This window comes from Poeciliopsis prolifica, unplaced genomic scaffold (assembly GCF_027474105.1).
Source record: "Poeciliopsis prolifica strain line A6 unplaced genomic scaffold, Auburn_PproV2 SCAFFOLD003, whole genome shotgun sequence".
NCBI lineage: Eukaryota > Metazoa > Chordata > Actinopteri > Cyprinodontiformes > Poeciliidae > Poeciliopsis > Poeciliopsis prolifica.
Window position 1 is genome coordinate 2,791,493 of NW_026562378.1, and position 241,018 is coordinate 3,032,510.

A 241,018-nucleotide genomic window follows, 5' to 3' on the forward strand; every position below is an offset into this window, starting at 1 on the left:
AATCCATGAACTTGATCTCTGCTTGGCAATTCTGGTTTAATCTGCACTGAACTGTCTGAATTTCAAACAAGATGTAATTATTAACAAAAACAGTATTCTGCACAGGCCTACTGCACCTCACTTGTGTGTGGGCGTGTGCATGTGTGTGTGTGTGTGTGTGTGTGGGTGGTGTGTGTGTGTGTGTGGTGTGTGTGTGTGTGTGTGTGTGTGTGTTTCCTGAACACAATCAGCAGGGTTTGTGTGTGTGTGGGGGGGGGGGGGAGTTCAGACGAACTTTTTAAAGTTCGTCTGAACTGAACCAGGCGGTTCTGGTCTTAAGCAGTACCACAAGTTAATGTTCCACTCAGGACATAAGCTGATCGTCTGATCCAGCTGTGCAGATCCAGTGATTGGACGGTTCCTTTAGAACGGCTCTTTTTTCAGGAAAACTCATGGAAAGCTCTTTCTGATGGACAAACCCAAACAAGTTTGTTTCTGTGAAGACAAAAAAATGATCCACATGTTCACACAGAGGAACTCTTCCTCTTCCTGTTGAACTGTCAGTGGGTTAACACCATGCGGTGCTGCGCTTTACTGGTCAGCTAACTGGAGGAAGCCTCCAACAATTTTTCCCTGCTTAAATAAAAAAAATGATTAAAAATTGGGTTTTGAGAAATTGTTCCAATTGGTCAACAAAGTAAAGCACTGACCTGCCTTTTTACTGAAATGTGTTATATAAATACCTTACCTTAGCTAAAGGCAGGGCAGATAGATTAAATAAACAGAACCAATTGACAAACAGACAAGACTAACTGACAAATTTGTCTTGGGCAAAGTGCAATAGAGTTGCAAATAAAAACATTCACACAACCCATGAAGATAAAAAAAAAAACAACTAATCAACGATGCAACAAGTAGATGGTACAATACAAAGTGTCAGCTGTAGCATGCAGCATGGTAATGGAGTAATGTGCTTCAGATTGAACACTTTTGCAGGAGCCTCTTTAGCAGACTAACTTTTGGCATTGAATGAGACATGCATGAAACCTCATTTGGCTTCGTGTTGTTTCTCTACTGCTGCAGGTTCTACCCGCAGACAGCCTGACGAATTAACTAGCTACTTTCAATTTGCAAAATCTGTGTTAATCTATAAAAAGGCAGAGCAGTGAAAAAAATTGCAAACCTTAGTGCATTTTTTTATAATTTGCATAACCTTAACTGTCACCCAAAAACACTTACATATAAGTCAACGAGTCCACGAGGACACAGGTGTCATTAAGGGATTAAAAAAAATAGATTTTAGGCTGACAGATAAGGCTACAAATTATTGTATTACTATAAAACAACCTATACTCACTGAGTTTGGAGCTCCAAACTCAGGTGGAGTTTAATAAGTGTAGGACTATATAGTAATTACAATGATTTAAGTTACATCATCAGAATTATTCAGGGGGTACATGGGGCTAAAGTTTTTATGTTTTCATTGCTTCAATCATACACAAGAGGGCAGCATGCTACAAAAGATCAAACAACATGGAAGTCCCTGCTGGAGCCAGGATTCAGAGATTCAGAGTTTGAATCTCTGAGTTTGATTGTTTGCATCCTTTATCCAGGGCATCATCAGAATGGTGCCCAGGGCCCTACTCTCCTGTCACCCTACCAACAGCCAAAGACATGTCCATGAAAAGGGCAGAGTTTAATTTCATTTAATTTATCAGAAACAAAGTGAAAAATAATCATCCGTAATGAAATGTTTCAGATAGACAGATCACTGGGTCTGACTGACTTTGGATCGGTATTCTGAAATGTTTAGCTTCTTCATGTATTACTCTTACTCTCTCATGTACGTTCTAATGCGCAACACTTTATTCACTGTGAATGTTCTCCAATACAAAAATGGATGACAAACTGCAGCCCAGTAAGGAATCCCAGACAGATGCCCAGAGACACTCTCCAGCTAATTCCAGGACATTCCCAGTGGCCATATTCCAATGGGAAAACGTTCAGAGAGAGGCAAGTGGGAGGCATCCTGATCAGACAGCCTACATGAAAACCTCATTTTGGCCACTTATTTCAGTGATGGGGTTGTTCAGTCATGATGTATACGTCACAATGGTCAGAATGTAGAAGGGCCAGCAAACAAAGAGCTTTGCTATTTCTTTTTCTCATTTCAGTGCTGAAGCACTAAAGTGAGCAGACATGTTGATGTAATCTGCCACAGTGTGCATGTCATGCCTCTTGAAATCAGAACATTTGTACCAGAGCTGTTTAGTTCAATTTGAATATCCGTTCAGTTGTTTGATCATAGATCACAGGTGTCAAACTCCAGTCCTCAAGGGCGACTTTCCTGCAGTCTCTAGATGTGCCACAGGTACAAAACACTGAAATGAAATGGTTTAATTACCTCCTCCTTGTTCTCCAGAGCCTTGCTAATGACCTAATTATTCTATTCAGATGTGGTGCAGCAGAGGTCCATCTAAAAGCTGCAGGACACTGGGCCTCCAGGACAGGAGTTTGACACCCCTGATTTAGATAAAGTGTAGGTCGTCCAAAATGAAGCTGCACGACAAGCAACTTGGATGTCACTTTAGAACAAATGTTAATTTCATGCAGCAGTGCCTGATGAACAACTAGCATGATTTACATCAAATCTGGACTTCACATGAACTGTTTAGCCTTTTATCTTAGTTGTTACCAACCTGCAATAGACATTGCTTTTAAACCTCTATTATTACTTTTGTGTGACCACTGCCTCAAACTAACCATCTGTGTACAGAGCAGTTTCTTTCTGGAATATCCTTCAGCAAGTATATTAATGTTAAAAAGAGCCTTAAGAAACTGATAGTAGATAGATAGTAGTTGATCAGAATTTACAGTTTCATTTAATCTTGTTTGTATCTTAAACAACTACTGAAGTTTCACTCCAACTTCAGTTATTTGTCCGCACCGTCAGATGAACATACTGATTGTTTAGGCGGAGAAACCACCATGTTTCTTTTCTTGGATTCTCTATTACAAGAAAATCAACAGCAAAACAAAGTCATTCTGTTGATCAGGTGAGTGATGAAGATGGCACTTCCACTGCGACTTTGAACAGCCCTGTTTGCTCACAGCTTTAAATAAACATGGGACGTAACCAGGTACATAATTTAGCCGCAGTGTGTGATTTTAAAAGAATGTAAGTTGGTAAAAGAAGTCACCTTTGCCTCCTCTGAACTAAAAGCAGACAAACAGCTCTTAGTATGTCAGACCTTTACCTCCAAGTGTTTCCACTTCATCCAGTTATAGCTGAGTACATATGATGTGTTTGCTGTGTGTGAAGCGGGTTGGCTCTGGCAGACAGGAGCGCCACACATCCATCACTCTGAACAACCTCCATATCTGTGCTGTGCTCTGGTTTGATGCAACTGGCAGCTATTATTGTAACACTTATGTTCTGTTTGATGTGGTCTTAGATTAAAATGCAGAATTGGTGCCTGTTACATTTACTTCTAGTGCCTTAAGAGGACCTATTATAGAAAATTTGCTTTCTTTTTGTGCTTCTGGCGTTTTGATTTTTAGCTTTCTTGTCCTCCACACTCCTCCCTGCAGCGCCGTTTTCATTACTGTACCAACAATGGGCTAAGTTTATTGTTTTGTTATTATTCTTTTCCTCAAAATCAATATTTGATTCGGGACCTTCAACTCCATATGAGCTGTACTCAGAGCTGGTTGCTAATTTTTCATGAGGTGACACAAAGACAAACATTATTGCCCCCTATTATCTGGGGGCAATTTAAGAGCAGCCAGTTTACCCCATTTTTACCTTCTCTGCAGACGACCGTCATCCGTCTCATTGGGCCTCTTGGTTTACCCAGCCCTCCCTTCAGTACAGAGCAGGTGCTCTGTCAGCTGTTTGTGCAACGCACACTATTAATCCCATGTGTCCCACTATATAGGACTGAGACTGACATAATTCAAAATAAAATGACCCAATAAATTAGTCAATTAAGTATTAAGTTAAGAATGGCTTCATGAAGTTTACAAGGCAAAAAAAAAAAAAAAAACTGAAAAGAAAGATTGATTTGGGGACAAGGTTCAGTTTAAAGTAGGTAAACCATTTACATGTATGTGTTTCATATAACAATAACCTCAAGAGAGCAACTTTATTTCGATGTGACGTTTTCAGCTACATCTTCTCTAAGCTGATCTTGCAGTAGCTACATCTGCATCTGATTGCATCAGCTCTCTCACTATGTGCAGAGTTATTCTTACAGTGTGGCTAAAATACATGACCATCCATCATGTTGCCTTTCTGGGCTTATTAAAACAGGGAGCTTGTGGAAGCTGTGAGTTTACCAAGCTTTAAATAACACAGTCAGCTGCTGGATGATTCCAGTCCACATTTCTGTGGAAACACTCTTTACTTAGAGCAACTTCTGGACTGGAATCTGCTCTGAAGATCCACCAAACCAAACCCAATGGCTCATAGGTGACATTAATGTTTGTTTCCTTGGTAGCCCATGGGCCAGACTAAGTTTTCAGGGACTAGACTTTAACCAGAGACGTTTTCTTAACTCAACGGAGGCTTGTTCTTCGTCCCGCACTTCATGGTTTTGATGATGGGAAGGAACAGGAAAATCTATTTTCTTTTTCCTTGCATAATTGTGAAACGCTCATGTATAAGGGGAAAGTATGGAGCCATAGTGAAGAGCTGTCCCCAAAGTAATGCCACACACTCAGTAAGATATAGTGGATCCAAAGTCCATTGGTATTGACCTTTTGCAGTCAAGGTTGGGGCTCATAAAATCCAACCAGCTAATTATTTCGTGTTTATCACCATCTATTAGAAATTAAAAGCATTATATTTTTTCTGATGTCTTCTAGATGTACTTTTTAAAGTTTTAAAAAGTATTTCAAAGTACATGCTATTTGTTGATGTGTTTTTTTATGCATTTAGAGAACAGAAAAAGCCTCTTTTTTTTTACCCAGCTGTCTATGAGCCCCAACCGAGTGTATCACGTTCACAGACAAATTAGCTCCACTCGAACAAATAGAAGCCATGGCTGAACCGGCAAAAACAGCTTGGGAAAATAATTTCAGTCGCTCTGCTCAGCTCTCCCATCCCTCACTTCCGACGTCCATCATGGCGCCTGGATTGAGTAAGTTACACAGTTGCAAAGGGTCAAGAGTGAAACATTGAGAGCTAAGAGTTTCACCAGGCCTATGAGTCTGAGCCCAGCTCCTGTAAAACATCCCGACACCATTCACTGTGAGCAGCAGAACATGACATAATACCAAAAGTTTACCGAGTTAAACATGTTGAGGCAAACACGTTGAGCTTTATCCTCAACACAAGCAGCGCATTCTATGTTTCCCAGCACCTTCCGGCAGCTGGCCTCTCTGTCTCTAAGTCAACATCACCATAGATCAGCTTGAAGCCGGTTTAGCTATAGCTTTTAAAGCATCGATTCATCATGGCCCCAGGTTAGTCTGGGTAAACGGTCCCCCAGCTGCAGGGCCAGCAGGATACGTAAATGAAGAACAGGCGAGCGGTTCTCTGCCAGGACAGAGACCACAGTCTGGCCCAGAATGGCCCCACAGAATATGATACCAGCTGTACTGGTGGATAACACTCAACAAACATTGGGTCACATTACAGTAGTTCACCTTTCATTTCCTCCTTGGAAATGACATACATATGAGTAGAAGTGGAAATTAGTAATGATCAGTAACTCAGTTCTCAAGTACTGAGTAACTGATCATACTGATAAAACGCAAATACACAAACATGTATTTATGCTTGAAATATCCTCACTTGACCTCCAAATGCCTCAGCAGTTAGAAATCAGAGCCTGTGTGCAAACAAGAGGTCTTTCTTTAACATAAACTGTGTCTCGTCCATTTGCGGTTAAAATATGTTTTTTCTTCATTCAGAGAGTTTTCTTGCACTGGGTAAAGTATTCAGAAATTTTACTCAACTAAGAGTAGTGGTACTTCATAATACTACTCAGGTAAAAGTATGAAATACTGCTACTTCTGAGTGCAACAGAGAACCTTTGGGGTTGTGGTAGACAGGGAGATTATCACCATGGATGCACAGGTCAACCAATTTGTTGGAACTGTATGATCCCTTTGTGCCAATCTGAACCAAAAACTCTTTAAAACCAAGATTTGACACATTGGAAGTATCTAGTGGTAACCTTAGTTTGCCTCTGAACTGTCTTGATACTTAATGGTACACACACAGAAGTTTTATAAAGTGTGGGTACTGTCACATTCAATGAATTAAGAGGATATGTGTTCCAATAAGGTTGGTTTGTTGGATCAAAAACACCTTTTGAAAACCTCAACCTTTAAGCAGGTATTAAACTTACTTTTATTTGAGCCCACAGTTCAGTCCAGATATTTGTAGTTTGTGTTCCAGCTGTGCGAGGGAGTACTTTGGTACATTTGGACATAGATGTCAGGAGTTACCTGTACAGTGTGCGAATATGTGATGTCTACAATGTGACAGAGGAAAGAAAAAGAAGAGGACAAAGATTATTGTAATTAGATTTTGCATTTCTGTCCAAAAATCTGAAATGGAAGGCCTCGTCTGCTATTGAGGGCTAGCAGTTATGGAAGGAATGTTTCCCAAATAGCTTGTGAGGACACCAGAGCAATTATCCTCACTCACAAATCACTTAAAGCCTATTGTTTGCCCTGACACAGAGGCTCTTCACAGCAGAGGCTCTTCACTAGGATCTGCCTTTGAGAGTGTGCGTGGGCTAGTGCAGAGAGTGCAAACCTTAGTTTTAATCTTTAGGTAAGACAAAAGATGAAAGTGGTCAAATTTTCTCCACAGCTCAATTTGCAGGAGGGATTTGGAGTAGTTTGAACAACACAGTTTTGTTGGGAACTGAGGTGGTCAATGGACAACGTGTTGGGATCACGTGTCAGTCTGTGTCCTCTAACCAGAACGCGCAAAGCAGAAATGGAAAAGTTCCAATTAATGTTTGACTGCACAGACTAGACATGTTGATCTAGATTTTCAAGTTAGACTGGCCAGCAAGCTCCAAGAACAAGGTTAAAAAGTTACATTTAGGAATTTTCAGAGCATGAAAAAAGAGAAGAGACTATAAACCTAGCTTGATCTGGCTTTACTGACATGTTCCTCCTGTCTGTATGTCGCCAATAATGGAGTTAAAAAAACATTTAATATATGAACTGAGTTTCCATAATTTGACTTATCTGTATAATGTGCAGTATTTGTTGTCACCAACTGTGTGTGTGACGTGTTTCGTGTGCTAAGGATCAGAAATGGCAGAGAACAAAGTCGAGGTGAGGAAGGCAGTTTTCTTGCCTCAATGCAGGGGGCGCTCATGATCCCAGACATTGTGACTCCATCTGCAGAGTAAGAGACAGTAAGCTATTGATACAGTAAATAAGTAAGTGAAGATACATGCAATGAGTCTAAGTGTAGCTTGGCCGACACAAAGAGCGAGAAAAAGGTGGTTTTGAGTTGTACTTCAATGGGTTTCCCTTTTTCAAAAGTTAGCACTAAATTAATAATATCTATATCTCCAAGTTTCATTGAGTTAACAGAATTATTCTGCCATGGCAGCACAGCTATGGATGGCATGTGAAAGTATTGTCTTTTTGCCCTTCAATGTTGTCGACATGTGCAAAATTTCCGAATGTAAACAATAACCTGCAGGGGTTCTTATGACTTTGATTAGGTCAGAGCCTCACCAGCCAAGAACCTCGTCACACGTCGCTGATAAACTTATTTGTGACCTGCTTAAAATACGCTGGAGGAAACCCTGCGGTGATGATGTAACCATGATTCGACCAGGTGACCTTGAAATTAGAGCCTTCAAAGTTTATGCACCATGGATGGAAGCATTGAGTCAGGTGGACAGGAGCAAACCAGCCAGGTGGAGATGCTGGTGGAGAGGCAGGAGACTCACAGGTGATGTAGCGGCTTATAACAATGTGATGAGAAGAGTAAATTTAGCGAATTATTTTATATAGTTTCATAACAAGGTTGGTTTACTAAAAAGTTCAGACTGTGGGTCTTTGTGTTGTTCATTGCAGTTGCGCCTCAAAGACAGATAAAAAGTGTGAAGTTAGTGGCAGCGTGATAAAGTGCAGGTCAGCATTGGATTTCTGGGCATTCCTACATGCACTGTGGAGACAAACTCCTTCTTGTTCCCCACATGGTTCCTATCCAATGGCAACCCCCGCTCCCACCTAACACACTCCTCTGTGTTACATAACCGGTGCCCCTTTTATCACACCCTCAGCTTTTTTTTTGGCAGAGGTCCCTCATTCCATCCAACAGTGTAACCTCACAAGCTTAAACAAGAGTCACACCAAAGTGTTTTTTGCAATCAGAAGCTTTTTTAGTTCGCCTTGTGATTGCTTTGGTGTAACATTAACAAAGAACAGGTTGACTTTTAAAAGTGTTTGCTAGCCTCTAAAAAAAAATCCAGAAATTTCTACCAGCGCGTTAATGTGACTTTGACCTTCTGATGTCGTGTACAGTATGCGATGGGGACACATGACTCCGACACACACTTTTCATCATACACCTCAACAGCATCTATTTTTATGTTTTGGATGAGATGCAGCGCTATTTGAAGGCTCGTGGATGATGAATACCAACCAGAGAGACAAAAGACTTGGAAGTAATGTGAGATGGCAACAGAACTCTGGAGTAAGACGTCAAACTGAGAGTTAAAATTACATTTAACAGGTTTATACATTTCTTATTACTGCGTCTCCAATTCGACATTATACTATATGTTGATTTGAACTTTGAAAAGTGTGTTTCAACAGTTTGTTATCTAGCAGCCATCACCACCTTTTATGTGAACATCTGTCATATTGAATGTGGTGTCAGGGTTTGATGAGAAAGACACGACTTTTAAAGTCAGACTTCTAAATTTAGAAGATGCTCCAATTGTTTCACTTTCTGGTGAATGTAAATAAAGTCCATGATGGGATGTTGGTGCCAATGGTGGTAGGAGGAGTTCGTCCTGTAATCGGTGGGCAGCAGAATATTTTCCCAAAAGTCTCGTAGATCATTATGATAATTTTTGGAAAATACAACTCATGTCACTTCTTGGTTCTTCTTGGCCAATTTTTCTCCACTTTCCATTTTGTGCTGTTTAATCATGAACTCTGACCTTCACTAAGCCAGATGAGGCCAGTAGAGCTTTAGATGTTGTTCTGGGCTGTTCTGTAAGTTTCCAATGGTAGGCTGACAACTTCAAGGAAGAATCACCTCTGTTTAGTGTTTTCTCCATTTGTGGATGACGGCCATCAGAGTTGTTCTCCCGAGTCTCTGGAGTTTATTGTCTGTCCTTCCAATTCTTTCTTTAGGTAGAGAATATTGTTTTGCTGTTTGAAATCATTTGGCCTACTTCATCCTGTCAGACAAGTTTTGCTCATGGCAGATTCTTGTTTCACCAAGGAGAGAGGGGTCAGTTATGACTTTACATATGGCCAAATTGGTGCTGATTACTTTTCAACCCTATTTTTCTTCATCAATCTATTTTGATGCAAGATTTTAAAAATTGTTTGATTTTACAAACCTAAGAGATCACACTAATGACAATGAAAAATCATGAATATAATATAACAGGCTTTGTTCTGCAGTGTGTGGTGTGCAGCCACATGCAGGACCAACACCAGTGTGTGCTGGAGTCTGTTTTCCAGTTGTGACTCTGTTTTGAGCAAACCAAGCATGACAGACTGGCTGGTGGAGCTTATTAAATCACTCTGTGGGTTATAGATCTACAGATTGAAGCGTCAAGGTAAACTGGTAAATGGCCTGTACTTGTGCAGTGCTTTATCAAGTCTGCTTTCCTTATGCAGTGAGGACCTGATTGGATAAGTTTCAAATTGTATCTGTGTATATGATCCTTGTCTGAGGGCTTATTTTTGGGAGACTAGTACATAGCCATACAGCCATACCTCTTGGCTCAGATTTGTTGTTTCTGCTGATACAAATAAAAAAAATAACTTCACTTGATCACTATGGGAAATTAAATAACATAACAATAATGGAAAAAGCCAGATAAGCTTCATTTTTGGGTTTTATCCTGTCGTGACATATGATCTTGACAAAAACGTAAAAAACAATTTTTTAAAGTTTTTCTTAATTACTGAAGTTCCCTGAACAGTATTTTCACATTCAAGAGACGTAATTCCACACAATTCTGCTGAACTTCCATCTGCAGAGCAAAGTAAGACCCTTCAGATTACAGAGTTGACCTTTGCTGACACAGCAGAACCTATGCAGCCTGACCGACCATCACAATAATAACATATGTACTACAGCTCCCAGCAGACCTCATTAAGGCACGCTCTGCTGATGGGGGAACAGAGTGGTGTCCTAGCTTTCTACACTGGCCTACATCGCTGCCTCTCAGGCTAGCAGGGGCAGAAGAACAGCAACCAGAATAAAGGACCATTGTCCACCTCCTGCCCACTCCTACTCACTGTCTCTGTTCATCTTTCAAACGCTGACCCTGCCAGAACAAGGCCTGTGCCAAAATCAACTGGGCCTGGGAATGTCGAAGCTGGTTTCAACATTTCGTTTAAGAGTTGTAGTTCTGAGCGCAGATAAAAAGAAAAGCAACAAGATTTCACAAACATCTAAAAGTATTACGTCTGACCTGAAAGATAAGATGCAATGAAATCAAAAACCTCACACTACTACTGCAAAAAGGCATTTTTTTTTTCAAATATATTCCACTCCAGTCACTATATTTAGGGACTTTGAGCAAAGTTCCAGCAAGTGGAACTCTAATTCTTACCCTTTTGACATTATTTTTCACAGAAATATAAATTTTTGTACAGAAAAGTTCCAAAATCACACATCTAGTTTTACTCTTACTCAAGTGAGAGTAAAACAGTATTTGGTGAAAAGTCTACTACAGAAAAGAGAAACTGATCAACCGATCGATCATTTAATGTTTAAAAATTTCATGATCAGACGGACCAAAATATAAAGTTAGTGGACATTTTGGTATTTTAAAGACAAAAATTACCATAATTCAAAAAAGTAACAGAAAAAAATAAAATCAGACAAAACAAAAATTTTCCAAATCAGTTTTTTTTTTTATAAAAAACATCCAAAACTTTAACAAAAACTGCAGGTGTGTTTCTGTGTCTAGCAAATTTTGGGTTAAAATGTGTTTTTTCTTCATTCAGTGGGTAGAAAATCCAAAAATTTAGTGATACTTCATAATAAAATTACTCAAGACAAAGTAAAAAATGCAGCAATAAAAATACTCCTAAAACTAAATTTTTCAAAAAGATTACTCAGAAAAATGTAACTGAGTTTATGTAACTAGTTGCTGTCCAACTCTGCTCATGGACAACCCGTGTTGAATGAAAGGATCGTCCATTTGGATTTCCACACAGGCACAGAAACCATGGCAACCGGCATAACCTCACAGTGTCAGAAAGCTGCAGAGTGCTTGGTCAACGCTGGTCCTTCTCCAGTATCTGTAATCAGGAATCAGATCTCTGCTCCCATCACACTTCACTTCCTCAGCTCTGACGCCATTAAAGGCGCTTAAGATCGAACCCAACAGTCAGTGTTGTGCAAACACAGAATAAATTAAGTAATATACTCAACAAGATTATGATTCTTCATTTCAATCTGGAGGATTGGATTAGGAAAATACTAGTAATTTTTCGGTCAGGCAGAAATTATAAATACTAAAATTGATGGAGTAAACGTCCTCAGTGGGATTGAAGTACAGCGATGTGTGTGTGCCTGATAATGTTGTGAGTGTACTGTAATAGTTAGGTTCTGGAAAAATGTCTGAGTTAGGCATAAATGCAGTTAGTAAATAGGCAAAGTCTTCAGAATGATAGAAATACAAGTGTGTGTGAGAGAGACAGGTTTTTATATCCTTGTGGGGACCTATTTCTGTGTGGGGTTGTGGGGGCCACTGCACCCTGTGGGGACATTTTCTTTGTCCCCAGGAGGGAAAATGCTGGTTTTGGGTTATGGGCGGTTTGTGACATTTAGGGTTAGAATTAAGGATAGGCTGTAGAAAATGAATGGAAGTCAATGAAAAGTCCCCACAAGTCACAAAGCCGTGACTATGTTGTGTGTCTCCATGGAGTGGAGAGAGTCATCTATTAACTTGGTCTTAAATAGCATACGACAGACCTTCTTCTAGGAAAACCAAGGGATCAAATCTACTCAGACTTTTCAGAAAAGATTTCTCAAACTTTTGTGAATTAGAAATCCAAATTCTCACTGAAATCTGCCAGCGTACTGTGTGGAAAAGCACTTTTCAAAAAGATTGATAATATTTTTGGTGTTTTGTGTGAAACAAAGACATCATAAGTACACTTATTTGAGTAGGGAAGATGATAGGAAATGTTCTTTACTATGTTTAAAGAAGAAGATTTTTAAAACCAAGTATTTCTTTACGAACTTAAGACAAATTGGTGTGACTACAGCTAAAGCTAGATATCTACAAGACACGTGCTTGTTTTTTCTCATTGTCTGAAGTTAAGTCAGACCAAACTTTCCGTGTTTAGGTCAGTTATAATTGTACAAACAATTTCTATCTGCTTAAGGCCAGAAAACCTGGTGAATTGCAGACAAATGTGTTTGTACCTCTTTATTCAGCGTATGTAAATACCTGGTTTCAGCTTCAGATACAATTTGGCCATTTATCATTAGAGATTAAAGTTTGATTAGGGATGAGAGACCTTAGACTGGACTTGGACTTGGCCATAGGTCAGAGACAGGATCCAGCAGAGAGGATACCAAACATATTCAGTCTGAGCTTATCCTTGCTGGGGTTTTGTTGTTTTTTTACTGCATTTGTAGTCACAGACAGGTTAATGATTGATTGACAGACTGATATCAACCCAACTGTCGTCATCATCTGTCTGCCTCTGTTGGTTTTGTCTGTTGCTTAAAGATAAACAGTGAGACCACCAGGGCTGCAGAGACCTTCAGGAACATCGTCTGACCGCAGTCAGACGTCATCAGGTCAGGTCAGTGGCATTGGTTTCGTTGATGAGAGCTGCTTGTGTCTAACTGGATTATGGGACACCGTAACATTTTATGTCCACTTTATTTCTCAGATCATAAATGAGACTGGAAGGTCATTGTAGTCCTTTTTTATTTTTGGTACTTACACTTTCAAAGCACCTTTTTTATAAGGGATACATTGATTTATCTGCAAAACGATCTGTCAGCTGGATGATTTATCCGTGCTGATTTCCTTAAATCTGTGATTGACCGATATTTACATGTGAAGGCAAGCTTATCTACCTCAGCAAAGGTCTAAAAATCAGCCATATCAAAGTTTGAACATCAGATTGGCCCACCAGGTCATGTCTGCACATTTGCAGTAAACAATAGTCACACCACTGTTGCCAGCTCTGTGACTTTCTTGCTGTATGTAGGACAAAAAGAAAAATTGGTATTGGATAAAATCAGAATCAGCTGGTTAGGCTTTTAAAAAGATTGATCAGCCACAAATCTGTAATCGGTGCACCCGTTTTATGCCTTTTGCAAGACATCCAAGCCAGATATGAGAGCAAAGTGAGATCCGGGCTTCAGGACAAGACTTGATTTTGGTAAACATTAACGTAAAGCAGGCAACTGGTATTCTGTAATCTAAATTTCAGCTGAGAGATTAATTAGGATACTTGTTGTTTAGGGCAAGGCTTAACCAATCCATTTATAGCTGACCACAAATCGTAATTGGAGAAAAGCAGTTTCTCTCAGTTCTGGATGAATTGTCTGAAGCTGTCAGTTGGGAGGCGTTTCAGGACAACATCCTGTTGGAAAACATATGATTGTCCTGTTCAGTGCAAACCGAATGAGATGACAAAGTTACAGCAAAGTGGGGTAAAAGGGACTCTTGGTATATGTCACTTGAAATTTTAATCATTGACTATAGCACCTTACTAGTTAAAGGCATTTCTAGATCATCATAAAACCATCTTCATGTATAGCATCACGCCAATAGTGGAGAAGAGTGAAATGAGCTATCTATGTTAAACACATAAAAACACTAAATAGGGGAAATTTTCTTAGATCACACCATTACAGATTTCACATCTGCTGTGGGGGAGAAGATGTAGCATAACAGAGAGCGAGGAGGCGGTTGTGAGTACCACATACACTAGCTAGATTGACAGCACTGGCTCTGATTGGTTGTTTTAGACTGGGAGTGGGCCAGAATTACATAGCTTTTTGACTAAGCCAATAGCTAATTGGATTTTAGCTGAAATGTTGATATTTGTTATATTTGAGTTTAAGAATGATCAACAATGATCTCTGAATGACATACAATCACCACGTCAGTAAATTTGAACTTTTTACATTTTTTTTAAAGATAAAAACATGATGATCCGCTGGCGGCACGCTCTGGCGCCCCCTAACGATGGGCATAGCTGGAGGTTGAGTCACAGCAGAAAGAACAATTTTTGTTTGTGAAGACCTGGACATAAAAACATGAACTATTGAATACAAAAAAAAAAAAAACCTTGACCCCCCAAAAAGAATGACAAAGGTCTCTGGAAAGGTTTTATTTGTAGATGAATCATAAAGAGAACAAAGGAAAAAATATACATATATATCCATATGTACTAATTTATGTACAGTCAACTTTACAGACAACTAGAAATGTTTACAGCCGTTGATAAAGAGGAGGAGGATGTGCTGTCGGAGCAGTCTCTGTGGTGTTGCACTGATGCAACGATGGACAAGTCTTGCATATGTACATACATTCATAGGATGCAAATGCCTCTCTGTTCACACAAGCATTACAAATTCAATAACTGAATCAATGGAATGATGTACCATATTGTATATCTGCTGATATTACGTCACAGCCCTTAATATTTACAGGCAGTGAGGAGGGACTCCATGACAGAAACGTTGTCACTGAATTTACCTACAAGTTCACTCTGCTGGCAGCTCGGTAGGCAGGTGTGAACTTCAGCGTTTGTAACGATAAAACATTCTTTGCTAGCTGAGTTGCAAGGCTATCGTGGTGTTTGCAGTTAACACAAGGTAGAACTGAGGCAGGTCTTTGTCATTTGTAAAATAGCTCACATATTGAGGCATACAGTCATATTGAAATGTTCGAAATAGACACTAAGATCTTTATCATACAAAAGGTGATAGCTGTCCATTGGAGCTACATCTAATTATCAAGACCTCTACCTCCTTGGTTATTTTGTGAGTCAGACTGCCTGGGCTTTTTTTTTTTTTTTTTTTGTAAGATGTCATTTTAAGACTACATCTGCATCTACATGTGAGATATACGGAAGGCTGTACAGGCTCTAACTACTAATGATGGTCTTATATTTCATTCTGAAACTTATTTTTATTTGTGCAGATACATGACAACATGTCCACCTCTGATTCTTAATGTCAGAGTGGGGACAAAAACGAATGTCTGGCCAAAACTGAAAGGAAACACAAACTTTCTGAGCCAGATTTTGCTCTCCAACAGAAATCTGTTGTAAGAATTGAACTTTGACATATACTGAAAACAATCATGTACTGAGCTAAAGTTTCTTGATTTGCTTTGGGATACAAAGATTCTGCCAGAGAGGGAATGTCTAAATCAGCTCAGAAAAAAACAGACGTCAGACTAGACATGACTTTTAGCCACATGATCCCAGTGGAATTTGGTTTCTGGGCCTTCAGAGGGAGTTTACCATTTGAATCTACCACGGGATGATGTTAGAGTTGCGCGTGACGTCACGCTGTCCAGACCTCGGCCCGCTACGCCGTGACGGACGTCAAAACAACCTAAACGTTTCTGTAAAGCATGTCAAAAAGCAGACATCTGTAATCTATTATCGCTGTTATTTGGTTGATTTCACTTTAAAAATGGTCAAAGGATGCTGCGCACTTGGCTGTATAAACAAACAGATCAGGATAGAAACCAAACTTGTCATTTTATTGTACAACTATGAATGAGGAACGATGCGGTGGCGATGGACATCAGCGCTCGGTGTAACCGTGGATTTGCAGCAAACACTTTTTGCAAGATAAGAAGATTAACCTTCATATACTTTACAAGTAAGTATGCTTACAAAAAAATCAAACATAGGATTATGGAGAAGATACATGTCTAACCATTAGTAACCATGGAGAAAATGCTTCGTCATCATGTAGCCTAGCATGTGTGGAAAACTTGGGGCTTCTTATGGTGGGTCTGACCGTCCAATCAGAGACCGGAAAACTTCTGACGTCACTGTGAGCTTTCTATATGGCGAATCTGAAAGTTGAACTGTTTGTGAGGTTGATTAGACTGACATTGGCATCACATAGACGTAAATCTGATTGGGTGACACATCAAGAATCCACTCAGACATGTGCAGGAAGCAGTGGAGCCAAGAGAATAGTTACAGGTATTGGATGTGTTTACACCCAGTCCTTAGTATTGGAAGTAAATCAGTGACATTCAATTGAAAATATAATTTAGGTCGTAGGGATCCAGAAGGTGTTAGGGCCTGCAGTGAAGGCCTCGCAGGCCCTGCTGGCATCGTCCGGACTAAATGAAAACATGCTTACCGTATCTTCTGCTGACAGAGCAGAGAGAACAAATATCAGTGCAGACACAGCTGTTCCAGAGAAGCTAAGCAACGGCGGCTTGTTTCAAACTAGTGGAGGGGTTAGTGGAGCTCGACTGGCCGTCCCTGGGTTTCCAGTTGATTACAGCAAATTCCAGACAGCTCCGACATAGAGCAAGGTTTTGAGGCTCAAGTACGCACACGTCCTTACAATGCTTCTCTGGCACATCACTGAGGAGCTGATCATCCCCTGCGATCCCTGGAAGTACATGGAAGAGTTAGTTGGCCGAGCGAACTGTCCGGCCGCTTCGTGGGAAGCGGTGGACTTTGATGTGTTTTGACAGGTGATCACTGCGGGCAAACTTCTTCTCACACACGGGGCATTGGTAGGGTTTGACACCCGAATGGGATCTCCTGTGACGGGACAGCTCATCAGACCGAGAAAACCTGGAAGGAGGGAGGAGAACATGAAATGTGAGGATGAATGGAGAAGGGCTGGTTAGGCCGGAAACCACAAACTATTTTCTTATCGACTAAACTGATCAGTTTTCCAGGCGTTTACTGACAGGATTAACAGTAAGAACGTGAACACCCAATCTCTACTGATGAGAATGAAACTGTTTTTTTTTTTTTGTATAATCAGTGAATAATCAGCAATTGATGATTTAGCTCATTTAGAAAAGTGTGTAAAAGTCTCCTGTCCTCCAGATATCTGGTTATCTTTGGCAGTTTAATAACTTTGACAGTTAGCTTCACTTCTTCTGCTCATTATGTTGAGACTCTTATTTAGGAAGAGCGATCTTTCCTGCCAACAGCCATCACTATCTACAATGACTCTGAAGAATTTGAGTTCTTGTGGGTCACAACCACATTCAGCTTCCCTGTGGAATCACTAAGGTGTTTTTGAGTTTGAATTTGAGTCAGGAAGTAGTTCTGACAGGATGGTTCCAGTCAGGCGGGATGAAACCAGATCTTCCTTTTTACTCTCAAGTAACGTCTTGCTTGTCCAGCGTCCTCGCCAAGCCGAGCAGATTCAACCACATAATCATCAGCCGCGAGCCGAAGCGTTTCACGCCAGGCTGTAACTCACCGGCCTGCAGCTCGGTTAGGCCAGCGTGGAATCCCAGCTGGACTCGGAGGAGAGGAAAACACCGGTCGGCTGAAGCGGCGTGAACCTCAGCTGCAGGCCCTCCTCCCAGCAAAACAAGATGTCTGCCGGTCACTGCACACAGCTGGACTCTGCAGCCCAGATGTTCCCTAGCTGAACGCGCGAGACACAAGACCCGCACGGCGATGTTGTCGTGTGACCGAGCGGCCGTGTTCCAGTTGTTTACATCACATGTAAACACTTTAAGATGCAGATACAAAAATACCAAAAGATCCACTTCAGTCTTAGAGACACATATTTTGAAAGGTCAGTGGGGTTCTGTTGAGAGGGAAGTCACGAGAAAACCTCATTAAAAGATTTTCCCTGAGCTACGTGGGAAACCGTTACCCAACTACTAAAGAACAGCAGGCTTTGTCTTCTAGAAAGTGTATCCATCTGTGATACACACCTATACACACCTGCCTGCCGCCATCACAATCCTCAATAACTCTTTGAAGAATCTGAATTAAATGCTTTCATACAACATTTCATTTCCATTTGGGATCAATAAAGTATTTTTGAATTTGAATGTACAAACAACTCCACACAGAAATGTCAAACAAGTTCAACTGCTGTCAAGACGGATTTAGATGCCTGTTTACATGGAGGGCTGTTGTTATTATTATTATTATTATTATAGCTACACTATCAGACATGTTAGCAGAGTGATTTACCACAAACATTCACTGGTCAGAAAGCATTTTTTGGCTTTCTATGAATAAAGCAGACTTGCCTCATAATGCTGCTGTGTTCACAGGAGCTGCTGCGAGTTGCAACCACTTTTATTTAAAAAGATAACAGATAAAAAGTCACAATCTCAACTAGATCACTTATGTCAAACATATTCAGAAGCTGCACATACAGTCATCTGGTAACTGGACTCTCAAGCTGTCCTGCATTTTGTCATTTATTCCCATACATGGTGGCTCTCAAAAACTATTTTCAATCTGCCAGTTAAATGGCAGAATAAAAAGCCTTAACATTTTTCAGAATCTCCACAGAGAAAGAAAAAAACTGTGAATTATTGCTTCCACACAGGTGACAGTTTTGCTTCATATTTGACCTTTTTAGACGACTACATTTAAGAATGGAACAGGATCTATTACACGCTTCTGCCTTTATGGTAAAGATTGTACACAAAAACATTTGATTATAAAAATAAAACTTGTTGGAGAGGAAGAGGGAGCATAATCTCACCTTGGTGAGGTGATGAAAATGGATAGAATAGATCTCTGCATAGATATCTGTGTTTGAGGGGCCCAGTGGCCCTCAGGTCACCATCTGGCTAACATTAGACTGTGAAGGAACTCAAACCAAAGGACGACCACATTTAATCTGAACCTGTAAGGTTCATCCTGTCATGAGGCTGAATTCAGAGTGACTCTTAACACACTCCCCTCTGGTCCCTTTCTATTCTCATTTGTTATTGTGGGTGAAAATCTCTCAGCAAGGAGGGAGTTTGTTCTCTGGTTTCTTCCCATCATGTTTACTTAAATAACCTGACTGGCCATCAGTGTGTTAACCTGCCTCACAACCACAGACTGCTGCAGATGGACACCAACAACACCACCAGCACCACCAACACCAGCACCACCAACACCAACACCATCACCACCATCACTAGCATCACCAACACCAACACCATCACCACCAACACCATCACCACCACCACCAACACCATCACCACCAACACCATCACCACCACCACCAACACCATCACCACCAACACCATCACCATCACCACCAACACCATCACCACCACCACCAACACCAACACCATCACCACCAACACCATCACCACCACCACCAACACCATCACCAACACCATCACCACCAACACCATCACCACCAACACCAACACCATCACCACCAACACCATCACCACCAACACCATCACCAACACCAACACCATCACCACCAACACCAACACCACCAACACCAACACCATCACCACCAACACCATCACCATCACCACCAACACCATCACCAACACCATCACCACCAACACCAACACCACCAACACCAACACCATCACCACCAACACCATCACCACCAACACCATCACCATCACCACCAACACCATCACCATCACCACCAACACCAACACCATCACCACCAACACCATCACCACCACCACCAACACCATCACCACCAACACCATCACCACCACCACCAACACCATCACCAACACCATCACCACCAACACCATCACCACCAACACCAACACCATCACCACCAACACCATCACCAACACCATCACCACCAACACCATCACCACCAACACCATCACCACCACCACCAACACCATCACCACCAACACCATCACCACCACCACCAACACCATCACCACCAACACCATCACCACCAACACCATCACCACCACCACCAACACCATCACCACCAACACCATCACCACCACCACCAACACATCACCAGCACCACCAACACCATCACTAGCACCACCAACACCATCATAGAAACATAATCTTTGCATCTTAAAACATAAACTTAGTATAATTTTCTAACAATGACTCCTGTTGAAAATAAAATGTAGAACATAATTTAGTCTCTATTTAATGGTGACCGCTGCATCTAATCTGGATTAGATGCAGCAGTGGTTTTGCAGTGAGCTGATGATGTACTGGGTTGACACGGGCTGTTTGGGTCACGGTACCGATCCGATCTAGAACGAGAAGATATCTGGCTCCATGCAGGCCTGCAGCTGCTCTGCAGGGTCTCGTGTTTGACTCACACAGTGTTTGACAAGTAAGCATTCAATTTTAGTGACGTCATCAAAATGGCACGTGAATCCGAAAGGAAAATGACCCGCTGAACTGGACGATCAGACAAAGACCACGACTACTGTACTGGCATGACGGTCATGATGCCCACCATCACCGTTTACAGTACGAAGCTGAGAGGCGTTTTGCTTCCTGTGGCCCCCTCTCCATCCCCCCTTCAGTCTGTTGCTCGATTCTTCCCGTCTTTCATGCTGTGAGGCGGCTTGGACGTTCCTGCCCACAGTCATGGTAACTATTCAGTGCTTATTCTTTGTTGGGTCAACAACCTCACTCTTGCTCCCTTCAAGTGACTGCATGCAAACCGAGGTAGGGGCTTTTTTTCTGTTTTGTCTGCAGGTTGTTAAGAAAACCACCGTCTTCCTTACAGTACACTTCTTTATTTAATACTATAGGCTAGTCCTGTATTATAGTCAGAAGTGGGCAGAGTACACAAACGTCTCACTCAAGCAAGCGAAGCGATTTTTCATAATCAAATTGCTCAAGTAAAAGAGTGCAGTGTAGTACAAATACTCCTAAAAGTATTTTTCTTCTAAAATATTACTCAAGTAAATATAACCAGTTACTACCCAACTCTTGTCGTAGTACTATATTTTAGTAGTACAATGTACCGCATTATAGTAACCTCTAACCTTATAGTAACCTAACCTTTAATCTCAGCGGTAAAAAAAACACAAAAAAAAACTATTTTCCTTATGGAGCCCAATAAGAAGCAGTAGGTCCTCACAACATTTTTGGAAAGATGGGCCTTGGTAGATGAGACACACACACACACACACACACACACACACACACACACACACACACACACACACACACACACACACACACACACCCACACACACACACACCCTGCCTGTTGTAAACAGACAGAGGTCCTTTTGTTTGCTAGAACACAGTTCCTGGATTAAACAGAGCAAACGTGTGCAGCTCTCCTCATCCTGTTAGAACATACGCTGCTCTCCAACTACAAACCATGAGCAGCAGCTGACTGAGAGGTCAGAGGCAACACAGGACCTTCAGGATGAATTGCTGTCACCCTGCAAGACGCGGCATCCAGAAGGTAGACTGCATAGCATCTAATATGGCCATTTTGATGCAGCCGGTCTTTGTTTGTGGGCTCCAACTTTTCAGGAACTGGAAACTTGGCGTGAGCAACAAGTACAAGAAACGACCCCAAAAATAATTCATCCAATAATAAATAAATACCAGTGATAAAAGGAAATAATTAAATCTTTGCATGGACTCAGAAATTTGTTCAAATGAATGCAGTAGCTCTACATGTGGAACAGTTGATGGAGCTAAACAGGCTAAGAAATGTGTTAGCAGGAGAATGTGAATATTCAGTGCATTTTCCATTTGGGCTTTTAGTGCATCTTACTGCAAAGTTCTATAAGTGGACTGAATTTATAAACTGATCTTCCAGTTATACTCAAAGAGCTTTATACCAAACAAACCAATAAATCGGTTCATTGCTTTTTCTCACCACATTCTACAAAAACCTGGTGGGGAAAACATATTAGTGTCATTGGGGAGAGAAAAAAAAGCCTCTCTGTCCTACCATAACAAATGTAAACCTGTAGAATCTGTTAAACATTACTGGGACTTTAACTAGAAATGTTGGTCACCAGAGATGGGCAGTAACTAGTTACATTCACTCAATTACATTTACTTGAGTAACTATTTTTGAAAAGGAAAAAGGAAAGAGTATTTTTATTGTGCTGCTCTATTTGAGTAATTTTACTAGGAAGTATCAATACTTTTATTGGAGTAATATTTCTGGATACTCAACCCACTGAATGAAGAACAAACATGTTTTTACCAGAAAATCTACCAGACACAGACGTACAGCTGCAGTTTTTCTTAAAGTTTCAGAAGATTTTTTATTGAAAGACACCGATTTGGAAAAAAAAAATATTTTACTTGATTTTACTACTTTTGCTGCTTACATGAATTATCGTCACTTTGGTCCTTAAAATACCAAAACTTCCACTTAGCTTCATATTTTGCCCCATCTGATGATGTCACTTTTAAACATTAAATTATCAATAACGTTACTGATCGGTTACTCTGCACTTCAGCAGATTTTTTATTTATTTATTTTTTTAACCAAATACGTTTTTCCTGGAGTCATTTCTTGGACGGCTACATTTTACTTTTACTCGAGTTAAAATATGTTGAAGTTGAGCCACTTTTACTTCAGTACCATTTTGATGTCCTCTGGCCACGGCAACATGACTCTCTAGACCCGAAAGCTTCAATAAATATGTGGGCTGAGCTGGAGAGCAGACGGCATCAGGATTCCGATCGTCATGTGGAGCTTCGACCTTGTGAAATACCGAGCGCCGTCCCGTCGGCTGAGGGAGGACACACAGACGGCCAGCAGACCGGCTCCAGCAATTGCACCACCACTGGTTTAGTAAGAACATGCAGTTTTCACCTACTGAAGAAAGTTACTCAGATTAAAGGTTGGACTTTAATGAATGTATATGTCTCAGCGATGTGTGTGTGTGTGTGGGTGTGTGTGTGTGTGTGTGTGTGTGTGTGTGTGTGTGTGTGTGTGTGTGTGTGTGTGTGTGTGGTGTGTGTGTGTGTGTGTGTGTGTGTGTGTGTGTGTGTATCTGGGGTGTTTTAGGATTACAGATGAACCACCACAATACTCTCCCCCCTCTCAGCTCCGACAAACTTGATAACAGCGACGCAGAGACGCCGTTTCTAAGTTTACGATTACAACTTCCTCCACACTCATAAAACGGGAGGACGTCCTTCTGAATCGGCAAACTTTGCAAGTAGAGGCAGAGGACCCAAAAACTTTATTCAAGAAAGAGTAGCACGACTTCAACATATTTTTACTCCAGTAAAAGTACAAAGGAGCCAAGTAAGAGTGAAAAAGTATTTAGTGAAAAGTCTACTAAAGTACTGAGTCACTGATCAAATGATCAGTCACTTATTATTTAAATGTTCTATCAATCAGTGGGTTGAGAATCCAGAAATTTCACTCAAGTAAGAGAAGAGATACTTCAAAACAAAATTACTCAAAAGTGCAGTAAAAATATTCTTAAAGGTAATTTTTTTCAAAAGTTACTGACTAGTTTCTATCCATTTCTGTCTCAGGGTGCAGGCTGTTCTAAACCCTTCTGCACCAAGGAGCCTGTTTTACTGCTTCACTCAGTGAATCACTCTGTGTGACCAGCAGAAAGGTAACTTATTACATAAACATCAACAGCCCACCCGGTCTCGGTGCCACCCGGTCCCGGTGCCACCCACCTCCATCCGCAGCCCTGCCAGTTGCAGGCGAACGGCTTTTCCCCGGTGTGTCTCCTCAGGTGGGCCTTCAGGTGGCTGCTCTTTGTGTACATCTTGTTGCAGCCAGAAAAAGAGCACTTGTGCATTTTAATGAGATCCGCCACGGGATTCTTCTGGAACCTTTGACCTCCGATGAGAATGGCCGACGCCTGGCTGGCAGCGCTCTCCCCCAGACCGAGGGGCTTGGCTGCAATGGGGACTGGTGCAATCCGTACGAACTTGGAGACAGTGAGGCTGGGGGATGGCACGATGTGGGGCACCAGGGCAAAAGTCTGTCCCTGGATGTTGACCAACAGCTGTGCAATTTTGATGTCTGAGACGGGGCCGGGCTGTGAGGGCTGGGCTGCAGGAGTAACCGAGGTCAGCGTGGGCTCCTGCTTCACCCGCACGGGCTGAATCTGGAGGACGACGGGCGTCCCGCTGCTGCTCGTGGACCTGTCTTCTAATGACGGTTTGTTGGTTGAGGTTTTTTTGGCCCCTGCGACAGCTTCGTGCATTGGATTGGTCGATGATGCTTTGCTTTCGGGCAAGGCCGCCGTGGCTGGACCAGAGGTGCCAGTGGTGGGGACAGTTTGGTCTGAATGTTTGGCCTCTGGCTCCAACTTGAGCTCAGAAGTGGACGCCCTGCGACACTCCAGACCCCCATCTAAACCTAAAGTCTCCTCTGCTCCAACGTCAAACCCTTCCTGCTTCACCGTCACCATCTCCATATTCTCCTCAAGAAATTCTTCAATCTCCTCCAGTGTCGGATGGAACGACTCTAAAAGCTGTTCTGCTGTCTCCACATTGGACCAAGTGAGAAAGTTAAAGTCTTCCTCCTCCACCGGCTCGGTTTTGGACGGCTCGTCTCCCCTCGAGTCCCACTGGAAGGCGTTCAGTGGCTCGGGTGCGGCAGAAACTCCGCCGGCACTTCCTAAGGAGGCCTGAGACAACAGGTGGTCCAGGATGCTGTCCTGGCTTTCAGCGCTGGAGCTGCTTCCACAGCTGGAGCTGAGCTCCAGCGAATCTGGGCTGGAGCAGGAGCGAGGGCTGGAGCAGGAGCGAGGGCTGGAGAGCGCGCTCACATCGTCGTCTGAAAACGGTGACGGGATCACCTGGTAGGAGCCGAGGTCTGACACCATGTCTAGTGGGCTGTAGGCTCGCAGAGAACAGCGGAGTGGAAGGGAAGTCTCTCCGTTTGCCGGAGAGTTATCCACCATCCCTGGCCAAACTGCTTCCTCTGGCTGGATTCTGCAGTCTGTGTTTACACAGATCAGAGAGCTTGTCCTTGGCCGTGGAGATGGGTAGACCAAATAAACTAAAGTAACCAAGGTCACCGTCCTCACTCCGGTGAGAGCCTCAAAGCTGTACAGGAAACAATCCAGAGGTGTCCAGGCTGGACGTCGGATTTCTGCAAGGACAAAAAAGCAACATCAAGAAAATGTAACTAAAAACAACCCACCTCCTCAACATTTCATTATTTACATTTCTGAGAAACAGCTGAGTGGACGGTCTTCTCTGATTCCCATTTTGATCGATATTTATCAGATGATCAGGAATTTCCTCCATAGGTTTTTGTCCAATCTTCAAAAATCACTCAGTCAACATTAAGTTACTGCTTGCCACCAGCATCTCTGGTATTTTTTGTTTAATTCAGATGTTAGATTATCTGTGTACATAACACTTAAATCAGCTGATTGTTGAGCATCCAATATCAAGTGGATTTTGGCTGCCACTTCGATCCTGTCGTGGAACGCATCTGCAGAGTTGTACATTTTCTCCAGTCAATCAATTTTTATTTTTTATTATGTTCAAGGTGACATAAAGAATCACATATTCTTCAAGGTATAATGAAGCTTTTCAATAGGAATACAGTTTAATAGGTTGATAGGTTACACTCAGAGAGGACTGATTCTGGACCGGGCTGTGAAGAGCAGCAGTGATGGCGTGTGGCCGGATCATATTCCTATTAATGTCCTACAGTAGGCCTCAGAAATAGGCTGCTTTCCTGGAACGTGGGGCCTCGGCCTCCAGTCCCTCCCCTCCTGTTTCTCTCCGTGCTTCCTTTCCAGGGGCCCCTGCATACTCAGAGTGACCGAAGGTAAACCCGGGCGACAGGCAGACGGGGGGTGGGGGGAGGGAGGGGGGAGGAAGCAAACAGGACGCCTGGGGGCGACAGAGAGCAGCTGTGCAGGATCACCTGCTCCGCTTGTTTACAGGACGGAGCAACGGAGCAGTCTGTCATGTTTGAACTACAATCTATGAAGAACAGTCTGAACTCTTATCATTATTATTATTATTATTATTATTAGTTCACAGTGAACCCAAATATAACAGTTTATTGAAAATAATAAAGAAGAAGAAATCTTGTATTTGTTCATTTTATTTTTTTACATAAAGCTATTTTTTTAAAATCTAAATCGGATGCGTCCAGAGATTTGCGGTGCATCATGTAGTTTGCAGTTTGGTCCAGAATCAGAACCCTGCTCTCCTCTCCTCTCCTCTCCTCTCCTCTCCTCCTTCACGTCAACATGTTTTCATCCAGGCAGCAGCAGCAGCAGCTTCATGGCACCGAGAGGAAATCTCTCCCCTCACCAAGTTGGATCGGGTCTTACCGTGGTCAGGGTTCGGGTCCCGGTCCGGGGAGGCTCCGTTTCATCCCTCTGGCTCGGTTCGTCCGCTCGGGTTTCACCAGTCCGCGCAGCGCTGCGGTCCGACCGTCCGCTCTGGTCCCACGGAGTTCTACTATGTGTCCGTCACATGACTGTAGTGGAAACCGAGAGGCTCCCACTGAAGGCTCGTCCCCGCTCCGCGGATCCATTGGCCGCCAGAGGAGGGGACGCGGAGAGGGAGGGCGGGCCGTGAGCCGCTTCCTGCTGCATGGGCTGACATGTGATCAGCAGCGGGCTGCGCTGCGCTGCGCTGACTTACTGCCTGGAAAATGAGTCCAGAAGGTCGAGCTGCAGAAGTGGGTCGGCTGCAGAGAGGCCGTGGAAACGGAACACGCCTCCATCCCTGTTGCTACCTGAGTGGAACAGAAAGAGCTGCTGCTGGAGCCAGTACTTGAAATGAACCATGGATTCATAAAAATGACAATAAAAAAATAAATCTTCTTTAAGGTCTCTGGTGCTCAAGGCACACTGCCCTGAATGATTTAGGTGATTTCAATTGACAAGTGGGTTAGGGTTGATCAGGTGGGTTAGGGTTGATCAGGTGTAGTGCAGCAGGGAAACATCAAAAACAGGAGGGGCAGCGTGGTGACCAGGACCAGGGTGGGGAAACACTGACCAGGAGGAATGGAGACCCAAACGGAGGTACTGACCCCCAGGAAACTGGAGGTGGAGATGTTTAGGCCAAGCAGTAACATTTTCCCATGCACCTCCTGTGACCACAACCAGGAAGAACCTAAACAAGTCTTGTGCCCAGAAGTCTCTCCCTAAACTCCAGTTCCTCCATCTTCCCTGCTTAACCAAAGGAGGAAATGGTTGGGGAAAGATTTCTGGGCACAAGACTTGTTTTGGTTGAACGTATTTGTCTTTGGGTTCCAGACTCTACTGGAAACACTACTCTGGCTCCGAGACTCAGAGCTCCTTATGCAACCGGTCTCTATTAGGTTTCCCAGTTTTCCAGAAGATCCATGACTCGGATCAGTCCCGGTGGGGATCGATGTGACGCCCCCAATTTGTTGGGTGGGGTATTAATGAGCATCACCCACAGAAGACTGTCCAGTGCATAAGAGATGTCAGCGACAAATACAATCTGTATGGATGCTTTTCAACTGGAACAGGGAAGCTGGTTACAATTGGTGGAAATGGAAATTGACCATAGTTCAGAACAACCTGGAAGAAACCCAGTAGTTCAGACAGAAGTACTGTAACAAATAAATGAGGCATCAGAAGTTCCAGAAATCCATACATTTTGCTGATATGTTACTCAGCCCCATGTTTAGTCTTTGGTTTTTGTTTAATGCAAACCCCAATCTTGATCTGGGATACAGAGGAACAGACTAGAGACTGACTGGACCTGGTAGAACCACTGCTGAGTGAGGAGGACAAAGTGCTCAGAACGATGCCAGACTGGGAGAACGATGCCAGACTGGGAGAAGGTTCCAGAAGCTGCTCACTGGTTTAACCACAGGGGTTTAGAAGCAGCAGAAAGGACAAACTGTGAGAAAGAACATTTGTTAGCTTTTGTGTAACGGTTTAGACAAAGGCCTTTTGATTAAGCGCAACCAAATGACTGAGTTCTGTATCCGTTTGTCTGTGAACAACTGATGTAAAATCATCGCATTTGACGTCAATTGGCACCAAAAAAATACAAGAAATATAAAAATATAAAATAAGGTGATTAAGTAAAGAGCAACGAGTTTATAGAGTCGTGTGCCATCTGGTTAATCAGTACAGAACATTACAAATAAAATTACTGTTCGCCCCAAAAGTCTATCCTCAAATGAATAGAGGTCAGAACACGGCTTGATTGTGCTTTGATTCTTTAATCCATCTGGGTTTGGCTCAGCCACTCTGTAAACCCAGTCATATTAATAAATAAAAAACTAAGTTATTCCAAGAAGGCATAAAATCTCATCACACTTTACATAAAACACATGGACAGGCATGTTTAACAGACCGCTGATGTCATGGCAGAAACAAATCCCAACACTGAAACAGAAGTAAAAGGAAGAAGAAAGCAGATCAGTCTGCTGCAGGTGAAGGCGTCTGTAAGGCAGTGTGTGTGCATGAGTGCTGATCTGGCACTTCTGGAATAAACAGCCAAACTGGAGGAAACTGTTTGGCTCTGGGGGCTCCTCGTTTTGGTACGAACTAGACTTTACAAAAAAGACAAGACACAGAGACCTCGTCTTTCATCTAAAGGTGCTTTGTCTCGTGGAAACGTCTCCGACCGATCAGGAGGGGCGCATGGAGCGCAAATCCAAATAAGGCTTTCACAGTCCGAGGCGACGGTTTGAAAGTGTCTGGCGGATGTGAGCGGGGTCCGGCGTTACTCCAGGTCCTGGAGGTTGATGGTGCTTCCTGTGAACTGGGAATTATCAGAGCCGTTGTCCTCTTCCGTCATCACCGAGGGTTCCTGTTTGGGAAAAACAACGAGTTAACCAGAAGAAGAAGAAGAAGAAGAAAAAAAGAAACTCAAACATTTGATTTTAGAAGTTTCACTAAATTCAACCTTCAGTTCCATTTATTCATCAAGAAACGTAAACATGTTGGGAAACAATTGGACATGCTAACATGCTAAGCTATGGCTCCATTTGCTGGAATGCCCAGAAAGATTTTTTCACACTAATTACTGAGAAGGGTGTAAATAATTTGACTTTGTCAATATAAAATTTAAATTACAACTTATTTCCAGAAAGTTTGTCCAGAAAGGGAGGTTTGTTTTAGCAATATTTTATAATCTTGAGAAACACATCTGCTTCATTTCCATCCCCTCCCAACCTGGACCTTGTTTTGAAGTCACTGTATTTTACACTTGAGAACCACTAGGTGTCCCACTCTCAAGTCCACAATTGTGACTCAACTCGCCTGTAAAATGTTGACAGGTAAGTCCACAGTGAGCTGAGAGCCAGAGGTGGATGGCTGGGAGGTCAGCTGGAAGGCCAGGTCACCATCACTGGCTGGATCATCCTGTATCAACACACACGCACACACACACACACACACACGCACACACACACGTTTCAGCATGGTCTCCAGCAACAGCTACAGCTACCCTCTGAAATCAATAACATGATGAAAAAGAAAGAGGTGGAGCCTAATGGTTCCTGCTGCACAGAACTGTTGTCCAGTGATCACCTCAGACCTTGGCAGAAATGTTTTGACAGCATTTTGGACAAACTCGACTTGAACACATCCTTTTATTTTTCCTTCATAGAATTATAAATTATTGACCGTGTTCCAGACTTTAAATAAATGATGTCCGAAACAGCAGGAGCGGCTGCAGGGTGGACGAGAGGGTTTGGGGCAGAAACAGAAAAAGGTTGGATGAAACGGTGCACAGAGCTGGAGACTTAAAGCTTTAAACAGAAATCAAAATATGCGTTTTCACATTTAATGACCAAAATCAGCATGTCTATGAGGAAGAGTGTGGCAGGACCATGCAAGACAACATTCCTGGACTGAACATAATATACAAAAGTAATGTCTTAAGGGGCAGAGCTGTTCCATTGGGTTCTGTTAGTTTGAACACCAACAGACCCAGTTACAGCCCAATAGAGGTGGGGAGTCCAGGCTGGCAGCTGCAAGGCACGATGTGTTCACTGACTGAACAAACGATTGAATTTTTCACTTTGTGAATGCCAGTCAGAAAACTGTCCCATTCAGCTCCCCGGCTCACGTCGTGGGTCGTGTGAGGTTGAAAGCACAGAAGAAGAAAAGCAGCGCTGTGGGCTTAGAGATCTGAGGGAGTGTGTGAGGAAACACACCGGGCTGAATCTCACCTGCAGCAGCTGAATCTGGACGTACTGAGTCCCTGTGACCGGGTCCCGCAGGGTCAGACCCCCACCGGCCGCTACAGCGCCGTCACTGTAACGAGCGCCAGAGGACGAGAGGGGTACGGTTGCCACGGCAACCTTTGATGCTTTAGTTTTCCTCTGGCCTGAGCCTGAAGTTCCTGGAATGTGGAAGAAGAGTGACAGGTTAAGGTGATGTAACTCTTCTGACAGTGGAGGGGAGGTGGAGGTCCTCACCAGCGCCGGCTGAAGAACCCCTCTGCTTCTTCTTCTTGGCAAGCTGGATGGCTCTGTAGTCTGTCCGGGCAGAACCTCCACTGTCCTGAGGGGGAACCAGGACAGAACAATCACTGACTGTTCCCAGCCAGAACCCCTGAATCATGAGAGGAAGCGGTGAGGAAGTAAACCAGGATGAAGGGTTTCCTCTCACCAGGAAGCTGCTGGGTGACACGGCCAGGTCCAACTCCTTCTGGGGGCTGAAGCCGCCGCCGGAGGAACCGGGGAAAACAAACTGAGAAGTGACGACTTTCCCTCCTTCCTGAGGGCCCAGAACCTCCACGCAGCCCAGCAGGTGGCCCGCACCTCCTTGCGCTCCAACCTCCGCCACCTTGGAGGGTGAGGTCAGGAGCTCGGAGACCACCGCCAAGCCGGCGGCGGACTCCACCCCGAGCCCACCAGAGGAGCTGAGGGGGTGCTGCAGGGCCGGGTCCACGGGGGCGCCCTGCATGCCCAGAGCCTCTGGGGTGACCGACTGAACGTCGTCTAGGTTGAGTGTGCCTTGGGGAGGGAGGACGTCCCCCACGGTTCCCTCCAGTCCATGTTGGTGGGCCAAGTCGGCACCGGTCGCCATGACGAGTGGTTCCAAAGGCTTGGCCAATGTGGTACTGGCGCTGGCGACAAGTGTGGCACCCACCGACGACGGGTCGATGGTAAGAATCCCCGAGCTGACCAGGGACAGGTCCATGGTGAAGGAGCCGTTGGAGGCGCCTCCAGCCACAGGGATCCCCACCTCGATGCCGGCGGTGGGCGCCGCGCCGCCGGGGACCGAGGAGAACAGGGAGCTGAGGTCCAAGCTGGACAGCTGCTCCGCCCCGCCAACGCCAGAACCAGGTACTGACGTTGGGGTGGAGCTGATGAGTTCACTGCTGGGAGTTAGGGTGGGTGTGGTCTCCATCTGGCACAGAACATCTGCAGAACAGAGACAAAGAAAACAAAAATCAGAAAGCTGTCAGAAGCACAGGAATGAGAGATGCGATTAACATTTTGGCTGATGATAATTCTTTCTTTTTTTTTTGTCTGAAATATAGCAAGAAAGTTGGTGAACTGGCAGCAGTGGGGCGACTATTATTAACAGGGTGTTCCTGGGTTAGGAGGAACCCTGCTGGTACCCACCGGGGCTGAGGTGGTGATGTTTGAGCATGTGGCTCTTCAGGTTGCTGCGGGAGGAGAAGTGCTTGGAACAGTTGGCCACCGGACAGCGGGTCCTCAGGGTGCTGGCGTCTTGCTTATGCTTCTTAGAGTGGATGTATAAGCTGCTGCGGGCTGAGAACTTGGCGTAGCAGCCTGAGGACAGGAAGCAGACATTACGGTTCCTGTGACCAGCAGCGGACAGAGGACACAAAAATTGCACTCAAGTAAGAGTACAGCTCAAGTAAAACGTAGCCATTCAAGAAATTACTCAAGTAGGAGTAAATAAGTGTTTAGTAAAAAGTCTTCTAAAGTACTAAATATCTGATCAAATTAAACCATGTCCTGCTGTAAAGGCTGCTGGACGGATAAAGAGTTGGCTGACCTTCTGCGTGGCACTGAAAGGGTTTGGTGCCCAGGTGGGTGATGCTGTGGCCCTTCAGGTGCTCAGCTCTGGTGAAAGACTTCCCACAGCCCTCCTCCGGACAGACAAATCGACGGTCGTCGTCGTGTTTCCTGACAAAAACCATACAGACGGTCGTCATCGTTTCATACGCCGGGGAGACGGAAGCGCTCTGTTCACGTCGGAGGAGAACGGGTTCGGGAAGCTCTCACCGTTTGTGACGGAGCAGCTTGGACATGCTGGTGAAAGACCAACCGCAGCCCTCCGAGTCGCACACAAAGGGCCGCTCACCTGAAGAGCGCAGTGCGAAAAGATCAGAGTCGCATAAAGTGTTACATGTCGCTGGAGTTTGGGCTTTAACACCGAGAGGAAGGATTCTGATGTTGGACGACAACTGCTTTGATGATTCAGCAAGTGAAACATTCACTGCAACTGTTCTGAAACTCACTCAGCGGAGGCTCAAAACCCGACTGGGATTTCAGCACACAAGCTGATCAAGTATGCATGTTGCTATCATCCGGACACGTGTGTGAGTGTGTGATGGCCTGCCAGCTTACCTGTGTGACTCCTCATGTGAATTTTCAGGCGGCAGGCCTTGTCGTAGGTCTTGTCGCAGCCTGGGAAGGTGCAGCTGAACTGGCCCGTTTCTCTGAAGTGAGTCCGATTGTGTGAGAAGAGGGCACTGAAGGTGATGAAGGTTTTCTCGCAGCCTGTACAGGAGAGGAGAGCAGCTGGAGCTTAAAAAAAACAAAACCCAGCAGTGCACCGACTGCAGTTTTCTGGCCAATTCAGGATTATAGATCTTTTCAAAATCAGAAAACCTTCTAAACCCATTGTTTCTGTATTTGGGAAAAACTTCCTGCTGGAAAACTAGCTTTATCCATCTGACCCAGGATGTGTGGAAGTAGATGAACACTAAAGCATCCACAGTGAAATCAACACATAGCCAGAAAGGATCGACTGAAACTGGCCGGTTTCTAAACCAGCTTTCCAAGGTGAAGTTTAATAGTAACAAGGGGAAAATATTAAGCCATCAGTGGATAACCTTGTTATCGCCTTGGTGATGGTGGTCCAGGTGCAATTACCTTAGAAACCGTTTTTCCAAACATCAGCGCTCTATGTTTGTATTTGAACCGTCTGTATTCAGAGAAAATTCTCATTGAATCCAAACTTGTGGACTGGCTGAATTGGGTTTTCCTGAGTTCAGCAAAAGTGTTTGTGCCTCACAGTAAATGGCCTTCAAGTGCAAAATGAGCATGGGAACTATCGGACCAGTACCTGGGAATTCACACTTGTGGGGCCTCTGTGGTGCGAAGTGGACCCTCTGGTGATTGGTGAGGCGAGTGGCGCTGCGGAACTTCTCGTTGCACACCTCGCAGGCGAAGGCGTGGTCCTGCTCGTGGACCTTGACGTGAGCCTTCAGGTTGTAGACCGTGGTGAACCGCCTGCCGCAGCCTTCGAACTCGCAGGTGTGCGGCCGCTGCTTGTCGTGGGACTGGAGGTGGCGCTTCAGCTTGTAGGAGGTGGCAAAGGCCCAGCCGCAGCCCTCCACTTTGCACTGGTACGGCCGTGGCTCCTCCGCGTGGTGCAACAGGTGGACCTTCAGCTTCTGGCGAGAGTCAAACGCGGAAGAGCAACCGGGTTCCGGGCAGGCGAAGGTGGCAACCATGTCCTTTTTCGATCTGATCAGGGATAAGGAGTTCAGGTCTTCATTGCTACACCCCCCAACGGGGGCTTTTGGCGATGGAGCAATCAAGTCGGCCTCCGTCACAGCACACAGGACTCCGGCTTCCTGCTTGGCAGCAGAACAGGAGTCCAGCGAGGTGCCCAGTTCTGACAAGGCGCAGTCTTCCACCAGGGCCAGCTCAGAGTCACTGACAGACACACCAGCCCTGGGCTCTTCCTGCTGACTGGAGCTGGCTACTGCCAGGGTGCTGATCTTCCCGATAGATTTAGTACCACTGTCATAATTGAGAAGAACTATATCCTCATGGTCTTTCATGCCTAGATGTTCCTTTAAGCTCACCATGTCATCCTCTTTGTGGACGTACCCCTCTGGTGGAGCCGCCAGAGTCAGGACCCCATTTTCAATAGTGACAATGATGCTTTGGTTGTTTATTGTAATGGTCCCGGAAAAGGTCTCCGCGGCAGGCGGACTGCTGGAGGAGGTGAGCGGGTGTGTACCGTCCTGCAGTCGCGTTGTCTCGGAGCCGTAGGCTGGTTTCTCCATAGGCTGCGCCGCCCCGGAGGTCAGCGCCGCGGCGTGGTCTGGTCGGCCACCGAGCAGCCTGTCGTCACCGTTTTCCGTACAGATCTGCCCACAGAGCTTATCGCCATATTTGTTCGTCAAAACTACGTCTTTGACGGTGTGATGGTCGTCAGCTGTCTTGGCACTCAGCACAGCGGGATTATCGGTCAGTAAACTGAAGACGTGTTCTGCCCTCCTCGGTGTTTGCGTGTCAGGACAGCCCAGGATGTCAGCGGTCTCACAGAAGGCGACACCGCCGCCGCCAGCCTCCATGGAGCCGCAGCCCTCCGCTTCCTTTCCCTTCATTTTACCCCCACTGTCGCACGAGCCATCCGCTCGGTTTCTGCTCGCGGCGGCTGCCCCATCCTCTCTGGCGGTATTAAACACGACATATAGCTCCTGTGTTAGTCTGTCAGTTTTTTTCCCCGGGTTCCGGCTTCCCGCCGAAGCATTAAGAATAGCTCCGAGGCTTTCACCGACAGGCTGCTTCAGAGCGCAGTCCTCACGCTGCTGCCGTAAAACCGGAGAGGACAACTGCAGCTGCCTCTGAGGCATCGCTTCCGCCTCCCCCTCGAACAGAGGCAGCGCCATTTGCATTACCTCACCGTTTTCCTCGTATCGCCACTCAGTCCTGCTGAAGTCCTGCGAGCCGAGAAGGGAATTGAACACGTTTTCCTTTTCCGCGTTCATCATGTTATGAAGTCCCAGAATCGCTCTGTCTTCGGGTGCAATGCTGCTGGCCGCTGAGACGTTTTTGGTGACGGGAGAACGAGCGAGCTCGCTGCCATTTTCCCCCAGCAGGCGAAACTGCGCTGTCTTCGGCCCCGCGTTGTTGTTACTGTCACTCTGAAGCTCGGGCAGCTCCGGCGGTCCGTCCGCTTCATTTTCGATTGAAATCAATTGCGGGAACGAGGCTCCGGTTGACCGAAGTGCAGACGAAGCGGTTCTGTGTAGGGCGCCATGTTGAGAGTGGATGTTTTGGGCATCAGAAAGCCCCTGGATTTCCATCTTGGTATCCCTGTAGCAGCGGCACCGAAAAGGCCCGCCCTAAAAGCCGGAGATGATCCATCCAGTCACAACACGGTCTCTGTCAGGCCGAGTGCCGCGTTCAGGGCATGTACGGAAATTATAGAAACGATTCGAGGAATATTCCGTCAACACATTGATCATTCTGCAAATAATTGGTTTCTGCTTAAAATATCAAAACAGTATTTTTTTCCCAATAAACCCAAAGGTTATTTTTTTATATTAAGCTAAAGGAACCGAGCCGAATGTTATTCAGGTTTCTATAATTTGATTTGGTGCATGTAATTACAATTTTCAGGTTTTCATACATGCAAAATGCATTTTCATCTGGGGTAATAAGTGTACAAGAGACTATTCCGAAAAAAGAAAGTTTAATATAATCGGGGTTACCCTTTTAGCTGTAATGTTCTATTAAAACACTCGTTAAATTAGGCATTCCGCCAACATGCTAAATTAAGGAGTGTAGTTTCACACTGTCTCCTCTAAGCGGCAGTGTAGCACTAAGAAATGCGCAGATCTCTGTACGCAAACACTGAAAGAAGAATCTCAATAGAACGTCTTATGACGTACATTAAAATGACATTGTGAAATACTGATTAGCAAATGCTCAGTCACATTATTTTTTTACTAAGTGGGTTAAGCAGAAGTTTTTTTAAAAAAAAAGCTACAGAAATAAAATGAAAAAAGTCTGGATCAGGAAGAAATACTGTTCAATCTGCACGTTATGTGTTTGCAATTGATCTTAATGGGTAATATGTTGTGCAGAATTCATTGGACCAGAGAGAAGCATTAAACAACATTTCTTAGTGGGTTTAATTCAGAATGTTTACACAGTGCAACAAGCTCAGCATGCTTGTACAATGTACCCAATAAATCAAATGGTGCAGTGTTGGTCATTACATTAAAGCATGCACGTTTTAAGCACATGCTGCTCAAACCTACTCTAGAGACTGTTTTCCACTTATTTACATATTTTGGGTCATCATGCTGGCAGTTCGTTCAATGATGCTGTACAAAACAACAAAAATAAATAATAAAGAACACCCCTGCACAGTGCACAAGTCAGAACAAAAACGATCAAATGTCGTCCAGAGTAATTGACAGGATGAAAACACTGAACAGAATCAGAGCCACATGAACATGCAAAATGACAAAGTTCTTGTGTTGTCATATAAAAATAGATTTCCCCCTTGCAGGACTATGACAGAAATAAGGCCACGTATCTATTTCCCTTCTAACATCACAGGTGCTAAAATGATCATACTTTAATAAAGTGGTTCCTGTAGTTTTGGTCTAGTTTCTAGTGCAAACATCTGAGTACACTTGAACTAGTATAATTTACAAGTAACTTTTCAGGAAGATTTAGGAGCTTGTTTTAAGTTAATTATTTTTCAATATTGATTTTTCAAAGTGCTAGTGCCATAGGCAGATTATTTAACTTATAATAAATTTTTCCCCCTACATCATAAGAGAAAAAACCTGCCTTTGGAACTAGAACTTCTACTTCAATATTAAGGAATTATTGACTTTAAACAAGCCCCCATATCTTTCAGTAAATGTATTTCTAACTCAGTTTTGTCTTATTTGAAGTGTACTAAGATACCTTTAATAGAAACTAGACCAAAAATACTTGGTAAGATTTCTGTTGAACACCGTAGTGAGAGCTAAACGTCAAACATGGAACGACTGAAGCAAAATGCGCAAAGTGTTGTTTTTGTTTATTGCGTCGTGCACCACAGGAGGAAGCACAACCTTTCACAGTAAGAGGAAACCCATCGGAGCTCAGTTATACTCAGACATACAGCTTTTAACGTCCTGTTATCACCACCCAGAATTTAGGAAAAAAGCATTTTCCTTTTTGGTCAGGAGCGTCCTGGAGCTATCCACTCTGATTCTTTTAAGACAAAAAGAAAAAAATGTCTTATGAAACAGGCTCTCGTTTTGAGCTTGAAATGTAGTAGACAACTACATCTCAAATGGAACTTAACTGCATTCTACTTTTCAATTGTTAATAAAATAAAAACGATCAAAGCAGGTCTCTCTTGTAAATAAAATCTTGGATCTCAATGAGACATGTACAAAACATTTTTGAGAGTTGATGACAAGAATAAAGCACAAAAGACCCATTTTGATCGTTGAGTAAAACCTCAAACGATCTAGTTTCTTCCATCAGCTGTGCGTCAAACCATCTACGTTAATTACTGATTTAAAGCCGCCGCGTTGATGTTCAGATACTTCTGGGTCGCAGAAACGCAACAGAACACCTGCAGAAAAATGATTGAAAAGCAAAGCAAACGACGAAAGTTTGTAAATTCACCTGAGGGCTTCAACTGCAAGAAACACTAAAATGTTCCAGGTATTTTTGCTCCAGTTTCCACTGCAAATACCTCCAAATAAGACACAAATAACTAATAAGTAACTTCTCAGCAAGATACAGGAGATTGTTTTAAGGGAATAATTCCTTAATATTGATTATTTCACTTATAACAAGACATCTTCTTGTGTTTTAAGTTAAATAATCTAACACTAGTGCGTTCTGATCAACATTAAAGTATAATTTACTTCAAGCAAGTTCTTGTGTCTTGCCAGAAAGGTGCTTATAAGTTACTTTCGTCTTATTTCAAGTGTACTAAGACACCAGCAGAAACACTTGTTTAGTGTTTTTGCTGTTTCTGCTCTCATGCTCTCCGTCCATCTGCTCTGCACTGAGGTCTTCAGGGTCACCATAACAAAACACGGAGGCTTTTCACTCCCTCTGAGCAGCAGCTTACTTTCCGTGAATAATTCATGGCGCCCGACAAAAGCTGAGGAGAAAAAGCAATGAATCCCCTCTTCTTCCTTCGTGGAGAATCAAAGTGAATAAAAGCGGCCTGGATCTCTCCTCTCATCCTCCGCTACACGTGACGCGTTCTGGTCTGGACCGGAGGCCGTTCATTTTCCAAACAGCGGAATGTGCTCGAGACGGCGGCGTCGGCCTCATGCAACATTTACCCCTAACGTCCCACAGCGGGAATAGACAGAGGAGCAGCAGGACAGAGGGAAGGGGGGCGGGTTAAAATCTGCTTTCTGATGGGGCCCTGCATCCCTCGCTCTCTGGTCGAGGGATGCAGGGCCCCGTCCCCTCCCGTCCCGTCCGTGTGGGATTCATTTAGACTCGCTCTACTTCCAAACGGTGACCTGAAAACGCGCGGCCCTCACGCCACCCCTGTCCGTGAAAACACGCGGGAGCAAATCTTGGTTGCTGTTGTATAATTAAACATATAATTTGTTCCTGTGAGATCTGGGTTGATTAAAAAAATGAAGAGAGAGAAAAATCAAAAGAAACGATTACACCATGACAACAAACTCAGCTGATGAAGAAAGCAGGACAAATAGTGGAAAGTTTTGTTGTGCTTTGAAAATTTTGACTGAGTTTTTTGTTTGTTTGTTTGTTTCTACAATTGACAAAGTGGTTATGTGTATATTAATTCATTAAGTGAATGAGTATTTTTTTGTTTTCACACAAACTGACTTGCTAACTTCATTCCGACTGTGTTTAATCAAAAAAAGACAGTATATTGATCTGATTAGCACACTGACTAATCAGATTATACTTATTATGTTTAGTTTCGCACTGATTGCAGTTTTCAGGCCAAATCGCAGATTACTGATATTATAACAGCCTGACCTGCTAATTCTAATTTTGGCCTATATCAATTTTTTTGTTTGCTTTTTTTTTGTCTGAAATGTTGCTATATATAGCAAGAAAGTCGCTGAGTCTGCAACAGTAGAGTGAATATTGCTAACTGTAAAGGCAGACCTGACCTGGTGGGCGGAGCCAACAGTCAAGCCTCTTTCTCTGCAGAGCAGAAGAGGAGAGCGATTGATTTTTATACCTCTGCTGAGATAAATAAGACCGGGTTCACATGTAAGTATCTGCTGATTGATAACCTCCCATAAGTAAGAAATGACCAGTTCCACTGGCAGATCATTTCACTTACAACAAGACATTTTTCCCATGTTATTAGTGATATAATCTGCCAACGGAACTAGAACTTTTTCATCAAAAATAATGATTTACTTAAAACGAGCTCCTACGTCTTCTAGAAAAGTTACTTATAGGGTGTTTTTTTCTTATTTCATGAAGACTAAGATATTTGCACTAAAAACTACACAAAAAAACATGGTGAGATTTTGTGTTTTTTGTAGTTTAAGTGACAAAGTGACAAAAGTATGTTAGATTGGGAAATTATGACAGGGTGCATTTAAACAGCCACTGCACTATATTGTTTTCTTTTTTGATAACTCACCTTGCTACAAACAATAATGTCTTATTAAAAATATTACTTTGTAATTCAAATTGGGTATATATATATATAAAAAAAAGATTTCATATTTACCTAGATGAATACAAAGTTTCCTGTTCTGTCAGCATTTAATATTCTTTGGGAGACCGAGATCGATATCCAGCTTTTATTTTCTCAATAAATGACACCGGGTTCCAAAAAAACATATTTTTTTGGAAGTTGTTTGTGTTTGTGAGTTAGGATGATTTTGCACGGCTGAATCCAAAAGCGACCATTTTTCTCAATCAGGTCAGGATTTTATTCTAGTTTAATTTCGAGAAATCTAATCTTCCGACTAAAGTGATGATTTTGTGACTTTATCAGTTCATTTCTGTTAATATTTCTTATCCAAAAAAGATTTTTGGAGAAAAAGAAATGTTTTCTAACACAGTATATTAATTAAATGTTACAAACAAGGATTTCTGTACACCGAACAATAAACAGTGATAAGGGTAAGTACATGTAAATCAAACATTTCGTCTTCATTGTGTAAAATTCTCCGTCTCTTTTCTGTCCTGATGGAGTCTCTCCTCCTGCTCTTCACTCATTGATCCAGATTCTCAGTGTCTTGCATTTTGATGCTCATGTTGCTCCATGCTTCAGAAAGTTGACCTGATTGAGAAAAACCAATGTGATTTCTGGATTCAGCTCATCAAAGTGACCCTAAAACAATAAAAAAAACCAAGACAATTTTCTGGCTGTTGGCCAGTGTGATATGAACGCTTCTCTAAGCGATCCTCGCTTCTTTGATTTTAGCTTGTGTCAAACGTTTTGAACGGCCTGCGTTGAAACAATCAGACGAGGACAAACGTTCTGCTAGAACCGGTCGAAGTGTCTCAGGCTCCGCAGGAGCCACCAAAGACAGCAGCAGCTGCGGACCTGAAGTCTGGTGGACATTTAACTGAACAAAATGAATTATTTGAGTTGTGTGATGTGCTGGCAGAATGCTTCACTTTGTAGGTGCTGAAGAAGCCTGACCTTAAAAAAACTAACTAAAAAGGATGAAATAAAAGTTTTGACCTCCGACCTCCTACCCTGATACCTCAGATATAGTTGTAGAAAACGGAAAAGAGGCGCCGTCTCTCTTTTAGGCTCAGTTTACTGATTTGGTTTATGCCAACCAACCCTGAAGTTACACACCTTACACACTTGCACATACACACAGAAGGGGACACACACCCAAACACACACACAGACACACACGCACGCACACAAACACAGTCATTTTCTCAAGCTAGCTTCTGCTCTTCACTGCTTGCTGCCGTCAGTCAGGGACGAGCGTTGCTCTGCTTTGTGGTTTCAGCGCTGCTGGGGTCAGAGGTGGGGTCAGAGGTGGCGGGTCTCGGAGGTCGTGCTTCAAACCCCCGGCTCTTCATGTAAGACATCAGCTGATCGGGGATTTCTGCCAGGACGTCCTTAGCCAGCCGGGCCATGCTCAGGACCTGGTTACCCGACCGATCGATGTAGTCCCGGAAAGGAACAAACTGGAATGAAACAATAACAATAACAACCACCTGCTAGCATACTTTAGAGAACTAAGGGCAACTAGCAGAACTCGGGGCAAAACGCTAAAGAAATGCGAGACTTGAGCAGAATTCTTTTCAGCAATCTCCTGTTAAAAAAAAAAAAAGCCAAGAAGTCGCCAACTGATAGTTTAGCAACTCAGAGAAAACAGTCCAGCACTTCCTGTTAACCAGGACTTTATTATAGGAGCAACATGGTGGAAAAGTTTAGTAGTTTTGAAACCCTGATGTTTTAAAGGTTGATTATGCTTTGACGTTGGTAAATATTTGCCAACTATTAAATTCTCTATCAAAATCATCTTTTTGCTTCTTTAGTTTTTTTTGCCTTACATTTCAGATAAACTCAAAGCTTTCTCTGTGTTAGATACGTTTCCGAGCCTGAGGATGACAGTTTTTATTTTACACTACCGTGAAGAAAATTACAAAAGTGAATGAAACGATTTTTGTGACTTGCTTGCTTTTTACTTCACAAACATGTTTAAAATGGAAGAAAAAATGCCCTCTACCATACGTTATCTGTCTTTTTGGACAAAATTATGTATTTAAATTTATAGCCAATATCACAACAAAATGAGTCTTTCAAAGAATCAAATGAAATCTGATGGAGCCATGTAATCCTCAGACAGGGACAAAAAGAAAACACAATTCAGTTGCAAAATAATATATTTTTTTAATTGGATAGTCATGATGTTGGAATAACAAAATAGAACTAAAGAAAAAAATGATTTACATTTTTTTTAAACAAACAGATGGGGTGAAAAAGCAAAGTGTGTGAGTTCAGCACCTGGACGATGTCCCTCTCGGCGAATCGTCCCCTGGAGGACACTCTGACTTCGTCCCCGTCCAGCTCCTCCATCGCTGCAAGCAACAAACACGGCACAGTACAGGATGCTGCGCGGGAACTTTGTCACACATGAGTGAACATATTGCAGGATTAAAATGACTGCTCTGTCCTCAGGACAAAAACAATAAATTAATTTTGTCAAAAGAAAAAGTCAGAGTCAGTCAGAGAAGACAACAAAAGATAGATATTTCTGTTCCTTACGAATACAATAAGAGTATTTTAATAATTGTTACACTGTGGAGCTGCTGTCACTGTTTCTTGACGGGATCTGACCCATCAAACACTTGCCGTAAAAGTGTTCCAGTAAAAGCGAGTCCACTTTTACTTCACTATGAATAACAAATTTAACATTATGCAAACTCTTTAAATACAGAGCTATAATTAGTCAGATACTCTTGTCGTCGTCAAGCAAATTCATGACTTTCCCTATTGTAGTCAAGTCGTAACAAAATGTCCGGAATGAAACCAGGCTGCTAATCAGCCATGAAAGCAATAAAGACTCTGCATTGACGACAAGTCGGCCATCTCCGCATGTAGAAGAATATCCTGCAAAACAACTTTATTAGAGATAATATGGGTCACAGGAAGGGAAGATCTCATAAGATTGCAGAAGGATCAGCATAATCAGGTTGTGTAGAATTGCTCAGCCACGCAGAAGCAGGAAGGTAAGAAAAGGATGTGATAGGAGGACGTCGAGGCTCAGGACACAGCCAGGACAGAGAGAAAGAAGAGAGGACACGAAACCAATAGGAACTGAGCCAAGAGGTTTAAAGGGTTTTCAGGCGTGCGGCTCGAGCCACGCCCGCCGAGACGAGACACGAAACCTCGTGTTGCCGTGACAAATCGTACGCTAATCAGTAAAGCTTCCAGCGCTAACTCATTCACTGGAAATACATTTTAAATGAAGTTTAATGGTGTAATGAAGGTGTCATGAGCTCATCAGCGCGACGCTCCTGCGAACGTTATAGCTTAACGGACAAACGTTGTCAGAAAGAGCAGGAGCTTCTTAAAGAGACAGATGCCCAACGCAAAGTCAAATTTATTTCAAGTTACATTTGATAGAACAACATTTTTAGAACAACTGAATGTAACATATTTACTTGATTGTGCTATAAAATTTTCACAATGTGCTTGGAAAATTAAACCTCACTTTCACCCACTTGCTCTCTCAATAACTGTAGAGAGCCGACTCTCTATCAGAGCATATCATTGTACCAACATTTAGAGTTACTGAAACCAACCCTACAGTCTTGCCTTTCTTCTTCACACCAATGGGGCCCACTCTGGACCTGATTATTAATGAGAAATATTTCCGAGATCTCTGTGACTAATGTCGTCCTTTCTGAACGTTTTTCTTCTATCTTTAAAACCGTAAATTTCTTTGACGAACTTCGCCAGAGATATTATGACAAATATAATATCTCTGGCGGCTGCTCATTATTATTCCTTTTTGCCACTGTCATGTTCTTTTTTGTTGTTTATTTGTTCATTGTGTCAAATTAAGCACGTAAAGCACTTCAAAGTGCTTCGTTGCCGACATCTACAAGTAAACCTGACTTGGCTTTCTTTTCTTTCTGTTAAATATGATAATTTTCTGCTCTCAGCAAAGAACACATTTAACATTAGGACAATAACAAACTGTTTAACATAGAAAGACATGTTTAATACCCGCTTCAAGGTTGTTGACTCATTGGAACGCATTCTAATGCACTGAGATGTGCAGATGTAACTTTACAGGTCAGAAGACGAGTTTGAAGCTGCAGAGAAACAATCAGATGCAGGAAGGGGATGAGAGGATTAACTACTGTCAATTTTAAAGGCGCATTCCCACACGGTGTTCTCTGAAGGGCTTCGCTCCAACCTGAGCTGTTCAACCAGGTAGACGGTTCAGACGGAACTACAACTCAGAAAACCTTCACTCAGGAGAGGCTCGTGTGATTCATCTTCTTTTCCACGCTGCGCGTCGGCTTTTGAAGCTCTTCACGCGCCGAGAGTCGGCAACTTAGACACACATGAGGCAGCGAAACAATCCGCAAAACCGTCATGGTGAGCCAAATATAGCACTGGGGAATATATGTAACAGCAACAACCAAACCCAGCAGTGAGAAAGATTTATGCTCTTTTTTTTTTTTTTTCAGAAAGTGAGCAGCTCTTCAGCTTTTAGAAAACGGCAAAACTGATGACTGAGACAAAGAACTGCGCGTAAGTCTTAAGGCATCCTTCATTTGCATTTTAAAACCTCTTTGGTTAATGGTGGACAAATTGCGTTTGGAATAAGACACTTAAAAACAAATAAACAAACAAAAAAATCATCTAAAATGCTGGCTGGTGTAGTTGCCAGAATTTTATAGAAAAATTCATATTTATACAGCATTTTACCATAAATTAGAGATGTGTTGGTTTTTTGCTTTTTTTTTTGGGTCTCTACTTGGCTGACATTTTGCCTGCTCGTGTCTGAACCAGAGCCTCTGTAAAAACGGTGTGGATGATTGACAGTGGGAGCAGCTGAGACATGCTGGATGGAGGATTTGCAGTAGAACGGTGACATATCTAATCATTCTGTCGGCTTTAAGCGGCTGAGAAAGTGCCGTTTACACAGACGTACAGATGCTTACCGTCGAACTCAGCGGGGCCCACTCCCACGATGATGAGAGACATGGGCAGCGACGCCGCCTGTGGAAGGAGCAGAGGGCAGACGGTGTTCATACCAAAGAAGACGAAGTTTGCAAAAATGAAACTCAAAAGTGAAATTAACTCAATGTTCGTTGTTAATTCCAAAGGAAAAACAAATTTTGGTTGTGTGTGTGTATTAACATGTTATTGTGTTTAGGCCTGTCACAATAGGTAATTAATCAGCTAATTGCTTTAAAATGAGCTCAATCATTTACATTCTGATGATAATGCTTCTTTGAGGCCAGTTTGGTTTACAGAGACCTCATAATCCATTCTAGTTTTGGTTTTTCTTCTAAGTGCTTTTAATTTATTATCTTTGGTTGCTGTGTTTTATTTTCAATGCTTACAATATTTTCCATTTCCATATTTTAAAAAAAAATTAAATTTCATTGGTCTTTGAGAGGCTGAACTTACAATATCACTCCATAATTATTTTCTTACTTGAAAATGGTCTCAAACAGCAATATTAACGTTTATCATAATGATTTCTGGAATCGCTTATCATCCAGCAAAATCTTTTATCATGACATGGCTGCATACAGATTATGACACGGTTATTTCACTTACCGCCGTGTTCCAAATTATTATGCAAATTTATGTCATCTTTATGCTATTAAATTTATAGATAGTATTGTGTGTCAGGGCTATTTGAATCACTATAATATATTTCAGAGAGCTGGTTGATTAGTTTGTCTGGTGAGCTCAATTAAAGGAAATCTACTTCAGGAGGATGTTCCACATTATTAAGCAGGCCACAGGTTTCAAGCACTATGGGAAAGAGAAAGCATCTCTCTGCTGACAAAAATCATCAGATAGTTTGACAAGGAATAAAAGCAAGAGATATTTAACCAGAACTGAAGTGTTATCACCGTGCTGTGAAGCGATGACTTGAAAATTATACTGACCATCATTTGCATTGACCTTTTAAGAAGATCTAAGAAAATATCACTTGCATAATCATTTGGAACATGGTGTAATGTCAAACATTTTCCCACAATTTTTTAAATAGTCCTCATGCACCTTATCCCAGTTAAAACTAGTAAAAGATAAACGCAACATTAATCCAGCAGAATCTCCTCACAGCTCAGGCTAAGAAAGGCTTAGTCAAAGTCCCTCCTACGGAGCTCTGTCACGTCCTTCATACGTAACGGAGTCAGACAGCCTTAATGACGCTGATCAAATGTCAATCGGAGGTCTTTGCTTCCCCTTAGGTCAGGTACTTATGGGCATTAACGTCAACTAATCAATCAGTTTTGCGTGAAAACGTAACATTGTTCTATCAGCCCATCGACCCAAACAAGAGAGTTCAAAGAACTGAGTTGTGAATGCTCACATTGACAACCGCCTCTTTAGTTTGAGCCATGTCTGAGATGACGCCATCTGTGATCATCAGCAACACAAAGTACTGCGAGCCATCCGTCACTTCTGCGGCGCACCTGATGTCATAACACACACAGGAATTGGGACAATAACGTGATTCAAGCACACATTGCTGTACAGATGTCGATATTCACCTATTTCACAGGCTAAACCTAACCATGTGTTAGTGTCTCACCGAGCCACCTGGTTAATGACTGGAGCGAAGTTGGTCGGGCCGTACAGCTGGACGGTTCGCAGGGTGTGGAAGTAAGCCTCCAGCACGCCTTCAATCCCCACACAGTTCGGATTCTCTGTGTTAGAATTCTGGAAAAGAGAAAAACAAACCACAACACAAAATGTAACCTGTTTACGCCTGGGAAAACCAGCCGTTTCTGTCGCTTTCTGCTTTGTCCACGCCATTCGACATTTTCTTAAACCTAAATAGAAATGTTCATGTTAGCGCGAGCTACAACGCTTCAGAAAAAATGTCATAGGCTCTCGAGAGAAGGGCTGAAGTGATTAATCGTGATTAAATTATTATTGAAATTAATTTAGTAATCGTTAACTGGAGGAGACAAGCAAATAAATTATATTTTGCTGAAAAAACAGCCAGGAGTGTAAATAAACTAAATGTTAGGAGTATCTTTATTTTGAATTTTTTAGCTGGACGTGAATCCTTTGCTACAAATGATCGAGCATTTACTAAAGGAAATCCATGCTATTGCATTTTACACACATTTTGAAATATTTTGTTATTAAAAAAAGAGTTGAACTAATTGTTCACCTCTTAATTTATTTCTAATATACGTTCAAAATGTAATTAATCATGACAATAATCAATAGATAAATCCATTACTAAAACAATTGTTAGTTGCAGCTGAAAGGAGAGCATTTTCTATGGAAGTATTTTTGGTGCAAAAGTATTGGTGCTGTGCAATTGTGAAGTTAAATCAGAGAGAAAAAGTCCTGTAGGAATTTTGTAATTGCAGATTATTATTATTCTTTTAGCCTTTCATAAATACAAAATACAGAAAAACATAACTCAAAACTCAACGAACCATGTGAGACCAAACAGTGGCTGTGTCCTGTCATGTGTTTACCAGTGGGAAGCCATGGGAGATCTTGCCATCTGGAGGTAGTTTAGCCCCAAAGCCGTATGCAGGGAAGAGCTTGTCACTGTCGTAATCCTGAATGATCTCCCCCACAGCCTTCAGGGCCATGGCATACGCATTCATCTGGTATGGACTCATGTAGTGCAGAGAAGTGGGCTGGGAAGGATTTCCTATAGAATGAATGTACAGAAAAACATCTTTGCTCATAAAGGAAATGCAGTTGTTTAAAATGTATTAGGACTCTTAAAGTTGACGTTATGAAAAAGCTTTGGGTCAATATTTAAATATCTCTTACGAGTGGTGTGACAATAAATAAAAATAAAAGAGGCTCTGCCCCAAACTATGTTCACTTATATTCAGCCAAAACCCAAAATGATACTATTGCCAGCAAATACTTTTGTATCTACTTTTATTCATAATCACTTTGGCTGGAGAGCCCAGTTAATACCACAATCAGGGAACTATATTACTATGTTCAGTTTTTTTATGAAGATGCTGAATATATCACAGACAACTTAAAAGAAATTTGACGTGGCATTTCTGACATCTTGTAATTGGCCTCTGTCTCTTTAAGAACCTCCTACTCGTTGCGACACTCCCCCCCTCAGCATGTCATCATAACGATGCTTCTCCTTGTCGTCCATTGATGCCTCACAGTCTCTCTTAGGAGCGCTGCACTTTGTGTAACGACCAGTTCCACTGGGTGTTTGCTAATTGCTTCTGCCGCTAGTCTGGTGGAGCAGGCTGGGGGCGGGACCTGAAGCTCAGAGGCGGAGCTTTGGGCAAATAGGCGGTGCATCATGTGAGTAGATGTTAAGGTGCCCACAAATGGCTGCTAAGCATGCATCAATGAGTTAAAACAAAACTCTGGATATGTTTTTCATGAGGGAATGATATTTCATATGTAATATTTATCTTAAAAATAACTATTTTAAACACTACAACCCTGCCATGCTACCCTTTTTTTCCTCTACCAACCAATCGCCATGTTGCTGTGGATGTTCCTGTCATTTATGCCTGATCTGTAGCTACAAGGTTGATAAATACTCCAAACAATCAAGTGTAACAATACACAGTCTGGATATGTCTCATGTTATTTCTTAAAATTGGAGCATGTTTTCTATGAAAATGTTCTGCTGGTGTGAATGTGAAGCATCTTACCATTGGACGCAGTGAAGTCTATTGCCACCGTGAAATTCAGTTGTGTCCTGACACAAGATACAAGATATTGGTATTACAAAATCCTTTCAGAAAAGGAGTCCCTCCCTCTCTCTTTGAATGGAAAAATAAATACTGATAGGATGAACATCTTGCCTTGTTTCAAAGTATTCTCTACCAAACATTATATTTCAAATTTTTACATTCAGTTATCTGTCATTTTCACTGTGACAGACTGGCGGCCTGATCAGGGAGACCCCGCCTCTCGCCCCAAGGCTGTGCAGAAAATGGGTGGACGGACTGACGGATGGAATTTTCATTGGAACGGCAAACTCCACTGAATATTCAGTGTGATTTTAATTTTCAGATAAGAAATACTTCAGAAATGTAAGTTCTATTTCCGGCCCTGTCAACCTAATTTTCAATTTTAGAGCTGAAATCGCTATGTTAGTGATTGTATCTAACATAACTAAAGTTGCCTCCTGTCATCACTCCATCAACACACCTTGTGTCATCTGGAAGGACACTGTCATGTCCCTTTGTCTCACTTTTGGCTTTGCTAACTGGATGATTCTCTGGAAATTCCTCTGGCCTAACCAACAACCTCATAGATGTAGATTCTGTCATAGTTCCAGATCAGGTCCCGTAGTCTTAACCCTATTTTTCTAAAATCCCAGACTAACATGACTATCAGATGACACAACACTTCATGAACCTCCCATTGGAGATTAAGTGACAATTAAGGTTCCTTTCCAATGTATGCTCAAACCTGTACTTCTTCCCCTAGTGGCATTCTTCTGCACTGCAAATCTGCTTGATTTCCGTTTGAGAAAGCCATATTTTAGCATCCTCACTAAACCTTTTATTGTACTTAGTGATACTTGAGAATCATGTATTTTACACTTATCTTTGTCACATTTCAACCATCATGCAATAACAAAAACCTCTGTTAATTTTGTCTGTCCTAATAGCAACAGCAATCTCTGGGTCCCTCCATGCGTCTGTGAAACATTTGTGACCGCGCTCTTACCCTCCTCTGATGTAGTCGACAAATGTGTGCTCCGAGTCCACTTTAAAAGACAGGAGAGTCACCTTAAAGATGGAGAGAGGGGAGATGATGGAAAACAGAGGAGAAAGGAACAATAACGGTGAGACGGCACGAGACAAGAGAAACGTCCGAGAAAGTCAGGGGCCTTGCAAATATATTTTTATTACTTGGATAAAAGTCCAAGCAGCCAGGATTATTGTTCAGTAATATATGTTGGCATGTAGTAGTGAAAAACAGTCAAGTTGGTCTTACCGTCCCTGAATTGACATATTTCTTCTTCTTTCCTTTTTTTTTAGGATTCAAAACCTAAACCAAGCAACACCAAAGTACTAGTTATTATACAAGAGTGAGTAGACTTTGGAGAACCTTCAGTGCATCTGTTAATGTCCACATCATGTTGTCTTCAGCAAAACACAAAAAATGCTATATTATGTGAGAAACATTACTTACATGCCAAGGTTTGAGCTTTTTGAATATCATTTAACTCAGTCTGTTAATATGCAAAGATACTTACATAACACCAGCTCAGTGATGTACAAATACATTTTTTGTCGGGTCAATTTGATCTACTAAAAAAAAAATGTTAGCAATAAATTACTTGAAAATGGTCTCAAAACGGCGATATTATCGGATATCGCAATAACTTCTGAGACAATTTATGAACAAGCAAAATTTATTATTGTGGCAGACCTAAAATCTTTGTCACATTTTCCTGTTATACTTGTAGATTTTAATGTTCAAGTTCCACATTAGAAAAGTTTAGTCAAGCGCACTTTGAAATTTTAAGAATCGATTTTGGGCGAACCCAAACTTAGAATCCAATACGGCAGCTGCTCAAATACAGGAGTTTGATCTGAGGCAGTTATTTCAACCAACGATGTGAGCTAACACACTGTTTCCATGTTTGAAAGTATTCAAACCAGAGACACACATTGTTAGCATTTATTGATGTTAGCCTTGGTTTATAGCAATCAGCCAGCTCATGGCTCTCCAACCAACTTTCCATAGGGACACGCAGTAGTTAGGTTGAGGTTTGGATCTTATTCTCATGATTTCAACTCAAAAGGAAGAAAGAACCTAGAAATCACTGAAAAGAATAAATAATAAAGGAACTAGTGCAGCAGCGCAAAGCTCCAGAGACCATGTTAAAACCCTGACTCTCAAGAAAAGACAGGCGATATCTCATGTATTTCATGTTCTGCCTAAAGTCGGAAACTTGTTGTGAATTTCTCCTTACACAGCTTACCTCATAGACATTGAACTGGCTTTGGCCTCTGGACAGTTCCCTGTAGCTGGTGGTAAACTCTCCGATGAAATCATGACTGACAAAAAAAGGGGGAAAAAATGGTTTTATACGAAATGTGTCTACATACGGCTGTCCTGCAAACTGAATGGCCATGCAAAAACCTGTAAGAAAGGATTCCAGGTCACCATGATGACGCACAAGGAGCTTCAACAAATGATGTGGGTCAGAGGCAATGAGAAAACCCGCTGCGGAAGAAAACTCAGGCCAAGGCTGGACTAGAAAGTTCTTTGGTCTGTTGAGACCAAAGTTCAGCTTTTTGCCCGTCAGACAAGATGTTATGTTTAGAGGACACAGACGCCTGCACTTCACTTCAAACATCATCCCCATCATGAAGCTGGCACACAAAAAATAACAAGATCAAACAAAATAAAATGTTTCCAGATCAGTTTCTTTCAATCTGAGACTTATAAAACTTTAACACAAATTGCAGCTGTGTGTCTTTGTCTGATGTATTTTTGGTTAAAACATGTTTGTTTTTCATTCAGTGGGTAGAAAATCCAGAAATTTTACTCAAGTAAGAGTCGAGATGCTTCATAATAAAAGTGACTCAAGCAAAGGTAAAAATAATTTTTTTTCCACAAAATTACTCAAGAAAATGTAACTAGTTGCTACCCACCTCTGCTCACGACTGCCATGATTTTTCTGCTTTAGAGTGACTCTACTAATATTTACTTCATGACTTTAAAAAAAAACATACATTTGGAAGTCTGGATACAAAAGACTACAAATTATGACAAGCCGAGACGTGTAGCCAGCGGGCCGGAAACCCCCCGCAAGTCTTATAATTAAAACCAATAAAGTGAGAGGAGAGCCCCTGCAGCATCCCAGCACCAGACAGAAAGAGAGCCAAACCGCATTCTGCCTTCCCGTTCTCTCAGTGACAACCTTTCACGCACAACTTTTGAGTCGCTACGCAGCATTTGCCAGGCAAGCGCAGCTATCCATCTGCTATAATAAGACGCCCTGGGTTAGACGAAATTGGTGTGACATTTGAGATGCTCTGAGTGGAGCCAGAAAATGAAATGGACAAAAGAAAGGTGAGAGACGGCGAACAAGAGAATTTACCTCCCATCTCTGTCCCAGTCATAAACGTCCACCTTCACTGTCCTGGAGGAAGGTGAGATTCACAGATAGGAGAGAAAATAAAAGGGAGAAGAAGAAACAGCGGAGAGAGAGAAAGATCAAAAACTGGGGGTACTTTTAGTTAGAAAGTTTACTTTTTTGGACGCTTTCATCCTTTAAAAATAACGCTGTGAGGACACGTTCAAATGAAGTCACCTTCATTGAACTTAATGGTGACAGATCTGAGTCCGATCAATGTGAAAATGTCTGTTTTGATTACTGAGACTGAAATATGAATCCTAACGTGAAGGAAAAGACAAATTCACAGACAGATAGACAGACTCTCCTCTCTAGTGACAGACACAGTTGCTCCTGGGTCTGTCACAGTTGCTCCCCAAACCGTATGTGTTGGCCCTCAACAGTTACCATAGGATAGCTTTCATCTGAGAATGAACACTTTTACATAGTGAGTGTGATATGAGCAGTTGATGGTGAAGTTTTCTTCTGTGACAGTCCCAATAACACCAGCACTGGCCCAAGATGAACGTCACAGCCGACTGCTGGCATTATTCTGACCTGCCACGGAATCTCACGCTGTCAAACGGTTCACACCAGAACATCATCAGAACATCACCAGAACATCATCAAAACATCACCAGAACATCACCAGAACATCATCAGTCTTTCAGCTTGTAGCGTGTCTTTGCACGGAGACTCTCAGTGATTTCTAATTCCACCATCATGCAGACTTCCAGGGTTCTGTTCTTCTCCTATTGCCATAGTGAATCACGTTATCTCCGTTCCACTGATGAGGACTCGAGCTCATACTTGACTCAGGGGGAACTTGACTCAGATCTGAGTTACCTCGCTGATGTCTCATGTGGTGAGCATCACAGGGCTGGGAAAGTTCATTCAGAGTATCTGCCTTCAACTCATCTACTTGTTAATCTGCTTTCTGATGTTTCAGGACGCCTGCATACTTGCTCACATGATGGATTCAAATGGTAGATCTGTCTAAGAAATTGCATCACATTAAGTTTTCTTTACCTGTCATAGTCACCGTTGCAAAGAGCTCGAACAGGAATGGTGAATGACTGCCAGACAGGGTTCAGATTGTTCTTGATCACCTCAGTCTTGTGACAAATTGTGAACCTGGTAACAACAAGCAGGACATTTAGTACAGAGGTCAAACAAGTGAATCCGTTTTAAGCAAAGAAGCAAGTTAAAGTTATAAGGAACCATGTGATTACCATAGATAAAAATGTACTTACGTTCCATCTTCATTGCTCCGATAGAAGACAAGGAAAGGATCGGACTTCCCAAAGAAATCCTTTTTATCTAGCTTGTTGGCACAGAACTGCATGGTGGCTATGTCCTAAGACAACAAGGCTTGTTTTCAGGTCTTTTGCACATTGACAAACTTCAGAGCTGAAATACAATACAGCTCTGTATTGTTATGTTTTTTATTCTGTTAAAAATGTGTTAAAAGAACACAATATCATTCTCTAAAAAATAAATTACTTTTCCAAATCTACGTCCTGAAGTCTCTGTAATTTATTGTTGAATCCAGAACACTGACTATAACTGGGGCAAAGTAGAGCCAGTTTGTGTCACACGTGCTTCTCCTTTTGTGGCTAATTATTGGCAACATATAGCAGAGAAACTGATGCTTAAAATGGTCAAATCATTTATGACAATCTGTCACTGATATCGCGAAAGAGGAGTATTAATTATTCCTGCCTTCGCTGACAATTATTCTGAAGACTCCACACAGTCAAGTAAATTCCCTTCGTAAAGTACAAAACTGAAACCGGAGCGTGACTATCATGAATTTAGACCGAGGTGTCGACCTTCATGAGACCATGTCAGATTCTTCCTTTTTTTTTCTTTACAAGCGAGCAGCTGTGAGTTTGTGAGTTTATGATTAAATACAAACCCGGCAGTTGCTGAGCTCCTCGGCTGTGAAGACGATGGAGCCACACTTCTTCCCAGGTATTCCACTGTCAAAGAAAGTTGGAAAAAAAAAACAAAACAGAGACAACAAAAGCAATAATGTTGTTTTGTCAAGGTATTTAGTGGTAATCCTATGAACTGCCAAGCAAAGATTAGTAGCTGACAGGGATGCACCAATTTATTGACACTGATTTCCTTTATTCTGGGAGATCTGTGATAAGCCGATACTTAGAGGTGAAGCCAATCTTATCAGCAAAAGTCTAAAAATCAACCACCGTCCTCCTCTGCCCTCCCATTAGAGAGGTTTGACTGGTAGCCCCGCCCACCAGGTCAAGTCTGCATATTCACAGTTAACATCAGTCATTCCACTGTTGCAAACTCAGTGCCTTTCTTGCTATATCTAAAAATGGCATTGTCCAAAGCCTGAATCAGCAGTTCAGGCTTTTTACAAATCAGTAATCGGCGATCAGCCGAAAAACTGCAATCGGTGCACCGCTGCTCGATGAAATCATAAAATCTAATGAATCAGAGATGAAAGCCTCATTTCATTCTGGCTTTTCTGGCAACCACTTTATGTTAAGTGTGTGTAGCTGCTTTTATTTTTTTATTCTGTCATCATGATGCCCCCAGCAATGGGAATCCTAATGAACAAACAAACTTTACTGCAGAATGACGGATGGAGAAAGACAAAAGGCTGTTAGCGCTTCCTCATAAGCAGCAATTTTTCGTTTTTGATTATTTCAACCCAAAGCTGAAATAATCAGTCTGCATTGTCGTACAAGAGTTGGCACTTTCAAAGTGAGTTTGAAAAAAAGGAAGCAGAAGAGATGGAATGTTCTTTGAAACTGGTGACCCAGATTCCCAGCTGATTGGACTGAGCCAGATGGAGTTGCTGTCTTTAACATGAACCAGAGCCTCAGAATACATGGAGGCTAAAAGCCACCGAGATGCAGTTCTATCTTTGGAACGTCAGATCACTGCCACAACACTTCAAAGCATTAAAGCATCTCATTTGTGGGTGAGCCAAAAAGCAAGCCGTGGTCATCCTTGTTCTCGTTCGAGATCTGGTAAAACGATGCTTGTTTCGTGTTTTGTCCTCTACAGCAGGACGAGAGCGTAATTAAAAGTTTTCCAGCCAGGATGGAGAGAGGAGAAAACCCTTTTCATCCTCTTGATAATTCCCTGTGGCTGTTAAGTCACACTCCACCTCACAACACGACATGGTAATTTGCTCCATCTACTTGGAGCTACGCTTCTGCAGGAGGGAGAGAGAGAGGACTTTGATAAAAATGGCAACTGAAATTTAAAGCCGCTGCTGTAAACATCTGGAGAAGATGACACACAATGCGCACGGTCTCTTCTGCTGTTTGTCGTTTGCACCCTCGAGCTCGGGAGTCTCAAGCCTTCGTCCTCCTCCTCCTCTCGCTCTGTGAACGCAGTCACGTAACCCCCGAGTGCACAAGGTCAGCCGAAACGCCTCAGTTTGAACCGACAAATAATTCCGACTCGTCTGATTTCCTCTCACAGCGGTTTTGGTTTTTAATCAATCTATTCTGACCTTCCAGCTGTAACAAAGGATGCTAACGGTGATTAATGAGCAGCTGCAGGAAGCCAAACGACTTTTCCAGCTCTCGCAAAGAATGTGAGGATACCTGGAACACACAGCCGTGCACAACGCTGCGTTGGTGAGACTGAGAGCAGTATGGGAAAAATGTCATGTTTTTAGTGAAATAATCTGTCAGTGGAACTAGAACTTTTTCATCAGTATTAAGGAATTATTGATTGAAAAAAGCTCTTACATCTCACTGAAAAGTTACTTTGAAGCTATTTTTTGTCTTACTTTAAGTTTGCTAAGATATTCGTACTTAAAACTAGATCAAATTACGTAGCAAAATTTTAGTTTAATAGACAAATTCTTAAGGCGAGTTATTGCTGCATTTAGTTACAATAGTAAACTGAATGATTTGAATAAGACTGACTTAAATTTGTCAAGTGAACCCAAATTAGATTAAGTTGGGTAAACTTTATTGTTACCAATTGAAGCAATTCAATTGAGTTGGCCCAACTAGTTTCTTTTTTCAGTGTAAGTAACTCATTGCGGCGCCACTTCTGCAACCAGTCTATTTCTGAACACATAATGTAACGTTTTATGACTTTTATTGTAAGATTTCGATGTAACATTCATGAACAGCCATTTTGTTTCACCAATCTTAATTAATGGTGCAACTAGAACTTTGATCTCTTGCTTTTATACAGTTGTGAGCACTTTTAATGGCCCAGTGCAGCTAACCGTGCAATGAAAAATAAATTTGTCTAACTCTGTGTTCTCTGAAGAGTTATCTGGAAAGCTCCGTGGGTCAGAGCAGGATGGCGATTGTGTCAACTCTTTATGCCGCAGGACGCGCTCACCTCCACGGAGGCAGCAGATAACACCGGGCTGGGGCACACGCACGTTACACACACACGCACGCACGCACTCACACACACACACACACACACACACACACACACACACACACACACACACACACACACACACACACACACAACACGCACGCACTCACACACACACACACACACACACACATACACACACGCATGCACGCACACACACGCACGTTACACATACACACACACGCACGCACGCACAGCCTCTCCTGCATCTCTCAGGCATGGTGTCAAATCCTTCTGCGGACTAACCACCACCAGGAAATGCTGTTTGGTGTCGCTGTCAGGACTCATGCGCAGTCAAAAAGTGTGACTTTTGACTGAGCAAAGCCAAAAGTCTTTGACTCCAAAAAGTCAAAGGGTCAAAGAGCCTCAGACTTTTAGACTGATGGGTGGATTTTAAGTAATCTGTAATAGCTGCCTGATTGAGCTTTGCCTTACGTCTCGAAATCGTTGCAGTTTTATTCATTCTACTCAATCTTAAGTCCAGAGCACACTAGTATTTTTGTTGTTGCTTTTGCCACCACTAAATGATCAATATATAGAAATCTGATTGTCTTTGCTGGTGCAAAAGAGTATTACAGCTACTGTGGAGAAAAACAAAATATATTTTAGAATTCTAAGAAAAGCATCAGAGTTTCACAGCCTTTTATCAATAATTTTATTTATAAGCGCACTTCCAAGCGAGGCCAGCAGATGGCAGTACTTTAGGACTGGTTGCTTATCAACTCCGATAGGAAAAGAATGTTTTTCCAGTGGTATCATCACATTAGCAGTGATGTCATAACTCTATGACGCCACAAAGGAATCTCTCTCTTGAATGTAGCTCACAGAGAGAATTTTGTCAGACCTGTTCCACAGTTCTACTGCAGCAGATCACTCTTCACAGCACGTTCTAAAGTCATTGAAACAAGCGGGATATCTATTGTAGATATTGCACACCTTTCATCGACATGAAGCAACAACAGATTGCATGTAACCATGAAGCTTTTCCAGCCAAGCTTTCATGGGTCGACATAATGGACCTTAATGTTCAAGTTGACTACGACGCTGTCGTTTTCCCTTTTGAGGAAGACAGCGACAGCCCCATTGAGCCGGAAGATGTACCATCAGAGATCCAGGGGGAATCAAGTCCTTCCGGCCACTTTGAGAATCCAACATCTTCAGAAGTCGAGCAGAAAACAACTCGGTCTGCTGGCTTCGAGATCACCCCCTCAGTGGAAGTCGTGGACAAGACAAGCCGACACGTCACTGATCTGACAAAGCAGGTTGACGATCTTAAAAAGGAGTTACAGAGTAAGACCTTCGACCTCCAAGAAGAACGAGACCGAAGGATTGCATGTGAGGCTGAAGTGAAATCACAGCAGCAGGAGATTCAAAGACTGCAGAGCATGTTAGAAAAAGAACGTCACCAGCAAGTCAAACGAATCATGACAGAAACGTGCCAGAAACTCAAGTGGTTTCCAAAGTTACAGCTGATAAGACCTTCTTCAACAACTGGATTACTTCAAGAGGGAGGCTGTAAAACACGCCTCCCATAACAAAGGACTGATAGAAGTAATGGTTGAAGAATATAGGGTGAGACTGAAATATGAGGAGCAGCTCAAGAGACACGATGAGCAAGCTGCTAAATTTGTAGAACAGGAGGAAACAGTAAAATCGCTGCAGGGTCAGGTTGCAGACCTGCAGCTGAAGTTAAAACTTGCTATGGAAAACAATCATCCAAGAGTCTCCACCCAACCAGAGACACCCCTGCAACTGGAGGAGTCCAAGGAAAGAGAGACCTTGAATCATCCAGGGGTCTCCATCCATAGCCTGGCTCAGCCTTTGCACCGACCCACCAGGTTGCAAAGAGAGGAGTCCACGCAAAGCCAGACCTCCACACAAACATGGAGGCCCGAGGAAAAACAGACGGCCAGGCAACCAACCTCCACAGGTTGCATGGAGGGCCTTCATGGCATTGGCAGGAAGGGTAAGCTATGCCCGGCTCGGCCTTTACGCCGACCCACACCCGGCTGGAACTAACCTGGGTCACTATCCAAACCCAGGTTTGGATAAAACTCTGCAGTAATTAATTGATTCATTGGTCTCTCTAAATTGTCTTAAGGTGTGAATGTGTGTGTGCAAGGATAAGTGTGTTAGATGATGGATGAATGAATATTTGTTAAAAGTGTCTGACAGTAGAATATGATCCAAAGAATCTGTGAAAAGTTCTCTGGCTCTGCTACTGTCCAGAAACAACCAATCAGAACCAAAAGATAAACTTTTGGTTCTGATTGGTTTCTAATGTGTTGAATGTGTATCAGCACATTCAACACATTAGACTATTAGTCTACTGCAGCTATGCAATTGGCAGAAATACAACCTAACATATCATCACTGATTATTTATAGAATAATTTATAAAACAGGTTTGTCAAAACTATTTCAACCCATATTAGAACTTTGAATTGATTTCCCTTCATTTTAGTAGCTGCAATTTTGCCCAACCCACACATTTTCCCTAACCCTAACCAATACTAGTCTATTCCTAACCCTAACATGAACTAAAATTTAATTTGGATCTTACCTCTAAACGTTACCCCTGACCCAAATCAATGAGTCCATCATATTAGGACCAGGCTTTGGTCCTAATATGATGGAACTAATGCAGTGTTTCTCAATGCCCTCCTCAGGTGGATCCCCTGCCTGCATGTTTTAGGTGTTCTCCTTCTGCCACACACCTGGATTGAATCTGTGTGTGATTAACAGGCTTCTGCAGTACTTGATGACTGCAGAAGAGGTCATGCAATCATTTGGATCAGCTGTTCTGAAATAGAGACCCATCTAAAACATGCAGAGCAGGGGGGGGGGGGGGCTGAGAACTGGGATTGAGAAACACTGACCTAAAGTGACACTGGACATATAAAGGTGCATTCACACCAAATGCATTTTGAGTGTCAGGCGCGTCTGGTTTGTCAATGTCTATATGGAGACGCTTCGAGCGTCTAGCGCGGCGCGATTTGAACCGTTTGGAGCGTTTGACACATCAAGCGCATCCAACTCTCCACATAGACTTTGAATGTAAACCAGACTTTCCTGATGCTCAAAACGTGTTTGATGTGAACGAACCAGTAGAATGTTCAGTTCCACTGGTAACAATGACATCAGCAGTGATGACATCACTCTTTGATGACATCACTCTTTGATACATCAAATGAATCTCTCTCCTGAGTGAAACACACAGGCTGTTTTTACAGATCTGTTCCTGTTTCAGACTTTTAATTTATAACTTATGAATCTTCTACAGGAGGATTGTTACAATTATCTGAAGGTAGAATCAGCCCAGTACATGTTCACATTTTCAGGTGAGAGACTCACCTGGTATAAAGTTGATTTCTCGGTACTGGAATTACACTGAAGATAAATTAGTTTAATCAAAGCGCGTCATGAATATGTGAGCATGTGCTTCACATATGTCAAAGTCAAGGCAAACCTGTGTGCAGTGATGTTAGTAGCGCATTACTGACGTCGGACCCCTTTTTTCAGGAACGAATAATCTATTGTGTTGCTATTTCAAATCCAGTAGTCAGACTACAGTTACTTATTGAAATCACTTTGCAGTACTATTTTCTTTTGTAATTAAATTTTACGTCCTCTGTACCCTAGAGAACTTCAGTATCAGCAGCATGGAGGAACATAAGCATTTTGATGCTGGAAAAGCAGGAACTATTTTGAGTTTCGCTCACCAAGTGCAATTATTATAAGTGGCTTTGGGCTTGTTTTTTTTTTTTTAAGTTGCTTGCAGATTTAATGAGTCACGTTTTTTGGGCTTAATATGCAGACATAAACCCCAAAATTTGGCGGACATTTTAGTTAGACTCTCCCTGTCCATCATTTCCTGGATGATCCGTCCCGCTGTGTCTTTGTTACGATCAAGTTAATATATCACTTCTGAACGACGTCAGAAAGCAGCAAACATCAAAACCAATAGGAACACCCCAATGAACGTGAAAACAGCCACGAATGAACATGTCTATAAAGTTGTGCAACTGAACGGCATTATAATTATTAATATTAAGATAAGTATCACAAATCTGTACAGCCATCTGAGTTGTGGCGGGAAGCGGGGCCTAAAATCCTATTTATGGTTTTCCAGACAATAGAAACAAACAAAAATAAGCACAAATTACAAAAGTTTTTTTTTTGTACTGTTTAAACAATCTTCCCCTTCAGTTCAACCAGACAAGTTGCTGATGTTATTATTATAAAATAACTTTCAATTAAGTTTTGGCAAAGATCAATGTGATTTTCACAGGTGGTGAAGCATTGTTGTTATTGGCAGCTGCTGGAAGTAACTAAAATAGTTACTTTTAATGTAACTTAGCTACTTTCCAAATCAAGTAGTCAGTAATCTAACTAAGTTATTTTTTCAAGGAGTGATCAGTAATCTGATTAAAGTAACTCTGCCATCACTGCCTGTGTGTCTTCTGTGTGGAGAAAGTCTGGCTATAATCTCAGAATATAATCTATCAAGTTTCTCAGAAACACACAAAGACAAGAACATGAATATCATAGAGCAGCATAATAATGCATTTTCAGTTTATACTGCATACACTTTAATTTATGTATTTATCTTGACATTACGAAACATATTTAGTTTTTCAAAACAATTAAATTTTTTGCTGTTTGCCTGTTGAAAATGTTTTCCCTTGAGGTCACTGACAGATCCATAAGTAAATATTGCTTCATTCATTTAATTACTGAATAATATTCACTGTGTTAGGTCTTGGTTCAACAGGCTATGTGCAATCATTTCAACATAGTTTAATAAAAGTAGAATCAGTCCGGCCCTCGGCTTGTAGCAAATTTGTTTTTTTGGTCCTCGGTGTTTTTGACTTTGACATCCCTGTTCTAAAAGATGTTCTTTCTTTCCTCCACACACATTTCACCAGAATCCCTCACTGTGGAAAAGTAACTCTGCTGTTTCCACTCTCTACAAATTCGTGACATTTTTATTCTGTAACGATGTCTCTGGAGCCTAACCTACTTCAAAGACTGTCATTCCCTCCCCGAATGAGACAAGAAACAGGAGCGCGGCAGCAGAAAACAAATTTGAGTCTTCGCCCGTCACCTGCACTGCAAAATAAACAACTGCCCGATGCAGCCACACTCAATCAAACCCGGCACCTCTACTTTCCTGTCAGCCAAAGATGCTGTTAGAGCGGTTGTCATCTTCTCCAGCGGGAGCAGAGAGGACGGATGGGAGGCAGAGGAAAAAGTAGGAATTTGGAGTTTGGAATGTTAAGTAAACGAATAACGTCAGACCTAAATGACACGACTGCAGCTCCAGTCATAAAAGAGAAGAAAAATACATGATGCAATCTGGTGAGTTTCTCTTTTAGAAAACCCTTTTTGTTCAATATTTGTAGTAATTTTAACTTAAAACTGAAACGTATTGAACTTTATGGATGAACCGATTTCACTATGTATGTGCAAAACTGACATTGTGTTTGTAGTGTATCTTGAGACGACACTTGTCAATTGGTGCAATAAAATAATAATTGGTGCTTAATGTCACTCATAAAAAAAATCAATTAAATGAGCAGCTTAAACCAAACAATCTGATTTATAGCCCTTTTTGCCTGCAGTGTGATCTGGGCCAAAGTGTCACAATCCGTCCATTATGGAGAATGAAAAGGAAAACACTAAACTTCTTAGTTTTGCAGATAATGTGGCGTCCGATGCAAATATTTTTAGATTTTACATCAGAAATTCTGATCTATTAGTGTTGCTAATTAGAGTGCAGACATGTTGGAAAATGTCTTCATTTCATGGGTACGCTGCATCCTCCTCACCACCTTCACCGCACTTCATGACAATTAGAAAGAGCTCCTGTAGAGGTCTGTAATGCAGCAAATTTGAAGACGCCTCTGATTGGAGACTCCATTTTCCCGAGACGGTTTCATGAAGAGGATGGTCAGTGTATAATTTTGTTGGTCGTTGCGTCGTCATCTCCGGAGGATCCACAGTCGTTTCCGAAACAGATTTAAACTACAAACAGAAAACTTTATCGGATCAAAGGGCCTCGTAGAAGTACAGCTACACGTCAAACAATGTTGGAAAATGTTTACAGCACAAAACTCAAAATTTCTACCACGGACTGAGAGCAACAAACAAACACGTTGGCTTTTACCGAGAGCGGCGCGTCACGGAAAATACTACTCTGACCTAAACAACAGCTTGAACATTGGTTCCACCCTGGACACATCTTGACAGAAATGTTAACTTATATATTGTAACTTAAAAGCTAAATATTTACTTAATCTACGTACCCGCCACGCTGAATGAGAAGAGACGGAAAAAACGGCTCCCCGCTAAGCTCTGTGGAAGAAACTAGTTTCATGCTGTTTTGGCCTAAATAGGGAGAGAAAGCGCTCCATCAAAAGAAAAAAGAAAAAAAAACACTCCAGCGAAATTAAACACGAGCAAATAAAGCATTCTGAATGAAAGCAGGTCAGAGTCACACACTTTACAATTTCATTAAAATGCATGGGGAGCGAGTCTCTGTGAGACCCAGCAGATCCTCTCTGACGCCGAGCGCACATCCTGTGTCTGAATAAAATAACGTGCCAGAATAAATCTGTAATGCAAAACACGGCAGCATAACAGTGAGCTTCTGTACCTTTTCCAACAGAACGTCTGCGCTTTGCAGTAACGCCCAAATGATCAGGATTTAGTGCAGACACGAGTATCGGTGACGGGCTTCATTCAAGGTCAGAAACTGGACTGGGCAGGGCCAGCTTCTCAGAAGAGACAAAGTTTGTTCAGGAATACCTTTAGTAAAATGTAGCGAATCATGAAATGATGCCGTAACCCTTCTGTCCCTTCATCACTCTTTCCACATCAGACTTAAACGGCTCTCCCATCCTCCCCCGCTTTATGCTTCACAGGAGTTTAAAAACGAGGTCAGGATTTCTCTCGTGATTTATTTCGGCTTCCACACATCGAACAGAACTTCCAGGCCATCACACCTCCAACTTTTCATTCGCGAGAGCGACACATTTCATCCCATTACTTTGTGACCGATTAATGTTCCCCAACAGGAACCAACAAATTCAGTAAGTTTGGAAATTACAGATATTTTCTTAATGCGTAAAGAAAACAGGCCTTAGCAAGTAAGCAGGCTGAGCAGCTCCCTCTGTGTTTCTAAGTCTGAATCCTGCTGGTCATTTATTATTAAAAGTAAGAGCAGCCCTCAAAAGCTTTAGCTTTAACCTAGATAGGATATTGTCAGCGAGGTTTCGGAGTAGATCTAGAGTCTACTGTGAAAAGAAATGTTCCAGGATTTTGTAAAAAAAAGTGTTAAATGTCCTACATAAAGTCACACTGAAAAGCTGAAGTATCCCTACAACCCAACCGAAAAAAGAAGAACGACATAAACGTAAGAACGCTCAACAAACAAGTTAAGAAATAAAGACGACACAACAGTTTCAAGAGAGTTAAAGAAATATCTGGATCAAGACTGATTTTCCAAACTTGTCCAGTGAAGATTTTCAAGTCATTGCCTCATTCGGATCGGCACCTCTCTCCTTGAGCACAGGTCATTTCCAGGAAGCTTCTTAGGATTGAACCAGAGTATTACACGCGTCACCAGAAAACGTTAACAACTGGGTAAAATTGAAAACCTCAGCATGGGCCATGCCTCCAGGGAGCAGTCTTGTCTCTGAACAGCCAGAAGCGGATAGACAAAAGTGTATCGCTCACTGAAACCTTAGAGAAAATGTCTACAGATCTGAACGGCTTCACTTCCACTAGATCTCCAAACAACTTTAGATTGAAATGCTACTGACTGAAACCCAAAGACAGCAAAGGGTGAGTGTCGCTCTAAAACTGTCGCAGATCTTTTGCACTCATGCATTTCTAGCTCTCTGTGCATTTTGATGTTCCACCGCCGTGCAGAGCAGCTTGGGCTGACGTCTTATGGTGCGTTCAAACCAAACGTGTTACGCGTGTCAAAAACGCCTCTGACGCTCCAAGTTTGACGAGTGTGCACTTTTAAATGCAGATGGCGCGTTCACACCAGACGCGTTTTAAGCATCAGGCGCGTCTGGTTTATAGTCAGTCTATGTGGAGGCGCGTCGAGGCCACGCTGCATTTGGACGCATCAAAATCGCTCTAGCAAGCAGGTGGCCCAACTCCTCCAACAAAACCTGCCTGTGGTAAAGGTCAAACCACTTCCAAATTATGCAGTCTGGAGCTTTTTCATCACGTTATTGTCAGGTGATAATGTCCAAACACTGGCTGGACCAAAGTCAGAAACATGTTGAGGCGAAGGATGTATGAATTAATTGTATTCAGATGAATTGACACAGTCAAGACATTGAAGATGCTGAATCCCATATGAGTCAGCTGAAATGTCTTCCATTTAGAAGTAATTAATTTAGGGAACCTGAATAATTACTATAAATAGCTGTATGTTGAATTTGGTGTTTGATTCTATTGAGTGGATTACTTTTGTCAAACGCTGCAGAGAGGCATGGAGCAGAGCTTTGAGTCTGGAGGATATCTGCAGTGCCAGACCCCAGGCTCAGCTGAAACGGACAGAGAGCAAATCAGCTCCGGTTCTGCTGGGACGAGGCCGCCGTGTCCTCTGAGGACTTCAGGCTTACAGCACTTTAAATACGGAGCCGCAGCACAAGCTGGCCTCTTTTCTCACAATACTGGAACCAGTCTCAATTAGTAATGCATGAAGCAGCAAAGGAACAACTGCTGAAGAGCAGAGGGTGGTTACATGTTTGTAACAATATAAAATAGAGAGAAATAAAGACGTCTTCTAAGTCTAACCAGAGGTGGGCAGAGGACTCTCAATCATTTAATACTCAGGTCATTTTGGTTGCTGAATTTAATGTTAATTTCTAAGTATGAATATGAAGGAGTTTTTGTGAATGTTTATCACTGTTGTCATGACATGTCATTGGGTAAATAATGACACTTTCAATGCAAAGTTGACATTTTGAGGATCTTTTAATGAAAATTTTAGTGCAACTTTGCATTAAAATGTCATTTTTAACATTCATAAAGACTCATTCATGTTCATCACTGATCACTGTCATGTCAGTCTTATGCACACACCTTCAGGTGTTGGCAACCAATCTGCCTCTCAGCTGCTGTACTGTATGTCTGACATTTCCTCCATTTGTCAAGAATGCTTCATAAACTGAAGCATGAACAAATGAGGAAAGAATAGAGGAACATTAAAATGTGAGACAGTGAATTTTATTCTGTCACCAGCTACAAATAAGACGGCGGTCGTGTTGGCAGTGCTTACGAGAGCGTCCTTTCCAGTCTGCCGCCGGGGGAGCCAATGATCTCTCCAAGAGTGCAGAATATCTGACCCAGAAAGTCCTGGACGAAGCAAAGAGAGGTCGCCATGGTAAACCTCGACATGTAGAGGTGTTACGATCCTTCACTTCCTTTTGATATCTTAAAAGTTTTTTTCTTCGTCTATAATATCTGCAAACATGTCGATGTATGTTTAACATTTGTAGATAGAGCCTAAAGCAAAGTCCCGTGTGTTACAAAAAACATACAGTTTAGGAAGCAGAATTAATGACATAACTATTAAGATTCATTTATTGTTTGGAATCTGACCTCTAAAAGTTGGGTTTGCAAGAAATAAAAAAGAAAAATCACTTCCGCACTTTCACAATGCCATGCTGATGTCTGAATCGAGGCCTGAGTGACTCACCTTCTGCTCAGCAGGGAGAGGAAGTAGTGAGGAAAGATTAGACAGAAATAACAGGTTAGGTCTCAGATTAATGTGGCTCCCATTAATAACATTTTGAACTACTTACATGTTTGGACAGATTGCAGCTCCTCATGTCCACATTGTACCTACAGTTTAATGAAACAGAACATTTCAGCAGGTCTAATAATGAGATTCAGGTCAACAAAACCAGGTGAATTAGACAGAAATGTTTTTTCAGCACTGACAGCAACAGAGAGCTCCCAAGTGATTGTGAAATAATTGGACATGGCTCACACCAAAAGTTATTTCAAGTAAATTAAGAAAACATATTTGTGAATCAGCAGCAGGGGGAAAGAGGAAAAGCCCCTCTAGAGCTCATCATGCTGTCTGAAGTCTTTCTCTTCCTGCCAGAAATGTTGCTTCATTTCCTCCTCTCGAGGCTCGCGATTCCCCCCAGAGGCTCCATCTGCGGATAAGCCACTAGCAGCATCTTTGAAACAGGTTCTCTTCATTTCTGGCAGAGAAAGCTCTGCTCGTGTGTCAAATAAAAACAGCACAGAAAACGCAGATTCCCGTTTCTCGCTCTGGATTTGTCTGTTTTCGTCTCTGCCTGGTGGCAGGTTTGGGTTTTTTATAAAGCCTGGGGCGATAGAAGGCACTGCGCCCGGGGCTATTCACCTGTTAGCCTCTCCTTTTTCTCTGCTCAGTCAGATTTTTCACATGTGTAGATTGCTAATGGTGCTGGAAAGCTCGTTTTGTGATTTAGAGCAGAATCAGTGGCGCCGTGGGCGAGGGAACTGATCTAAGATCAGATCCACACAAGCAACAAATAAACATAATAAACTGAGAAATGACTGGATTAAAGTAAAAAAGTAAACAGGTCAATTTGATAGAAATAAGTGACAAAGGAGCAAAGTAATAACCCAATAATCAACACATCATGTTTATTTGGATCCCCAATCAAATTTTCTTTAGTTCATCAGATGCTCCTTATCTGGTACTAGTTATGCTTTGAACTAACTAAAATGATTTACATATATTGAGAGAGTTTCTGTTTCAAAAGAAATAAATGCTTTTACCACAGTTGTTTCTGGGAGTATTTCCACTTACACATCAAAGCGAAGGTTTTGTTTCTCTTCAAAGAAGTAATCAAGAACAAACTTCCTCACAAAGTCTGGGTTCAGGGTGTTTTCAATCACCTCAGTTCGGCCAAACTGCAGAAGAAATGAGACAAGAACAGCATCACGTCAGTCCTAATCGAAGCGACAGGCCCATCACCTTTTAGTCGTAGTGAGAGTCCGGAGGCATCCTGACATGCATCATCAAAAACAGCATTTTATTCCCAAAAGATATGATATTCTTGTGGCCTCACATGATGTGTGTCTGTGGATGTCAGGGTGCGGGAAAGATGACCTCTGACTTCAGGTTTCACGTTGCCTCAACAAAAACAACTCATTCTTCGATGCCTCTGAATATTGCAGTTTTCTGATGATGTGCAAAAAGTTTGCACCTCATCGCTGCACCACAGACGGTAGCTCCAGAGAAACTCCCAGAGCTCCGATCGGAAGACAACTTCAGCGGCCGCTTCCTCCAAAAATCAGACCGTGAGCCTCTGAGTCCAGGAGAGGCTCTCACAGGAATTATTTAGTTAAAACAAGCTCCTACATCTTGCTGAAAGTCACTTGTAGGTTAGTTTCGTCCTATTTCAAGTGCACTAAGATGTTTGGTCTAGAAATTAGACCAAAAATACTTGGTCAGATTTTGTGTTTTTGCAGAGTGGATCAGTGCTCCTGTCAGCAGCACTGTATATTTATATTTACATTTTTGTGTTATAAGTTCGCCTATACGATCCTCACATGTTTTTTTGGGGAAAATCCTAGGCGGTTATTTCAGTTTTGGTTGATTTTTACTGAAAAACCCAAAGCAATTGTGGAATTTCTGTAAATTGTTCACAACATCAGTATAATTTCAGGAAGGCATTTGTACAGCTTCTTGTTTAGAGTAGATTTGTCCAAAGACCATAGTCATTATAGTGCAGAGGGATTGATATTTTTACTGTTGTTCACATTGCATCATGTTCAGTCGAATGTGATGCAACACTTAAGAAAAGAGGTCTGCGTGCAACATTTCATTCTCAGTGAGTTTATTTCGAACAAAAGCCCGTTGCTCACGATGAATATGTGTGTGAATATCCGGGCTCACTTGACAGTGCTGCACTGAGAGCACAAACGCAACATGGCAGCATAAGGCAGTCGGGGGAGACTTTTCTCTACTGGACTCTGCTGCATCGGTGATGAACCGTCTGCAGCTTCTGGAAAGGAAGGAGAACAGTTCGACAGATGACATGAGAGGAAAAACCGAGCCTGTCCCCATGGATCACGGAGTTGGAAATCACCGTGACATCCACAGTGTGGTCACAAAACGTCAGAATAAATGGAGACGGGACATCTCTCTTCCAGGTACCTGCCAGAAGTCGCTGAAAAAGCAGGTTAGATTGGCTGTGTGCCTCCGTGTGGACGCAGATTGGGCCTGCAGTGAAACGAGCTAATGAAGCGAGAGGAAGAAGAAGGCATGAGTGTCACTTAGCATGTTTAGGGGAACTAATTATTTTCGCAGCACTGAAACTAATAACATTACACATGATCTGAACATGTTCATTTGGAAGCAGTTGAAACAAACTGCTGGCTGACATTTTGACCTTTAAACTTTCAGTGATATCTTCAAAGCTAAAGCGGCGCAAACAAAAACATTTGTTGCCTAAACGTAGCACAGACGTTTGACACCAATTTAGTCTGATTTGAAGAAGGTGAGGGAGCAACTTCACTTGTGTATGAGGACATGTTGTTTTACAATTATACATTCCTATGACTGAAGGGAGGGATTAAACATTAAAATCTGAGAAGAGTTCATGTCTATCCTTCATTGCACATACCAGGGACTTATTAATATTGTTTTAACTTTCCTTCCTGTCCATTCACCAATTTATTTCCAACAGTTCGCAGCAAAAACACAAAATCTCTTCAAGGGTTTTGATCTTGATTCTATTGCAAATATCTTAGTACAAGTAACTCTTCAGTAAGATATAGAAGCTTATTTTAAGTAACTAATTCCTTGACATTAATAAAAACATTCTAGTTCCACTGGCAGATCATTTCATGCATTACATGGGGAAAATGCCTGGTTACAAGTGAAACAATCTGCCGATGGAACTGGTTCCAGCTCCTGCGGTGTTTGTTGTTGGCGCAGCAATAATCCTCTCTTCCTCCTCATTAGTGTGAAATTTTGGTGGCTCTTAATTGTGTCAAAAAGCGTCTGGAGCCAAATCTGCCAATGTGTTCAGCCTGCCCACACACCTCGAGACAGAGACAATAAGCCTGCCACAGTGACTCAGACTGTTTTCCTTCTGTCCACAAACAGACAGCTCTGCATGCACAGGGCTGCAGTCCAGCAGGCGGAGGAAGGAGGAGGCGCAGGAGTAGCACCCGCAAGCATATCTGAGATCTCAATCACACACACTCCATCCTGGCAATTCAGGCCTGTAGGAAGATCCTCATCTCATCACTCAGGGTTTATAAAAATAAAAATGATTTTCTGCCAAATAATCTTTCTCTGCACTAAGTAATGCCAACATTTTTTACAAATAAAATAAGTTTTGGGTCACATTACTGACAAACAGAAAAGTAATGTTTAAGAAGCTGAAAAATATTTTCTCACAATGAACAGAGATGAATTTCATGATTTCAGTGTTTAGTTTTTTTTTTGTTTGTTTTTTGCAGTAGTGGCTGGTCCATAGGGGGCGCTGGCCTCCCTGATATGGAAGAGGCAAAAATATCTAAAAATAATATATAAACTTGATTTAAATTTTCTAATAGTCTTTCTTCCTTGTATCTAAATGTAATCTGAATTATTTACACAACATTTCCAACTTATTCAACCGGGAATTTTCCCCAACATCCTGTTGACACTTTGCTGGTAGCAACTCAGTAGCAGAGCTAAGTAGCTACTGGGTCTCACGTGACACACTTCTGTGAACTTTGTAGCAGACAGCCATCTTGGGAGGCACTTGCTATGGAGTTGCTATGACAATAATAAACATGCCACAATACTAGCTCTCATTAGCTTAGTGCTAATGACGAACAGCCTTATCGTGTATTAGTTGTCCTGATTTTAAAACCAGAGAACGAGGGCTTTCAGTCTGTGGAACCAGAATCATAGAACAACTCGTACTCACTCGGTTGGCTCTTTTTGTGATGGATTGTGTGCTGCAATTGCATCTGAAGATAAAAGAAAACAAAACTGACTCACCTCTCTCCACTCTTTGGTACCCAGACCTTGAATGTACAACACGACCACTGACAAGAGAGAGAAAAGAAAAGAATAAAGTCCTTTTTTTAACAGTTAGTTCAGGTTGTCATAACGTTCAGGCAGGAAAACATCACAAGCTACAGCTAAATCAAAGGTAAATGGTAATGAAGAAATGGGAGGGTCTGTGAAAGAGTCTTTTCAACAAAAACATTGCGCTTACAGTTTTCTGGTCAATCGGCGATTACAGATCTTTAAAAAGCCTGACCTGCTGATACCGATATTGGCTGATACCAATTTTTTTGTCCGAAATGCTAAATACAGCAAGAAAGTTGCTGAGTTGGGAACAGTGGGGTGACTGTTGTTAACTGTGAATGCCCCGGAGGGCAGGTCTGTCAGTCAAACCTCTCTAACAAGAGAGTTGAAGAGAACAGGGGTAGGTTTTGAGACTTCTGCTGAGGTAGATAAAGATTGGCGTCACATCAGCCCATCACTGATCTCCCAAAATTAACCTGATAGATTGAGGTACTGTCAACATATCGAGGCCTTCAAGAAAATATTTCCCGTCTTCAGTGAAAAACTTTTTAAAATAAAGTGTTGCGCTCCATAGTGGCACAGATGAGTTGTTGGCCACAGCTGAGTGAGAACCGGATCCAACCTGGCAACACCTATGAAACCTTTCTGACTCAGCCACAAGTTATCATACAGCACGTAGTAAATATTACATCATTGTATCAATTTTTCTAAAGATATCCTCTTTATGGCAACTGAGTTGCTAAGATTGCAACAGCAATGTTATGGAAGAATATCCTTTAGTATAAAACTAATTCAGCTGAGAGGACATGGCACCACCACCAACCTACCAAGATCACCTCCTCTCCAACTGGGATTCCTGCGGTTGGTGCAAACCTCCCTGCTGTCTAAAAACCATTTTGCAGCAAACTACTGCTGGCCTGGTTGATGACAGCTTCTCTGAAGTCGATCAAGCCCAAGAAGGATCGAGTCAAATGAAGAAAGACCACTCAAAGAAAATGACAGGGCTTAACCGGCAGAGTGGAAGCTGCTAACACAAAGTCTGTCGGCATCGTTCTGCGTCTCCTCGGGGCTCCTCAAGGTTGAAAGCACTTCCAGCTCAAATTGCTCCTTCCGTCTCCTTCTGTTCCCCGGTCACGTTCACAGGATTTTGAACATTTTGCTCTGTGAATCTGCCCTCCCTTCTGTCACCAGCCACAGTGACGGGCCCGGTTCTGTCCCCCTTTTCTAGTCCTTCTCCTCGACTTACCAACAGTGTAGTCACTGCTCCTTGAACCCTTTTCACATTTAGTTACGTCACAATCAAAAACCATTTCACAAAGAGAAGCAAGACAGTAATGTCATGGCAAAAGTTGGACACCCTTTAATGATACAGTGCAACTCTGAACTCTATGAAAATGGTAAATGGCCTTCACTAGTTCAGCTCCTTATCAAGCCCAGAGGACTCCAAAGCGCTAAATTCTACATTCACCCATTCACACACTGATGGTGGCAAGTTACTGGATAGTAGCCATAGCTGCCCTGGGGCAGTCTGATAGAAGAGGCTGCCATGCAGCAGCGCCACCTGCTGTGTCCTCGGAGCACCAGCACAAACTGTACAGAAACTGGTGGATAGTCAATTCCAGTAAGAGTAGAAATTTGTGTTTTTACTACAGCGTACTGTCCAAGAAATTCCTCAAGTCAGAGTAGAAAAGTAACTGATCAAATTATCACTAATTTAAAATTAAACAATCATATAATATTAATTTTATAACATAAATTAAGATGAAATTTTGGTATTTTAAGTCCTAAAATGAGAATAATTTGTATAAGTAACAAAAATAACAAAATCATCCAAACTAATTTTTTTCCAAATCAGTCTCTTTCAATAAAAAAAAAGAATCTGAAACATTAACAAAAACTGCAGTTGTGTGTCTGTGTGGTGAATTTTTGGTTAAAACATGTTTGTTCTTCATTCAGTGGGTAGAAAATCCAGAAATTGTACTCAAGTAAGAGAACTACTTCATAGTAAAATTACTCCAAAAAAAAAAGTCAAAGTAAAAAGTGCATTGTAGAAAAAATACTCAAGTAAATGTAACTGAGTAAATGTAGCTAGTTATCAGCCAGCTCTGATAAGCAGCTCATTGGAGGATTTAATTTGAGTTGGATTTCCAGCGTTTTAGGCAGTGAGTAGGAAAAGTTGAGGTTAAAATGAAGACGTAGTTAAATGAAAATCTGTTTTGGAGAAGTAAGTTCATAATCTGGCCGCTTACAATGTATATGTGAAGATGTTTCAACACTTCAGAAAAGGTAGCGTAAATATTGTTAAGTGTTCATTAACACTTAACAATAAAATATATGGTAAATTGTATCTGTGGAATGAAAATGAGAGTCAGTCATGTGTTCGCTGTAAAAGCTGTGACATTATCAGACTCGCTGGACGCCTGGGTCAGCCTAAGAGCCCCACCCAGGGACATGAAAGAGTTGAGGGGGCAACGTGACCACAGCGAGTCCAGCATCCCCCTCATCCCAGCAGGGAACAACTGTTTGAAGTCCCGGACCCGTCTAACGCACCGCTTACCCTCCAACATGGTTCTGAGCTTCTCCAACTGGATCCACAAAGGAAAAAAAAAGAATCTAAGTGCCACTATTCAACACCAGTTCTTTATTCTAATGTGTGAAAAATATTCAAGTGAATTTGAGTTTTATTGAGACCTAAAATGAATTTTTGGGTAAAGTTGTCCTGATGTTGGAGCTCAGGTGTCATGTTCTGGTTTGTGATGGTCAATTGCAGAGAAAGTAAAGGAAAGTGAACAGCAGTCATTAAATCCCAAATTACCTGTCATTTAAAAAAACAAATGTCATGTATCATGCCTGGCGGAAACTCAAACATCTGAAGGTTTGTTTAAAGCTTCATTTGATTAATAATAACTGGAATATTATAAATTGTAGTTTGTCTTTCAAAATGTTTTACTTTATTTTCCCACTTTGTTTTTGCTTGCTTTTTTTTTTTTTGTCTTTTTTCCCCCCCCTTATGGAAAAGCATTTTTCAGCTCCACTGTTGCTGAAATGTGATTTAAAAATAAAACCTGCCTTGCCTAAAATGTTCGGCACAATTGTGCAATCATAAAAAAAAATGTAAAAACCTGTTGCGCATCACCAAAGTTCTAGTCAAAAAATTAACATGAGAATATTTTGAAGGTCATTTGAAAGTGAAGACGTATCAATTTTCCGAACACCCAGTAAAGAAGAACCCGTTCCCTGACAGCGCCGTCGTTTTTTTGAGCCTCCTTTCACTGTTCTTTTTTCTCCAAACAGCTCTTTCAATTAACCTATTGTTCACCATTCACTGCTGCCTCTGAAGGGGGTTTTTCCTGCTGCGTGAGGCCAACAGTCATTAAGTCTGTCAAGCTCCAGTGATTAGCAATCCTTTATTTCTGTGTGAAGCTGCTTAATTCAAACTCCGTGCCGGCTGACCCTGGAGACACAGCCTTGTGCTCACTCAGAGACATTTGGCGTTGTTGCTTTAAATGCTCAAGGTCACAGAGATAAGGTCGATAAAAACAAACACATCAGGTGTTCAAATACACAAAACTTTTCCTAGTTAATCCAGAGTTACGATCGCATGTTCCAGACACGCAGAGGAATCGGAATCAGACATTTCCTGACAACAACAACAAAATGCACAACATTTTCTGACAAGCAATAATTTTGCACGATAAAATGCAAGGAAAATAAAAACAAAACACAGAAATGTTACAATAAATCCCAATTCCATGAGGACTTTGGAAGAAAACACTGGTCAACAAGAACAATTAATAAACTGGAGCACAACGTGAACGCAACATGAAGCCCCCCTCACATCTGGGCTGGTCCCCCCAACAGAAAGACATCTAGAACCGGCCCTGCACACGACTGGAGCCGTTCGTCGTTTCTGACATCAAACGACTGTAGTGAATAGTTTGATGTTAGAAAGTTAGTAGGGAGAGTACCCAAAAACTGCACTCAAGTAAGAGCAACTCGACTTTCTACATATTTTTACTCAAGTAAAAGTAAAAATACTCTAAAAGTAAATATATTTCAAAAACGTTAATGTAATTGAGCAAATGTAAGTAGTGAAGTGGGAGTATCTGTTGCACCACTGGACCAGAATGTGCTGTGCTTACTGTCTTTATCAAATAGTAACACACAGCTGAGGCCAGAGGACTGATACTGTGAACGGCACAAAGGAAAGCTTACCTGGATCTGACTTGGAGAAGGTGTCCATGTCCAAAAGGTTTCTGCAACAAGACAAAATAAAACTATTACAGTTTAGTAGTCTAGATGATCTATATAGATGTAGAACAAACAGATTGAAACACTTTTATCCTCACAGTCACTGGTTTTGTAAAACATACTGTAGACTTCATGCTCTGACTTAAGGTTGCTATCGAATTACTGCAGTCCAGTTCTTTTTCAGCTACTTTTTTTGTATTAACTAATTTTATTATTTTTTTTATTAATTTCAGGTTGATCTTAACTTGTCTTAGTAAAGATAAAGTTTCTAGTGCCCCGCAGGGCAACAATTAGTGCCCTGCAGGGATCTAAAGTGAATTGGAATGAATCAGTGTTTTGTATATAAAACGTTGTTTGAGATAGATTGATCAATTGATCGATTGATCGATCTGGTGCATAAAGTAAATCATTTAATTTCATGATAAATTAAATAGAGCTCAATAATTTTCATATACATAATTTATCATTTTTCTTTTTCTCTCTCTTTCTACAAACAACTGAATGACTAAAGTCTTCAGTCTGGTGATTTGGTCTCAACTAGACGATTTTGTTCATATTTATCTGTTTCTGTTGTTTGGTTTATTCATTTTCAATATTTAAAATGTTTTCCAGTGTTAGATGTTCAATAGAATCTCAAGTTTATTGATCTGTGATCAATAAACTATTACGCCATTCATCATTATATTACCACTAATATTATCAATCTTAAGGAACTTATCTCAAAGCAGAAATCTGTTTATCGTCCAAAAGATGTTCAAATCTCAGTGGCATCCGCTGCTGCTTGCGACTCTTCAGAACATCAACTTCAGTCATCTTCAATCCACAGACAGCTTCTTGTTTTTGTTTCATTCATACACGGTTGACGTTTTTACAAAATGCCTGGTGAGGCGAACGTGTTTTAAATTTCTGGTCAATTCATGAAAACCTGCTGGAGACCGAAGGCATTTCCTTCCTCCAATTGGACGTTTCCAAATCGCCCGGCTCGCTATCTTGAGATGTTGAACCCTTTGCCGCGTGACTCCGACGACATGGCAGAGGTTCTTCAAAGTCCGATCCCAAGCAGCATCAGATCCTCACCCTGCCTTCATGTTCTAATGACTGCTTTACGCTGCCTGCTGCGTTTCTCTGGGGCCTTAGTATTTGAAGTTGCCAGTGAGGATAGTTCTACCCCTGTGATGCAACAACTCCCACATTTATGAAAAATAGGGGACAACGAACCACAGGAGAGAACAAGCAGCTTTTCTTGAGATCCCAGAATGATGGCGGGTGCACACAACTAGGACGGATGTCTTTCATCTGAAGAATATGAGCCATTATTTATTTATGTTTTTTGCTTCTATTTTTGGTTTCACGTTTTATTCAGAAAGACGAGAAAAACTCTTTGAAGATTCACTTTTTTCTTTTTTTTTGGTGTAATAATCTTCTTAGATGACAGAGGTGTTTGATTGTGAAGAAGCTTCCTGTTGCAGAAGGATTGTGACCTGTATTCCCCCACTGTCAAAGCACTTAAAAATGATGAAAAACACTCAAATTAACCAGTTAATACCTACAGTAAATCACAATATGGATGACAATACTCTTCAGGAGCCAATGACCTAACATGATCTCGTCACCAGCATGAGATTGCAGTACTTCACCGCGTTTCACCAACATGTCATCATCATAATATCAGCGCATGCCAAAGTGATTGTTTGCAGAACTGTCTGGAATGTAATATTTCTTTCCAATTATATCTCAAGTATTATGAAGTGATGATCTGAAATGCTCATGTGCGTTTGTACTGAAGGAGTCGCCTTGCAGGAGAAACACAGAGCAGGAAGCATCAAAGTGAGAACAGAGAGAACATATGAAAGCGAGGGCAGCGGGTCTCAATTTATGATGGCCACCATTCCAGTTTTGAGCAGAAAAAATATAGCAATTATATGGTTTCTTCATATTGTGTACACAGATTTACTTTTCGCATAGTTTCCCTAAAGTATTACACCTAAATCCAATTACACACTGTAATCCAATAACTAGTTACTGTAAATATCACCAAGCTGCTCTGACTCAGTGTCTGTCATCAATCAACTGATGTAATATTGGAAATAATCCATATTTCCTTCACTTGAATAAATAAGACTCTTATCATCTTATTTATAAATCAGGTTATCGTTATCTTTGCTTGAAATAATAACGGCAGTTCAAATATTAGACTTTAAAATACTGTCGCTAGTTTATAAATAACTGAATGGCTCGGCGCTGCAATACCTTTAAAAAACTTCTGGCTCTACCAAACGTGGCAGAAGCAGCTTTCAGTACAAAGGAACATCTGAAAAGATCAGAATATATTCATGCGTGTGGTTTGTGGTGTGACAAAATACAAAATACCTTCTGCTCCGCACCTCATAAAGCTCAGCGCACAGTAAAAACAACAAGCCCCCGAGTCAGGGGGTGCATGGACACGGTGTTTGGGTTACTAGGTGTTTGGCTTGCAAGAATATAGTAAGACATTTAAAGTCAAAACTCCTTCATTTCTATAATCTTTTACACTCGGAAACCTTCGCCGACTGCAGAGTCGCACTCAACCGGTGAAGGTTTCTGCACCGACAAAATCCTACCAAGTATTTCTAATCTAGTTTCCAGTGCAAATGTGTTAGTAGGCTTAAAATAAGACAAAATCAACTTATTCATAACTTTACAGCAAGATGTAGGAGCTTGTTTTAAGTCAATAATTCCTTCATATTGATGAGAAAGTGCTGATTCCATCAGCAGCTTATTTTACTTATAGGAAAAATGTATTGTTACAAGTGAAGTAATAGTAATAATACTTACTCATATTCTTAAAACAAACTCCCAAGAATAAAATAGTTGCACTAAACCAAAAACAATTTTGTGTTTTTGCAGTGTGTCAAATAAGATGTGGAGGAGGACAGAGAGCTTTTCATTTCTAGAAGACAGAAAGGAAAGCCACTTCTACTCTGCAGCATCTAACCCACACTCACACTGGTGCATCATCAGGAACAGCTGTTGACACACATAACTCCACCAGCCCGTCACATGGAACACACCGACTCGTTTTTCAGAGCTCCTCGGCGAGGCCAAGCCTCCAAATTGCCGCCGACAAGTGATCAAATCGTATTTGTGTGTTTACACAGCAGAACGACAATCTGTCACGGCTGGTATTCCATGTCAAACACCGGGGCTGACAACATGCAGGCATGGCAACAACAGAGTGTCGCTTCGTCTTCAGTCATTGGCAGATAAGCATATGTGGTTCTGCTGCTTGGTAATATAACTTGGGCTGCGCAACACAAATGAACACCTGAAGACGAAGAACAGAGAATTCAGAGAGCGGCTTCACATCATGTAGAGCCTGTGCAAACCAAACTGTTGTCTGTATCAAAAACTGCTGATAGTTTTCAATAGGAAATAATAAAAAAAAAGGTTCATCCATCCGTTAATTGCAAGGTTTTCCCCAGAAAACTTGCGAACCCTGGTGGTTGGACAGTCACTCATCCAGCGACCTGTCGCGTTTTTGAATTCAAAAATGTTTAAAGTTGACAGAAAAGTTGAAAATGTCACTTGATAATTATGTGCCATTGAAAGACTGGAAGATTAACACCTGAACACCAACTATAAAATCTTACAAAATTGAAACATTTTAAAAAGACTTAAATAAATAAGTGATGCTTACAAGTAAAGCCTGGTGGCCCGCCAGGCTTATAATACACTGGGGGAAACTCTGGTTTTCAAGTTGAGAGACGCTCCCCTCTGCTTGTCACTGGGCCACCACGCAGCAGACAAGTACGAAACAATGAAAATGGAAAAACCTTTGAGTTTTTACAAAAATAATCAAATAATTTTTATTTATACTAAGAATCCGATGTTTGAACGAGCAGCCAGATATTTTCAACTTCTGTTTTTTTTTCCTGCAGCCTCATCATTCACATGATAGGACAAGACGACAAATCCTCTGTACTCAAGTGGCTCCCGCTTGAGTTGTAAGATCTCAATCTAAACAGAAAACACATTCTAGATTTGATTGAACAGAAGAAAACTGCAGCTTCATGTCACCATGACGTTAATATCAGCCAGCTCTTCCAAACAGAGAAACGCTCAAGATGATGAACATTCCAGCTTTCTGCTCCAGACGTTTGGCTAAAGTCACTCAAACATGCATTTCTACCAGCTTTGGGTTTTCATGGTGACATCGATGTTTGATCAAAGGATCTAATAGAACCAGTGTATGCTGTATTTATTACAAGCCAGGAAGATCACTACGACTGAAAATCTACCCAGAGGAGCAGGATGCTTCACTCCTCTGGTTCTGGAGCTTTCCATCAGTGATGGACAATGATGGGCTTTCTCTTCTATTTTTATCCCAATATGGCACAAAGATGCTGTAGAAAAATGACAAACACTCTAAGTAGATCTGGACTATCAGTGGTGGTTACCTTCCTGCCTGCAAATTAACGATTGCGCTTTCTGCACACAAACGTGTATAAACCCGAGCCTCGGCAGCATCTCATTTCCCCGCATTTAATCCATCCGACCTCAAGCCTCTCCGTCACACACATTGTTCGCTCAGAAAAGGAAGCAACCTGCATTCCCAATGGCTTTGAACGGCAGCAGCACATCCGAGGACGTGTCAGATTAACTGAGACATTACGCCTCGGCTATTTACTGGATGTCAGGGTGGCTAAGAGTTGGATCAGGTCTGCTTTCATGGAGGCGTTTTTGGTCCAAACGTGTTTGTAATTTGTAACCGTAAAGTTGAAGTCGGACAGAAAAGACCTGTAACCTTATGACCACCAGGACAAACGTGTTGTTTCATTATTCTTTTATAATACTTCAGAAACTCCGCCCTCAGGAAGTCATCTCAACATAGCTCCTCCATTAACCCTTTGAGAACATTTTTACCAGCGTTGCACTGAGAAATAAATCCCATATTGATGTTAAGTCCCACCAGGTGTTTGCTAATTGCTGCTGGCTAGTCTGAAGGAGATGAGGGGGAGAGCTGCTCGGTGAGACGGAGTCTTGAAAATGAAAGCTCTGAGTAGAAGCTGCGGGGACACCGTGTGGGTGACCCAGGCATCTTCACACAGATGAATAATTGCCATGGAGATTAAAGGGTTTCTCAAACATGCATGAAAGGAAACACTCCGATTATGGTTTTGATGAGGGGATAACATTACAACACGACGTAACAATAAAAAAAAAGTCAATTTTACACAGTACCGGCTCTTCAAATTCTATAGGAAAATGCCAAAAAGTCAACATGAGAATGAGTGAAACTACTAAATTACCGTTTAGTGTGGAAACGCACAATTTAACCTCAGTTTAGTTCTGATCATTTTCACTGAACGCACCCTCTCCACGTGCTATTTTTGTCTCGTGTGTCACACGCAAACGATGACGAGAATATTTACATTAGACATTAGAAAACGAGATGAACAAACATTTTAAAAACTGATGGAGGTCACCAGGCCTCTGCCTGTCGTCGTTAAGTCAGCTTTGGCTACCGGCAGGAAACCAATCTCAGCACAGTGAGCCTTTGGCTGCTGGCCAACATAACAGGAGATGACAGTGGAGCATCCCACCCTCAAGCCCATCCAGTTTGGCTCAAGATGCTTCAGACCTTCAGGCACCTGGCGACAGATGTAAATATACCTCACAGTGAGCAGGAATAATTAAATCCTCTTTTCTATTTTGTTATTGTTTTCCCGATTCTTTTTAATCAAACCCTATCAGAGGTGAAACGATTATTCAAATGAATCGCGGTGACTCGATTATTGAAATAATCGCCAACTAATTTAGGTTAACTGTGGCAACCAGAGCCATGCTGTTCGTATTTATAGCAGCTCAACTTACTTTTTCTTTTTTAAATCTAATAATCCTAGAATATTAAAACATTTGACCACCTTCCTATATTGTGTGACTGAGGGGGGCACAGCTGTTGTGTACAGTGGGGTTCTCTCCCTGGTGGTGGTAGAAACCTGCTAACCAGAACATCGACTTAACCTGTTAGTGCTGAACTCAAACACGCAGGAACCCGGCCCACTTTGGAGTGGTTCGGATGGGTTTCTCCCAGGTGTGATGAAAGTCAGCGTTGTGGTTTCAGCAGCCGAGCAGAGCAGAGCAGAGACGCGCGCTATTCTGGAGCGAGCAGCATAAATCCACGCGCCTGCCGGTTCCAGCCCACCCCACGCCCCCACGCACTCCTACACCCACAGCATATTGTCAATTTTCTCTTTCGAAGCTAAAAAAAAAAGGACGAAGAAGAAGAAGAGTTGTTCTGGACACCAGAGCGGGTCCGTGATATAAACAGTGAAGAAGCGGAAAAGTCTCGAATGGGCTAAAAATAATTTAAAAAAGAAAGCAGGAGCGCGAGGACTGGTTCCCACTGAAATGTCCCGGCGAACAGGTGGAGGCGCGAGGAGGGCTTACCTGCAGGACACGGTCACTTCGATTTTGGTGGCAGGCACAGCGGAGTTCAGAGGGTCGAAGTCTCCTATAGTCGCCATAACGAGATGCTTCGTCGTTTCCCTGCCTTTAAACTTCCTTTAAATTGTCTCCCACATCCGGCGCTTCCGGTCCCCTGGCTCGGAGGATGCTGCTGGCGGCCAAAAGAGAGCAACTGTGGGTGAAAGCATACCTGAGGATCTGCTTTCATTCACAGCGAGGGGCAGAAGAGCGGGGAGGAGAGGCAGGCGGGAGGCGGCAGGCTGCATTCCTCACCTCCGTCACCAGAGGGCGGCAGAGACCCTCACAACTCCTTCCAGCTCTCTGTGCTGCTGGAGGTGTTTCGCCTCTTTGTTGAATAATCTGACATTCTCACAGAGGTTCTCAGGCTTTTAAACTTCTGAGTCACAATATAGAAGAGGGACATGACTCCAACTCCAAGTCTTGGTGAAGCATCTTCAGGAAATCCGTTGAAAAGTGAAACGCAATCAGAAACAGCCAATGTAATAACCAACATGTTGGTTTTATTCACTTTCATTTCCTGTTTTTACTTTTTACAACAGTTCTAATAGTTGGTGACATTATGGCATTTCGGTTATCTCTGAAGAGGACCTCATTATCTCAGACTTACATAATCATGATCCAAAGAGAGGTTCCCAACCCAAAGTTTGAGAACCACTGCTCTAAACTACCCTGTAGATGTTCTTGTGTAATGAATGTACCTCACTTTAGATGCTGATAACCAGAAGCAAAACTCTCAAAACGACATGATGGCAGAAATAAAATGAAGCGAAGCTCAAACACTTTTGTCTGGTTTCTTTATTGAGAATATGCAGCTCAGCTTTCATCATAACCTGTCACCTGGCAACAATTACAAGCAATATACAACCTAAAGAAAACCTCTTAAAATGCACCATGTGTACAATGAAACAAACATTTTCTGACAGAGATCAAACAAGGACAAGTGCAATGCAGCATTTCAATCAACCCTTTAAATTAATTCTAAAACAATTATGTGACCCCTTTGGGAAGAAAAACCCAACAATTAGTGAACGACAAGATGATTTGAAGGAGACAGCAGTTGAGATTCGTTCATCAGCTCCTGCTTAATCTGGATTAGGATCACAAGGTCGGAAGCCAAAGCAGACGGACCCAGGCTTCCCTCCCAGGTCAGCAGAGGAACATCTTCCCTCCAAAGTGTCGTGGGTCTTCCTCTGGGTTTCCTGGTGGGATGGGCCAGGAACACCTCACCAGGAGGCGTCCTCCTAATCAGGTCTTGTCCAGATTAGGAGGTGACCCAACTCCTCCAGATTAGGACTCCTCCAAACCCAGAGGCGTCCTAACCAGGAGACGATCTAACCAGACGTCGGAGCCACTTCGACGCGGAGAAGCAGCGGCTCTACTGAGTCACTCCCCGAAGACAAAACTTCTTATCCAGACTGTAGACCAGGAGTGAGCAATCCTGTGTCCTGGAGGAGCCAGCGTCCTGCAACGCTTACGTCTCCCTGGTCCAACACACTTCAATCAAACAGCTGAGTCACCTCCCAAGGGCGCTCACGTTCTCCAGAGTCCTGCCAATGACCTCATTATTTGACTCGAGTGTGTTGAAGTAGATTCACATCTAGACGTTGCAGGACGCTGGCCCTCAAAGCCTGGAGTTGCCCCCCCCTGCCCCAGACACTCCTCAGAAGACCAATGAGGAAACTCATTAGGTTGTTTGTATCCATGATCTCATTCTTTTGGTCACTGCCCAGAGGTTGTGACCACATATGGGGATAGTAAAACACACCGACCGGTAAATCGGGAGCTTCTATCGACAGCTGAGATTAAAACACTATTTCTGAACATTTGGGTTTCGGCAGGTGTTCTGTGATAGGCGTCACTTCCAGGATCTGAACGTGAGGCCACAAAAGACAAAAAATGGTAGGAATGGGGATGAGCAGCGCTGGACCCCAGCAGGGAAACAAAGAGACGGCTCATCTGACTTTGAGACATTCATTCGATCCACCTGAACACTGATTGTTCTGTTTGAGATTTACTTTGAAAACAAACTGCTTTACCAGACTGAACTGATTCATCAAACATCTGACAGGATATAGAAACACAGACTCACAGCAGATTCCAGACGGGAACACGGGTCGGTGTTTTCATCACTGAACGAACCAAGGTTGGTTAATTATCTAACTTTTTTTGTCCCATAAAATAAGCATTACTCTGCTACATTGATCTCAAAGCCCGAACTGAGAGGACCTCTTCCCGTGTCCTCTGGGTGGCTGGAAGACTCAACACAGAGTAATGCAAGTTAACAAGGCTGACTATGAAAGAATGGCTGTTCTATCTGAAGGAGCAACGATGGGATGGAAACGTTGCTGAGGTTAAATAGGAGGCACAACCAAAAGGTCCTGAGGTATACCAGCCACCAACACTGTGGCAATGTTGAGCAACACATCAACCAGATAAAACATAGAAGAAGGGTTAAAAACTTTAATTAAAGTCCAAAAATACAGTCTGGTAAGAGCGTCCTTAAAGGCACAGTGTTGAGAACATTCTGGAAGCCCCAACAACCCACATTGAGAAGGCCTTTGGATTCGAGATGAAATTCTCCAGGCTGCCACTCAACAGTAATCTAGACTCAAGAAGATATGTATGCAGCTGAACTAGAGGCCAGCATGATTAGCGCTTTATTAAGATTTTGATAAGGCCACCAGGGAACAGTCCCTTCACACATCCAATCAAACTGATTTTATACTGAGAAAATCAACTACAGACCAAAGAAAACAGGTATAAGACAAGACCGGTGTAGGTCAGTTCATCCTGGCTGTACCGGATGAAAAAGAAAAGGTTGAAGGTCATTCAACTTGGGTGTGAAGTGACACACGAGACGTCAAAGCTAAACACAATGGCAAACAAGGCAGTTTTAACAGTTCAGTTTGGACATAATTTGGTACAAATGCAGACGTCGGTGATTTAATCTGCACATAACGGCTAAAAGGCAGATGTGTAGGTGTATTGAAGAGGGTAACAGAGTTACAGGGAGCTGCTGCAGCGCCAGGCAGCCAGTCAAAACAATGACTATCACCAGATTCAGAGGATCCCTCCTGGACGCAGATGGCAGCATTCCTGGGTCGGAGGCCAGTTGTCACATTGTGGAATGTCCCCACCATGTGTGGGAGTACAGATGGCGGACAGTTGCGCAATGTTGAAGCCGATGGACACATAGGGGGTGCGTGTTGTGTCATCCCAGAGAGAGGAGGGACTGGTGAGAAATGCGTCTTGCAAACCCAAAAACATAAACCCGTTTGGCTCCGTCCAGTGATGGAGTTCAAGGTTTCAACACTTCAGACAAGTTCTGTCACAAGGTTTACAAAGCACATCCACAACACGACGATGCTAAACCAGCAAACCATCGAGCGTCACTGACTCTGTTTTGGTAGACATCCGTTTCTAACCGCGACTAGAACTGACCCAGAGCCTTTCCTCAAGCTCAACAAGAGACTGGAAAAAAAAGATTTTTATAACTGGATCACTGATTGGCTGACATAAGAGTGATTTCTACTTGGACAACGGTGTTTCAACTGAACACGGAACATGCTGGACGAGGCCGATTCTACCAACAAACGCAAACGTACAGAAGCAAAAGAGAGAGACGTGAGATGAGGCTGCAATCTCATGTCGTGTCACGCTTGAAGATTTAATTCAAGAGCGCTGAACAACACTCTGTATGACCCCCACACACTTTCCTCTACCTGCTGAAGTTCTTCTACTGAAATATTCTCCCCATAAAGTCTGAATTTTTCTGGCCAGGTCTGCCATTGCCGACGACGTTGCATTTAATGGTACCTTCATCTTTTCAACACAGGCAGAACAGAGCTGCGTTTAAATCTGCCAAATCAGTGGGCGAATGCAGCAAAGAAGAGAGACAAAAAAAACTAAGAGCTAGCTAGCAGAAGAGTGCTGTTCTCTACACTAACCACCTGAAGTGCAGTTCTTCCCTCTGGACTGGCTTTGGAAACAATAGCAGCAAGAAAGAAAAGTAAAACCATTCTGCTGACAGGACTCTTAGTACTGGGGTGGGGATTGGGAGGATTAAAGGCTCGTCTCCATTTCCCACTGTCCCTTTTAGTCGGTCAGCCTGGAGGAAGCTAATCCTCTCCCTGAACGCGAGAACGTCTCCAGGATGGAAATACAATGTGGGCGCATTACCTGAGCAGAGCTGATTGGCACGTCATTGAGGCCAGATGCATAACAATGTTTTCACACCATCATCAGATGCAGACACCGTTTGAGACCAGCGGTGGCCTTTATGTGTTTCACACGAACATGCGAAAACCTCCGGCTGCTCCTGGACGGGGATCGTTGCTATTGGTTACCAGACTGCTGGAGTGAAGGCGGCAGCAGACTGGGAAGGGACGAACGAGCAGCTGATAATTCTCCATCACCGTTCCAAACATCCGACTGGAGAAGTGACGCTGCATTTCGACCAGGATCAGTTCTAAAGATGCTTTCTGCCATCTTACAATAATAATCAGCTCTTCTACATGGCGGTCTACTGTGGAGCGCAACCTCTGGTCAACGCTCTGGTCAACGCTCTGGTCAACGCTCTGCGTCGCTCTCCAATTTGAGCTTGTTCACACGGCAGGGGAAAACAGGAACCACTGATAAGTGCCACGCTGTGTCGCTGTGCATCTCGTTCTCTCCAGCAGATCAAATTCTGCTTTAAAAAGAAAAATGGAATCATAGACGCGTGTACGATTTCAAGAAGCTTACGGTTTACGAGTGATAACAGTGCACGAACACGTCTTCTTGATGTGTGTGAACACAACCATTTTGATCATGAAACTCTTTTATGCATCTGGCCCCAGGATGGGGTGAAACATGGAAGCTACAAGGGGTCGGGGGATGGAGTCACAGAGGAAGAGTTCAAACGATGGTGTTGCTGCCACGGAGGCCGACCCCGCGGGCAAACTGCTCCAGCAGGCCGGAGATGGCACCGGAAGGGCTGGGGGCCGAGGACCTGAGGCCCACGGTGGAGCTGTAGGCGGCCAGGAAGATCTCCCGAACCGCCTCCAGGCGGGCCTGGCGCTCTGACCGCAGCGAGCACCTGCAGGAAGAACCACAGGGTGAGTCAGACAAACCAACACAGTAAAAAAAAAACAAGCTGGCCCACCCCCCTCTCAGCACACCCTGTCAAATTGCCCTCACGGTCTGCTGCGCCGCAGGTCCCATTTGACCGAGACAAAGAAGTTTGGTGTCTAATTGTCAACGGTCCACCTCTCAATGACCTCAGCCTTACAAACACTGACTAAGTATTGGATCCTTCTCTTCTTCCCAGAACTGCAACTGTTGGTGGAGGTTTCCAGCCCAGCCGTCTTTATCAGGCCGAGGTCTGGACTTTGACAGGAGCAGTGGATTGGGGCTGGCGGTTAAGCACAAGTTACATTTGTCATTGTTCTAATGGTGCGTTCACACCAGATGCGTTTCGAGCATCAGGCACGTTTGGTTTACATTCAATGTCTATGTGTGTCGATGGCGGGTCACGTTTTGTGCATCGACCACGGTTTGAGCGTTTGACGTATATAACGCTGGAGTTGGAAAATCGGAACTTCCGCCGCTGACGCGGAGCATCAGCCAATCAGAGATCCTCTGCTATGTGGCGTAGTGCTGCATTTTCCAACGTGATATCAGAAAAAAACAAAACAAAAAACAATGGAGAAAAAACTTATTGTCCCTGTTTGCTAGCCAAGTTATGACTACAGAGACAGGAACAGAAAGGACGTTGCATGAAAGAGGAATGTCTACTATTTGAAACCATTTCCAAATCCATCCAGCAGAAACATTGAGTCACGTTAAATAAACGTTGAAAACACATTGTAAATTGTCTTTATTCAAACGTATATTCGTTCTTTACAATCAAGAAATTGCTTGATAATTTTTCTTCTCCACAACGTCTCAATAAACCTCAATGGTTTTCTTTCAAGGAATTCTAACCACTAACCTGCAGGCGGTCTAAGGACTGACAAGTTGAGCGATGGTTACCGTAATAACCAAACATGTTATGATTTTAAAATAAATGTTTGTATGCATTGACTGGAACGTAGAGGAGTTAATTATGAAGTAAAACAGGACTTCACTGCAGTCCTGTGGTAAAGGCAAAGGAAATTCATATGAAGAGACGGCGTAGAGGGGCAAACATTGGGCCAGTAGTACAAGAAAACACACCACAGTTCCAATAAAGCAACAGCAAGTAGATGCAGACAGGAAGAATGATGAGGTTTGAAGGAGACGACGTAGGAGTTGTTGCTGTTCAACCGTTACAGCAAAATTAACTGACCGACCAAAGGCGAAAACTGTCTAGTTGAAGGAGAAATCAGGACAAACTGTCCAAATGAAGACCCGCAGTGTGGAGAGAGAGAAGATTCACAGCCGTCCTCTGAGTATGGGTTTCCACTTCCGTCCCCCAAGGCGGTGAACCCACTGACCCCCATCAGGAAAGCCTGAATCTGCAGCATCACTTCATCCAAGGAAAGTATTCATGCCCCGTTAGCCTGTGGTGAGGACTTCTGAAGCCTTCCAATCAAAGAAAGTTGAAGATCGCCAAGCTGCTGAGCTCCTGTTCCATCAGAGAAGCTCCAAGTTCTTCAAGTCCAGAAGATTTACTGAGTATGAAAAACCTGTCCGTCTTCCAAAACCCTTTAGTTAGTTTCCTTCAGGTGGAGAATTAGGGAAAGATTAGACTACGCTGATCACTTTTCTACACTACTGAATCAAGCTGCACTGACGCCTTCTGATTTTTTTCAATTAAATAAGCATACATCTGGATAATGCTAAACCATTTGAAGGTCAAGTAGATGACCCCCAGAAGCAACTGCCACGAAGGTCAGAATGTCTCTCTTACAATTTATTGCTCTGGCAGTTCAGTTTTAAGAGAAAAATAGTTTGACATGATATAATGGATTGATGTCATTTTCCAGAGCTGCTGAAGTAATTTATGCTTAGCCCACTAAGCTTTGCAATCAGATGCAATCGAGATCATTTTGGAAATTGCAGACCTTTGATCTTTGAGTTTTTGACATTTCCATGGGTTTTTCCACCAGTGGAAAAAATTTCTGGTTCTTGTGTTTGATAGAAGTTTACAAGGTTTTAAAAGGTCTGCCTTAAGCTGACGCTCAGAAAAACAAAACGACTCCCTTGAAGCTTTCCGTCTCAGCCACTAAAACAAATCCAGCCCACGCTGTAAACGGGAGCGGCTGCTGCCTTGCTCAGTGGGAGCAGACTGCCGGCTGAAGAAGGGTGAGGCGTTCGAGTGTCATTGGTGAGACGCCAGCTTCATCAGACTGCCTGGAGATCCTGCTTGGAAAACGTTCCCCAGACTCAGGAGTTCGACCCGGAGTGCTTTACACATGGGGCTGCCTGGAGGAGCGGTCAGCTCAGCTCACAGACGATGAAAGCAGCAACAGGTGTGAGAGGGGAAGCACAGCACCCACGGAAATGCAGCCACTCCTGTATTTTATCCAATATATCATAACAGAAGGTATTATGGTGCGTTCACACCAAAGGTGTCTGATGCTCCTGCTTGACATTATTACTCTCGACCTGCCGTTTCGCGCATCTGGTTTATATTCAAAGTCTATTTGGAGGCACGTTCAGGGCGCATCAGATGTGTCAAAATTTTCGTTGCGGGCCCATTTGTCTTATGCATTAGATGCTTTTGACGGGTCAAAACACTCCAAACTGTGTCACCCCAAATGTCCAAAACGCACCACAGCGGACCATCGACGTGCCTCCACACAGACTTTATATGATAACCACACGCGCTGGACGCGCGACACCCGTTTGGTGTGAGCGCACCATTAGCAGGTTAAGACTATACGCTTTTAAAAACCTGACACCCGTAACCATGGTGTTTTCCCAAACAGCTGGTGTAGATTCTAGTTTATTTCAGACTCTGGACGTCCTCGGTACAGTGAGAAATGTTTGGATGGAAAGAAACTTAACAGTTACGCATACGGGTGGTCCAAGAAGACCAAACACATCAGGTCAACTACTCTGTAGTCCATTTACGCCTCAAGGACAAGGGACACTAATTTGGAGACATTTTGGACAGGTGGTTTACATTAAGCAGAAAGATAAAACCTGAGGTCACGACTTGGCTTTATTTCTAACACCAACTCTACAGCCTCCACTGGCCTCCCCTGGTGGCTTTAAGACAATTCACACCTTGGGAAGCCTCACCTGGCTTCATTAGGAACATGCTCGGACTGCCTGACAACAACGATCCAAACACTGATTGGAAGGACCAGTGACAAGTCCTACGTGTCCTTCTACTGACCATTAGTTTCCTGAATGCAAGCTTATTTCTTCAGTAGTTAAAACTAAAGAAGCCTTTTGGATGAAAGATGAAAAGTCTTGAATGAAACAAAAAAAAAAGTTTTCCAGTCTACTTCGACTGAAGCACATTCCCTCTGGAATGAGACGAAACGGAGCCCAGAAAGACAGATGAATGTAAAAAAGTAGCTTAAATTTCATGTTTAAATTCTGCGACATGCAGTATTGTAAATTGAATTTCACTAGCTGAAATTCACACGGACTGCATTCCAAAACTTTCAGCTATTCCGGTTTAACTTACATCCGCCCACTGGGCCCTTCGTCCTGGAAGCTGAAGGGCAGTGGGGAATCGTAGGCAGCGGTGACAGCAGACGAGTTGGAGGAAACCGAGGCCATCGGCTGAGAAAAGTGGCCGTGGTCGTGGATGCTGCCACAACCGGAAACTATCTGCCAGCTTCCGTACTCTGTGGACAGGGAGGAGCCTGATCTGGAGTACTCTGCTGCTAACCTGACACACAAAGGCAACACAACCAGAAAGGTTAGACAGAACGTATCACTAGCTATAATGCTAATGTTAACACGTTGACTGCAAACCTCTAAGAAAACAGCAGTCTCGCACCACTCTGCGCTAAGCAGGACACTGGTTAAAGTCTGGTTAAAGTCTGCATCCAGGCATCATCGTCAGTAGAAACCAACAGCTACGACCTAGTTACTGATGTTGACTTGAATTAAAAGTTTGTCTGCTGGTAATGAATGTTGGCCAGTGATTGAGCACCAACTCTAAATCCAGAGAAACGGTGAGAATAGACAGAACTACATCAAAATTGGTCTCTTCTAGCGGGAAATCCTACAGGAAGCTGCCCACTCAGACACATTCACTACAATCTGTCCATGATCCAACGATGGAATCGACCCCAATAAATAATAATACACTGTATTGCCAAAAGTGTTGGGTCACCCTTCCATATCACTGAACTCAGGTGTTTCAGTCACTTCTAGACTGCTTCTACCAACAGTAGTGAATGAGCGGCTCGCGTTCGGTTCAGAGTGCAGGATGGTGCTGGGACCGTAAAGCGTCCCGCCTGCTAAACACGCCGCAGGCGGCCGGCCATCAGCCGGCCGTCAGCCGGGTTGGAAGCAAGCAAAAGAGACTGGGAAGAAGAGCAGGCCAAGCACAAACATGAGGCACGGTCAGAAGGTGGTGCACTGCAGAATGAGCCCAGATCTACAGTGTTCAGAAGACATCAGCGAGCAGCAGGTGCTAGAAGAATGATGTTTCCCTGACTTAATGCTTCAGCACATCAAGACGTTTTGGACAGTTTCATGTTCTGCTAGGGGATAGTTTGGGAATGACCAAGGAAACATCCATCAAGACATGAACATTATGAGTCCAGAGTAGCTTGCCTGCGCAGAGTCCACACCTCAAATAGATAGAACACCTTTGAGGATGAACTGGAGTAGGGACTGTGAACCAAGGCCCGTCATCCAACATCAGAGTTTGACCTCACATTTACATTTCAGAGGAAAACTGTCTAAAAACCACAGAAATACACTCACAACCTTATGGAAAGACTCCCATTATGTCAAATGGACCGTATTTAGCTATCCTTCATGTTATAAAGTTATTCCTTCATCAAAAACATACTTTCACACATTTTACAAATCCTTTAATTTCCCATGGCAACCGTTTAGAGTCCCTAAACATTTGCTCTCACAAAGTACCGTTTAGGATCTGCAACGCTCTCCCACTCAGCTCCTTCAGACTAGCCAGCAGCAATTAGCAAACATCTAGTGGAACTGTGCATCTGCCGAGCTCGTTATACAAGCTACTTCTCACTGCAGCACTCCTAAGAACGGCTGTAAATGGCATAATGGAGAAACGCTGTTGTGACGACGTGCTGGAGGAGGAGTGTTTGCAAGAGTTGGAGCTTCTTAAAGAGACAGAGACCCCAAATAGCTGAATTGTGAAGTCAAATTTCTTTTAAGTCATATGTGATGCCTAAAGAATTTTTATAACAACTCAAGGTAGCACAGTTACTTGATTGCGCTATGAAATGACACAATCTGGGTGGAAAATACACAACATCGTCCCTTTAAGAGCAAAACCTGTTCTAGCTGCAAGAAGTGGAGCAATCAGGTATTTGATCCTGTGGTTTGACCGTGGGACGCCGGTCAGGTTTATGTGTGTGAAGGCACAGAAACGTTTGGCAATATAGTGCATCTGCGAGCAGAAGGTCACGCAGTTATCATGGGTTGATCATAGGACAGAGACGCTCACGTTCTCAACAGAATTGACAAGAATCGAAAGAGGAAAGCATTGAAGATTCATTAAATCATCCAGTCAGTTTTTATGCAACGCATGTTTCAATAGACAGTTGTCCAATGGGAAGATGGATGGAAACAATATGGACTGCGGCTGTAGTGAACTGAGACGTCACAGAGCAGCAGAACAGTGAAGTAAACTGGAGTGTTTGAAAATGAGCATCCCCGACTTTAAGGGACCAACTTCCTGTTCAGCCTTGATGCTCTGATGCCGTTTCTCTGAGCGACCAGGCAGAATACGGCCTCCGGTCTACAGGTCGTATTCTATAGTCCCTTAGCTCGTCGCGTCTCTGCATATTTCAGCAGTGAAACTGTTCACTTTTCTTGCAGCTGCCCGACTTCTGCCCACAGGCCACGCATGGAGCTGAGCCCCACAGTGATGCCAGGGCGCAGAGCAGCTGCTGGCGAGCGAATGAAGGAGATCATGCAAAATTCAGAGCCCCGATGCAGAGTGGATCTAAAAACCAACTAGTTCCGTCACCAGACTTACCCTCTAGTGGGGACAGCCAATGGGCTGCTGCCGGAGCGTGCGACGCCGTGGTCTGATTGGTTGGAGGAGGACGAGCTGGAAGACTTGGCCTCGCTGGCTGGATGGGAGAAAGTCTCATCAAGAGGGTTCTGTTTACACCAGGACACCATCGGAGGAGAGGAGGCAGGCGCTTTCCTTCTGGGAGCAAAACATAAATACATTTCTATCATTGACATCCAGACAGCAGCTCAGCATGCGCAGACTGAAGACGGTTTCAGTGGAAACAGAGATGAAAGAGAGAAATGATAAATCATGCAAATGGAAGTTATTGAGCTCGTTTTAACTTATCGTGCCTGAATGCGGGTAATGAAAATATGCAAGTGTGTGTGTGAGGCTGACCCGCTGGAGGCCTGGGGTTGGCCGGAGAACAGGTCCACAGGGTCGGCGTTGGGACAGGAGGCTCCAGCCAGCTCTTCTGTGATGAGGGAGAAGTCGCTGCTCAGACTGGTGATGCTGCCGCGGTCCCTGGACCCTGAGGACAGCAGCAGAACCGGAACTCTCATCACCACGGCAACAGGAGCCACGGGAGGAACAACTCGTCATTTTAGACCTCACAGCTGAACAGGTCCGGACAAAAGTCTTCATACATCAAGGTTCAACAGTGTCGCTAATGCTCTATACCAACAGGAACTTTGATTTTATATTTTACACACGTCATCCATTTAGAAAGAATATCAACAACAACTTTCTCAGTGCAACGGTGACGATACTGAACATTTATCAACATCGCGCATCTTTAGCAGTTTAATCTTTTCTTCAGATGAAATAGCTATAGTCACTCTAATAATAATAATCCTAGCAAAAGTGCATGTCCACAAGCAGAAAAGGAGTGAAAAAAATTAAATAAAAATCCTCTCATGTAAAAAAACGTATTTGTCATCACAAGTTGCAAAACTTAATTTAAACAATCAAGAACGTGAAAAACCGAAAAATATTGTTTGCATAGAGTAAAATGTACCATTATTTTACAGATTTTTTCCCCATTTCATACTTCTTTGCAGTTTCATGAGTCTTGACCATTTGTGTGTAAAAGCTCCAAGCAGAGCCGTACTTTTAATCTCGTACTGCTTATTGTGCAGGGACAACACATCTAACTTATTTATGTATAAATGTATTTCACTTTTATAGTTTATTTTACTTTAGGCCTTTGAATAAAGCCCAATAACCTGAATGTTTGCAGTTCCTATTTTGTAATATCTTTATACTATTTTTTACTTATTGCGTCAAAGATCTATCTTTGTAATGTTATTTGTTCAAAACAATGCAAGTTTTAAATGGGGAAAAAAAAAGACGGTTCCTTCAGCAGTCGCATAACTAAGGACTCCTTTCTGTCTCTAGTGGCAGGTGGACGTACTCAGCTGGCAGAGGTCCTCCACAGTGAAGTCATTGTCTTTGAAGTGGGAATTTTTCCTCCTGAAAAGTGTCACAGATCAACAGAAATGTGTCAAAGTGACGCCGGATTTTGGACGCCGAGAAACAGAGAGAGAGAGAGAGAAGAAAGTGAGCGTCACCTCTGTTTCCTGACAGCAGAGAACTTCTCTGAGACAATGTGCTTCAAAAAATTGAAGCAAAAAAAGAAAATCTGAGGGAGAGAAATATTTTGCGTTAGAAACGGAAAGAAACTCCCGAATGCAGAGGTGTGGAGCGGGAATACCTCTTCCCCTTTGGAGAGGCGATCTGGCAGCATGTGACTGGAGAAATAGAAGACACAAACAGCAGCCATCAATGGGTAACTCATGCTAACATATTAGCCAGAACAACCTCACCTCCTCGCTTTCTTCTTCTACTACTCTCCAATTTGTATTAATTGCTGCTATTTCAACTGTTAACTGTGTTTTCTCTCAGTTATGTTCTGATTGGCTGAGGCACCACCCAGCTGCTAGCTTGTGCTGCTGCTACGCTATGCGGCTGGTGCAGATGAAGGGATCGGTTTACCCAAAGAGAAACCAGTCATAAGCAATGGTCAGGTAGAGGATCTCAGCAGGCTCCAGGTTAGCGTGCACGGCGCCATCCTGTGAAGACAACAGGAAGTCTCAACGTCATGCTAATTGTTGACCGAATCGGATTGTCTTGAGAACGGAGTAGAGTAGAGGAGAGGAGAGAGGACTTACTGCCCACAGGGAGAGTCTGAGGAGGGAAACAAACAGCGGTGTTCGGTCCCAGCCTGATATGCAGTGCACCAGCAGTCCGCTGTCATCTGAAACACAAAACACCCTTCAGGGACGAGCCTCTAGGACAAGAAACGAGGACAAACTCGAGCCATCTGGAACACTGTCAACACAAGGAGGTTAGCGCGTCCTCCAGAGTGTAAAACTGATCAGCTTCCTCCTCTGACAGGAAGCGGCTCCTTTTGGTCGTATAGTCAGCTGAGTCGCCATGTGTGCAGAATGGTAGCGATGGTCACCAGAACCTCAATGACCCGATAGTCACGCTTCAGAAAGAATGGGCGCCGGGACACGGCTCAGCAGACGAGAGGTCGACTCGCTAACAGCAAGAGATGTCACCGTGGAGCTGTATGACAGGCCAGGCGGCCATGCAGCGGCGCCACCTGTTGGGCCCTCTGACCACCAGCAGCAGGCAAAACAGGTGAAACGTCTTGCCCAAGGGACACAACGTCAGAGACAGACGGAGCGGAATCGAACTTCTACCACCGTAGCCGTCATCGCCCAGAACGACTGCCTGCTGTCGCCAGACGCTGCCGTCATTTACTGAACGCCCTACTGGGTTTCCCTTTGATCGAAAAGTTGAGGTGATTTGAATAATAAACTGGATTACTGGGGATTACTGGGATTGTTTGGAAATGAACTGAAATGTCGTGAACCATTTCACGACATTTCCAGCGTCGTGAACCGGAATCGGCCAGCGCTGTGGGAATGACCCGGAGCGAGGTTACGAGCGGATGCGAGCGCAGCCGGTCCTGACCCGACCACCGGCTCCCTTACCATCGCTGTTGATGATGTGGAGGAGCAGCTTCAGGTAGTTCTGGGTCTGCTCCACCAGGTCCCACGACTGGATCCATCCATGCACACACAGACACATCAAAGCATGAAAACAATGGTCTCCGCGCCCCTTCTGCTACTCTAGGGTACAGCTTTAAAAAAAGTTCATGGCACTGGCACGCAACAACACGGTGTTGTCTGTCAGAGGCTGCCTCAGAACAGCTGTAATACAGACTGCTACTGGGGATTCTTCCTGCCCACAGCCATCAGCCTTTATTATCAATATAAAGAAACTTGAAGGTGTAATATTAAATTTTCTTTTCAGATAGACAAAAACTAAACTGAATTATTTCATGCAATTACCCAACTTTGGTCAAAACTAAACAAATCTAGAAAAAGAGAACATTTTATTGGTCTATTCTTCATTTCTGGGAAGCTGAATTTTGTGTTTGTTTTACATTTAGACAATTTTACGAATAGTGATTAACAGTTGATATCAAAGCTAACAACAAGCTACTTATTCATTTTGAAAAACAAAAAACAGAATCTATCCTTCTGTTTGTATTACATTTGTGAGTCTAACTTCATTTTTTTGTTTTGAATCAAACACAAATACATTTTCATTTGAGATCGAGTTGTGGAGTTGGAAAGGCTGCAGAGTGAGACCCTTCCCAGTTTTGCCACTAGATGGCAGTAAAACACCTCCAACCCCAAGAGCAGAGGAGAAACGGAAAAAGAAAGCAGAGTGCCGAGGAGAGCCGACCTGGTACCGAGTCCAGTCGATGTTCAGGTTCTGAGTGAAGCGCGCGGGGATGGTCAGGGGAGCGTCCACGAAGTCCTGGCAACGGAGACACACAGACACACACATCACCACCCGTCCTAAGCACACGCCGGGCCGGGGAAGAAGCAGAACCGGTACCTGATTCCAGTTGAACACCAGGCCCTCCGCCGTGTAGTCTCTGTCTTTGTAGTCCTTGAAAAACTCGCAGCCTGAAAAGAACGAGAAAGACTTTTACTCCCAAAGCTCCGTCCCCCTTTAACAAATTAATAAGCACAATTCTTATTGGTCTGATGTATTAATCTGACCCTGAATGTGGCACTTTCATTGGCTGAAAGCAGAAAATCGTAGTTACCTCAAATAAAAGACTAGAAGACAATCTGTGGGAGTGACCTGGTCGTATGTTGGGAGTTTAGACCTGACACAATACATTTTTCTGGACAATAAATTGTCCCAGAAGTTATTGCGATAAACGATAATATTGTTGATCTGAGATCTTTTTCCAAGTAATATAATGGCATAAGAATAATGCAAGAACGCATTCTCAAAGATTAACAAAGTTCTAATGAACATTTAAACAACTGGACCTGGAAGACATAAATAGCCAAAATAAATAAATAAAATTAATTATAAAGTATCTGCAAACAAAATTATCCATCAAAAGAAAAAGTACGATTTGAGAAAGAAGACTTTTGCTACCCAGTTTTTGGTAGAAAGGAAAAACAAATAAAAATAAAATTAATTTAAACATTTTAATTAATCATGCAATTAAATGATTTATTGCTTATTGTGACAGGCCTAGTGGAGTTACTGGAAGAAATTATCTTTACGATGACCTCATTTATTGAACGACTCTTATTGACATGAGTAATGGGTCAAATCCCAACGGGAAGAAATTGAGCAACAGGTGGAAATTTCAGCTGTCGAAGGCAGAATCCTGACTACTTTCTCCACCTGGGTAAGGCACAGAGAGCAGGGTGAAGTCGGCGTAGCGCTGCGCCTTGTCCACCTTCTCAGAAGACGTCACACTGCCAAGACAACGACAACGGAAGATGTCAGTGACAACAATTCCTGGAACTGGGAACACGCTCCGATGCAAATCATGAGGTAAAAGATGACATTGACGGCTGGTCAAAAAGAAAACATGCGCTGGACATAGAAAGTGAAACGATGCGACGGAGTTATTGAGGAGAGCGGCTTACTTTAGGCCGAACTTGACCTTCTTGTTCTCTACCATGAGGTCACAGATGTAGCGAACCGAGAGGTAGCGAAGCAGCTTGATGTCGTGACCTCGAACTTTGTCAAAGAGCTGGGACTCGCCGTTCCTGAGGAGCAGGAGAAACGGCAGCAGTTCATGAAGCGAACCTGAGAGAGCCCCTCACTGAGGTCAGACTGAGGTCAGACTGAGGTCAGACGATAAGCTGCTGTCGTCACCTGACTGCCGGGTCGTCCTCGGGAACCTCCTCTGGCTCGGTCCAGGTGTCGTCGCTGCCCCCTGTGGACACACACCAGGAAGGGTTGGATGCTAAAAGGCTAAAGGCTAGTTAGCAAAAGTCTGCAAGATTTCTCTTGAAACAGCAGAAGAACTTATTGAAGCGGCTTTCAGTGGTTAAAACATGGAGGAGCAGCTTCTCCTATTCACAGCTGAAATCTGAACCGACTGTCTGTCTGCAGAACTTCCCCTTTTGAGTTATGAGTGTGAAAAAGCTGCATTTTTAAAAAATGTTGTTCTTGGTTTTTTTCACCTGAGAAGATGTAGTTGTAGCCCGTCCGCCCATACAGCTCCCCCCAACCTGCCAGGGTGGCTGAGCGGCAAATGTGCTGCAGGGAGGAAAGCAGACCTGATCAGACGACAACAGATCTGGACCACAGCTGATTTTTATTTTTTAGGGGGTATCAGAGGAATTGGGGCTGAACTCTAACGAGCTGCAGACTTTTTTGCTTGGAAAAAAAAAAACGTTTTCAGCAAGAGAACAGTGAAGAAATATTCAGAAACAATGTCCATAACCTATACCAGAGTGGAAGAAGAACTGCAAACGGAGAAGAAGTCAGAATGAACGCATGAGCAAACAGCTACTCTGCCTAGCAACAGGCCAGCTTGTCTTTTCCTTGAGACTAGTTGGTAAAAAAAAAAAAAAAAAAGCTTTTTGACCTGAAAAGCCCAGCGTATGTCATATTCAGTATTTCAGGACTGATGGATGGACAGACAGACTCACCTTTCCGTTGTAAAGGATGACGGGGCAGACGAACCTCCCTCTGCAGCGAGCCATTTTACTTCTGCTAACCAGGTCCTGCAGCTTGCTGATCTGCACCGTGCTCTCAAACCTACACACACACACACACACACACCACACACACACACACACACACACACACACACACACACACACACCAAAATCTGCTCAGTCTGTCAGTAAGTGGAAAAGGCTCATCATGTGTCATAAATCTGTGACGGTAGCTGGACTCAACTGAACTTAAATCAATTTGGGCTGCAGCGTCCCACAGCAGTGTGTGTCCAAGCTGGTGGTCAGCAAGAGCAGGGGGTGGCATAACTTAATAACCTACATTTTTAGGGGCTCCCACTTTGTCTGAGGCTCGGCAGAAAAGTGAAGCTTTTTCTGGAACAGAACCAATCAGACCCAAATACAGCAACAGCCACAAAGAAGTCATGACACAAACCCTGACCAAACAACACCTGGACTGAAACCAGAGGAAATTCTGAATATTTCTATAATCAGCACACTGAAAAAGTAAAATGTAAAAAAAGACATCTGGTTTCTAAGACATCAAGTGTAGAAGTGTCAGAGAGCACTGAGCTGTTTCTGTGATTTAGGAAGGAGCAGAGAAAAAAAAAAAAAAGGATTTCTAAATGCAGAGTGGTAAACACTAAATTCACAATAAACAAGAAGACACGTTTGACATATTATATTTCCCAAACAGTGAGGCACCGTCGCACTGCCCGCGGTGCGACAGGAGGATCTGTTGAATCACTGCACGTTTCCTGTTTCTGCAGCAGGGTGAAGTCACGTTACACAGCCGTCACTTCCTCCCTCTGCCTCAGAGACGCCGACTGCTCTCTGACTGGGACGCACCTGTCTCTGTCTCTGTCCACCTCCGTGGACTCGTACTCCAGAAAAACGATCTGGCGGGGGTAGTGGCCGCAGACCTCGCCGCTGGAGTTGGAGATGATGCTGTACTTGTAGTCTCTATCAAACAGCTCCAGACATCGCTTCTCTATGGCCTCCACCTGCAGGGGAAGGACAGGGCGAAGTGACAATGCTGGACTGATGTCAGAGTTGGGCAGAGTTCCCATAAATTGTACTCAAGTAAAAGTGAAAAGTCGCTGCCAAAACGTCTATTGCAACACTGAATTATTATTTAATATTTAGAAATCACATCCGATGGACTAAAATATACATTTATGTGGACGTTTTGGTATTTTATAGACGGAAACTTAAACAATTCAAATATCAACATATAAAATCAGGTAGAAAATTTTAAATAAAATAGAATGAATGAATGAATTAATTAAAATTTCCAAATCAGTTTCTTTCAATGAAAAAAAGCTTATGAAGCGTTAATCAAATCTGCAGGTGTGTGTCTATCTGAATGAATCTTTTGTTATTCATTCAGTGGGCAGAGAATCCAGAAATTTTACTCAAGTAAATGTAGAAATGCTTCATAATAAAATGACTCAAATACAAGTAAAAATGGTAAAAATGTTTTAAAATCCTCCAAAAAGTTGTGCTTTGTTTATTTCAAAAATGCCACTCAGGTAAATGCACCTAATGACTGGACATCGGAACACATCTTACCCGAGGACTGACTTCCTTTGCTCGATACTGGGTCTTGGAGAACAGATCGATCAGGTCCACTATCTGCTCGCTCTTTCTCACCGACACGCCGGAAACCGTAAACCCGCCGGCCGCGGAGGGGGAGGCGGCCATCATGGCGTCTCGAACCGCGGTGGTCGCCTCCAGCCGCACTTGTCCGCCTTCAAAGACCGCAGAGCCCTGTCTTGTGGAACGGGAAGACCGACCTGGCCATCCCTTCCCGGCGAGCTTCTTCCTGACTGCCCGCTTAAGGGGGCCAGAGCCGGGCGGTCGTCCTGAATTCACGGCAGCGGTGAGCAGCTCCACCCCAGGAAGACACGAGCCGCTGTCGGGCCGCTGGGCGGCGACTTGCCGGTGGTCCCGGGACTTAGCCGCGCGGCTACAGAGCTAGCGGTGTTGCGGCGGGAGCCAGTTCAGCACACCGACGCTGATGGTTCTGGTCCGGTTTCTATTCCTGTGCAAAACGCGCACCGTTCCTTCTGGGCTCCTCTCCGAACTTGAAATCAGGAAATCTCCAGGATCCTGCCAGGCTCGCTCAGTGGAGCGTCACCATGACGACGAACGGGACCAGGTTCAATAGTTCTGAGAAGAAATGAACGCGGCAGCAGTTAATGTGACCGACAGGTCCAACAGGACAGTCCAGCGCTCTGAGTTGCACAAAACAAGTGATAAACAGGAAGTTGACTGAATCACGTGACGATCACCCTGGCAAACAACGTTGTGGCGCCCTACCGCCACCTACTGGTGCACAGGTGTGCCTGCCCTGCAACTTTTAGGTGTGCCTCTGCTGCACCACACCTGAATGAAATAATTGGGTCATTAGGCTGCAACACAACAAGGATGTAATTAAGCCATTTCATTCCAGGGTTTTGTGGCCCTTGAGGACTGGAGTTTGACACTGTGTTAGGGTTTTATATCATAAGCTTGAATGTCTTTGTCCTTTAGTTATAAATTATGAAGGATGTGGTGGCAATTTTTTTTTAAACTTGTCCGTTTCATCTCTGCACTGCGTTTATACATTTCTCTTAAGAATGACATCTAGTTGGCAATTTGTTTGGACTTTATCAAAAAATATATAAAACTGCCCTTAGAGACTTGGATAACACTTTCTGTATTTAGTAGTTTAGTAAATGAAGCAGATTTGGGTGCAGCAAACATCCACTTTGATTAAAAGCCATGGATAGATGTGAGCCTATTCAAGACAAAATATTTAAAAAATCTAAATCTTTTGTTAAATTTTTCCTGAAGTGTTCATACTATAAAAATAATTAGTGTATGCTGTACCAAACATTCTCCAGGATTGTGAAATAGGTTGACATGTTTGGTATTAATTGCGTTATGAATAAAAAGAAAAAAAAAAAAAAACCTGTACAGCAGTAAAACCCAGCTTCGGTTAATAAAATCCCCCCCCCCCCAGAAAGTTAATGTAGCATTAGTGGCTCTTAAGAGTTTTAATTGACTGGACTGAGGGTGAAAATGCCTTTTTACATTATGAGTGACAGAATAAAACTCTCAGCGTCAATCCAGATGAGTGGAAGGAAGCCAAACCTTTTACCTTCTTAATGGTCTTCCGGTCTCAAAAATATCAACCGTTTCTACAAACGCTATTTTATAACAGAAACGTAAAAGTCCTTCCAGCTTAATTTTCCATGTAAACACTCACTGTCCATCGACTGCTGGTAAAACAACTGATTGAATTATTTTATCAGAACCTCTTTAAAACAATGGGAAGCCACCCCTTTGACACCAGATATGTTCTTCCATCTACTTTTAAGTATTTTGTTTTTAAGTTTGTGTACCATAAAGGAAAAGAAGTCGACAGCTTACAAAGCTGTGGAATAACCTCCTAAACATGACAATGACAAGGCTGGTTTCCAAAATACTTTGCTGTTATGATGATTTTATTATCAAAATGCATTACATCTGTTGCTTCTTAAATCTCTTAGAGAACAATTGAAATAGTTTCTACTATGATCTGTGGAAAAAAAAAAACAAAAAACGAAGAAGAAAAAAACAACAGAAAACTTCTTAGAAAAACAACAGGAGATAGAAAGTGGCGTCTGAAGGAACCCAGGAAGTCAGATCTCCAAAGCGTCTGACCTGGGATGCTCAGTCAGACTCTACTGATACCACACCGGGAATTCAGTGTACTAGATCCTCTCTCCATACAGCTCTATCACATTCTCTCTATACAGGTACACAGAATCACACAGAGTCCTGCTGCTGGGTGCTTTCAGGGTGGATGTGTTTTTAAGGTGCTGCTTCGTGTTAGCTGGCAACGTTCACGTTGCTGTTCTGTCACACATTCATGGAATCTGCTGGGGAGGGGGGGGGGGTCTCGGGGTGGGAGGGGGTTGTAGTGGCCGGCGGGTGGAGAGGGGTGTGGGGGGGCTTCCTCCTTTCCTCAGTCATTCAAATCTTTCCCACAAATACAGTCCCCCCACCCCACAACCCACGGCCACTTCAGGCCCTGAACTCCAGTCACATAAAGAGAGTGGGGGGGGGGCATTCATAGGTCTCCTCCACCTCAGTCTGAGCGCTGCAGAAAACTGTCTCTTTTTACACCTCAGTTGTTTAAGAATAGAGAAAAAAAATGGAACAAATAAAGCAGCAGACAGAGAGAGAAAGAAAGAAAGAGAGAGAGAGACCCACAGAAAGTGCAGCTGCAGCGGTCACCACCAGGTGGCTGCTGCCACCGTCAGCAGCAGCAGCTCCATCTCCTCTGGCAGTGAACTTGCTCTGCTCTCTGTCACATGGAATGCAAAGATTGGTCGGAGAAATCCAGGCGTCTCTCCAGCAACGATCCCTTTGCTCCCGAGCGGGATAACTCCAGACGGATGGAGAGCTGATACGGTGGTGGTGGGCCCGATCGGATCAGATGTTGGTGAGAGGAAAAAGGTCGGCAGCACCATGAATGAGGGGAAAGGAGGGAGGGGGAGGATGGAGATGCAGCTGGGCGGAGGAGCAGAGCTCCCAGCACAACGCCGCTCACATGATGAAGAACGCTTCTGGAATGATCCTGGAGAACACCCCGCCCCCACCTGCCTGTCATCACCCCCAGTCCTCTGAGTAAACCGAGAAAAAAACGAAACATCTGTCGGTTTTCGCCAAATACGTATGTCAGCATATGACCAACCTGGTTACCACAACCGGAAGGCTAACTTAGCATTCTATGCAGACATCAATGTGGAATATTTTTCCTTTTGTGAAAAAGAAGAAGAAGAACAGTAGAAAAGTTCTGGGATAATTGGGAGTTTTCAAACTGGTTTCCCGTGTTTTCCAGGCTGCTTGCTTCCCGTCTCCCTCCGTCCTGACAGCCAGGAGTCAGAGGTTTATCTATGACCACGCTGTCAAGTTCTTTTCCTGAAAATGAAGAAGGAAAAAAAACAGAACACAGGAAAAGGAGGAATCTGTCCACAGTCCTGGCTGGCTCCTCTCAGGTCTGTACATGTGGCCCCTCCAGCTCCCTGAACCCCCAGGGGGCCTTCAGCTTCACACGCACGCACACACACACACGCACCCACACACAGCTGAAGAAGGTCCTAGAAGCTTCCTGACTGTGTCCTTACTCCAGGCCCCTGGTGGGGAGGGTGCTGGAACTGCTGGGGGTAATGCGGGGAGCGGCCTGCTAGCCTGGAGCCGGCCGGCTGCCCCGCCTGCCCCGGGCTGTTCACCTTCAGGCTGACAGCCTGTTGTTGACCCCCTCTGGAGGCCTGAGGGCCCACGTCTACCTTTGTCTGTCCCTGGGTCCGTGGGCCTGGAGCGGCCCCCTCCAACAGGCTGCTGCTGCTGCTGAGGAAGCCTGTCTTTAAATGGCTGCTGCTGTAGCTGGGGGGTCCTTCGCTGCCGGGCTGCGTGGGGGAGGGGCTGCAGTAGGAGCTCTGGGCATCCTGGGACGGCCCCGGGTGGGAGGAGGAGATGCGAGAGTAGAAGCTCTGGGTGGAGGAGCTCTGGAACGGAGAGCTGGCTGTGGGATGGGTGAAGGACGGGCCGTCTGTCTCTGGGAGGACTTCTGCTGACTGAATAGAGGACAGAGGACAGGGGACAGGGGATAGGGGCTGCATGTTATCAGTGGAAAAAGCAGAAAGATGCTCAGAAACCACAAAAGGCCTCTGATGGCAGCAGATCTTCCCACTGGTTGCTGAGAGGGTTTCCCAGCTGCTGTTTCTTCATAATACACACAATATACATGTTGTTTTATTGTCATTTGAAAGATAAGAAAATTAATATCTTGTTAGAATGAAAATCATTTTAAATTTCAATCTTCCAGCAATGTGAATACTTCGGAATTAGGAACTTTGACTTTCCACTTATCGAAGAACCTCCACTTGTTCAAAACGAACCAAGGTGAAATAAGAAATTTAAACCAATTAATGGTTTTGGTGAGTGCTGCTGCTGGTCCTACCTGCTGTGCGTAGAGGGGGGGGCTGTATCTGTGGGGGCTCTTGGCGGAAGTAGCCAGGGCTCCTCCTCTCCGCTCGTATCGCTCCGCATCTGGAGACCGAAATGGGAGAGTCACAGCCCGGTCCAGTTTGTTTCTTCCACTGACCTGAACCCCGAAACTGCTGCCGTACCTGGCTCTGCGTCTGCTGATCCGTCACTCCGTCTGTAGACCCGATCCATCTTGATGCCTCTGAGCACGCGCTGGCCCTCCCTCAGGCGCTCCACCGTGGTGGGGACCATCCTACGGAGGAGCAGGAAGCTGTCAGAGGGGTGCTTCCTCAGCACTGACCAGAGAGAAACAGGAAGCGTAGCCACTCTCACCACTGGTTGCTGCACTCCTGCCTCCTGGGCTTGAGCGGCGCCCTGTGGTGGTCCGGCGGGCTGACCTCCTCCAGGTGTGGGACCGGAGCTGTGGAGTGTGGGGAAGAAGGGGGGTGCATCTGCTGGTAGGAGCGGGCTGGGTGGGTTTCCTTGCTGCAGTAAGGGTCCGGCTGAGTGGGGGGCGTTCCTGGGTGCTGGTTCACATGCTCTGCTGCTGCTGCTTCCTTGCTTTCTCTTCCGGTACTCCAGCAGAGACACCTGAGCGGCAGAGGGAAGTAGGGCACTCTGGTCAACACTTGCCGCTGCTACGTCAACCCTCATTGTTGTGTTTGATGCCAGGCCGCCAAAATCCATCCCATGATTCACCCAGACTGCGATGTTGCGTGATGACAGGCCACATGCAGCATGGCTCAGGGCTCCAGTCTGACAGAAAGGTTTTCAAACCCCGTTCAATGACCGTCGGGATCCACTGTGCACCCTTGTTCTGGCCCGGTTTCTGAATGACTGGACATCACCACCCCTCGGCTCAGAACGCAAGCAACACGAGACGCACCACGGCATGATGCAACCACGCTCAAAAAACTCCACAAAAAACACACATGTCAACGTTCACAAGGGGTTCAGGCACGCACACATCTTTACAACGAGAAGACTCATCCCAACTGGATGTCATCAGCAAACACGACAAACAAACGAGAGGATCAGGAGCGAGTGGGATGGTCAGACACTGACATGGATGGCTCTTGTCTGAAGTTGAATTTTATGCCTTGAGAACCAGCGAAGTCTGAGCAGGAGCAGTGGAAGTCAAGAGGAACCACAGAACACCAACAGCAGCCATTATGCTCTCATCAGTTGCAAAAGTGTTTAGTAAGCCTCAACTCACACAGCAGCAGTGGCGGGACTTTGTTTTTATTTTTTTGAATCACAATCTTCCTTTAAGTGATGCAAAAGTGGACACAGCTCCTACTCTGCTTCCAGATCGTCACATTACCAGACCACTAAGGCCCCAACACACTTCATCCTTCTCACCGCATTTCTGCATAAAGAACAGCAATGAACTTCTGACCAATCAGATAACACTTTGAACAGAAAAAGTTTGACTAGGGCCTGGAGTTCAGCAGGTGGATGCCTCTCTGCAAACAAAACATTTTCATCACACGTCCACATCAGTGAGAACCGATTTTGGCAGTTCGGATGAAATATGTCGGGACACCTTTAGGATTTGGCATGCAGGTACTGAGGCTGACTGGTTGCTAGGAAACACTCTACTGTGGAGCCAGCTATATAGCGAGCTCCATGGTCCACTCTATGATCCACTGTACAACCAGGGTCCATTGTACAGATCACTGTAGGGCCCACTTTAGGGTTAACTGTGTGGTCCACTGTAGGGTCAATGGTAGAGCCTCCTGTAGAGCTTACTGTAAAGTGGGCCAAACTGTTTCTCATCAAACCAGCCAGTGTTGGTCCTGTTGTCTAATGTGTGTTTTGACCAACTGTTGGAGGCTCCTGGAAACAGCCTGGATACTCCTGCTGACTGCTGAGTTCCTCTGGTGTGGTTCCTATCGGATGTTACATTTACAGTACAAACCTTTACTTTGTGTGCTCAGCTATTGTTGGCAGTGATTCTAGAGCAGGCCAGGGACACTAGTGGCCTAATGCCACTGTGTGATGCGTTTATTGCTCTGGGTTTTTGTCTTAGCTTTACTATCGTTTTTTTGGTTATGAACAGTTTTCGGTGTTAAGTGGCTTTACACAGTTTATACCAGGGGTGCTCAAGTCCAGTCCTCGAGAGCTACCATCCTGCAACTTTTAGATGCTTCCCTGCTCCAAATCACCTGAATCAAATGAATGGCTCGTTAGCAGGTCTGTTCAGATCGGATTCTGGTCTGTTGGAGTAGGGGTGCATCTAAAAGCTGCAGGACAATAGCTCTCGAGGACTGGATTTGAGCACCCTTGGTTTATACAGACAAGCGGCTAGATAAGACCAGTGAGGTTCAAGAGCAAACGACAATTTTTACATTTTTCATGTTTTCGTCCTAAATGAGGCCCCAGCAAAAGATGGATTGTTGCTGAAAAAAAAAAGAACCCTCTTCCTGTCTGCCAGTTAAATGGATTTCGCTCTGGACTCTTAACACAAATGTGCTTCCCAGGGCATGATGCTAGCACCGTCACGGCTCACATTGGGAAGTTTTTGGGTGGGTAGTGTAGATCTAGTTCTAAGTTACGCAACCTTTTGTTTGCATTTTGGCCTTCTTCTGTGCATTGTTTTGCATGTTGGCTGCGAGGCCTGTGGATCTGCAGCTCATCCAGAGATGTGGGCCTCTTGCTTGCTGCTCTGATTAATGTTCTCCTGTCAGTCCAGGTGGATGTTCACGTTTGTAGGTGGTCTGTTCTCTCTCCATGTCCAGATGATGGATGATCAGAGCGCTAGGATGTTGATATAGAACCTGATCCTGCTTTAAACTTGACCCCTGACCTGCCGCTGAGTTCTTTGGTCTCCATTATAATGGTTGTTCTCTAAAGAACCTCTGAGGCCTCCATACAACACAGTAGTTTAATACTTGGATGGAACCTGTTTATAACTTAGAAGACTTCTTATGCACTGGATTTAATTTAGCGGCAACAGAGTAAATGGGGCAGAATACAGATAAAATATATATATAAATTAGGGCAGTCAATGTTAATGGATGCGATTAATCGGAACATTTTAATGCTTCAATATTATATAACGTAGATTATTCAAACGGCCTATTTTGACCTAAAAGCCTTGGGTGGTTACCCAGTTCACAGCTTCGTGCGGGAGTGACGAGCGACTGCCGCCTCATCGCACACGGTCCATCAGAAGTAAATGGAGAGGGAGCTTTCAAAATTAATGTGTAAAACAGAAGCACCTGATTTTAACCTTCCTGTATATAAAAATGTGTAAAACTGCCAATCTGCTCGGTTTGACACGATAAAACATTTGGATTTTTTGACAACATGCATACAGTGGCAGTTTCTGATGTGGGATTTATGGGCAGTTGCCCAGGGCGGCATCAGAAAGGGGTGAGGCATCCAAAAACTAGAAAAGAAAATCTCATCTGTCAGTTGTCCCCTGAACAAGGTCTACTGCAAAAAATAAATAAATAAATGGTTGGAGTGTGACAGGAGGGGCTTCACAATTTCCTGCATATTTATATTTCAAGCTTGCTAAATTAGGCACAGTGATAAATCTGATTAAATGTGTTTTTAAATTGACTGACATCACAAATATAAAAGCAACACAATTTTGTTGAATTCGAGTATCTTTTTGAACACTGGCTGAGGTCCGTCTCATAAATTCCCAATAAAACACATTGAAGTTTCTGGTTTTAAGCTGATAAAATAAGAGACAATGTGGTTGATACTGATTTTGAACTTGGAAGAAAATGATCTACTGAGGTAAAACATAACCTCTTGAACATCTAGCCACCCATGACTGACCTATGTCATCGGCTCAACATAATTCCTGGTTGGTTTGATTTCAACCAGAGATGATTTGAACTGAGCGGTAGCATCACTGGCAGAGCTCATGCCGCGTGCCCACTCCGCCACAGCGACGCAGTATCTGACACAGTTTGACACAGTAGCTACAGCTGAGAAAGAGCCATGGTTGTTATGGAGCAAGCACACACTGGCTTCACTCTGACACCATTATGACAATCCATGAACCACTGGCCTGGTGGCAATGGATGAACCTCTCCACATGTAGATGGATCGGACAGAGATGGATTGAGCTCTGAAGTTGTTGGGGAGCCGGAGGCTCATAGCTGAATGTCTGGAGGAGGGGCGGGGCAAAGCGGTCAGAGCATGGGGGGTGGGGAGGAAGGGTGCTGTATGCAGATGCAAAAAAATAAAAACCCAAACAAAAAAAAAATATATATTTACATGCACACTTCTAAAGATGTAGTTGTAGGGAGCATATTCACCATATTATGTACTGGCTTGTTTTCACTTCTTACAGCTATAGGCTGGTATTCTGCCTTTCCTGTCAGCAGACTAATGGTATGCTGGTTGGCCCTCTGCCTTGGAAGAAAAGCGGAAGAGAGACTTGGCAAAGAGTGTCAAGGAGCATCGGGTGAGGGGTGGCTGAGGAAGGAGGAGGAAGAAGAGGAGGAGGGACAGGGAGCAAGGGCAGATCTAAAGAGATTCAGATACACACATGTAACTAGAAAAGGTTCCATCTAAACGGACAGACGTTCCTTCCGCAAGAAAAAGCCACTTGAACTGGTGAGCCAGGTGGGAGCAGCTCGTGACGTCTAAAACATTTAATGACCAATGCTCAAAACATTTGCAGCTCCCATCACTGAGGAGTGGAGGACTTGCCTTCTTTTTCTGCGGGGGGTTGCTGGTGTGAGGCGAGGTGCTCGTGTCTGGGTAGGCCGCTCCGTAATGGCTCTCCCCAAAAGGAGACAGCGAGCCGGAGGCCACGTCTCCGATCAGGGCCTGTCCACTGAGCGAACTGTGGAAGGAATCTGCGGGAGAGAAAGCTCCGTCCACCTGGGAATGGTGGCGCTCCGAGCTCAGGGGATTCCCCAGGTTCGCGTTGAGGGGGGAGCAGGTGTAAATGAGGTTGAACTCTGTCCTGAAGGCCTTCTCCCTGCTTTTGGAGTCCGAGGAAGAGCACGACGGCAGGTTCAGGGAGACGCCGCCCGCGGACGACTGGCCTTGGGAGTCTTGGCCTGAAGCGGCCCCGGGAAAGTCATCAGAGGTCACCGCCCTGGGGCTCTCCAGGCTGGACGGGAGGGACAGGTCCAGAAATGGAGGTCGAGAAGCATCAAAGTCAGCCTGAAGAGACGGCTGGGGAGGAGACGAGACGTAGAGCAGATGTGGCGTGGAAGTAAAATAAAAGACAAAGAGGATAAAGCTGATTAAAAGATGAAGAACTAAATCAGCTGTTTTTGGAGTAAAGACATGCGGACATACTTCTGGAGAGATGGACTCAGGCCGGTGTACAGGCGATGCCTCAGAGGACGATATGTCCTACAGTCAAAGAGAAAGGCTACATTACAACAGGATCCAACAAAACTCTTTGGTTGAAGTTCAGCATTCCTGCTCATTCTAGATGAGATGTTTATTTAATGTGATGAGCACAAAACACTGATCTGCATCCTAACGACATGCAGTGACGCATGGACAAATCCTCCGCTCTTCCCATTTACAGCTTCATCAACCCTCACTTTGGCCAGTTGCAAAAATCAACAATCCAGTCTTTCTAAATGCACCGTAGCAAATAACTCTTCATTGTGGAAGTTGTTACTGAGGGAAGAAGATTCAAAGCTCTCTCTCTCACACACACTGTGTGACATCACCATATGACATAACCACTCTCAGGAGGAAGCCCAGTAAAAATATTACCGCAGATTTCTATGGCTCTAGTTTGGAAGAAGTTACTGCAACCTTTACAGAAGTGACACCGAGAATCACAAATGACTTGTTCGCTACAAGATGGCCGACCAGCCTTGTGAGATACTCCGGGCTGTTGGGACTCTTACTTCGAACTGAAGCGGTGTGTTGCAGCGGCTCGTGGGTTGCGAGGGCATCGGGGAGTAGACCAGGCCGTTGGGCAGCACAGAGCCACACGGCGGGTGGAGCAGCGGGTGGAGAGAGTCTTCAGGAAGTGGCGGCGTAATCGGTGAGAGAGGGCGTAGCAGGTGGTCCGAGGACGCTGGCGTGGTCTCAGCTGCGTACTTGTGATGCCGCTTTTTAAACGGTGCACCGATATCTGGTTTAAAGAAATAGGACGACATGCACACATGGTTCATATTCGTAGCTCCACAAGAAGAAGTGGGTGTGGGAGTCAAGAGGCGGCTGTGACCTACCGCTGCAGAGCGGGTTGGGGGTGGAGCGGCTGCTGGTGCTCTGCTGGGAGGAGGTGGACTCCGTTCCGTCCTCCACACTGTTAGAACAGCTTTCATCCTCCACCTGTTTGATCCATCTCTGCAAGGCGACAACACCACCCACGTGTCAACTTCTAGTTTTATAAATATGAAGCGGAACAGAGACTGATGCCGATGGGATGGTGTGAGATGTCATCAGCTACTGATTTAGACAATGGGGCGAGGAGAAGAAAGCAAGAGGCGGGTACATGAACTAATGAAGGCTAATGAACACTTTCTAAATCCACCGTGAGAAACTGGAAAAATACATTTTAGATTTTAGCCCTTTCACATTTTTAAAGGTTCACCTCCACACCCTGATTTCAGGCCTGATCTCTAGTTTCCAGCTGTAACAACTGAAGCTAAGGAGCCTATAGGTGAGCTCCCTGGACTGCTAAGGTCATCTGACCTTTTTGTAGCAGCCATAGGTGCCATCCATCTGCAGCGGGCGGGGTCGGCGCCTCTCGGGGGTGAACGGAGAGCCGAATCGGACGTAGTGTCTGGGGGCTGTGCAGATGAGTGATGAGTGGGACAGGCCCGGCAGCATGTTGAGGGTGGTGGCCAACACTGTGGGGTCTGTGGTTATCCGCAGGGGCCGCTCAACAGGCACCTCCTGCTGAAGCTTTTCCCCTCCAGGGACTTTGTCATTCAACCACTCCGTGACGAGGTACTGATGAGAGACAAATGACTGCTTAGCTGGTCAGGCAGAGAAGACCTCAAACGCTGTGACAGAGACGTCTGAGCGGTTTTGATAAGTGTCATGCTCACGTAGCCTCACCTTCTTTGTCTTGGGGTAGCGCACACTGCCTTTGTGTATGCTGTTGGGACCCTGGGCGTCTCCATCCAGGAGATAAGCTCCCTGACCGCCGTCTCCGTGGCCGTGTTCGGCCCCATATTGGCTCTGAGACCCTTCATCGTGCAGAGCGGCCCCCGGGTCAGCCACCGCCTGCGCCGAGGACATCGCTGCTGCTGCAGCCGCCGCCGCCGCCTGCTGCTGGGCCAGGGCCTGACGCTGGCGCCGAGCGCGCTGCGACGAGCTCGAACGGTAGCGAGAAATCCGGCTCTTGGGTCGGGGCTTGGCGGGCCTGGTGGGTTTAGGGGGAGCGGGCGGGGCAGGGAGGGTGGCTGCTGGTGGCTTGTCCTCACCAGGAGGGTTCTCCTGTAAGGGAAGGTGGAAAGACAAAATGTTAAACCTGTCACCACGACGATTGCACTTGACGGGATTCAGACAGTGGCTGCTTCTTTGTTCTCACGGTGAAGTAGGTGGTCCGGCGTGTGCTGACTCCCACTCCAGAGCTGAGTGGGACAGAAGGCGTCTCTGGAGGGTTTCCCGTCCTGTCCTCAGTGTCCCCGGCCTCGTCCTTAACTTCAGCTCCTGTCGCTCTTCGCCTGGTTTGAGCCTTCAGACGGAGAGAAGCAGCTTTCAGAACCAAGCGATCCAGCTTCTGAAACGTTTTAAGAACTGGCCTGGGACATGCGGGCTCCTTTCAGACTAATACATATAAATATAATGGCCTTTATATCTCAAATTGAAAACTCAAAGGCCAAGCTACTGGGTTGTAGGCAGAGCTGCTCTGGGGTAGTCTGAAACATCTTGCCGGGGACAAATGATGAGGGTTGAAGGACCAAGAATTGAAGCAGCGATCCGCCGATTTACCGCCGGCGCCACAGTCGCTCCCCAGCAACCCTGTTGTGTCAGCAGACTAGATACAGGGTTTCCCCCAGCGCATTATAAACCTGGAGGGACAACAGGCTACACGTGCCTCTCCCACCAGGTTAAGAGATGCTTGTTTATTTTAAAATAGGCAACAGTAAAGATGGATTAGCAAGTTTAACAGTTGACAAATTTAACTGGGCGCAAGGGGTCTGCATCACCGGCCCTTTGGCCTCACCATATTATTTTGAAATTATGATGTCAGCACCTCTAAATCACTGGGTTTATGAGGTTTTCTGGGGGAAACATGCAGATGAAGCAGAAATGGTGGGAAAACAGATGAAAATCTCGTACTCTTTTACCACAGCCGATCCCATTTTCATCCACTTCTCCGTCTTCTGCTTTGACCTCAGTCAGCGTTCTCTCCTATGGCAACACATTAACACACATCAACACATCAACACATTAACACACATCAACACATTAACACACATCAACACACATCAACACATTAACACACATCAACACATTAACACACATCAACACATTAACACACATCAACACATTAACACACATCAACACATCAACACATTAACACACATCAACACATTTACTCCATGACACTTCAGCTTCTCTTGGTGATCCAGACAAAGAGCCAGAGCTAAAAGCCCACCTCTGTGTCGCTGACTCCCTGCAGGTCCCTGCCCTCTTGCTGCTGGTCGGGGGTCAGCGTGCCGTTGCTGGCCAGGCAGCTCTCCAGCTCCTTCCTTTGGGCTTTCCTGCGCCGCGTCTCCGTGCCGACAGCGGGAGAGGGAAGAGCGAGAGCGGCCGGGTTCAGGAAGCTTTCCATGGGGCTCAGGTTGTGCTTCTGCACGGGACAGTTCTGGTTGCCTTTATGGCAGGCGCAGTCCACTTTATAATTACTGCAGGGCGATCAGGAGAACGGGTTACAAACGCCCAGCCGCGACCATGAAAACCGCCGATGAGCACGACTCACCAGCTGCTGAACTCGTAGTCAAAGCCAATGGTGACCTCGGCGTCCTTGGCGATCTGGCTGACGGCGTAGATGCACAGGTGAATCATCCCCTCGGCGATCATGTGTCGGACCTTGGAGGAAGAGAAAATGCTTCTGAATAAAAGCTTTAATGTGAAAAAAAAAAAAAAACAACATGGAAAAAGGCTGACCTCAGCATTCGGGGTGCAGGACCTCCTGATGAAGCGCGCATCGTTTCCGAATGTCCTCGCGTCAACGCACATCTCCACGTCATTGAATTTGGAGTAGAACAAGACGAAGGGGTAAGGCCTGGAGGACGATAAGGGTCAGTGAGAGCAGAACGTGCCACGGCAGCGCAGAACAGCTGCGGCCGGCTGGCGACGGCTCACTTTTTAAAGAAATGCCCGTTGACTTCAAACTGCTGTCGGAGCATGACCTTCCCCCGATACTCGATGATGAGCGTGTCCGCCTCCAGGTTCCTGGCCGCACGCAGGATCTTCCTGTGCTTCTGGACCCTGGTGACCCGCCCCAGCTGGAGCTGCAACACAAAACAGAGCGGAGCTGCAGCACACTTGGCTGGCATTTTCGCCAAACTCTCGCGTGCCCCCTCTGACCCCCAGCAGGGGGCACAGGAGCAGGGCGTGAGCGGACCTGCATCTGGGAGCCCAGCACCGTGTTGTTGCAGGCCAGCTCTGTGCGGTTGATGGTGTCCAGGCCGTTCACGCACGCCTGCGTCTGCGTGTCGGAGGGCGGCGTGGAGGCGCCGCTCTCGGCCTTGGAGACGGAGGCGCAGGCGGAGCGGTGCAGCTCCAGCAGCGTCTGGATGTCGGCGCTGTACTGGTTGGAGAGGGCCTCCTCGTACTGGTCCGTCCACTGGCGGATGCGGCTCTCCCATCCCTCGGCCGTGTTCTCGTCCAGCACGCTGGCCTCAGACGTGGAGTTCTGCGCGAGAGCAAACAGGGAGTCACCAGGCGCTTCCAGCTGCGCGGGAGGGAAAACAGGACGTGTGGGACGAATGCAACACTCACCTTCATCCTCATGGATTTCCTTGAACCCTGTCTGAAAGCCTGGAACGAGAAGCCGAGGCGGCAACAGTTAGAAACAACGTTATCAAACCAGGCTTCTCCCGCTGCCATGATGAAACCATCAGCTGACTAGATTTTATTTATGACTTCATGCGATGGACCAACAGAGTCGTCGTTAATTGCAAAGTGGGAGGAAAAGAAAAAAAAAAAATCAAAAGTCTGAAAGGTGTGGTGTGCCATTGTTTTCGGTTCCTCAACTTTTCCAAGCAATGCAACAAAATATACATGTAGACTATTTATTTTTTATTGTCATGTTTTCATATTTTTTCACTTCATTTGTATCATTTTGTATATGTAGTCAACATTATGTTGTACTGTTTTACATAATGTTATGTTTAATACATTTTGGATATGCCGTCTAAAAAGTCTGTAAATTGCTGTTGTCCAGACACAGAATACAGGCGGCAGGATCCGATGTGCGCTCGTCTCGATCTCGCTGCCGCTGCGGCTTACACACTCACTCATACACACACCTTGACTTTCTTTGGCTTGGGCGTTCCGCGGCCTCGCTCCGTGCTCTTCTTCCTTTTCTTGGATTTGCTCCTCTTGACCCGGTTGACGGTCAGTTTGATGCTGGTAGGGGTGTGCTGGGTAGCAGTGTAGGAGACGGTGGAGGGAGAAACCTCTTCATCACCACTTTCTGTCGCACTGCTCTCTCCAGCTGAAACAAAACAAAGTTTGTTTTGTTTCTGTCGCACACGGTTGAAAATGTTTTGGATTCCGCCGACAATAAATCTTTATTTGAAGGTATGTGAATAAGACTGACATGACACCTGTCAATGACGTGAAGGAGTCTCCGTGAATGTTTGTTTTCATGATGTGTCATTCAGTAAATAATGACACTTTTAATGCGGAGTTTACACTTTTACTGCAACTCTGCTTTAACAGTGTGATTACTTACCAAATGACACTTCTTGACGACAATAATAAACATTTGTTGACATCCCTACATGTTCATAATGGGTTTTATGTCATGTTCCTGTCAGTCTTATGCACACCTCTTCACATAAAGGGTTGTTACCACTTGAAGTGTACCTGAAACATTCTCTTGCTTTCTGTGGGCGCCCTCTACTCCTTTCCTCCTGTCCAGCTCCCTGCAAAGACAGTGGGTCAGTGCGGGCCGAAAGCTGTTTGGGGAAACGTGCGACTGCGTCTGGGCCTCAGCCGGCCGGTTCCGGCAGTCGGGCCGGGCGCTAACCTGCAGGTGCATTTGAGGTGCGTGCCGTCTGGCGTGGGGCTGCAGCGGCACCAGCTGCTCACGGCCGCGTCCTCTTCGGAGGAGCTGTCGCTGTCGGCAGAGTGCTCGGCCCGGGGTTCGTGGTAATGGGAGCTGCGGACCATGCCGTTGAGGTCCATGCGGGGAATGATGGTTTGGGAAAGCGGAGAGGCGGGTGGGGTAGGGGGAGGGGGCGCGCCATAGTTGTGATCCTGACAACATACAACGGAAGACTGTTGCATCTTCAAACAACGGGGGTGTTCAGGCAACAAAAAAAAAAAGGGAAACGGAAAATGGAGACAAATGAAAATGAGGGCAAAATACCAGGTATGTGAAAACAGTAACAGCTGTTAATAACAGAAGCAGTCTGTGGGTACGGCAGGCTAACAGCAGGAAGGACTATTTCACTTCAAGTGGATGCATTAGCGGCCTACAGTTTCACTCTGACAACAGCATCTTAACAGACCAAGTAAACGGAAAAAAGATTAGGAAAAAATAGAAAGGCTGAGGCAGAATCCATTAGTTCTTATTTACAATCTCAAGTCATCACAATTGCAGCCTTCTCATTAAGAAAGAGTAATACAATAAACTACAAGACGTGCTACGATCAGAGCTGCAGATGAGGAAGAAGCTGTCTGAACTCACAGCATATGGGAGTCCCCGATACCCATGATTCTGTGCACTACCACAGCTGTGGTTGTTGTAGTTCTTCTCATTCACTGCAGGGCTTGCTTCAACTGACTCAGGGCTGAAAACACAAACAAACTTCGTCAAGTGAAACAAGTCAACACACACACAAACACACACACTAACACAGAATTTTATGGCTGGCTTTCCCACGGCTGATTAATTGTGGGACGTTGCCACTAGATGGCACCAGAGCTCTTCTTCATTCTGACTCTGCAGCCAGTCCACAGGTTGAAGGAAACCAGATGAAAGAGTGTTGCATCAAATCCCAGCAAGGGGGGGGGGGAGTCACCGTGGTAACCAGAGATAAGGAGGGGGCTGAGCCCGGGCCAGAACCAGTCTGGAACCAGTCTGGAACCTGGCCAGAACCAGTCTGGAACCAAGTCAGAACCAGTCTGGAACCAGGTCAGAACCAGTCTGGAACCTGGCCAGAACCAGTCTGGAACCTGGTCAGAACCAGTCTGGAACCTGGCCAGAACCAGTCTGGAACCTGGTCAGAACCAGTCTGGAACCTGGCCAGAACCAGTCTGCTAAACAAACTTAAGACAACTCACTCTATTCACTGTCCATTAAGAATTAGCAAACATAAGTAAACATTTTCTTGATTTGATTTATTCCACAATCAAACATGGAGCTTCTTTCAGCTTCTAAGCACCACAAATCTGGAACAAACTTTCAGAAAACTCCAAAGCAGCCTTTAAATCCAGGCTAAAAACCTATTTGTTTAGAGTTGCTTTTGAAGCATAATAAATGGAACCGGCCTTTATGATGCTCCTGGTTTCTCAATCGGTACCTGTAGCTATGTTTTAAAGGTGTTAAATAAATAAACAAAACACAAAAGTTATTTTCCTATTTTGTGTGCTATTTGCGTCAATAAATGTCAGTCGGTCAGGATCTAATTAGATCCAGTTAGGGTGTGCAGCAGAAATCTTTTCAGTATGTGGTTTCAATTAGGAAGGTTTTCAAGAGAAGAGTGGTGATGTGAATGCTGTGCCATGCATTCAAACTCAGAAATGTACCTAAAGAAGTAGTGAATGAATAGGTTTCATTATAACTTTTATCATTACCACAATATAGTACCGCAAAACACTGGAATGAAATATTTAAAATGAGAGATAATAATGAAAGCGCTTTGACTGGAAAGGAGTTGTTATGTGAATGTCGTCAATTTACCAGTGAAAAAAGTTGAAAGAGTAACAGACATCAGCTGGCGTCGACTTACTCTGATCCAGCAGCCATATCCGAGTAAGACGTTTCAGGTGTGGTGACTCCCAGAGTGATTACTATGCTCATGACGTCCAGCACAGCGACGCGTGGGAGTGGGGGTCGAGGGGGGAGGAGGGGGTGAGAAGGGGAAGAGGGGAGACAGGATGGGATGGGGGGAAAGGAGGATGAGAAGAGGATTCACGAGGTCCAACTTATAGCAACGGACCACTCCAGAAGGGGGGCGCCGTCGAGCCGCAGCCCACGGCTCACGGTCATGGGGGAGCTGAGGACGGAGGGCACAAAGGTTTGTTAAAGATTAGCAAATAGAAAATGGCTTCTGGCTCCTGCTGTATGTCTGTAACTATATCAACAATCAGCTGTGATTAGTACAGCCAACTATATCTTTCATAGACTCTCTTCCTGTGAACTAAATGCTTTTATGGTTCATGTCAGTTATGGTGTTGATCAAAACTCGATTTTTTTATGAAGTCTTTTTTTTTTACCTTTCACAAAGGCGTTCAATGTGCTGCTGCGGCTATTCGTTTTTTTATGTCAATTAAAACTGTCGTCCCAGCCACAGTTACCACACTAAAAGGCACGTGAATGTATTAGATACTCTTCAAAATAAAAGACTTGGTTGGATTTACAACTGACTGTAAACAGATAAAGTTTTAAATTTCTAAGAAGTCTACAACAATCCATACTTCCAGATTATGATTAGCAAAATCTCACTATCAAAAAGTAGAGTCCTTTCTTGCTGAAGTAAATTAAGCCAGATGTAAACAACTGAATGCTTCAATATGTTTTTAAAAAAGCCCTAAAAGTATTTATCAAACCTGCTGCTGTTAGCAAGAATGCTAGCATCAGCATGTTTATCTGATGACAAACATAGCGCCTTAGCAAATATCAGCATGTTAGATTAATTATAAGAATAATTTAAACCACAGTAAACAGGTTAAGAAAAGTTAAAATGCTATTGTTGGACAACAAGTAAAGTTTCAAATAAATGTCTTAAGCTATTAGTAACAAACAGACTGCTGTTTACGTAGCACCAGGGGCGCCGCCAGGAATCTTGGGCCCCGACAAAAAACGTTATTGCCCCCCTGACCTCCCAAACGCAGCTGCTGTTACAATGTTTTGAGTCTGACATATCAAAAGCGTCACAATACTAAAGGCTTGCCACTGCCTTTTGGTCCAAAACTGATAACTAGCACAATATTTACTGCTCATGAATTTAACATCCAACAGTCTACATACAGTATGCAAGTAGGTCTCTTACATTTTTTCTATTAGTTTCAACTTACTGAAATGTCTCTCCCCACAACCAACAGTCATAGGCAACATGCAAAATACACAAGAAACAATCCAGACTTCTCAAATGATGCTATGTAGTTGCATTTTATTCAAGCTGCAATACATAACTTTGGTAAAAAATGTTTTCTCCATATTTGTAAAAGCTGTCACCATGTCGTGACAGTTTGTTATGAGACAGATAATCTGTGAAAGCAATCAATCTCCTGCACCTCCTCCCTGAGCTGCTATTGTGCTAGCGAAAGTAATGCCACGTTCCGGCCAAAACAACCAATCAGAACCAGGTGGTGAAACAACATATCATTACAGAAAAAATGTTTATCTGCCATCACTGGTAGCTATGCTAACTAGCCTGAGCATTCACGACAGGCTATGCCAGCTGCAGCGAAGGGATGAGCAGCCACTTGAGATTGTGATTGACAGCACTAAAACTCTCCTGCCAGTGACTGGTTGTCTCTATATAGCACTGGGAGAAAGCAGAGGAAATAGATTTTTCACAGATTATCTCTCATACCATACTGATATGGTTCTTCAAGTTGCCATCCCTTCCTGCAACGGCTGTAGGTTGCGGTAAACCAACATTGTCACATTTAAGGTTGGATAGCTGGTGTTCCCACATATTTTATAGCCTAAAAGCTCCGACAAACGCCGGTTAGCGAGTTGCTAGCATGTAAACGAATGGCATTGGAGCTTAAAAAACAAAAACAGCCGAAAATCAAATCCATAGAATTAGAGAAAAGCAAAAGAAGAAAAAACTTAATCAAAACCAAGAAGCACTTGAGATATTCTACAAAACCTTCAATTCTAAACCTCTGGAGGAACTACCAACAATATATTCATCAATATATTGATGAATATATTCTGAACTCCACAGAAGAGTCTTCAGAAACATTAGATATCATGGGAAAAGAAATAAAAACACAAGCAGATTAACACCATGTAAATCTGCATGGTCAGATGGTTTACACAGCAGAATTTTATCAGGAATTCAAGGAGAGTTTATTCCAATCCTCTTACCTACATCAAGCTTATAAAAATGATCAACCACTGACCAGTTGGAAGGTAATAGAAAATCAGTCACAAGATAACTGCACCAGGTTGCAATGTTTGGTCTAATTATTGATGGAAAGCTTCAAATAAAACTTCTTTAGGATAGACTGCAGAGACAGATGATCCAGTAAAGACAATTCATTCTTTACCATTTCATAAATACTGTTCCCCAGTACTTGTATCAAGAAAATTCACAGGGCTCCATCAACTGTTTAGCATGCGCTGAGTCATGCTGACAATTAAGTTTTAAGATCAAACAAAGTGCAACAGTGTGTTTAAAATGACATGCTGACATGCGTACGGCAGGGAGGGCCCACTTTTAATGCATCCGACCGGAAAAAGGAGAGGTAGGATGTACAGAAAACATACTTGATCTTCTGGAGCTCCAGACATGCGCTGCAGTAAGGAAGAGAACCAGCAGGGGGCAATGTGTTCCAAGACAGCTGGAGGGATGAGTAATCACTTGGCTCTCGGCTGATGTGACTGTGTGCTGCTGAAACACTGACCCAAACTGTCTACAAGCCGCCTCTGCTGCAGCGTTCACACGCCAACACAGGGCCATAGGTGGCTGTCCTTCAGAGACATGCAGAGCCTTCCACCATGTCCCAACACCTGCTCCACTGCTCCACCGTCCCCTGCTCCACCCTAAGGCAAGGGACGGATGCTTCACCGTCGCCTTTATTTACTGGGGACGGTCCCCTGCTCTGATCTCCACCAGCTCCATTCTCCCCTGGAAATGTTGGCGCAGTGCTAGGCCAAGTTTTGACAAGAGAACAAGGTTCCCCAGCAGACAGACAGAGAGACGGACAGAAAAAGCGCTGCCGCCTGGAAGGCCAGCACAAGGATGCGTGCCCCCACAGATGCAAACATGGTTGAACTCGTGTCCCATCACCATGGCAACCGTAACAAGATTTGGCAGCAGAAATGTTTGCACATTGAAGCGTGGAAGTATGAAAAGCAGCAACCAACAACTGTTTTATAGATTTTTTTTTATTGTGACGACATGAGATGCATATAAATCCTGATGATGTATTTGCTCACACTAATAAGATCTCAGCTGACATTTTGTAATGTCGTCTTATTATAAGAACAACTTAGCCAAATTTGACATTCACATTATCAGTACTGCATGTATGGCTGCACAATATGTATTATGTAATTATTTGCCAAATGCAACACAAAGAACAGCTTGGATTGCAATAAATGTTGCCTAGTTATTCAGGTGCCATGCATTCAGCCTCTGGGTGTCTGTGGGTTACTGCTGACTCAGCCCTGTAGTAACCCGCTGCATGCTGGGTATTTGTGAAGACGAGGTCATTAGCCAGGAAAGGAAGTTCCTACTCCAAATATAGACGGCGGGGGGTTAGGAAGTAAATTCCACAGTGAGCAGAACGGCCAGCTCTTCATCTTCCCTCTCTCCAACAAACCTCCCAACTCCTGTACTTCCTTATTTACCTGAGTGGCCATGACAACCAGGCTCAGATTACCAGCAGCTTGACACCAAGACAAGTGGCCATTTTAGAGACAAAGCCAGGGAAGAGACACGCTGAGGGAACACCGCTCAGAAAAAAAAAGCATCACTAGCACATTTTGTGCTGGTGTAACTTAACATAATACACATCTGTAGCAATGGTCATCATTGGATCTCCTTCTTTCAAGAATTGTGCATCATGCTGTAATCACCTTTAGGCAGACGAAGCTGTGGTGGTAAAAAAAATATTGCATGCCTGTGAAGTACAACATGATCCCTTCTCACTCATATCTGCAGCTAGAAAGTCGAACACACCACAGGACTTAAGTTGGAGTTCCAAAGGCAAGGAAGAGATGACAGCAGACCCCTAAAGCCTGCTTTGAAAAGGGAGGATCTGAATCGAACACAGCCATCTCTATCCCATAATGACGGCACGCTGGTTGCGCTGAACCCTGGGCCTCTGGAGGGCGGAGGGGAAGATAGATCGACGGCTCCGTGCTCAAACAATCCTGACTAAAGTCTAAGAAGCACTTATGAAGATTGTAGATCGGACTAACTGAGACTCTGTGCATGATTACAAAAGGTCAATACAAATCAGAGAACCACTAGGGACATATTATTGCATGGAGCATTAGCCAGAAGGTGATGGTCCCAACAGAGCGGTCTAATGTAGTTGTGGGCTGGTGTCTGATTCTCTTCACAGGACATAACTGCTGCTGAACAGATATAGAAAATAGACCTGGGCAACAAAACAATAACCATATCCATCGTGATAGATATGGTTATTGAACAATATGTCCGGTTGAATGTTGATAAATTCACCAAACTCCGACCTAGAATCGCACCACATTCTACAGGATGTAAGCAGAGGGAACGCTTTAGTTGATCAACTTCTCAAGCCCAGCTAATCAGTGCTGTAAAGGGAGAGTTCAGATTCCAAGACTTCCCTAGAAATTCTGGACAGTAGCAGTAAATTTGGGTCATGGAGATCCAAATAGTTCCAAACAGCAGCAGTTCCAGGGTTGAATGTGGTTCGTTCTCTCTGCTTCAGCAGTTTCTCTGGAAAGTTGATGAAAATATTTTCTTGCTGACTGCTCTTTACCTCAATTTACCAACAGTGACATTTTAAGTGACCAGTTTTTGCTGATTCAAGATGTTTAGTTGTTAGTGTTATTTCAACTGCAGCTTGTTCATTGCAAGCAGGACAGGTTTAAACGATTTTATTTCAGTCTGTCTAATTCAGCGTTTTTCAATATCCATTGCAGCTTAAATTTTTAAAGTTGATCATTTTCTGATTTTTGTGGAAATTCCAGTTACTGAACTACCTCAACTATAAAATGTTTAGTCTTTCTAGTGGTGCATTTTTTAGTTCACTTTAGTAATTTTCTAGCTCAGTCTTTGGTTTTTTTAGTTCCACGTAATTTTACATAAATTGCATAGTACTTTAGATCAGTTTCAAGATATATATCTGTCATAGGAGGGGGCAGAGTGATTTTTTAAATAATTTTATGGGAACGATTTCAGTGAACTACTTATGCATGTTGAACACAAAGTATTACAAAGGTAACAAAATAAGAGCTGAATCAAGGCATTTGAACAAAATGAATTTAACAGCATAACCTTCACAAAGTTGATATTTACTGCAGGACTGTTAATTACATTAATATTATTACTGTCTCTTTCATGTCCAGAAACTTTGCAAGAAGACATTCCCTTGTTAAAACTTTCTTTTGTAAGAACTGCATTATTTTTTTCCTCTGTCTGACGTTCTTCTGCCACCATTCTTTGTCAGTCGTGGCAGCTGTCGTCGATTATTGATCTTTATTTGAATATCACTTGATCAAGCCTTTTCTAACATTCCACACAACAAAGTGAGTAATAAGTGAATGTGTGATTTGTGGCAATATATTGGTTTAGTATATTGATCAATAGTCAAAGCTTCAATATTGGTATTGAATCGGAAGAGAAAAAATTGTATTGGGACATTCCTACTGAAAACACTTGTTCTGTAGAGCAACATATCTGGAAAGATGGACAGGGCTTCATGAAAGAAATACACACCACCACTGTGTACGAGCTTAGATCCCACAATGCAACACGTGGCTGCAGGAAAGCATGTGCTTGGCAGCCATGTTGGATCAAGGTTGCATGCTCAAACGAACTCTGCTGTGTCCAAAGCAACACAAACCGCACTGAAGGAGGAAACAATGTAAACACACATTATGACCATTAATGGACTAACACATAAATAAACAGCATAAATTTAAAAAAAAAGGAACAACAAAGATGGTCTGATTCTGAGGTTGAATAAAAGCTACGTGATTTGAAATGACATTTCAAAGCAGGTCGCATTAGGGGCAGTTTGGTCATTGATCGCCTCTAGCGACTTTAGAGTGTGAGCTAGAAGTTACATATGAACCCCAGAAAAAACATAAAATGACATAAAAGGAGATGAGAGTATGATCAATGGTTTGAAGATTTGGTGTAGGAAGATTTTTGATTGCATCACAGAGTGGCATCGTGTACATCTGCCAAGAACAAAAAACAAACAACTCTAATTCATCAAAACGTGCTTCAGATCTAGATTTAAATCAAATCCCTAGCCGATGTGTTCAAGTAGATTCACAAAGCCAATGGAAACCAGCCTCTGTCCTTCATACTAACCTAACCACTGACTAAATGTGTTTACTAAGACGCTCCTGTTGTACAGCAGCTTCTCTCGCTCCTGTTTCGTAGCAACAGAACGTTTTTAGAATCGACCGTCTCTCCTTCTCTTCTGACCAATAACCGTCCAAGACAATGCTCGAGGTAAACAAGAAAGGAAAGGTGGTTAGAAAGTAGAAATGGTGATGCATCTTGGGGGAAAAAAAAGAAAAGCTAGACGTCCCTGAATGGTTGCCACGGGAGATTCAAGGATTTCTCAAACACGCATGAAGGAATCCGAGCAACACTCCAGATGTGTTCTAGTGAGGGAACAACAACAACAATGTTAAAGCTCAGTAAAGTCCCTTTTACATACTAGACCCCTTTAACTGGCATCTGATCGGTCCTTCATATTTAAAATTCCTCATTTTAAATATGAAGGACTTAACGAAAGCAACACTTGGAGACTCATCCAGTAAATATGTAATTTCTTTTATTAACGGCAAATGTTGGAAGAATTTTTATAGTTTACCATCATTTATTTGTTTTATCTTTATCTTATATTACCATCCATTTATTTACCTTTGTATTTAGTGTGCTTTAAGTGTTACGGAACTGTTTGCAGAGAACAGGAAGCTGTGAGAAGAGGCCTGCTGAGGAGTAAAAAGGAGGGTACCATGAACAGGTGTTCCAGAACTCCTTATCCAGAGGAACTGCAAACTGATATTCTTATCGTATGAAATATGTTTTGAAAGTTGTACAATTAAGTTCTGTGCATTTGAGTGTGCAGCTGTGCTTTGCTCTTCTCCCCTTTCGGACTGCACACCCGTTCCTAATATTAAGAAAAGCAGGTAGGGGGCCCAGCTGAAGCTCAGAGCACAGGCCGAGAATCTGGAACTGAGTTTCAGCTGTGCTCTCCCTGCAGGTAAAAGCTAAGATTCTGACTCCTGTCTGTCCTTCGTTTTCAGGTGTATGTTGAAATCGTAAATAATTTACCAACTGATTAGACACTTTCAGGTAATCATGAAGTTAACAGGTGACCAAGGAATGTCACAAACTGTGAATATGGAAGGAGGAGGAAATGAGCAATTATTTAATCGACAATTAAATATTCATCTCACGGCCAGAACACGTCAGTGTCCAAAGACTAAAGTCAAAACTGCCACAACTTTCACTTTCTATTCTGATCCCCGCTCCAGCTGCCCAACTCAACCAGCAGCAGTCCAGCTGGCTGCTAACCAACCTCGTCCTCGTTTCAAGCACCGATGTCTATGGCATGCCTCATCGTAGCTCCCGTCTGGATGGATATTCTGATTTCTGGAAGTAGTTAGAGAATGGCTGCAAGGTCTAAATCCAGGCCTGTCTTCATACAGTCAGCGAAAACCTTGCCAAGCAACGCATTCGTCGACATTAAGGATGCGTCCATGCTGCCAGCAGCGCTTAAGACGATATTATTAAAGCAATATCTAAGTTTCTTGTGAGACAGAAAGAACCAATGTTAATATAACGGCAGGTATTTCATGTCTTTCAGGTTCTAATTTAAGCTTGAAGGTCTAAAGTTCCTCTCCTGACAGTCTCAACACATTGGCAACAGCTACATTACAACACATGTTGCATATGCCAGTGCAATACTGAAAGGTGTTACTCACTGAGGCTTAAATAACACGGAAGCCTGGCAGCCATTTTGAGTCGCTGAAAGGTCAAATGTTCTGTCATGACCCCTCCAGACGGACTCTAAGCTCTGGTGCAGCAGCACTAAAGTTAAGGTCACCCAAATTTCAAACAGGTATCACATTAAACATGGCAGCTTGAACATAATGACAACATTGACTTGAACTGGAGTGGCTTTGTACTTTCATTTAAGATCCTTTTCTTTTTCAATCTTTAATTCTTGCCTTTCTGGGGGAAAATTGCTTTATTTTAGGACAACTGAACCTTCCTGCTTTGGATGCTGTGCAGTTTGACTGATTTTTCATACTTTGCTATGGAGAACGTTTTGAAGTTGTTAAACCGCAGATGTTTTATCTTCTACCTCAGTCATGGATTCATCCACTTCAACAAGTTTGCCTTCAATCAGATCAGGAGGTTCTGCTGCTCCCTGGGCCTCCCCCTCCCACCTTTCTGTCTCTAGAAGTTAAGTGAAGAGGCATCTGGAGAGACAGAACCGGAACAAGGCTGCAGGTCCAGATGGTGTCAGTCCTAAAGAGAAATTTCATCTCTGTGGGATTCTAAAACATCTCTACATCTTTATCTTGACCCGATGGAAAGTTTCATTGTTGTGGAGGACATCCTGCCTGGTTCTGGTACCAAAGAAAACACACTATTCAGTAGTCAACGACTATAGACGTGTTGCCCTGACATCACACATCACAAAGGTCCTGCAGTCTCCTCGTTTCAGTGGAGTTGGACGTGAAGATGCCATCATACTCCTAGATAAACCGGCCCACTGTCACCTGGACAAAGCAGGCAGCACTGTGAGGATCATGTTCTTTAATTCCTCAAGTACATTAAACACAATTCAGTCAAATATAGACACAAATATAAAGTCCACTAAAACAAATCTAGAACTAACAAACACAATGAATGGTCTTCTAGAAGTCAGTCCAATTTAAAAAAAGATTTAACTTTGGTCAGTAGATGCAGATGAAAAAAGCTGGATTTGACTCCAGAGTCAAATTGTTTATTAAATTTAAACTCCTGATAAGGTTTATGACTTATTTACTGAACTAGTAGGAATTGTCACCAAATGAAATACATCCAATATTTCATTCAGTATTTCATTTGGTGAGTATAAAAAAGTATAAAAAAGTTTTTACTCAGCCAGTGATCAACAGCTATTACCTAGTCTACAAAAGATAAGACCACATTAGTTCTTCCTGGCTGAAGAGACAAATTAATTTGTAAGTCATCTGAGTAACAGTGGCAGGACACTTTGTGCCCAGACATAAGTTCAACTAATGGCAGAATATAAAGGGAGTGGCACTCCACAACAAATTTATCTGTCAGATAGTAAGTGCAGTGCCACGAATACAAACAAAATGTTTCAAACGAGACGGGAGGACAGAATGGTCCACCATGTCAAAGGCCGCTGTAAGGTCCAAAAGAACCAGAATGACAGAACGCTTACCGTCAACAGACATGGTGTCGTTATGTATTTTCAACAAGGTGGTCTCTGTACTGTGTCTCAATCTGAAACCTGGCTGAAATTTTTCAAAAGTGTCATTTGATTCTAGGCTCGCAGCTCACAAATTTGACTTTCTCAAATTTTGGAACGAGAAGGTAAATGAGAAATATCTCAAATTTAATAAAACTGAAGAGTCAAACTGGGGCTTTTTAAGAAGAGTCCAACGAGAGCCAGAGCACTTATCGAGCAGGTGTGTGTGATATTCAAACACCCAAAGTTTGTTCACATAGATATATTATATGTCCTTACATCAGTCTCACTGTGCGTTCAGCGACACAGGTATTACAGCTTTATTATCAATTCAAAGGAACCAGGCTGGAAAACTGCAGGAAAGGTGAAAGTGTTTTAACACCTACACTTTTCCAAGTATGATGGTCAAACAGTCACATTTACAGTCACCATTTACTCACACAACTTAGGAGGAGGATGGCTCTGTGTCAGTCCACTTGTAGTGATTTTTGGATGGTTCAGGGTTCAAGTAAAGAAAAACATAACCAGATTGAAGGGGAAAAAAACTGTTCACTGCTATCTGTAATGCTGGTACAGAATGAGATCTGGACTTCAGCTTGAGGCAAAAGTTTTAATGACTTTTCCACTTTATCATTTTCATAGGAGGGAGATGGACATACTCAGAGAACTCCAGGTTCTCAGAGTACCTCAAATGCATATTGTACTGTTTTATTTGCCTTCTGAATCAAACATTTGTCGTGTTCAAGCTGCACACCAGCTTTCATACTGTGGTGTTTCCACAAGCTGAGACGCAGGGGCAGATATTGAAATTTGTTGTTTGAAGTAGGGGTGTAGCGACGCAATAATCTCAGGATACAATTCGATATTCTGGTCATGATACGATGTGCATCACAATATTTGGCAAACAGTACAATTCAATACAATACGAGGCACTTTTATGATTTTCTGAAAGATTTTAGAAGGACAGAGAGATTTTAGTGACATTTTGTGTTCCATAGACTTGGATTTAATTACCTGAAAACTGATTAAAAGCGCCAACTACAAAATGCCTGACAAAATGTTGGACAGAGTCTAACAGTCCACAGCTTGACAAAATGAGTCAAAGATCCAGTGACAAAATTTGTTTCTGTTATTTAATTCATGTGGATTTGAGATAAAACTCAAAGTTTCAACAGTGATCCAGGAGCTGAGTGAGGAGATTATCAGCCTCTTGTCTCGATATGCAAATGATTGCACTCATGTTTTTCTTTTGGACATACTGTGGCTGCATTTTGGACTAAAAAAAGCCTTTTGGACTATATGGAAGAGGCTATTCTACCTTGGCTCCCGGAGTTAGTTGTGGCTGTAAGCTGTTTACTACCAGCTGCTGGGGGAGCGGCTCTGCCTCACCCCATCGTGATCGACTCCTTGCAGCTGCGCAGCGCCGTCGTTCCCCTGCTCGGATCTCTGAGTAGCTGCCTCTCAGACGGCCAGGATCTCATCATGCTCTCAGCCGCTGATACTCTTTGTCAGTTGCTAATAAGAGTGATCGATCAGCCATCATCCTTATGACAATCCTCACTGGGCCCAGACTGCGGCTTTCCGCTCTTCGTTTTCCAGCTCAAAACAGAGCGCCACTGCATGCTGCATGTTCATTCTTCAGGTAATCCTTTATATGCAGAACAGAAACCACGAAACTAAAAACAAATTACAAAGTGATGGCACTCGTCACTCCGATATCCAAATTTTGCATCAATTTTGCAATCTCACTGCTTTTGTCACTACTCCGTTCGTTCCACTACTTCACGCCATCACAAGCCAGACATGTTGAAAAGACGGTGTAAGACTATGGATCCCTATAGTTCAACGTATCGATACTTGTGGATGAAAAAACAATACCTTATGTGTGTGGAAAAAAAGAAGAAAAAAATATCGATAAAAATCGATAAATATCGTAGAATTGATGTAATTATACAGCCTTAATTTGAAGGCGAGATTAATTTATTATTGAGCACATTTTCAGCGACAAAACAATTCTGAGCAATTTACGTGATTAAAAGGAAACTAAAACAAACAGGCAAAAAACAAACAAACAAATAAAACACTAAATTGCAGCAATTAAAGTGAGGTAAAATAATGACAAGTTAAAATCCAGACCACAGTTTATGGTGTTCCAGTCATCAATCAAAGGCAGATCTAAACTAATGGGTTTTAAATCTTGATTTGAAGGGGATTTATCACATAAAACCTATTTAATACTTAAATGCATTTAGTGTAGCGTCTCCAAGAGGCAGGAAAGTTGAATTTAGTGTCTACTTGTGCAGAATAAGCATCCTTATTTTCAGTTTGAGCCATTTTCTCTATTAATTATTGCATTTCTTTTTAACAATAACATCAGTATTTATGCAGAAAGTCATGGACTTCCAGCTAAGTAATTTCACAAATCCGCCATTTTAATTTCTCGCAGCAATTTTGGAGTCCAAGTTCAAAGATGCAGAAGCTGTTTGAAAATGTTTGTTTGGTTGGTGTATTAATCCACACTATAAAACTTTATTTATCCAACAATGTTCCCACATCAGTGGAGAAAATCCTCTTTTTTGTGTGTGAAGCACTTCAAGGACGACTGATTCATCAAACTCCGCCAGGATCAAGAGGGATTCACCGATAGATTTTTGCCCCGTTTACACGGCGCCGTGTAAAAACCGTAACGTTTTTGACTTTTTGAAAGCAGGTGTCAGGAGTGAAACCTTTCAGGAACTAACAACAAAAACAACAGCGGATAGCAATGCATTGTATGAACAACTTAACCTGCTCAACTGAACAACTCTTGATAAGGACTATCTCTGTGTTACACAGGCACTTGGTTCATGGGAGGCAGAGAAGGGTTAGTTCTAAATGAGATGGAAGCCAAGGGTCCAAACCACATTGTAATTTCAACAATATGCTAAAAATCGCAGCGCCGTACAGTGGCCTGGCATTGGAACCACAACGGATTAAAGGTGTTTTGGCAGTCTCGTTTACATGTGGACCTTTTCCCCAATCAACATCTGGAAATACCAGCAGTTGCCACTCATCTTGTGTAAACTTAGCCTATATCTCATTGACAACGGTTCCTTTTCTCGATGGAAATGACAGACACAGCAAAGCAGAAGCTGAAAAAAAAAATGCTACAATAACATCAGTATTTATAAACTTTATTTTAGACATGAATTTATTCTGTCAATGTGATAGCTGGGACGATGTTTTAGCTAGAAGCAGCAGTATGTTAGCTTTGTGTGCTAGCTTTTTGTTGCACTGAGTGTTATTACATAAACGTTTTTTGTCTTAGGGAACATGATCCAAATGCATTCATTGATGTTCTTGGTGCTAGGGTTAGTTAACTCGCCAACTATGTGTATCAGCATGCTTGTTTACTGCGGTAGCGTTTTCTAACTCCAAGTGAGTGAGGTTGGATGGACGAGTCTTTTATAGTTTGACATCTTTAAGTAAATTTGGAAATAAAAAGTTATCAAACTGCTATGAAAGTACAAAAAGTGGTGAAACGGGAGTTTGAAGGGTGGGCCATAAAGTGCCCAAATTTCATTTAAAGAGAAACTTTTTTTTGCCTCTGTTTTGATGTACCTCTGGTCAGCACATCAGAACAGAGGTAAAAAATGAAGGGCAGTCTCAAACCAAGAGGAATTCAGACTGACACGTTGCAGTTCCACTTTACTTATGCCTCTACTGAATGATTTAAATGTTAAAAGGAAGGATTTAAAAGCATAGTACATCCACTTTAGAGGAACTCTGTGTTTCGGTCATTTTGCAGTTTGCTAAATGTTTGTTCCAAGTCAGCAGAGCGTAAAAACTGAATGCTTCTGCTCCATGTTGGGTTCTGGTTCTGGGGATGCAGAGTAGACTGGAAGATCTGGAATGCTGATATAAGTCTTTCATTTATTTTGGTGCAAAGACAGTAAATTTGACAAGAACATTTAGTTTCTTCTAAGTCCTTTCACTCCAACAGGGAGCCAGTAGAAGGACTTTAGAACTGATTTAGGACAGACCTTGTTTTTTTAGGCAGACCCGTGAAGACACCGTTGCAATAATTACTACTACTAAAGATAAAAAAACAATACCTTCCTAGATGTTGGATTGTAGATTATAGTTCTCACTCTTAATCATTACTGCTTCAATTTATATCCAGTTGTAAAACAAAAATGTGGTCTTGCTGTTAGACATTAAATTAATTATTGTAATTATTGTAAATGTAGGTATGATGCTAATGGGAGACATCAGGCATGAATCTGAATATGTAGATTGAATCTATGGGTGGGCATTTATGTTTATCACTAACTGTCCCAAATGTTTTATAATAAGGACTTTGATTAATTGCTCTCATAATAAATTTAAATAAGTATTCTTAAGCCCCCCAAAACTGCTAGTATTTGCTAATCACTGCAAATACTAGCTTGTGTCCCAGCCTTTGTCAAAAGAAACTAGTGTATGCAACAGTGTTTATTCATACTTTAAAATCATCACCGGATGTAATGTCGCTTCACAAAAATTTATATTATTGATAGTACATGTTGCCAGTTACTTTATTAAAGTTACTTCTATTCCACAAATGTCAAGAGTTGAGAAATAACTTGAAGCCCAGCCTGAAACATAAACAGCCTGAAACTGGGAATTTCCCCCCGATATGCTTCTTCACATTAGGGGAATTTATACACTTTGGTAAAGAGGAGGACAGGCAGGTGAGGGGAGGAGAGGACGGTTATTTAGGAGCTTTGTTGTTTCTTTTCATCTTATCATTCTCGCTGCTCTCTCTTGTCTCTACTCGTTTGGTTTCCTGGGCTTCATCTCTTCCATACAACTCTGCTTAAAGCTGCAAGTATGCAACTTTGACAAAAAGATATTTTTTTACTCATGTATTTGTTGAATCTGTTATTATGTCAGTATGGAATGAGACGGATGATGTGGAAAAAATGAGCTCCTCTGCCTTCTCCCAGAGGCAGACGAGAAGGCAGCGCTACCGAGAATAACCAATCAGAGCCGAGAGGAGGATCTAAGTGCTGTCCTTCACATCTTCATGTGGCGATGCTCTCTCTCTTCACTTGTTATAAAAATGTGATATATGTTAAGTTAAAAGACTTAGCAGACATTGGACTCCAATATTTAGCTCCCTGAAATTGGGCCTCCATCTCTTTAAGAAACTCCATCAGGAAGACATCACAACATGGCTGCTCCACCCTTTAACAAAGTGTTTACCACCGCTGGACTGAGAAGTAGTTTCTGTAATGAGTTCAGAGGATGTGTTTGCTAATTGCTGCTGGCTAATCTTAAGGAGCGGCTCTGTGAGGATGAGGCTCTGAAGCTTAGAAACTGCAGCTCAGAGGAGAAGCTGCACCTCGAAGGTCCACCCAGGCAGTCTGCACGGCTCAATGGTTGCCATTAAAATGTTTCTCAAACATGCATGAAAGAATCAAGACAACACACCAAGTATGTTTTTGATGAGGTAATAAAAATTTTACATAACCTGAAGCTCAAAAGGTCAATTTAGTATAACATTGCCCCCCAAAATGAGCATTCGCAAAGCAACATTTATGAAGTTATTCTATTTCAAGCACAAACCACTCACCCACCCTGTGTGGACCAAGAATATGTCCACTCAGTTGGACAACCTTATCTGACACATAAAATAGTGTCCACGGTGCTAAAGCTAACAGAAAGTGACAGGAACATTGTCATAACAGAAAAATCAAAAGTAGCTGGGAAGATGTGGGTCAATCACAGCCAATATGATCATCATCACCATGATCATATTGGTGATCATGGTGATGATCACCAATATGAAGCCATACAGTATTTGAAGCCATACAGCAAGTCTATGGCTTCAAATACTGGTCTGCTTTTGAGTTTTGTGATGAAAATCCCAGACATAAATGTGACCATGAGATGGACACAATTTATCTGAAATCTGTTGGAAACTTGAGGAAACTTTGGTGGTTTTAGATAGACTGTGAGGAACCTGAGATCTCTGCATTGGCTGTACAATCTCCTGGGTTTCCGGGCCACTGGGGGGTCTAGCGCTCTCAAATGGCTGAGTTTTAAAGCAAACAACACACAAGTATTCCTACAGTAGAACAAGGGATTCGCTGAGTGATAGGCTGTAGAAGGCCACAGACTGTGGGTTTAGTGCACAATTTGTTTCTTTAGTCAGAAGCAGCAACACTTGTGTCAGCTGCAGCTATGGAGGAGGAGCAACGCTCTCTCTGTCAGAGAACCAGCTCTAGATCGACAACCTGACAGTCATAACATGGAAAACAAAGAGCCAGCTCCGTGGTCTTCGAGGGGGAAGCACAATTGAACGCACCATTTTCTGGAAATGGTTCCTGCTGTCAGAACACAGCTGAAATGATGAACAGGTCTTTAAAAAAAATAAATGAAAAAAATGCTGTAATTCTTGCTTTGCTCATGCGAAGACGTTGGGCACACAGGACTTCCTTCCTAAGAAGAAATGTGTTCCTACTAACTTTGAATGTTTGCACATTCCATCAATCTCCAAACTTTCAGAGGCCCACAGAAGGGTGTACATCTTGTACACAGGTCCGTCCCGACACACACACACACACACCCACACACACACACACACACACACACTTCTTGCCCAACCTTATTAGGACACTGCTCTGACTTCTATTTATTGTGAATAATTACACTATTTCTACGAATTACAAATACTCCCCAAAAAACCTAAATGTAACCCACATGTCATCAGCCCTAATCCAGATCTCAGGCACTGCTCTGCCTTGCTTCATTCAAATTAGCTTGCTGATCATATAAGAAGTGTCCAATGTGTTGATAAAAACAAGTACAGGCTGACAAAATGACTAAATGGGCAGAGAGGCTCAGGTCTGTTCAGAGAGAACGAGCTTTCTGAGATTTCCTGTTGTGGCTGGATGACTTCAGTAGACATCCAGCTGTAGAGGCTTGTCTGTAGCCCAAACTAACCACAATAAATACAGAGAAGAGTACATTTCCTTTGTCTCCGTCAGTGAACACAATGTTTATTCAAGATAACAAGAAGGTACAGGGGATGGGGGGGGCGTGTTAGAGAGGCTCATGTTACTGCTGGTTCCAAGTGGCCAGGTTGGAAAGCTTCAGCCTACCCAGTCTATTAAAAGATGTGAAACATATTCAGAGAATGCCAGCTCCAACCAATGACAACTCAGCTCCAGACACGCCAATCAGGTCCTCAACACACATCAAGATCAAACCAGATACTTGGCAAAGTCCCAACTCAACGCCCTGCCAGGGGAAGGTTGTCATTTTTCCACTTATGAAGTAAAAGCCAATGAGGACGACACCGTTCTGGGAGGCTTTGCATGTTATTCTTAATCTCGAATGGAAGGAAAACAACCACACAAGGAAGCAATGAGGGTGACTTAATGATTCAACTTGACATTGTCTTTTGATCCTGAAGCACCGACACAAATGTTTTCACAACGATAAGCTGAATATGACCTATTGAGTTAATGACAGAGCAAACAAAAATTAAACTGAGGCCAGATAGCCATGCTTCCAGTTTCAGACTAAACGATAACAGCGGCACGTTTGACGTGTACACCACTGAGGACGAGTAATACAAGCTTAGTAATCCAGTGAGGCCCTGGCACACAGGCCGCGGCTGGGTTGGACATTACATCACAAAAGATCCTCAACCAAAAGAAAAAGAACAAAAAGCCCAAACAGGAACTTCCTTTCTAATGATTCCCAATGATTTGTATTCCAAATATGAAACAATTGTATCAGGTTGATGGTAATGGAATGCACAAATAAGAATTTTGATACATGCACATTTTCTGCTTCCACTTTGTGGCCTGGAAACAGAAAAACTTCAACTTCAAGCACCAACAACAGAAAATCTAAGGGTTTGATCGTTATGACTTTCACATTTTTCTGGCAGGAGTAAACTGCTCAACATTTTTCAAAAGCATTCAACATTTAGGAACGTTCATTAAAAACATTTCAACACATTATGTGAAGAATATTTAGATATCACCTAAATACACAGTCCAACGTCGGTATCATGAAAATATTTGTTGTCATAAGCAACACTTTTGATGGTTTTGCTAATATACCTGCTACAGCTAGTCATGAAGAGTTTTAAAAGGGGATGTTTTTCTTTTAGCTGAGATGGATAAAATGTATAATTAAGAACGTGTTTGCACACTTCTTCAACAAAGCTCGAGTTAAAACATCCCGTGGCTGGCTTTGGACCCAGAAGCAGCAGCCCTGCAATATTTCCTCACTCTGAAACAACAAATATGGAGGCTTGATAATGGAATACGGATCTCTCCACTATAATATCACCCAGCTCTCCTAACCGCCACACAGGCTGGGGGGTTGGCTGGTTGGTGGGGGAGGTGAAGCAGAGCAAATAAACCAAAAGCTCTGGCCTTCTCAACGCTAAACACATGCGTTCTAAAAAGACAATTAACTAGGTAAAAAACTACAAATGTGGCAAATAGTTGACTTTGAAACCGACTGTGTTGCCAAAGACAGATTCACATCATGTAGCGAAACCCCACGACGAGGCCGCATTGAACCTTACACCCCTTCCGTCACTGCACAGATAAAGTAGAAAAATAAGGATTGCGATGCATGCTGTGTGCTGGGAAAGGACTGAACGTTAGAGCACACGCAGCGGAAGAACATCCACCAAGTTAGCTAAGGGCTAGCAACATTTGTTGCCCCTGCTGCTGCGCTAGATGCAGTTAGCAGCTAGGCTAAGAGTCGTCGAGAAAGAGCCAACAGCAGATCGGGTCAATGATTCTTTCCTAAAACTCCGACATATTGAACACCTAAAGAACATTTAGCACCCTGTTGTCAAGACCCAGGGACATTAAATGCTACTTTGGGAGCCTTCTTAACGTTTAACCTGCGTCGCCTGTTTGTGAACTAGCAAACAAAATAAACACGATACACATCCAACATCCTAAAGCTTTACATTAATATTACAAAGATCCAAACAGGTTAGCCACTGTCAACCAAACGCTGTTTGGACTCTGTAATGGTGTAATGCCTCGTCCCTTTGTGGAAACAGTGAGGAAACTCACTGACAAAAATGCAATATTATGGTTATAAGTTTGCACTAATTTTGAGTTTTACTGGCTGTAATTCAAACACGGACAATTCGCTCGACTAACACTGTTCATTTTGATTTTAGGTTTGGAAAAAAACCCACAAACATATTTTACCAAAAATGTCTAAAGGCATAAAAGTTGTATAATTTGAATGTGACGTCCGTACCGCGATTGCTCAAAATATTTAAACGCCGAGTATTTGGAAAAACTGGCAAAAAGAATAATTTGTGACGATGGAAGCAAACTAGAAAACAACACGAGGGACTGATCAAACAGCCAAGAGAGGACCATTCCAGTCACAGCCCAAAGCGCCCCTGGAAGGCATAACATCAATTTTACTTCCCATTTCAGCTGGCTAAACACTCCACATTAATATAGAAATACTCGAGAAATGCTCGACATACTGCGAAGACAAGCAACTTGCTTGAAGAAACTTCAGTGGACGCAGGTTATTTGCTTGCTAAGTTGGTTAGCCGTGTAGTCATGGCACAGAAAACATGGTTGATTTGTTTCAGATCTTGCTAAAAACTATTGTATGTACATTAAGATATCACATATTGAAAGTGCTTACCTAAAGAGTCATTCCAAATTCCTTAAAAACAAGGCAACGATAGTGTACTATGGAAGTCCTTGGAGTATCCCAACATTAATTCCAATTAGACCAGTAGGCCTGGATATCCGCCTCGGAGTCTCCTGTATCCTTTGCCCTTACAAGTAGCTCCCTCTTCAAGGGTAAGAAACAAAGTTCTCAGTATCTCCCAAAAAATGTCGGAAAGTTAAATCCCCTGTCTTGTTCGGGTGCGCTACATCCATTGGTGTCTTTTATAAATCCCCGGTGAACAATTCCAATAATGTTAGTGTCTTGTATATTTACAGTTGCTGTTTATTATGGGGTATGCACTGCTGTATGTGATACGGGGCTCCTATTCTGTGTCGGGTCCTTACGCTCACCGAAGCGCCCATCCCCCTCCTCGCCGGCATTCACCACAGGCACCATCGAAACTGACACACAATCAAGCCACGGGGCTTCTCAGGCGGCCGTGCAGGGGCATGCTGTTTGGGCGGCCCTTCCAGATGGCCCGCCTCTTGCCATTGATTCGACAGTAATATGCGGCTCATTTGTTTTACCCGAAATACCTTGAAGCCATTGGCGAATGAAGCTGTCGGTTACTTATTTCCATTTGCGGAGTAAAATAGGGCGAGTACGGCTTCAGTGAGGAACTTGTTTTCTCTTGTATTAGAGTGGTGAAGCACACGGAGAGGAGCATGAGTAACTGGATTCGCAAGGCAGATTTCTGCTCAGCAAAGGATTTATATCTACCACGATATGGGACGTTTTCTTTATAAAAATAACATTCCAATGGAGCTAACTTCATTTCTATAGTGGGATTACTTCTTTTTGTTGATAAGATATATTTCTTTTGGAAGGATCGCTCTCGTTGATACATAATGGTAATGGTTAGCCATACGGGGTCTCTTGGGCTCAGTTTCAGGGCTACAAGAGGCAGGGTTCGCCCACTAGGTCAGCCCCACCTACCGGTTTGTCAGTTCAACGGAGTATATTACATGTGGCGTTGTGTGCGTTTATTGAGTGGCTGGACGATGAAAGTGGCCATCTTTCCTGTTTTGGACTCTCGTTTGTAACCCCGTTGCAGAAATAAACAGGACGGAAACGAGTGGCTCAGTGAGATTTTTAGAGGGATTTTCTTAGGTTCGCCGAGGAACATGGTGTCCTTCGGCTCTAAATGACAGAAAGGAGCTCTAAAGTGTTCCATCTTACAAACTCGCACACTGTAGAAAGAAAGGCGACACAATAACCAGACCATTGAACCGACGCCAGTCAAAACTTATCAGCGGTCTTATGTAAATTGTCGTGGTGACGCGATTGGATTTTTGTCATGTCATGAGACTCGGAGACAGCTTCGGATTGGACGCGCTGAAAAATGCCGACGTCATTTGTTGCAGAGGCGTTGGCTGTACAGTGAAACTGTCACGTGTCGTCAGCGCATTGAACCGAGCCTGGCTGCAGAATCTGATCAGATTGAACAGCGAAGAACCGGACCGGTGTCGTTAACGTGCAAATTGAAACATGCTTTACATAAATAAAGCCGTTTACCGGTGACACTGGGAGGACAAAGACTTTCTAGTCAACAATTTAATTAATTTAAGGTCTCGAATGTATATGTAATTGCTTTTTTTCATACAAAAAAAACTAACAATACTCCTAACACAACCGGCCTGTTGCAGGAAGGGGTGGGAAAGAAAAACAAAAAATCTGGCACTGCAACATAGTTATTTCCTTCCCACAATCTTTCCATCCCAGCAATGCCAATGGCTCATCAGTGTAGTCTATGGGTGTAAAATAAGCACAAAGTCCAGAGTGGTTGTAATGTTGAGGTGTTTTAATGATCACCTGTCTGACACAACAAAGCTATGAATAGTACACCACGGTCTTCAAATGTCAATTTTATCATTCATATTGTAACATTTTGTATCTCATGCATTTTAACACTACAGAACAAACATTGTAGTTTCAATGTACATTGTGACAATATAATCAACAACACTGGCCTGGCAACCCATAAATTATTTTTTACGCCCCACAAATACTTTTTTTTTATTCCCCTCCCCCAAAGAACCTAAACACACCATTCATGGCAGCAGTATTTAGAGCGAGTCCAAATGTTTGCAGGGTAAGCTCTGGTGCCAGGTTGTGGCTTCTTTAAACGTTAAGCTGGAGCGGGAGGTGGAAATCAGAATGGAAGATTTACTTCTTATTTTGATAAAAATGGCACATCACATGGCCATGAAAAAAAAAAAACCAAAACATGTACACAACCATAACACCAGAAATGATATTAACAGGGAACTTCAGCTGTACACAAACACCACCATTAAAATCTTCATGTGAACATCCCATCAGTTACTTTGTATTGAACTGTTACCATTTGAGGGAGAAAAATGAACCAAAGGAATCAATTCTTTTGCTAGTAGGTGGTCTCCCAGGAATGTCCGATTAAGCAGCTGAGGGGAAAAGAGAAGGAAAGAGGAATGGAGCTGAGGGAGGAGGTGTTTTCTGGGTTGTTTTTTTTGTTTTTACATTTTTTTTTATTATTATTCTTAAAGGTTTTTAGCTCATGCTTGACTGCAGTTCTCCTGCTGCTAAGAAAGGCTGCCCCCTCCTGGTGGTTGTGTGCCACTGCAGATACTTGTCTCCAAAGAACTCAAAGCAGCTTCAGACTGCCGGTGACGTTGTTCACCATCTCTTCTGCTCCCATGATGGCCAGGACGGTGCGGGAGCCGGACTCCACCTGCAGAGACCGTTGTTACTCCAACGTGTACAGGGAAAGACGCGCTGCGATGTTTACACAATTCAAATTTTGACTTTTTTTTTAGACATCACAATTCTATGTTGATGATTAAATCAAATCAGATGGTAATGACAGCGTATACTTGTCCGACAGATACTTTGTGCTAAGTGTATGATGATCTGATAGCGTATGCTGATCTACCTGGGTGAGACCTGCGTCCTGGACCAGGTAGGTGGGCAGGTTGAGGCTCAGGGCCAGGGCCTGCAGCTCCAGCAGGTGGGCCACGTTAGTGCCTTGGAGCACCACCTTCTTGGCCCTGTATGAACACCAAACTCACTTAGAATTTCACCAAGAACACTTTTGCAATTGTTAAATAAAACAACACTTTAAACACAAGTCTGCTGCTGATGTTATTTCCATCTTTTGCAAACTAAACCAACGTGGGGAGCCAAAAGTCACGGTGGCACGTGGAAACAGAAATGACGGGTAGAGAATCACAAAAACATATTCATGCTATCCTGACGTAAAAAAAGACAGCTTTTACAGAAAGATATGAACCCTACTTCGTACGAGTTACAAGCTAATTATCTCAATGCACAAAAAGAATGAAACAAATATTAGCAGGATGAACAAAATCTATTAAGTCGTGGTTTTAAATAAGCCACAATCTGCATGGGTCTTACCCGCTCTGGTCCCACTTCCAGGCCATCTCCCGCCAGCTGTTCTTCTCTTGTAGAGCCTGGTACAAACCCACTGCCGCGTGGCCCACCTGGGCAGCAATCTGCACACACAATCAGCACCAACTTCAGTAGCTCCCAAACACAAAACCACCCACGGGGAACAACATTTAATCAATACTGAGCACAGCTCTCAGCACTGTATGTTTGTGTGAAAAAATGCCATTTGAAAGTACACACCGACAGACAAAAGCTCTTTTTATCCTCAATAAAAAGAGCATTTTTTGCCCTCATCTTTATTTACTAAATTTCCTGTTGGAATCTGTGCTGTGGAGACTTAATGTTAGACTCAAACCATTTCAGAACTCAGAAACAGCCATTTTTGACGAAAACCTGCTTAACTGGCAGAAGGTGTGCTTTCTTTTCACCATTACCTTTCCAACACCCATGCCGAGGTCCATGTTAACCACAAACACCATCTTGAACAAGAGGTCCTCGTCCCCCTCCTCCTGTGTGTAAGACCGAAGACAGACACACACTCAGATTTGGTTTTGGACAAACTCTACTGGGTCTAACGTACCAATGTGTACCTGCAGGGGACTAAGGCTAGCTTATGGGCACCTCATTCTCCAGTTTGTTGAAGTAGTACATGGCCGCCTCCTCAGCCGACACGTTCCGAGTGTGCAGTAGTGCCTGGAGCGAGGAGGGGGAATAAGAAAGATCAGGAAAAACTGTATGTAGCTATTATTCGGCGAAGTCCGCACGTCAGCAGTACTGCCCACCTGTTTTGCTGCCTCCTCAGGGATGTCCAGCTCTCTGAGCTGCTGCAGGAACACAGGGTTGACCTCCTGGGAAGCCCATTGTGATCCAGTGTCCTCTGATGGCTCCATCATTAACTGCAGAAACAGAGTTCTAGTGTGAACAGCTGCGCAAATTGACTGGAATGTCTTCCCTATGCTATGTGGAGGGGTATCTGAAAATTGCCCACATCTGCTTGAAAGGGCTAATAAGTGTCAATTCTGTTCATCACTGATGAAACGTTTCATCTAAAATATAATTGCCAGTTGACGAAATCAATAATTAACGGTCAACTGCGAGACGTCTTAAAGACAAGTTAAAAAACTGTTAAGAGTAAACGTTAATATAGTCTCCCTAATAAAGCGTTGTGAATTGACTTTTAAAATGTGAACTGGATGTTCAGGACACTTCCAATGAATGGAAGCGTTAAGCACGAAGCTAGCTCCTGTAGGCTACATTAGGCTAGCTGCAGCGCTTTGCGCACTTAGCCCCTGTTCGCTCACAACTTGAAGTTAGCGCCAGTAACATTTTAGTTTTCATGTTAACGTTTGCTCGCCTCTGGTTATACCTTCTCGGGATATTTCTTACAACGCGTTTTCCTAACAAGTAGCTAAATAGCATTTTTTTTTCTTGAGAGCTAGCACTAGCCTGAGGCAGAACGTAGCCTAGCTAATGGCCTGTTGTTACCTGTTTATCACAGCTTGCTCTACAGGAACAGCAGCGCTGATTAAGTTTCCCCGCAGATTTAATTTTACACAACACACATAAAAATGAAGTTATTTATAAAATCGCTTTCGATGACGCTCTCTCCGTGTTCTGTGTTATTTCACTCCATTCTTCCATTTTGAGGCCTTTAGTCTCTGCGTATGGTATGCTGCCCCCTGGCGGATGGAGTGATATTCTTATAATGACGTCAGAAGCTTCCACGGATAACTTGAGTAAATAAAAATGAAATGCTTTCATAAAGAGATTCGGATTTGGTCTCTTTTTTTATCCCTAACACCGAAAGTGTTTTATGTCCACGTCTGCATTAATCTTGCAGACAAATTAGATTTGACTCATTACCCTGCATTATTCTAATAAGTAAAATACACCAAAAACAAAATTATGAGAAAGATTATAGCAGACTATACACTTCCCTTGAAATCCTCATTTGAGGTGCTTCCTTATCATCAAGAAACAAGATAAAGTTTTCTTTCATACTTCAAGCAGTTAAATAATTAAACAGTAAAAATGTATATATTATCAAGTGATGTTACTGCTGTTATATATGTTTGTGTTTGTGCTCCTTGTAGAGGACAAAAATACAACCTGTCAATCAAAACACATTTTCCACACTGCTCCTGTAAACGACTGACAGTGTCACAAGGCTTGTGACACAAGCTATGATCTGTTAGCTGGGCAGCCATAATACAAGTGACTGTTGGTGCTATACATTTAAAATGTGAGCTTATTGAGTCCAAGACAGAGTATCAAACTCATTTCATTTTGGGCCACATTTACGTCATGAATGTCCTCATGGGGCCAGTTGTGAGAGAATATAGAGATAAAACTACTTATTAATAAATTATTGAAATGTAGCTCTCTATGAATTCAGCTGATAATTATTAATAAATAATTTATAACATCTTCTCATATTTATTTGATCTTGTACACCAAAAACACCCTGATTTGATTTTATTGATAAAGTAATATTTACTTTATTACTGGTTACATAAGCACACAACTGTTATCTTGAGCCTGTATTTATTGTGTGGCCCTCCATGCCTCAGAAGGCCACAAAAACTGAAATGGTGGGCTGCTTTTGGCCCGCGGGTCTCGAGTTTGACACATTTGTACGGTGGCCCTGAGGTGCAAAACACTACAACATTAACAAAAACACAACAACATTAAAAAAACACGACAACATTAACGAAAACACAACAACATTAAGAAAAACACAACAACATTAACAAAAACACAACAACATTAACGAAAACACGACAACATTAACAAAAACACAACAACATTAACAAAAACACGACAACATTAACAAAAACACGACAACATTAACAAAAACACAACAACATTAACAAAAACACGACAACATTAACGGAAACACGACAACATTAACAAAAACACAACAACATTAACAAAAACACGACAACATTAACAAAAACACGACAACATTAACAAAAACACAACAACATTAACAAAAACACGACAACATTAACGAAAACACGACAACATTAACGAAAACACGACAACATTAACGAAAACACGACAACATTAACGAAAACACAACAACATTAACGAAAACACGACAACATTAACAAAAACACAACAACATTAACGAAAACACGACAACATTAACAAAAACACTACAACATTAAGGAAAACACAACGGAAGAGGTAGGTCCCAGTGGGAGACCTAAGAAGTCGCTGATTGGACGACAGGTCGTTTTACTTTTGAACCGGAAGTTCTTCTGGCTTTAACTTGATTGCTGAAAACAAGAATGTTCTCAGTGATCCAAACCTTAGTACTGTTATTCGTAAATATTTTGAGTCAGGACATACTTACGAGGTGATACTGGACATGCTCCAGACCAACCACGAAGTGTCGGTTAGCATGCGTTCAGTAAAGACTCATTTGAAAGTAGCAGGGCTGCATTGAAGAGGCAACTACTCTCCACTTCCTGAAGTGAGACGTGTCATTATGTCCGAGCTTAGAGGACCAGGGCAATTATTTGGCTATCGGACCATGTGGCAAGTTCTCAAACTAAAACACAACCTGCGTGTCAAACGTGATGTTGTAATGAGACTGCTGAGGCAGCTGAATCCTCAAGGCATCGCTCTGAGAACTCGCAGGTTTACAAGACGCACGTATCCCTCCACGGGGCCCAATTACATATAGCATCTAGATGGCTACGACAAAACTGAAGCCATTCGGCTTGGCCATCTCAGGGTGCATTGATGGTTTTTCGAGAAGGATAATGTGATATAAGACAGCTGTGGAAAGATAGTTTAAATCCCAAGGCCACTTACCTTTGAGAAATGAAGAGAACATTTTCCTGGTAAATTAATTGGTTCCCATGTTTTGGAAGGGACACATTATTTCAGGTGGCTAAAATATATGGTTCCCCCTCATATCTCTGGCAAATAAAGAGGAAATGTTTTCAAATAATTTGTTGTTGATGAAGAGATGAATAAGCACAGTTGAAGACTTGTTGGTAAATAGTCCCCATGTTTTGAAGGGAACAGATTATTTTAGTCACCTAAAATATATGGCTTTCCCCTCATAACTCTGGCAAACAAGGAGCAAATTCTACCAAAATCACAGGATTTATTGTTGATGATGAGAGGAATAAACAGAGAAAAAAAATCTTGCTGGTAAATTAAGTTGTTCCCATATTATGGAGGGGGACCAGATTATAATTTCCTCCATTCTTTCCTACCCTTACCGAACCTTGGGGAATAAAGAACAACTGTTTCCAAATTCTCAAAAATCTTTACATACACACTACGTGTTGGGAAAACTGTGTTTGGTGCCTGACTTATTTCTGCCAGGCTTACGTGAGAAACGTTGGAAAAAGAGCGATTCTCTTGGCGTATAAATAACAAAAAACAGCATCAGAAGATCTTGTTTATTTATTTATTATACAATTTTTTAAACAACAGCTGCCAATTAAACTCAATGTTACAACCTTCACATGATTATATGAGTTGTTTTACCGAGAAATCGATCAGAAGCGACGTGAAAATGGTCAGATCCGCCTCATTCGTCTCTCTGGCTGTAATGATCGCTCCCGACACAGGGGAACCCAATTTAGCACCTACCCGAACTTTCATTTCTACCTTTTGTTTTAACCCCTTTCTCCCAAGAGAATACTTTGGTCGCTCCTCATTTTTCTATTCAAGGAAGGTGCTGAGGGCTGGTGTACGGCAGGATGGGACAGTCTGTTGTGCTAGAAGTAAAGCAAAGAAAAAATGTCGCACATCACATTCATGCAAACAGACGATATGTATTACGAACTAAAGTAAAGCTACCACAAGTATAAATTAAGTGCGAGTTCGCTTCCAAAAAGGCGGCTAGCCTGATCGCAGTGCAGCAGAACCAGAACGACACCAATTATCCTAAAAAAGTAGTGCCTAAGGCTGTAACGGACCTTACGATATATAGCTAATACAATTCTGCTGTATTATAGCGACTTTGTGTACTTTTAATTGCATTTATAATGAACAACTAGATGACAGTGGACACGGTCTGGAGACCACTAGCGTTAGCAAGTTACTACATCCATAAGAAATATGAATCTTCCTTTATACTTTTTAACTTACTTGAACATTGTGGAGTATCCTCCATACAAGTTTCTTGAAGCCTCTTGCCACAATTACTGCAAAAATTTGGTGACGGCTCAACCACCTCCTTTCCACAGTTCGGGCAATACATGGCGAAGTGACTGTATTCCCGCTTCCTTAGGTTTTCAATCAAACGAAGCACTCCAGCATAACTTCCGGTTCAAAAGTAAAACGACCTGTTGTCCAATCAGCGACTTCTTAGGTCTCCCACTGGGACCTACCTCTTCCGTTGTGTTTTCGTTAATGTTGTAGTGCTTTCGTTAATGTTGTTGTGTTTTTGTTAATGTTGTCGTGTTTTCATTAATGTTGTCGTGTTTCCGTTAATGTTGTTGTGTTTTCGTTAATGTTGTTGTGTTTTCGTTAATGTTGTAGTGTTTTCGTTAATGTTGTTGTGTTTTTGTTAATGTTGTTGTGTTTTTGTTAATGTTGTTGTGTTTTTGTTAATGTTGTTGTGTTTTCGTTAATGTTGTTGTGTTTTGTTAATGTTGTTGTGTTTTGTTAATGTTGTTGTGTTTTCGTTAATGTTGTCGTGTTTTTGTTAATGTTGTTGTGTTTTTGTTAATGTTGTTGTGTTTTCGTTAATGTTGTTGTGTTTTGCACCTCAGGGCCACCGTACATTTGCATAGAAGATTCAATAAGTAGTGATTAAAAAAAAAAAAAAAAAAAAAAAAAAAAAAAGCAAAATTACAGTTATGACCCCCAAAAAGGCTCAAAAACACTGTAAAGTATTGACACACTGCCTGGGGATGGTGATTTCTTAATAAAAGCCAATTAAACAATTTAATAGTCGCTTAGTTGTTTCTACAAGGTAAATGTGAAACACAAAAAAAGGAGACGATTCGCCACGGAGAACAAGGTTGTCCCTCCTCGGCCTCCGTTACGAGATTTAGGAACTCCAGATTTGTCTTTGATATGACAGAAATCCGACCCGGGTCCATTGGACCAAACTGTGACCAGGACTGATGGCTCGTCGGCATCGACTTCGCTCGGCGGTTTGATAAAAAGGGTAAATATTGGCTTGTACGTAACAGGGGTGACTGGAAATGAGCGTCAGACGTGTCCCTGTGATTAGCAGCGGCTGCAATGGGGCCGCCGCTTCCAGCCGATAATCTGCTGGTCACCTTAACATGCGCGAGAAGGAAAAACATTATTCGCGTTCAAATTACGAACGCACTTTTCTCGATGTGCTGCGTCGGGTGCTAGCACAGGCATATCCCGGACAACGTGGGGCTGAAGTACACCAAGTTATTATATTACTAATAATGATGCCCTTCTTCTTGGAAGTGGAAGTTTTAGTAAATGTTGCTTTTGTTCCTGCGTGTTCACAGATCATCCATTATCGCGATAACTACTACCTTGTATCTAATCAATGTCTCTTTAAAGCACGCAGCGATGCCGAGAGGCCCGCTATTTTAAAGTTTGCTTTAAAAAGAACTGTCGCGAACACTAGATGGCGCTGTTCGCTTATTACTACACGTACAAACTGATAAGTTTGCTGGAACTGGGAGGAACCCTGAAAAGAAGACACTTCCGGTGGCGTTGAGGTATTTTGTCCTCATATTGTTCCCATTAGTTTGAAGGAGCACGCGCCTTTTATTTTCACATTAAATACAGATGTGCAGTCAAACTAATAGAAAAGCAGAACTAAATAACAAACAAGAACACTAAAACACAAAGACAAGATTCAACACACCGCCTCAGTCTGTCAATGTTTCCACTCAAACGCGTTTTTAGTACACTAAACACACAAACATGTCATACTCCCTCAACTTAATCTTGGTTGTTGGTCTTTTAGTGTGCCTGCAACCATTTCATTAGCTTCGTCGTTCTGATGCACAAGTTCCCCAAGTGTCATCACTGTATGTATATATAAGGTTCTCACTGACACCTTTTTCAAAACACGGCTCTTTATTATGCGTGCTTGGTAGATATCTGAAAAAAAGGTATAGAAGATTTAAAAAAACGCAAGCCGCCTGAATAGACATGGACCCTATGTCAAATAAGGTTGTCCAGTTTTATCTTGCTGATGTTGGAGCCTCTCGATGTGGAGAAGCAGCAGCTCTACTCTCAGTCCCTGCTTGATGGCCGAGCTTGTGGGGGAAACTAATTTAGGGCGCTTGTATCCGTGATCTCATTCTTTCGATCACTACCCAAAGCTTGTGACTGTTGGGATAGGGTGCAGTGTGGGATGGGTAGTGGCCGCGGGCGGTTTGATCCTCGGCTACAGCAGATGTATTTGAATAGTATATATATATTTTTATGCTGTATAGAAATGAGTGTCTTTGATGTCAACTGCTGGGTTTCCTTTGGTAGAAAACTTTTTAATCTCATTTGAATAATGAACTGAACTTCATGATGATTAGAATCATTTGTGTGTGTGATTGAATTATAAAACTAAAACGACTTGTTTGACGTTTATTGGGTGTTGGTGCTATGTAAGTGCACTGATTGTCTGTTCCAGTAAAATCTAATATTTTGCTCCATCTCTTTTATCTCGTCTTTTGTCAGCTACTTCACCGTACCTTAGGGGGGGCCTTACCCCTCCCGCCACCCCTAAGGCAAACCCGCCACGCACCCCAACCCCTGTTTCCCTTCTTTCCAGCCATACCTAAGCCAAAGCTGCCACTGCCAAGCTGTCAGACATGTCAGGGCCTTTGCCAAGCCGGGCGCGAGTGTACACAGAGGTCAACACTCATCGCCCGAGAGAATACTGGGACTATGAGTCGCATGTTGTGGAATGGGGGTAAATGACGCGGGACAATTTATGATGAACACTTTCAAAGTCCTCGTCTAGACAAGTGACATTTCCTCTCGTTCTTTCTTCAAAGAAATCAAGATGACTTTCAGTTGGTGCGCAAGTTGGGACGTGGCAAGTACAGCGAAGTGTTCGAGGCAATCAACATCACCAACAACGAGAAGGTGGTGGTAAAGATCCTAAAGGTAAGCCCTACCGGGACAATGCCTTGACAAGGTGGAAGGTCACTCGGCCGATTTTTCTAACGCTGCTTAACGATTTTTCTTTTAGCCGGTGAAGAAGAAGAAAATCAAACGCGAGATCAAGATTTTAGAAAACCTGCGTGGCGGTCCTAATATTATTTCTCTCATCGACATAGTAAAGGACCCTGTAGTAAGTAGATATAACACACTTAGTTGGGTTTTTTTTCTGTTTACGACAGTAATTATTGTTTGGGTTCTGAAATGTCACTGCTGTACCAATAGAGCTGCCAACCCACCCCTTGTACCAGCTTATCGTTTTCTGTGGGTCTTGGGAAATGTGTGTTTGTAAGTATATGGTAAAGTGAGTCCTGGCTATGGATAGATTTATGTGGTTGCAATCCAAGTAGCTTTAAATCAGAGGTGTCCAAAGTGTGGCCCCAGGGCCTGTTTGTGGTCCTCGGAACAATTGCAGGCGGTCCTCGATGACATTTCCATAACAACCTAAATTTGGTTCGCCAGCTCGGACAATGTGCAGAGATGTTTTTAAAGGCACAGTCAAAAATTTATGTTACCTTCTGTAGTTTAAAAATTATCATCATACATCGTGAAGAAAAAAATGATCAACCCAACAAATTTCCGATGTTTGCAGTTTTATTTTTGGTTTTCATTTAATTGGTCAAACCTTCCATTTTTAAAAAAAGTTTCTTTTCTACAATAATCCACAAAACACTGTTCTACAGAAATCAAACTACTCTGCTTGTTGCATTAAAATAATATAATAATTTATTTAGTTTGTTGAAATACATTTTGCAATTTCAATAATAAAAAAACCCCAAAAAACAAAAATGAATGAATAGAAAAAATTGTGTGCCACCCAAGTAACGTACAACTTTAAATCTGTGGCCCCAAAGGCAAAAAAAGTTTGGACACCTCTGGTCTTAATGTTCCTGGGCTCTCTCATAAGAAGTACATTTGCAAAATAGGTAACTCTCCCCAATTTAATTGATTGAGAAGTAGAGCTCTGGTCACTTTACACAGACTTTATTAAGTCCAGAGCACTGAAGGTTGCTTTGCACTACATTCAGTCAAGTCGGATGAAATGCCTTGCCCAAAGATACGATGACGGAGACGGACAGGACCAGGGTTCAAACTCACTGATTACGGGACAAACTCCTATCACCGTCGCCACCAAAAAGTAAATGCAGCAACAGGAAATGTCTTTAACATGTTTATGTGGTAGAATAAACCAGAAAGGTCTCAAGACACAGAAATGGGATCAAATCGAGAAGAGCGTCTCAAACACAAATGGTTTCATAAAGTGCAACAGGTTGTGATGTGTTTTGACCTCTTTCTGTCATGTTGCATGTTTCCCGGAGAGAGCCCCGTTATCATCATTAGTCACCCAGGAAACGGCTGACCTTGCTTGTCAATATAATGAACCTTAAAAACATCCCAGTAGATTTTCACTCAGTGCTGTTAGTGTCTGCACGTCTGCAGCTTTCCTTCCTGTTTCAGTTTACGCAGAGGCTTTGACGACGTAGATAAAATGGTTTTAAATTGACAAAACTCAAATCTCATTTTGGATTTTTTTTTTTTAAAGTCCCGGACACCTGCTTTGGTCTTTGAGCATGTAAACAACACAGACTTTAAGGTGAGAACAAAACTCTAACTTAACTGTTTCTTTATTTATGGTGTCGTAAGTCGTCTTTTTTGCCTTTCATGCACTGCTCTCTGGTGTGTGTGTGTGTGTGTGTTGTCTTTTGACTTCATTTTTGTTGTTAAGTTCAACTGTCGTGATGCAGAGTGTTGTTGTTGTACGTGCTTTATGAATGTGTGCAATCAGTTTAAAATGGCTAATTTAATGACTGTTTTGACCTGTAGCAACTGTACCAAACGCTGACAGACTGCGACATCCGTTTCTACATGTACGAGATCCTCAAGGTGAGCGCCTCGCTTTGTTTGCTTGGAAAATGACGCAGTCAAACAACCATTAACAACACTGAGCGTTGAACCTTGAATTATTCACGCTAAGAAAGAAACGGTTATTTATTTTATTGACTACCATGATGAGATTCCTACAGCATGTAAAACCAAATCTCCATTAGAACCATAAGCAGTAGCTGCGATGGCGATGACTGCCTTTAATTGCTCAGATAAAAAACGATGTTTCAACAACCAAAGAGAACTAAATGTCAAATGCCTTATGTCTGGCACTTTAAAATGCCAGTGGCCTTGTTGTATTACGGCTCTTATTTGAGTGAAATTTCTGGATTTCTACCCACTGAATGAAGAACAAACACGTTTTAACCAAAAATTCACCAGACACACAGCTGGTGTTTCTGTTTGAATTCTGTAATTTTTTATTTTTTATTGAAAGAAACCTATTTTGAAAAATGTTCTTTTGCATGCTTTCTTATTTTATATTCCTTTTATAAATTCTTATATATTTTGGGTTTTTAAAATACCAAAATTCCCACTAAACTATATGTTTTCACTTTTCTGATGATGTAAGTTTTAAACATTACATGAATATAATTTGATCAGTTACTCAGTGAAAACATCTGGCTGAATTTTATTGATTTTTTTCTATTTACCTTTTGTACGTTATCCTGTGTGTGCGTGTGTGTGTGTGTAAACGTCATGTTTATCTCATGTTGTCTTCAGGCACTCGATTACTGCCACAGCATGGGAATCATGCACAGAGATGTGAAGCCACATAACGTCATGATCGATCACGAGCATCGAAAGGTCGACAAGAACACCAAAACATCTCCATAATGCGTGATCCACACCAGCGTTTTCTTTCATGTGCTTCTGTTTTATGACGGTTTCATTGAATTGTTGAGTGAGACAGAAACGCTTTGCATGCGCTACAGAAAAACCTGAACAATCAGACATCGAGGATGAAAAACCCAACAGGCCCGTTATGATGGATCGTAACGTTCTGTTTTTGCTCTCGCAGCTGCGGCTTATTGATTGGGGCCTGGCAGAGTTTTACCATCCAGGACAGGAGTACAATGTGAGAGTCGCCTCGCGCTACTTCAAAGGACCTGAGCTCTTGGTGGACTACCAGGTACGGCTGTGGGAGGGATTTTATGTTGGCTCGTATTAGCCAGCCAGCAGCTAGATTCCCACTGAGCCCCACGCTGCATCATGTGACGCATGGAAAGCAATTCATATGCATATATGGATAAACTAGAACAAAACGTTTAGCCAATAAAAATGAGAATTTAAACTGTTTCCTGTTGAGTAGTACTAGAAACCAAAAACTAATAATCAGAGGTTAGAAATGAACAATATTGAGCTAGGCGCCGTTTGTTGCTTCTATTGAGTGTCAGAGAAGCTGGTTGGCCTGATCGATACTGGAATATCAATACTTCTCACATCAAACCTTTAAGCCTAAAGATCAATTCTCCAATCCAAGGATCAACGCTTTCAGTGTTCCAGTCATTTGAGATAATGTAGCTGAACAAGAACACATTAAAAAGAGACTAAATTATTGAGATTTTGCCTAAATGACACAGGGTTGACGTGGAACTACTTTTTCTTCCGCCTGGTAAGTCTGAAATGCCCAAGCGCGGCATCGGACATGAAGATGTTCCAGCTTTAAAGTAGTTCTTAAAAATTACACAAGGATTTATTTAAGTAAATAATTTTCTTTTTTTTGAAGTTGGAAACATTTTCACATATTTTGTATGATTTTCTGCTGCTGTTGAAATAGCTTTAATAAATGATGCTGCTATCTCAAAGTACTTCTAAGTTTAAAATGAATATATCAGAGTGATTGATGTCTTGTGTCCTTTTTATGAAGCCAGGATTTGAATTAGAACATGTTTTTTTTTTTACTTTAGATTTAACATATAAATTAAGTGTTTTTGCACAAAGTATCGCATCGGTATCGTCGATACCAGCTTTGATTTTACTCAGTATTGGATCGGAAAGGAAATTGGTGGCATCAAGCATCACTGGTGCCTGGATTATGTTTGACTGAGGTGTTAGTTCTGCTCTCTCTTTGATGGGAGCAGACACTGAGCTAAACTTTGAGAATTATTCCAGGCTTGAATTGTTTGAATTTTAAACTACCATCACTTCTTGTTGTCTACAAAACAAGCGAGTTAAAAATGGGCATTTTGAAATAATTGTGAAGCGATGTTGGAAATGTTTGGCTTTGTTTCGTGTTTTAAATGGTTCAGGTGCTTTACCTCTTCCACTCTGTGTTGCAGATGTATGACTACAGTCTGGACATGTGGAGCTTGGGCTGCATGTTGGCAAGCATGATCTTCAGGAAGGAACCGTTTTTCCACGGTCATGACAACTACGATCAGGTGGAGTGCATCACATTTCTTTTCCACTGCTTCAGCCCCTGCCCTCATTGAGAACGACGCACGCAGCATATATCAGTGGTTGGCGTTAATCTTGTAATTGTCAGATGTGCTAAGAAGCTTTTCTTTCTCATCAACAAGTTTTTGTTTTTACTATTTCTGCACGTCTTTAACATTACTGACAAGATTGTTCCTGTTTTGTGCTCCCGCAGTTGGTGAGAATAGCCAAAGTTTTGGGAACTGAAGACCTCTACGATTATATTGACAAGTACAGCATCGAGCTGGAGCCTCGCTTCAACGACATCCTGGGAAGGTACGAGTTGTTTCCCTCAGAGACGGAACGTTAAAGACGGCCTGCTGGTTACTGCCGGCCTTTTCTGATCAAGTCTTTCTCTGGTAAAGTTGGAGCTACACTGCAAAAACACACAATCTCACCCACCCAGTAATTTTGGTCTAGTTTTCAGTTCAAATATTTTGGTGCATTTAAAATAAGATGAAAATAACTTACAAGTAGCTTTCCAGAAAGATACAAAGCCTTGTTTTAAGTAAATGATTAATTAATAAAGTGCTAGTTCCATTAATAATTTCCCATGTTATAAATTAATTCATCTGCCATTCTTTCATCAGTATTAACAATATATTGATTTGAAACAAGCCTCTATATCTTGCTGGAAAGTTACTTGTAATCACTTTGTCTTATTTCAAGTGGACTAGAATAGTTGCACTAAAAACTAGACCAAAAGTACTTTGTAAGATTTTGTGTTTTAAAAGCAGTTTCCTTAAAGATAGTTTAATGGCGGACTGTTAGAAAGCCATTTTTGTTTCCCTGCAGACATTCTCGTAAACGGTGGGAGCGCTTCGTCCACAGCGAGAATCAGCACCTGGTCAGCGCCGAGGCTCTGGATTTCCTCGACAAACTTCTGCGCTACGACCACCAGGCCCGAGTGACCGCCCGCGAGGCAATGGACCACCCGTACTTCTGTAAGAGCCCCAGAGTGCGATTTCAATCCACGATGAAGGCAGAATCAAAATAAAGCAGCAACTATTTCTTTATTTCTACTGCTTGTTGTTCACACAGTCTCCATCGTGAAGGAGCAGTCTCGTACGGCTGGATCAGCCAACTTGCCAGGCGACAACTCCGCTGTCCCTGCAGCCAGCATGGTCACTGGTGAGAACTCATGCTTCACGCTTACTGTCGCATTTCTGACAAAGGCTTTCCTAATTTTGCCGCTTCAAACCACAGTTGAATACAGTTCAGTATGAGCAGCCGTCTGCCACGACCGACTGGGGGATGAGAAGTTGAGGAGTTTTCTAATTTGTCATTGCTGCGTGTGTTTAATTATTCCGGTTCAATATATCTTCAAGTTTGTCTTTGTTTCAAGTAGAATAGGTGGAATCTGACAAAGATGCCTTACATTTTTTTAAACTGTGAGAAATTCGACCATTGCTGCATAACAGCCAGTCTGTGCAGCGAAGGAAGAAGATGGAAAATGACTCGGTGCAAAAACAACAGAAAAGACAATGAACAGGAAGTTTTCTGCTTGCAATACCACAGTAGCTGCGTTAATAACAGAACTGCACAAATTGAAATTCCGAAAACAAATGAAGTCTGATTTTAATTTCAATTCTTATTTAACGGAAACCCTACAATTGTGAAATAGTGTTGTTCTGTTTTTTTTTTGATGATAGCAGAATAGAGACAAAGATTTGTGCAGCTCCTGCTTTTGGTTTAGCAGACTAGCTTCTAGTCCGCCATGATGTCCACTTTTCACCTGCTTGTCTCCACGTTAGGAATCTCTGCCTTGCCAGCCTCCACTGCCCTCGGCCCTCTCAGCGGCTCCACCATCTTATCGGCTAACACGAACTCCATGAGCAGCCCGGTGGCCACTGCCGGTGCTCCGCAATGACAGCCAGCGTGACGTCCCCACCGTCAGTCCAGCATGACTGGCCGAATGCGGAAAGGGCCAGAGCGGACAGTTGCTGCTCCACATACCCTGCTAGGATGGTGCCACATAACCCTTTTGACATAACAGGAGGCCACCTTTCTTTTTTTCGTTTTTGTTTGGACTTCTCCAGATCCAAAATGTTAACTTTATATCTGAAATGAAATTTTGTCTCAAAAAATGTACATTGGTACCTCCGTCGGATTATTTTTGACATTCAGAACGTTGAGTCCAAGAGCATGTGTTGTTTATAACATCTCAGCAGTCCTGACTGAGACCTTTGTTATGAGTCTGGGTTGGTCAAAAAGACCAGCAGTGACTGGACAAGAATCTGGAAGCGTTTTTAGGACCAGCTGGTTGCCATTCGGTACAGTTTAATTAATAATGCACATTATTTAACTCCACAACTAAGGAGAATCGCCATGTCATACAGCAGTGGTTCCCAAAGGTTCTCTGGGCCCCCCTATGGATAACAATGTAACCCACCGCCCAACACAGAAAAAAAAATCAACTGGGCACACATCGTTCAACCAGACATAAACCTGTACACATATTTTGTTTTCAAACTTCACTGAAGTTTATTTCACACTTCAGGTTTGTAGTGTGTTGCAACAAAACACAATACAAACCATCTTTACAGCAAAAACACTTTAGTGTAACTTTTTTTTTTATCCATACCGCTTCTCTCATCCCCCCTGCAATGGCACTGCTTCCCCACTAGGGGGCGCGGCCCACACTTTGGGAACCAAAGTAGTCCATCTCTTTGAGTTTGACATCAAACAACGAGATGGGGCAGGTGTACAACGTGTCCATGCACCTTTCATTTAATTGTTTTTTTAAATTGATGAACATTAAAAATGAATTATTTATTACGCATTTCCTCTTGAGATTCAACAAATAGTTACAAATGTTTTTTTGGGTGTTGGACTTTGTTCGCAGGAACCTGCAGTGCAGCCAGAGAGGCAGGGATCCGACAACATCTCAGTTTTTCTGACCGATTCGCCTGTAGAGAGACGCCAAATGATCAGAAAGTGAAGTGGAGAAAATAAATAGGCCAAGTACTGTTTTATTTGTCCTGTGTCTTTTCCAACTTATTGTCTCAACTTTAAATCGACTCGTATCTTTCTAACACATCATACTCATTTATAAATTTGTATTTATTCCTGATATTTAGGATTATACAAACTATGATCCTGGACGTGTTGTATTTTTATTTATTTTTTTAATCTCGTGTGAAAATGAATCATTAAATGTTTTGTTATTAATGATCTTTTCCAACAATCAATTAAAAATATTATCCAGTGGTACTCAAACCATTCAATGTTTCTTCTTCTCTCAATAATCCTTGGTTCTTCTGCGTTTTCAAACGACCTGCTGAGTAACTGGAACAGCAGCAGTTTCAAGTTTCCACTCATATATATATATATATATATATATATATATATATATATATATATATATATATATATATATATATATATATATATATATATATAATAACGGGGTGGAAAGGAAACATTTGGCAGGTTTTCAGATAATTAAAGCAAAAAAAAAACAACTAATCATTAATTATTGATAGACTAATCACAACTTAGACGATCCAGCCATACTGTAAGATTATTTGAGGCTACATTCACACAGCAGGTAATCGCATTAACACACGAAACAAATATATAAATATATTTATTGACGAAAAAGGTTGTGTAAGGCAAAATATATATATATATATATATTTCCGCTTTTATTTTTGGCGCTGGTCCTCCATACCACTCCATCCCAGTGGGTGGCGGTAATGCACATCTCAGCGTTGCTCGCCAACCGCCATGAAAACCGAAGAAGAAAACCGTTCTCTGTTGTCATGGCGGTCCCACAGTTTCTCTCCAAGGCGGAGTTGCTCACACAAGGAGCGGAAGCTCGCGTGTATCGGGCAGAGTTCTTGGGAAAGCCGACAATAATCAAAGAAAGGTTCCCGAAACTCTACCGACACCCGGAGCTGGACGACAAGCTGAACTCCCGCAGGACAGCCCACGAGGTCCGGTCCATCCTGCGCTGCAGGAAAGCAGGTGGGAAGCTCTGCAGACGCTGACCCGCTGCTCTTTGACCCATTTATACAAACACGCAGAGCGTTTCCACATCACGTGTTCTGGACCGTCAACAAAGTTCTAGATGATATGTCCGTTAAATAAGCAGATTTGTTCTCATTACTGATGAAGGGATGTAGTTTGTGCTTGATTTTAGTGAGATCTGCATGATCTCACTGCGGGAGGAAATCAGAAACCATAACCTGGGATCATCACAGCATCTCTTCTCTTAAAGGGTTAATGAAATCACTTGATCTCTGCCCAAATAAATAGCATAACAGTTAATCGAAACAAATAGATTAACAACAAAAACTTCCAAGTAAACATCGATTCAGTTCATCTGAAGTTGATTGATCATGTCAATTGACTACCGATTATTCGATAAGCGGCCATTCTCCTATGAACCTGGGTTTTCTATTGTATCAAGATGGCCGACCGTCTTTCCATAGCAATTTAGGGGTAAATGATTTTTTTTATGCTCAATTAAAAAAACAACACATAATTGAATTTCTTCTCTCACCTTATTAAACTTGGACATGTGTGAAATACAGCAACACATAAACCTCTTTGGTTGCTGTGTTTTGTACATAAACATTTCTGAAGAAAATTCACAAAGTTTTTGTTTGCCCAGTTCTGTCCACTACTTAGAGTTCTATATTCAAATAGAATTAAGATTTTTGAAATAATTTTACAAAAGAAACTATTAAAATCGGAATTTTGCTTCAAAACTGATATTGGTTTGGTGTTTATTTTTTTAACAGTCTGATGTAATTTACTTGACCAGGTTTCATTTCTCCTCATCAGGTATTCCTGTTCCGGCCGTTTACTTCGTGGACTACAAGCACCACTGCATCTTCTTGGAGGACATCGTTGGCTCCTCTACTCTGCGTGACCACATCAACTCCGCTCAGCGCAACTCCTGCGCGGACCGCGGCCTGCACCAGCTGGCGGAGAGAGTCGGTCAGGTCTTGGCCAAAATGCACGACGAGAACGTCGTCCACGGCGACCTGACCACCTCCAACATGCTGCTGTGGCGCGGGACGGCGGCCGCGGAACCGCAGGTCGTCTTCATCGACTTCGGCCTGAGTTACATCTCGGCTTTGGCCGAGGACAAGGGCGTGGATCTGTTTGTCCTGGAGAGGGCTTTCCTCAGTACTCACCCCAACACAGACGTGTTGTTCGAGAAGCTGCTAAAGAGCTACGCCGCCACTTCCAAGATGTCAGCGGCAGTCATCAAAAAGCTTGACGAGGTGCGGCTGAGAGGGAGGAAGAGGTCCATGGTGGGGTGATCATGACGTGGACGGACGAACACTTAGTGTGAGTTTCAGATGACTAGGTGAAGTTATTAATCTGTATGTTGTGCTATGAATGAAATAAACTGACTTGGTAATAAAATGTTGAAAGTTGTTGATGCTTCTTTTTATTGGTACTGAATGTTACATTCCAAATGTAGGTTCCCTCTGTTTATTGTTCCAAAGATTTGATAGGATGTGTGTTTTGAGACCGTGGATAAAAGTTTCCACAACTTTTGATCCAATTACGGTGTATAGATCAGGCTCATCCTCCAAGAGCATACATTTGATTAGCATGGAATAAAGTCTGCGTGGTCAACAAGCAGGAGTCTTAAAGTCAAGTTCCTGGTTGGCAGAGTGCTTCAAAAGCATCAAAATCTATTTGTACTGTTATTCTTAAAGAAGTGTTCAAATTTCCCACAGAACCTCAGAAACCACGGAAAACCGCAATGGAATGAGGTTGAGAAATGAATGATATTATTTTTCATAATTTAACAGAAAATAGGAACTTGTCATGAATACAGATATCAACACAGAAAGAAGATGCTTAAAGACTTAAAAGATGGTTTTAAACCAAAAGCTTGCTAGCTTCTGTATGTCTGTTGCAAGCTAACATCCAGTGAGGGTGATGGGTTTTAGGCTGCCATCTTGGTAGTACAAAATACGATTAGATCCATCACTGCAATCGGATAAACAATTCAAAAGGTTATTGAGTTCTAATTTAGTATTGCGTAAAAACCTTTCATTTATTGATTTCGGTCTCATAAAAATATTAGTGAAAATAAAACCAAAAAGTAACTACATGGTAATTACCGCAGTAATAACATTACCATGGTAATTTTCCGATGAAGCATCTGAAGTACTAATTTTGGTTAATTGTACATTAGAGAGATTTTCTGTTCTTGTTTCTTTCGTTTGAAAAATGTGTATTTTTTTTTTATCCTGGTAAAATAAAGCTTAAAAATAAAAACTTAAAATAGATTTTTATTGTACAGCGCTTTGTGATTTTATATCTGTGAAAGGCGCTTTGTAAATAAACTTTACTCACTAATAGTTTCCCCTGGCATTTATTACTAGTTAAATTTTATCATATCTACAGAGATATGTAGGATCTTTTGACTCCTTCAAGACAAACTGACAGTCCAATCACTGAAAAGGAAAAATCATTTATCAAATATCACTCCATAAACACCGGAATATTAAAAAAAAATGAAGCATTATTCTCGTGTTTTAGCTTAATAACGAACAGTTGTCAAAATATCATTCACAGATATTGACAAAAAATTGATATCACCATCATTTCTATTATTTCTATTATTGATAATAATCATACAAATGATAAATATCGCTCCTGTTAGGGTTTCTCCATAAGACCCCATATCTGTTTACACGGGCGTTGGGTACATAAAGGACTCGTTTAAATTATAAACCCTGGGAAAACAAAGCTGTTAATAAAAATAGATTTTCTCTTCTCAACATCTATGCAAACGGTTTTCTCATCTCACAAACCTAAAAATACAGCAGTTGACTCTGAACACTCCCGTCTCTGTTTACTGGAAATATTAGATTGAGCATCACTGCTTTTAGTAGGCTTCAACTTCATTTGTTTTGCACTCACAATTTAATCGACGTATCGTCTACTAGTTAGAGCATGAGAACTAATCAGAAAAGTCTTGAGCATAACAGGGTTTCTCCCAGTGCATTATAAGCCTGGCGGGTCACCAGGCTTTATTTGTGCCCCTAGCAGGCTAAACATAGCTTACTTTTTAAAATCTTTGTATTTTTAAGGCTTTATAGTTGGTGCTCAAGTATTAATCTTCTAACTGACCATGTTTGAGTCAAAAAAAATACTGTATGGGATGTGTGCCATGAATCTCATGAAACCGGCTATTCTAACTCTGTGCGAGGTCATAAGAGAGGTGGGCAGAGCTCTGTGCGGTCAGCCTCAGGCGGTTTAGGAGCGAGAGCTCTGTGGAATGCACCAGGCGGCTGATGAACTGCTTCTTCTGTCTGGGATAGAATATTTTGTACGCTGCATGTTGCTGATCTCAGAAACTCCCGCGTGTTTCTGATTTCATTAACTAGTTGGAAGCGAGGGAGTAGACTCAGTCACACGGCCTTGAGATACTTTCACATCTCAAGGCTGTGAAAGTATCCGGCGTTGCCTTCGTGCAGCAGTGGCCCGTCGCCACGTGTCCAAGTAACATTATCGTCTGCACGTTATGTTTTGGCACACTTAACCTGATCGCAGAAACAGATCCGGGTCACACAGATTAGCCGATCGATCCAGGTCCGTCTCCGCAAGAAATGATTCTGTCCCTCGTCACAGCGTCAGCTGAAGTCTCGGTTGGGAAATATCATAGGGGCCACAAGGGTCCAAATGTAAAGGGCCAAACACAACCAGCTGGAGGAGACCTTTACCCACACGGTCGGCCACTTGCTTGTTATGGTGTAGTCTGCGTCTGGGCTATGAAAAGGAGAATCGCACACAAACAACTCATTTTTCGAATGAGACGTGTTTCTACCACAAACTGTCCCCTATGAAAACTTCAACGTCGAGCTAAATGTCCAAGAGTGCAGGGGTCACTGACCTGTACCAGTTGGTGAGTGTCATCATGATGTAGAGGGAAGCTAAGAAGAGCATGAAGTGGAAGAAGGAGTAGCTGTACTGGACCATGTCTTGCTCGTTGTCCTCCGCCCGCCTGGGCCCCATGGAGTCCTCCAACATGTCGCTGCCGCTGGACCCCTGGACGAGGACAGCCGGCTGCTTGGAGGCCATGGTCAACTTGTTGACCTGATTCGTGTTCGAGGAACGTATGCTGCGGACAAGAGACGTTGGCGTCCGAAATGTTTCACACGGCTACGATTATTTGTGACATAACGGTGAAACTGCAATTTTGTTTTGTTTTTGTTTCCTCTATTTAACCGGGTAAAACCCCATTGAGAGCCAGATCTCATTTTCAAAATGGACCTGGGCAGAAATATGCACCAAACGACAACCTGGTCACTACCAAAGCACAGGTTTAAAACAAACTACAGAACAGTCTAAAAGCAACGACACTGATTGATACACGTTCTTAATAGTAATTTGTTTGCTGCAGAGCTGAGATATTTTCATATTTTACTAAAAAAAAATACCTCAAATCACCTCAACAGGCCTAACCTAACCAAACAAGCCAGGACAGAAAACAGCTAAATAATATATACAACTTCATCAGTTTCTATAACCTCTGTGTCTCATGTTTGTCTCTTTTCAGTGATTTGAGTCTGAAAAACACTCGGGACACAAAATGCTCTTTAGCTCACAGTTAAACTGTTTTTTTCCCAGGCCGGACAAATGCGGCTTTCTGCCGTTAACCGGGAGATCAAGGAGATTGATTTCAAAATTCTCATGGGAATGAATTGGTTTAAATGTTTTGGTTTTGTTTTACCTTGAGTAAAGAATGCACAGAACGAAAATAATCAGCCCCACGATGCTCTGGGCATCCCACCACTGTAAGTAGGGGGACGTGTGGACCGGTTCCTCGGCTCCGATGATCACCACGGCCGTCTGGTTTTCCGTTTCCGGGGGCCAAACTGTGGGAGCCGTGATCTGCTGGAAGACGCTGAGCAGGTTGGGGTTGCACTCTCGATCTGAACACGGCAACACAAAAATACTCAGCCTGCACCACAAAGAGAAAACCGCTAATGCAGAAACAATCGTTGAAAGACATTTTTTTCTGACAGCACAATGTTTGGAACCAAGTTTGCGATTTGTGAAACTTCAGCAAAGCAGTGACTGATTGACTAGACTGGTATAAAACCTTAGGATCACCCATGTGCACAATGAGCTGCCTAAAACGACTATGACTATTTATCTCAAACTACGTACTACTTCACAGTACTGTGCAGTTGGTGAATTTGGCAAAAAAGTGAAAATGTTTTTTTTTTTTTTTATCATTGATGATAAATAATTATAAAACAGACATTCAACAAATAATAAAAATGTGATTTATACTTTGTGGCAGTTCGTTACCAGAAAAAAACTCTCATCTCTTAATAACAAATTAATAAGTAATATTATTGTTTATAAAACATAAATAATGCTTATCTGCTTAGACACAGGGGATTTACAGTTGGTACATTTTATAAAAGTAAAAATCAGATATTTACTTTGTGGCACTTGGCTACCAGGAAACGTGCTCGTCTCTTAGCAAAAGATTAACAACATATAATGTTATTGTTCAAAAAACATGAGTCTTTTTCTGCTCGACTGAAATGCTACTAATATTATAATTCTTAACAAGAATTGTGCATTTGGTGAATTTGGCAGACAAGTAATTTTTTTTGTGTGGTGAATATATTATAAAACAGACATTCAACACAAAAGTAAAAATCTGATTTATACCTACTGGCAGCTCCTTACCAGAAAAAAAACAAAAACATTCACCTATTAACACCAAATTAATAACAATTATTGTTATTCTTCAAAAAAACATAAGATTTCCTTTGCTCTTTTGAAATACTACAACTTACACTACTTACCACTTAACAAGAATTGTGCAGCTAGCAAATTTGGTAGAAAAGTGAAATGACTATTTTCCTCTTATTGTGTCATTGGTGGTAAGTGTATTATGAACATATATACTTGTCAGGACTAATTGTTCCCCCCACTACAGACTAGAACTACAGACTAGAACTACAGCTTCCAATTTCCACATGAGCGAAATGCGTCTTTCTTGCTTCCGATTTGAGTTCCCATGAGAGATAGGAAAGACAAAAGTCGTATTTCAGAAGCAAATAAAGTAATACCATCAACATTATTGTCTTCCAAATAGAATGGGCTTTTAAGTTCATGGATCTCCAAACAATCCTGAATTAAGAAGACGGTGGCCGCTACAAGCTAAAGCTAATGTTTGCAGCCACATCACTGAGCAACTGAACTCAAACCATCCTGCTTGAGTCCTTCACAAGACGCATGCAAAAGTAATGAAGCTAAATAACAAGAAGACCTTAAGGAACATGGTCATATTTTTCTGAAAGCAACAACTTTGAACCTGAACAGTCAGCTGAAATGCCTCCCAACCAGGCCGATGAAAACAAAATAAGAATAAAATGGAGAACAGATAGTAAATGTATCAAAGCCATAAAACCAACACAACTCAATCACGACACATGCTTTCTGCAAAATTCAGGAAATGGTGTCAGCGTTGTTAAAGTCTGGAATCTATAGGTCAATATCTAGAGCAATCTCCATATAAATGTACAGTATATTCTCACCAGGCTCATTGGTCATAGCAGACCAGGTCAGGAACACTGTGTACAGGGTGATGAAAGACGACTGGAGTAATCCTGAATGAGGCTGAAATTCCTGCGAATGGAAAGAACATGAATCTATTAATCCTGCACTTGCTAGACAGGTCTCATGTGTTTGCTTTTTGTTTAAAAAACTAAGAAAGAAAAGAGTTAAAAAATGTGATAAAAAAAAAAAACATTTAATACAAGAAAAAGTGTTGACTTTGGACTGCTTCGCAAGATTGGTGCCCACTTTGTTAAGGAGCCCCGGATGGACTTGTAGTTTACATTTATGAGCTAAACCAGTCGTTTTTTTCTGAAGCCTCATTATTAGAAAAATCTATTATTTTTATCATGAGACTGTGCAACAGTCAAAGAGGATCCTGCTAAACACATTACAAGTCACAACTGGCCCCGGAGCCAGTGATTTTGGGAATGACCCAAATCCTTCAGGCCCTCCAACCGAAGTTACACGTAAACAAGTCCAAATGTTCGGTTCTAACGTGTATTCCAGCATCAGAGCCTCTTCAAAGTCTCTGGTTAAATTTAATTCTTTTGTCTCTGGAATGTACCCACTTCAATGGGGAATGTCAATTTTGGGAGAACTTAATGGACCACTGCTTCAACAACGTCCGCCAGTATCAAGAGGGATTTTCCAAAAGATTTTGTGTGACTGAGGTGTCTGTTCCTTCTCTCTACCAAAACAATAGACACAGCAAAGTCGTGAGCTCCAAATAACGCTAAAATGACAACAAAACTTTATTAACCATTGATTTTGTGTGTTGACATAATGACGTCCTGACCATTTGACCCCCGTCCCAAAGTTGAGGGGCGGGGCTATGGCAGGGCTAAACCAGTCCAGAGTTAACCATATTGTAATTTTGCATTATGCTGATTTAAGAGCATAATTATTACATTCATTTTAACGTTTCTAGTTATTTAAGTAAGCAATACCTAAATATTGTCTGTACATTTTAAGAACCTCCCATATTAGGGCTTCAGTGACGCTGAAATATGTTTGACGAGGCCCAAATCTCTTGTACCTGTACTTTGCGCAGCACGGAAACAACAGAGGCCACGACGCACAGCATCACGTTGAAGCTGATGAAGAACTTGTTGATGAAGCAAGCATCAGGTTTGGCGTAGAAGATGAAGCACAACACAACCGCAGTAAACGCGGTGACGTAGTTAAGGGTCATGACGGCCAGCAGAACTAAAAACAGGCGGCACAAAGCAAATTATGTTGCAGAAACAACTGGTGTCTTTGAAAGGACACGACTGAACACAGAAATGCAGTTGTAGACACAGACCCGTGTACCAGCCTCTGGAATTGCCTTTCTCCATATTTTCCACCCAAGACTCATTCCATGAGTGAGCAAAGTCCACCAGCAGCACCAGTTGGATGAGAATGAAAAAGAAAGCTCCTCCAGAGCCTATGATAAACCACGCTGCAACAACACAAAGCCACACCGGTCATTCCGTTAATCATCTGACAGACACTAATGAGCAAAAATATGAAGGTCTTACTGTAGGTGAAAGGCCCATCTGGAATGTAAAAGGCACCGACTGTACTTGCCACCAAGGCAACAAACTTGTAGAACCAGTATCTGAAAATAAATATGATGAGTTTCAGTTAGATAATGAGATTGTGTGGTAAATTCACTACAATCAGCCCCGTTTATTCCGCTTTAATCAAACTCTAGTTTGTTTGTCTGGAAAGTCTGGTTCATTTGGGGAACCTGCCGCTATTTCAGGCCTCACCCATTGTGTATGGAAGCACGAGGGTCTCTGCTGGTCTTGATGTTCAGTGTAAAAATGGAGAAGCTCAGGAACCACATGCTCATGCCGAAGCAGAAGCGGTAAACTGCTTTGTAGCCCACCAACATCTCACACTTCAAGTATGGCTGATGGGCTGGAATAAAGAAGCCGTCCGTGTCATCACAGAAGCCCGGAACCTGACAAAAAAAAAGAAAAAAGAGAGGAACAATCTGAACATTGCACTTCACATTTAAACAAAGCTGACACCTGACCCTACACAGTATCTAAAACCAATTTAGGCCTTGTTGGGGTTTTCTTAAATAGATCAATTCAGAGGAATGGTAACAGTGGACATGCGTCTCATCGTGGTTCAGTATTTGTACATGTTTTTTGTTTGGAACCTAACTCTATTATCAGCTAAAAATCCGCTGATTCTCCATAAATATTCCAAAGGAAAGGCAGCGTGGGAAGCTGAAAGTCCTGGGCGCCATTGTCACCTTTTTATTCAGAAACATAACCACTCCATCAACGCCGCGATTGCATAATTTATTCGTACCCTTCTGAGTTGCTGCTCCATTCCTGGTGAGAGCATTATGCAGGCAACAAAGGTACCCAACAACAGGATGGAGGCGTAGATGATTCTAGTCACTGTGGAGTTCCTGCTGCTTGGACAGCAGCAGCAGACTGGACACGCAGCGTGGCTGCACATCTGGGGAAACAAACGAATTGTGGCGAATAGAAATGAGCCTAGAAGACTAGGACTGGTTAACGATAAGGTACAAATCATTTCTTTATACGGACAGGAGGAAGACAGACACATCTAGGAACCACATTTTCTCTTCTTCTTAAACGCCACTGACTCTCAAAATTACTTACTTGAGATATACGACACTTGTGGTGGGAATAGAAAACTTTGTTTTATTTACTGGGGAAGCAGGAGCTGATAATAAAAGATTTCTGAGAAGTTATCATTTGTTGAACTTACTGAACTCTCTCTGTCCAATTACACAGGTGCAAGCCGGAGATGTGAAAAAAAAAGAAGTTTCTTTGTTTTTTTTCTCTGATGTGTGAAATCCCAAAGGATGTAAAATTCCATACATACATGACCAATTGACTGTATTTCCCTTGGTCACGTAAGCAAAAACATACAGAAATGTATGTTTTTCAAGTTTTATTCTCTGGATTTGATCTTCCAAGAATCTCATTAGTTTTCTTTCACTCTGATTTTCGAAATAAAACATCTAAAGATAAATGCGCATTTCTTTGATTGACTCCGTGTTTTGCTATTATTTAACAAGAACATTTTACTACACCATTTAAGAGGGTGGCTTCTCAACATCACTGGTAATTTCTGATAGAAAAAGGTTCAAACATCAAATACGTGAATTTATCGCCTATTGCCATTTGTTGGACTGGGAAAATCTTGCACAGGTAGCACAACTTAGCAGCCAACAAACATGTTCTGCACATGGGATTTTTATTTTTTTCTTCAATGCAACTACAGCTGAGCAGAGTCGAAGGAAGGCATCAGAGGATTGTCAACATGTTAATACCCCTGGCAGGTAAACAAAGTCAGCCTAATCTTCTTACAAACTGGGCCATGGCAATTTAAAGGAAGTCACGTGACAACAACCAAACAACCATGACAGAACCAGAAAGACATTTTTGGAAGACAGTTAATCCCTCTCTTACCACAAAGCAAGACTCTGGACAGAGAGCTACTGCTATTATTATATTAGGTCGTTCAGTAATCTCGAGTACTAATACTTCCTCTTTCTACTATTAGTATCATTAGTTTGAATATTTGCTATGAATACAATGGATTACTTCAATTTATAGCTGTAATTTTTGAAGAGTGTCATTCAAGAATTATAAAAAGATAGATTAAAATAAATGTGACCTACACTTAAGTAAGGTTCTCTGTGTTAGATCTAGTGCCAATCTAAATGAGGACCACTGAATTATTCTCAGTTTCTCATATGAAACATAATCACGATGGACAAACAAAACAAATCTCATTTGCTTTTGATTTGTCACATGAAAGCCCACATAAGAAGGTGATGGAGCATTGTAAAGCAAAACAAAGAAAGAAAAAGAAAAATGTGTATGTTTAACAGTGAAAACTGACGGGAAACGTCCGTAAACTATAAAACAATTAAAACACCGTTGATAAATTAAACAGCAGTTTGTACATTTTGCATTTGTGCGTTCATTTTATAGGTTGTTTTCATGTTTATTGAAACATTTTATTTTACAGTAAGACACTGACTCCAGCACTATTACTAGCCATAAACATCACCAATGACAACACCATCTAGCATGAAAGAAGAAAATACTTACACAGCTTGTGAAGGTACAGATCCCCTGCTGAGCTCCCATAACCGGCGTGCTGTCACAGCGGCCTGGTTCCAGTTACATCCTCACTCTCCCTCGCAGGAAGGTTTTCCTTTGGGCTGTGGACTGAATGGAGCTGCTTCAGTCTGCCGTCCGCTCCCACTCTGAAACTCTGCGGTTCAGTGTGATCGGCTTGTGGGTTAAACACCTCATCTGCTTAGAGCGTCACTCTGCCATCCTGCCACCTGCTGACTCGTGGAAAGCGATTTCAGCATTTCATCAAAAACAAAAGTAGGGGCAATCGACTATTAGGAGTCTCATTAAAACCCACTTGATATGAAAAGCTTGTAGGGTGACATGTTCTTCAGCCATGAGGCGGTGACATCACACAGCCACTTCATCCACCTGCTGCTCCACAGGTGCATCAATGTCGTACATTTTTCTTTTTGATAAATATTCATATCTTCTTTTATTATTTTTCTCACCACATCAAACCTTTTTACTTTCAATAGCAATAGTGATTCTGATAACTCCTGTTCTTGCTTTCACTGTACCGGCTTCCTGCACATCAGGACTTATTTTAAAAGTCTGGTTTGAACTTTCAGAGTCAAATGTTACAGTCTCTTAGGAAACAACTAAAGGTATTTTTTTAATTAGTTTTTTTTTTTTGCTTTTGTTAATCACTTTTGTGATCTATTTCTAAAGGTGCTATAGAAATACATTTTCACTTGAGGTCAAGTTATCGTCGGTGGTCGATGTGCCGAGGAACAAAAAGTCACATTTATTGTCATAAAAACACAAGTATTAAGTATATTAAGTATATAAGTTAGCTCCACAAATCTGTGGTTTTGATTGTAGATATATCTATAAAAAAAAATCACAAAATAATGAAGGGAATAATTAATATTAAAAGACGTTCAATATTATCTAATTTTATTTGTTGACTGCAGAAACAGCTATTTATTAATATTTCAACTATTTGATGGGGTTTAGCAACAGGTTCTGGTACAACTGGCTACTGAGAACATTCATACTGATCTGACCCGATCTGGACCGGACCCCAAGAGCAAAACGAGGAGGCGTCACTATGGAAACCCTGGTAATATTGGGTGGAAGTCTAACACTTTGTCTAAACGACTGTTTTAACATTTTCCCAACTTGTTCATTTTTGCTCAAGATGTGACGTCCAACATCATTTAGTTCTGCTATAAATCCAACCAAGTAAGGTCAGTTAATTTCAGTGACAATATTGAATCCACCAAGATTTATTCCAGTCACATTCTTTTCTCCGTTTATGCCTCCAATCATATATCATTTTAAAGGAAATTTCAACCACACAAAGTGTATAGACAGACATACAAAATACAACTGTGTGCAAAAGTAATAATGTTTAATTCAAATAAAACCATGCAACAGGTGACCGTCACCCTGATTAGGCTCTACCCCATTACAAAATAAACATCCAAAGCCGTACGTTGTCTTCAGTGAGCGTTCACTGAATGACGGAAAGAAGAGACAGTTCCATGGAATACACAGGAAAAAACAAATAAACAAACAAACAAAAAAAAAACAACAACAAAGTTGAACGAAAACGTTCTCCAGTGGTGATCCTCACAAAAACGTTCCCCAAACCCCCATTTGGCCCTCTTTCCCAGTGGTTGCTAACAATTAGCACAAAGCACTATGAAACATATGGCACAGATGTTTGGCAAAATAAAGTTCAAACAAGTTCAAACAAAGCAGCAACACTCTGGCTTTCGGATACGTAGCGTCAAGAAGACGTTCATCTTCTTGTACTGGACATGCTTAGTTCAAGAAAGGTCCCGAGAAGTTTACACCAGGAAGAAACGGGAACGATTGGAAATGTGAAGGTAACTGAAGCGAAGTGGTAAATTGTTGGTTTTTCCGCCTTTTTGCCGGGGATCGTTTGCAGCAGGTTGTGGTTCGTCATGCACAAAATGTCAACAGCCTCACATGATCCCAGAATACACCGATACATTCCGTCAGACCATTTGATAGGCCGCGATCTGGATGCAAAGAGGGAAAAGTAAAAGCTGACTAAGACTTTTGTTTCTTTTTTTTTGTTTTATACGGCTGGTCAGCATGACAGATGGCCGGGCGGCGGACGAGGCAGCTGGGTTCTCCGGGCAACGGAAGGCTCTGAAAGGAAGAAGTTGGGGCTGACAGTCTTGGATAACATGATGGTTGAAGAGGTTGGAGAGTGTGTGTGCATATATATGTAGATATATATATCTGTGTGTGTGTGTGCGAGAGAGTGTTGACAGTAGCAGCAGCTTCAGTTGCTGTAGACCTGGCCCTCAGGCGGCTGGGAGAGCCTGCTGTTCTCTTTCATCATCATGTGCTGCCTGAGCTCCTGCAGCACCATCTTGATGTTGTAGGAGTTCTTCCACCGGGACAGCGCCAGCACAGACTTTAGGTCCACCTGAGGGAAGAAACGCTCCCTTTGTTTCACGCGTTTCACTTCAGCGTCGAATATTTGTTACAACTCAATTTACTTGGGGTTTGTCGTTACAACTGATTTCGTGGAAATTGCATTTAATTTCCATCCGATGGAAATGAAAAACAATCACGTTGTGTCACTTCAAAAAATAAAAAGAATGATGATTTTGTTTGATGTTCATGTTTTTAAATACTGTTTGTATAATTATTTAGTTCTTTCTTTGTAAATACATGCAACTGGGGAGGCATGACATTGAATTTTTGGTCAACATGCCGATATACTAAAACTCATTTGGCCGATAACCGATACCAATACTGATATATTTTTCTATACCTAATTACTGAAACTATATGGCTTTTCTATACTGCATTATTTTTGTCATTAGTTTTGCATCGGATACCACATGTAAAATGCTACAAAGGAAGCTGAAAATGATGCAAAACTTTCAACTTGCATTTTTTATGACAAATTTATTCATTGCATCTGCTCTCTTAGACAGTGACAACATAAACAGTGCAAATTTGTAAATCTTCACAAAACTAAATTCAACCTATTCACAAGCAACAAGTGAGTCATGGATTAATACTAAACAGCTTCTTATGACGTTGTGCTGTGCTGCCGATATCGTCACTGGTTTGTCATAAAAACAACTCTTGTTACACCTGTGAGTTATTTTGACGGAATGGCCAATGTACGATATTATAATTTACAGCTAATATGCCAATAATATTGTGCATCCCAACATGCATCACCTTACAAATGAGGGAAAATGTGCTTTTCCATTACTGAAATATTTCAAATAAGTAACTTTTCATCAAACCCTACCCATAAGTCACATGGGCTAGCATCAAAGACTATTGTGCAATCAGAAGAGCAAAAACGTGAAGAAAAAAAAAAAGACACTCACCACACCAGTTGAACTGTTAACACCAGTCAAGTTGATTTTGTTAACAAAGCGGACCATAGGCGGGTATTCAGGGTATCTGTGACCGCAGTCTATTTTCAGACTGTATATTCTGCCTTCATAAACAGTCTGAAATGCAAACAGGACAAAAAAAAAGTACACATAAATACAACAAAGAGAAAAACCCCCAACATGAACCTCTGACTGGTTCCAGCTTTGCTTTGGACCGCATTCAAAGGCTTCAAGAGTCAGAAGCCTTTGAACTCAAGAGTCTCATTCCTGACATTAAGCCTCGGAGTTGCCAAAACGATCAAACTTATATGTTGGTTCTTCACGTGATTATTCACAAAGCTTCACGCCATAGCATGGTCCAGCAGAGCAAAAAATGAGAGAGAGCAGGAATTTCTGGAGTTGGGTTTCCACCAGAACCAGCCTGAAAAGTTATTTTCAGGAACCTCTGGTGCAGGGACAGTGAAAATGTTTCTGATTGGTACATTGCTTAGATTTTCAGGAAAGTGGGCTCAGCTGATACAAATTACAAGTTCACCAGCATTAAGTTCATGTCCAGACAAAAATGTGCTGGCAGCCAAAAACCTTTAGATGTAGTAACTCTAGGTACGACTATGGTTTAATCACCTATTTATTCAGAGTTAAAACACTTTGTTCCATTTTAAAAACGTGTTCTGTGTGTGTGGGCCAGGAGGGGGCTCACCTTAGCAGGGCCGATAATCATGCCGTTCCAGTGAGTTAGCATCATGTCGTCATCGTCAGCAAGGCCCCAGCTCACAGTACCGTCTCCACCACCTTTCTGACCTTCTTCCAACTCCTCCAGCAGCCGAAAGCTGCGAGGAACAACAATGCCTGTTACACACAGAGAGAGAAAAAGAAACACACTGAAAAATGAATACATCAGTACTTTTCAACTCCAGTCCTCAGGGCTTTTTCAGAGCCTTCAGAGAAAGAAGCTTTGTCTCAAACCACAGCTGCACAATGCCAATATCACCAATATCAATATTGAATGATAATATTTTAACCAGATGATTTTTCTGGTATTATATGGTCCCAGTCTCAACTAGTGGTTTCCACATTTCCATCTTTACTAAGGAACTATGTATAAAATGAGGCACGTTTACTGGGATCAAAGCATACAAAGTTACACAAATCCTCATGCTTCAAATCTTATGTTTGTGTGGCTTGTTTCATGTCGGAGAGGAGAACATGTGAAAACATTTTTAATATCCGCTAATCCGATGTAACCTCTGTCTAAAAGAGTTGGTGCTGTGTGCGGATAAAGATGTACTCGTCTTCATTCACAAAATACTTTCTTTTTTAAGCTCGTAGCTTTTCAATTAGAACGCCACAGATTCGGCGACTCATTGAAACCATATCTCTACCACTACTATTGTTATCTTCTTCCTTGTTTGACTGGCTTGCGCCAGACATCTTCTTCCTGGTCGCATTTCAATAGACTCCGCTTCGTTTAATTGTGCGTGCGCCCTCTGCTGGCAAGGACATAAAGCTGCGCAGGTGGTAGAATTTAATAAATATATTAAACGCGATAGAGGCACACAGACGCAGCTGAGGAGAGGCTCGGTGTTTATACAGACTTTTAAGTGGTCCAACTGGGAGAAACTAAAGTTTTAACTCGGGTACAGATGTTGTTAGAGCTATCAAAAGGATAAACATGTGCATAAAGTTTTAGGTGTAACGTCGTGGGTCCAGTGGGCTCATCTCATGATACAGCTGCCGCCTCAGATAGCACGGGGCGTCACCGCTCGGAGACCACATAAACCGTAAAAAACCCTGATTTAAACTGTGGAATATTTCAGCCTTCCCTCCGAACGCTGAGATGGACCAGGACAATGAGTCTAACGGAGCTTCGAAGCAGCTGCTGAGACTCTGGACCGGTCCGACCTGCTAGCTAGCTATGAGCACCATCGGTGACAGCATCCTGCCACTTTCAACCACGGAGGAAATCTGACTTCAGGGCTGCCGGACTCTAATAAAGCCGATAACCAATGAAGGGATAACCGGTGCGCCTTACAAACTCCACCGGGAAGGAAAGATATTTGCCAACGTACTGCTAAAAACTGTCGGTAAAGGCAGAAAGAATGATTACCTGATCCGGCGGAGGCCGCCATATTTGTCACTGTGCTGAGATAGCGCGCACGTACAGTGCTCGTTCCCGCTTACGCACACCCCGTTGCTTATTTTGATTTTATTGGCGGTTACCAAGTTAATGTAAACGCATTATCGCAAGGGCGGGACTACTGGGGTAACAGTTGCTCCCCGGACATAAATCCTTGCGACCCTATTGATTTGCCACCCTCGCTGGTGACTGAATGCAGGAAATAGCTCAAGCAAATCAGATAATAAGAACGAGAAGCTCTTTTTTCCGACAACATTGAATGCAACTCGATGTAACTTGACTCCAGCTTGCTGGGGACGTTCTGAGCGCGGAGTGGGAGCGAAGTGCGAGAACAGAAAGCAGCGCCATTCATATTTACAGATATCGCTGAATTGGACGTCACGTGATCTACATAGTGCCCCCGACATGCGTTCCCGTCGGGATTCGGGTCAGGCAATAAATCTAAAAGACGGACACAATGTTTTGTTATTAGTTGTCAACACTACGACAGCCAGATAACAAAAGGTCCAAGAATATCATGTTTCACAGGTCAGTGAAACTTGACTTTCACATCTATAACAGGTGCCTGTTAAAGATGCACATGCACCACACAGTCCCGTGTTACGGTTCAGTTAAAACAACACCCCCCCCCCCAAACACACACCGACAGGTCAATCACACGCCTGAGCACAGATGTTACCAAAAGGTAACGGGCTGAATGCTCTGGGTTTGGTGTTTTTACGTTTACGTTTAGCATTGATTGGAAACATTTTTTTTTTTTTTTCGGTGCTCATTCCTCCTTATGTGCTTGAACGCCTGCCTGTTGCCATGACAACAGGTCTGTAAAAGTAGAGTGGTTCTGTTCTGGGTCTGGTTCTGTTCTGGTGACAACTGAGGATTCCCTGGAGATTATGACGCAAAATCAATAAAATTCTGGACAACCCTGACCATCCTCTTCTTTAGTCTCTTAGAGAAACAGAAGATCTTTCCTTCTATTAGCCATCACTATCTACAATAACTTTTTGAAATTTTGTTTGAATTAGTATGAGCGACAACAACATTTTTTTCCCCTCCTTTGGGATCAATAAAGTATTTCTGAATCTGGATTTTAATTATAACTGCAGGTGTTATTAGGAGATCATTGTTAGTTATTACCAGGCTATTAGTCAAAATCCATCAGATGTCAGAGTTAGGCTTTGGAAAATATTAATATATTCACCTCACATTTTATTATTTTTTTATACAATATTCAACCTGCCACCAGCCTTGCGAATACAAGCAGGAACAGAAAATGGCTGCAGGTTAGAGGTGACCACATAATTCGGCGTTTGACAGATTTGTCCGCGGTTGTGAGACAGCAGGCAGAGGAAAGAGATGCCCCTCTGCCCCTCTGCCCCACACCTCCCCCCATGCATGCTCCCATCCCTCTGGAAGCCAACCTCCTGACCCTCCATCCCCCATCACATCCAATCGCCGGCCGGCCTCTCTCTTTGCCGAGCGCTTGGCGATGAATGGCTCAGTGTTTTTCACTGGGATGTGAATGCAGAGCGTTGCCCTCTGACAGACAGGCTCACTCATTCACACTCCGTTTTTTCACTTTCTCCAACTTCTCCCTGACACCCTGCTATGAATGCTAGACCCCCCACCATTCCCCCCTGTTTCCCAGAATCGCCGTTTCTAGGCCGCTATGTGAATTCAGAGTAAAAATAAAAGAGTTTATCTAAAACATGCATTATCCTGCAATATTTGAACAGTTAGTTCAAATATTGCAGTTAAATATTTTTAATTTAAAAAAAATCACTTATTATGATATCAGTAAATAATGAACTGGTTCCTTTTAAGTTTGAATCAACGTAATCCGGAGCCATTGTGGAAGGTCCAAAGAGCCACACGCTGTGGACTCCAGATCTCATTCATTTGTCCAAGCAATCTGACCAGGAGGTCAAACCAGGAGGTCAAACCTTGGCCCAGGAATCAGGTGTATGTTCCTCGTCGGCCACTAGGGGGAAGCCGCTTCAGCCACTTCTCCACCACCATCTCTGTTTCTCTCATTTCACATCATTGATGAGGATGATTTTTATGATTTTTATGTTTTTTTTTAAGATACTGCTTGAAAACCTTTGAATGTGGTGAAAAATGACACTAAGGTAAAGATGATCAAACTTATTTGTTGGAAAGTATGAAAGTAACTAGTTGCATTTACTCAGTTAGATTTACTTGATTAACTTTTGTTTAAGGGGTGGAGGGGATTTTTAGGACTTTTTTTTTTTTTACCAAACTGTACTTTTTTACTTTTGCTTGAGTAATTTTATTTTGAAGTATTGAGTAAAATGTCTGGTCTCTCTAATGAGGAACAAACATGTTTTAACAAAAAAGTCACCAGACACAGACACACAGCTGCAGTTTGTGTTAGAATTTCATAAGTTTTTTTTTTTATTATTGAAAAAAACTGATTTTGAAAGTTTATCTGTTTTTGTTTTGTTTTTGTTACTATATGAATTGTTGTCATTTTTATTCTTAAAGTACCAAAATTTCTACTTAGCTTTATATTTTGGTCCTTCCAATTAATGCATTTTACAAATATTAAATGATTGACAATTTGATCCATTATTCAGTACTTCAGTAGACTTTTTACCAAATGCGGTTTTTTTACTCTTACTAGAATCATTTTTTGAATGGATGCGTTTTACAGTAACTTCAGTAAAAAAAAATATGTTGAAGAAATGCTACTCTTACTTGAGTACAATTGTTTTTCTGGGATCCTCTACCCACAGTTGCTTATTCGATTAATCACTTTCACAGGGACATATTTCTAATGTTTTTATTATCATCATTACCAGTTTTTATTGTGATTTAAGCGCTGGCTTTCGATGTTAGATCATATTTACAAACCGGGCTGAATCTGCAGCAAAAATACCTGAAAAAATATCTCTTAATATGTTTTTTCTAGTCCAACCCTCAGGACGGGACATCTCACTCCTAGTGTTTTTCTTCTTCCCCCCTGAGCCGGGATGAATTCAGTAGCAGCTCGTTGTAGAGAATCCCACGGGTACCTGAAAGCACCATTGTCCCTTCCCCTCTGCCCATCCCCTTTTGACGCCGGTGGAAATCTGGGCACTCGGAGCGACTCCAAGCATTTCAAGGCACCATTCACCGGCTGTAGGGGGTCGAAGCTCGCCGAGGGGGAGCCGCAGGGAGCCCGCTTCACTTCGTCAGACTTTCCTCTGAGCGCCGCACGGAGAAGGAAAGCGGTGTTTCCTTCATGAAGCGCTTTAGTGTGTGAAGCGCAGAAAAGTGGTCGGTGCTGGACCGGACTGTGGGATATTCTGTTGTTACTTCGGGGAGGAGGTGGGGGGGAACAAAAAAAGAGAAAACGCTGCTGGTCTCTGCGCGCAGCAGCAGCAACACTGGACAGTCTGGAGGAACTACTGGAACTTGACCTGAGCTGGGATAAAGAAGCATTATTAGTGAGGAGAAAGTTGAACTCAGAGTAAGGTGAGTGGCTGACTGTGTGTGTTTGTGTTTGTGTGTGTGTGTTGAATTAACCCCGCGCTCCTCTCAACTGTGTGTGTGTGTGTGTGTGTGTGTGTGTGTTTAGGCATCAATTCACAAAACAACCCTCCGTGTTTTCCCACTTGTTTCCCAGCATGGACCACGTGTTGTGTGTGTGTTTTTTTTTTGTTGTAAAATATAGTTTTGTTGAATTTGTTGGCCTTCCTGTGGTTTGTATTTTACAGCAGCACCCAAACGCAGGGCCGGTGCTAGCCATTTGGGTGCCCAAAGCAAAACCTTTTATGGTGCTCATGTGGAACCATTTGGTGGTGGGAAAATGAAGACTCACAGAGACATTAAGTGGATTTTAAAGCCAGGAAACATATAAGTTTGATTCAAATATTGAATGAAGCGTAGGAATGGGGAGTGTGGTACAGAAGTAGGACCCATCCTGTGTGGTGACTTTGGATTATCACTTATTTTTGTTTGGATTTCACACGTGTTTGATGCAAACCATCAAAACCGAACAAACAGGTCAGAATTTACCACCAGAGATGAATCTTTTTCTCAAATAAAAATGTGACTTTTGTACGTTAATGCGCTTTATATACTTTAATTTTTAATATGTTGTAATTAAAGTCAAGTCTTTTTTAGTGTGCAGCATTTTGCGCGACTTGGTAATTCAAAATGCTTAACATGATAAAAACACAACTGATAAATAAGCTCAACAGAAGCATTACAATCTCGTGGCAGAAAAAGCTGAAATAATGAGAAAGTAATAAAAAGTTGTTATCCAGATCAGAGTTAAACAACGCCCCACTTGTCATGAATCAGATATTAATAATCTTCCTTTTTAAGCATCTTTTCATAAACTTCATCAAATAGGCTGTTGTAACCTGGAGTAGACGGGTGTGAGACCCACAGTAACAGGCAGTTGTTTTGGGTCAGTGCTAGCCCAGATGCTATCATTGCTATTTCAGCTAGCTTTAGCTTTGTAGCTAATTATAGCTTCCACATGTTTTCTTCACCCTGCATGGCGTATTTTGCGGTGGGTCAACTTGCTAATGATATCCTAGGTGCTATCATTAGTATGTCAGCTTGCTTTGGCGTTTTTAGCTCACTTTAATTTATAAACTGCTGTGACATTAAAACACGGCTAATAAAGAAAAACATGTTGTGCGTAAAGAAGAATTCCATCTGTCATTTAAATTCTGATGCTAAAAATGACAAATTTGTATCAACCTGTAGCTGCAGTTGGGGCGGGCCACACAAAACGGTTCCAAGAGCCACGAGTCGTCCTCGGACCACACTTTGGAAACCTCTCAACTAGATCATTGTTTCGTTTTCAGACATATATTTTAATAGGGAAAACATCATATTCCATTAACAAACAATACTTTTCAGCTGAATGAAAAAAACCATGACATGTCTGTCAACTGACCACTAAATGTCAGAAGTCAGCTAGTTTTTAAATTTGTATTTTTTCTTGAAATAAAGCAAATTCTTTGTGATTTTATTGATCACAAATTTCCAAAAGGGAGATGAAACTGGTCTCGTGAAACGCTGTGTTCTTTTGACGATACAGGCCGTGGTGAACCATGTTTGGGATGTTTAAGTACTGCAGCGTCCCTTGAGAACAGGATGTTTCCACCAGAGTCAGTCTTTCTGTCTGTGAAACAGGTATTATGAGGATGTGCATCGTCCTCTGTGATTGGGTAAAGAAAGCTTTCAGCTGGCGGTTGTTGGTTTTGGGTGAACAAACCACTCTGGCGGTTCTGGTTCTAAACCACTTACCGGTATTACCAAAATACAAAGCAAATGATGAAGGCCTCCATTGCAATAATCTCCAGTTAGTCATAAATGTGATTTCAGGCGTCTGTGTTTTTGTTTTTTGTTGTTTTTAATGGCCAGAGTGAGGTGAGGTTTAGAACATTTATGAAAATGTTCCATCTGCTGTTTGGACCATGTCTGAGCTCCACGTGCCGAAGGTATTGTTCAGGAATTTAATAATGAAAATCCGAATTTAAGGGAGATTCAGCTCTATTGTTGTGTACCAGCAGTTTTCTCCTGTAGTTCCATTATTTACTCCATCAAAAATATTATGTATTATGAAGGTAATATAATTTTTTATTTTTATTTTTTACATGTATGAGTTAGTTGGTCCTGTGGACTGACTGAAACATAGTTTTATTATTCAGTATTTGATCCACATAGATATTTAGTAATAATGCTTGTAGGATGAATAAACTCCTTGTGGGTCAGACAGACCAACTGCATTTCATTGTTAAAATTCAATACAGACACAAACTTTTTATATTTTAATTCAGAAAAGATGTTCCTATCCTTTTAAGCGCTTCAAGATAAACAGAAAATATGGTTGCTTTTTGCCTTTTAACTTTAAAAGTAACGCTCGTTAAGAGAAAACCAGCAAATTGAAAAAGTTTTTTTTTCAAAGTATAAAAAAAACATTTAAGTTTATCTTTAAATTGACCTGTAAAGCTTTACTACATTCTTTTTGTTTGTACTTATTATATTAATACTTTTTAATATGTCAATATCAAACAAATATTGTTTTTCCAAATATGATTATTTGTGGGTCAACGACTACTTGAGGTTTTTCTAGGTTGACGACTTGAAAAGGCAATGACTCAGAGTTGGTTTGTAACTAGTTGCATCAACTTGCTTCCATTTACTTTTTGAAAAAGTGTGCTTTTTATGTCCACTTGGGTGGTTACATTATGAAGTATTGTTAGTTTGACTTGAGTAAATGGATCCTCTACCCACTGTAACTTCACTGGATGAAGAACAAACACGTTTTAATCAGAGATTCAGAGTAAAAATATGTTGAATTGGTGCTGCTCTTACTTGAGTACAATCTTTGGCTCCTCTGCCCACCTCTGTCTGCAATAAACAATAGCCAGCTCATGAATTGTCAGTGAAAGTGCGAAATGTGACGAAGGGTGTCGGCAGCTGCACGGATGTCACAGAGCCTTTTCGTCACCGCGCTGCTTTCCACAAACAAACCAGCCTATGCAAAATGTACTCACCTGGTCTCTCCAACACAAGCGAGGCCACACGTTATTTGAGAGTGTAAGAGAACATGGTGATGGTGACGCCACGTTTGTGCCTGCTTCAGCTAAGCCAGCGACCCCACCTTCTGACCACTAGTGGGCCGATATCTTTTGTTACTGGAAAATGTCTCTGCTTCTCAGACGTTGATGCATGACCTGGGATTTCGTGAAGACTTTTTTGTGTTTGTATGGGTTGAAGTCGAAGAGCCTGGAAAACTTTAGAGCTAAGCTTTTGGACAGACGAAGTCTGAGCTCTGAAATGAAATAAGTCAAGTAGAAACATGTTTCTCTTCAAATATCTATCTGGCAGTTTGGCTAAGAGGAAGCTGAGTAGAGAAGATGTTGGAGTAGGGGATACGATCCTTGACCATTCTAATGCATGGAGGAGAGTGTGTGAACTTCCTCCTTGTCTCTCTGCTCTGGTCCTGCTTTACCCCTATGTCCTCTTGGATTTAGGGTCAGACTTGAGGTATTATTTGAGCTTTTGAGATGCTAATTAGTGTAAAAAGAAAAGCCCCCCAAAATAACATTATGTTTTTGCACTGTAGCAACTGTCTGAAAGTAAAAAAGCAGTAACAAAAATCCGTCCAGAACCAGAGACTAACTGTCCAATTCAATTCCTCAACAAAAAAATGTATGTCGTCTCAAAAAGAACAAATCAGAATTCGCGTCGCAAACTCTGCCCCAACATGCTGCCACCATCAGCGGTGCAATTCTAGAATCTAAAATAAGATGGGCACCTCTGGAGAGTGAATGGATAAAAAAGTGGAAAATCTTTCCTTGTTCACTGCGTAGTGTTGGTTGAGGTCTTTAACCTCTCCAGGTTTCCAGAAATGACCTAAATTAGTTGTTGCTTAGGAACGACCGTACCCGGAGCTGCTTTTTCCAGCGTTGTCAGGAGAGTCCGTGGGATCCAGGTTGCAGGTGTGAAAATTTGCTAACGCCTTAAAGTTCACCATTCTTTGGACTAAAGCGGCATAAACTGAATTCTTCCTGTTCTTTTGTGCCTTAAAATGAGACGCAGATATTCAGCGCTATTCAGACATAATCCCTGCCACTGGGCCTTTGCAGAAACTGGAAACTCAACCTAGTCGACGGCCATTAATCTCCAAGACACCTGCCTAACCAAAACCAGGTAATGGAAGCCCTGCTGTGACAATAATGGCCTAATAATAAGAAATAATCAAATCGTAAGTGTGCTCTGCTCAACTCACACAGTCTTACCTTTGGTATTTATTACTCTGCTTAGCCTAGTTTTTTTTTTTTTTTTCACCTGATGTTTGGGTTGCCAGACCGGCAGAGGAAGAGTTGAGACTTTCCTTTGAAATCAGGGAGACTGATAATGACTCTCCCAGTGAAAATAAAGCGACCCAGATGCACACACCGCAGCTGTGGAATGTGGAGGAGATTTGAGATCTTTGAAAGATCAAGTGCTCTGTGAGCATGTGAATTATTAACTTGCAAGGAAGGGCCTGCTGCATGCTCCCACGCCTTGATGGTCATGGCGTTTCAGGGTTGGCACTGCGATCTCCAGAAAGCAGCAGGTGCGGCTGTGAGAAGCCGGTGCTGAGACGGGTTTGAAGAGCATGGTTTCAGGAAGGATTGAATCGCTTAGAACCTGAAGGAGGCTTGTGTGCACGTTTTAGAGGTTGGGTGGGAATTAATAAATTTTGGTTTCAAGAAGCGGTTTGTTTGATGTTTTTGAACACCTTGAGGAGAACAAGCAACACTGCTGTAAACACAGCAAAAAACTCAAAATCTTACCAACTAATTTTTGTCTCGCTTTCAGTCCAAACGTCTTAGTAAACTTAAGACAAAGTTAACTCGCAAGTAATTTTTCAGCCAGTAATTCCTTAATATTGATGAAAAAGTTCTCGTTCCATTGGCAGATTATTTCACTTACAACAAGACATTTTTCCTACAAGTAAAATCATTTGCCAGTGAAACTGGAACTTTTTTTTTTTTATCAATATTGCAGAATTATTGACTTAAAACAAGTGCCCATATATTCCAGAAAAGTTACTTCTAAGTTATGTTTGTCTTATTTCAAGTGTGCTAAGACATTTGCACTAGAAACTAGACAAAAATACTTTGTAAGATTTAGTGGTTTTTGCAGTGAGCCGCTTTTTTTATGAGCTCAGCTGTTTGGGCCTGAATGATGCCTTTTGCCGCCTCGGTTTTGTCGAAGGTTTTCTGCTCTTACGCTTCATTCACCACTCTCTGTGCTGCTCTGTGTTGATGTGAAAACCATTAAATGATGGCGAAATTTCCTGAAATGACTTGAATTTACTTTTACTGGTGTATGAATAGCCCTGGATAAAACTGAAACTGACGAAACTGTGAAAGTGACTTAAACACCGAACCCTTTATGCTCTGAGAACAAGGTGCATGGTTCAAGTCCTGCAGCGGTTCTGAAAAGTGTCCACACCTTTGTCAAACCGCCAGGCACTCAGGATGAAAATTAAAATGACACCGCGATGAATCATTTCGAAACTTGTTCCACACTGAAAACCAAGCAAATCTGTTGGAAGGAGAAAAACTCAAAAAGTGCAGTACTGGAGTTGAACTACTTTGTTGTAGCAAATGTTTTGGTTGGATTTAAGCATTCGGTCTTTGGCAGAATCTGCACCTTCACTTTGCAGTGCAAAGGCTCTCTAAATCTCCCTGTTGCAAAACCAGTGTGTTTGTAGCAATGAGAGACACTTATTTTGTAGCGAGATGCTGCAAACTTAGTTTAGAACCACGCAACATGTCAGTCCAACATGAAGCCAGGGCAGGAAAAGCAGCAGGTTCTGTTTGACGAAACATAGGCTTATCATAAGAGCTACCAATGGTGTTTTTCCACCATTGGCGTGACAGCTGGTCTGGTGTATCAGAACAGTGACCTGCATAATATTCACACTGCAAAATCAATAAACCTTACAGAGTATTATTGTTCTAGTTTCTAGTACAAACATCTTAGCACACTTGATATAATAAAAGCTAACTTACAAGCGACTTTTCAGCAGGATATAAGGAACTTGTTTTAAGTAAATAACTCCTTAATATAGATGGGAAAAGTTGTAATTCCACTGACAGATTATTTCACTTATAACATTGGAAAAAATGTCTTGTTATAAGTGAAATAATCTGCCAGTGGAATTACAACTTTCCACCCAGTGTCATCCACAGAAAGAGAAAAAGGTCTGAAGAAACGATAAAGCCAATAATTAAAATGAGGTTGATAGTTTGAATTTATTGTGCGATTAATTGATTTATAGTTTATCGCAACAGGCCTACCCACACAAAGTTGCACACTCTGTTCTCTGTGTTGTTTTGAACACGGTTTTTTAGGCAGAATCCTTCAAGTTGAGCTCTAATCCGCTCTTCTGTTTTACAGTAGGGTCTAATCTTAATCCAGTTTTAATTTAGCCTAATTAGACCTCGGATTAGGACAAGATTAAAGCTGATGTTATCTTCTTCTTTAGATCTTACATGGAATATATCCATGTGAGATGGAGTAAAGCTGGGGATGCACCATTTACCATTTGATATTTTGCTCTTTTGTGATTTTCCAAAAGAACTCCTCAACCATTGTTTTTTTGTTGTTCTTTTTTTTAATTGGCAATGGGGAGGTTATTTCCCTAAATTATGATATTGTTTAATTTAAAGTTATTTTCAAGTAATATAATGGTAGTGGCAATCTCTTTTAATCCAACATGTACGTTAAGGACCGTTGATAACAATAGTAACTGATTTTGACTGCATCACAACTAAAAATGCAGCGAGCCAGAGAGAAACTCTTGGAAGTTTCTCAGAACAATATATATAAATGGAGATGAAAGGTAACATGATAGACTGACAGTAAATAAAATGGTTATTCTGTTTAACCTTGATTTCACCTTCACCCACCAGCTGGGTTTTGGGGAGACGGTCTTCCTCAAAGTTTGAAGTTATTAAGTGTTAGACTTGTTGCGATTGTTTGTCATGGTTTGGTTCAGATATGTTTGGGAGCATAATGAAGAGCTCATGATCAACCGGTTAAACAATTACATTTTAAGGCAGGAAGTCATGACGAAACCCAAAAATAAAAAAAAAAGCACAAATCATTTTTCTTCATCTACCACAGTGGGGACACGATAAAGTAGACGGGTTTAATATTGATACTATTGATACTAGTCCTCTCACAATAAACAATAAATCAATTATTCGCATGATGAATTAAAACAAGCTCAATAATTTCCATTTACATGACAAAAAATGGTCATCAGTTTGGTGCTTCTGGCATCAGCTTGTTCTTTATTTTGAAGGACAATTTTGTTTAGCGACTTAATAATTCGTTTTAATTGTTATTTATGTTAGATATTTAAAATGTTTTTCAGTGCCAGTGCTAAATCTTATTTAGAATTCAAAATGTATTGATCTGTAAGAATATGTCCCTTCATAATTATGCTGTTACAATTATATTACTTGAAACTGGTCTCAAAACAACATTACTGTTTGTCGCAATAACTTCTGGAACAACTTATCATCCAGGGCGATTTGATAGAAGAGAGAATGAACCAGTTGCACTAATAAGTATGTACACCCCTCAAAATAATGTTTAATTAAATTGTACTTAATAGTAACAGAGACAAAGGATATTTTGACATGTTTAGGCAAATAGGATATTATTAGAAATCATCAAATGGATACAACCAACTTAATAATAGAATACAATCCATCTGACAAAGTCACTGAATTTATCTTTAGAGGAAAGTTTGTGTAAGCTTGAAGAAGCTTACACACATTTTTCAGTTTTACATAAAGTTCAGTCAGGATGACCAAGTTTTTTTAATTAATTAATTAATTTTTTGTAAATGCTGAGGAAAAAATGCAGAATATATACAATGTGTAGAACCATAATCCTCTCTGTCAATAAAATTGAGCAGAAAACAGGATGACAAATACCGAACAAAGACAAAAAGGTGAAAAAGTCACAAAGTCGTAAAAAAAATGTAAGAATTTAGGAGGAAATTCAGAATTCAGAAGCGATTGTATTCAACCCTCAATTTTTTTGCCTAGATAAATTTAAACTACAGACATGCAAACTGAAGTCAGCACATTTTTACTGGTGTGTGTTTTGCCTTGGTGCAGCTGCACCAAGGCAAAGCTCTGCAACCTCCACAGAGAATGTAGATAATACTGTTTGGATGTGTTCGGCTGGATTTATTTTTGAATTTTCTTTCCAGAGGCTACTTTGTCTGTGCACAGTCAACTTTACAAGGGAGTGGGTGTGGGGAGATGACGAGGAAAAGCAGCCCCTTCTCCTTTGTTTCTTTTGTTGTGGAGGAGGCTGAAAAGAACCGGCCGCTGAAGGAGCGCCACGTTAGGTGGAGGTTATGGAAGCATGTGAAGAGAGGTTGAGGCATTTCATCATAATAATAATGACAAATTTTGCTGGACGATAAATTGTCCCAGAAGTTATGGCAATAAACGATGATGTTGTTGTTTTGACACCATTGTCAAGTTGTATAATAATAGTAATAATAATAATGCAATGATAATTCGAGAACACATTCTCAAAGATCAATAATTCTAATGAGCATTTAACCCTAACTGGAACTGGAAGACATTTTAAATATTCCAAATAAAAAAACAAAAATAAACATAATAAATTGTCTGAAGTCTCTTAAAACAAACTGATCTTTAAAGGACAAAAAAACAGACTAGTTGAGAAAGTTGAGACCAGAGAACCAAACTGAAGACTTTTATCACCCAGTTTTTGGTAGAAAGTGAGAAAAACGATAAATCATGCAAATTATTGCATTTTGTTTTAATTTATCATTCGATTAATTGATCATTTTGATTCATTGATTATTGTGACATGCCTAAACAAGGAGCACAAATGACAGGAAGGTAATATAAATATTTGGAATGTGAAAAGAGAGGGAGAAAATGGCATAGAGGGCGAGCGAGAGCACACAATGAATCCAACAGTAAAGAATAACTAAACTTAAGAAACATAATTAAACTAGAGTTACAAAGAATACCTAGACATAAGAAATGAACAAACTAGAATCACTAAGAAAGAACTGAGCTAACGTAAATACAGACAGGTCTGGTCTGATGAAAATAAGTAACGGAGGAAAGCAGAAATAAACAAACCCTGAAACAACTCAGGGTCCTGACAGGCAGGGGTGGACGACGGAAAACTGTCCATCGGTGGAAAAGCGGCTGGTGTTTCCTTCAGTCTCTTCAGAGAAAGCGCAGGTGAGAGGGTGTGGCTGCAGAGGTAATGTTCGCCGTCTATTTGTGTCCCAGGCGGCATCATCCAATCCCGGTCAACTTAGTGAAACCAATGCTGCAACCTGAGGGTTTGTTTTTGGATTTGGAGCATTGTAATTACAGCGACATATCTCGCTGATTGTTGACGGCAGGATTTGCCATTAATCCTGGATTTGAATTTCTGAGAATGGTTTTTGGAGGCCTTCGTGAATCTAAACCGTCTCCAGCTGACATCAGCTCGCTGGTTCTGGCTTTTGCACCCAGAGGCGCTGAAATGAGAGGTAGCAGTGTACTGTGGTGACACCGGGAAGGTGTTTTCTTTTTCTTTTTTTTTCCCTCTTGGTCATGCAAGCATGAATGTGTGTGGCTTTTCATGGCCAGAGGAGAGGCATGAAAAGCAGCATTTTGACATGCAGCCAGTTAGATGTCGTCCAGTGGCAACCATGAAAGCTCCTGGAGAAGAGTGAACACTCAGTTTCCCTAGAAACGCCCTTTTTCTCTAGACAGCACGCTCTAATTTGACTCCCCTCACACACCCTCCACCCCATTCCTTTAAATGCTTTGGGGGGAGGACTCCTTTTATAAGGAAAAGAGGAGAATTTCTATGGAGGGCAAAAGAACGAATGTTTGAAAGGCATTTAAGTTTAGACCAGCTGGTGGGCTCCCCAATGACCCAGCAGTCAACCTACGGTGCCTAAGACTGCCCTACCTAGCTTAAAGTATGCAGCCTTTTAGTCAGAGTTGGGTAGCAACTAGTTACATTTACTCGACAATTGCATTCACTTCAGCAACTTTTTTGAAAAAACTGTTCTTTTAGGAGTATTTTTACTACGCTCTACTTTTCACTTTTACTTGAATTTTATTATGAAGTATTTCTACTCTTACTTGAGTAAAATTTCTGCATTCTCTGCCCACTGAATGAAGAACAAACATGTTTCAACCACAAATGTATCAGACACACACCTGCAGGTTTTGTTAAATGTTCATATTCTTTCAATATGATTTGGAGAAAAAAAAGATGTGCCTGATTTTATTTTTGTTACTTTATAAATTATTGTCATTTCCATCAGTTTAATGCCAAAATTTCCACTTAATTTTATATTTTGGTCCATTTGATCATGGGATTTTTAAATATTTGGTCATTTTATCAGTTACTCAAAACTTGTGTTGAATTTTCACTAAATACTTTTTTTTTTACTCTTACTTCAGTAATTTCTTGGATGGCTACCTTTTACTTTTACTTGAGTAAAAATATGTTGAAGTAGCACTATTCTTACTTGAGCTCAATTTTATGGATGCTCTACTCAGCTCTGCTTTTGGTTGTGGGAAAAAAAAACTACATATGTCTCAGTTATGTAGTAATGTCATGAAGCAGTGAAAATAAACTTTACTCAACGAGTGGCTTGCAATATTAAATATCTTTGTACTTTGTATCCAGAGTTGGAGCTAGCAGCTCCCACGGGCCATCAAAGCTGATTTCCTGGTAGCTCCTTTGATGGCCCGTTAGAGCTGCTAGCTCCACTACTTTGTTGGGAAGCGATCTCACATTTTCCATGATGATGGACTGGATGACGGGTCCATACTCTGGTCATGGGGGAATATCGGGTCGCTCGGTGGGAGGCGGTACAATGGAGCTACTGAGAGCTATCATACCTGGTGTAAACAATGGTCACTGTGCGTGAAATAAAAAAAGAGGTTAAAGAACAAAAACAGAGGATAGTCATCCAAATTTTGAGTAGCACAGAAACGCATGTATAAATAGATTTGAAAACACAAGAAAATGCATGCTGAAAGCTGAGAGCTGCTGAAACGGGCTGCCAGTTTGAACGGTGCCAGAACACAAAGAACAGACTGGGTCAGATACAGTTCACTGTGTTTGGACCCCACCCTGAAGAACCAGGGTTTCCCCAGAAAACCCTGTAGGGGTCCATCAGCGTCCCAATAGGTTTTTGTCAGAAAAAAAGTTGACAGGAAATTAAAAAATATGACAAGGTAATTATATCCTATGGTAAGACATTGTTGACAATACTCAAAGCTGCAGTTCATAACTTTTACAATAGTTCTGTTTTGTTTTGTTTTGTTTTGTTTTACATACTTGTTACAACTGTCACAGTATAGGATAAGATTTGTTTAAAAAATAAAAGTTGATCATTTTGTTAATAAGCTTAGGGGTTTTTTTTCCATTTCTTTGAGAGTTTTTACTTTTTTGAGTTTTTAGTTTATTTAGTTCCATACATTGTTCACTCCTCATGCCCCAGTAAAAGAAAATGTACATTTTTGTTTACATTGATATTTACTGGCAATAGAGGATCACCTCCACCTGAGAACAGCTAAATTGAACTCTGTAGTTATGTTGGGTATAAACGATTAGATTGTCCTTCATCAGAGTTCTGCCTGCAGTTTAACCATATTAATTTATGGAAACGGGAGTGTGAACAGACAATGTGTGTTTTGTTTGGTGTGACATACATTTAAAATCTGCAAAACAGTCGAAACACTGAAACTACTTTAAATCTAGACTATAAACCCATCTGTTCAGAGTTGCTTTTGAACCAGGATAAATGAAACACTTATGTGTATGATTTTTGGTGATGGCACTCCACAAAATGTGATGTTTGTTCAGTTGTTGACTGTGTGGCGTTTTCCTTTATAATTTTGTAATTTTCTGCTTTTATTATGTGAAGCACCTTGAACTACCTCGCCACTGAATTGTGCTACACAAATGAAATCGATTGACTAATACTAAAGCTTTATGCTAAACCAGGCAAACTCTAAATGTCGGCTGATGTTATTGTTTATGCACTATGCCAGTGGTATCATCAGTACGGCCCTACATCTGCCCCACACCAGCACAGGCTTATTGTGCTCAATATTGATTACTACAGTAATCCCATGACCTAATACCCAACATAGTAGAGGATAATTAAAAGTGGCCTGATTTACATTTGTGCCCTGTGAACAAGAACAATTTATGCAGCTAAAGGCATTAAAATATTTCTGCTTATTTTAGTGGGATTTTACTGATCCCACCAACTTCACATCTACCGTCCATCTTTAAAGGTCATGCATGCTTCATTTTAAACACTACATGTCACTGCTAAGAAGATGCAGGCAGAAAAAGAACCTGTAGAGGAGAACACCTCAGAGACATGATTGAGCAGGTTTGGGCTGAGTCCTGATCTCAAATTGATAGAAGATCGTTGCGATGAGTTGGTGTGAAAACGGTCCAGTACCAGAACTCAATACTACTCTTCTGGCGAGGTGGTATTGTCTTAGACATACTTCATGAGCTTCTTCTTAAAGGAAGCAAAGCTGTTGTAGCCACATTAATGTCTTTTAATGAAGAATGGGATGTGATTCAAGTTCACGTGACAAAATACTATTGTCATTTAGCAACACACAGTTTAGTTTAGCAACACACGTTTGGGAGAAATGGTAATTTAGGCTTGAGGGATCCGAATTGAATTAAACCCAGGTTCATATGGTGCCAAACCTTTTGGCTGAAGTGGGTTAAAAGATGAAGCAGAAAATCCCGATTCACTTCCCACCAAATGTATATTTTAGGTATCTGAAGGAAGGAAAACTTGACATTTCTGTAGTTTAATTACAGAGCAGCTTTGCCCGAAGGCACACTCTCGCTGTTGATTTCAAAAAGGGCGGCTTGGTAAGCAAGGAAACTGTGGCGTTGTTGGTATGTGTGGCCTTGGGCATGTGAGGCGTCCAGAGCCACTGGACAGACAAAAAGATTTCAGTAAAAATAAAATGGGCATTTGAGGTGGCGCTGACCAAATCAAGAGTAAACCATGATTTGATTGTTGTGTCTTCCACACCTGCTGGTGGATCACATCTGCTTTCTAAATGTAGCTATGTGTACAAAGTCCTGGGTTCAGGGACACCACTTCAATACCGCTGATGGAATTTACTCATGTTTTCAAATAAAGTACTTTTTAATCCATTGGATGATCATCTTCAACCTTTTTTTGTTCCACCAGATGGAGCATCGTATGATGTTTTCTTAACTGATAGGTTAAGAAAACATCATATATGCCATTTGCGTGAACCAGGTCACATCTGTGCTTTTTCTCTTGGTAGTCAAAGCATTTGTGCTAAATGTTAAATATGGTTATGTTTCAAAAGAAGTTTAAAACACATGCACATCTACAGACAGTCACATATTGCTATGACTTTTTGTCATAATTCAACTGATTGGTGCTGAGCCTAGTTTGGGTCATTTGATTAATATGAAATATGAAGTTCAGTTGCTGAATATGCTTATTAATGTGACCGGAAGTGATTTAGTTCTTGCTGAATCTGGCAGCAGTTGTAGTACTAGTAGTAATAGTAGTACTAGTAGTATTACTAGTAGTAGTAGTACTAGTACTAGTAGTAGCAGTAGTAGTTGTTGCTGCATGTTGTTTTTAAGGGACAGTTCATAGTGTTCACAACAGCTCATTTTTCCCTCATATATTTGTCCTGCTTATTTATTTATAGATTTTTAGAATTCTAGTCAAAAGAAGACATGTGTAACCTGGTTATATTTCTCTTTTGCATATAAGTATTCACAATCTTTTGCTAAATGATGCACCTTTGGCACCAAGTGCAGTCTCTGCTGTTTGAATTTGCTAGAGCAAGTTTTCACGTAGGATGTCTCTGTACAACGTTGCTTCCGTCTTTACCTTTATGCTATCCTGACTAGTCCGCCAGGTCCTGTCACTGAAAACCATTCCAACAGCATGATGCTGCCACCGCCATGCTTCGCTGTATTCACCCAATGAAGAATTCAGCCATTTTACTATTCACACAGGGAATTTCCTTTCTTCTGCGTTAAGAGTCCGACAGTCGCCTTTTGGCATCATATTACACCTTGAGGTCAGAACAGCAGAACAACATGAAAACCACGTGAATGATGATGAAATCATACCTGCCAAACGGCCATCGCTAACTTCCATGTAGTTTCTTTTCAAACAGCAGACCTAGTGGACATACAGAGTAGCTTACCAAATAATGCTGATGCACTTTTAATGGCCTGTTAATACAACTTTTCATGTCACTTTGCATTAAAAATGTTATCATTTACTAACACTTCTTGGCAACAGTCATAAACATTCATGAAGACTCCTTCATATTTACAACAGTGTCATGTCAGTCTAATCCACACCCCTTCAAATAAAGTTACTGTTTTCTGAGATGTATTTTAGTCTAATTGGTGAAACAGCATTGTGTTGATTAAGACAGGGACTGTAACATTTTACAGTTTTAAAACAAAACTGAAAAAAAAAGAAAAGAAAAACAGCGAATCTCCTATGTGTCTGTTTGAGGTCATTTGTAAACCTGAACAAAAGTGGATTGTGCAAAATTGTCCCGAAAACCGGTGCTTCCTGGACAAACCGTCGCTCTTTCTCAGCATCTTAATAAGATTGGAGGGATAACCTCCGGACAAACAAGCAAACTCAATCACTCGCTGCCGCATCAAGCTCGGATAAGCTCCGCTCAATCCGCCTCCCAGCGGGGAGAGAGGCTTTTTAGACGGGAGGACAGCTGTGAGGAGGCTTCCTCCACTCGGTCTTCCACCTAAAGCTTTGGCACCGACTCACAAAAAAAAAAAAACAAACAAACAAAAGTTTCTGCAGATAACAAACTGCATCATGTTTTATCACGCACACTTCCTTCATGAAAAATTCAAACTCATTTTGGATGGATCAGAAAAGTTTGAGCCTGAACTGAGCTGGTTTCTTAACATTGTGTGTGTGTGTGGGGGTGAATGGTCACAGTAGCTTTTAAAGACATGTTTATTCAATTACCTAACGCTGTGTATTTTTGCAGGTCTTGACAAACAAAATGGCAGCCATGGATGGATCTGGAATGGCAGGAAAGGGGCACTGAGCGTCCAGAGGTAGGAAACTCAACTCCAGCCTGTAAAATACGGGCTTTACTTTATTATTGTTGTGGGAAAAAAGAAAGTTGAAGATGAAAAGCATGAATTGTACTCCACTATATAAAAATGACAATGTGACTTTCTGAATAATAAAATAATATAAATCTTTGGTAGTGTTTCATTTGATGGGGTGTGTATAATCGTGACATAACACCTGTCGTAAACACGGAGTCTTCATGACTGTTGTTAATAAGTGTCATTCGGTAAATAAGGACACTTTTAAAGCAATTTTTTTAATGCAACCTTGCATTAAAAGTGACATTACGTATTGAACACGTCATGTTAACAGTCGTAAACGTTTCTGAAGACTCCTTCATGTTGACGACAGGTGTTATGTCATGTTTGCGATAGTGTGATGTCAGGCTTGTGCTCACCGCTTCGAGTAAAGTGTTGGCAAATATTTGGATTGTTAAATGGAATATTTGCAAGAATGATTTGCAAAGAAACACCCAGACAACAACCAGCAGCCTTTTATTCTTCTGTTGTCATAAAGGAGTTTAGTTTCGCTCTTCTGCACAGTCAAACACCCCCTCCCACCTTCACGCCCAGCCTGCCCACTTCCCACCACACTCAGCAGCTATTTAAAGTGGCTGCGGCTGTTCCATACTGCTGCACCTGTGCCAAACCAGGAGCTGAGGCCGGGCGAACCGAGGCCTCCCTGCTGTGACGTGGAGCTGATTGTTTTCATACTTGCCTTTGTGTTCTTGCTTTTTTTTTTTTTCTTCTTCACCGTGTGGATAGTGTTTTTCCTTTTTGCTGACCTTGGTTACATAAACTAACACTTGATCCCCCTTGCATGTTTCTTGTCTCTGTTCTCGCCCTCCCCTTGCTTTCCTAATCCACCACTTCGCCAGCCTGCTATCCTTTCAGAGCTCCCCACAAAGTGAAGAATTTTGATTATGCTGTGAAAGTTTGGGCTGGGTGATTTATTCCCAGGCTGCTGGAGCTTTGAGTGGCTGTTGTGAAGGATCTGCCTTCTCATAACCTTTATTTCAGGGCACATCAGGTGATATGTGCCTGCGTTCCCACAGCAGGCAAATGCGCCCCATATCTGATGTTTGTCAAGGCAAGCTGAATGACCCAATTCTGATCTTTTCACCCTCCCCCCCACCCTCCACCCCCCCTCCCCCCAAAAAAACAAAAAAACAAACAAACAAAAAAAAAAGTCTGTGCCACTTCTGTATGTGGAATTAAATCGGATGCATATACAATTGTTTTCAAAGAGTCTGCTGCCTGAACGATCATGTTGAATTTTGTCCAACTTTTAAGTCAGTGATGTTAAGTTGTAATTCTGCAGCGCCAGAAGCCAGACTGAGTACATCTAGATGCAAGCAAATGAAAATCATTATTATGAACTTATGAAAGCAGTCCGTCAGTGAAGTGCATCACGTCACAGTCCCGCCACTCATGGCTCAGACTCCAGGTTTTCTCTGCAGACGTTACAGTCAGAGCTCCACTAAAGCCTATTAGCCTTCTTTCTCTTCTTGGCTTCCTTCGTCTCGTTATGATCTTCTCACAATCCTGTCGGCTCCTATTGCTGAACAAACATTCTTTTACGCGTGCGGGTCGCGTTGGGGTCGTAAACCGTTCACACAGGGGTCTGACTGCGGTCGCATTTACCTAGTTCTACGAACGACCATGTTTCTGGCCAGCCTGATTTGTCTACGCTCAGGGTTCATCCTTCCCCAATTTGGAGGCTTTAGCGTTTATTTTTTGGCGATGTGCCCAAAGAGATTATGGGGGAGTTCTTCGCCAGATAGCTGTCGGTCGCCTCGTTTTTTTCAGTCAATACTAATGTTGTCTACCATATTTGCTTCCATATTTACTTGTCAGTGACTTATCATTTTTGTCTCTTCAATTCTCTGGAGAAGCTTGTCATAGTGGAGATGAGCTAGAGATATACATTTCTATTTTTTGCAATCATAATACTCGAGGGGTAGAAAAAGTGGATTTTACTTTTATGTTGTTTCCCTTTAATTTTGAGGTAATCCAGTTGTGAGGGTAGAGAGTATGAAGTAACTGCAACAAATAAATAACTTTCAAAAGGCAAAACTGGTTGGATGAAAAACTGCAACACAACTCTATGTAGTCTCCTAAATGTGAGACTGTTGGCTATCATTTAATCTTTTCAACTGTCCACTTCCCTTAGAGCTATCATTTTGATCTCTTAGGAGGCCAGTTAGGGAGCCACACACCAGTAATTTTATGTTTATAGTTTTTATTTGACTTATAGAAATTGAGATGTGTTGCACATGTTTTTGTGGATGTAAATCAACAATAAAAATCAAAATAACTGATTGTTAAACAAAAGGAAAAATTGAGATGAGAGATCCAGGGAAACAACAGGATTGCTTAAAAATGAACTTAAGGAAGTGTACCTAATTACTAGTGTAGATTTGCGTGTTGGTGAGGTGCTGTGTGATTGTTTGTGTACACCAGTGGATGTGTTTTGCCATGCAGAAGCACTTGGAGTGGTTTTTGTACGATGTCTGAGCTGGTTCTGAGTTGGTCTATTTTAAAAAAAAGAACTAATTTGTTTCCTCTCACACCCAAATCGTCACCATGGCACCATCTCACAGCAACCTTAAGGTCTCCTCTGGTAAATGTTTAATCCTCCTCCTGCTGTATGTTGAATTTCTGTCGACAAGTTTAAACCGGTTATCTGCCTTCATCGCTTTACGCCACTATCACCAGTCTGGTGTCAAAGTGCAGTTTTAGACGACAGCCGATTGTAGAGAGAGTTTTACAATGGCATCGGATTGGTTGCTTTCCTTAACCATGGTTGTAGACATTAACTGTAAATCAGTAGTGTCGGGAAATAAGATGTGTGTGAGAAAGCCGTTGGCTGCTCTGTGAGGTGACCACGCTCCACATGATGCAGACGAAACATGGACCCGTCTCCTACAAAACAACGCTTGGAGGATTTATCATGAGATCAATGTGAAGTCTGCACAAGGCAGCATTTTGAAAAGAATGAAAGCAGATTTTCTGCAAGGGTACACTTATTTGAAATGGTGAAAGTCAAAGATAACTTCCTATGCTATAAGATGCTGCCTAATTTATCTGAGTTTCAACCTGAGTTGTTGTCTGAAACAGTTTTCAATTTACTTTTATAGGTATCCTTTAACATTCACTGTTTCTCTTTATTCCCTCCCTCCCAGTGTCTAATATTACATCAGAACATTACCCAAATGAGATACGTGAAAAGCCCGGAGCGGTTGACCTTGCTTATCTCTGGATGCACATTGAGACAAGGTGACTCTTCACAGAGCTAGACAGCCGCTACGCTCACAGCAAGCAGAACAATGTAATCAAATCATGTCGTTTAGCTCTCTGTACCGTTGGTCCTTTTGGAACTGCCTTTCTGTGTCTGAACTGCATGAGCAATGGCTGAACTTCACAGGACTTACACAATAGCAACCATCTGAGAGACAACGGTCTGTGTCCTCGTTTCAGTGTCAAAGAAAACATTCGTTTATGGCGACCTTTGTAGAGTCCTGTAGAGTATCTGTCTGACCTTCACTTTCCTGGCTCTTTGATGAAAGCTTGTCTGAGAGAGTCATTGTTTCATCCCCTCCTCACCATGGTGAAAAACAAAATCTGCTTTATTATATTAGCATCGTCTTGCTACATGTCTAATACGCCAGTAAAAGCCAAAACTCCATAGGTTTGTGTTTTGCTTTTAGGTTTTTTTGGACATCTGACATGACCATCACAAATCTGAGACATAAAGTTTATGGAATGAGCTTCTATGGTGTTACTCTGCTCGTAATGCAACTTAATGCACAGGTTGAAGTTTTCTGGCCGATTGCCAATTAAGCTCTTTAAAAAACCTGACCTGCCGATTCAGATTTGGGTTGATACTGAAACTTGTGCATTTGCCTAGTGGTACATGAGCACATGTGTTACAGAGTTGAACCCACAACTTTCCCCTTTCATTGTGAATACACAGTGAAAGGGGAAACCCTCTTCCTCTGCCCTGAATTTCTGAAAGAAATTGAAGAGCTCTAATTGTGGTCAATTGAACAAACTCTTCTGACTTTATTCAGTGTGAAGAAAAAGCAGCTCTGCTTCAGAGGACAGAAGGCCTCAACCTGCCTCTTAAAGTCTCGCCGTACCTCTCTGTGTCTGTGTCTGCATACGAAAGCTACTTGGGAATTGCAGACCGGCAATGTGCCCGTCTTCACTATTGGCTCAGCTGAACACACTCCATTCCAGTAAAGTGCCACAGGGGGTGATAAAGTGGTGGCTCCTATGCTGTCTACTTGTAAGAAAAGAATAAAAAATAATAAGTAGTGAACTTAGAGGATATGAATAGTGATGTTTTTGAACCCTTATTTGTCTTGAGATATGTATACACATTTAAAATGGAGCACAAAGATGCTACAGCTGTTTTATATATAATCAAAGCTTCTGGGGAATAATATTAGGTTTATAAAGTGCAGCATTTCTAGATTACCTCTGCATCAGGGCTAGAAGCTGTGCTGGTGATGCTCTGTGTGTGTTATGGTCTGAAACTGGGAGAAAGATGTGAAAAAAAGCAGACACTCTGCAGACAGGAGCAAACAGAGATGTTTGTTGATAGTCTCTGGAAGGGTCAGGGTGTGGTTGGGTTCTGTGACTGGCGCTTCACACACACAAACACACATACACCACTCACACACACACACACTTTTCAGTTTGTAGGTATCCTGTCCAAGCCCATCACTACAACAAATTTTGCTGCACTATAAATTGTCCCACAAGTTATTGCAACAAGCGATGATATTATAAATTATGCAAATGGAAATTATTGAGCTTGTTTTAATTTAATATCCGATTAGTTGACTTAATTCTTACTGTAACAGGCCTAATTCTGTCATAAAAACCAAAGACCAAGCAGCCCCACATCATGATCCTGTGGGTTCGTCGTTTCAGGAAAACATCGTCGAAGTGGGATCTCTGATTTCTGACGTTCCATGTCACAATTTCCATCTTGCTTTCAGGATTGCTAAACAAAACACTGTTTTTATTTACCCGTGTTGCATGCAAAACTATTCAGTAGAAGATAAGTTTGCATGAAAGCGGACCTTGGTTCTTCAGCTTGAGAACTTGAGATGGTTATCTAGCAGAGATGGACTGATTCACATGCCTCCAGGCCGTCTTTCTAGGAACGTTGATGCATTCTATGAACAGCATGTTCATGGCCCTTGATGTCCTTGTTTTTCTGACTGGGTTGTTCAGGATTTCAGTGTGTCAACTCCTACAATAGATGGTTTTTCTTCTGTTTCGATGCCATTGTGATTGCCCAGCTCTCCTCTCTGGTCAATTCTCTGAAACACAACAAGGGCAGAAAAAAACGGGGATGCTTTTCTTCTTGCTGCTAACATGCTTTATTTTCCTTTTTCTTGATAAAAGTGAGGTTCTGAGCCTTCAGCTTGCTGACGGTTAACATGTTGCCACAGGCAATAGGAAAACATTACCCTTTGTAGTTGCTGCACCTGTGCTTAACCACCTGGCAGCTAAACATTAATTTGCCTGAATAAACAGAGAGAGAAAAAAAAAAAAGAAAAAAAAAGGAGTTGTTAGAAATTGTGCGAAGCTCAGATATCATCTACAAAGCACAGCAGTACGCAAAAATTCAAATTTATTCACAAATGTATTGCCGCCTTTCCCAGAAGTGTCCTCTACTCCCACCTGGTGTAACGAACCACCTGATGCATTACCAACTGAACCAGCACGCAGCGAATGGGGGCAGGGAGAGTCCGCTGTTTCTTAATGTAGCTGTTCTTCCTTTGAAACATAAAAAGATCGAGCAGAGAAATGTTCACGCAGTTTGATTAAAGCAACCTCGGCACGCACCAGATGTGGGCAAAGTACCTAAGAGGAGCACTTACTCAAAGAAAAGGAAAAAGTAGTGATATATTTAAACATTGCATATTCGATGGACCAAACTATACAGTTTAAACTATGTTAAATAATCATAATGTTACAGAGGAACGTAACTCAACCCTCCTGCTGATGCACTGACTTTATTATGTGCTCGTCATGCTACGATCTGTGTTTTGTACTACTTTGATCCTGGATCATGCATGCTGTTGTTTGGAGGTAATTATTTTTATGATTGAAGCGTTTATTCTAGAATCTTTTTAGTTTTTTATTCGTCTTTGCCGCCCGGTTAAAAGAACTCCAGCCGAGCTCCTTCATATACTTTCTCGGCTTACTTGTGTCGCCTCCGCATGTTCAGAAACAAACCTGCTTCCATAAGCAACACACCCCTGATGTTTTATGAAAGCAACACTATGGAAAAGCAGCATTAAGCTGGCCGGACCACAAAGGGACTCTTTGTGCTCCCGTGGGTTTTTACACACAGCCTTCAGAGAGGGGCAGACAACACAGCAAAGCCAGACTAACATTTACCCTTCACTTCCTGCATTGCCCTTGCTATTGCCCTGGCAGACACAGAAAGGAGCCTTTATTTACATCTACATGCGTATGTGTCTTGTATGAGTGTGTGTAAGCTCGGGCAGGCTTTTCATGAGAGCATGCTGCTATCTCCATAGAGTTGAAATAACCTATTCGGGACTGAAGGGCAGAAAGGAGCTTTGGTCCGGTCGTGCGTTTGCAGCAGCAGCTGACTGTTTGTCAGAAAGAGGCCGGTGTTGTGAGGGAAAAGAGGATTAGAGCTCCCGAGTTTCTGCAGGTGAAAGACAGAAAGCGTGGCTTTACATTCCTGAACCGCACCATGAGCTCAGGACGTCCATATGCTGAGTGGAAAATCTATTCACCACCTTGCAGATTCAGCATTTTTACTTTTTGTCAAATGTCATTTTCAAATTGAAATGAAGATGACTGGAAAATTAATGTTTTCAAATTGCGATGTTAAAGAGGAAAGAGCTAACTAGACCAACCTGGTTGTGTGTGAGAGAGGAACTGCTTGCGGTATCAACTAGAAATGAGTTCTTTAAAGTCGGACCACAGCATCTTCAAAGGCTGCCTTGACGAGGCCACACTAAACCTCTGCTCAACAATGATTAGCAGTTTTCCCCTATCAAAATGCACAAGAGGCAACCTGGAATGCTTTTAGCTGACCCAAAATGAACTCCCACCAGAGAGATTCTCCAGTTTCCAGATCAAACCCTGAATTTAAAACCTTTCAACCACCTCACATAGTTCTGGTGGGTGTCTAACTATTCTTAGACACCCACCACTTTCTGTTGTTCGGGTTTTCTCTCTCTGTCTTTGCTTTCTTTCTACCAGTTCCACAATAAAGGCACTCCCAGACTTCGTCCAAGCTGTCGAAATTGGCTCTTCTTAACGTAGTCATGTAATAAAATTTACTTATTATGTTCGCAGGGAGGCGTCATTCCTCCCCTTAGTCACTGGGTGAAGTATTTGGACAGAGTTCTGTCCGATGGCTTGTTTGATTGGTCAGAAGTTTGCTGATATGTTTTATGCAGAAATAGCATTGGACAGTCATGTCGATCTTTCACTTCATTTAGTCCACTTCCACTTGCTAATTATCGTGTCGTGACAACATGAATACTTTGATGAGTATTTATCATGTACAATTGTACTGTTTTTTTGTCAAAGGACAAAAAAACAACAACTCCTGGATGGAAATTTTGTGGTTGTCTCCATAAAGGTGTGGCTCTCTCTTTGCGGCCGCTTCCTGATGCTTTGGGCATGACGTGCACTGAAGCAGGAGGTGTGTCCCCGGGTGATCTGCGCCGTGGGTGAGAATATGGTTGACCGCGAGTCAACGGTTCATCTTCATGTGAATTATGGAAGGGCCTTTAGTCCGTCAGGGTGACTGGCCACTGTCCCACACTCCCAGACATTTTCTTGTCCCATTTCCAAAAGGGGAATTTTTCTTGTCAGCGACTCAAAGTGCCTGTTAGCTTTCGTTGTGTGAAATGCCTGGAAAGAGTGAAAACTTTTGGTATACCGATACCAAAAGTAATATAATACTGCTATTCACTGCACAGATGGAAAAGGGAAGCAATAAAATAAAAATTGCATCTGAGCTTTCTCCTTGTACTTTGTTTGAAAAACCTCTGGCTTTATTCTGATAATGTGTGCATAGTTCTGCTTCCCATAATAAGCATGTGAAAACACAGGCTATAATTTGCCTGTGAGGACATTGCCTCATGAAAGCCTAAATATGCACCAGGATAAGTGTGTGCGTGCGTGTGTGTGGGTGTGTATGCGTGTGTGTGTGGACGCACACACATTCAGACACACTCATTCTCCTACTCCCATCCCATCACTGCACTGTTTTCATGAGCTTGAAGGTCCAGAAAAGTTCTCAGACTTTAGTTTCTCTTGTTTGATCAGAAAGCTTTCCACTCTGGCTGGACTAAAGTTTGCCTTCAGGCCTTGTTTGACTTAGTCTTTCTAATTTTGTTAAGTTAAAACATTTCAAAAATATGTAAACATCTACCAGACTTTACTCTGTAGATGATTTATTAGAAACAGTGAAATTAACTCTGATCTGGATGAGTGTCCTACCAACTGATCCGCCGCTAAAAGCAGGAAACTGATGGCCAGCACTAGCCAGCTGGTCCTCCAAGTCTTCTTTAATCCCACGCTGCATGGGCACAAGATGGCCAACAATCTGGAAACACATTTGGTCCAACAAGGCTAGAAGCATACAGCTGTGGCCACAACTATTCTAAGATCTGCTGTGGGCAGCACCAGAGCTGGTGGGACACAGCGAACCAGTGTCAGAGGTTGTGTTTAGTCAATTTGCCCCAGGATAACTGCCAACCCGCCTACTGGGGCCACTGGGGGATCAGAAGAGCTTTTGACTTCAAAGACCAGTCCTATTTATTCCTTTATTTTCTTCTTGTTTGATGTACTGACAATTTTTAACAATCGTCATTGAATAATAGGCATATTTGACCACATTCAGAAGGAAAACTGAAAGCCAAAGTTTGAAGTTTAATGATAGTTGCTGTCAGAATCTATATTTCTGGCGCAAGTGCAATCCGAGAAAAAATCCAATGTGATTGTCTCTCACTGAACCGAGGACTGGATCTATGTGAAGACCCATTCAACTCGTTCTGATCAGAAACCCAAACATCTAAGCACATTTCTACTTCATTTCTACTGACCATCAGAGGTAGTGCTTCAAGCATTGAAGGATCATTTGTGTGCATGTGCAAGTCGTGTGTTAATCACAACAGAGTCACGTGTGACCTGTCGGTGACCCATCTGACTAGTCACCTGATGCTTGGCGCTCAATCCCTTTTATTCTCACACACAGATGTATTGAGTGCAGGTGTGGTTATGCGAAGCTGGCAGCATCTGTGTTTACCACCGTTTTCTTATCTGCTTGTTGCTTGACTGAGTGGGAGCTGCACAGCAAAGCCAGTTGCCACCAGAACAGACAATGTGTGGAAAGCGGCTGCACCTTCGGTCACGGTGAAGTGGGCCAGACGAACCAGAACGGGGAAGTTATCCATTCGTGTGGATCATCTCACAACTAAGTTGCCCCTATTAAGGCCCTCCTCCAGTCCTGTCAGGTGGATGATGGTGTGATGGTGATCACAGCGTGGTTCTCCTTTCTGAGCAGGATGAAACATCAGTCAACGGTGATGATGCTGTTTCAGTGGCAGTCTCTGGTATATATTTCTTTGAGAACCTTCCGGAGATGGACCTCCAGGTCCTCTGGTTCTGGCTTCAATGGCCCCCAGGAGGAGGGGGTGAGGGGGGAGTTGGGTTAGTTACAGCCGTAATCAGAATGGGTTTTGCTCTTTTGCAGCTAGATGCCCCGTTCTGGTCTGAACAAGTCTTCAGTTTCTAGCTCCTTCTTTCTGTACAGTGAATCTGACTCTGCTTTTGTGGATCCTCCCTCAGAGGAATACATACGGGAACTGGATGCCCGTTGGTTGGACACCAAGGCTTTTTCACATGTGATGAGCGATGGCAGGGCCCTGTCGGCCATGCAGAAGTTGCCCAGAGTTGGCTTGGGGCAGATGCCAGCTGTGGAACTAGGCATTACCTCTCTTCTTATCCCGCCGGACGAGGCTTTGCAGCCTAATGCCTGTTGTCAGTGGCCTTAGCATTGTATTACAGATGACCTTTTCTGCCATGAGACTACAGGGCCTACAATGGTCAGATTAGGAATTCCCTCTCGCCACTTACTGAGCCTTGTAGGAGAATCCTACAGGCCCTTCCTGCGGTTCGGGTAGAAGTTTTTGGCTCTTTAATCGTACAACCTAGGCCTCTCAAATGAGGTAGCAGCTAGTTGGGCTTCACAAACATTCAAACATAAAAACCTTCAACTTTTTGGTCACATCTGGCTCATCATTTATCTTTATGATGGATTTCAATTATGGATGTCTGGGACTGGTACAGTGTACAACTCAAACTTTTTAAAAATGATGCTCCTCCCCAAACAGCTTCTGCTCATGTGCTTAGTTTTTTTTGACTCTTCACATATTTTACATCAAAACATAAAAATTCAGAAAATGTAACACTCATAGATGTGGGACTTGCAGTTTTCTTGCAAATTGGGCCAAACTGGAAATAGGATGCTATATTATGAGTGAGAAATAAATCTCAGCAAAACGTTTTTGTAATGTCATATCGTAGCGACACCAACTTTGACATAATTTCAGTTCGAACCTTCCTGATGTGCACGATTTATTCATTTTTTTCATACCGGTTACAGCTTTGCCAGAAATTTGACCTGTTCCAGAGTTGTAAATTTGATTTTTGTTAAATTGCAGCCTTATAGTTTCATGTTGGCATGACTCCACTGACCACCTCCACCATGATTAAGCTTTCTTATTGAGCTTCACCTGATTTTCTTTGCTTTGAATTTACCAGTACTATTGAAGTATTGGGGCGTGTCTGCCTAATAGGCTAAGGTAACCCCCTGCAAGAGGCACAGAACTATTTAATATCTTCATTGTGTTTATGTTTCAATGATAAGGAAGCCTCCAGTCGCGAGGAGGCAGCAATGCTGCTCAACCCAGTAGACGTAGCCTACACAGGTGCAGCATTGTGCAGATCTGATGGCGGAGAGGAGATGGAGACGGTGCCAGAAGAGAGTAAAGCTGGAAGCCTTTGGGTTGACTGTATGGAAAATGTTATATACTTTTCGTCTTGTCCAATTACCTCAAATAGAATCTTAAATTTTTTCAACAGTATTACTGTATTTCTTTCTTAAAAGTAATGTTAACCCAAAGAGCAGCAATAACAACAAAATCCTGCAGCCAAACTTCTTCAAAAGTCTTTTGCCCCGTTCTGGTCTGAACAATCCAGGAAGTGAGCAGGGAATAAAGACGCTGCAGAGGGAGGAAACGCATGAGGTCAGAAGACAGAGACGGACCGCAAGTCCTGTGGATCTGTTCTGTCAGGAGTCCAGGCCCAGCCGGCCACACCAGCGCGATCGCTTTAGGACCATAAAGTTTAAGAGCTGTGGGAACTTCCTACCCACTCGGAGGTGAGCGGCTCTCCTCAAGCCTCTGATACTTATAAAGGAGCAGCTCACTGGCGTGACAGTGCCACGGCTAGCACTTGGTTCTCCTTGTGTTGTAGTTGTGTATTCTGAACAGATCCCAGGATGGCTGTTTTCCACCTCCTCTTCATCGGCTGGGTAAAAACGGGTGCTGTTCAGATGAGCAGCAGTTGTTCAGCATGGCTCTATAAATAAGTCGTTGTCAGCCAGCCAGCAGCGCCTGTCCAGCTCCGACAGATTGACTGATGCTGCAGCCGCACCAGCTCAGCGTTGGCATGGCAACGCCTGCTAATACCTTTGAACATGGCAATGGGGCAGGGGGCATAAAAAGTTTATCTGGAGCTCCTAACTGTACGCTGCACTGTAAACGTCCCATGTGTTCTCAGATGCAGACGTCAGAAGTTGATACCTCACGAATGCACAAGTGGATCTTTATCATTAAGTGATTGGTTTTGGATCCTTGAACACTAACCTCATTTTGTTTCAATTATCTCTGCCCAGGTGCCAGATGTCAGGCTGAGCAGCTCGTAAATACTAACTGTTGCTTTAATACCACCCTTACTCCTCTGACGTCTCTTTGGAGCTGTAACCAGAAGCTGTGTACCTCTGTGCATGAGGACTGTTCCTCTGGTGCGCCTCTCATTCTGGTGCCGTTCCTGCTGTGAAGCTGCAGTGTTTTCAGTCCCTCTTCAGGAGAGGGACTGAAGGGATTGAAGCAACGTTTTAAGCATTCTCACACTCAAAGCTTTGTTGTTCGGTGACCCAAATATCAATCAGTTCTGGAATTAAAGGCTGTTTTGCATCTTTGTTCCACCATAGAACAAATGGTGGAACAAAGATGCAATCTCAGGGCCTTCCCTCCTTCTCTCCAACTCCATAGAACTTCAACTCAAGCTTGTCGCTATTGTTTTTGTCGTTGCTGAGCCTTAGCTTGAGCACACGGTGTTAGCTCAGATATTACAGTAGCAGCAGGTCCTCTGTGACTGCCTGAGTTGAATCAGGCAGTCACAGAGGACCTGTTATTTGGAATGCAACAATTTGCAACAAAAAGTCAGTTCAATTCCATCTTGCATATATTCCAGCTGATCAGTTATCAAACCGGGCAGTCGGGTTAAGCAGGGGTTCTATGTGAGGAAACCCGGCAGATTGCATGGAGTCCTGACTTGCAGCAATTTCTCCTCTTGGACCGGCATGTAGCCTCCGCCGTCAGCTGAGTGGCGTGTCTAATGGTTACGCAGTGATGCTAACAGCTGCTGCGGTTCAGCACAACATCTGTGTGGAGCAGAAAGCGCAGGAGGCTGATTACTAGTGTCTGTGTAACTGTACACCTTGGGCTCACAGCTACTGAAGCATAAACTCTGTTTGTTGATAAAAGGACTGATTAGAAATGTCTGTGTTTACTTATGGCCACATTGTGTGTGTGTGTGTGTGTGTGTGTGTGTGTGTGTGTGTGTGTGTGTGTGTGTGTGTGTGTGTGTGTGTGTGTGTGTGTGTGTGTGTGTGTGTGTGTGGCAGCTTTCCCTCTACAATAAGGACAAGGGCCCTTCATCGGATTACATACCCTGTAATGTTGCTAATTAGAAATCCCCCCCGCTCATTCTGAGTGGGTGTTGAATTGTGGGTAATTAATCACTCCCTCATCCTCCTCTTCCTCCGCTACCTCTCCCTCTCTGTGGTTCCTTTTCAGGAGTCACATTCCATCAGTGCTCGCTGACCTGTGAATCCTGCTGCCGCTTGTTTCTATGGGTTTTGAAAAAGTTCTTAATGTCTTTATGATCATTACTCTGCCGAGTGTTTGGCTCTTTGGCCGTTGTTGGTCACCCTCCCCGAAGATGTTCTTGTTTGTCTGTCAGTTTGAGGGAAAGCTGAAAGAGCCTGACCCGGTGGAGTCGGTGAAGTGGATGATGCCTCGGTGTAATGTGCCTCCCAGGAATGCTTGTTAGTGTCGTTTGGCAGATTTCTGCTCGACATTACGTTGCTGGTCAAACCTGTCTGCCACCGAGTGCATGGAGCTACACTGAAACTGGAGGCGTCTGAAACTGGAGTCATTTTACAGGGACATGTCCCCCAGGATGTACTGTATGTCTGGTGTTTCTCTAAAATTCAGTGGCACTAAAAAGCTTTTTTTTTATTTCCGGTATTTGTCACGTTAAAAAAGAATACCAATGTAAATAATTTTGGAGGTTTCTCTAAATGCAATGTGACATTTAAATGTCAAAATGACCTGGAAATGCATTCTAACCTTTCCAGGTGGCCTAAAGTCACCACCTCTAAACTTTTGAACAGTCATGTCCAACAATTTGACTCCTGGATCCACCAGTAGATGTTCTGTTTTAATGGAAACCAGTCTTTTGACAATCCCGCTGTTTGTGTTTTGACATCAAGAGGCCCAGGTGACACTTAGCAAGTGATTAACAGCGCCATGCCATGGTGGAGCTTCAAACAGGATGCAGAGCTTTGTGTCAGAGTGTCATCAGTAGTTTTTAGTTTCTGTTTGAGGTGGAATTATGTGCTGTAACCAAGTACTTTGATTGGTTAAGTCGGTGCTATTTCTTCCTCTGAGCTGCACTGAAGTATGTATATGTCTTAAGTTTGTATTTTGTGGGCTTTAAAAGGAGGTTAAAGAAGAATAGCTTCAAAATACAGAGAAATGCGTAGATCTCTTTAGCTTGAAGGCATCTTCTTGGCTACAAGCTAACAAGATCCTGCCTCTTTCAGAGCGATTGTTTCTGTTCTCTCTGTCTCTGTTCCCGTTTGAGTCTCTGTCTTTGGACAGAAGTAAAACCAGCGCTCTCCTAACCGAACCTCTCTCTCTGCTTGCTGGTGTTTTCTGCTTTAAGCTGTGGTAATCTGTCATAAAAACAGTGATGCCTGTGATGTCTTCATCCGTTTCGTTCGTAGATTTTACTCCACCACTAGTAGTAGAGGCCACTAAACCCCTGGCTTCAAGAAGTACAATAGGTTTTTTTTTCACACACGAGAAGAAAGTTTTAGCTCAGTTGTTGAAACGTGCAGTAGATGTGTGAAGTACATCTGCAAGCAAGACTTTTGTCAAAGTTTGAAGGAAGAGCAGAATGCCTTTTGAAAGTTAAAAGTCCTTTATAAAAATCCATGGTCCTGATGCTGGGTTACAGTTCTGCAGCTCCTTGATATTCGGGTAATTAGTACCTGAATATATGTTTTTCATTTTTTCGAAAATCCTTTCCAACTTCCTTCCATTCCAGACTGCTTGGTTTGATTGTTTGGGGAAAGTCCTCGTGTGAATTAACTTTCCAGTCAGGCTCTTCTCTGCTTTCTCAGCTTCTCTTTCTCATAATCAAACGGCCAATTCTGTGAGTCTCGGACCCTGCTGTCACAAGAGGCGTCCTCTGACAACAGACGTTAATACCTCTTCCAGAAGGATCAAAGGAACCTTCCTGTTCAGATTTCATTATTTTGGAATGTTGTCTGGTAATCAGGAGGCTCCAGCTCCCTGTCTTTGCTCATGCAGCGATTGGACGCTCATAAACTTTTCAGTTTTTTTTGGATGGGGTTTGGGGAGACGGGGGCCTTTGGCCTCTTGCCAAGCTGTTACCCTGATTCCCACATTCGGAAGATTTACCCCAACAAAGCAGGCATTCTAATTCCCTGTGTGGCAGAGAAAGAGCTCTGTGCATGTGTGTGTGTGTGCATGTGTGTGTGTGTGTGTGTGTGGGGGGGGGGGGGGGTGTGTGGGTGTGTGTGTGTGTGTGTGTGTGTGTGTGTGTGTGTGTGTGAGTGTGCGTGCGTGCGTGTTGAATGAGTGTGCTCTCCACTGCTGGAATGAATGGTGTCCTTTTCAGACTTTTTTTTTTCTGTTTTCAACTTTTATCCAGCTCCTCATCCTATGAGCTTCCAGCAGATCTGCCTGAACTTGTAAGAGATCCATTTTGCAAGTGATGGAATGCTGAAAGGCAAAGGATATCACATTGGGAAGGTTGGAAACTGGGTGGGGGATGATGTGCTCTATGTGTCTAGTTTAGATAGAAAAGGAGAGTTTATTGTAATTTAGCTGTTACAGCCAGGCACCATTCCATGCCGTTTCCCTGCGTGAACATGAAACTGCACACTTACGTGTCAAAACAGAGATGATCTCTTCAGCTTCCCTACCTAATCTTCTAATTTACTTCTTGTTCTTTTCCAGGTACACCAACGCTATAATTTAGTTTGCAACTAATACCCATCCAGTGGGAGCATTTCACACAGTTTCTGCAGGTCATATCAACTGAAATGTATTACCTTTTTAATAGGGGTGCCCCGATTTGTCAGCCAGCCGATTTATTGGTGCCGATTTTCTTTATTTAGGGAGATCGGTGATCAGCTCCCAAAATAGGAGGAGCAATGCATTGAACTGTCAGAGTAAAGTGTGTTAAGCTTGGTTCACACAACTAGATAGTTATGCTGACTTTTTGACCTGATCTCCCCAATCTAACAATCTGAAAAACTCCAATATTATGGTGATGGCTCTAAAGATAATCGTAAGAGATCATCCATTGACTTGTGTTGAGAGTGATCTGGTACGCCTAGACCGGGACATTCAACATGTTTGATTGCCTTGGCCCGATATTGTGTGTGGTGTTCCTCCATGAGGACGAATGGGAACGCAGCCTGTTGAATGTGACGTGTGGGCAAGCAGAAAGCGAGGGACCACAGACAGGAATCCAAAGTACAGAAGACAAGAAAACTGCACTGCCAACATGTAGTTTTTTTTTGGGGGGGGGTTGCTGACAATAGTTCACAAACTACCCGTTGGCTTCATCCTTCCTTTACTTACTCTGAACTCACGTTTGAGCTCAAGCAGCTTAGCGAGATTTCCCATCTGACAACTGAGCATTCTTGATTGAAATCTCTGTGTTTTGTGTTGTCTTTGCTGTTTGGCTTGACCAAACCTATTGTCTTAATGGCTTCTTTATCAGCATGTGTGTGTGGTCTCTCAAGTTTTAGACGACTGTAAAATCTTGCAGTCGCTTCTCATAATCCTGCTTCCTAATGTGAGTGTCCATGTTTCGTTATATTCCCGTTTGTGTATGAGGGAGACATCCCTCTGTGTTTGCTTTGGATGAGTTCCACATGCAAGACAGATGTGTGTTAAATTCAATTCAGTCTTTTTCTTGAGCAGCATTTTTACAGTTGATGTCTTGAGAAACTTCAACAACAGCTGAAATAACAGCAAATAATGCAGGTTGGAGAGAAGGAGCAGAAATGAGGCAGAGTGAGGAAAGTGGTTAGTTTTTCTTACTTTCCAGTAGTCTAAGCCTAAAGCAGCATAAACGACTACGAAGATGGCTCCACATAATCTCATCCAGAGCTGCTGTGCTTGAAGAGGTATCATGGGAAACTGTGTTTTTGGTTGTTGTAGTGTCCTGCCCCTTCTCGACTTGAAATCCTGTCTGGCCAGGGTACGAAAATTCTATGAATGACATCCAAAAAAAATACCTGAAGTAGTTTAACCATGACGAGCTCTGGGCTGATCCCCCAGCGTAGGCTGACATAACTCTGGGTTTTGGTTGTGAATCATGGCTTGTTTATGAAATGAGACCTCTGATTCATCTTGTCTTTCCTTGTGCTGCAGGTTCTATCGAGAAGGATGCGTTTATGACCCGAGCCTGAGCATCTGGGAGGTCAAGAGGTAACATACCTCTGTAAAGCACCACTGGAAACAAATGGTGAGATTGTTGTGTAGAAAGAGAGAATTTTAAGTTTGCAAAGTTTCTCTGATGCTGTTTAACTGATTAAAGTCTACTTTTTTCTGGATTCTTTTCTTGATAAAAGCTCAAGAGCTTTACTTTCTTGTTAGTGATCAGTGTGTGATTAATCTATTTAACAAATTGAAACCAGCAAACACTGCAAAAACACATCTTACCAAGTATTTTTGGCCCAGTTTCTGAAGTAAATATCTTAGTACACTTGAAATGACACACAATTAACTTGCAAATAACTTCTTAGCTAGATATATGAACTATTTTAAGTCAATCATTTCTTAATATTGACGGTGAAGTTCTCGTTCCATTGGCAGATTATTTCACTAAAAGCATGGGGGAAAAGGTCTTGTTGCAAGTGAAATAATCTGCCAATGGAACAACTTTTTCATCAGTATTAAGGAGTTATTGACCAAAAAGTTAATTGTAAGTTAATTGTATCTTATTTCAAATGTACTAAGATATTTGCACTAGAAATTACTTGGTGAGATTTTGTGCTTTTGCAGTGAACCGGACATAACTTCAACTACTAACACAATTAATTGTGTTAGTAGTTAAACCAGAGCCAATAAAATGCTTAAGAGCAAGTTATAAGTCCTGTAGTGTCAGAGGTCACATCCTCAGTGAACCCCTAAAACATTTTGCTCTGTGTAGACTTTGAGTAGGTTATAGAATATAACTATAAGGAAAGAACCAAAGTATAAGTACAACTCACATCTTATTTAACATAGATCCAAGTTTGTAATAGTTCCTTGTGTCTTAGAGACCATCAGAATCTCAGTCAGATCAAATATCTTTGCAAGTCGGAATGTGTTTTGGTACAATAATGTGCTATTACAGCAAACGTTTCATGCCTGACCTGCTGTATGAGCAGCACTGCCAATATCCCAGAGCTGCACAGGAAACGATGAAAATACCTTTAGCAGTACTGTTGTACTGGAAGTAGACATGCTTTCTAACATTTTAAATTGTTTCTTTCCCTCAGCTCTACTGCCATGCTTCCTGGGACAGTGTGTTCTGCTTCAGCGTTAATGCTCCACGCTCTGCGGTGCCTCCTGCTTGTTGCCATCTTTGCTCGGCCATTTAGTTCGTCATCCACAGGTGTTGCACAGGGATTGGTGTCTTCCCACACTGGCCTTTATCCCACTTTTAAATGGAACAACACGATATTCGAGCACCTGGCCCTGCATCCTGACCCCAGTGTAGGATGGATCTACATTGGGGCGCGAGATCAGCTGTTCCAGCTAGATCCGTTACTTCAGCTTAAGCTCCGGAACAACACTGGACCCGTTATCGACAGCCCGGACTGTTTGCCCCCTGTGACAGAGACCCACTGCCCTCAAGCGAAGGAAACCAGCAATCACAACAAGCTCCTGCTGGTTGACCCTTACTCTATGGAACTTATTACCTGTGGGAGTGTCAACCAAGGCATATGCCAGAAGCGTAACCTGACATCAATCAATGAAGTGCTTTTTTCCACAGACAAGCCAGTGGACACTCAGTATGTAGCAGCCAACCACCCCAATGTTAGCACCGTCGGGCTTGTGGTTCGCTCTCACCCTGGCAGACAGCCGGTTCTGTTTGTGGGACGAGGTTATACCAGCAGCCATCCACCTATCTCAACCCGAAACCTAGCCCAAGCCCCCATCTTCTCCTACGAGGAGACGGCCAAGCTGGCCGTCGCCGGTCGTCTCTCAGAATACGATCACCACTTTGTGGCCTCGTTCGCCCACCGGCAACATGTGTACTTCTTTTTCTACAGGAGGGACCTGAAGTCACAGTCAAGGGAGTACCGCACATACGTCTCGCGTGTATGTTTGGATGACCAGGCCTATTACTCGTATGTAGAGGTGCCACTGACTTGTCGCTCCAGGGCCGGTAAAATGTACAACCTCCTGCAAGCTGTCCAGCTCGGGTTCTCCAAGAACAGGGCTAAGGGTCAAGTTTCAGAAATCCTTCTCGGAGTCTTCTCAACTCATCTGACCTCATCGTCTCGGCCGAGTGAGGACTCTGCTCTGTGCATGTTCAACCTTGAAGATGTGGACCGTAGGATTAACTCAACTAGAGACCTGTGCTATACTCAAATGGGTAGAGAAGGAGGAGCGGAGGCGGCATACATTGAATATGAAGTCAAGTCCAACTGTGCCAACCTTCCAGAGGTAAGCACAACGCACCATAAAGCTGTTCTGTGACTACACTCAGCTATTAAGGGGCATGTGTGAGGGGAAAGTGGGCTTCTTCTATACATTCAATCCAAATCACTTTAGGTCCAACTGAAGTTTCATATTGACAGTTTTCTTGAAATTTGTAATTTTTCAGAGAACTCACCTATATTGTCTTTTTGTTTTTGGGTTGTTTTCTTTGGAGAGCATGTGTAAAAATATCCTGAAGAAAAGCCAACTTTGGCAGCTGAAATATCTGAGTGTAATGCCACTTCAAACGCTACTGACTGACAGCAGCCAATCTGGAAGCACCATCCAGATTCCCTGGTGCTGATTGGATGAACACCCAAATTCAAAGATAAGGAAGATCTTTGGATGCTAGTTACTGCATGATCGCTAATATGGTTTCCTCTGTGCATTAAAGCATTTTAAGGTATATTTGGTATTTGAAATACAAAAATAGAAAGTTACTTGTAATCCCTAATCCCCGTGAATACCTGGGGGTCCGCCGTAGCGACCTGTACAACAAGTTCAACTGTTGTACAGTAGTCGACTCTTACTTAGTTGACTACTTGTGGTTTTCTTTCTCTTTGCTTGTTTTCTCGTCAACGATAAATGTATGTTGTCAGGCATGAGGTCACCATTTGATGAGAATAGAGAAGAATATTGTTTCTGTCATAATAGAGAGATTGTAATAGAAAAACCATAGCAAACTGCAGAAAGGAGGAAACCTCTGAGAATTAAAGCAAAAAAAAAAAAAAACAGATTTACAACATGATTACAATGTTAAATCTTTACTTGATCCCTGCAAATAAACAATCTGTCTTTGCCAGGAAGGTCCATCTGCACCCTGGGTGGATTTGGACTAAAGGTTTAAGCCATTAAGAGTGCAGATTTGTTTTTGGTGATGAAATGTGAAGTTTTACAGTGATAATGAATAACCAAGATGTATCTTGGCTCTGGTCTGGCCTTGATATTTATGGGTATAGGTACTCCAGATTTACTCAGAACTCATTAGTCCTTACAGCGTAATCACAGGCTTTCATCAGCCAAACCAACTAGTGTCCAGGCACCACTTAAGCTGCTGTGACATATTCCCAGACCTGGCTCTTTATTTTTTACATCCCATAATACATTTTCCTTTTATGATTCCTCCTCTGCTGTTTTTTAGACATCTATTCTGCTTTACTGAATGTGCACTACAGTTGTGCAGGAAAGAGCATGAATCTAAATTTCCTGTGAAGCACTCAAACTATATTTGTTTTGTTGATGAAAGTTGAGTAGTGCTACCACAAAAGCTGTTCCTGTCACCATTTTAATATAGAATCCATCAAAACAAGCTGCTTCCAAAAGCCAGAGTTCTTGGGTTCATTGCCTCCATCTCTAATGATGAGGCAATGAACTCGATGCGGAGTGGTCTCGTTTAAAAATACAGTTTCTGCAACAGGAAGAGTCAAGTCTCCCTCTTTCCAAACTGGGAAGGCAAAATCGAATCTTATTTCAGCTTTATAGTGACTGTGTCCAGTTTTATTTTGTCCTCAAACCACAAATTGTTCCCAAGAAGTCCTGCCAGAGTTTTATGGGCCCCATCAGGAACACTTTGGGAATCATTTTGGCTTTTGGTGTTGCAGCAGAGGAATTCAAGACAAATTAGTTCAAAGATTTTATTTGGAGCCAAATGAGCCGGGAGAAAAAGGGAGGAAGGAAAGTAGGAGGGTATATGGACGTATAAATAGATACATAGGTAGGTATGTAGGTAGTTAGGTATGAAGGTATTTTGTGTTTCGGTGAATGCTCTCATTTCAGTCTTCAGCCGTCGATGCGTCCGTCTTCTTATAGTTCTGTCCTAATTTCAGAACACCCTGGACGCTTACCCCTGTGGATCTGACCACACTCCCAGCCCCATGGCCAGCCGGATCCCAGTGCTAGTGGACACCATACTGGACAGCCCATCTGCCCGGCTCACTGCTGTGGCTGTGAGCATGAGGGAGGGATATACCATTGCCTTCCTTGGCGACTCCAAGGGGAAACTCCACAAGGTGACTGTCCAGCCAATAACACTGCATGGTCCTGCAGAAGAATGATTATGTTGGATATGAAGCAAAGAACTGTGGCGTCAATTGCCAAAATAATGTCCATCTAATAAGCATATAGTGACGTCTCTGAGTGGAATTTGGGTTTTTATGGGGAACGTTCATATGCTGATTTGAGACCCATCTAACGTTCATCCAGATAGATAGCAAATATAACAAGAAAGTCAAATCAGTGACTTCTTATATTTAGCAACATTTCAAAGAAAATAATTTTATTGGCCAAAACTGGAATTGGTAGGTCAGGTTTTTTATAGATCATAATTGGCAATTGGTTAGAAAACTGCAATCACTGCAACCTTACATCTTTTTATAAATTTTTTTTGTCAAATTGGCCCCGAAAAAGATTTAATTGACTGTCAAAATGTACCAGAAGTCTTCCAGAAGCAAGCAGCGCTCTAGACGTTATTGGGGCATCATCACAGAACCATGAAAGGTTTTTATGCAACCCTATTGCCAATTGTAAACGGTTGGATCAGGAGGAAAGAAAGCGCAAACCATTCTCCAAGGATTTGATTAGAAGAGAAGTTCTTGCTAGCAGAAAGCCATCATCCTCCAGTTCTGTCATATTCCATGACTAGCAGAAGATGTTCAGAGCTCCGAGACATGGCTGAACAAAACATCACCTGAAGCGAGCACGGCATGTCTGATGACACATTCTTCACATTCTGGATGAAATCAGACTGACTCTTGACAGAGTACATCACAAACGTCCAGCACCGTGACTTTATGTGATTTCTTCATTTCCTATTTTTAATAAATGTGAAAAGCACACAGGAGGATTTCCACATTGACAGTAATGGGGCACTTGTGTGCAGAATTTAGAGGCAAGAAATGAATTAAATCCAGTTAGGATTAAGGTTAGAACATGACAAAATGTGGAAAAAGTGAAGCGATGTGATTTGCTTCCGGAGGCACAGCACATGAACATGCATAACACTCTACCTAGCCATGATGAATTTACCGTGTTTAGTTGTTTTTAGATGACGAGTTCGTGCAGATTGTGCTTTGTTCAGCTTCCTTGTTCTCTGCTGCTGTGACTGGACAGTTCCCCCTCGGGGCATCAATAAATCCATGAGTCTGTGTCTGAAACTTCCCTCAATAACGTCAGCTTGGAGGTCAGGGAAGGGGCTGGGTACCAGTGATGACATGAGGACTTTACAGGCAGAGAGACCTTCTGTACACACTGCAGTATTTGTCCTCAGTGGCTAGCTGTAGAGAAGGAGCATCACAAAAGGAACACTAACTCCATTAATCTGTTTCTATGCAGTTACGTCATATTCAGCGTGTATGGGACTTTATCTCTTGTACATAGCAGTATACTGTACTTGGGGTTGTGCGCTGTTATTGCTGCACACCTTCACACACACATGCAGTCGTGTTTTTGTATTTGGGGAAACTTTACATCGACTTCCATTCATTTTCTACAGCCATTCATATTCACACCTTAGACCTAAACCTAACCCTTAACCCAAAAAGAGCATTTCCCCTCATGAAGACCAAGAAAATGTGAATATTGTTAATTGCAAGCATGTAGACATGACCTGGTGGGCGGCTCTATCAGTCAAACCTCTCATTGATGAGCAGAAGAAGAAAGTGGTTCATTTTTAGACCTTTGATGAGGCGGATAAGATAGGCTTCACATGTAAGTATTGGCCGATCACTGAACTCCCAAAATTGAGGGAATCGACGCTGATAAATCAGTGGAATCCTATTTGGCAGTTATGAGTGATGAAAGTACATTTCTCAATCACATGCCTGAAATCCTTCCTGTCCTGCTTTGTAGATGTTTTTTCTGTCTCTCAAAGCTCTGATGCCGTTTAGCCCAGTCATGCCTTCTGCAACCTGCAGACAGGTTGCTGCTCCACAGACGGATCAGACAGGTCTCTTGTGGCTCTCCTCAGGTCTTCCTGGGGCCAAACGGCGAGGTGGAGGAGTACTCGGTGGTCTCCATCCAGAAGAACACGCCTATCAGCTCGGACCTGGTTCTGGACCAGGAGGAGGAGCATCTCTTCATCATGACCCGCGACATGGTACAAACGCCGGCCGCGCTCTCGTCCCACGCCGCCCCTCGGCCGCGCTGCCGGCACAAAGCAAAGCGGGAAATGACTCTTTGCTTTCTGCTCCAGTTATTCCAGCAGTGTGTGTGCAGTTGGGATTATTCTGGCGACCGTATTCTCGATTTTTCATTGTTGTGCTTGGGAATGTGTGCCATCTATTGTTTGTAATCAGATTTTTTTTAGGAGCTTAGTGTGGCTGATTTGTACAAATGAGAGTGATTGTTTTGTCCTGGCTGCAGCTACAGAAGAGGCCGGTGGCCGAATGCCAGCAGCACCCAGACTGCCACTCCTGTCTGCTGGCCCACGACCCCTACTGCGGCTGGTGCGTCCTGGAGGGAAGGTGAGAGAGCCGCTAGCATCTAGCAAGACAAGGAAACAATAATCACAGAGTAATTACTCATCCATTTGACGTGATTATGTTCATTCAGAAAGAGCAGTGTAATTACACCATGACTCAGATGTTTTTTTTTTTCTTTTTAATATGAAAGCAGTTCAGTCACCTCCAGACCGATCGTTACACAACCGGTCCCAGACTTCTGTTACTCTGTCAGGCTCCTTGCCGAAGCATGTCTGATGTTTGACATTTCGTCCTCTTCATCATCCACAACTTTTGTGTTCTTCACGAAACATTTTGGAAGCAGGTCTTTTTCCGTCTTACTCTTGTGAAAAGAGACGATGGAGATTTCTCCATGTTTTTACTGTCCCCCACCCCCCTTTCACATGTAATGTTTCAGATGATTGAGCTAATATCAACATCAGAGAGCGATAACCTCGGTAAACACTAGAAAGCAGTTTTCAAACAATGTTTTTATCTATGAAGGGGTAACAACTATTTGAATCCTTCATTCATTCCTTCATACATTCCTTTCTGCTGCATTGCAAAAACACAAAATCTTACCAAGTCATTTTGGTCCAGTTTCTAGAGCAAACATCTTAGAAACTTGAAATAAGACAAGACTTACAAGTGTTTTTTTTTCAGCAAGACATAGGGGTTTATTTTAAGTCAATAATTCCTTAATATTGATGAATAAGTTCTAGATTTTTTCACTTACACCAAGACATTTACCCCATATTATAAATTTACTGAAAACAAGTAAAGTTTCTTAGAAGTTATTTTTGTCTTGTACTAAGATATTTGTACTAGAATCAAGACAAAAATACTTGGTAAGATTTTGTGTTTTTGCAGTGTGTGCTTCATTCTTTCAGGTGGAGTGAATGAGGCAGTTTTAATTCAACCATACTGGACAAATTTCTTTCATGAATAGCCTGCTTATTATCTCGATGTAATTTAAGTCTTCATTTTTCTTTTGAAATATTTTGTGTTTGGAGGAACACCCGCCCTTAAAGAGCTGGAAGAAGAACATTGGAGACATGGATACAGATTTCTATCCCTCAGATGGACTGTAATGTTTTATCTTTCTGTCTTTCAACAGCTTTCATTGTACCTCTTATTTTTTCCACCTTTTTTTTTTCTGTTTTATGCGTTAAAGGTGTCCAGTTTACTGTAGCTCTTTTACCAGTGTGGTGAGGGAGAGTCTGACTCCAGAGTGAGTTGTGACGCTGTGTGTGGGTTTGTCTTTCCTCTGCAGATGTGCGCTGAGGTCCCAGTGCAGTCGTGGGGACCGAGCCGGCCAGTGGTTGTGGAGCTTCGACATCGAGCAGCAGTGTCTGAGTGTTCAGGAGCTGAACCCGTTCAACATCAGCCGGGAGGAGAGCCGGATGGTAGGTTCACTTACTTTCACAAAACAAAGTAACTAACTACGTTACATGGTGAAACTTTTTTTAATTTATTTATTTATTTTATCAAAGTGGAGACTTGTTTTAAGGTTGCTGTTTAGTTAACCAGCCTGGGGAAAGTCATTTTATCTGGGAGATAATCGCTGGGAGTCGTTACCTAGACCTCCATCCAGCTGCGGTCGACACTCCATGGACGTCTGTGGAGATGAGATTAGAGTTCACTGGGGGGTTGGAGCTGCTCCGACTGGCCCGCTCTGATTGGTTGGCTCGTTTGGAACATGTGCACTCTTTCTGGCTCTGGATGTCCTCATGTCGTCCTTGGGTCCAACAGGGAGCCGGGGGGATGTGGTTCTCTACACCCGCTATCAAACATTCTTACACACACGCACATACACACACAGTATGTTTTTTGTATCTTCACATCGACTTTTGTTCATTTCTGCAGACTAACCATTAGCAGAACATATCGAGCCCTGAATCTAAATTCAATTGTAGCATAATCCTAAATCTCCTCTTATGGAGCCCAAAGTCAGGGCCCCTTAAGGAGCAGCCACTTCTCTCAGGTTCACTGCTAAAAACAAAAACTTACCAAGTAATTTTTCTCTAGTTTCTACTGCAAATGTCTTCACTTGAAATAAGACAAATCTAACTTATAAGTAACATTTCAATCAAAAAAAAATTAAGCATTTTGTTGTGAGTCCGTAACTCCTTAATATTGACGAAAAAGTTCTAGTTCAATTGGCAGATTGTTTCACTTATAACAAGACATGTTTCCCATAAGTGCCAATGGGACTAGAACTTAAAAAACTCCCAATTATATCAAGGAATCATTTACTTTAATCAATCTCATATTTCTTGTTGAAAACTTGCTTGTAAGTTAGTTTATTGTCTTATTTCCAATGTGTGGAAGACATTTTCTCTAGAAACAAGACCAAAAGTACTGAAGGTTTTGTGTTTTTGCAGTGTAGTATTTGTAGTATCTGTCTTTATGCACACAGTCAGGCCAGTCTGGCTGATTCTGATAGAGTCGTCTGCTCTTTGTTCTGCTGTCGGTAGCTGGAACATCACGGCCGCCTGTCCAGGCTTACACAGCTGCAGCTTTCCAAAGGGAGGCTCCCAGCTATTTGCTTAGTGAAGCGCAGGTGCTGAGTTTTGTCTCTCCAGACGTTTGTTTGTAATTTCCGTGTGGAAAAGCGACCGAGCCTCCTCCTCTGCATCTTTTGAACCATGTGTAACAATCTAATTGCGGTGCCGCTGCCTCCCTGTCCTCAGGTGTCCCTGTCTGTCCCAGGCCTCCCCGTGTTGGAACAGGGCGAGTCGTACTCCTGCCTGTTCCAGGACAGCCGCAGCCCTGCCGCCGTCACCGAGGCCGGACTCACCTGCCAATCTCCGGACTCCAGCAGAATACCCATGGTGCCTCCTGGACAGGGTGGGTCCGGCTTGTTCTGTTTATAGTCCTGAGGTTGTTTGCTTTTATTCACCAGCTTTTGCTGCTTGTTGAGTCTGATCGCTTTGAACCTCCAACTGAGGGATTTTAATTATTGGTATGAGCTTTTTGGTTTTGTGACTAAGTGATTTGGAGCCCCGCTGTGTTGGGATTAACCTCTGTGTGTGTGTGTGTGTGTGTGTGTGTGTGTGTGTGTGTGTGTGTGTGTGTGTGTGTGTGTGTGTGTGTGTGTGTGTGTGTGTATGTGTGTGTGTGTGTGTGTGTAGCTGTGGTTGTATTGACACATGCTGCATGTGCACACACAGCTAAATCAGATCGAACCCACCCCATCTTGCCTAAACCAGATAGGACAGTGGCCACTAATCTGCATCCTAATAGGCACAGTTCTGCTTAAATCTGTTTATGTTCTGCCAACTGCATGATTACATGTATGCTTTTATTTTTGTTTGTGTCGTATTTGTTCATGAACAAATACGACAACAAACATTGTAGCAACAGAAGCAGCTCCACATAAAGCAGCTCCTATAAATCAGAACACATTTCCAAAATCTGTCTCACAGACATGAAGAGTTTTGTTTTTGTTTGTCTTAGTAATGTCATAAAGATGTTTGATTTGAGCTTTTGTGCTACTTTATCAAAAACAGCCAAAATCAGAATTGACAGGTCAAGCTTTTTAAAGATCGGCCAAAAAATCTGCAATTGGTGCACCGCTATTTATTGGTATTGATTTTATCTGTGTCGTCTGGCTGTGTTTTGAATTTTGTTTTTTATTCATTATTATGTGTTTAGTTTTGTTGCTTTATTTTTATTCTTTCTTTTATGTTGTTTATTTATTTATTACTGATGATCAGCATTTTGTTTCAGCTGTGGCTGCTGTTAAAGCGCTTTATAAAATTACAACATGCATCACCATCAGTACTGATATATATATATATATATATATATATATATATATATATATATATATATATGAATATATATATATATATATATATATATATATATATATATATATATATATATATATATATATATATATATATATATATATATATATATATAAATAAATAAACTCTGTGACTAAGGGTTGATGAGTCTGGCTAAAGCTTTCCTGATTTCCTGGTTAAGAGATGATGTTCACTCTGTCTGTCCGTGTCTCTCTGTGTGTGTGTGTGTGTGTGTGTGGGTGTGTGCGTTTGCGTGTGTGTGCGTGTGTTCTGCCATCAGATTTCATCACTCTCACCTTGTCTGTCCGTTTCGGGGACGTCACGGTAACAGCCAGGGACTTCACCTTTTACGACTGCATGGCAGTGAAGCAGCAGTCTGGGAGCTCTCCGTAAGTCACCGCTAAGCGTTCGTCTCGTCTGTCTGCCGCTGATCTTCACACTTTGTCCTGTTTTTATGCAGCTTCATGTCTTTTAAGCATGTCAGCATTTTCCAATGTAAACACATTTACAATGAACCTAAAATCCAGGCCAGATTTGAAAAACGGCAAAAGTGGTCGGTACAGCTGAGTTCAGTAAACAGCTGCGATGTGAAAAAATGTAGAAGGCCTCAGGAAGAATCTGATTGTGGAATCTTTTGGTGCTGGAGACTTCAACATTACTCCTGTATGGAGAAATGAGCCCCACCGGGCTGTGGCGGTGTGTTTGGGTTGTTGTCCTGCTGAACTATCCAGCCTGGTTTCATTGTCAAATTCTACTTTTCCACACTTTCTGGCGCTATCGAGGATGTTAACATGTTTTAAAGGCTGTGCAGCATCACTTAGACTCTTTTTTGCCATATTTCCTGCTGTGTGCTGATGGTTCCCCCAATGTCTCTGTGTGTGCAGCTGCCGTGGATGCGTGCTGAGCAAATGGGGCTGCAACTGGTGCGTTCACCACCACTCCTGTACCCACAAGGCCGTGTGTGAGGAGGGCGCCATCATCTACAACCAGCACGTAAGTCGCAGTAACAGCAGAGGAGAGCGCGGCACCCTGTGACTGCTCGCTCTGCCATGAGCTGACCTCTCTCAGCTCACAGCCAGCACAAACACTTCACCTCAACGCTCTGCAGCTCCGCGAGTCGTTAAAAATGACATACGACGCCCATTTCACTCGCAGCCATTTTGTGCTTTGTGTGAAGTTATGAGCTCGTTTTAAGGCAGCGTTCCTCCAGGCTATGCTAACCTGGATGTTTGTCGCAGCTAATGTGTCCATGCATGCGTTTAGCACAGCAAATTCAGTTCTGTTTTCCATTTTTCTGTAAGTTTTTGATTTGTTCCCCTCCCTTCTTCTATGTGTCTCCCCCCCTCCTCCCCTCCTCAGTTTAAACTCCCCACATCTCCCCCCCCCCACCGCCAAACCCATGAAAACCATCCCAACCTCTACTACCACAGCGGCTACAGTCACCATAACAGCCTTCACTCCTTTCATAACGCCGTCAGCCACCACTGCCGCCACGACAAGGTTTGTTCCTGTTGCCATAGTAACCAGCGAGGCGTTAGCCACCTCCCCCGCGCCCAGCACTGAGCCCCCACAGCCCTCCAGCTCAGCTCCGCCCCCTACTCCGCCCAGCAGGGAGGAGAGGTCCACTGCAGTGGGGGGGCTCGTCGTCGTCACCCGGAGCGAATCTGACCAAGCTGCCATGGTGCTGCCCGTCACCGGGGCCGGCGGCCTTAGTGGGGATCAGGAAGCCGTGATGCCTCTGGTCGTCTCTGATGCCTCCACCCTCAGTGGGGTCACACAGTCGCCTCCTAGTGAGGAAACTTTGAGCGTGACCTCACCTGATGATGACCCCCAGCCCACAACCATCTCTGAGGGTGGAGCTGCTCTTACTGACCCATCCCCCAGCCTGGACCTCACCCCCAGTCCCTCATTGAACCCAGAAGGAGGCACAGACCCAGACCATGACCTCGACCTTGACCCTGACCAGATCTGGAAGTCAAAGGAAGCAGACGCACTGACTGAGGGCGCAGAAGAGGACACAGCCAGGCTGTCAGGTGACGGCGAAGACCATGACCCCCCCTCATACGCCCAGCTGAGGGAAACAGACTCAAACCCTGCACTGGATTACCAGGATGATCCAGCTGATGCCTTCCTGCCGGTGAGTTGACGCTCGGTCCGCCTGGTGTGCCTCCATAACCTGCTCACCAGTCCTTCCCTTTACTCCCAGCGTCTAACTGGAATTCAAACTGGAAACTGTACATCCCACTGAAATGCTCCAGTCGTCTCCTCTGCCGCTGCTCTTCCTGTCTGTCTGCTGTGTCTAGACGGCACAACACCAGCTGCTCTGCTCCACTCTGGACCTTTTCTCACCACTTTCTTTCCTTCCTGATGCTGTAGATCAGTCGGTTTCTGTAGCAACTTAGGCACACCGTCCCTTAGCGTGGTTAGCTTAAAAGATCAACGTTCGAAAGAAGAAAAACAAAGAAATATTCTCTGCAGATCAGAGTGTTTTTAAGATCTTTCTGTGCCTGGAGACGAGTCCGACATACGATGGGGGAGGAGGATTAATTGGTCTAATACTTTATTAAAACACATTTTTCCAAGCACTCATTCTCACACAGAGTTGGGTAGCAGCTAGCTGCATTTACTCAATTACTTGAGTAACTTTTTGGAAACTTTTTACTTTTGCTTGAACAATTTTAGTATGTAGTATTAAAACAAAATGTTGACAGGTACATCAGGAGTTTTCACTAAAGTATCAGACATTTTGAATTGGAAAAACAAAACTTGGAACCATGTTTCTATTACCTGATTGTAATATTTCATAATAGTGGTGTCTATATGAATTATTGTCATTCTCGTCTTTAAGACACCAAAATGTCCAAATAATTTAATACTTTGATTCATCTGATTATGTAATTTTTAATGATTGAACAAATGATTGATAATGCAATCCCTTACTCAGTACGTTAGAAGTTTTTTTTTTACCAAATACATTTTTACTCTTTCTTGAGTACAATGTTTGGCTGCTCTGCCTACCTCTGTCCTCACGTAGCTAGTAGTCCATGCTGCAGGCGGGAGCTCGGGGCCTACGGGGTCTTTACGTTGTGTGACTGTCTCACTGCAGGGCGACGAGGGCCCCTACATCAGCTGGGGCTCCTCTGCATGTCCCTGTGTGGAAAAGGTCCAGGGCTCCTCCCTGCTGCCCGTCCAGGTGGAGAGGAAGATCACGCTATTGGCACGGAACCTCCACCTGTATCAGGTGCAGAGCAACGCTCCCGATCCGTCCGTGCAACCAGACTGGACCCAAATGCATTTGTTAATCTTGTGTGTGTGTGTGTGTGTGTGTGTGCATTAAGGATGCAGAGCTGGACTATGAGTGTGTGCTGGTTATCGAGGGCCAGACGGTGGTGGTGGAAGCCTTTGTGGAGTCTGATGACATGAATCCATCCAGCTTCTACATCACCTGTCAGCTACACAAGGTTTGAAACACATTCCACTGTTTACGTGCAGCAGGATTCCTACAGATGAGTCCTTTTTTTGTTTTGCATATAAGAGCTAGATATGGCAACTATTTTCAAAGACAAGTTAACCTAAATCATGATTTTGTTTATCAGAATGGACAAAATTGTTATTTTTTTCCCAATTGATACCTAGAAAATGTGCTTAATTTATCTTTAAAAAGCCAAACCTGCAAAACCATTTTAATGTTCTGAGATCATTTATAAGTGTAAATGATCTCAGAAGCGGCGCACAGATTGTAGCGGCGCACAGATTGTAGTTTTATGGTCGATCGCCGATTCCCCATTTTTAGAAAGCCTGACCTGCTGGTTCTGATTTTGGAAAATACCAATCCTCTTGTCTGAAATGTCAACAGAAAAATATATTGACTGGCCGATAAATTGCAGCACCCTTACTTTCCAGCGACAAATCTGGCTACTTTATTGGTTTAATTAAAGTACCAAGTGCTTCGTTTATTGTTGAGGAAATAAACAAAGTCCTGCTGACTTTGGAATTTTGCTCCATGTGATAACAAGATTTGGACACCCCTGATCTAGACAGTAGCGTTGCTTGTGTTTTTTAACATGCCCCAAAAAGATTTAGTCACCTTCCAACATTTCAGATGAACTGTAACTGAACTCTGTGTGTGGATGGATCCGTGGGTCCTGGCAGCTGCAGGAAGCTCTGATGTAAAGAACATGGAGCTCCGATTGTTCTAGTCAGAGTGAGCCCAGAGGACGTCATGCCAGCCTCACCTGAGGCACATTGAATGTGTGGAATGCTTTTCTTTAAACCCAACCCTGCTGTGTGTTCAGTACTCGTACTCGGCTGCGGTGGAAGACTACAGCGCCATGGTGTACGTGAAGAGGAGGAACACGTTTCATGTGGACACCGCTCCTAATCTACACGGTGAGACCCGCCTGCTCTGCTCTGCTCTGCTCTGTGTTCAGACGGCACAGCTTGTTGAAGTCTGTTCTGCTTCAGTTATGGTCAATGTGAGGGGAGGAGAGTTTATCTCAGTCTGCTGCATCCTGCCAGTCAGCTGGCTGAAAGGAACAACATTTCCTCACGAACAAAAATGACAAAAAGCTTGGAAACCCTTTATTTGAAGTGGTGTACATAAGACTGACACCGTCATAAGCGTAACCTAACACCTGTTATAAACACGAAGGAGTCTTCACAAGTGTTTGTGACTGTTGTCATTAAGTGTCGGTAAATAACGACACTTTTAATGCAAAGTTACATTAAAACGTGCAATAAAAGCCAATAAAAAGTGTCATTATTTACTGACTAACACTTGATGAAAAGATTCATAAATATTCATGAAGACTCCTTCATTTTCATTACTGGTTTTCTGTCATTTTCATGACCGTATGTACACCACATCAAATAAAGTGTTACCCATACGTTAAATGTCTGAAAATATTTGCGCTTCTAAAGCATCCCTGCCATGCATGGAAACCAAGAGAGCTACTGACCACTGAGTTAAAACTACAGTTGTCATGGTTACAGCTGCATTTGTGCGGGCTGGCTACATGAGCAGACAGCCTGACTTTTGGGGCTGAAGGCAGAAAAACAACAAAGCAGCTCAACAACAAACTACTTGGTGTTGATTCATGCCAGCTTTAGCTCGTTGTTGCTAATACAAAAGTAATAGTTATAGCATGTTAGCAGCAGCGCCAGGAACGTTTGTTGCTTTTTAGGTTTAAATGAAACCGTGGAGCTGTTGTTGGGTTACAGCAGAGAAACTTTGGCACGTCTATCTGCAGGCGGTTCAGATCCAAGTTTTCTCGAGAGTTCTGCAGACCCTGCGTTGGTGTGACACCGCTCTGTTGTTCTGCTGTCAGTGACCCTGTACAACTGCTCCATGGGCCGGTCAGACTGCAGCCGCTGCCACACCGCTGACCAGCGCTACGGCTGTGTGTGGTGCAGCGGCCACACCGCCAGATGCCTGTACTCAGACTCCTGCAGTGAACAAGTCCAGCAGACGTGTCCGGCTCCCGTCATCCACTCGGTGAGTCCATCTGTTGCTGCCTGAATCTGTAGCTGTAGCAGACCAACGGCGTCCTGACAGAACATCCTTCTGGGGAAGAATCTGGACCTCTCTTTTCCTCAAAACCACCTCGGTGTCGATTTTGGATTCCTTTCGTCTCCCAACCTCAATTAACCTGTAGAGCAGCGTCAGCTGTCTTTAAAAACCATTAGCTGTCTCCACGGTGATGATGGTTGGTGAGCAGCTCTGCTGTGTTTCCTCCAGATTGAGCCGCTGTCCGGCCTGTTGGAGGGGGGCACCCTGGTGACTATTTCTGGGTCCAACCTGGGCCAGAAGGCTGAGGACATCGTCCACTCGGTGACGGTAGCCGGGGTGCCGTGTGTTGTCCAGCTGAACCTGTACGAGGTCTCCTCCAGGTGCTCTACACACAGCCTGCTGCTCTCTGACAGGAAGTTCTGATGCTAAGGATGTGTGTGAGCTGTGTGTGTTGCCTGTCCTCCAGGATAGTGTGCCGGACCGGCAGCAGCGGCGGAGAGAAGGACGGCCCCGTGTCTGTGACGGTCAGTGGAGGGGCCCTGCGCAGCTCCAGCCAGCTCTTCAGCTACCAGGTACAGTCAGCTAGCTGCTTTTTTTGTTGTTGTTTTCAAATAAAAAATTTTTCGTATAAAATAAAACCTACTAGAGGAATAGGTGAAAGTTCATTCAGCCTGTAGTCAGATACAGAGTATGTCTTTCTGCTTACCACGTAGAAAGTGTTACTGATTTATGATGATAAATGACTTATTATAAGAATTTGGATTTATTGTTGCCACACTAAATTGGAATCAAATGAGTTTTAAATCTCCCCAAAGCTGTCTGTACTGTTGGAATCGCTCATCCATACTCTAAGGATCCAGATTTTAGCTTGGATAGTGATGCTTTCATGTCTGCCTCTCCTGTCAGAAATCTTCCTCTCAACTTGTTACATAGGAGTCCAGATTTATGCTTTGCTCTTGTTGCATATCATTCGAAATGATCATAGCAGTGGCAGTTTTCCCTGTTTCTTTTGGGGCTAAAAATAGGGGTGCACTGATTTATGGGCCAGCCGATTTATCACCGCCAGTTTCTTTAATTTTGGCCGATACTTACATGTGAAGCCGATCTCATCTACCTCACCAAAGGTCTAAAAATCAACCACTGTCCTCTTCTGCTCTGCCATAAGAGAGGTTTGACTGACAGACCGGCCCACCAAGTTATGTCTGCATATTTGTCACCCTACTGTTGTCGACTCATTACCTTTCTTATATTTAACGACATTTCAGTCAAAACAAAAGGGAATCGGCTAAACAATGTTTCTGTAATTCTCTGTTTCCTCCCCCTGCTCTGTGCTTGGTCTTTATGGAGGTGGAAATTCTTCTGTCCCTCCTCTGATCTGTCCCCCTGTCCTCTTCAGGACCCATCTGTCACTGCCGTCTCACCTGAAAGAGGTCCAAAGGCCGGAGGAACCACTCTGACCATCAGCGGCCGGAAGCTGCTGACAGGCTTGCCCTCTGACCTCACCATTACAGTGGGGGAGGTCCCCTGTAAAATGTGAGGAGATGCACAGTTTTCATTGTTTAAAGTCTGAACTGTTAGCTTTGGCTGCTCGTTATTGTCGTTGTTGACGTGTCCAAATAAAATATTGATATTGATATTATTGCTCGAACGGCGCATGCGCGAAGGGAACATTCGGTGTTTTCAGCACCGCCCTCTGGCGGTCATCTGGGATTCATAGGATCATAGTTACATACGTGACTTTTGTTCTGTCTCGTCCTCAGTGTGTCAGCTGTGCAAAGCTCCAGTGTTCAGTGTGTGACCGGCAGCAGCAGTGAGGCAGGAAGGTTCCGGGTTACGCTGCATTACGGCAGTACCCCCCGGCACCTCCACACCCCCCTCTACAACTACACCCACAACCCCAGCATCATCAGCGCCTGGCCAGCCAAGAGCTTCCTGGAGTAAGTCTGTTCACGCCTCACTGTGGCCCCCCAGCTCAACCTGAGACCTGCTCTAAAGCTCTTGTTCTCCTTCTGTTAGCGGCGGCCGCCTTGTCAGTGTGTCTGGCCATAACCTGGATGTGGTTCAGAAGCCATACATGGTGGTGAACGTCTTCTCCACCACATCCGTCAGCCAGAGCAGGAGGAAGAGGAGGACAGCAGGGCCGGGGCGGGCTCCCAGGACGCTTCAGGACCCAGTCTGTTGTAGAGAACCTCACTGCCCCATTGCACAGGTGTGTATATGTGTTTGTGTGTGTGTACTTGTCTACCGATCCTCTTTAAGACCATTTCTGGCATATTTACTAATCTTCTCGTCTTATGGGACTAAAGCCTGGTCCTAATACGGTGGACCCCCTGTAGGGTCAGGGGTTAGATAGACTTAGAAGTGTGATGTTGGGGAAAATGTCTGGATTGTGCATAAATGCAGTTACAAAAATGAATGGAAGTCAATACAAAGTTATAGTTTGGGTAGAAATACAAACGTCTATGTTCTCAATTGATCAACTTTACTTCTGTAGCACATTTGAAAAATGGTAGGGTAACCAAAGTGCTTTACATTAAAACAGAAAGATGTAAGAGACACACAAAACGAATACAAACATCAAACACGGCAGGTGTATTTCAAGACAAGATCAGTGTGTTAAAAGTCAGGGAACAAAAGTGTGTTTTAAAAGAGATTTAAAACCAGGAAGAGAAGAGGCCTGTCTGACACTCAATAGTAACTTGTTCCATAACTTGGGAGCAACAGCAGCAAATACTCTGTCACCTCTTGGCTTCAGCCCAGTCCCAGAAGTGACTTGTTTCTCTCTTCCTCAGGTCCTGGAGCTCTGTGAGGTGACCAACTCCTCCCTGATCCTCTGTCGCTCCCCCATCGTCAACTCCTCCATCTTGGAAGCCAGCATCTCTGTCCAGTTCCTGCTGGACAGCTTGTGCTTTAACTTCAGCAGTGTGAGCTCCCAGGCCTTCACCTACCAGCCCAACCCGGTCCTGAAGTCTCTGAACCAACAGGAGCCGCTGAAGGCGTACCGTTACAACCCCGGCAGCTTCATCCAGCTGGAGGTCAGAACTAGTCTTCTTTCCTCACCTCAGGCTTCAGGTTTCGGCATCAGGAACCAGAAAACTGCTTTCTAAAGCCGTTACTGGAATGTGTAGCACAAGTCTGGAAAGGTCAATTCCAGACCCTTAGTGATCAGAACTGCTCCCAAACATAGCTAGAATATGAAGGTAAGCGATGGCTCTGTGTGTGTTTTCAGGGGGACAACCTGGACCTGGCCATCACCAAAGAAGAAGTGGTTGTGCTGATAGGGGAAGGTGTGTGTGCTGTGAAGACCCTCACCAGAAACCACCTGTACTGTGAACCGCCGCCTCAGCAGCCGAGCTGCAGGAAGTGTGAGGGTTCCGACAATCTCCCAGAATTCACTGTGAGTCCGCTTTACTTTCAGCTCCTACTGAGGAGACGTTCCTTCAGCTGGTCGGTCTGTCCTCAGTACCATCTGCTTGAAGAGTGTGTGTGTGTGTGTGTGTGTGTGTGTGTGTGTTTCAGGTTCAGATGGGCCACCTGAATATCTCTCTTGGTAAGGTTCAGTACGACAACCTCAGCTCGCCGCCCTTCCCAGTGGAGGCCCAAATCGGAGTGGGCGTTGGGGCGTCCATAGTTGCCCTCATTGTCCTAATGATTGTCCTCATCTACAGGTTAGTACACTGTCATGTCACCTAACCCTCAAACACCCACAACTCTAATGTAACCCTGACCCTAACATCCCTTCCAGGTGCTCCAGTTGGATTTCTGTAGTCTTAATTTGTTAGTCGGGTTACGGATGGTAGTGAATATTCCATTGCTTTGACCTTTATTTATACCCAAACATTTCTTGAGACTTAAGGTCTCAAGAGCAAACCATTTCAAACAGACAACAGTGAAGCAACCTGCAGTCGGGAGCTGTGAGGCTTCCTGCTATAATCTGGCTCTAATGGAGGGTCAGTACTGGGCCAGTTGTGCACCATTTAACCCAGTAGAAGAATTAACCCTGGAAGGTGGACATTTCTGTTATTTAGACTCGGCTGATAAATGTGTAGTTTTCGTTCAACCAGGTGCTTCCATGTCATTTTGTGTCCTTTTGTTGGGTTCATCCATTTCATGCTGGCTCTTTGCATTTCCAGTTGTTTATAATGGCCGATTCTCCTCTAACAGTACTTATTGCCACAGTTTGTAAAACACATTTTTTTCTTAGTATCTGGTCTGGCATCTCAGATCTGCAGCATTTTACCAATATGACCTTACCTTTGACATATTATCTAATATCTATCATTATTATTATTATTATTATTATTATTATTATTATTATTATTATTATTATTATTCCTGGCTGTATGGTGAGGGGAAAATGTCAAGGTGCTGGTACGGTGTCCCAGTGCTGACACTTGAAGCTCCGCTGGTTTCTGGGATCATGCATGCGATCTGATCCAATCCGTATCCAGGCTTCATCTGAAGAACCGTCTCAGAAACGTGATGCTAAATGTTCTGCCTCGCTCTCTGTTTGCTGGCTGTCAGGAGGAAGAGTAAGCAGGCTCTCAGGGATTACAAGAAGGTCCAGATCCAGCTGGAGAACCTGGAGACCAGCGTCAGGGACCGATGCAAGAAGGAGTTCACAGGTAACTTTCAAAACTAAGAACTTCACTTACAAACATGTTGCTACGATGCAGTTTCTAGAGTTCAACAAAGACCAGATGCATTTTCTGGGCCTAATGCTTAAACAATGATAATCTTCTAATTCCTTGTTTCTGTATAAGAATGAAAACATGAGTGTCTAAAAAGTCTGAGAAGCTGATGATTGATCCGACTTCCACCTTTCTGCCTCCACCCAGACCTGATGACAGAGATGATGGACATGTCCAGCGACCTGGTGGGCTCAGGTATCCCTTTCCTCGACTACCGCATGTATGCAGAGCGCATTTTCTTCCCCGGCCACCGGGAGTCGCCCTTGAGGCGAGGCCTGGACATGCAGGAGTGTCGGCGGCAGACGGTGGAGCAGGGCCTGGTCCAGCTGTCCAACCTGCTCAACAGCAAACTCTTCCTCACTAAGGTACTCATCCTCACCGTTAGCATCCCTGCTAAAAACCGTGGCTGGGTCCCAACGCCGGTGTTGGAAATCGGGATTCTGGAAGCCAAAAATATTGTACTAACCTCACAAGGTGGCATCAAAATTGTTGGGAATCTGAACTCGTAATAGTAATAACATAAAAATTCCTTAGTCAGAGCGTAATCCAAACTCAGTCTCTCGTGAAAGAATTTATTTAGACCATCAGCAGAAGAAACTCTTCACACAACAAGGAATGATGTCTAATCAAGTCTGAGAATTTATTAAACTATCCCAGCTTTACAGCTGAATTGTTCCATGCATAACCTCTTTCTTTCACTACATCTCACCTTTGCTTTCTGCCCTTCAGTTCATTCACACTCTGGAGAGCCAGCGGACCTTCTCCCCCAGGGACCGAGCCTATGTGGCCTCGCTGCTGACCGTGGCTCTTCATGGCAAGCTGGAGTATTTCACAGACATCCTGAAAACTCTGCTGAACGACCTGGTGGAGCAGTATGTGGCCAAGAACCCCAAACTCATGCTGCGAAGGCAAGAAAGGAGGAGAGGGGGGGAATCCTCATAGTCCGCTGAGCCTTTGAAGCGGTTCTGAGATCTTGGCCGTGTGTGTCTGCAGGACAGAGACGGTGGTGGAGAAACTGCTGACCAACTGGATGTCCATCTGTCTCTACACGTTCCTCAGGGTCAGTAAGAGCAGGAAGAGAGGTTTCTGGTCAAATTGTTGGTGAGAAATTTGTTGGGATCTTGAGACAAAGGGTGTGATTTTATACCATTCAGGCCACAAATTTCAGACCAGTTGTTTTTCTCTTACAAAAATGAGACAACTTTTGTGTTTTTGTGTCAAAGTTGATACATTTATGAAAACAATTTGAATTGATCGTTTGAATTAATTTGAAGCTGCCATAAATTCTTATTATCGTATTTATTGTTGTTGATTTAGTAGAAATATTTAGTCTTCTCTGAAGACCCTGAAGGTCCAGATGACTTGGCCAGACATTCCTGAACCTTAGAATGTCCAACTCATTTCATTTTAATAACTTTCAAATTCCTTGTTATAAAGTAGAGACAGTTTATGACCAGCTGGTTGTTATGCTGGAGGTCAAACTGGGCTGGTTGATCCTTTGACCAGAGAAGTTTGATTTATAATTTATCTTGGACGCTCCCCATCCAAGATGTCCGTCCATCAAACATCTTGGATGGATGATTGAATTGATGGATTGATTCAAGGGTATCTCAAGAAAACCATAGCTGAAAAGCGACTTAGAAGTTTAGATCTTTTCTTTTTGCTTCTCTAATGTCTGAAGTCAAACTTTGTCAAAGTCAATAAATGATTTTTATGTGTGTAATAAGAAAATTACTTCAGGTTTAAAAACCAGCCCCATGTTCTATGCTTCACTTCATCCAGAAGGTCTGGACTCTCTGCTGTTGAGAAACAATTACTTCATGGAGGCGTAGACTGTGTTGAGGTTTTAAATTTTACTCAGCCTGTGACATCTGTCACATTCAACCCCAACTTTTTTAAGTGGCAGGAAGGGGTGTTACAAGGCACTGTATTCTTCATCTGATGTAGACCTAAATGCCTTTTGGTGTGCATGTGTTGCCCTGGCGACCTGAACCAGGACCTTGTGAGCAGCAGCGGCTTTAGACATCGACTCACTCGGACGTTTAGTTCAGGTTTCTCTCTGTGCCTGAATTCAGGGAGCGGCTGAAAACAAACCAGAACCTTAACAGCTTGTCCTTGTCTGGGCCCTTCACTCTCTCCTCCAGAGTGTGTTTGGCCAATACTAATATCTTTGTGTGTGTGTGTGTGTGTGTGTTTGCGTGTGTGTGTGTGTTGTGTGTGTGTGTGTGTGTGTGTGTGTGTGTGTGTGTGTGTGTGTGTGTGTGTGTGTGTGTGTGTGTGTAGGACTCTGCTGGCGAGTCTGTACATGCTGTTCAAGGCTATAAAACACCAGGTAGATAAAGGGCCGGTGGACGCCGTAACTCGCAAGGCCAAGTACACTCTGAATGATAACCGTCTGCTGCGGGAGGATGTGGAGTACAAGACCCTGGTGAGAACGAGCTCTGTCATCCTGGGGAACATTCCCATGACCTTCAGCAGGTTGAATCCTTCCTTTCTGTTTTCCTCCCACTCCCCATTGCTTCTTGGCCTCCAGACGCTGAACGTGTTGGTGCAGGGTGGAGGAGTGAGCGAGACCCAACCGCTGCCTTCCAAAGTGCTGGACTGTGATACCATCACCCAGGTGAAGGAAAAGCTCCTAGATCAGGTGTACAAGAGCACCTCCTTCTCCCATCGGCCACACGCCGACTCCCTGGACCTGGGTGAGGGTCTACACACACGCATACACACACACGAACAGCTGGCCCCTCCGCCCTGAACACATCTGCTGCTTCCCTCCAACAGTATCTGGGGAAGGATAAGCAGAAGTTTAACTGTTCACATACATTTCAAACTGTTGAGTTGTGGTGCCCCCTACAGCAAAAGAAACATAACTGCATTACATGGTCAGTACCTGAACAGTCACTTTTTTCCTCCGCCCTGTTTCTGCAGCTGCTCCTGATTCCAATTTGCTATGAAAAGTGAGCAAATAAAATTTACAATCCAGATCCCAAAGGCAAACGCCTTTCGGAAACAATTTAGTTGCACCGGTGGAAGTGGCACAAGTCTGAGGAAATCTGACCTGAAAACAGTTGTTGAGACCCGGGTCTGAACAGCAGCTCACCTCACCCTCCAGCAGGACGCAGCACAAGACAGCAGTGAGATCTCAGTGTTCGTCCACTGACTTCAATCACACTGAGATCTGCTTGATGAGTTTCATAAATATGATACATTTCATAATAAAAAAGCCTCATGAAAGATTCTTCTGATATCTGCATCAGTAACTCATGTTTTTTTCTCTTCTGGTGTCTTTAATTCACCTTTAATTGATGTCAGCTGTGTGTAAAAAAAATGGCAGCAATACACAAAAAGGCATCCTGTCACTCCAAACACACCCAGCGGTTCACTGGTGAATTTGGTTCACCTTTGCTGTTTGATGGCACCTTTATTCATGAATAAAAATGAAACAATGTTTATGCTGATATTGCATTTGAGGGAGAGTTGAGTGTAACAACACCCTGCTGCTCCTGTTCAGAGTGGAGGTCTGGTGTTGCGGGACACCTCATCCTGTCGGACGAGGACCTGACGTCTGTGGTGCAGGGCAGCTGGAAGCGCCTCAACACCCTGCAGCACTACAAGGTGACGCCCCCTCGGCCAGAGCCGCCCTGTTGGGCCGCCCAAACAGAGGCCTTAACCGCAGCTGTGTGTCGTTCCAGGTCCCCGATGGCGCAACTGTGGCACTGGTGCCACGACACACCAAAACCATTCACCATGACAACCATGACTACATCGCCGGAGAGAGTGAGTTCCTCTGCAGAAATCATTTGGGTGATGGAGCAGCTGCAGCGGCGCTCTGCTCATCACTCCGTTGTGTGAACAGAGACTCCCATGCTGGAGGATGCAGACGAGGGCGGCGTGAAGCTGTGGCACCTGGTGAAGGCCAGCGAGGAGCCGGAGCTTCCTAAACACCGCCGAGGGAGCTTAAGGGAGCGGGAGCGGGCCAAGGCCATCCCTGAGATCTACCTCACCCGCCTGCTCTCCATGAAGGTATACACACACGTACACACACACACACACACACACACACACACACACACACACACACACACACACACACACACACACACACACACACACACACACACACACCCGTACACACACACACACACACAGACACACACACTCTCTTTGGGGCGATGGCGGCATTTCGTCCTGCAGTCTGTGGGATCACCGCTTCAGTTCCCACTCCGTCCACCTGTCATTGTGTCCTTGGCCAAGACACCTCACCTTCCTTGCCTGCTGATGCCGGAAATGGCAACCTCACTTCTGGTAGCTGGGGCTACAATCTAGTAGCTTACCACCATCACTGTGTGAATGTGATGACTGATTTCATTGTAGAGCATCTTTGAGTGTCCATTGAGGGTTAAAAGGTGCTATATAAGTCAGATTTTGTTTAATTTTTTTGCATTGACTTCCTTTCATTTGTTATTTATTTCTACAGCCTAACCTTAATCCGTACTGTAAACTTAATCATCACCAGTTCATGCCTAACCTTAACCCAGTACTCTAGTCTTAATCGAAACCACTAACTCAGAAACAGCACTGCTTCTTTTGGAGCCTCGACTTTGGGCCCCATAAGAAGCAGTTGCTCTCCACGTCGTAGCATTTGTTAGAAAATACAAGGCCATACATAAAGATGGAAGCTACTCTATTATGCGGCACAGAACAGGTACAAAGCTTTAAGTCTTCCTAGCAGCCGGCTTTCAGATTCCTCCCTCTCCAACACGCCTGAACCAAGCAGCTCACCAGAGGCCCTGACATCTTTTCGGTATGCACAAGCCGCTGGCATTCATTTGATTCAGGCGCGTAGGAATGGGGTTACATCTGAATTTTGCAGGACGGTAGATCTGCAACATGCTCCAGCACGTACAGACATGAAGTCAGGTGGGACAGTAACTGTAGAACAAAGAAAACTGTGTTCTGCGTCAGCAGCAGAACCAACTCTGATCCTGGTACTGGTAGCGTTGGTTATGCCCGTACCTTCATAATCCCAATCGGTGACTTGATCCTCAGAATGACTGCTGCTTGGTTTCTGTTGACTCACACTTTTTAGCCTGTTAGTTGGCAAGTTACACTAGGTAACACGGTTACCGACATATTGATGTCAGGCGATGTAAACTGTCAGCGTAATCTTCCAGAACATCACGTGATCCTGTGATCCATTGTTGTCCTTAAATTCAATGATCTGGTTTGATTTTGAATCTGTTTGTCCCTCCTTTGTGTCTGTCAGGGGACGTTACAGAAGTTTGTGGACGATCTGTTCACAGTGATCCTCAGCACCAGCCGTCCCGTCCCGTTAGCCGTCAAATACTTCTTTGACCTGCTGGACGACCAGGCGGGACAGCACAGCATCAGCGACCCGGAGACCATCCACATATGGAAGACCAACAGGTTGGTGGGGGGAAAAGAGCCAGGCGGGATCTAAAAGCCCGAGCCAGCAGTTTCTGCTGACCGGAACATTCTGTGGTGTTGAAGTTGTTGCAGAGAAAAGAAAGCTCATCTCAAAAGTGAAGTCAGAAATGGAACCTGGTTGATTTAGACTGGCACTGAACTCAGCTGACCCCAGAGTTTCACCTGCTAGCTTAGGAAATGTGCTCAAACAGGAGACGCACAACACTGACTGCTTACTGATCCGAACCCTGATAATGGCTAACATACGCCAATGTTAGCCATTTTCTCTCCATGATCATCTGGTGTTTGTTTCGAAGCCGTTTTTAACTGCAGGTCTGAACTTTAGCAGAGCCACATGTTAGCACCATTAGCTGCACAATTAGTTGCAACATTTGCTGATGGTGAAAAGATGGATTCTTCATAAAATCAATAAAATCATGGCCAGTCAGAGGCTTTTTCAGATTCACAGTAATACAGACCGCTACAAAAAATCTGACCTGCAAACAGCCATCGCAATATACAATAACTCTTTGATGTATTTGAATTAATATGAGTTACGACATTTAATTTCCCTTTATGATCAATGAAGTATTTTTGAATTTGAATCAGTTGCACCTTGAGCATCAACACAAGTTATATAATTACTCAACACATTTTTACTCTTTACCCTGATATTCACTATGCTGGTGTTTTGTAAGTAACTTTCATCGTTTGATATGATGTTGGAGTAATTCCCTTTTTGAAAACGAGCGTTTATTTCTGTTTGTCTCCAGCCTCCCTCTGCGTTTCTGGATCAACATCATCAAGAACCCTCAGTTCATCTTTGACGTCCAGGTGTCGGACCACGTGGACGCCGTCCTCTCCGTCATCGCTCAGACCTTCATGGACTCCTGCACCATCGCTGACCACAAACTGGGGCGGGTGAGGCTTCACTCCCCTGTCACTCTCCCACTTCAGATGGTTCCTGGATGTGGATGTGATTGTTTGTCTCTCTTGTGGAACAGGACTCTCCCATCAACAAGCTGCTGTATGCCAGAGACATTCCCCGCTACAAACAGATGGTGGAAAGGTTTGCTTCCGCTTTAGCTCGCAGCAGCTCTTTGGTTGAAAAGCTGCGTCAGATAGATCAGGATGGAAAGGAATATTTCTTATAAACGAAATAACTTGGATTTCATGATGTTGGTTGCTGCAGGTACTACGCTGACATCAGGCAGACTATATCAGCCAGCGACCAGGAGATGAACTCGGCGCTGGCAGAGCTGTCCAGGGTGAGTGGAGCCTCACTTCCTGTCCCGCAGGACGGCCGGCTGCTCGGCGCCGACTCACCTGAAGGCTTTGTGTTTCAGAACTACTCCGGAGAGCTGAACCACCTGGTGGCGCTGCACGAGCTCTACAAATACATCAACAAGTACTACGACCAGGTGCGTCCCACACCCACACAGCTGAGAATTCTCAAAGTTACAATATTGCATAAAGTCACTTTAAAAACTGTGAGTTTTTTTTTATGTATAAGTGGTCTCACTGACGACAGTCTCTGCAACGACTCATCCTTCAGCAAGTTTAACTGAAACGAGTTTCAACAGAGAAATTTGTGAACCTTCAACAAACACTGCAGCTGTGTGTCTGTCTGGTGGATTAAAACATGTTTGTTCTTCATCCAGTGGGTCGAGAATCCAGAGATTTTAAGTTGCTCCGCCTGGTCTGGGGTCGCCCTGCCGCCAGATGGAGTGTCGCTAATCGTTTGCCCTCTTGTCATGATCTCGGCAGATCATCACGGCTCTGGAGGAGGACACAACAGCCCAGAAGATGCAGCTGGGATACCGGCTGCAGCAGATAGCTGCTGCTGTGGAAAACAAAGTCACCGATTTGTGACAGAAGAAGACGTGATGGTGTCGGTGCTCTCTGCAGCATCTTCACGCCAGCTACTTCAGGAGTCCTGAGTAGAAACCGGACAAAAATAAAACACGGACAACAGAAGACACCTGGACAGATGGAAGCAGGAGCGGTTTGCTGTCACTGGATTGAGGTTTTTAGGTTTTTCATTCTGCTGAGGTCAAGCCATGAAGAGGAGAACCTGAACTGATCTGAAGACTGATCACATGGGATCTGTTACTTTCAGTTTAAGGACACGGCTCTTATTCTTTGTGTGCTTGTTGCTGCTGTATGGTCGAGTGTGTGTGTGTGGGTATGTCTTCCTGTTTGTAAGCTGTCTCTTTTTGAGTTTAATGGTATTTAGTGCTGGAAGCAACACATTGGATCTTAATATAAAGGCTACTTTACTTAAATTGTATTTTATATCTAGAAGTGAAAACAAAGCCTCGGTCTGACATCCCACATAATCAAACATCAGTAGAATAAGTTGCTACCGCTCTACCTCAGCCCTCTGAGCTGCATCAGTGATGTTCGCTTTGTGCTTTTCAGCTGCTTCCATCCACTAAGTGCAGCAGTTGTGCCCTCAGAACCAGCTTCAAACACACACATATTGTAGACATTTCTGGGTTTTTTTTTTTTTTGAGTTTTGAGTTTGTAGAATCATTTAAGAAAAAAAAAATAATTTTTTTATTTGTTTGTACACCTCTAGGTGTTTTTTTTTTTTTTACGGTTTAACTTTAGTTTTAAATTGTGACTCACTTTGTTTGACTGGATCGTCTCTGTCAGAGGCAGAGCTACTCTATGGATCCTGTCTGTGCATTTCCTGTATTGAGCGGCACTTTTTCATACGCTGACGTTTTATATTTTCTACAAATGCTCAGATCAGTAGGGGTCAGGTTTGTTGTTCTTAGTTAATGGCAGCTGCTGTACAGGACGCTCATTAAAATATTTATTCAACAAGATGCCAACTTCACTGCTGATCTGATCTGATCACAGCTGGCTCGGAAAGAAGCCGGTGTTTAATGGCCGACGCCTTCCACCAGAATCCAAAATACAGTGAATGGACAGCATTTTTTCTTCTTTCCAGATGACTCATTCATCTCTGTTCTTTGCAACACTTTGTACTACGACTGATCTCAAGCTGCCTGCAGGTCTCTAGTGACATTCCCAGACAACTTCTGTTTATCACTGTTCAGACGGGGAGAAGCTCACCGGTACCGACCCGATGGAGGACTAACTGTTAGACACATTCGGCGATGTAGAGCAGGCTCTGCAAGGAGCAGTTTTAATGTTTCACATTTTACGTTGCTGTTGTTGTACATATTGATTCGAAATGTAACCATAGCGATTTAACCTGTTGATTGAAACAAAATGTCCACAGCTATAATAAAGTATTCCTAAAATAATTATCTTTTTTTTTTTTTTTTGAAAGTGGCATTCATTTCCACTGCAGTTTCACTGCAACCAATGAGCTGCTGCAGGAAAAATGTCTCTACAAACAGGAAGTGAATCCTCGCTCTGTGAGGCCGTCAACTCAAAGCCGAGGCTCTACACGTCCAACTAGACGAGGAGTTCCCAGATCTGGAGGAGCCGTGAAAATAAAAATAGCATAAATATATTTCTGTTTTTCCAGCCTTTATTAACTAAAAGTCTTATTTTACCATTTTCCATCCAAAAGTGGCTCTAAAAGGATTGGGACTGCAGACTTTAGCTCTTTTGCAAAAAATTGAAAGATCTTGAGACGATGAGAAGTCTAAATGCTTTCAAGTGGCTATAACTGATGAATGTTATCAGTTATTACCCCACGTCTCATTAAAATCCCGAGAACAAAATGAACAGATTCAAACGTGCTGGAATATATTTCTTACCACTAGATGTCACTGTGGCGTCTCTTCCATGAACCCAGATGTGACCTCTGGAGCCTGGCAGGAGGACAAAGTAGAATATGGCAACATGTTATGATGAAAACAAGAAATTAATATATGTTTCAAAGACAATTCTCTACTTTTCCCCAAACAACAATAAATATCATTTACATGCGTAACAGTGTTGAAAAGTTGAGCTTGATGATGACCTTTGGATAAAAAAAAATAAATTATGTTTATAATAGTAGAAATAACTTGCAGTTACTGGGTATTTTTGTTTTATATTCAGTAAAAAATTAACATTAGCAGGGATATGCTCGATGAAGTTGGTAATAAAAATGGCAAAGTTATGATGAAACTGATAAAACAATAAAATTAGCAAAAAAATGATAAAAAATAATTGTGATAAAAAATAACTACAAATTTAAAAAAATTGAGTCAACAAAATTCACCTTTATAAATCTATATTTCATAAAGATTACACAATGTTACCACAGAATAGTTGAGCATTGTGAATTTTCTCGTAACTGGAAAAAATGTCCCCATCTGTGTAAGTGAAAGTTTTCTTAGCTTATTTTTTTCACATTGTCCTTCCAATAAATACTTCCACTGAGCAAATAAATATATTGGCATAAACAAAATCAATAGATAATTTCAAATGCAATACAATCTCTATTTTGAACATTTGTTGTGTGCTGTTTTGTTTGCACGGAGTGGAAATAGAACATTCAACATCAAAAGAAACGGAGGTGATGACATCACTAATACATCATAGGCCTCTTTGACAAACCATTTGACGAACAGACCTTTCATAACTGTTCTCACATTCAATTGAGAAAGACTCCTTTCAGAGTGTTTGTTGAATTTTGACTGAATTGAAAGACACATTGATCTCAGTCAAGAATTAAACATGCAGCAGCAGGAGATCAGGACGGATTTTGAAGCATTTGAGGCAAAACTTTCATGGGAAGACATGGTCGAACTTAACATCCAAGTTGACTATGATGCCATTATTTTCCCAGTGGACAGTGTCGCAGGAACATCTTCTGCCAGATTTGAGATTTCCCCCTCCGGAGCAGCCAAGCAAGTAACGTCTTCTGCCGGATTAGAGATTTCCCCTTTAGGGGAAGCACAACAGGTAACATCTGTCGGATTAGAGATGTCCCCATCAGGAGAAGCACAACAGGTAACATCTTCAGGGTTAAAGATTTCTCCGTCAGGGGAAGCACAACAGGTAACATCTGCCGGATTAGAGATTTCTCCCTCGGGGGAAGCACAACAGGTAGCATCTGCAGGGTTAAAGATTTCTCCGTCAGGGGAAGCACAACAGTTGCTATCTGCCGGATTGGAGATTTCCCCATCAGGGGAAGCACAACAGGTTACATCTTCTAACGAATTTGAGAGTTCTCTCTCAGTAGAAGAGCAGAAGAATTCAAATTCCTTTGCTGACCCATTGCCGGTCAATTCAGTGGAAATCGACCAAGCATGCAACCAAGTTCCAGTCTTTCCTCCTATTCCTTACTCAAACAGGGAGTTTACAGAGGCCTTTTCTAGATATGAAGCCTCCCACTGTCAACATCCCAAGCAGAGCAGAAATAATATTTCAGCATTTAACCACTATTCTAGGTACATTGAACAGGCTACCAAACAAATCACTAGTCTCACGAACCAGGTGTCCGACCTTAAGAAGCACCTCCAACTTAAAACTTCCGATCTTGATGAGGAGAGAGAACAAAGAATTAGAGTTCAAGTGGAATGTACAGCCTACCTGAAAAAGATCATGGAGCTGGAGGAAGCTTTAGAGAATGAACGCCAAATGAAAATCAAAGGTGACCAGAAAGAGGAGGAGCAAGAAAGATCTGTGGTGGAGGACATTCCCAAAGCAGCAGTTTATGAGGACCTTCTTAATGAGCTCAATGTCCTGAAGAAGCAAGCTGAAAAACATGACTTGAACAATGCAATGCTGGAAAAAGCTTTGGTCGAAGAACGCCAACTAAGACTGAAATGTGAGGACAAGCTCAAGACTTACCTTGGACTTGACACCAAATGCAAGGAACAGGAGAAAAAAATACAATCTATGCAAAGTTGCATTGTAAATCTGACTGTAGAGCTTAACCTTGCTTCAAAAGATGATGATTACAAAGTCCCCTCTCAAAAAGACTGCTCTAATCAATCAGAGGTCTCCACACCATCAGAGGTTTCTGTGCCATCAGAGGCCTCTACACAATTACAGGAGTCCATCGTAACAAGCCACCGTGCAAACCCACGACTTCATACAGTTAGTGGCTCCCAGCAACACAAAGGCCACCACCCAAATGGAAGCCTGAATGGAAACAAAAGAATTCCACCTTACAGAAGCCCCCAGGGAAACCCAGTGTTTAACACAAACCAAGGTTTCTATCCAAACCCAACCCACTATTCAAACCCAGGCTATCATCCGAAACAAGGCCATTGTTCAAACCCACGGCGGTATCCAAACTCAGGCCCATATGCAAACGCAGGCCTAACCCCAAATACAGGCTTCAACAGAAACAGAAGGCATCCCACTAAATAGAACTAAATAAAAACCTGTGAGGTGAAAAGACACAATGATGAACAACACAGAAAAAAACATTAAGAATACATACACACACTCAAGTTTCATCTATATTTTATTGTCCTATGTCACAACTGTCATAAATAGGACTGACAGTATCCCTTAAAACATGCAACATGGACATCATGCTAAAAAGTATGGTAAACCTGCAACTACTTTTCAAAGTAATCTTGGTAAGCTGCAGCCTGCACGGTGGCACAGTGGTTAGCAATGTTGCCTTAAAGCAAAAAGGTTCCAGGTTCGAAAACCAACTTGGGTTCTTTCTGCAAGGAGTTTACATGTTTTCCCCGTGCATATGTGGGTTCTCTCTG

At 42.7% G+C, this 241,018-nt stretch overlaps 11 protein-coding genes and 1 long non-coding RNA gene across 16 annotated transcripts; 3 read left to right on the top strand and 9 right to left on the bottom strand.

The window, feature by feature from the left end:
* Positions 1-14,508: 14,508 nt before the first annotated feature.
* On the bottom strand, positions 14,509-26,695 carry LOC129354861 (Krueppel-like factor 15). Its single transcript, XM_055024397.1, has 3 exons — positions 26,370-26,695; positions 23,737-25,165; positions 14,509-16,971 (listed from the first exon to the last, which is right to left on the bottom strand). Exons 2-3 carry the CDS (start codon positions 24,972-24,974, stop codon positions 16,803-16,805), a joined length of 1,407 nt encoding a protein of 468 aa, XP_054880372.1. The 5' UTR covers positions 24,975-25,165; positions 26,370-26,695; the 3' UTR covers positions 14,509-16,802.
* Positions 26,696-28,226: 1,531 nt separating this feature from the next.
* Positions 28,227-35,314, bottom strand: si:dkey-156n14.3 (zinc finger protein ZXDC). The gene is made up of 10 exons (XM_055024318.1): positions 33,306-35,314; positions 32,585-32,737; positions 32,240-32,318; positions 32,010-32,140; positions 31,610-31,780; positions 30,648-31,405; positions 30,455-30,539; positions 30,206-30,378; positions 29,292-29,393; positions 28,227-28,839 (listed from the first exon to the last, which is right to left on the bottom strand). The coding sequence occupies exons 1-10, from the start codon at positions 35,281-35,283 to the stop codon at positions 28,753-28,755; spliced, it is 3,717 nt and encodes a 1,238-aa protein (XP_054880293.1). The 5' UTR covers positions 35,284-35,314; the 3' UTR covers positions 28,227-28,752.
* A 781-nt stretch (positions 35,315-36,095) lies between these two features.
* LOC129354830 (copine-9-like) lies at positions 36,096-81,112 on the bottom strand. The gene is made up of 20 exons (XM_055024370.1): positions 80,860-81,112; positions 74,395-74,435; positions 70,147-70,193; positions 66,952-67,055; positions 65,948-65,987; positions 65,422-65,498; positions 53,648-53,711; positions 52,983-53,086; positions 52,759-52,863; positions 51,715-51,756; positions 50,590-50,665; positions 49,596-49,649; positions 49,326-49,387; positions 48,299-48,345; positions 47,126-47,307; positions 46,222-46,349; positions 46,000-46,102; positions 44,609-44,666; positions 41,934-42,007; positions 36,096-41,110 (listed from the first exon to the last, which is right to left on the bottom strand). Exons 1-20 carry the CDS (start codon positions 80,934-80,936, stop codon positions 40,895-40,897), a joined length of 1,701 nt encoding a protein of 566 aa, XP_054880345.1. The 5' UTR covers positions 80,937-81,112; the 3' UTR covers positions 36,096-40,894.
* A 561-nt stretch (positions 81,113-81,673) lies between these two features.
* On the bottom strand, positions 81,674-100,443 carry mtmr14 (myotubularin related protein 14). Of its 3 annotated transcripts, none has more exons than XM_055026602.1 (19): positions 99,583-100,443; positions 98,860-99,014; positions 97,984-98,092; positions 97,513-97,588; positions 97,202-97,262; positions 96,970-97,092; positions 96,722-96,795; positions 95,909-95,979; positions 95,753-95,827; positions 94,993-95,059; positions 94,162-94,247; positions 93,986-94,062; positions 93,705-93,741; positions 93,562-93,632; positions 93,405-93,463; positions 92,390-92,522; positions 92,012-92,185; positions 89,501-89,707; positions 81,674-85,975 (listed from the first exon to the last, which is right to left on the bottom strand). In XM_055026602.1, the coding sequence occupies exons 1-19, from the start codon at positions 99,715-99,717 to the stop codon at positions 85,795-85,797; spliced, it is 1,971 nt and encodes a 656-aa protein (XP_054882577.1). In that variant the 5' UTR covers positions 99,718-100,443; the 3' UTR covers positions 81,674-85,794. The 3 variants fall into 3 exon arrangements, with proteins under 3 accessions (XP_054882577.1, XP_054882576.1, XP_054882578.1); XM_055026601.1 differs by having other exon boundaries at positions 92,012-92,188; positions 99,583-100,442; XM_055026603.1 differs by lacking the exon at positions 89,501-89,707 and having other exon boundaries at positions 92,012-92,188; positions 99,583-100,441.
* Positions 100,444-101,471: 1,028 nt separating this feature from the next.
* setd5 (SET domain containing 5) lies at positions 101,472-136,808 on the bottom strand. Its single transcript, XM_055026217.1, is given in 26 exon segments — positions 101,472-103,619; positions 104,006-104,094; positions 104,175-104,284; positions 104,365-104,553; positions 104,555-104,622; positions 108,312-108,404; positions 108,709-109,182; positions 109,309-109,365; positions 109,878-110,107; positions 110,205-110,322; positions 110,671-110,931; positions 111,040-111,420; positions 111,515-111,661; positions 112,270-112,341; positions 112,589-112,838; positions 112,913-113,022; positions 113,101-113,218; positions 113,299-113,447; positions 113,561-113,851; positions 113,938-113,976; positions 114,468-114,655; positions 115,030-115,088; positions 115,193-115,422; positions 115,856-115,958; positions 117,120-117,386; positions 136,408-136,808. Coding segments are annotated over 25 exon segments (4,374 nt in total). The 5' UTR covers positions 117,191-117,386; positions 136,408-136,808; the 3' UTR covers positions 101,472-103,142.
* A 1,412-nt stretch (positions 136,809-138,220) lies between these two features.
* Positions 138,221-141,498, bottom strand: si:dkey-19e4.5 (UBA_like_SF and PTH2 domain-containing protein). Its single transcript, XM_055027659.1, has 7 exons — positions 141,310-141,498; positions 140,607-140,720; positions 140,446-140,517; positions 140,259-140,333; positions 139,831-139,928; positions 139,349-139,463; positions 138,221-139,147 (listed from the first exon to the last, which is right to left on the bottom strand). The coding sequence occupies exons 2-7, from the start codon at positions 140,715-140,717 to the stop codon at positions 139,061-139,063; spliced, it is 558 nt and encodes a 185-aa protein (XP_054883634.1). The 5' UTR covers positions 140,718-140,720; positions 141,310-141,498; the 3' UTR covers positions 138,221-139,060.
* Positions 141,499-144,239: 2,741 nt separating this feature from the next.
* LOC129358293 (uncharacterized) lies at positions 144,240-145,127 on the bottom strand. The gene is made up of 2 exons (XR_008605790.1): positions 144,940-145,127; positions 144,240-144,566 (listed from the first exon to the last, which is right to left on the bottom strand). It is a non-coding gene; the product is annotated as an uncharacterized LOC129358293 (long non-coding RNA).
* Positions 145,128-145,711: 584 nt separating this feature from the next.
* Positions 145,712-155,447, top strand: LOC129358452 (casein kinase II subunit alpha-like). 3 transcript variants are annotated; one of them, XM_055027515.1, is made up of 13 exons: positions 145,712-145,966; positions 147,469-147,703; positions 147,789-147,900; positions 147,986-148,087; positions 149,498-149,548; positions 149,779-149,838; positions 150,562-150,645; positions 150,860-150,970; positions 152,121-152,222; positions 152,432-152,532; positions 153,052-153,200; positions 153,298-153,387; positions 155,102-155,447. In XM_055027515.1, the coding sequence occupies exons 2-13, from the start codon at positions 147,603-147,605 to the stop codon at positions 155,209-155,211; spliced, it is 1,173 nt and encodes a 390-aa protein (XP_054883490.1). In that variant the 5' UTR covers positions 145,712-145,966; positions 147,469-147,602; the 3' UTR covers positions 155,212-155,447. The 3 variants fall into 3 exon arrangements, with proteins under 3 accessions (XP_054883490.1, XP_054883489.1, XP_054883491.1); XM_055027514.1 differs by having other exon boundaries at positions 154,011-155,219; XM_055027516.1 differs by lacking the exons at positions 145,712-145,966; positions 147,469-147,703; positions 147,789-147,900; positions 147,986-148,087 and adding an exon at positions 148,190-148,242 and having other exon boundaries at positions 154,011-155,219.
* A 492-nt stretch (positions 155,448-155,939) lies between these two features.
* Positions 155,940-157,644, top strand: tp53rk (TP53 regulating kinase). Its single transcript, XM_055027362.1, has 2 exons — positions 155,940-156,225; positions 157,048-157,644. Exons 1-2 carry the CDS (start codon positions 155,955-155,957, stop codon positions 157,530-157,532), a joined length of 756 nt encoding a protein of 251 aa, XP_054883337.1. The 5' UTR covers positions 155,940-155,954; the 3' UTR covers positions 157,533-157,644.
* A 125-nt stretch (positions 157,645-157,769) lies between these two features.
* On the bottom strand, positions 157,770-167,221 carry si:ch73-267c23.10 (serine incorporator 1). Its single transcript, XM_055027361.1, has 10 exons — positions 166,908-167,221; positions 165,124-165,276; positions 164,571-164,764; positions 164,337-164,416; positions 164,120-164,257; positions 163,853-164,022; positions 162,795-162,885; positions 160,967-161,168; positions 160,127-160,354; positions 157,770-160,002 (listed from the first exon to the last, which is right to left on the bottom strand). Exons 1-10 carry the CDS (start codon positions 166,944-166,946, stop codon positions 159,867-159,869), a joined length of 1,431 nt encoding a protein of 476 aa, XP_054883336.1. The 5' UTR covers positions 166,947-167,221; the 3' UTR covers positions 157,770-159,866.
* Positions 167,222-168,274: 1,053 nt separating this feature from the next.
* LOC129358497 (ubiquitin-conjugating enzyme E2 variant 1-like) lies at positions 168,275-172,473 on the bottom strand. The gene is made up of 4 exons (XM_055027591.1): positions 172,386-172,473; positions 170,979-171,127; positions 170,270-170,395; positions 168,275-169,344 (listed from the first exon to the last, which is right to left on the bottom strand). Exons 1-4 carry the CDS (start codon positions 172,405-172,407, stop codon positions 169,198-169,200), a joined length of 444 nt encoding a protein of 147 aa, XP_054883566.1. The 5' UTR covers positions 172,408-172,473; the 3' UTR covers positions 168,275-169,197.
* A 3,044-nt stretch (positions 172,474-175,517) lies between these two features.
* plxnb1b (plexin b1b) lies at positions 175,518-237,652 on the top strand. The gene is given in 41 exon segments (XM_055026665.1): positions 175,518-175,889; positions 191,027-191,096; positions 208,178-208,271; positions 209,290-210,463; positions 212,323-212,505; positions 214,461-214,589; positions 214,856-214,956; positions 216,206-216,338; positions 217,626-217,782; positions 219,028-219,136; positions 219,632-219,740; positions 220,107-220,124; positions 220,126-220,884; positions 221,854-221,988; positions 222,086-222,208; positions 223,043-223,136; positions 224,075-224,241; positions 224,485-224,636; positions 224,723-224,828; positions 225,653-225,789; positions 226,017-226,193; positions 226,273-226,465; positions 227,049-227,291; positions 227,486-227,653; positions 227,776-227,924; positions 228,781-228,881; positions 229,095-229,312; positions 229,677-229,855; positions 229,941-230,007; positions 231,231-231,244; positions 231,246-231,375; positions 231,481-231,646; positions 232,459-232,562; positions 232,640-232,724; positions 232,804-232,970; positions 234,214-234,374; positions 235,148-235,295; positions 235,379-235,443; positions 235,567-235,642; positions 235,721-235,795; positions 236,142-237,652. Coding segments are annotated over 38 exon segments (6,567 nt in total). The 5' UTR covers positions 175,518-175,889; positions 191,027-191,096; positions 208,178-208,271; positions 209,290-209,299; the 3' UTR covers positions 236,247-237,652.
* Positions 237,653-241,018: the final 3,366 nt, after the last annotated feature.

Bases quoted from the DNA above. Each gene is read 5' to 3' on its own strand.
- tp53rk (XM_055027362.1), top strand. From the start codon at position 155,955: ATGCACATCTCAGCGTTGCTCGCCAACCGCCATGAAAACCGAAGAAGA. The intron at 156,226-157,047 runs GTGGGAAGCTCT...TCTCCTCATCAG, and splicing joins CCTGCGCTGCAGGAAAGCAG to GTATTCCTGTTCCGGCCGTT.
- si:ch73-267c23.10 (XM_055027361.1), bottom strand. From the start codon at position 166,946: ATGGGAGCTCAGCAGGGGATCTGTACCTTCACAAGCTGT. The intron at 165,277-166,907 runs GTAAGTATTTTC...TTGTTTCCCCAG, and splicing joins TCTGTACCTTCACAAGCTGT to ATGTGCAGCCACGCTGCGTG. The intron at 161,169-162,794 runs GTGAGAATATAC...TGCCGTGTTCAG, and splicing joins TGCTATGACCAATGAGCCTG to ATCGAGAGTGCAACCCCAAC.
- LOC129354830 (XM_055024370.1), bottom strand. From the start codon at position 80,936: ATGGCGACTATAGGAGACTTCGACCCTCTGAACTCCGCTGTGCCTGCC. The intron at 49,388-49,595 runs GTAAGACCAACT...TCCATCTTTAAG, and splicing joins AATATGTCAATTCAGGGACG to GTGACTCTCCTGTCTTTTAA. The intron at 41,111-41,933 runs GTGCTGAACTCA...GTTTCATTCCAG, and splicing joins CCGAGAGGGACATCGTCCAG to TTTGTTCCTTTCCGGGACTA.
- LOC129354861 (XM_055024397.1), bottom strand. From the start codon at position 24,974: ATGGTGGATAACTCTCCGGCAAACGGAGAGACTTCCCTTCCACTCCGC. The intron at 16,972-23,736 runs GTGGGTGGCACC...CCCTCCTTCCAG, and splicing joins TGGCAGGGCTGCGGATGGAG to GTTTTCTCGGTCTGATGAGC.
- mtmr14 (XM_055026601.1), bottom strand. From the start codon at position 99,717: ATGATGGCCGCCTCCCCCTCCGCGGCCGGCGGGTTTACGGTTTCCGGC. The intron at 98,093-98,859 runs GTGCGTCCCAGT...GTGTGTGTGTAG, and splicing joins GTGGACAGAGACAGAGACAG to GTTTGAGAGCACGGTGCAGA. The intron at 93,633-93,704 runs GTATTCCCGCTC...TCTCTCCCTCAG, and splicing joins GCCTCTCCAAAGGGGAAGAG to ATTTTCTTTTTTTGCTTCAA.
- si:dkey-19e4.5 (XM_055027659.1), bottom strand. From the start codon at position 140,717: ATGATGGAGCCATCAGAGGACACTGGATCACAATGGGCTTCCCAGGAG. The intron at 140,518-140,606 runs GTGGGCAGTACT...TCCTCGCTCCAG, and splicing joins CTGAGGAGGCAGCAAAACAG to GCACTACTGCACACTCGGAA. The intron at 139,929-140,258 runs GTAATGGTGAAA...TTGTGTGTGCAG, and splicing joins TCGGCATGGGTGTTGGAAAG to ATTGCTGCCCAGGTGGGCCA.
- LOC129358452 (XM_055027514.1), top strand. From the start codon at position 147,603: ATGTCAGGGCCTTTGCCAAGCCGGGCGCGAGTGTACACAGAGGTCAAC. The intron at 147,901-147,985 runs GTAAGCCCTACC...TTTTTCTTTTAG, and splicing joins TGGTGGTAAAGATCCTAAAG to CCGGTGAAGAAGAAGAAAAT. The intron at 152,533-153,051 runs GTACGAGTTGTT...GTTTCCCTGCAG, and splicing joins TTCAACGACATCCTGGGAAG to ACATTCTCGTAAACGGTGGG.
- LOC129358497 (XM_055027591.1), bottom strand. From the start codon at position 172,407: ATGGCGGCCTCCGCCGGATCAG. The intron at 170,396-170,978 runs GTGAGCCCCCTC...TTTGCATTTCAG, and splicing joins TGATTATCGGCCCTGCTAAG to ACTGTTTATGAAGGCAGAAT. The intron at 169,345-170,269 runs GTGAGTGTCTTT...TTCTTCCCTCAG, and splicing joins TTAACAGTTCAACTGGTGTG to GTGGACCTAAAGTCTGTGCT.
- si:dkey-156n14.3 (XM_055024318.1), bottom strand. From the start codon at position 35,283: ATGGAAATCCAGGGGCTTTCTGATGCCCAAAACATCCACTCTCAACAT. The intron at 32,738-33,305 runs GTACTGGTCCGA...TCTCCTGTACAG, and splicing joins CCACAAGTGTGAATTCCCAG to GCTGCGAGAAAACCTTCATC. The intron at 32,319-32,584 runs GTAAGCTGGCAG...TGCGCTCTTCAG, and splicing joins TCACATGAGGAGTCACACAG to GTGAGCGGCCCTTTGTGTGC.